The following is a 288,358-nucleotide window of genomic DNA, read 5'->3' as shown; positions in this document are numbered from 1 at the left end:
TGCAGTGCGGTGCGAATCACATTCGTTCTCATAAACCGCTGCAATGTGAACCCAGCCTTAGTGACACTGGCGACGGGGGGTGATCACGGGGTTAAACCTTTATTGGGGGGGTTAGGGGGGTACATTAGAACTAAAGGGGGCTAACCCTAACTGCCCTAACAGTTATTACAGTCACAAATGACACCAATGCAAAAAAAAAAAAAAATGACATTGGTGTCACTGTGACTGGGGGGGCAGGGGTAATTGGGGGGGTGATCGGGGGGTAAAGGGGGGGTGTGAGTGTGCCTGGCATGTTCTACTGTGTGTGGGATGTGTTGGTGCAACTCACTGATCCGCTCTCCTCCGTGTCGGAACGAAAAATACCGACACGGAGGAGAGAATACATCACTTCCTCTCCTGTGTTTACATTACAGGAGAGGAAGTGATGTCACCGGGGATTTCCATTCGTCGGGAGCGATCGCGAGGGGGTGGCCATGAATGAATGGCCGTCCCCTCGTCCGGGATCGCTCCCGAACGAAAACCGACCGCCGCAGGCACCGGGCGGGGGCCCGATCGGGCCCCCGACCCGCGGGAGGCAAATCACGTACATGTACGTGCTTATGCCTGCCCGTGCCATTCTGCCGACGTACATCGGCGTGAGGCGGTCGGCAAGTGGTTAATAAATGTCCCCCCAGTTTAGGCCCATATGTATTCGTCTACATATTTTTGGGCATTTTTATTATTAATTATTTTTAGTAGTAATGGCGGCGATCTGCGATTTTTATCGCGACTGCGACATTATGGTGGACGCTTTTGACACATTTTTGGGACCATTGTCATTTATACAGCGATCAGTGCTATAAAAATGCACTGATTACTGTGTAAATGAAACTGCCAGGGAAGTGGTTAACCACTAGGGGGCGATGAAGGGGTTAAGTGTGTCCTAGGGAGTGATTGTAACTGTGGGGTGGGGGGGTGGGCTACAGCTCACATGACAGCGATCACTGCTCCCGATGACAAGGAGCAGTGATCTGCGTCGTGTCACAAGGCAGAACGGGGAAATGCCTTGTTTAAATAGCTGTCAGACATCGAGTCTGCTGGTCCTGCGGGCACGACAATTAAAAGGGATGTACAGGTATGCCCATTTCCCACCACTGCCATTGTGCTGACTTATATCGGTGTGCAGCGGTCGGCAAGTGGTTTAACCACAATTGCTAATTGCATAGTGTACTTGTGTGTAGCCTAAATACTGAAATTTGCACTTAAAACTGTAATTGTGTAATTTAGAAATGTCAGTAAAAATGTGACTGTGCCAGTAAATTTTGAGTGTTGTCAGTAAATTTTAGTCTGGTAGGATGGCAATACTGGTAACTATGCACGCATTGATAAATGATCAATTTATTTTCTGATTAAACTCTTCCAATAGAAATAACTGATCTATAGTTGATAACGCATTTTGATCTATATAATCGCATACAGAGCAGTTTTTGATCAATAGCTTACAAATTTGGAATAACGATTATGGGGTCAATTCACTAAGGCAAATAAAATGTGGTAAAATAGCGCTTGCGTTAAATCAGTTTTGAAAGTGCAATTCACTGAGAATTTTGCGTTACATAATGAATGTGGTGTCTTTATTAACATTTACACTTTTTTTGGTGAATGGCTAGGGTACTATGTACCCCATACTGATTCACATTGGAGGGAGCCAGGATATGGGGGCACTCTTGTTAAAGGGGGCTTCCAGATTCCGATAGGACCTCTGCCCGCAGGCCCCCACCACCACATATCAGAGTTGTGGGGAAGAGGCCCTTGTCCCCATCAACATGGCAGCACACTAGTGTAGTGGTTAGCACTCTCACCTAGCAGCAATAGGGTCACTGGTTCAAATCCTTGACCATGACACCATCTGCCTGGAGTTTGTATGTTCTCCCTGTGCCTGTGTGTGTTTCCTCTGGGTACTCTGGTTTCCTCCCACACTCCAAAGACATGCTGGTAGGTTAATCAGTTCCTGTCTCTAAATTGGCCCAAGTATGTGTATGTGTTTGTAAGCGTGTCGGGACCCTACAGGGTAAAGGACCGTGCTATATCAAGATGCAACTCAACTCAACATCCCCCCCATGTTGAGGGCATGTGGCCTGGTATAACTCAGGAGAGGGGAGGGTGCTTGCTCTTTCTACCCCCCCCCCTTTCCTGGACTGCATGCTCAGATAAAGGTCTGGTATGGATTTTGGGGGAGACCCCACTCCGTAATTTTTTTTTAATTTTAGCGTGGGATTCCTCTTAAAGTCCATACCAGACCCGAAGGGCCTGGTAGTCATGGGGGGGCATGCTCTTTTGTTTTAAATTTTAATAGCTTTTTTTACATTCAGCTATCACAAGGAACCCACTGACATCTGATTAATCATCTGTTGTTAAGGATGTGGCGGCCGGCTTCCTGGCCTGCTCCTTAGTAACCGGCTATTGGGGGGGACCTCCATGTTGTTTCTGACGAATACCGCATGTGATACCACCAGCAAAACCCTGGTGACAAATATTACATGTTTTTTTATTGTCTGTTCCGTTTGTGAATTGAACTTAAGAGCTTATCGCATGTTTTTTTGGACGATATTTTTCATTTTGCGGTAAATACCGCATACACACTCTAAAAACATGCTGGTAGGTTGATCGGATCCTGTCTAAAGTGGCCCTAATATGTATGAATGTGTGTTAAGGACCTTAGATTGTAAGCTCCTTGAGGGTAGGGACTGATGTGATTGTACAATGTATATGTAAAATATAAGTTATATATATATATATATATATATATAAAATTTATAAGTAAATGAACAAATAAATAAATAATCGTTATTTTATTTTTTTTGTGAATTGGACTTTACCGCATGCAATCATTTATGCAAATGAGTCTTGTGACTGTGTTATCGCATGCGGCCATCTTTAGTAGGGATGGCCGAACGGTTCGCCCGGTGGTCGGTTCGCTGCGAATTTCGGCTGTTCGCGGTCCGCCCGATCGGCGGACTATTGCCACTGTTCGCCCGGCGGACTTACGTGTTTACTGTGTAAAAGAACTTTGACCTATGATGACACATCCATCATGTGGTACAGGACAGCCAATTGAGACATTACAGCACATGGACACTTGGACATTCCCCATAACTTATAAATAGATCCGATCCGGCGGCCATTTTACATTCTTTCGTATGTCACTATAGGGAGAGGTTGCTGTGTGGAGCAGGGAGAGACTGCAGTGACCCAAATCTCTAGCTATTAGGTCCACAAAAGTTATTTTAAGGACTGGTATGGTATAGGTGTAGTTCAGGATATAGGTTTGAGGCACTGCTATTCAAGTCATTGTTGCAGCAGCCTGTCTTTTGTCAGTGCAGAGAGGGACAGGACGCTGTGTGCAGCAGGGACAGTCAGTTTAATCATTAGCTGTTACTATTAGGTCCACAAAAGTCCTTTTCAGGACTGGTATGGTAAAGTAGTACAGGATATAGTTTGAGTGCTTTTCAAGTTATTGTTGCAGCAGCCTGTGTTTTTTCAGTTTAAATAGGGACAGACAGGAAGCTGTGTGTGGCAGTGAGGGACAGTCAGTTTAATCAGTAGCTGTTACTATTAGGTCCACAAAGGTTCTTTTCAGGACTGGTATTGTAATAGGGTTGTACACGTATAATATTCTTTCTTCCAAATATAGAAAGAATATTATACTTGACTGCTGCCCTTCTGCTGCAGTAGTCCTTTATGAGTATAGGGACTGAGGTACAGTATGCTAATCACAACCTACTAGTTGCACAAAGGTCCTTCTAAGGACTGGTAAGGTATAGTGTACTAGAGTATATAGGGTTGAGTGAGGTACAGTCTGCTAATCTTTAAGGACTGGTATAGGTCCACAATATATAGGGTTGAGGTGCACTACTGCTGACTGCTGCCCTATTCTGCAGCAGTCCTTTTTCAGTATAGGGACTGAGGTACAGTCTGCTAATCACAACCTACTATTTGCACAAAGGTCCTTCTAAGGACTGGTAAGGTATAGCGTACTAGAGTATATAGGGTTGAGTGAGGTACAGTCTGCTAATCCTTAAGGACTGGAATAGGTCCACAATATATAGGGTTGAGGTGCACTACTGCTGACTGCTGCCCAATTCTGCAGCAGTCCTTTATCAGTATAGTGACTAAGGTACAGTCTGCTAATCACAACCTACTAGTTCCACAAAGGTCCTTATAAGGACTGGTAAGGTATAGTGTACTACAGTATATAGGGTTGAGTGAGGTACAGTCTGCTAATCTTTAAGGACTGGTATAGGTTCACAATATATAGGGTTGAGGTACACTACTGCTGACTGCTGCCCTATTCTGCAGCAGTCCTTTATCAGTATAAGGGCTGAGGTACAGTCTGCTAATCACAACCTACTAGTTGCACAAAGGTCCTTCTAAGGACTGGTAAGGTATAGCGTACTAGAGTATATAGGGTTGAGTGAGGTACAGTCTGCTAATCCTTAAGGACTGGTATAGGTCCACAATATATAGGGTTGAGGTGCACTACTGCTGACTGCACCCTCCTCATCCTCTCGATCTGCACCCTCTTCTTCACTCTCTGCTATGTGCACCCCCAAAAACACTACCACCAACAACACCACCACCACCACCACATACCTTCCGCTTGAGTCACAGGAATTATTTTCCAATCCATATCAAGACATTTCTGATGCGCAGTCACTCTTGGCATTGGATCAGGAAGAGGAGGTAGCAAGAACCGCCACTCAGCAGTCTGACGACAGTACCCAGATCAGCCCAAGGAGGAGGTTGGTCACCGGTATTGCTGCCTACTCCGAGATCTCTACTTATAGCGGTGTGGAAGGTGATGTAGATGATGACGTGTCTAGTGATGTCACGTGGGGGCCCACAAGAGAGGAAGAGGAGGGGAGTTCAGAGGGAGATATGGACCAGCAGATAGGGAGGAGAAGCAGGAATAACTTAAATTGCACAGGAGGGACAAAGCAGACTGCTAATGTATCAGGAGCGAGTCATCGACCATGTAAGGTCACATCTGGTGCTCCCAGGACGCCGCCACATGGCTCCGCAGTGTGGGCTTTTTTTAACGTGTCCGCTGCTGACAATAGTGTTGCCATCTGCAATCTTTGCAGTCAACGCATTAGTCGCGGTAAGCCCAACACTCACCTAGGGACGACCGCCTTAAGAAGGCACATGAGCTGCCATCACCGAGCCCAGTGGGAGCAATGGAACACACAAAGCCACACTCCAGGCTCTCACCGCTCCAGCCTCGTCTTCAACTTCTCCTTCTCCTCTCTCCTCACAATTGTCCTCCACTCCACCTTCCATCACGCCAAGCTCACGTTTTTCTGCAAAAAGGCAGGCTTCCGTGGGCCTAATGTTCGAGCGTAAAAAAATGATGACGCCGGATAACCCTCTTGCCCAATGGTTGACGACTGGCTTGTCAGAACTGATAGCCCGCCAACTACTGCCATATAAACTGGTGGACTCGGAGGCCTTTCAAAAATTTGCGGCCATTGGAACACCACAATGGAAGCTCCCAGGAAGGAAGTATTTCTCACAGAAGGGCATACCAGAGCTATATGGCCATGTTTAGCGGCAAGTGACTGTATCTCTGGCACACAGTGTCGGTGCCAAGATACATCTGACCACAGACACGTGGTCTAGCAAACACGGGCAGGGAAGGTATATCACTTTTACTGCCCACTGGGGGAACCTTCTGACGGCCGTCAAGCATGTAACCCGTGGCACCCGTGTAGATTTGGTTTTACCGCCATGGATTGCATGCAGGCCTGGCTCTTCTTCTCCTCCTCCTCCTACTCCATCCTCCTTCCTCTCCTCCTCGGCTGACTCCTCCTTTTCCGCTGCTAGCGTCTCTTCCGCTGCGCCGCCCAAGCTCCCCAGAACCTATTCGACATGCCAGGTGAGACGTTCCCATGCCGTGCTGCGTCTGTTGTGCCTGGAAGCCAAGAGCCACACTGGCCCGGCACTCCTTTCAGCTTTGCGTTCACAGGCAGATCAGTGGCTAACACCGTTCAATTTGACAGTTGGTGAAGTGGTGTGTGACAACGGTGCCAATCTGCTTAGCGCATTGAAACAGGGCAAAATTACGCACGTGCCATGCATGGCACACGTCTTAAACTTGGTCGTGCAGCGATTCGTTGTCAAATACCCTGGGGTCCAGGACATCTTGCGGCAGGCAAGGAAAATCTCGGCCCATTTCAGAAGATCTTACACGGCCATGGCTCGCCTTGCTGACATTCAGCGGCGACAAAATCTGCCGGCCAGACGTCTTATTCGCGATTGCCCGACGCGATGGAACTCAACCTTCTATATGCTTGATAGGCTGCTCCAGCAGAAATGTGCAGTTAACGTCTACCTGTATGAACTCTGCGGCAGAACAGGTTCTGGGGAGCTGTTTTTTTTTTCACCGCGCCAGTGGCTGCTCATGTGCGACGCATGCAGACTTCTGCGCCCATTTGAGGAGATCACCAAACTGGTCAGTCGCAGCCATTGTGCCATCAGTGACATGGTAAATTATGCCTTCTTTATAGAGCGTGCATTGCGTCGTGTCATTGATCAAGCTGTGGAGGAGCAGGAGCGGGAAGACGAGGAAGTCGCAATGCTGGATGAATTCCCAGAGGGGGTTACTCTATCTGAGACAAGTAAACAACAGGAGTCTGAAGAGGAGTCAGAGGAGGATGGTGCCGGGGCGGATGAAGAGGAGCAAGAAGAGCATGCTTTAAACCTTTCTGGGATCCCTGTTGTTGTGCGTGGATGGGGAGAGGAGAATGAAGAGGACGACATTATCCTGGATGATGAGCAGGAGCCAGGCCACCACACGGCTTCCAGTTTAGTGCAAATGGGGGCCTTCATGCTCCAGTGTTTTAATAGGGACCCCCGTATAAAAAGCATAAGGGTCAAGGACCAGTACTGGGTGGCAACGTACTTAGACCCCGGTACAAACATAAAATGGCGGAAATGTTACCGCCATCACAGAGGGCTGTCAGAATGGAGCACTTCCAGGCCTTGCTTAGAGAAATGCTGCATTCTGCTTTTGCGTGCGCTGGCAGAGGAGCAATTCCCACTCCCAGAGAAGGAGTTGCGGGTACCAATCCAACAGCGCCTGCAAGAAGAGGCCGGTTTGAAGATGTATTGGTGACTTCTGATATGAGGTCATTCTTTCAGCCGACCCATCGACAGGTGTCATCCGGATCCAGCATCATCGAACGCCTAGACCGTCAGGTGTCCGACTACATCAGGTTAACGGCCGATGTGGACGCTTTGAGGAGTTATGAACCCCTGGACTACTGGGTGGGCAGGCTTGACCTCTGGCCAGAGCTTGCCCAATTTGCAATCGAACTGTTGGCTTGCCCCTCGTCCAGTGTCCTGTCCGAAAGGACGTTCAGCGCAGCAGGGGGGATCATGACTGATAAGCGTACTCGCCTAGCCCACGACAGTGTTAACTACCTCACATTTCTAAAAATGAATGAGGCATGGATCTCGGAGGAATTCAACACATGTGACCAGTAGACCATGTATATGTCTATAAACAATTTTTTTAATCGAGCACACAGACCTTCTTTCTTCATTTGGCTCACTTCCTTGTCCAAAAAAAGCACACCGTACTATATGGCCGTACCCTCCTGTTTGAAGAGGTTGAGCGGTGTCATATTTTTGGGGCCCAGCAGCAAGTTGCTAGTATCGGTGCTGCTGTTAGTGCTCTCTATCTCGGTGCTGGTGTCAGTGCACTCTATCACGGTGCAGGTGTCAGATCACTCTATCACGGTGCAGGTGTTAGTGCTCTATATCACGGTGCTGGTGATGATCATCATCTCCTGCACCCTCTTCTTTGCCTACCCTGACCTTCTCTCGCCTCCATTGTCTCAAGAGTCCTGAAGTTTCAGAATTTCACATATAAAAAAAGAATGCTTGTAGTTGTCGCTCCCAGATTCACCTCATACATGTGTTATGTCATTGGCCATGTGGAGGGACTATGTGTGCACAGCTAGTAATTATTTTGTGGCTGCAAATATGACCTGTAGGTTTGTAAAGTTCACAATCCCTGTGCTGTGCTGACTTCCTCCTGGGGCTGCTTATTATGAGGGGCTCCCACCATCCCTGTGCTATGCTGACTTCCTCCTGGGGCTGCTTATTATGAGGGGCTCCCACCATCCCTGTGCTGTGCTGACTTCCTAGTGGGGCTGCTTACAGTGCAGGTGTCAGTGCTGTATATCAGGGTGCTGGTGTCAGTGCTTTATGTCACGCTGCTGATGTCAGTGCTCTCTATCACGGTGCTGGTGTCAGATCACTCTATCACGGTGCAGGCGTCAGTGCTCTATATCACGGTGCTGGTGCTGGTGATCATCTCCTGCACCCTCTTCTTTGCCTACCCTGACCTTCCCTCGCCTCCATTGTCTCAAGAGTCCTGAAGTTTCAGAATTTCACATATAAAAAAAGAATGCTTGTAGTTGTCGATCCCAGATTCACCTCATACATGTGTTATGTCATTGGCCATGTGGTGGGACTATGTGTGCACAGCTAGTAATTATTTTGTGGCTGCAAATTTGACCTGTAAGTTTGCAAAGTTTGCCTCCCATTGAAGTCAATGGGGCCCACCGTGAACGTTACGGTTCGCGAACTATTGGCCGCGTTCGCGGTCTGCGTTCGCGAAACGTCTCGTCGGAAGTTTGTCCATCACTATCCCACACTCCATCCAGGACATCCAAATATGACCTGTAGGTTTGTAAAATTCACCATCCCTGTGCTGTGCTGACTTCCTCCTGGGGCTGTACCTCTGCTGTGCATATTATGAGGGGCTCCCACCATCCCTGTGCTATGCTTATTATGAGGGGCTCCCACCATCCCTGTGCTGTGCTGACTTCCTCCTGGGGCTGCTTATTATGAGGGGCTCCCACCATCCCTGTGCTGTGCTGACTTCCTCCTGGGGCTGTACCTCTGCTGTGCATATTATGAGGGGCTCCCACCATCCCTGTGCTGTGCTGACTTCCTCCTGGGGCTGCTTATTATGAGGGGCTCCCACCATCCCTGTGCTATGCTCATTATGAGGGGCTCCCACCATCCCTGTGCTATGCTCATTATGAGGGGTTCCCACCATCCCTGTGCTATGCTCATATGCTCATTATGAGGGGCTCCCACCATCCCTCTGCTATGCTGACTTCCTCCTGGGGCTGCTTATTATGAGGGGCTCCCACCATCCCTGTGCTGTGCTGACTTCCTCCTGGGGCTGCTTATTATGAGGGGCTCCCACCATCCCTGTGCTGCGCTGACTTCCTCCTGGGGCTGCTTATTATGAGGGGCTCCCACCATCCCTGTGCTGTGCTGACTTCCTCCTGGGGCTGTACCTCTGCTGTGCATATTATGAGGGGCTCTCACCATCCCTGTGCTATGCTCATTATGAGGGGCTCCCACCATCCCTGTGCTATGCTGACTTACTCCTGAGGCTGCTTATTATGAGGGGCTCCCACCATCCCTGTGCTATGCTGACTTACTCCTGGGGCTGTACCTCTGCTGTGCATATTATGAGGGGCTCCCACCATCCCTGTGCTATGCTCATTATGAGGGGCTCCCACCATCCCTGTGCTGTGCTGACTTCCTCCTGGGACTGCTTATTATGAGGGGCTCCCACCACCCCTGTGCTGTGCTGAATTCCTCCTGGGGCTGCTTATTATGAGGGGCTCCCACCATCCCTGTGCTGTGCTAACTTCCTCCTGGGGCTGTACCTCTGCTGTGCATATTATGAGGGGCTCCCACCATCCCTGTGCTATGCTCATTATGAGGGGCTCCCACCATCCCTGTGCTGTGCTGACTTCCTCCTGGGGCTGCTTATTATGAGGGGCTCCCACCATCCCTCTCCTGTGCTGACTTCCTCCTGGGGCTGCTTATTATGAGGGGCTCCCACCATCCCTGTGCTGTGCTGACTTCCTCCTGGGGCTGTACCTCTGCTGTGCATATTATGAGGGGATCCCACCATCCCTGTGCTATGCTCATTATGAGGGGCTCCCACCATCCCTGTGCTATGCTGACTTACTCCTGGGGCTGCTTATTATGAGGGGCTCCCTCCATCCCTGTGCTGTGCTGACTTCCTCCTGGGGCTGTACCTCTGCTGTGCATATTATGAGGGGCTCCCACCATCCCTGTGCTATGCTCATTATGAGGGGCTCCCACCATCCCTGTGCTGTGCTGACTTCCTCCTGGGGCTGCTTATTATGAGGGGCTCCCACCATCCCTGTACTGTGCTGACTTCCTCCTGGGGCTGCTTATTATGAGGGGCTCCCACCATCCCTGTGCTGTGCTGACTTCCTCCTGGGGCTGTACCTCTGCTGTGCATATTATGAGGGGATCCCACCATCCCTGTGCTATGCTTATTATGAGGGGCTCCCACCATCCCTGTGCTGTGCTGACTTCCTCCTGGAGCTGCTTATTATGAGGGGCTCCCACCATCCCTGTGCTGTGCTGACTTCCTCCTGGGGCTGTACCTCTGCTGTGCATATTATGAGGGGCTCCCACCATCCCTGTGCTGTGCTGACTTCCTCCTGGGGCTGCTTATTATGAGGGGCTCCCACCATCCCTGTGCTATGCTCATTATGAGGGGCTCCCACCATCCCTGTGCTATGCTCATTATGAGGGGTTCCCACCATCCCTGTGCTATGCTCATATGCTCATTATGAGGGGCTCCCACCATCCCTCTGCTATGCTGACTTCCTCCTGGGGCTGCTTATTATGAGGGGCTCCCACCATCCCTGTGCTGTGCTGACTTCCTCCTGGGGCTGCTTATTATGAGGGGCTCCCACCATCCCTGTGCTGCGCTGACTTCCTCCTGGGGCTGCTTATTATGAGGGGCTCCCACCATCCCTTTGCTGTGCTGACTTCCTCCTGGGGCTGTACCTCTGCTGTGCATATTATGAGGGGCTCTCACCATCCCTGTGCTATGCTCATTATGAGGGGCTCCCACCATCCCTGTACTATGCTGACTTACTCCTGGGGCTGCTTATTATGAGGGGCTCCCACCATCCCTGTGCTATGCTGACTTACTCCTGGGGCTGTACCTCTGCTGTGCATATTATGAGGGGCTCCCACCATCCCTGTGCTATGCTCATTATGAGGGGCTCCCACCATCCCTGTGCTGTGCTGACTTCCTCCTGGGACTGCTTATTATGAGGGGCTCCCACCACCCCTGTGCTGTGCTGAATTCCTCCTGGGGCTGCTTATTATGAGGGGCTCCCACCATCCCTGTGCTGTGCTGACTTCCTCCTGGGGCTGTACCTCTGCTGTACATATTATGAGGGGCTCCCACCATCCCTGTGCTATGCTCATTATGAGGGGCTCCCACCATCCCTGTGCTGTGCTGACTTCCTCCTGGGGCTGCTTATTATGAGGGGCTCCCACCATCCCTCTCCTGTGCTGACTTCCTCCTGGGGCTGCTTATTATGAGGGGCTCCCACCATCCCTGTGCTGTGCTGACTTCCTCCTGGGGCTGTACCTCTGCTGTGCATATTATGAGGGGATCCCACCATCCCTGTGCTATGCTCATTATGAGGGGCTCCCACCATCCCTGTGCTATGCTGACTTACTCCTGGGGCTGCTTATTATGAGGGGCTCCCTCCATCCCTGTGCTGTGCTGACTTCCTCCTGGGGCTGTACCTCTGCTGTGCATATTATGAGGGGCTCCCACCATCCCTGTGCTATGCTCATTATGAGGGGCTCCCACCATCCCTGTGCTGTGCTGACTTCCTCCTGGGGCTGCTTATTATGAGGGGCTCCCACCATCCCTGTACTGTGCTGACTTCCTCCTGGGGCTGCTTATTATGAGGGGCTCCCACCATCCCTGTGCTGTGCTGACTTCCTCCTGGGGCTGTACCTCTGCTGTGCATATTATGAGGGGATCCCACCATCCCTGTGCTATGCTTATTATGAGGGGCTCCCACCATCCCTGTGCTGTGCTGACTTCCTCCTGGGGCTGCTTATTATGAGGGGCTCCCACCATCCCTGTGCTGTGCTGACTTCCTCCTGGGGCTGTACCTCTGCTGTGCATATTATGAGGGGCTCCCACCATCCCTGTGCTGTGCTGACTTCCTCCTGGGGCTGCTTATTATGAGGGGCTCCCACCATCCCTGTGCTATGCTCATTATGAGGGGCTCCCACCATCCCTGTGCTATGCTCATTATGAGGGGTTCCCACCATCCCTGTGCTATGCTCATATGCTCATTATGAGGGGCTCCCACCATCCCTCTGCTATGCTGACTTCCTCCTGGGGCTGCTTATTATGAGGGGCTCCCACCATCCCTGTGCTGTGCTGACTTCCTCCTGGGGCTGCTTATTATGAGGGGCTCCCACCATCCCTGTGCTGCGCTGACTTCCTCCTGGGGCTGCTTATTATGAGGGGCTCCCACCATCCCTTTGCTGTGCTGACTTCCTCCTGGGGCTGTACCTCTGCTGTGCATATTATGAGGGGCTCTCACCATCCCTGTGCTATGCTCATTATGAGGGGCTCCCACCATCCCTGTACTATGCTGACTTACTCCTGGGGCTGCTTATTATGAGGGGCTCCCACCATCCCTGTGCTATGCTGACTTACTCCTGGGGCTGTACCTCTGCTGTGCATATTATGAGGGGCTCCCACCATCCCTGTGCTATGCTCATTATGAGGGGCTCCCACCATCCCTGTGCTGTGCTGACTTCCTCCTGGGACTGCTTATTATGAGGGGCTCCCACCATCCCTGTGCTGTGCTGACTTCCTCCTGGGGCTGCTTATTATGAGGGGCTCCCACCATCCCTGTGCTGTGCTGACTTCCTCCTGGGGCTGTACCTCTGCTGTGCATATTATGAGGGGCTCCCACCATCCCTGTGCTATGCTCATTATGAGGGGCTCCCACCATCCCTGTGCTGTGCTGACTTCCTCCTGGGGCTGCTTATTATGAGGGGCTCCCACCATCCCTCTCCTGTGCTGACTTCCTCCTGGGGCTGCTTATTATGAGGGGCTCCCACCATCCCTGTGCTGTGCTGACTTCCTCCTGGGGCTGTACCTCTGCTGTGCATATTATAAGGGGATCCCACCATCCCTGTGCTATGCTCATTATGAGGGGCTCCCACCATCCCTGTGCTATGCTGACTTACTCCTGGGGCTGCTTATTATGAGGGGCTCCCTCCATCCCTGTGCTGTGCTGACTTCCTCCTGGAGCTGTACCTCTGCTGTGCATATTATGAGGGGCTCCCACCATCCCTGTGCTATGCTCATTATGAGGGGCTCCCACCATCCCTGTGCTGTGCTGACTTCCTCCTGGTGCTGCTTATTATGAGGGGCTCCCACCATCCCTGTGCTGTGCTGACTTCCTCCTGGGGCTGCTTATTATGAGGGGCTCCCACCATCCCTGTGCTGTGCTGACTTCCTCCTGAGGCTGTACCTCTGCTGTGCATATTATGAGGGGCTCCCACCATCCCTGTGCTATGCTCATTATGAGGGGCTCCCACGATCCCTGTGCTGTGCTCATTATGAGGGGCTCCCACCATCCCTGTGGTATGCTGACTTACTCCTGGGGCTGCTTACGGTGCAGGTGTCAGTGCTGTATATCACGGTGCTCGTGTCAGTGCTGTATATCACGGTGCTGGTGTCAGTGCTTTATGTCACGCTGCTAATGTCAGTGCTCTCTATCACGCTGCTGGTGTCAGATCACTCTATCACGGTGCAGGTGTCATTGCTGTATGTCACGCTGCTGATGTCAGTGCTCTCTATCACGGTGCTGGTGTCAGATCACTCTATCACGGTGCAGGTGTCATTGCTGTATGTCACGCTGCTGATGTCAGTGCTCTCTATCACGGTGCTGGTGTCAGATCACTCTATCACGGTGCAGGTGTCATTGCTGTATGTCACGCTGATGATGTCAGTGCTCTCTATCACGGTGCTGGTGTCAGATCACTCTATCACGGTGCAGGTGTCATTGCTGTATGTCACGCTGCTGATGTCAGTGCTCTCTATCACGGTGCTGGTGTCAGATCACTCTATCACGGTGCAGGTGTCATTGCTGTATGTCACGCTGCTGATGTCAGTGCTCTCTATCACGGTGCTGGTGTCAGATCACTCTATCACGGTGCAGGTGTCATTGCTGTATGTCACGGTGCTGGTGATCATCTCCTGCACCCTCTTCTTTGCCTACCCTGACCTTCCCTCTCCACCATTGCCTTCATGCGCTCCACAGTCCTGAATTGTCACAATTTCACATATAAAAAAAGAATGCTTGTAGTTGTCGATCCCAGATTTACCTCATACATGTGTTATGTCATTGGCCATGTGGTGGGACTATGTGTGCACAGCTAGTAATTATTTTGTGGCTGCAAATTTGACCTGTAAGTTTGAAAAGTTTGCCTCCCATTGAAGTCAATGGGGCCCACCGTGAACGTTACGGTTCGCGAACTATCGGCCGCGTTCGCGGTCCGCGTTCGCGAAACGTCTCGTTGGAAGTTTGTCCATCACTATCCCACACTCCATCCAGGACTGTCTTGCCTCCCGATATCAGTCCTAAATTGCAGGACTCCGCGTTCGCGAAACGTCCCATCGGAAGTTCGTCCATCACTAATCTTTAGTGAATCGACCCCTATATCTCTGTTTCTCATAATCCGATCAATCTAAATACAATAGTATTCATGAACAAAGTATCTCAATTCTACTGACCAATGCAAAATAATTAAAAATGTTCTGCCCTGGTCAATCGACTTAGTTTGATCACATCCGATCTAAATAAAGTTTAAATTGATCGGAAGGGAAGTTATGGCTATTCAAAGGTTTGCCGGTGTTGTGTCGAATACTGTCCCCGTCAGCTAGTGTCTGCCCTGTACTGCGCTTGCGCAGTACAGAGGACAAGGAGACACCGAAGGTCTCCGAAAGATGAATGGCGCCTGCGCACTGAATCCAGGTTCAAGCCCCACCATCCAAGTGGACATAGAATATAGCAGAGCAAAGCGAGGCCGTGCCCGAAGCGTGGTGAGTGAAGCGAGCCCGCCAGGGGCCCTGTTACTAAGTTCTACCGTATGTCCACTTGCATGGTGGGGCTTGAACCTAGACAAAGGGCAGAAGGTACTAGCAAGTGCGCAGTTGCTGTTCATCTTCTGAGACTTTTGGAGTCTCCTTGTCCTCCATACTGTGCAAGCGCTGCGCCTGCGCAGTACGGGGTGGACACTATGCGATGGGGGGACAATTTTTGGCAGAATACCGGCTTGATCGCTCTGATTGGTTTGGATATTAAAATTGAATTGTGTGTGGTGACCATAATGGAATTTTTCCCTTTGAGCCTTGTCGTGCTCTGGGAACGACGGTTGGTAGCCGAGTATCGTTGGCCTGTACAGATGAGAACGTACAGCTCAGGTTCGGTGTGGAAGTTGGGAAGTTCCTACACACAGTTCTGCTCCAGCCTTTCCCTACACCCTCCCTTCCTCTCTCCGCTTGGCTTGGCTTCTCATTGTTGGAAGCTGTCCAGTCTTGTCTTTTTTTTTTTTTTTTTCTTCTTCTTCAATCCACAGTTCAGCAGATCCAACTTTCGGCCTCTTTGATCTTCGTCTCAGTCTTCTTTACCCGGAAGAAAACCCTTTTGCCTGCTCAGCTGGGAGCTTTGAGCACACGTGGAAAAAAAAAAAATCCTTGCACAAGCTCCAGGATTCTTTTTTTTTTTTTTCTTCCAAATTTAGTCACACAAAGGGGGCCTAAGAGAGTCATGGGAGGAGGGGGAGGGAGGAGAGCAGGGAGATGAAAGAGTCTGCCGCCTGGAGATGAAAGGCTCCAGCCAGAGCCCGCCCTGGTATATGTGTGCAGGCCAGCCCCTCACAGACTGCACTCACACTGCTTCTCACGCAAGTCTGTGCTGGAAATGTGCAAAGGCCTGTGTGTGTGTGTGTGTGTCACAGGCACTGCTAGTGCAGGAACACACAGCTGTTTGTCAACACCTCATGGACACACACAAGATGGCACATGACTCTGGAGACAACATGTACCAGGCCCAAACACCCTACGTTTCACACAGAAATCACACCGGCCTTCAAAATGCTGCTCTGCAGGGAAAGTCCCTGGCTTAGATCACCGGTGATGCATAACAAATCCCCCCCCCCCCCCCCCCCCGTATGTTCAAATCATAGGGTGTGCTTACATAACTTGGGAATTCCCAGGTAATAGGAGATTTTACATTAAGGAAAAAATGTTATTACAAAATTAAAAGCGTCAGCAAGGGCCCCCTACCAAATAAGCGATAACAATCAAAAACGTTCCCGTTACATTGGTGCTTGGTGAAAACTCCCCGATTACATTGATAGCCAGTGTAAAGCTATCCATAGACCTTTTTTTTTTTTTGACAAAAGAAAAGCAAACACGCAAATAAGGTGGATGGAGAAATCCTTTTTTCCTTCCCCCCCTGCCAGGCCATTGTGTTCTGACAGCAGCTCCTGTTATATGCTGCACCCTCTGATCAAGAAAAGTTTTACAACTTGTCCATTTGACGAAAGTTGTTCTAACAATCGACTTCCGGCGAACAGGGAAGGCCACCCACCGATCGAAATTCTGAGATTGCCAAATAGTATAAATTCCCCCTGGTACGTTGGAGTGGTAGTCAATATAAATGTCCCCGTTACATTTGTGGTCAGTATAAATTCTCCTGGTACATTGGTAGTCAGTATAAATTCCCCTATTACATTGGTAGTCAGTATAAATTCCCCTATTACATTGGCAGCCGGTATAAATTCCTCTTACATTTCTGGCCAATATAAATCCCCATATTACACTAGTGCCCAGTAGAAATTCCCCTGTTACATTGGCTTTCAGTATAAATTCCCTGTTACATTGGTATTCAGAATAAATTCCCTGTTACATTGGTATTCAGAATAAATTCCCTGTTACATTGGTATTCAGAATAAATTCCCTGTTACATTGGTGGTCAGCAGTGGCGTCGCTAGGAGGTGGCTTTTGGAGCTATAGCCCCGAATCTGGGGCCCATAGCCCGAGTCTCTGCAGGGGTCCCCAAGGGGAGAGGGGCTCTCTGGGGACCCTGATGTAACTGGGGGGCTTTCTGGGGATCCTGATGTATGGTGGAGGCTCTCTGGGGACCCTGATTTAAGGGGGAGGCTCTCTGGGGACACTGATGCAGGGTGGAGGCTCTCTGGGGACCCTGAATTAAGGGAGGGGGTTAATATAAATTCCCTGTTACATTCATGGTGAGTATAAATTCCCTGTTATATTGGCAGTCAGTATAAAAGTCAGTATATATTCCCCGTTACATTGGTGCTCAGTATAAATTCCCTTGTTACATTGGTAGTAGTTAGTATAAATTGCTCTGTTATATTGATAGTCCATATAAATTCCCCTGTTACATTGTTAGTCAGTATAAATTCCCTGTTACATTGGTGATCAGTATAATTTCCCCTGTTACATTGGTAGTCAGTATAAATTCCCTGTTACATCCAGTCAGAATACATTCCCTGTTACATTGGTGGTCAGTATAAATTCCCCTGTTACATTAGCAGTCAGTATAAAAGTCAGTATATATTCCCTGCTACATTGGTAGTCAGTATAAATTCCCTGTTACATTGATGGTCAGTACAAATTTCCCTGTTATGTTTCGCTGTCAGTATAAATATCCCTGTTACATTGAAATTCAGTATAAATCCTCCCCCATTACATTGACAGTCAGTATAAATTTCCCTTCTACATTGGTAGTCAATATAATTTCCCTGTTACATTGGTAGTTAGTATAAATTCCCTGTTACATTAGTGGTCAGTATAATTTCCCCTTATAGATTGGTAGTTGTATACATTCCCTGTTACATCCATGGTCAGTATAAATTCCCTGTTACATTGGCAGTCAGTAATAAATCAGTATACAGTATATTCCCTGTTACACTGGTAGTCAGTATAAATATCCCTGTTACATTGAAAGTCAGTATAACCCCCCCCCCCAGTATTAATTTCCCTTCTACATTGGTAGTCAGCATAATTTCCCCTGTTACATTGGTAGTTAGCATACATTCCCTGTTACATCCATGGTTAGTATAAATTCCCTTGTTACATTGATGGTCAGTATAAATTCCCCTGTTACATTGGTAGTCAGTATAAATTCCCTGTTACATTGGTAGTCAGTATAAATTCCCCTGTTACATTGGTAGTCAGTATAAATTCTCCTGTTACATTGGTGGTCAGTATAAGCTCCCCTGTTTCATTGGCAGTCAGTATAAAAGTCAGTATATATTCCCTGTTACATTGGTAGTCAGTATAAATTCCCCTGTTACATTGGTGGTCAGTATAAATTCCTGTGTTACATTGGTAGTTAGTATAAAATGCCTTGTTACATTGGTAGTCAGTATAAATGCCATGTTATATTGGTAGTCAGTATAAATTCCCTGTTACATTAGTGGTCATTATAATTTCCCCTGTTACATTGGTAGTCAATATAAATTCCCTGTTACATCCATGATCAGTATAAATTCCCTGTTACATTGGCAGTCAGTATAAAAGTCAGTATACAGTATATTCCCTGTTACATTGGTAGTCAGAATAAATATCCCTGTTACATTGAAAGTCAGTATAACCCCCCCCCCCCCCCCCCCCAGTATTAATTTCCCTTCTACATTGGCAGGCATTATAATTTCCCCTGTTACATTGGTTGTTAGTATACATTCCCTGTTACATTCATGGTCAGTATAAATTCCCTGCTACATTGTTAATCAGTATAAATTTCCTTGTTACATTGATGGTCAGTATAAATGTCCCTGTTACATTGGTGGTCAGTATAAATTCCATGTTACATTGGTAGTCAGTATAAATTCCCCTGTTACATTGGTGGTCAGCATAAGATCCCCTGTTACATTGGAAGTCAGTATAAGATCCCCTGTTACATTGGAAGTCAGTATAAGATCCCCTGTTACATTGGAAGTCAGTATAAAAGTCAGTATAAATTTCCCTGTTACATTGGTAGTCAGTATAAATTTCCCTGTTACATTGGTAGTTAGTATAAATTGCCCTGTTACATTGGTAGTCAGTATAAATTCCATGTTACATTAGAAGTCAGTATAAATTCCCCTGTTACATTGGTAAATGGTATAAATTCCCCTGTTACACCGGTGGTCAGTATGCATTTCCCTGTTACATTAGCGGTTAGTATTAATTGCCCTGTTACTTTGGCAGTTAGTATAATTTCCCTGTTACATTGATGGTCAGTACAATTTTCCGTTACATTGGCTGTCAGTATAAATATCCCTGTCATATTGAAAGTCTGTATAAATCCCCCCCCCCCCCCCATTATATTGACAGTCAGTATAAATTTCTCTGTTACGTTGGCAATCAGTATTAATTTCCCTTCTACACTGGGGGTCAGTGTAAATCCCACTGTTATATTGGCAGTCAATATTAAGTCAATTGCTACATTGGTGGTCAGTACAAATTTCCCTTTTACATTGGCTGTCAGTTTAAACATCCCTGATACACCGAAAGTCAGTTTTTAATCATGCCCCCCATTGCATTGACAGTCGGTATAAGTTTTCCTGTTACATTGGCAGGTGAGTATATATTTAATTGCTACAATGGCAGTCAGCCTAAATTTCCCTGTTAAGTTGGTGGTCACTATAAATTCCCCCGTAATGCTGGTAGTCAGTATAAATTTCCCCATCACATTAGTGGTCAGACAAAATTACCCCATTACATTGGCGGTCAGCATAAATGTCACTATTATATTGGTGGCCAGTATACATTTTCCTATTACATTGGTGGTCAGTATAAATTACTCTGTTAGTAGGGTGGTCAGTATTACTTTCCTTGTTACTATGGTGGTCAGTATAAGTTTCCCTGTTATTTTGGTGGTCAGTATAAGTTCCCTCTGTTGCATTGGCTGCCACTGTCCTCCACAATCTTCTGGGGTCCTCCGCCGGTGTTCCTGGCTCCCCGCCCCCCCGCCGAGTAGTCCCATAGGTAACTGCTTCCTATGGGGGCACTCGTGCTTGCTCGTTCCTGAACTGGACTGATTCCATTTATTCAGACACACAGCTCAGCCCGGCCCCCGACCCCACCCTCTATTTACAGGTTTTGACTGACAGCAGCAGGAACCAATGCCCAAGCTAGGAGCCAAGCCTGTGTGACAGGGGAGAGCTGAGAAGAGCTGCTGCAGACGGGCACAGCTCTGGATCCAGACTGGGCTCAGGTGAGTATTTAGGCAGAGAATGCGTCAAAGTAAAAAAAAATGTACCTTTACAACCAATATAATTTTCCTGCTATATTGGTAAATTATTTCATGATATTATTGTTCGGTGAAGTGCCACCAGTCATTGGCATTTAGTGGTAGAAGTCACCCTTATATTGGTCTAGTTTAAATGTAGTCTAATTTTGAGTCTTCCAAACAATAATGACATTACTGTAAAAGCTTCTTGAGAAACTAAAGCTCAACTCCATATGTGGATGGGGCAAGAGGTGTGGGGTGGGGACACTGCAAAATGCCTGCACAGCAGGTGGCAGCCGTGGTTATGTGAATTCAGGATTAAGGGTGGCATTCCAAATTTAGACTTAGACATACTTCTGTGGCCATACTTTTTACACTGTTGACATTACTGCACTACAGACACGACTTTGGTTAGAAAGCACCTCTCCCCAGGTGTGCAGCATTTCTGACCCGGTACCATGGAGCTTGCACCAATCTCCATCAACCCAGCAGTCCCATCACCTCACTCCCAGTGCCAATATTTATATGTTACTATTGGATACAGGAAACACACTTCTTCATAGCTCCATACTTTCTTTCACTGGGGCCCCTTTAGCATCTCTCTCTCTGTGACTCCAGGCTTAGGTCCTTAGGTGCTCTGTGCCACAAGACTGGTCCCAGTATGTGGGGAATCAGTCCCCAGTGATGGGTCCAAGCCAGGGGCGGACTGACAACTCATGGGGCCCCGGGCAAAAGGAGATTATGGGGCCCCCGGGCAATAGGAGAAGATTATGGGGCCCCTGTGTAACAGGAGATTATGGGGCCCCCAGGCAATATGAGATTATGGGGCCCCCAGGTAATAGATTATGGGGCCACATAGTATACACACACAGACACACAATATACACACACAGTATACACACACAGAATACACACCCAGAAAAGGTACTGAAGAGGCGGGCAGCTATAATATTAAAAAACACAGATTTTTCCATACTGCCCCTGGTTTTATTGAGGCTGGAAACCTTGATGGGGCCCCTTAGTGGCATGGGGCCCTCGGGCAGTGCCCGAGTGCCCGAATGGTCAGTCCACCCCTGGATCAAGCACATTACCCCCTTACTGCCAGAATATCTGTCACTCCTGCCATATCACCCGTTTCCTGGCTGGTTGGGTGATTTAGCAAGTGACACAAACATGGTAGTCAGACTTATTAGCAATTGCAAATTAGCCTCCTTTGGACAGCTTCTCTGCTCGTAAGACCCATGTACTGTATCTTCTCTAACGTCTCTTCAGTCCCCTGTTCTAAGCCCTGTTCTTCTGATACTACTTACATGCACCTGTTTAAAGAGTTCAGACACAGAAATTTAGATGAACAATAAAGATATTTTACTAAAGTAGTTAAAAGAGAATTTTTTTTGTAGTATTTGATAGCTTCTTCCACTCATTCATAACAAAGTTCTCTAAGTGCCCTTGAATAGTGCCCATGAGTCAGTCATATATTGCATCGGTGATCATATTCCTATAGAGTGCCAACATCCAAACTAGTTAAACACAGAAAGAAAAACCCTAAATGGACTAAAGGCACTGACGTAGGAAAGGTTTTTTGGGAATTGCATCACAGGTGGCTCTTTGTCCTACCTTTGGGACACTAAGAGCGTGGTTTCTTGTAAGCCCATCCTTTGATTGGATCCTGCTTTGAAGGCGACGAGGACAGCCCATGGAATGATTTGGATCCATTTTTAACAAGTCTCTGGTTACAATATAGTTCTGCATCAAATAGAAGTAAATATACCTGATGTGTCCACATGGACATTTGTAGTTTGTGATATGTTACAATTCTATGCTTTTGATGCATCTTTTAGACAAAAATAATCCCCCTGAAGAAGACCATAACTACACTGGATCAAAACACTTAGGGGTTTAAGTCTGTAGCTGGATTACTGTATTGTTTGAGCATATCCGCCCTATTTTTTTCACTGTTGCTAAATTTGATGGACTATTGTCTTATAATTGTGCAGCCAAAACTCATTTTTTTCAAACCATGTGAATTTTAATTATATGTAAAATAAAAAAAACTTTTATACACAATTTATTGCAATTGAAAAATTATTTGACTACTAAAAAAAAAACCCTGAAGGAACCATCTTGCTTCTACAGCTCCATACTTGTTCTCCTCCCAGGGCCCCTTTTGCATATGTCTCTCTCCATGACTCCAGGCTAGGTCCCTAGGTGCTCTGTGCCACAAGACTGGTCTCAATATGGGGGGAACCAGTCACCATGATGGGTCCAAGCATATCACTCCTTCACTACCAGAATATCTGTCGCTCCTGCCATGTCATCCGTTTCCTGGTTGGTTGGGTGATTTAGCAAGTGACACAAACATGGTAGTTAGTAATGGTAATATAGCCTCCTCTGGACAACTTCTCTGCTCGTAAGACCCATGTACTGTATCTTCTCTAACGTCTCTTCAGTCCCCTGTTGCAGGCCCTGTTCTTCTGATACGACTTACATGCACCTGTTTAAAGACTTCAGACACAACATTTTAGATGAACAATAAAGATCTTTTACTAAAGTAGTTGAAAGATACATTTTTTTAACAGCATTTGATAGCTTCTTCCACTCATTCTTTTCTGTGTAAGTCCATAACTGGAAGTAAATCCACAAGAAGTAGCAATAATCCCCAAGCAACATGTAGCACAAGTCCATATATTTCCACAGGCCCTTACCCCATTGGGAACCCCAACTGCCCCCCCCCCCCCCCCCCAATGGTGGTACAATCTGACAGGGTAAAGGCAACGTTTTGGCAGACGTTTCCCTCTAAAAAAACGTTAGGGCACTAATGAGCCCCTATTTATATGAAATGACCCTTAAGTAGTGGAAAACTTGGTCAGCAGTGTTAACCCTTCATTCTCACAGGCCAAGGACACAGTTTAATAAGCTTATATTGTTACAAATGGCTTTTCCACAAAAATTCAGTTGAAATGAGCAGACTTAAAGCACATACCCAAATAAAAGAAAAACCTTTTAATACACAGAGCATTTTGGAAGCACCTGCTTACATAACCAACTTTATTTTTCAGCTTTGGATAGATCCAGGAATAGGAAATTCTTCTTTCAATATTGTTATTGTTAAACTGGGTCTGGAATGGTGTTGGATATCAATATCATTAAGATTATCCATGAACAATAGTAGATTATGACAGACTGTATAGCAAGCAAGCTGCTCTAAAAACTCAGGTCTTCTTTGCCCAATGGGGAAAACTTAAAGTATCAATAAAAATGAGGGCTGGGTGCCAGGAAAATTAATTGGTTTATTGGTTATCTGTAAATAATCAGTTTTAATCTTTATTAAAAGTTGATATCCTACGTGTTTCAGAGTTTTCAAATCTCCCTCCAGGGCTTTTAATACCCACCAGACATTGGACTGCTGATTCTCTAAACTATTTCTGCATGATATCAGAATATGCCAGGGACAGAGTTTATCTTATAGTACCTTCTCTTGGCAGAATGTTATTAAAGAAGAACTAGAATTAAAAATATTGCAAAAAAGGCAGTTCTTTATTGTAGAATAGACGTTCTTCAGTAAGACTCACCTGCTTTCTCACAGTCGTCTATTGAATGCACACTGAGCTGCCCAGCTCAGTGAGTACTTCCAGCACACACTGTGGCTGTACTCGAATGACTGAATCCTGTGAGCATGCCGAATCACAAATATCTTACGGCATTTAGTAAAGCCCCAAAAAGAGGCATTTGGTAACACCCTGAAACACAATAAATACCAAAGTTTAATAAGCATTGTAAGAAACGGGTTGGTGGATGCGCCATTAGAGTGGCCACTGCACCCATTGAATCCCTGTGATCGAGCTGTTATCAAACAGGGCAGACCACAATCAAAATGAAAAGAGCCAGAGTGGCTCAATACCTTGTGATTGGTGTGAACCAATCACAGCAATAATATGTGTAAACACAAGCTGGGTTTACATAGAACCATCCCATTCCTACCACTCACTACAGCAAGAGAGGAAGGAGGATTGCTGCTTCCCGATGCCGTGGGGGGGGGAGGTATTTTAGAGTCGCTGACCACAAAAATGTTTGTGTGGGAGGAGGTCAAGTTTCATAGTTAGTAAGGTTGAATAAAGACACCAGTCCAACCTGAGTGAGTGTCTACCCCTATCCCTGTACACACTCACATTGGTCCCTACCCTCAAGGAGCCCACAATCCAAGGTCCCCATTCATATACTAGAGCCAATTTTGGACAGAAGCCAATTAACCTACCTGCATGTCTTTGGAGTGTGGGAGGAAACGGGAGTAGCCGGAGGAAACCCACGCAGGCACAGGGAGAACATGCAAACTCCAGGCAGGTAGTGTTGTAGTTGGGATTTGAAGAGTGCTACCCACTACACCACTGTGCTGCACTTGCTACTGACCACCAACAGTTTTGGAGATGGGGGTATTTCATTGTAAACTTAACTAGTCAACTTTTTTTCTGAACACCTCTGTTATAATACAATGGCAACCTTACATTTTAGGACAGGACAAAACTCTAATCATTGTCTTAAAATTAAAATACAGTATATTATAGATTAGCATCTCCAAACTACACACTATGAGCCAAACTGGCCCATTGCAAGAGTTTATCCGGCCCACAGCAACCATGATGATCATAATACATATACCTGCGCATCCACTGCCAACCAGCTGTGACCCTCACCAAGTCCTCAATGCATATATCCCCTTCCATCCACTGTGGTTGGTTATTAGGATTATATGTAAAAAGAGTGCAGAGCTAAACAATAAAGTGCATTCATGCGAATACAGACAAATATACAAATGTGAAGATAATCAACAATATATAAACAATAATAACTGTGAATAAAGTTGAAAAACACATATGCTAAATTACATGGGATAGTTAGGTACACATGCTGCTGCACTTGCGCGATTGCTGCTTGAAACTCACAAGTAAGGATGAGCAGAACACCCCCCTGTTCGGTTCGCACCAGAACCTGCGAACAGACCTAAACTTCGTGTGAACTTTAGAACCCTATTAAAGTCTATGGGACTCGAATGTTCACAATCTAAAGTGCTAATTTTAAAGGGTAATATGCAGGTTACTGTCCTAAAAAGTGTTTGGGGACCTGGGTCCTGCCCCAGGGTACATGGATCAATGCAAAAAAAAGTTTTAAAAACTGCCTTTTTTTCAGGAGCAGGGATTTTAATAATGATTAAAGTGAAACAATGAAAGTGTAATATTCCTTTAAATTTTGTACCTGGGGGGGTGTCTATAGTATGCCTGTGAAGGGGCGCATGTTTCCCGTCCTTAGAACTGTCCCTGCACAAAGTGTAATTTCTGCAGGAAAAAAAGTATTTTAAAATCACTTTCCATTGTCAGCTCCCGTAATACAGAGAACACTCAATGAGTGTTCTCTGTATTAGCCGACAATTCATTCATTGATAAAAAAAAAAAGCGTGGGGGTTCCCCTAAATTCAATTACCAGGCCCTTCAGATCTGGCATGGATATTAAGGGGAACCCGTGTCAAATTAAAAATAAAAATTGACGTGGGGGTCCCCCTAAATATCCATACCAGACCCTTTATCCGAGCACGCAACCTGGCAGGCCGCAGGAAAAGAGGGGGGGACAAGAGAGTGCCCCCCCCTCCTGAACCGTACCAGGCCACATGCCCTCAACATTGGGAGGATGCTTTGGGTCTGTGACCCCTCAAAGCACCATGTCCCCATGTTGATGTGGAGAAGGGCCTCATCTCCACAACCCTGAGCGGTGGTTGTGGGGGTCTGCGGGCGGGGGGCTTATCAGAATCTGGAAGCCCCCTTTAACAAGGGGACCCCCAGATCCCGGCCCCCCCTGTTTGAAATGGTAAGGGGGTACAAAAATACCCCTACCATTTCACAAAGAAAGTGTAAAAATGGTTAAATAAGACAAACACACTTTTGAAAAATTCCTTTATTAAAAAAAAAAAAAAAAGTTTCCAGCGGTGCTAATCCACTCTTGCTATCCAGCGATGGATGATCATCTCTCCGGGGTCCAGCGATGGCTGATCTGATCCAGCGACGGGGGATCTCTCAGTCCAGCGCTGTCCATACATGCATCCGTCTTCTGTCTCCACTGCGGAGACACTGCGGGGATCCCAGCACTGACGTTTCTTATATTAGGAGGGCGGGCCACCCTTCACCTGACCCCGCCCCCTCTGACGCTGGTGAGGGAAGCCAGGGATTCCCTAATGACGTATGGGTGACCCCGTCCCCTCTGATGCAACTCAAACCTGCGTTACATCAGAGGGGGGCGGGGTCACCCATACATCACTGGGGAACCCCATGGCTTTCCTCACCAGCGTCAGAGGGGCGCGGTCAGGTGACGGGTGGCCCCTGCCCTCCTAATATAAGAAACATCAGTGCTGGGATCCCTGCAGTGTCTCCACAGTGGAGACAGAAGACGGATGCATGTATGGACAGCGCTGGACTGAGAGATCCCCCCGTTGCTGGATCAGATCAGCCATCGCTGGACCCCGGAGAGATGATCAGGGTCCAATTAATATTAAAGACAGCCCGGCTCATGTAGCAATGCTACTCAGGTCATGCATGGTTAATTTTTTTTTATTCACCCAGCAGGTTGAGCTAAAAAAAATTACCGGATTCCCCCGTCAACACATTTAATGTGGGTAGGGGAATCAGTCATTTTGAGCAACTCTATTCTGAAGAAAAAAATCCTTCTGGCAAAAGCCTTCAAGTGTACTAAAATCCCTACAGTGCACATTATATAAACTGTACACACGGTCAGACTTTCCGACAGAAAATGTGCGATCGGATCTTGTTGTCGGAAAATCCAATCGTGTGTGGGATCCATGTAACTTTTTCCATCAGAATTTCTGATCATGTGTAGACAATTCCGACGGACAAAGTGCCATGCATGCTCAGAATAAATTATGAGACAAAAGCTATTAGCTACTGCCCTCTTTATAATCCCATCATACCTGTTCTACGTCACCGTTTTCTGAACGATTGGAAATTCCAACAACTTTGTGTGACCGTGTGTATGCAAGACAAGTTTGGGCCAAAATCCGTCTGAAAAAATCAGACGGATTTCGTAGTCGGAATGTCCGACTGTGTGTACAGGGCATAACTCATTTGAAATGCCCTGAACTGTGTGGTTCCTTAGCAACAATTCAGAGGATCCCAGAACACTTTATTATTATTATTATTATTTAGGATTTATATAGCGCCAACAGTTTGCGCAGCGCTTTACAATATGAGGGCAGACAGTACACTTACAATACAAATCAATACAGGAGGGATCAGAGGGCCCTGCTCGTTAGAGCTTACAATCTAGAAGTTTAGTTGATAAGTTGAGTTGTATGATAATATTTTAATACATAAGGGTCACAGAACACGGTTTCCCAAAGCTTTTTATAGATGATATATGAAAAGACTCATGGTACATGTGTAGAACTGCCTTGAGAGAGACTGTACACACTCTAGTGTTAGTTGTCAGTGGTAGGTGTTACCTCTGGCAGCTAAAAGGCTTCCAATCACGTATATCTCCTACATTTCTGACCCAAAGCCCTAGACTCTGAAAGCGAAGTGTTAAGTTAGACATAAGGTCCTAATATAGGCAGATACCATAAAGCAGCACAAATTTCACAACTGTTTTTATTACCCACCACCTCAGATGTCCCCCTATGGGTGTACCTGGAATTGCCGAATTTTGATCCCATTCTCATCACAACTTTACATTGGCCCTCACATAAAGTCCATCCATCTTTTTTTTAAATCCCTTGATGATACATAGTTTGAAACTTTGGGATGCCAAAATGTAGGTACGTTAATATTTACCTTTATTGCCAATCCTCAACAATCCAATATTTTCCCCAGTTATGGACCAATTGAGGTCCTTTGCCTGATGGACTACAGGCAGTCTCATCCATGTCCTTTCCCCCCTGGGCTTCTCTGCGGTAACATTATAATTCAACGAACACGGAATATCTTCGCTATCTACAACTTCAACACTGGATTTTGTCCCTACGATAGCTTTCTAAGTGTATCTCTAGTGAAAATTGTGTCCCTTTGGGGGAGTTTCCTCCTAACTTCCTCCTGTCCTGGAGACAATCTCTCCAAAATTCTGATAGACTCCCTATTTTGTTGTCACTGAAACACATGTTGCAATTGGAAGATTCCCCTCACTGTGACCAATAGGCAGGGTGGATTTCCCTAGCAAGGTAATTTTAATTAAAGCAAATTAATAATAATTAAAAACTATAATCCTTCTCCCCACCCTCAAAATGAAAAAAAAAATTACGCATGCCACCCTAACAAGGGTCTGCCACATAATTCCCCAAAACAATTGTCCGATGGAGCATACACAGGGACGGATTTTCCACCAACAGCCTGTCATCACACATTTCCCCTCTGAAAATCCGACCGTGTGTATGAGGCTTGAGTTTCATAAAAAATCAGCACAAGTGGCTGCATTTAAAATCAATATGAAGTGTCCCTTGTGCTTCCGGCTTTATTTGAAATCCTGTGCCTTCTGATCCCCCCTCTACCCCTGAAGCTATAATCATCCTGTACAGCGTAGGTTAAAATGGTATTAAACTCAAAAGCAAACATTTATTATTTTGCAGCTTACCAATTCTTAGATGTCATGGCTGCATACATTTGAAATGTTTTGACTTTCTTTTTTGGTCTTTCTGTTTGCTTATAAAGTGTGAGCTGGAGATTTGCTTCAATTAGTTAGTGTATTTAAATTTGCTAATACATATAACACTCCCCTTCCCCCAGACGGACAATGTTGCTGTCCAAAGGTGCCTTTTTATCCAGAGTACCCTCTAATACAGGAGGTGGCCAGATCAGGTGAAAAGTGAGGTAAAAAAAAGTATTATGCCCTGTACACACGGTCGGACATTCTGACCACAAAATCCGTCATATTTTTTCCGACGGATTTTGGCCGAACAAAGTTGTCGGAAAATCCGATCGTTCTGCATGAGGTGACGTCAAACACGTACGTCGGGACTATAAACGGGCCAGTAGCCAATAGCTTTTGTCTCTTCTTTTATTCTGAGCATGCGTGGTACTTTGTCCATCGGAATTGTCTACACACGTTCGGAATTTATGCGATCAGATTCTGTTGTCGGAAAATTTTAGATCCTGCTCTCAAACTTTGTGTGTCGGAAAATCTTACATAAAAAGTCAGATAGAGCCCACACACGATTGGATTTTCAGACAACATAATCCGATCTGACTTTTTCCATCGTAATTTCTGACCGTGTGTACAGGGCATTAGGCTGGGTTCACACCTCCGAGGGATGCAGCTCGCAGCAGGGGTCCGGTGCGTCCCTGTTCTCCATTTCAGGGATGAATCAGGGACACATTTTTGCCTGAATTAGGCCCTGAAATGAAGCCAAAGAAGCACAGCACTCCTGTGCAAGCCTCTCCAAAGCCGCAATGGAGATATGTGAACCAACTCCATAGAGAGCCAGGCCCACTCTCCTGTCATGCAAACTGGATGTAGGGAAAGCCGCATCCAATTCGCATAGGTGTCAACCCAGCCTCAAAAAAAAAAAATGGATGCAGCCACCATTGGAAAACTGCAATATCTTACATGTTTGGATTTATGTTTATTCTGCTTTAATGTGAGCCAAGGGATCTGTCATATGCACTCATCAAGATTGCAGACTATGCCCACGCTTTCCACCCTCCTCCCCCATTCAAAGAAGCTGTACTATAGCTTTCATAAATGAAGATTGATCTTACGACTGGAGGAGGCTATTCATCCGCTCATCCTCCATTCATAGAGCACATTTCATTGATGGAAGCTATAGTACAGCTTCTATAAATGGAGAAGGGGGACAGAAAGGGCAAGCATAGTCAGAACTCTTGGTGAATGCATATGACACATTGATTGTGTGTACTGTCCGTTGTGCTGATTTTTTTAATTTTATTTATTTATTTATTTATTTTGACTAAATTTAGGCTTTAAGGAATTACAGCTTATTTATTATCCCTTAGGATAAATGAGCATTTAACCAATGCAGTGCTGGAGGGGGGCACTGCTGGGGTATCTGTTTTTCTAATCCAGAATTTAGCTTTAACAAAAATGTACCCTGTTGCAATAAGGCCACGTACACACGGGCGGACTGTATGGCCTACTTAGTCCGTCGAAACACATTTCAGCGGACAGTCCGCTCGTGTGTGGGCTTTAGCGGACTTTTTCAGCGTGCAGTCTGGCGTACTAAGTATTTCGGATTTTTCGAAATTCTGTCCGTCGTACTTTGGTTTCAGCGGACAGTACGGTCGTCAGTAGGCTAGTTCGATGGACTAAGAATGGTGCATGCTCAGAAAGGATTTACACGGCGGAAGGTTGCATTGCTGTGTATTGGACTTCCTATTTCTAGTCCCGTCGTACGTGCTGTACACGTCATCGCGCAAGCTTTCGACGGACTGTTTGTGCATCCGTGTGTGGTCAAGTCCGTTCATTCGAAAGTATGACGGACTGTCCGTCGGATTGTATGACGGACTAAGTAGGCCATACAGTCCACCCGTGTGTACGCGGCCTAATTTAAAGATAACATCATTATTAATATATTCTATCCTCTTACCTTCCTTCTGACCTGAAATTTGCTATATTTCCTTAATTATATTGTAGGTGAAATACTGTATTAAACAATTCTAACTATTTATTCTTTTTGCGACAAGAGAGAAAAATGACAATTTACTGGAATGCTCAGACATTGTGTCACTAGAGAGTCATGACTCATGTGGCAGTGAGTCCTACAAGGCTCTTTGAAGTGATAGGGTCCCCTGGTGTTGAGTCAGTGTCAGGTAATAAAAGCTTCAGAGATTGTAACCTGATGGTGACTCAACCTCGACATGCCTGTTGCACTAAATGTACACAAAGTAAATGTGTTTTGCAATGGCTGCAGGCACTTTGTTTTAGTATTGGTCTTGTTTGTCTCCTCTCATACTTTTCATTTCTCATGGCGTAACACTGGGTCTTCTCAAAGTGGCACTTTTGTTAAAAACATGTAATTAATGTGGGACTGGGATCTACAGAGCTCACCAGTAAATCCAGTTTCAATAGAAAATGTATTTCAAAACTGGTCTTTTGTCTTGTAAAAGTGCTAAATAACTTAGACTGGCCGTACATGATACAATTTACTTGTACAAATTTTCTTTAGATTTACCAAAACCATCTAATATGAGGTTCAACCTAAACACTTTCAATTCGTATGCAATCAGGCAGGTCCTTGCACTACATCTGCAGTAAAGGAAATTGAATAAGAAAATTGTATAATGTATGCATACCTCCCAACTTTTTGAGATGGGAATGAGGGACACCGATCAGCAAACGTATGCAGGCATAGGATACACCCCCTACCACGCCCCCTTAAAGGAGAATTGTACAAAAAAACAAGAATGGGTAAACCCACAAGTTCTTTTATGCCACTACTATTCCTTTATATTGGCTTTTGTAATTTACAAATGCAGCAATTTAGAACCTGGATGAAAAGTTTAGCACTGGAAAACACTTTTTGATACATAAAAGGTGCATTTTATATACATCTATATAGATCAGACCAAAATGAGGGACAAATGAGGAAGAATGAGAGACAGAGGGATGTTGCTCGAAATCAGGGACAGTCCCTCGAAATCAGGGACAGTTGGGAGCTATGTATGTATGGTCAGCCTAAGCCAAGGATACCCTGCAGCTTTGCATTATCTCTCACCCCCTAAGATTAGATCTAATATATACTGTTCATGGAAAGTCTATCCTAAAACTGGGAGTACAGAAAGCCTTCTGACTTGTGTCTCTAGCATCACTAGCCATCTGTTTCCAGGACCAACATTAAATGTATTAAAATGAGTGTAAAGCTTACCATACACTGCCGGGGGAACAAAAAAATCAAACAGATCCCTTCATCCATGCCATACAGAACCTAGGGAAATTTGCTGTTCTTATTGTTTTCTGACTGTCGCTGGCTGTCAGAATGCCCAAACACAGGCTGCATCTGATTGGATGCAACCGCTGTTCGACCAAAATTTTTCTATTCGGCTCCTTTGATGTTTCAATCAAAGGATTTCAGATGGGAGGGTTGCAAAAGAGATTTCCATGGAGCAAATTTTGGCTAGTTCATCAGGAATTAATTTTAGCCAAGCCAGTAGGAATCAGCCAAATCCTGTGCAGTGTATGGCCAGCTTCATTTTACTGCATCACCTACCGAAGGGTCTGTATGATAGACATAGTGTGATGTCACCTATCACCAAATCCTGGTTTAGTGGGTTGAATAGAGATGGTCAATGACCTCAGTGCATTATTAAGAACTGTTATATGCCTTAAAGTGACACTAAATCCTGATATAAAAAATAAAAAAAATTCTGTTCAATAATATATATTTAACTCATATAGTACCTTCTAATGCTTTCAGCCACCTCCAAATCTCCACTCAACAGCGAGGTTTTACCACCCTCAACCTCACATGCGAATGAGCCCTAATAGAGCAGCCAGTTACAGTTCTCCAATCACCACTACACAAATCCCAGTGTCACCAGACCAGCATATGCCAGCAACAGTGTTCACCGATCACCGCAACACCAGTAGCAATGTTTCCACATCAGTGTAATCCACCAATGGTGTCCCTAATTGTCACCACACCAGACCTGTGTAAGTCAGTAGCAGTGTTCCTGATTGCTGCCACACCACTTCTAGCATCACCAGACCATTGTATGCCAGCAACAGTAATCCTTATCCCTGCCTGCCACAGTGTCACCACACACTAAAGCGGTGGGAAAAAAAACTGCAAGGCAATGCTATATTGTGCTACTATTCATCGCAAATTTTGAAATGCTTATCTTAGAATGAACCCCCCGCAGCGGCACCCGATCACCACTGAGGGGGCTGACAGGTTCCCCTGATGTTTCTTCCAGGTTCGCAAGCTCCGATGCTCTGAGCTGCGATGACATCACTCCTGCACATGTGCGCAGGAGCCCTGTTTTCTGGCAAGAAGCTCTGAAGTTCCGGGAGGTACGCCAGACTTTTAGGTGATGCTACACTAGGCTATATTCCTTGAGCACTCATACAGAGGCAACCATTACAGTTGGTTTTGACATAATTGGTTAATTTGTGTGATACACAAGATATTATGTCCAGTACAAAAGTCTCACACATGTGGTATCGCCATACTTGGGAGAAGTAGCAGAATTTGTTTTGGCTTGTAATTCTAAGTATGCCCATACTGTGTGTGATAAGTATTTTATTACAATTACTTTGTGTAAAAAAAAAAATCTTTTTCATTTTCTTTCCTAATTTTCAAAAAACTTGTGCCAAAAACATGAACTCTTCCAAAGACTCACATTAAACAGGGCAGAATCAGAACTAGGACAGGAAACAAGGGGAGTGGAGTAGGATACAGGGTACTGGATAGAGTGAATAGGATACTAGATGCAGGGTACTGGGTACTGGAACCAGGTCACAGGATCTTCATCAAGGAGGGGATTAAATACCTCCCCAGCAGGCAGTATCAGGTGCAGGCTAATTACTAGGATAAGATGTGTAATATATACCCTTGGAAAAGTGCTCCTTGGATTTTTGGCCCCTCCATGCATATAGGCTGTGAAAAAGTCTTACACGTGTGGTATCCTCATACTCAGGAGGTGTAGTAGAACATTTTTTGGGGTGTAATTGTAAGTATATATAGTTAAAATTGCAACTTTGTGAAAAAAGAATGTAAGGTAGTTTACATAATTAAAAAAACTACAACTTTAAAAAACTCATCATGCCAGTTACTTGTACTGTCTACTTTCCAAAAAAATGGGTAATTTGTGCTGTCCTGGCATTTTAGGGGCCTCAGGAAATGATTATTATTAAAGCGGGAGTCCGCCGGGACTCCGCGTTTTTTTTTTTTTAAAAGCCAGCAGCTACAAATACTGCAGCTGCTGACTTTTAAAATAGTGACACTTACCTGTCCAGCGCGCCCGCAATGTCGGCACCCGAAGCCGATCTCTAGATCGTCTCTGCCGCCGCCATCTTGGGTATGGGAATCAGGAAATGGAGCCTTTCGGCTTCATTTCCCAGTTCCCTACTGCGCATGCGCGAGTAGCGCTGCGCAATAAGGACGGTCCCCGCTGCCTCTGGGGTCTGTGTGTTTCCCAGCAGGCAGCGGGGCACTTGCGGAAAGGGGCGGGCACTTGCGGAAAGGGGCGTTATCTACGCCCCTTTCCGCAGAGCTATCCCGGAAGTAGGTGCAGATACCTGTACTGTACAGGTATCTGCACCCCCCTCCCCCCTGAAAGGTGCCAATTGTGGCGCCGGAGGGGGGGAGGGTTCCGATGAGCGGAAGGTCCACTTTAGGGTGGACCCCCGCTTTAAGTTTGATAGTGCTGAATTCCGAAAAATTGCCTGATCAGGAAGGCAGAATAAGGAGAATAAAGATATATCATTTAGTATCACTTTAAATGGTGATATGGATGCAACAATGCTCATTGGTGACATGTTTTGGTGACAAAACACTTGTACTGTTTAATTCTACGTTGCTTGAATCTGCACATCCTTTGCTTTCCTCTATCTTACAGTCCCTCTTCTCCACTCACATTAATATCTGCCTGTACCACAACATTTCATGTCCCATTCTATACAGCCCAACCCTCTGTCCTATTTTAATTTGCTAGTTTGTGTTAATATTTGTAACTCATAGTGTCCAAACTAGATTAGAGTTCTGTCAACATACAAACAATTTCTAGCTTGATTTTCCAAGCTGCACATATGTTTGGTGTTATTTGTGACTTTGTTCCAAGAAAGGGAGCTACCTCACCAATGTTTTTTCTTACCGCTAGACAGATGTATTTTATTAAAATATTTTCATTGGTCCGCTTTGTAGGTCTGTCCAGGCTAAAATGAAAATCTGGCATATGATTATTTTTGTGTTTGCTATAGTAGCCATATTCTAAGAAAAAAATGATTTCTCTTTGTTATATTTTAAGAAAAGTTCCATCCCAACTTTGGAGGCAACATAATCCTGGCACTGCCCTCCTGCTAGCTGCTCACATGACAAAGATGCACTATGATGAAAGACATATCCTTTGACATTGTCATTCATTGTGCTGCAGGGATTCCTAAAAGCAATGGTGGTGTTTTTTTTTTGTATCACACAGTACTCCATTGTGAATATGTCACAGGGCAGCTAGTGACTGGAGCAAGGACACAAATAAAGGTGAGAACCTTTGCTTTGTTGTGCCCCTAACGGTGCTACTGAATCAATGTTCTTACTTGATTCATGGTAAGAACTACAATGCATATTTGTACAATGCTGAAGATGTTCAGACTATAAAAATCAATTATTGGCCTGGCTTCACCTTTTCAGATAAGGGTAAGTCCCTACCGCTTAGCTGAATCTTAAGACCTCTGTTATTGCAGTCCTCAATGGGGGGTGCCTGTCCTTTCCTTTGTTTCTTTCTTTTGCCCACTTCTCTAATGTCACCCCCTTGTCCTCCTGTCTCCCCCCATTTTCCCTTTTGTATTCTGCAACCCTGATTGCTCCCTATTTATACTGTATAAAAATGAAGAGAGGATGCACCAACTTGCGCATCACCTAAGTAATATTTATTAAAATCAAAACAAAAGAAACATACTCACAAACAAATGGATAGTAAAAGCATAACAGAGTTTACAATTGTCCATTGTGAACACTGATATGCTTTTACTATCCACTTGTTTGCGAGTAAATTTCCTTTGTTTCGATTTTAATAAATATTATATATATATATATATATATATATATATATATATATATATATATAAATAATATGTTATAAAAGGTGAACATATCCTTTAAGCTGGCCATAAATAGATCAGAATGTGTCTGGTTCAGCAGGGATTGCTCGAATTTCGACCCATGTATGGCCGTCCCTGTTTGACAGAAGTCTATTGTCAGATCGACTTCTGTCAAAAGGGAATGTTGGAAAACTTTTGTAGATCAGCAGCTGCAGCCAAATGGGCTGCAGCTGCTAATCGCTGTATTCTGACAGCAGAGTAGTCCTATTGTCACAATACAGTGTCCCATTAGAGGGGATTCCTCTATCCACTTCGCTTGCATGGATGGAGGAATCTGTTTGAGTCATCTATGGCCATCTTTACTCTCCTACTCCCTACTACAGCCATTCTAAACAGTACTTGTTAGACACACATTTCCATTATGCCCTTGGTAATTTGCTAGGGGATCATTCTGTTTCCTCAACAATAGTTTGGTTGAGGTATATTCACCAATTGTCATGTTTACTGTTGCTATGGTAAATTGCCACATTTACAGTATTATATGACTCTGTACACTGTTACGACAGATTGTACAACACAGTATCACTTTCTGCCATGTACTGTTACTCTGAACCATAAAGAAAAAGAATTTGCTGAAAAAAAACAAAAAAAGAACAATTATATACTGTAGGTAAAAAAAATACTTCCTGTGGGTTGTGGCAAATGTTGCAATCTAGACCTTAGCGACTGATTTCCATGAAAGGGATCCCAGCTTTTTAAAGTCGACCTCGAAAAGATGATTCAGACATGCGTCACAATTGAACCCTCCATCCAGCTCCTTACAATTCATACAGGGCCCTTGTCTAACTACTGTCTACACTGCTAAATCTGGCCATACACAGTTACTTTTTTCATTCAGCCTGCTGGACAAATGTCCAGCTGCAGCTAGTGAATTGTGACAGCCTGCAACTGCGGCTGTAAAAATACCAAAACAATATCTGCATCTGATTGGATTGTCCGCCTCCTTTGATTTTTCAATGCCAGGCAATATCCTTCAATTGTAAATCCTGTTGATCCTGTCCCCAGGTGCACTGTCAGTGTTACTAGAATGGTAGATATGTGGCATTTTTTTTATATATATATATAAAATAATTTTCCTATACTATAAAATATTTTACTGTAGACTTTGGATGTATTTTTAAGTTCCTTATGCTTTTAGACCCCTTTCACACTGGAGCGTTTTGCAGGCGCTATGGCGTTAAAAATAGCGATTGCAAAACGCCCTAAAACAGCTGCTCCATTCACTCCAGTGTGAAAGCCCTCGGGCTTTCACACTGGAGCTGCGTGCTGGCAGGGTGTCAGAAAAAGTCCTGCCAGCAACTGCTTTGGAGGGGTAAAGGAGCCGTAAATTCACTGCTCCTCCACCACTGCTCCCATTGAAGTCAATGGGGCAGCGCTGCGATACCGCAGGCAAAACACCGCTCCGGCGTCATTTTGCGGGTGGATTTAACCACTTTTCGTTCGCTAGTGGGGGGTTAAAACCGCCCCGTTAATGGCTGAATAGCTGACGCCAGTGTTGAAAGGGGTTTTAGTGCAATTTTGTAACACCCACCATTTGGCATGATTATTATTATTATACACGATTTATATAGCGCCAACAGTTTACGCAGCACTTTACAATGTATAGGGGGGGGGGTGGAACAATACAATTACAGTACAATACAAAAGGTACAGGAAGGCCTGATGCACCCCATTCACCACTACATCCTCAATCTCATTATGATTTTCAGAAATTCCCAGGTATGTCCATCTCTGGACAAGAAAAGAGAGAGAAAAGCCCCGTTAATGGCTGAATAGCTGACGCCAGGGCTCAGTGTTGAAAGGGGTTTTAGTGCAATTTTGTAACACCCACCATTTGGCATGATTTTTATTATTATACATGATTTATATAGCGCCAACAGTTTACGCAGTGCTTTACAATGTATGGGGGGGGGGGGACAACACAATTACAGTACAATACAAAAGGTACAGGAGGGCCTGATGCACCCCATTCACCACTACATCCTCAATCTCATTATGATTTTCAGAAATTCCCAGGTATGTCCATCTATGGACAAGAAAAGCGAGAGAAAACGACCCGTGATAGGGAAGAACCCCTGGATTTTTTATGTGGGGGTTCACACCCAACCTGAAATTTGGTTTTAAGTGATAGATCTTACTTGTGCATTGAAACACCACCGGACTTTCTGGCAGACTAGGTCCGACGGTCTTCCCGGCGGACTTTCGGCAGATTTCCGACAGACTTCCGAAGTCCGTTCACTTTGAAATTGATGACGTAAGACTGGACTAAAAAAGGAAGTTCAATAGCCAGTAGCCAGTAGCTTCCCTTGCATCGTATTTGGTCCGTCGGACCAGCATATAGACGAACGGTCTTCCTGATAGGAATTGAGTCCGTTGGACAGATTTGAAACATGTTCTATTTCAAGGTCCATCTAATTTTTTAAATGAAAAACTATCGGATTAGCCCACACACATGATTGGAATATCTGACAGACTGATTCCGTCGGACCTAGTCTGACAGTTGTGTGTATGCGGCATAAAGCACATAGGCTGTTCACTTTGAAAGGGAAGTTGCATTTTGCAAAGCGGAATTACCCCAGAGCTTAGTGAATGTGATAAAGTTTCAGGATAACCAAGAAAATGCATTTTTTTCCTTGCACATGATTAGATAGTAAGTCAGCAGAGCTTCGCCTCTGTGGAAAATCCCCATGCAAAGTGCAACCTCCCTTGCAAAGTGAACAGCCTATTTGCCTGGAGTAAATCAAGCCCATTTCCTTTAATGTAGCACACATGCAGAACCTCTTCTAGGCCTTTGTCTAGGTTACAACATCCCGCCTCCTCATTTACAGCACAATGTATGCTTTACAAGCGTTTAACTGTTCACAGTGGTTCTTTTATGTGTGGAAGAATAGATGGGTGACATTATAATAAAGCAGGCTGAAGTCTATAATGTATTGTGATGTCTCTTTCTATCAAACCAAAACATACAAGTGCATGGCCATCTGTGACTTTTTTTTATGTTTTGGAAGTGATTAATAGTGCATAGGGAGACTTTCCAACATGCTCCCTGACAAAGAAGGATTCCACCTCTTTATTGTACATAGACAAAGTGCAATCTAATTTAAGGAGAAAAGTCAAGGAAAAGTCAAGGAAGAGCCCAGAGATAAAGCTGAAATCTGGGCTTAACAAATATTATACAAGTTCTGTGTGTTTTCGTACTTAAATCTTGGTGTGCTTTGGGTATATTCCACATCTGTGCTGTAATCGAAAGGGAAACAAATCCTGCACATTGCCTCTGTGCAGGAGCTTTCTGTAATAACTGTGAATGTTGGTCTATCTCCATGTGCACAGTGATTGGCCTTGTATCTGCCTTCCCGTATTTTTCTGCAGAAAGCCTGTAATTGGAGGACCTGCTGAGTCCTACTTTATTCCTGATTTATGTACAGGTTATGTGCAGCACAATGCTGATGTCACATGTAATGTTACATGGAAATATCAGGGGTTTGCACAGGCATTTTTTGCACATAAAGAGGTCAGATTTAAACATTCTTGGCATTAGGGTCCCAAAGCAATGATGGCGAATCTTGGCACCCCAGATGTTTTGGAACTAAATTTCCTATGATGCTCATGCACTCTGCAGTGTAGTTGAGCATCATGGGAAATGTAGATCCAAAACATCTGGGGTGCCAAGGTTTGCCATCACTGTCCCAGAGCATTCTGCCCGAGAAAAATGTACATCTATGGTGTCTATAGACACAGAGAACCTAGTATCCTAAATTACTCTAATTAGCATACCCCACACCCTAGGGCAGGGATATGCAATTAGCGGGCCTCCAGCTGTTTCAGAACTACAAGTCCCATGAGGCATAACAAGACTGACAGCCACAAGCATGACACCCAGAGGCCGAGGCATTATGGGACTTGTAGTTTTGCAACAGCTGGAGGTCCGCTAATTGCATATCCCTGCCCTAGGCAAAGGACAATTTGAATAGGAAAGTGATAACTCAGAAATGAATGACTAAAGCCCTTGTATACACATATTTTAGGGTTCTCCAATCTTTCTAAACAAAAGGCTGAATAACTGTCCTTCAGACTTAAGGGGTGTAAGACTGAGGCCAGTGGAAGTAGAAAATGCCATGGTGTTGGTGAGAGTAAAAAAACTGCATAGTGTCTGTGTTCAGTAGTTCAGTAGGAGGAGGAATAGTGCCCCATTGTTGGTGTCAGTGGGACGAATAGTGCCCCATAGTGGGTGTCAGTGGAAGGAATAGTGCCCCATAGTGGGTGTCAGTGGAAGGAATAGTGCCCTATTGTTGGTGTCAGTGGAAGGAATAGTGCCCCATTGTTGGTGTCAGTGGAAAGAATTGTGCCCTATTGTTGATGTCAGTAGAAGGAATTGTGCCCCATTGTTGGTGCCAGTGGAAGGGTATAGTCCCTATTGTTGGTGTCACTGGAAGGAATAGTGCCCCATTGTTGGTGTCAATTGAACGAATAGTGCTCCATTGTTGAGGCCAGTGGAAGGAATAGTTCCCCCTTGTTGGTATCTGTGGAAGGAGTAGTTTCCCATTATTGGTGTCAGTAGAAGGGTATAGCCCCCATTGTTGTTGTTATTGGGGAAAATAGTGCTCCATTGATGGTGCCAGTGAAAGGAATAGTTCCCCATTTTTGGTGTCAGCAGAAGAAATAGTGCCCCATTGGGTGTGTCAGTGGGAGGAATGGTGCTCCATCCCTAGTCCATCAGTTTGAGGAACAGTGGCCCATCGTTGGTGTCAGTGCTGTCAGTGGAAGAAATGCTGCCTCCTCATTGGTGTCAGTAGAAAGAATAGTGCATTAAGGGAGCCCATGAGATGCAGTTTCAAGACCACTGATCTAGTCTAAAGGTGCTCACATATATAAAGTCACCATCACCTAGTCGAATATAATAGGAACACGAAATGATTATCTGTCTGCTTTGTGCCAACTAAAGACACCTTATACCAAAATGATCTTGGACAAAGAACCTTTGGATTTTCCTGTTCCTTTGAGACAAGAAATGTCTGCTCAGTTAATAAACATGCAGTCTTGGCTAATACTAGAATACATGTTTAAGTGCTTATGTGATACACATTAATAGTAGATGTGGCTGTTTGATGAATAAATTACAAGTTCAAATGACAAACATTTGAACAGCAGCTTGCATATAGTTGACTTTTTGTATTCTTGTTAACTGTGTGAATATAGTTAATTGTTGTAGAGATTGTATTGCTGATAAATTTGCAGTTCGAATGAAAGCACTTTTGTTAAGATCTCTTTTTATTGGTTTTACAGTGACCTTTCACCCCTGGCTTGTTATATTTCTTAAGGATAATTGTTCTTTTTCACTTACTGTATACTAGCTTTGGTCTCAGAAGATATAATACGATAAGAATAGGTTCAGTATGTGGCAGTATTGTACAGTGTGATGATCAAATAACAAGAATTACTAACTCACGTTTTTTTATTAAATATACCCTATATTGCACACACATGAACTTTAATGCCATCCCAGTCTCATGCCCCATACACACTATCAGATTTTCTGCTGTTATTTTTCCTTCAGATTTACCAAAACCATGTAGTGCAAGGGCCTGCCTGACTGCATACAAATTGAAACTCCTAAGGTTTGACCTCAAATTATATGGTTTTGATAAATCGGAAGGAAAAACTCAGCAGAAAAACTGATAGTGTGTATGGAGCTTTAGTCCATAGGGTTCAGTATTGAGTTGGCCCACCCTTTACAGCTTCAACTCTTCTGCGAAGGCTGTCCACAAGGTTTAGGAATGTGTCTATGGGAATGTTTGACCATTCTTCCAGAAGCGCATTTGTGAGGTCAGGCTCTGATGTTAGAGAGAAGTCCTGGCTCGCAAACTTCATTCTAATTCATCCCAAAGGTGTTCTATTGGGTTGAGGTCAGGACTCTGTGCAAGCCATTCAAGTTCCTCCACCCCAAACTCGCTCATCTTCAGTATGTCTTTATGATATATATCTATACCTATATAGATATATACCTTGCTTTGTGCACTGGTCCAAATCATTAGGTGGAGGGATTATGGTGTGGGGTTGTTTTTCAGAGGTTGGGCTTGGCCCCTTAGTTCCAGTGAAGGAAAATCTTAAAGCGTCAGCATACCAAGACATTTTGGACAATTTCATGCTCCCAACTTTGTGGGAACAGTCTGGGGGTGGCACCTTCCTGTTCCAACATGGCTGCGCACCAATGCACAAACAAGGTCTATAAAGACATGGATGAGCAAGTTTGGAGTGGAAGAACTTGACTGGCCTGCACAGAGCCCTGGCCTCAACCTGATACAATACTTTTGGGATGAATTAGAGCAGAGACTGCGAGCCAGGCCTTCACTCCAATATCAGTGCCTGTCCTCTCAAATGCTTCTGGAAGAATGGCCAAACATTCCCATAGACAAACTCCTAAACCTTGTGGGACAGGAGTCCCAGTCATTTTGGCAATATAGTATATGTATGCAGATAAATCTGCTATATCAGTCTGAATTTTGTTTCACAAATGATATGATATTATACTGCATTGGGCAGCATAGTCCCAATGCAAGAACACGTCAACTTGCCTTATATCTTATGGCTACAGTTCACACCAACATGCTGCATTAACAAGATCCCTCACAGACAGCAATTTAGCCACTTGCTTACTGGGCACTTAAACCCCCCTCCTATCCAGACCAATTTTCAGCTTTCAGCGCTTTAAATAAGAATTGTGCGGTCCTACAACACTGTACCCAAATTAATGATTTTTTTTCCCCAACAAATAGAGCTTTCTTTTGGTGGTATTTGATCACCTCTGCGGTCTTTATTTTTTGTTAAAAAAATTTTAATAGACCACATTTTTTTTTTTTTTTGTTTTAAATATTTTGCTATAAAATTTAGCAAACAGGTAATTTTTCTCCTTCATTGATGTACGCTGATGAGGCTGCACTGATGGGCACCGATAAGGTAGCACTGGTGGGCAGTGATAGGCTGCACTGGTGGGCACTGAGAAGTGACACTGAGATGTGGAACTGATGGGTGGTACTGAAGGGCATTGATAGGTGGCACTGGTGGGCACTGAGAAGTGGCACTGGTAGCTGGCAGTGATGGGCACTTATAGGTGGCAGTGATGGCCACTGATGGGTGGCAGTGATGGCCACTGATAGGTGGCAATAGTGGCCACTGATCCGCACTGGTAGGTTACACTGATAGGCAGCACTGCTAGGTGGCACTGATGAGGCACTGATTGGTACCACTGGTGTGCATTTATAGGTGGCACTTGTGGGCATTGATAGGTGGCACTCATGGGCATTGATATGGTGGCACTGGTAGGCACTGTGGGCACTGTCAGGTGGCAATGGCAGGTGGCACTGGCAGGGGGTACTGATTGGCACAGATGAGGCAGATGTGCCTCCTTCCTCTTCGGGACCGATGTCCCTTGCACATAAGCCGGTGATCGGCTATTTTTTTCTCCTCGCGCCGTCAGCGTGAGGAGAAAAAAATGATTACTGAGATTTAGTTTACACACATGATCAGCTGTCATTGGCTGACAGCTGATCACATGGTAAGGGGCTGGGGCTGGCCCCTTACTTGGATCTGTGATCACACAAGTCTCAGTGACTCGGTGATCACAGCGGAGCGTGCAAAGGGGAGGACGTCCTATGATGGCCTCCCAGAAATTCAGGTCCACGCTGTAGCCGTCATTCGGCTATAGCGCGGACGCCAAGTGGTTAAAGGAACATAGATGTCTCTGGGTGTACCATCCAAGTTTTTCCGTAGAAGCACAAAAAAGTTGAGTTGAGTTCCAGGCCTTTTCTGGCACTTTTTTTTCAAATTTAACAATCTGTATTTTTTTCTACAAAATTACTTAGATATTTTTTAAAGCAGAGGCCCTAGAGAATATATTGGTGAGTTTTAAATTTTTTTATGTCACACGGTATTTGTGAAACAGTTTTTCACATTAAATTTTTTGGAGAAAAATACACTTTTTTAAATTTTAATGCAAAAAAAAAAAAAACACAATACATGACCCAATTTTTTCTACGATATAAAAGATGATGTTACACAAGTAAATAGATACCAAACATGTCACGCTTTAAAATTGTGCACGCCCGTGCAATGGCGACAAACTGTTTTATTTTTACACTGTTGCTTTAAAAAAAAAAAATGCACTTTTATTGCTGTCACCTAGAATGTAAACTTCCTTGTGACAGCTGCTCTTTATGGAGAGATATGGGGTCTGTAAGACCCCAAATCCCTCCTCTAGCCTTAAAAGCATTCAAAACACCAAGATCAGTGATTTTGAATGCTTTTGATTTTTTTTTAAATGGCACAGTTGGCATCCAAGTAAACTGGAAAGGATGTCAGGTCATCGCATCACTTCCAGGTTACCATACTGGAGAGCCGATCTAAGCCAATCCTGGCTTTGTTCTGCGGTCCAACCAGCCGACGGAAGCAGCGTCTAATCACTCGGAAAGCGTAGTGTATATATACAGTATGTACAATTTAACCTGTATTGTTGCTGCTGCTATACTTTTAAATATTCAGTGAAAAGAGAGAAATTGCCCCACCTTTACAGTCAACTGCAACACATATGAAAGATGATTTTACCAGTTATGTAATCTAATTACAATTATTACAGCAATCACGCAGGGTTTTTAGTACTAAATTACAGATTTATATTACCGTATTTAATCTAATATAAACAGTTTCAGAAGAAAACCTTAGACGTTAGAAGTGGAGCGATTTTTTTTAAAAGCATTGCTTTTAGATTTTTTTTCAGAACAATTATTTAAAAAAATTATTGGAATATTTTACAAAACCAGTTGTGGAAAATCAAATAAAAATTTTTAAAATTTCAGAATAAATAAAAGTAATTCACATGGATGGCTGGGGGCGGGTAGCTCAGGCAGTTGATCTGCATTTTTACCACCCTCTGATCACCGACTAAACTGTGCAATGGCAGCCAGGAAGTAGTACATAGAAAATTAAACAGCACGTTGCATGTTGCAGGCAGTATCACTGCTAAACATGACCAGAGAAGTGACTATAAAGCCATGCAGCAACCACAAGCCGAGCTTAGTTGCACATTATTTCAATAGAAAATCCCATTTGACTAAAAAAAAAAGCAGCATTAATGCTCTACTGCCCTTTGAAAAGTGATCGATTTTCAAAGGGGCTGCAGAGAATGATTGCCTGTGTGAACAAGGCCTAAACTGTCTTTGGGGGTTATTTACGAAAGACAAATCCACTTTTCACTACAAGTACAAACTGCAAGTGCAAAGTGCACTTGAAATTGCAATGAAAGTGCACTTGGAAGTGCATTCGCTGTAAATCTAAGGGGTAGATCTGAAATGAGGGGAAGCTCTGCTGATTTTATCATCCAATCATGTGCAAGCTTAAATGCTGTTTTTTATTTTCCTTGTATGTCCCCCTCGGATCTACAGCGACTTTACTTTCAAGTGCACTTTGCACTTGTAGTTTGCACTTGTAGTGCAAAGTGGATTTGCCTTTTGTAAATTACCCCACTTTGTATTAACTAACATTTTTCAATAGGCATAACAAATATATTGCACCCATGACACTACGGGGGTTATTTACGAAAGGCAAATCCACTTTGCACTGCAAGTGCATTTGAAAGTGCACTTGGAAGTAAAGTCGCTGTAGATCTGAGGGGTAAAACTGAAATGAGTGGAAGCTCTGCTGATTTTATCATGTGCAAGCTAAAATGCTGTTTTTTATTTTCCTTGCATGTCCCCCTCGGATCTACAGCGACTTTACTTTCAACTGCACTTTTAGTGCACTTTCAAATGCACTTGCAGTGCAAAGTGGGTTTGCCTTTAGTAAGTAGATCCCCCATTGAATCTACAGCGACTGCACTTCCAAGTGCACTTTCAGTGCAATTTCAAGGGCACTTTGCACTTGTAGTTTGCACTTGTAGTGCACAGTGGATTTGCCTTTAGCAAATAACCCCCTATGTCTAGTAGTTAGTTAAATTCAGCTAGACTTGTTCTGTAATGTTGAATATGTTTCGAAGTTAACCCAATCTATGTCTTTAGTTCAGAAGAACTGAAGACGTGGCTTGAATAGGCTATGTAACATCTTCAGCATTATAGAAATGTCCAGTAGAATGTGACTAACTACTAGTATACCATGACCTGAATTAATGAGAACCCTCACAGACATCATCAAATATAATAAAAGCATGATGACGATGCAACATATATCCAATAAGATGCATGAATATTGAATAATGAAAAAAGAATTACACCCTTCTATGCATGCGAGTATCATCTAGTCAAGGTTATTAGGACATAGCTGCTCATACAGGAATGGTTGTGCAAAGAGTGAGTATCTATAGATGCTCAAGCATGCCGGAGATGGGCACATCACACAAAAGATGACATGTTTGATATAACCCTACTCAGCCAGGTATTGATGTATCAGTTATGCAAACGCTCTTGTTTAGCACCCGTACAGTGAAAGGATTGTCCTTTTTTATTTTGTAAATTTGTATGCTTGAAAATCTTTATAGACAAATGATCAAATGGATCCATACACTACCTAGCTGTGCTCAATCATTACTGTTTAAAACAGTAGGATTGAATTACTAAAACAGTAGAGGCTCGACGTTCAAGTGAATGTTCACTGAGCTTAGTAAATAGGAAGCTGTAATCACTCCGAACAATCAATAATGTACGAAGAAGAATTTTATTTTCTCTTCCACATAGTTGGGTATTCAAAATAAACACACTTTGAGCAGGATAAATGTTGGATGGTAAAAAATAATTCTGTGATCCGAACTTTTTTTTTATGGAATAACCAAAACCTTTCATGTCTTGGTGTTTTCACTCAACTCCATCTGAAAACCTTGGTTAGAAGGCCCCTTTAAGTAAATAATTGTTTCCATTTTTATTACATGTATTCTTACATGGTACAAGTTTAAAGTGGTAGTAAAACCGCTGAATTTTTTATTTTTTTTAATACCTGTAAGGGAAAAGGTATAATGAGCTAGTATGCACCGCATACTAGCTCATTATGAAATACTTACCTTAGAACGAAGCCCCGACATCTCGCCCGATACACGCCGAGGGAGCTGACATGTTCCCTCGGCGTGTCCTCCGGATATCGCGGCTCCGGTGCTGTGAGTGGCCGGAGCCGCGATATCGCCACTCCCGCACATGCACGCGGGAGATTTCTTCCCGGCAGGGTCCGGCGTCTGCTAGGCCTCCAGCCGAGAATCCCCTGTGCACATGCGCCGCTGCAGTCAGCGGCTCATTGCGAGGGGAATATCTCCTAAACCTGTATGTTTTTTTTTACCTACAGGTAAGCCTTATTATAGGCTTACCTATAGGTAAAAGTAAAAAAATAGACTATACAACCGCTTTAAAGGGGTTGTAAACCCTCAAGGGTTTTCACCTTAATGCATTCTATGCATTAATGTGAAAAACCTTCTGTAGTGCTGCAACCCCCCCAAGCCCCTGTTTTACTTACCTGAACCTGATCTTTCTCCGGCCGGGTACGAGCACCCCAGCTATGGCTGGTGTCTCGTGTCCTGATTGGATAGTTTGATAGCAGCACAGCCATTGGCTCCCGCTGGTGGTCAATCATATCCTATGATGCGGGCGCCGGGTGGGGGGGGGGGGGAACGTTGCCGGATCCTGCATTCTGTATGAATGAACACAGAAGCAGGACTCGGGAGCGCTCCCTCATGGGTGTCCACCTTAGGAGAGCGCTTCTCCAATGTGGGCACTCCATGCAGGGAGGAGCCATCAGCGCCACCGGGGGACCCCAGAAGAGGCAGATCAGGGCCACTCTGTGCAAAACGAACTGGTAAGTATAACATGGTTGTTATTTAAAAAAAAAAAAAAAACGACGGTTTCTAATCCCTTTAAATATCCAAATCCTGTATTGGCCTCCTGTGATACTTTGCACAGCATTATCAGAAGAAGGGAGGCAGCACTATGTTACATAATGCTGTACACCTAAAGCCCTATACACACGATCAGAATATCGTACAAAAAATACTGATTTTGAAGCAATAGTACATTTATCTGATCATTACTACACAGCTTTCATCTGAAATTTTCCAAAGGGATAAACATGATACCAGATCATACGATTTTCATTTAATCAGTACAGTTTTCACCTAAAAATACAATATAATTACATTACATCGCTTCCAAATTTTTATTCTGTTGTAAGAGAAGTTTTGTATTTTAGTAACCTATTCGCTTTTGATATGGAGACTTGCATGCAAAAAAAAAACAAAAAACAGACGAACATTGGTCCGATAATCTCATTGTGTGTACTAGGTTTAAGGCCTCATTCACACAGGGCATTTTAATGCCTGCCCCATACAGGGCCGTGTTTACTGGCATGGGGATGCACAGGTGTTGTGTGCATCTCTATGCTGACAGTCCCATTGCTGTCTATTGGGATGCAGCTGCTCCACGGAGACAGCGGCTGCCCCCAATGAGGGAGGGATTAGGCTGCCATTTACCACTGTGTATATGCCCACATGTGTGACTTTATAGTTACATGGGCTGCTCAGATATGATAGGGAGGAAATGCTCAGCACAGGAACTCACTGAAAACTGAGCATGAGCAGAGTTGCTACCACAGCTGCAAAATTCCTAGCTGAATTGGAAACATAAACACAAGATGGAAATAGAGAGCAGCAGGATCAACCAGGTTTTTTTTAGAATACAGAAAACTAAACCCATAGTGACTGAGTGAGTATGCACAGCATGTAATACACCCTTTATTGATCATTTTTATGATGCTGGTTCACACTTTAACTGTAATGCAGTTTTCAGAGAAGTCTCGGGGAGTGTAAGACATAGCTGAGCTGTCTGGCGAGGGTTGCTATAGTCCTGGTGGCAGTCTTTCAATAAACCTGTTAGGTGGATTTTGGTGTGCAGCTATTTTTTCTATTTGGTCTACAGGGGTTTCTGGGTGACATGATTGACTGTACACAGTTGCAAATCCTGTTACCTTTAAGGCAGTTTACATATATATATATATATATATATATATATATATATATATATTTTTTTTTTTTTTTTTTTTTTTTTTTTTTCAGCTGCGCATTTACCTGTTTCTTCGGAGTTCAGCTTTATAGCATTCTTAAAGCCTAAGTCTTTTAAAAAAAATCAGCACAAGGGATATTGCTTACCATCAATGTGATGTACCCCATATGCCAACACAATTTTCCGTTATGATGGGGATTAATAGAGTGAGGGAGCTGTGACAGGCGCTCATCAAGAGTGCCTGAGTATGCCCGCTACCCTTCTCCATTCATAGAAACTGGTACTACAATTTCCATAGATTAAACTTGAGCCAAAAATGAACGATTGGCAGATGATTGAAAGGTAAGCTTGGGCTTTTCAGGGTAACTCAACTTTCATGGGGAAAAAAGAGAAAAATCCCAGAAGTCTGCATTAGGATACATGTCAGATTTTGGGCACCCCCTGCAACAAAAATGTCACTGAGAGATACTCCCAAAGGGAAATCATATCTAAGGAGATGCAGACCCTGCCACTTTCCTACTTAAAGCCCTAAAGGTGCAGCAACTGATAGATAATTATAAAATCACTTCAATTAGATTCACTCTACTCATGGACACAGATGAACAGACAGCTATTTCTTCAAAATAACAAAAGGTAGGAATCTGCAACAACATTGGTTAAAATCTCTGAAATGTACATAGATCACCCAGAGGGAATTGTTTTTTTCTTTACAAAAGTGGAGTTACCCTTTAAAGCTGAAGTTTAACCGTTTCAGCCCCGGAAGATTTTACCCCCTTCCTGACCAGATCACTGCGATTCGGCACTATGTCGCTTTAACTGACAATTGAGTGGTTGTGCAACGTTGCACCCAAACTAAATTTTCCCACAAATAGAGCTTTCTTTTGGTGGTATTTGATCACTTATGCTTTTTTATTTTTTGCGCTTTAAACAAAAAAAAACAAAAAAAAGAAAATTTTGAAAAAAATGCATTATTTTTTACATTTTGCTATAATAAAGATCCCCCAAAAATATACATAAAAAATATTTTTTTTCTCAGTTTAGGCCCATATGTATTCTTCTACATATTTTTGGTAAAACAATCGCAATAAGCGCATATTGATTAGTTTACACAATAGTTATAGCATCTAAAAAATAGGGGACAGTTTTATGGCATTTTTATTTTAAATTTTTTTGTTGTTTATTAGTAATGGCAGCAATCTGCGTTTTTTATCGGGACTGCGACATTATGGCGGAAACATCGGACAATTTTGACACTATTTTGGGACCATTGTCATTTATACTGTGATCAGTGCTATAAAAATGCACTGATTACTGTGTAAATGGCAGGTTAATCTGACAGCATTTAGTAAATATTTAGTAAATATTCCTGCTCATACCTGGCATATTTACTTAACCGCAAGATTTAATTTAGAAATGCAAGTATTTCCCACATACCTAATGTTCACAAATATTCATATTTAGAGGATATAGAACATCGCCTAATCACCAAATCAATTTTTCTCTGATAATATTTATCTTCTGTGATCACTTCTGGTTCATATTCGGTCCATTTATTCAATGAGGGCCCCAGAATTGTAATATACAGTAACTAGGGACTCACACAGGTGTCATTGGCCCCATCCATGGCTATAAAATAAAGTCAAAAGGCCATTGTACATGTTACTGGGACTCCACCAAACAAGCACCTCCATGGCCACCAAACTCCTATGAGTAACATTTCACATTTTTTTAAATGTATGAGTGAGCCTACTACAGCCTCAGAGAGCTGATAAGGTAGGAGAATCCCATATACCCTATAGCTGTGCCTTGGTCATGGTCATGATTTTGTTAAAAACTATTTTTTTTTATTTGAATAAGATGAGAAATTAGTACAGGGAAGAAGAAGACAACACAGAGAAACAAACATCTCTATAGATGGAAGAATGAGCCATACACATTCGTTTGGCATAGTTTGCAAGAATGATATGATTTTTACCACTGTTATGGCGGTTTGTTTTATGCCATAGTCATGTGTACAGCTCATTCATCTCAGGTATGTTCTGTTCTATTCCACCCTGCAGCTAATTCTTGTCTCTTCTGTATTTTGTCACAAGTGACAGTGAAGAGAAATAAAAGATATAAAAATACAAGGTGTAGCAGCAATAGTTAAATAAAAAACGATATATATATATATATACTGTTTATATACATATATATTCATATATATATATATATATATGTGTGTATATATACGTGTATATGTATATGTGTATATATATATAGAAGCATCATATTGAGACATATTTTAATTCAGGGTGCTGTGGTGAACATTTACCAAAAGAACAGCAAATATATTACATTGTGCATTCACTGTCATTTGTAGGAAAAAAGTATTTTTGATTAATGGATGATGTATTGTAAATGATAATTTTTGGGTTCTCCATGGTTGGTTACAGAACACATGTCCGAATTGCTACCTTGTAGGAAAACAGCTGTGGTACCATATATAGGAAAATAAAAGAATCTTAATTTTATCTTCCTATAAGCTATGTCCATATCAGATTGTAATGAATTTATCATTTGATTTTATTACATTGGATACATTCTTCTGTAACAATGCACTTACCAACTTGCATCTGCAATGTAACATTTTTGGTATATTAAAAACATGTATAAATCATGTACACAAAATGATAAAATTAGGCCCAGTAGAGAATTCAATAGTGTCTATATTTTACTTAGGATATAGATAGATAGATAGATAGATAGATAGATAGATAGATAGATAGATAGATAGATAGATAGATAGATAGATAGATAGATAGATAGATAGATAGATAGATAAATAGATACTGTGGATATATTGATTGCAAGCTCTTATAAGCTTAATCCTTTTGTATTTAATTGTAATGTAATTGTCCTATTTCTCTTTATATTGTAAAGTGCTGTGCAAACTTTTGCCACTATATAAATCCTGTATAATGATATATCTATATATAATATATATTATAATATATTATTATTGATCCTGTATAATAATACAATATATATATATGTATATATATATATATATATATATATATATATATATATATATATATATATATATATATATAAATACAGAGAGAGAGAGGGGATAATATTCCCCTTTCTCTCTTTATTATTTATTTATATATATATCTATATATATATATATATATATATCTATATATACATCTATCTATATATATATATACATATATATATATATATATATATATATATATATATATATATATATATATATATATATAATTGTATTTTTTTAAAAATTTGTATTATTATACAGCATTAATAATAATAAATTATATATATATATATATATATATATATATATATATATATATACTGAGAGAGAGAGATGGGGGGGGGGGGATATTCTCTCTCTCTCTATTATACAGGATTTTTATAGAGCCAACATATATACATATATTTATATACTTTATTTGTTATGGATAAACACAAATACTTGACTAATCAAACATATATATCTATAGATATATATTTACAGATATATATAGATACATATAAATATTTTAAAAAAAATTTATGAGGTAAAAACAATTACTTGGAAAAAACATAGTTAATAGATACAAAAAGACAAAAATATTGTAAAAAGCTAAACTGTATAGTTGAAGCCATTCTTGTTGCAATACACAGAACAGCATATTGGCAGTCCCAATATCAATAATAATTAAGTTTATCATAAGAACAGGATCAGCAAACCTTATATAAATATTTGGAATCCCTTTCTTCTACTGTACCTATAGTAGATGATTAGATGGCCTATTCAGGGTGAGATCAAAGGGTAAGAATGTACAAACAAATCCAAACACACAAGTGTCACGATTGGAATGACATCATCAGTCCCTACACAATAATGACAGTTCAGTCCTCTGTGCTTCCTATGGCATATAACCCATTAATTCCTCTAAGCACAAGCCATGTATTGTTACAAGTGCTAAATATTTGGTTTCCTTTTCACTTCTTTTGAATTTCTTACAGATCTGACTTAAGTGCAGATGTCATTTAAAAGGAAACGGGTTAAAAAAAAAAAAAGAAAAAAAAAAAAGCAGTATTTTGATGTCGGTTTCCCTGCAGCTTTTTCCTTTCCTGCTCTCCTAATGATCAGCATCCTCTCCTTATCAGTGCAATCTCCTCCTCCCCCGAATATTGCACAGCGCACAGTCGTGCAGGTTTGTGTTGTCTACAGTTCAGGCTGGGGAGCTCCCATCACATAAATCATCATCCTGCTCTTCTTTATAGAACTGAAAAGTTTTCAGGACTGGGATCATCTCCAGCCCACATGAAAGGGTCCAGAGATAGGGCAGACAGCATCCCTTTTAATGAGACTCACACAGCTCAATGCTGAGTCTAGAATAAACACACCCTGCAGTCCCACAAACTTCCTCCCCACTTAAAAGAAGCAAACAAACCTGAGATTCATTAGTCCATAGACCACAATTTAGTGCTGGCTACACACAGCTTTATCAGGGAGCTATGGGGAAGAGGGCTTACCCCAAGCTCATTAACCACTTCCTCACCTTCCACTTTATTCACATGGACATCCTCTGTTATAGATTATACAAGCTGAAATATTAGCTTTCATTAAGAAAATACCAAAGCAGCATGATCCAATCGTCTAGCCTCTTCCCAAATCCGTTCTGCATGCATGAATTGTACTATTTTTTTATTATTACCGGCTGCCAGACACATAAAGGGGTTGCAACAGTATACAGGCATACCCCACTTTTAAGTACACAATGGGGTTTATTTACTAAAGCTGGGAAGTGCAAAATCAGGCTCACTTCTGCATAGAAACCAATGAGCTTCAAACCCCAGCTTATTTATTTAAGCTTTGGTAATAAAACCTGGAAGCTCATTGGTTTCTATGCAGAATTGAGCCTGATTTTGCACTTTCCAGCTTTAGTAAATAAACCCCCATTGTGTACTCAAAAGTGGGGTATGCCTGTAAAGCTGAAATATATAGAAAATGCAGAAAATAAAAATACTGGCCAAATATTCGTTAATAATCCTAATATTATACTAATAATATTAATAATATACTGGATGCTTGACAAGCTTATAAATATTGTATGTATGAATCAAATTTATATGCATGCCTGAGTATATATATATATATATATATATATATATATATATATATATATGTGTGTGTGTGTGTGTGTATATATATATATATATATATATATACATCTAATATATATATATATATATATATATATATATATATATATATATATATATATACATTTGTGACCACAGAGAGAGACACAGTGATGATGATGATGATGATGATAATGATTAAACGATGTGATATTTGGAGGTCATCCTAAAACTGTCACAGTCCTAGTTTGCTCAAGGTTTTTCTTACAAAGCAATCAGCCTTGCTCTCAGTAATCATTACACTGCACATTTATTGCCCTATCTCACAGCTTGCAATGGAGTCTGGGGCAGGGAAAAGGTGCTCTAAAAATTAGTATGTAAATCCTAGCAATTAGCATGAGGGAGAAAATAGGATTTCCATCGGCAATATGTGTGAATCTGGAGTAATGTGTCAGTAACTTACAAATCACTGACTGGCCTCTCATCAGTCATCTTTTGGAGGGCTTTACAGAGTGTCACTGTGCAGGGGGGATGGTGAAGGGAGAAGAAAGAAAGAAAGAAAGAAAGAAAGAAAGAAAGAAAGAAAGAAAGAAAGAAAGAAAGAAAGAAAGAAAGAAAGAAAGAAAGAAAGAGAAAGAAAGAAACTATTATTGAAGAAGGAATAGAGGAAGGTAGGGAGGATAGCTACTATTAAAGAAAGAAAGAAATAAGGAAAGAAAGAAAGAAAAAAAAAGAAAGAACGAAAGAAAGAAAAAGAATAAAATAAGCTATTATTGAAGAAGGAAGGAAGGTAGAGAGGATAGCTAGTATTAAAGAAAGAAGGAAAGAAAGAAAAAGCAAGTAAGGTAGCTACAAGGAAAGAAAGAAAGAAAGAAAGAAAGAAAGAAAGAAAGAAAGAAAGAAAGAAAGAAAGAAAGAAAGAAAGAGCAAGTAGGATAGCTACTAGGAAAGAAAGAAAGAAAGAAAGAAAGAAAGAAAGAAAGAAAGAAAGAAAGAAAGAAAGAAAGTATATACTATTAAAGAAGGAAGGATAGCCACTAATAAATAAGGAAGGATAGAAAGAAAGGATGAAGGGAACGAAGGAAGGAAGGAAGGAGGAAGAAAGGAAGGGGAAAAAGAAAGAAAAAAAAGGCTACTATTAAAAAAAAGTGGAGAAAGAAAGGAGGATAAAAAGAAAGAAGCATAGCTAATAATCAAGAAAGAATAGCTACTACCAAAAAATGAAACAGCCGGTATTTTAAGAGAAAAAAATAGCTAATATTGCAGAGTATATATACAGTGCCATTGTCGGATTTTTTGTCTAAGAAAAGCCTGTTCATGTGAAACTAACACAAGAATATTTTTACCAAATAGATAAAAACTAAGCATGATGGAGTGCTCTGACTTTGAAGTGTGAATGGATTGGATGTATATATCAGGGTGTATATTAGGAAGGACTGCACACAGGGTTGTTACAGGGGGATGGAGGTGAATCTGAGCTACCAAGATGAATTGGACCCTTGTGTATTGAGTGTTGGCCAGCAGGCAGTGAGTGGTGCAGTTGGTGCCAGTGAAGAGGGTGCCATGAACATGCTCACCTCCACATCCCAGATGCCCTTTTCCTAATAGAAGCTCCTAGACTTACCAGCTTTCTTCTCCCCCGTTCTCTCTGCTAATAATAACCTCTTGAGATCCCCGCTTCTCAGGAACGACTCTATCCTTCATCATTCAAATGTGAATCTGCTTGGTGTTATTTCTGTTTGATCTCAGCTTAGTCTTCCACCCAACATTAGAAAAGCTCTCCCCGGCTGCATGCCTCTGGGAGATGGGGGTATTAGAAGACTTGCCTATGGGGAGGGGGACAACGTGCCACCCAGAATTCTATATATCTTTTTCTGCATCATACTTTTTTTTTGTTGTTGTTGCAGGTTTGCTAATTTCTGTTTCAAGTGTTTATTTTTTTATTTTTTATTTTTTACTATTCAATATGCGCATCTATTTTACACAGCACTGGCTGCAGTTGATGTGTTTTAGAAAGTTTTGACTGTATAGTGTTACTGTGACATGTAGGGGTGACACATTGAGGGGTGCCCGGGTGACGTCACCCCACCCTTGCCATGAAGCTGGTGTGAAGTTGATCACATGCAATGTGAACCCTGGAAAGGTTCTCAGCAAGAAATGCACACCTGCCCTACTTATTAGATATTTCTCCTCTGTTTTCCTTAATTGCTATTATTAGGAGTATTTCATTTTGGACTGTTTGCCTCCCCCTAGTTTTTTTTCTTCCTCTCCCTCCCTTCCACTCTCATCTTGTCCCCTCCTGCCCCTTCATTTGCTGAGCTGGTGTGTGTCTGTTTCCCTCCTCTATCAGCAAGCTGTCAATCAGTGCGGCGGCTTCTCTTTCATCTCTTTCCACCGCCTCCTCCCCTACAGCAGACAGAGAGAGAGAGAGAGAAGGGGGAGGAAGGAGAGAGGGAGGGGGGCACAGGAGGAGGGGGATGTTAAAGTTACATTACACAAACACACACTGCTTGCCCCTTCACATTTCACAGGGATAACCAGGCTGCCTTCCTCCTAACCCACCCAGAGCCGCACACAACCAAGAGGACCTGTTCCCACATGGAATAAGTTGAGGGGGCTTTCTGGAGTTCTACCTAGAGGGGTCTACAAGAAGAGCCTGAGGTTCTCACTCACTAGCCAGGGTCATCGCAGGGGTCTCCTAGCTTTCCAGAGTCATCACAGTGGTCTCCTTGCCTTCCAGGGTCATCACAAGTGGGACCCATTACCTGTCATCTCAGAGGACCTCATTGCCCCAGAGGACTACAAGAACAAAGAAGGATCATATACTTTGTAAACCTTTGTGGCAAGATCTTTTTTTTTTTCTTTCTCTGCTCTCTGCTCAGACATCCTTCTGGTTTACTCAGCCCTGAGTCATAGGCTGGGACAAACTTCTCTCCACTCTTAGTCACACTAACAACAAACTTTTTTTATTTTCTTTGTCGCTTTCCATGGGACGCTAGAGAAAAGAAAGTTTCGATGGTAACACAAGAAGCCCTTTGAAGAGTGAGATTGTCCCCCCAGGATCTGATCAGACGTGGTGAGCCCTGGATCCTCAGGCAGAGGAGCAGAAGATCGCTCTGCTGCTGCAGCCGCCTGCCCACTGATTCGGATTTACTCTGCTTTTGGGGGGGCTGGGAAAGTGGGGGGGGGAAAGTTTGCAGCTTCGGTTGGATTTCTAATCCTCTGTGAACAGTAGTGGTTGTATTCTGTCACAGAGCCATGCCTCAGCTCTCTGGAGCAGGGGGAGGCAATGGAGGTGGTGGGGACCCTGAGTTGTGTGCCACCGATGAGATGATTCCGTTCAAGGATGAAGGGGATCCCCAAAAGGAGAAGATCTATGCGGAGATCAGCCACCCGGAGGAAGAGGGGGACCTGGCAGATATCAAGTCTTCTTTGGTCAATGAGACTGAAATCCCGAACAGCAACAGCCACGAGGTAACTACAAGTCAAGTCTGGCAGGGGGAAGCCCATGGGTGGTCAGTTGTTGGGGGGGGGGGGAGGGGGGTTCAGTTCATGTGCATTGTGTAGGGTTAGCTGATGCATTGTCCTAGGGATCATTCAAAGTTTACAGGTAAGAAAAACAGCAGCAGTGTGACACCGATCAGCAGGGGATGGTGCCTTTACCTGCATAGCAGGTCTTTTATGAGTGTTTTTCATATGTTAATGTCAGTTTGTCTGGGACATTGCTTCAACTGTGGTGCACATCAATGACACTCTTTCTACTTTAGTAGCATTGACAGTTTACATCAGCCTTTTTATACCAGAGGACCCCATAGCATGGTTTTCAGGTCTTATGAAACCTCTAAAACTGGTTCTTTGGGGGGTCAGTAGGAAACATGCCTCTTACATTGGAGGGTCAGAAGTAAATATGCCCATTACATTGATAGTCAGTGGGAAGAATGGAACCCTTACTTTGGGGGTCAGTCAGAAGAATGCCACTTATATTGGTGGTCAGTAGGAAGAATGCCCCTTATATTGGTGGTCAGTAGGAAGAATGGAACCTTTACATTGGTGGTCAGTAGGAAGAAAGGAACCTTTACATTGAGAATCAGTGGCAAGAATGCCCCTTACATTGGTGGTCAGTGCGAAGAATGGAAACCTTACATTGGGGGTCAGTGGGAAGGATGCCCCTTATATTGGTGGTCAGTAGGAAGAATGGAACCTTTACATTGATGGTCAGTAGGAAGAAAGGAACCCTTACATTGAGAATCAGTGGCAAGAATGCCCCTTACATTGTTGGTCAGTGCGAAGAATGGAAACCTTACATTGGGGGTCAGTGGGAAGGATACCCCTTATATTGGTGGTCCGTAGGAAGAATGGAACCTTTACATTGGTGGTCAGTAGGAAGAAAGGAACCCTTACATTGAGAATTAGTGGCAAGAATGTCCCCTACATTGGTGGTCAGTAGGAGGAATGGAACCCTTACATTGGTGGTCAGTGGGAAGAATGGAACCTTTACATTGGTGGTCAGTGGGAAGAATGGAACCTTTACATTGGTGGCCAGTAGGAAGAATGGAACACTTACATTGGGGGTCAGTAGGAAGAATGCCCTTTACATTGGTAACCAGAACACCACCCTTCCAGGCATGGGGGTTGATTTACTAAAACTTGAGAGTGCAAAATCTGGTGCAGCTATTCATGGTAGCCAATCAGCTTCTAGGTCCAGCTTGATCAATTAAGCTTTGACAATAAAACCTGGACGCTGATTGGTTTCTTTACAGAGTTGTGCTAGATTTTGCACTCTCAAGTTTTAGTAAATGAACCCTATGGGGTCATGCAGCTGGTCCTGCCAAGTGGCATTGGCCTCAAAACAACGCAGGCACCATCAGATGGGAGGTTAACGAGCCACAGCTCAAGAAAGCCCAAGCAACATCTAAAGGAACTATTTGGTTCCACAGAACCCTGGTTGAAAATGGCTGGTCTAAATTAAGTGAAGAAAACTAAAAAAAAATGGAGCTGCCTCCGATAGTAGCAAGTGATATCCTAAATGGTTGCTGTGGGTAACATCATCACTTTTACAGGACCAAGGAATATGGTTGCTATGGACATCAGCTGCACCTTTTTTTCAGTTTTCATGAATCATCCCCTTTTGCACCTGGAGTGGTCACTTTTGAATGATTAGGACAGTGGAAGATGCTAGCTGATTGGTTGCTATGGCTTACTGCACTTTATTCTTTGTTGTCTACTTTAGATAATGAGGCAGAGAGCCATCAGCATGCCTAGGCATTCACATAAAAGCCATGATCTTTAGTAGCGCAGTATTTGTCATGTCACAGTTCACTTCATATGTGCAATCTGTTTGTAACATGAGAATTTTTAGGCTTTACAGCAAAGTGCTTTCCCTGACCCCTTGTGAACTAGGTGCTCCTGTGGCCTTATAAAGCATCATCACCACTTTTCATCTAAGCATTGGTATGTGTGCAAGGACCACTGACAGGATTGTGTTATTCCATGAGTGGGCCCAAGGAACAGGACATTCTGATGGGTCCTGACACATTGCTAAATCATTTTATTCCAGAATTTACCTTATGAGGAGATTTACCACTCAAATTATATTTCAAGCCAAAACTTTTTTTTTTTCCATTTTGGATGGTGAATTTTGGATTTCTCATTATCCAGATTTTCCTTCACTTTCTGTCCTGTAGACTTAACAGCAAGTGAAATAATATATTTCTAATGAGCAAGTGTCCCCATAGGAAGATTTCCTATTTATTTCTATTCAGGTGACAACTAAAAATTTAAAATTTTCCCCTACATTAATTCCTGGTGACACAGGGGACTAGTACAGTTAAAGAGGATCAATTTCCCTAACAGGGGCACAGACAGCAATAAAAACCTGACAGGTGTTCTAACCCCAAACCACTCTATCCAAATCTAAAATAACATTGTTTTGCCTTTAGATATATGTTAAGCTTCTTTTAGGATCACAGTAGGAAACATAAAATGTAGCAATGATTTAGTTAGGCTGGAATGATTAGGTGTAAACATAACATTGTATATATTTTTTTTAATGTTGCCAATAATGTTTATAATCACAAGACTCACCAAATTCAATAGTATACTTTTGTTTTCAAAACAAAGGGATCTTTTCATTTCCTAGAGCTTCAGAGGGTTCAGATAAAATCTGCTTTATAGAATCCAAATGCTAACACTTGGAAGTCTTTTGGTGGGCCCAAAGTTCTGGAGGGGGGGGGGGGGGGGGGCAAAGGGCTTTTTGCCTGTTTAATAATATGGCTGTGATCATATAAACAGTTACAGATATCCAGGTAATAAGATAGAAAAACAAATTATTTTCTCTGTATATTCATAAGAAAATGTATTTATAGCTAATTTTGAATAGACATAAATTATTTATTAGTGGGGCATATTGACTGACAGTAATTGCATTATATATTGCTAGCACAGTGGAAGTGAGATGGTCTAAACCAGGGATGTCATGAATCTGAGCATCGCTTTCAGCATGCGGTAGTCTATGGGTTAATATGTGAGTGATAACAAGCACCTAAAAGCATTGCAAATTTGTTAGATCTTAGTGACTGTTCCCTTTTCTCCATAGGAAAGGGATCTGGCCCTTCACTTTGTATGCGCTACATCACCAAGTTGTCGGCAGATAATGGAAAATGTCTTGGTAGGTTGGTAGGTTTGAGATTTCTGCAATGACAGCGAGCTCTCTCATTGCCTGTTGTTCTTTGTGACATGCATAGGAAGATTAAAAGGTTACTAAAGGTTTGCCAGAAAGTCTTTGTTCACTTCAAACAGCCTATCAAGTTTCAGTTTCTTTATTTCCACTTAACCTGATGGGGTGTCTAAACAGAACATAGACTTTCGGCTGGACTGGGAAGCCACTAGTAAATCACCCCAGTGTGTGTCCAGTATGTAAGATTAGGCTATCAGTAACACATCCTGGCACAGTGCCATGTTGTGTTATTACATGCCTTCTTACACTGATGTCCTAACTCTCCTCTTGGCAAGAAGCCTATTGACAAAGGTAACACATTTTGGATTGATATATTTTTTTAAACCATGATTAATTTTTTTTTTCAACTTTCATTCTTTGGTAATGCAACAGTGACCATAAACCTTGGACATGTCTTATGTTTGACTGCAAGTGAATGTGAGACAAAGAGGTATTTTCATTAAGAATCAAAGTGGAAAACTGGAAGTGGTTCAAAAGGAGGCAGTCAGATTGTCCACAGTTTTACCTGCATGGAAAAACGAGAGAGGACATATGATTGGCTATTGTGGCTAACGTGCCTTTTTTTTAAATCTAACATTCCCTGTTATTTCAAATCAAGGTTGTGTTATTGACTACCACCAAATTTACTGACAGTCAATTAAATGTCATCTCAATGTCTTCAGTAAACATCATTTTTTTTATTTATTTTTAAATTGGTGACATTCATTCTGACATTTGATGGACAATACATAGGTGGTAGTAAACTGGGCCTGAATACATCACTTTATATCCCCTAGTAGTTGAAAAGGCTCCTCAGTGACTGCATTTTCTATTTATATGTATGTAATAAAAACTAGACCAAAAGCACAGTACATGAGATATAAAATATGTCAATATTTCCCTTCATTATGCCTGTAAAATGTATTTTAGGTCACTTCTCCTATAACATTAATCCAGGGGTATAGTCAGTAAATGTTAACCAAATCTAGTAAACGTGGTGCCCCAGATTTTTGTTCAATAAATTAAAAGAAAACAGGATGCTAGAGCTGACCACAGATTTACAAACCAGCTGAAGCTGACCACAGGTCTTAGTCTAACATTAAGGTCAGAGAGCTTGTGTAGGGGGGGGGGGGTTGTCAAGTGCCAAACATGCAAAGCTTTTGTGGACTTTATATTTATTTTAATAATTCGGTTTTTTTCCAGCATAATCAAAGAAAATATTGCAAATTTAACACTCTGGAAGTTAATCCAGCTGTAAATATGTACAGTAAGGTCAATCAGAGACAGGCAGATATCTTGTTGAGGATGGCTGGTGCTGAAAGACCTGCCTGTCCACAGCTTGTGCCACACTACAGACTTCTTTACAATTCAACCAGCGCTTGGAACGCGCTCAGTAAAAGCTTTGCTCCCTTTTTTCCATAGAAAAGAGAATGACCGACTACCAGGCACAAAGATGATTTCCAGAATCTTTTTGTGCAATAAGGACAATTTACGAGAATCATAGGTGTTTTTTTTTTTTTTTTTACTAAATCTTTACATGGCTGAATTAATGCAAACAATGCTCAGATCAGATGCTGCTTTTATCGAGCTATGCATGACCAGCCTAAGGGGTCTATGACAACCGGATTATTCCATGAGAGGAAGCTGGTGTGAGCATCTACTGCAATATTTATATTTTTAGGAGTTAACGTGCAAGCATTAACTATTGCATGTTATGACTTGTTGGTCATGTAAACATAGAAAATGGAGAGATAATCTAGTTTACATGAGCTAAAATATAATTGTCTCTCTATATCTCTCTCTAGATATGGGTATGGTGGTGCAGCATTCTTGTTGACAGCAAGCATATCTTTCAGCTGTCATGTTGATCAGTGATACATCAATCTCTTACCATCCTAATGGTGCCCATAGACCAACCTCTCTTACCACAATAATGGTGCTGACCACCCTAATGGTGCCCATAGACCAACCTCTTTTACCACCCTAATGGTGCACATAGTCCACCATCTCTGACCACCCTAATGGTGCCCATAGACTGGGGATATGCAATTAGCAGACCTCCAGCTCTTGCAGAACTACAAGTCCTGTGAGGCATAGCAAGACTGAAAGCCACAATCATGACACCCAGAGCCATGATGGGAATTGTAGTTTTGTAACAGCTGGAGGTCCGCTAATTACATCAAAATACATCTCTTACAACCCTAATGGTGCCAATAAACCACCATCTCTGACCACCTTAATGGTGCCCATAGACCAACCTCTCTTACAACCCTAATGGTGCCCAAAGGCCAACCTCTCTTACCACCTTAACTGTGTCCATAGGCCACCATCTCTGACCATTCTAAATGATACTCTCCAAGTCTGGCCTATTTTGACCTGATCAAGAAACGATACAATGTTTATGTGTCAATGAGCAAGGATTCTCAGGGGACAAAGTGACTGTAAATATTTACAAACCTTGACCAATCGTAGTTTCTTCCAATGAGATAAACTGGTTCTGGGGCTGATTATGTGTGCCTCCAACCTCCCTCTTATATTGCCAGACTAGGAATGCTTATTCCTGTTTAGTCCAGAACTGGCCCATTAGACATCGTGGGGTTGATTTACTAAAACTAGAGACTGCAAAATCTGGTACAGCTCTGCATAGAAACCCATCAGCTTTCATTTTTTTTTTTATCAAATCTTAATTTAACAAGCTGAAGTTGGAAGCTGATTGGCTACCGTGCACAGCTGCACCAGATTTTGCACTGTCCAGTTTTAGTAAATCAACCCCTATATGATATTTGGATCATGCATGTAATCAATCCCTAATGTCTATGGCCATTATTAGGTGTAGCAAACAGCGAAATGTTAATTTTAAGTTATTTAATATGTCATAACATGGAAATGTAGAGGCTGATGCACATTATAGTAGCTAATCAACCATCATTGATCTTATTACAGGTAACTTAAAGAGACTGTAAACCGCTGGGTGCTTTTTTTTTTTCAGACCTGCAAGGTAAGGCATAATGTGCTAGTATGAATCGCATATTAGCATATTATATGAAACTTACCTGAAAAAGAAGCATTCCAGCGATGTGTTGTCATCGCTGGAGGCCGCTTCCATCTTCATCCGTCTTCCTTCCAGGTGTGTGACTGGTCGGAGCCGCTATGGCATCACTTCCGCATATGCGCAGGGGAGCCGTCAATCACGGCACAGGATTCTGAAGGAACGGTCCGGGTGACTTCCTTCAGAGCGCATGCGCTGATGATGGAATTGGATGCATACATAGTAAATACCACCTAAACGGTTCAGGTAAGTATTAGGAGGGCTAAGGGGGGCTGCTGCACACAGGTTTTTTTTTTTTTTTTATCTTAATGCATAGAATGCTTTAAAGTGATTGTAAAGTTTTGTTTTTTTCCTATAAAATTAACAAACATGTCATAATTACCTGCTCTGTTGCAGTGGATTTGCACAGGATGGCCTGGATCCTCCTCTTCTCGGGTCCCTCTTCTGTGATCCTGAACCCTCCCTCCTGTTCAGTGCCCCCACGGCAAGCAACTTGCTATGGGGGCACCCAAGCCAAGTCACAGCTCTGTGTGTCCATTCAGATACAGAGCCCTGACCTGGTCCCGCTCCCTCTCTCCCCTGATTGGCTAGCTGACTTTGATTCACAGCAGTGGTAGCCAGTGGCACCACTGCTGTATCTCAGCCAATCAGAAGGGAGAATCTCAGATGGCTGAGACCCTTGTGAACATCTCTGGATATTGAGGGACCTCAGGTTAAGTGTTAGGGGGGAAGATGGGGGCTGCTGCACACAGAAGGCTTTTTGTCTAAAAGGTGAAGTCCAGCCTGAGCTTGTTTGGCTGGGCTTCTCCTATGGGTCACAGGAGTGCAATTCGTCAGAAGTCCGCTCTCTGCTGACGTCATTGGAATTAGTCCAGGCACCGCATCATCAAGGCAATAAAGTATGGATCCGCCAGGTGCCTGGACTAATGCCTGTTGCAGCCTCTCAGCAAGCCGCTGAAAGCCTGAGACATCTGCTCCCCGCACCTCCACAGCTCAGCGCTTCAGTGAGTGTGGAGGAGCAGAGTGGAGAGCTGCTGATTGAAAGGCAGCAGCTCTCCGTTCAGGGATCTGTGAGAACCGAGCCATCTGCGGTGTTCGGTGCTGCATCTACCTAGGTAAGAATGTATGGCCAAACAAAAAACATACTTATTTTTTAATGCATAGAAACCATCTGCCTTTAGAACTCATTTAACCACTTGCTTACTGGGCACCTAAACCCCTCTCCTGCCCAGACCAATTTTCAGCTTTTAGCGCTGTCACTCTTTGAATGACAATTGTGCGGTCATACAACACTGTACCCAACATTTTTATCATTTTTTTCCCCACAAGTAGAGCTTTCTTTTGGTGGTATTTGATCACCTCTGGGTAATAATAATACAAAATGTTTTATATTTTGTTAATACATTTTGCAAACAGGTAATTTTTCTCCTTCATTGATGTATGCTGATGAGGCTGCATCGATGGGCACCGATAGGCTGCGTTGATGGGCACTAATAGGCAGCACTGGTGGGAACTGATGAGTTGGCACTGGTGGATACTGATAGGTGGCATTGGTGGGCACTGAGAGGTGGCACTGATGGGTGGCACCGATGGGTGGCACTGATAGGCGGCACGGAAGGGCATTGATAGGTGGCACTGAAGGGCACTAATAGGTGGCACTGATAGGTGACACTGATGGGCACTGATAGGTAGCATTGATGGGTACTGATGGGTGGCAGTGATGGGCACTGATCAGCACTGGTAGGTGACACTGATAGGCAACACTGCTAGGTGGCACTGCTGAGGCACTGATTGGCAACACTGGTGGGCATTGATAGGTGACACTGATTGCTGGCACTGTTATGCACTGTGGGCACCGATTCATGGCACTGTGGGCACTGGCAGGCGGTACTGATTGGCACAGATGAGGCGGCTTCACCTCTTCCTCTTCAGGACAGATGTCCCTTTCACAGAAGACGGTGATTGGCTTTTTTTTCTCCTTATGCTGTCAGCGTGAGGAGGAAAAAAAAGATTACCGATTGTCTGTTTACGTCACATAGTAGTAAGGGGCCAGGATCAATCTCTTATTCCGATCTGTGATCACTTGAGTCTCGGTGACTCAGTGATCACAGTGCGTGCCGCGCACCCTGCAGGGGGTGCGTGGGAAGCGTGCAAAGGGGAGGACGTCTAATGACAGCCTCCCGGCAAAGTAGATCCGCGCTGTAGCCATCATTTGGCTATAGCGTGGATCTGAAGGAGTTAAGATAAAAAAAACCTTCTGCTTTTAGAACCACTTTAATATTACCTTACTGAATAGGCTTATATTGCAGCATATGAAACCGTATAGGACTTGCTACACTTTCATTTTATAAGCAGGTTTGGTATTTGTTGGGGGCATAGGCGTCGCCAGGGGGTGGCTATTGAGGTTGTAGCCCCCAATCTTAAGCCCATAACCCCAAGTCTCTTGCCGCAGGGTCCCTGCCTAACCAGCGGGTGGTGGCTGAGGCGGGTGGGCTGCATTAGAGGTAGGTGTGAGGAAAGAGAGACAAGCAGGCAGACGAGCAGAGATGACATCATCTCTCCGCCTGCTCCACGTCACCACTCTTCCCCTCTCACAGCCAGGCCACTTCAATGTGGGAGTGCAGCGGGGAGCAGAGAGATGACATCATCTTTAATGGCCCGCCACACATCAGCGCTCTTCCGCCCTCACAGTGTGGGCCTCTTGAATGTCAGAGGTGCGGCGGGGAGCAGAGAGATAACATCATCTCTCACTGCCCCCCCCCCCCCGCATCTCTGCTCTCCACTCTCCTGCCCTCACTAATGGGACCAGTGCCGCCAGCCTGCCACCAATGCAGCAACAATGCATATTTGGTGACATGGCAAGTGACAATCTGCTAATGGTGGCACGTGACGTAGCAAGTGATAGTCTGCAAATAGTGACAAGTGATGTGGCAATTGACAATCCACGTCAGGTGACGTGGCAAGTGACAATCTGCAAATGGTTGCAGGTGACGTGACAAGTGATGTGGCAAGTGACAATCTGCAAACGGTGGCAGATGATGTGGCAAGTTACAGTCTGCACATGGTGGCAGGTGACGTGGAAAGTGACAATCTGCAAATGGTGGCAGGTGACAACATGCAAATGGTGGCAGGTGACAGGACATAATCTGAAAATGGTGGCAGGTGATGTGGCAAGTGACATTCCACATCTAGTGGCAGGTGATGGTGGAAAGTTATAAAGCTGCATCTGGTGACAGGCAACGGTGGCAAAAGTGACATGCTGCAACTGGTGGCAGGAGATGTGGCAATTGATACGCCCAGGGCTCCCACTGATTCTGCATTATAGTGAGTTGAACCAATTCATTATATATTAGAATGTAACAATGGAAACAATGCACTTTGATCACCCTGACACCATATCAGCCCTAGCGCCATGATGATTGAAATGCCAACACCAGCCTTTGCCTGCGAAAAATTGCTTACCACCAGCGTCCTTCCCCCCGGCCTGCAAAAAGGTTGGTGACCGCTGCTATGGGCTCTAGCCCCTGATCTTTTGCAGACCTAGCAACGCCCCTGGTTGGGGGTTCTGCAGTGTTAACATTTCTTGATCCAAATATAATTTATGACCCTGTCCTGCTAAGGCATTACAGGATGCTCTGTTAAGCAGTACTTCTGTCCATGTACGTTGGATATTAACCCAACCCAGTACAATTTCAGAAAAACAGCAACTCTGTCCGAGACAACATACTTTGTATATACTAGTATTTCCATGCCCTTAAAAGTCATAAGACATGTGGGAAAAATATAAAAAATAGGAGCAGCACATGGGCACTCCTTCAAACTGCGTAGTTTATGTCAAGAAGAGGGGGGCTGGCCGAGACAACCCATCTTAAAGGAAACCTTTACTGAGAGAAATGCAGAAGCTGCTGTTGCTGAATTTCTCCTAAACATGGTGGTTGCCTGGCTGTTTCTGCCAACAATACTGTGTGATATTGTGGTTCTTAGATTGTCAGCTCTAATGAGCAGGGCCCTCTGATTCTTACAGTATTGTAACTGTACCGTCTGCCCTTATATTGTAAAGAGTTGGCGCTATATAAATCTTGTATAATAATAATAACATTTACTTAAAGAATAAAGCCAAGTGAATGTTACAGAATAAGGAGAAACTATGTTCACGTTGTATACCCAATCATGTGCATTAGTTCTCTTGCACACAATTGGGTTTAAAGTGAGCACACTTGAGGTGATTGTAGCTGTATTAGTGCAATTGTAACAAAGAAAATTGAGTACTGTCCGTGATAAATTTTTTATTTGCACTAACATATAATTTTCCATTATTTTAACATTTTACCTTCTGATAAAACTTTTGTGAATCAGTACTGCTTGGACCTTGAAGAAGGGGTCACACCCCGAAAGCTCGTCCATAAAAAAATGATATGTTAATGCAAATAAAAAAAGTATCACGGACAGTACTCAATTTTCTAAAGTGAGCACAAATTTTCTAAAGCCAATATTCATTCTGTAAGTTGAACAGCCTCTCTCCATTCAGTAAAACAACCCCACTGCCCCCCACAAGAATGCAGATGAGGAAATTGAGACTGAATTTACAACTCCCGATCCTCATACTTCTTCTGGGTCAGTTCTTTTGAAAGTACCAATGCCACTGAAGTAATATGACAGCCAGGGAGTTAATATGTTCAAGGGGAAAGGTCAGCAATAGGGCTTCCAGATGTCCTCGCTATAGGTTTCTTTAAAAACAGAACGGGCAAAGAAAACATGCCTAGTTCAGTTTCTCAGCAACTGATACTTGATAAGTTTTTGTTACTGTCTCCAAATAGCTTTCCTGCCTGTAAAACTCCACCACGTCTTAGGAAAGATGCTTCTGACAGTTCTGTCAGTTACACCTTACTGACACATCCAGAATCTGTCACAAGTTCCACCAGTTGTCACACTACCATGAGATGGATTTCTATGGGTACTTAACTGTTCATGAATTTCAGGGAGAATGTCTTACTAGCCCACCCCTCGACCCAGTTATACACACAGAATAAGCTGTTGGATTGTGTTGGAGCATATCCAGGGTTGATGATACTGCACCCTAAACCAGTGGTCATCAACCTGTCCTCAGGGCCCTTGATAATACTACACCCTAAACCAGTGGTCATCAACCCTGTCCTCAGGGCCCTTGATGATACTACACCCTAAATCAGTGGTCATCAACCCTGTCCTTAGGGCCCTTGATAATACTACACCCTAAACCAGTGGTCATCAACCCTGTCCTCAGGGCCCTTGCTAATACTACACCCTAAACCAGTGGTCATCAACCCTGTCCTTAGGGCCCTTGATGATACTACACCCTAAACCAGTGGTCATCAACCCTGCCCTCAAGGCCCACTAACAGGCCAGGTTTTGTATATTATCTTGGGAAAATGCAGACTAGAATACTGCAATCACTGAGCAGCAAATTATATCACCTGTGATGTATTTCAGTTATCTTGCAAACCTGGCCTGTTAGTTGGTTCTGAGGACAGGGTTGAAGACCACTGCACTAAACCATGTGTTATGGCCTGGCAATTGGCTGCTGAGGCCTGAGCACAGCTTCATGAGAGGGGATGGCTGGTGAGCACTGTGAAGGTAAGTATAAGTAGATCAGAGGGTGGGCTAGGAAGACTTTCTAGTGGGAAAAATGACTCTCTATAAGTGACTCTACCATTAGAGAATATTGTTCTTCTTTAAGGGTTAATATACCAAAGGGGGGAACTTCACTGTAGCTTGTGTTTATTACAAACACTCCTTGAGGTTCAGAAAAGTGTAAAAAGTTAACTTTTTTTCTGAGCCTGAAATGTAGCTATGGTGTAAACATAAACTAGAATATGACCCATTTAGTAAATAAGCTTCTTAATGCTGCCAAACAAGGCTCACATTTTGGTTCTTTGTCTGTCAATGCTGAATTGGCCAACAATCGAGCCATGGGTGCTTCTTTTGCAGCCATCTGGCTTGACAAAAGTTGATTGGGTGAAATATTCTCACCTAAAAAGCACCTGCAACAAATCAGAATCAGACCATTTTGGGTATTCTGAGAGCCATTGGTACAGCCTGTCACAATACAATAGCCCATAGTGGGAGGTTTGTCCATCGATGCTGTAAGCATGGATGGAGGAATATGTAGGATTTTTTTCGTTCAGGCTGTTGGCTGAGGGAAAAAAAATCTGTGTATGGCTACTGCTTATTGAAAAACATTTGGGAAGTGTTTTTCAGACTGCTGCTTCTGTTTAGTTGAAGTCTTTAGCAATAATTGCTATGTTCGGGGCATGTATTAAAAAAAAGACCATTCATAATAGGGTTTCTAAGTGACAAAGATCTGAAATAGTTCTTCCAACTTTCTGAAAACTGTTTATTTATAAGAGGGTAAAATTGTACATAAGAATACCTATCAACCAAGGAATGAAAACTTTGTATAACAGGGTTACAGGGGTGGACTGACATCTCATGGGGCCCCCAGGCAATAGGAGATTATGGGGCCCCCGGGCAATAGGAGAAGATTATGAGGCCCCTGGGCAATAGGAGATTATGGGGCCCCCAGGCAATATGAGATTATGAGGCCCCCAGGCAATAGATTATGGAGCCACACAGTATATACACACACAGACACACAATATACACACACAGTATACACACACAGAATACACACACACACACAATGAAAAGGTACTGGAGAGGCGGGGCAGCTATAATCTTGGGATTTTAAAAAAAAACACAGATTTTTACATACTGTCCCTGGTTTTATTGAGGCTGGCAACCCTGATGGGGCCCCTTAGTGGCATGGGGCCCTCGGGCAGTGCCCTAGTGCCTGAATGGTCAGCCCGCCCCTGCAGTGTTATAAATAAAAGATTCAGGGGTTGATTTACTAAAGCTGGAGAGTGGAAATCTGGTGCAGCTCTTCATAGAAACCAATCAGCTTCCAGGTTTTGTATGTCAAAGCTTAACTGAACGATCTGAAGTTAGAAGCTGATTGGCTACCATGTACAGATGCACCAGATGTTGCAATCTCCAGTTTTAGTAAATCAATCCTACAGCAGCAGCGGCCCGTCCACATGCAGGGAGCCAGACGCATGGATTCCAATGTTTTTTTGTTCCTTTTTTGAAGCACGTGATTAGAGCTAGAGGCTCTAATAGGCTTAAACAAAGGGTGGGCAAAAAGTATCTGATTAAATAAGAAAAAATAAGTTGATATTTACAGAGTTTATTGCATAATGGACTCTCAACTCCAATATCAACTTATTCTCCAAATGGTAGAACACCCTTTAGCAGCAGTCAATAGTTCTTTGCAAATGGAATGGTTGTAACACAATGTTTTAAAGATACTGTAGGACAGCATTCATTCGCAAATGTCGCACACCCACTTGTGTGACAATAGCAAATGAATATTCGCTATTGTCACACTGATTCTCCTCCCGTCCAATCTGGATGTGGGTCCTGAAACCCATAACCCGATTGGCTGAAAGAAAAGGTGATTCTATTGGATGTCTAGGAGGAGGAGGGAGGAGACGCACCGCGGAAGCCGCCATGATGCAGAGGAGGAGGAGATACGATGGAAGCCGCCACCCGTAGGAGCACTGTCCGCCAACAACCTAGATGGGGAAAGTGCAGAGCTGGATGACCGACTAACCGCACGCAAAGCCTAAACCCCAACCAAAAAAATTGGAGAATAAGCTGATATTGGAGTTGAGCGCCCGTTATGCAATAGACCCTGTAAATATTAACTTATTTTTTCTTTTTTAATCAGATACTTTTTATTGAAATTAAAACTAGATTTTATATAGTGTAACATAAAAAAGAAATGCAATTGCCTTATAGACTACAGGCTTGGTACAGGTGCAAATTTAGCCAAAACAGTTCACACAAAAAGTCAAGAACATACCAAGAGGAAAATAAAACCATATACAAAAAACACCACATAACTTGTCTCCAGTAGGAACAGTATATAGGGCTCATCTAGATAAATACTCTCTTAATTTATCCAATAATGTGGAAAGTACATTTCTGTTCACTTTGAATTCTGGATCATATGGAGGAGTTCACCTTTCATGTGATTGGATAATTGAAGTGTATATACACAAAATATAATGGGTGAAGGTTGTCAACTCCTTTAATAAACCAACCTCCAGTTCTCATCTCCTGTGTATGGCCAGTATTTCAAATTCTAGGGAAGGAAGTTAATTCAGAACATGTAATAACTTGTTAGCGTCCTTACTGCATGTTCCCAACCTTGTAAATAAAAAGTACAATTCATTCCCAGCATCATAAAGAGCAGTGGGGAGTCTGCCTAATGACTGGAGTCTCCGTTATCTTTTGAGGCTGTATGTCTGCTTTCTTTTGCCTGTATGTAAACTTTTTGTAGCCTATCTAATCTACGATTAACCCTTGTAATGATATAGCCATGCTTCAGCTCTTTGAATTTTGTTGAAGGCAAGGGAAAAACCTTCGAACTCCCACAGAACCTCAAGCTGTGCGTATACATATATGTATGAGAAGCTAATTAGCCAAGTGGTGATTGAATAAACAGCTTTCACTTTTTATGCAGAACAGTATAACCCCTCCCCTTTTGTGAAATCACAAGAGGGACAGCAGCCAGGCACCATAGAGCCTTGCCTGGACAGAAAGAAAAAGTTCACAGGAGACTTGTACCCTCCTGTGAAGTCTCAATGAGCTAAACATATGTTAGGAGTTCACGTTTCTAATTAGGCCCTTCAATGTACTACTGACCAAAGTAAGACTGGCCTACCCAATGGGGTTGCTTTTTAAAAAAAAGAAAATATTCACTTAGCTCAGCAAAGTGTTCACTTAAAAAAAAAAAAAAAAGTCACGTGCAGGAACTTTGAAAAATAGGAAGCAATTGGATGATTGGAGAACGTTTTGCTAGGTGAACATTATCATTTTCGTAAATCAGCTACAATGAAAACTTGACATCTTAGCCTATATTCACTTCAAATAACAAGTTCGATTTTGGGGATATTTATTTTATTATATTTAGTATTTATTTGTTGGATTTTAGAGGTATGCCCCGGCTATAGTGAAATTCACATATTGATGGCAATCTCTTTAAAAGTTTTGAAAAATGTTTGCCTTAGTTAAGTGACAATTTTACTACTTGTAGTGCTTAACTATTAGATGCAGACAATATTAGAAAAATATATTGTAGGGCATTTGACTGTAAGCAAACAACTTAACCCGGGGGGATGTATAAATCTAAAGTGGTCCATATAGTGAATTTAGTGTAGAATTATTCACTTTAAGGTCATTACAACAAAGGACATAGGGGCACTCTACATTTGGAGGAAAATAGATTTAACCTCTACATACAAAAAAGCTTTTTCACAGTAATGCCTTGTACACACGGTTGGATTTTCTGACGGAAAATGTGCGATCGGATCATGTTGTCGGAAAATCCGACCGTGTGTGGGCTCCATCTGACTTTTTCCATCGGATTTTCCGATGCACAAAGTTTGAGAGCAGGATCTAAAATTTTCCGACAGCAAAGTCCGATCGCATAAATTCCGATCGTGTGTAGACAATTCCGACGGACAAAGTGCCATGCATGCTCAGAATAAACTAAGAGATGAAAGCTATTGGCTACTGGCCCGTTTATAGTCCTGACGTATGTGTTTGACGTCACCTCGTTCAGAACGATTGGATTTTCCGACAAACTTTGCGCGACCGCGTGTATGCAACAAAAGTTTCGGCCAAAATCCGTCTGAAAAAATCCAACGGATTTCGTGGTCGGAATGTCCGACCATGTGTACAGGGCATAAGAGCTGTGAAATGTAGAATAGGATCCTTCAAGAAATTGTGCTGTAGATTGTTTTAAAAAAAGACCTGGATACATTCTTAAATGCAAAAAATATAGACTAGATCATAAGTTTCATGAGCAGAGCCCTCCTATTCCTTCTGTATTGAACTGTGTTGTAGCTGTACTGTTCCCCTTTATATTGTAGGTGCTAAGTAACTCCTATATTATAATAATAATAAAAATAATAGATACTAACATTTATAGGTAATAAAAAAAGATTGTTGATCCAGGGGAAATACAATTGCCTTCGGGGGATCAAGAAGGAGTTTTATTTCCTCCACTGCAGCAAATGTACCCTCTTCCTGACCAGGCCATTTTTTGCAATACGGCACTGCGTCGCTTTAACAGACAACAGACAAACTAAAATGAGCTTTCTTTTGTTGGTATTTGATCACCTCTGTGGCTTTTATTGTTAGCGCTATAAACAAAAAAAGAGTGACAATTTTGAAAAAAACAAAACAATATTTTTTACTTTTTGCTATAATAAATATCCACAAAATAAAAAAAATAAATAAATGAATTTCTTCCTCAGTTTAGGCCAATATGTATTCTTCTACATATTTTTGGTAAAAAAAAATCCAAATTAACGTATATTGATTGGTTTGCGCATCACATCTACAAAATAGGGCATAGATTTATGGCATTTTTATTATTATTATTTTTTATACTAGTAATGGCGGTGATCTGTGATTTTTAGCGAGACTACGACATTGCCGCAGACAGATCGGATACACTTTTGCAATCAGTGCTATAAAAATGCACTGAATACTGTATAAATGACACTCGCAGGTAAAGGGGTTAACACCAGGGGCGCTCAAGGAGTTAAATGTTCCTTAGGGAGATGCTTTCTAACTGTTGGGGGAGAGGACTGACAGGGAGTAGAGAGAGATCGCTGTTCCTAATCACTAGGAACAGACAATCTCACTCTACCCCCCTGACAGAACAGGGATCTGCTTGTGTACACTGGCGGATCCCCATTCTGCCTCTCTGTGGAGTGATTGCGGGTGGCCAGTGGACATCATGTCTCCTCCGCTAGCGAATGGGCACAGATCGCAATGTATGCACCCGACGTAAAATGACGGCTATTCGCATAGAGAGCCAAACTGTGGCTGCTGGTCAGGAAGTGGTTAAAGAATATGAAAAATGTAAACTGTAAGAATACATTTCTCTTTTTTCTTGCTGCCTTGTGGTTTTTTTAAATATACCAATGAAAGTGTTTTGTTATTTCTAATCAAAAAAAGACAAAAACAGCCGTATATCACACTAGAAATCTTGTGCGCTAATAACTTCCTGTGCTTTGGGCAGCCATCAGTTGGCATTGTTCCCAGCTATATCTGTTGACTAAAAAACACAACCCCCTGTGCTATGGAGAAGAGGAGTTCCTAACACTCCCCTAGGGTGACAGTGACAACATGCTCCTCCTAGATACAGTATGGTTGTCACCCTAGAAAAGGAAGTGTGCACCTAGCAGGATCACCAGGTGAAAATCAAAAAGAAAAAGTATGGATAAGGGAAAAAAGTTGCCAGTACATACAATTTGTGTTCTTGGGTCTAGATACACTTTAAATGATCTGAAACCATCTTGTGAAGGAAACATTATAAACAGGATATATATATATATATATATATATATATATATATATATATATATATATATATATATATATAGACATATAATGAACATAATTGTAAAATAGATAAGATTAGGTTCACTCTGCAATGACCTGAAAGTTAGAACGACTTTGGCACAACTTTGAAGCAACTTCAGGGAGTGCATGTGTAATCTTCTTTTAATGTCAGATCCAAATAACATCAATTAAGATGAGGATCTGACTTAGGGGCAACTTCCATTAAAGTCTATGGGCACAAGTCAGATAGAAGTGGCCTTTATGTAGTACAGGACCCTTTTCTAAAGTCGAGGCGACTTCAGTAGCTCCAATTAAGACAGCTCTTATTGACGAACATGGGATTTCACATGTCACGCAACAGGAAAGGATTATAAGTGTTATATGGCACAAAAACTGTTGCCTAGTGCTTGGGACCAAGTAGCAACACAAATGACATTTTCATAGGAAAGATCATATCCATAAATTAACACAGTTTACTCATAATAGCCCAACCACTGTGTACTTAGCTGCAGTGGTGGTGCGTCCATAAGGGCGCACGGGCGCTGCCCACGCTCTCAAGCCACCCCCTCTATGACCAATGGATTGCATAGCATGAATCTATCCATGGCCGCAGCTGCCACCCCCTATTCAGACGCCTGGCCCCTTTTTGGGTGCCAGGCGCCTGAATTACAGTGGCGGGGGGGAGGGGGGTGTTTAAAACACCTGCTTAGAGCCATAGGCTCTAATAGGCGTCAAAAAAGGTGATCTGCGAGTGCCATGCTTGGTGCTCACAGTTCACTCAGGTGTGTTAGAACAGCGAATTAATATTCGCTTTCCTAACACTGAACCGCCTCTCCGCCAATACGCACAGTGGCTGCATTTGATGGCACAGTGGCTGCATTTGATAGCACAGTGGCAGTGTTTGATGGGCACAGTGGCAGCATTTGATGGCACAGTGGCTGCGTTTGATGGGCACAGTGACTGTGTTTGATGGGCACAGTGGCTGCGTTCGATGACACAGTGGCTGCGTTTGATGACAAAGTGGCTGCAATTGATGAGCACTGTGATTGCATTTGATGACACAGTGGCAGCATGTGATGGCACAGTGGCAGTGTTTGATTGGCACAGTGGCAGCGTTTGATGGGCACAGTGGCTGCACTTGATAGCACAGTGGCTGCGTTTGATGGCACAGTGGCTGCGTTTGATGGGCACAGTTGCTGCGTTTGATGGCACTGTGGCTGCGTTTGATGGGCACAGTGGCTGCGTTTGATGGCACTGTGGCTGCATTTGATGACACAGTGACTGCAATTGATGGTGTTTTTTCACTTTGTTTGCGCCCCCTAAAAAAATTTGAGCACCAGCCACCACTGTGTAGCTGTCACCACATACCTACAAGTGCAGCTCCGGCATACCTATAGTAGACAGCCAAACAAAGTTCCTCATCTATCCAGGCCTCCATACCTGGAGATATGATGTGTTGTGATAATGCAGTGCCATATCCTCTCCAAATTTCAAAATCAGCAATCAAATCTAATATAGTACTAGAGAAATACTTTGAACCAGAACATATTTTCCAGAACAATGATAAAGTCCAAAAATTAAATGTCTTTTTGAACTCCAAGAGTATTTCTGACCACAGATGAACATTGAGCATGAACATGGCTAACTACAATCAGGTAGCATATGGATTCAATTTGACCAATATTTAGCACTGGCTCTGTTAAAAAGGTCTTCTAGCCTTGTGAAAAAATCTCTTGAGTGAAATCACCCGAAAAGCAAACTAGGAACCAAATAAAGCTCAATTCAATCCTTAATTCTGTTTGCCCAGGATTGATGATTTGTATGCAGCTGAGCAGTGATAATTCTTAAGCCCCATACACACTATCAGATTTTCTGTTGATTTTTTCCTTCAGATTTACCAAAACCATGTAGTGCAAGGGCCTGTCTGATTGCACACAAATTGAAGCTCCTAAGGTTTGACCTCATATTATATGGTTTTGGTAAATCTGAAGGAAAAACTCATCAGAAAATCTGATTGTGTGTATGGGGCTTGAGTTTTATGTCTGGGCGCTGCTTGTCATCCAGATTGGGGGGGGCATTATGGTAACCCCAGTGCTCCAGCAGTATCATAGAGAATGAGATATGCCCCGCCATGCATTGTCCCTGCCTAACATAAGGGTATTCTCTTAAAGTGCATCTAAACCTATGAACAAAAATATTTTATATTTTAGCCTAGCACTCCTTAGATGTGGTGGCTGCATATGTTTTCTTTTTTTAAGCTGTTTTTTTTTTCTTAAAGCAGACTTTCACCCATGAAAAGCACTTCCTCTCCCCTGACTCCTCCCCCCTCCATCTTAATAATTTAACAATAATTTATTTTTATAGTGTTTACTACCTCCATCTTCTCCTAGGTGAGAATGACATATGCGGTGCAATATTTGCGCATGCACAGACATGCCAGGGGTCTACAGGACATGGCAGAGGACCAAGGCATGTCTGTTCATGCACAAAATCATATTAACCACCCTGCGCATGCGTAGACACACTCTGAGTTAGGTCCTATATACTGGCAGAAACCCATGGTGCCACTGTGCTTAGGGGATTTAGTGTGTTTTCTGCAGGTCTCTGCCAGGTCTTATAGACCAGTGGTGTGCCTGCGCTTGCATGGGATTTTGATCCAAGATAGTGGCATGGAAGTATAACCCTATGGAAGAACTTTGGGCTGGAAAAGGACAGCACTGGACTTCATGGTCTAGTAAGTATCTATTTTTTTTATTTACATACAGGAAAATTTACCAAGGAATAAACATTACATTTTAGATGGGAAGAGTGGAATTCCTCTTTATTTTCACTCTGTGAATCTGCCAGAAACGGACTTCCTGTCCTATTGTGACAATTATTACTATAACTGTACTGTATTTCTGAAGGAGCAGTATTGTCACTCTAGGACTGATTATGTATTAGGATTTCAACACACCTACCCCTTCCCACAGCACCATAATATAGGAAGAGGTGTTCTGTAGTCCACAGGGATAGCTGGGAACATTGCTAACAGAGTGAGCGAGCACAGGAAGTTATCAGCTCACAACGTTTCTGGCAGGATCAACATGTATTTGTTTGCATATATCAAATAGATATAATAAAACACACGCAATGGTATATTAAAAAGATAATTAGACCCCTTTCACACTGGGGTGCTTTGCAGGCGCTACAGCACTAAAAGTAGAGCCTGCAAAGCGTTCTGTAACAGCCGTTGCTTTGTCTCTGAGGGCTTTCACACTGGAGCGGTGCGCTAGGAGGACGGTAAAAGAAGTCCTGCTAGCAGCATCTTTGGAGCGGTGAAGGAGCAGTGTGTATACCGCTCCTTCACCGCTCCTACCCATTAAAATGGAGAGGCGCAGAGGCCCTTTGTGGTGTTTTTTAACCCTTTCTCAGCCACTAACGGGGGTAAAACCGCCCCGCTAGCAGCCGAATAGTGCCGCAAATCTGACGGTAAAGTGCAGCATCTCCCGACCCAGTGTGAAAGGGGCCTTATTGAAATTAAAAACACAAACAAAAATTCATACTTACCTAGATGGCTGCAGCATCAAGCCATTGCTGCAGCTGTCCCCTGTCGGCTCTACACCTAGAACTAAGCGATCAAAGACTTCTGATCACTCAGTTCTTAGTCTTCAGTAAGCAGAGAGCTGGTGACTGTCAGTCACCAGCTCTCTCGGCTCTGCCCCTACAGCGCTCACTGAAGTGCTGGACTGTAGAGGTGGCAGGAGCGGCTGGCTAGGACTCTCAGCAGCACATTGAGAATCTGAGCCAGCTGCCAGTCAGGCATCTGGGTGGATCCCGATATTATTAGACCAACTCTTTGATGTCCGCTGAATATGGATCAAAAGAGTGCAGAACAAATACTCTGTTAGACCTGGTCCACACCTATGCAGGTTGTGGTTTTCCAGGTGCATTTTGCGTTTTTTTTCACACGCATTTTTGACGTGTTTTGTAATGCGTTTTGCATTTTTGGGAGGCGTCTCAAATGGCCCATAGGAAACCATGTTAAATGTACTGTGATGCATTTCTGCAAAACTAAAAACGCACTGAAAATCGCATAGGCCTAAGTCTACTGGTGTATTTTTCCCCACTGATATAGCATTCATCAGCTGAAAAAAGTGGGCTTCCCTGTCACTGCTCTTATCATTTTATTAGTTCCTGTTACACAAGTAAAGCTGGCCATACACTAGTAGACATCCATTAAAAAAAATCATGTTTTAAGAACTTTTGTTTGATTTTCTAAATGTTAGTGGGGGCAAATTGACGTTTGTTTTTGACCACAATGATGTGAAAATTTGAATAAGCAGGATGTTAATTTTTTCGCAAACAGATTTTTTACCAATGTGGTTTTTGTTTGGGAAAGTCCGTTCACTCCAAAACTGAACGTTAAAAGCAAATTTCTTTTTAACTACTTTTGAATGACATTCGTCAAGAAATCGCATACACTGATGAGAATATTCCTACAAATGTTTGTTTAAAATTCCACTAGTGTATGGCCAGCTTAAAGTGCTTGTAAAGGCACAAGTTTTTTTTTACCTTCATGAATTCTACGCATGAAGGTAAAAAACCTTTTGTGTGCAGTAGCCTCCCCAGGTCCCCCTAATACTTACCCGATCCCCTTCTCGTTCCAGCGAGCCTTGCCTCTCTGGGTAACCGCACTCCTAACTGGCTTTTGGCAGCAACGGGAGCCATTGACTCCTGCTGCTGAAAATCACAGCCCGTGAGCCAATCATGAGATGGAGTGGGCAGGGCCGAACCATAGCTCTGTGTGTGAATGCTTGGCTCAGGTGACCCCATAGCAAGCTACTTTCTGTGGGGGAACCGGACAGGAGGGGGGAGGCAGGAGCACAGGTGAGGGACCCGAGAAGAGGAGGATCCGAACCACTCTGTGCAAAGCCATTGCACAGAGCAGGTAAGTATGACTTGTTTGTTATTTTAATGAAAAGCTTTAACTCATGCACTGGCAGTGTCAAACCTGTGTTAAACCTGCTAAACTTGGTTTTAAGTCAAGAACATTCAAAGCTTGGTATACAAGTACAGTTTTATTGTTTTTTCTTGAATAAAATAAAACAACAAACAGATCTCTGCATCAACACAACATGATGCAGGGATCTCTCCCACTGTGACTTTTTTCCTGACAGAGGGGTTTCCCCCACCAGAATACACAGATAACACTTGTAACCATTGGCTTTTCGCGATGATGCATGGAGGCCAGTTGCATGGATTTTAATAGTTTTTTTTTTTAAAAACACATGATTAGAGCCTGAGGCTCTGATTGTCTTTAAAAAGGGTGGACTTCGCACCCTGAGCCCACCCAGTTGTGTGATAATAGTCAATTTATATTCACAATTGTCTTCCTGATTCTCCTCCTGGCCAATCAGGAAACAGTTACTGAGACCCGATTGGCCAGGGAGTCTGACCTACTTCCTGTTCGGCCAGGAGGAGAAGCAATGGCCCCGGAGCGAGGACCTTCAGCCCGGATCCATGTCTGCCTGATATGTCTGCTTCCTGGGGGGGGGGGAATCACCGCATTCCCATCCGTATCCCACACGGCAAACCAACACCAACGCCCCCACCCCAAAATATTGAGCACCACCTGCCACTGGTATAAACGTACCAAAATTTGCCTGAATTTCAGTACATATATACTGGTCTTAAACGTACGAAAAACGGCTCTGGGAGGCAGCTGTTTAAACTTCCCAGATGACTTCTGCATTTAGAAAAGCTAAACGCAGGAGTGTCAGTGCAAATGAGGCCGAAATCTGTACGGTATTCCAGGCTGTAAATGAAAATCCTACAATAATATTTAGTCAAATGCAGCAGTTAAAAACAAAAACACCACAGTGCAGACAATATTTATTTTAACACATCTGGGACTTCCAATGCTCAGGAAGTGAATTAATGAACAGATACAAACTGTGTAATTGTTGTCAGATGGCAGTGCCCCTCGTTTAGTCAATGCATTATCTATTACCTGGCTTCAGCACAGGAAGGAAACGCATTGCTAATAGGACACTTTTATCGCCGGGGCTTTGTCAGTGAGCATTTTAATTATATCCGTGTATTTCTTGTGCTGCGTTTGATGTGTACACTCAGGATACTACCTGCATTATAGACCTGACACCACTTGTTACATGACTGGGCACGCATGTTTATGTCAATGTAACTAAGATGGGGGAATGCTGCTATGCCTCCTTGTTGTGGGTTTATCACAGAGCATACCGACACTCAGCTAAAAGAAAAAAAATCAACATGGTTGATGTCTATTTTCTCCCCAATTGGCCATCAGACACCTTAAAATGATGTTCTGTTTTATTGATCTACATGTGTGGATTATCTGTAGAAGAAGACTGATGGTCTGCTGCCATCTTTCAAGGCCATTTGTTTGGGTCTTAAAAGGCTTTGATGGAGTACTTTACATGGTCCCACTGGTGCATGTATGCAACTATCATATGGTGATTACTCTCAATGTCTCATGAAAGATTTAGGCAGTTGGCACATGCATGGCCAAATCTGTTCCTGATTGGCCTCATGTGACTTGATTTGTACTTGCAAAAGCAAGTTTAACCATCCATCTTTACTTTGAATGTTGTGTGTGTGGGGAGGGGGGTTTCAAGCAGGGCATCCTGCCTGACAGGGCCCCCCAAACCAGCCTCCACCGACCCCCCAGATGCAGCAGCATTCACTTTATCCGCCTACTCACCAAAAATGAAAAAAAAGTCCCTCCTCTGCTCCCACCTGCTGTTGAAGTGATGGGGCCCAGTGAAATGTAATTTAAGCCCTGGAAAGCAAGTAGAAATGGGGGTGTAGTCTAGTAAAATCTATTTATTCATTTAAGCAGAAATGAACAATAAAGTTGCCCTGGGCCCCCTGTTTAGCTGATAAGGCCTGGGCCCAGTACAACAGGGCCAGTTGTACTGCCTTATCAGCGGCCATGGTTTCAAAGCTGCACTGCTCTTAACACGGATAGCTATGAAGCAGATTGGACCATTTTTTGTAAAGATATTTAGTCTTTTTTATCATCTTAAAGTGGTGGTAAACCCTTCACAACCACTTTTTGCTACATGTAAGCTTATAATTAGGCTTACCTGTAGCTACACTGGATATCTCCTAAACCTGCACAGTTTAGGAGGTATCCCATGTATTTGCATGTGCTGATGTCATCGGGACATGCGCACTGAAGCATACGTGCCCTTGCTTCAGTTAGCCTGTGCCGTTACCGGCGGCTCCCGGGCACATGCAGCTCAGGCCAATAACAGCGCCGGAGCCCACGATACCCGGAAATAACTCCGGGAGCGATGTCGGCCGCAGGAGCAGTGAACGAGGACCACTTCGGGGGCTTCGATCTCAGGTAAGTGATTCATAATGAGCTAGTATGCTATGCATATTACCTAGTTATGCCTATGTCTTGCAGGTTTTTTGTTTGTTTTGTTTTTAGTTTTTTTGGGGGTTTACAACCACTTTAGTGTCAAATTCTCCATAGCAACCAATAAACCTGCACTCTTTATACATAAATGTTATTAATCTAATTGATGCCTAATGGGTAAAACAAACAGGGGTGGATTTATTAAAGACAAATCAACTGTACAAAAATGCTGTTCGACAAATCGACTGCAAAATGCAGTTCCTCCAAAGCTTAGTAAATTAGATACAGCCTCATTTTGCAAAGAAAACCCAATCGCTTGCAAAAAAAAAAAAAAAAAGTATTTTTTCGCCTCTGGAAGCCAGCAGAGCTCCCCCCTCATTTACTAAGCTCTGGAGCAACTGCACTTGCAGAGTGCAACTACACTTTGCAAAGTGCACAGTCTATTTGCCTTTATGTAAATCAAACCCACAGTTGTTGCTTTAGGCAGTTTGGTATATGAGCCAACATAGTGAAGAATTTTTGGGAATTGTGATCTGTAAAACATAATAACAACTTGAAATAAAGGTTTTCCAGAGAAATCCATGTGGATGGTTTGATTTGATCTCCCTAAGCTGACCATACACCAGTAGAATTCCATTTGAACGTTCATAAAAGAATTCTGAAAAATTGTTCTTAAGAGACTTCTTTCTTGCCATCACTGAGTCAAGCAATTTCATTTGAAAGCCCTTAAAATTTCCGTTCAGACTTTCCAATTGAATGGAATCTCAGGCATATTAAATAGGTTTTATTTGTGCCTAGAACATGCACATTGCAATATGTAGGATTTTTTCCTCAACAAAAAAAATATATTCATTAGAATTAGAAAAAAAATATCCATTCTGCTTCTTTGAATTTTCTCATCACTACAGACGAAAATGAGCATTGATTTGACCTGACCAACTGTTGGAAAATCAAGCAAATATTCATAAAACAAGCGTTTTCAAACATAATACTACACGTGTATGGCCAACATTAGTCTTTGTATGGACATAATAGTGATAACGTGAATTTCAGAGAACTTGAAAGATTTCAGATTGTTTACCATAATGAATATGCATTCCTTTGCAGTGGATTCTCCTCTGTGACTGTATTTCTAAAGCTAGTTGGTTTTGAAATGGGCATGCTTCTGTACTTTTATAGTAAATAATTTACTATGCCAGAATAGATTCGACACTGGCCCAAAATGAGTTAAATGGGTCCGAGCTGCTGCCATGGATGTGCAAACCAGGATGTCCAGTCATCAGTTTTCTATCTAAAGCCCTAAAATTCATATGGGAAGAGGTAAACATGGTAAACAAGAGAGGGAGTTTAGAAAGGGATTTATACTTTGCTCGTTATATGCATTTAAAATGAATGTCTATAACCTGGTAACAATAACTCCTTTTTGTATATTTATTAGCTATCCAGAAGAAGGCAAGACTCTTACCATGAAAAGTCTAGAGAACACCCAGACGATGGTGAGTTCAAAACATTTCAGTTCAATCTTTCCTTTTGTATTTCTGAACCAAATAAGCCACTAAATAGTGATATGGCGAAAATACCCGCACTATGGTTATAAGTGCTTCACTGCCTGTGAAATTTTAATCCCAAAATAAATTTATGGATTCAAAACCGCATGGTCTATATCCTTCACCAATGGATGAATCAAACTCCTTCCTTCTCCTCCAGATTACAAGGTTTCCAGTATGATGGTGTGCGGCATACCAATGAAGAGAGAGAGATGTATATAGCATAATACTCCACTCACATGTGCTGCTAGCTTCTGTGTTCAGCAAATCTGAACACAGAAGCCAGAAGCACATGTGAGTGGAACCACAGGTCCAGCAGAACCACAGCACCAAAGAGTATTACACTATACACATCTATTTTCATTGGTATGTCGCATACCCTCATACTGGAAACCTGTAATCTGGAGGAGAGGGAAGGAGTTTGATTCATCCATTGGTACAGGAAATGTGGTTTTGAATCATATTGCTGGTGAGTGTGGACTCAGGAGGGGAGCACATAGTGACATTTGAATCTTCACAAGCAGGAACCAACTTTGAATGGCAGTTTATCTGCATGGATGGACTTTTTTCACTTATGATTGCACTATAATGGACTAATGATTGCACAGGCACTTTACATATTAGTTTGATTCTCATAAGTTTATATAGAAGCAGCACTAAATTTAACACTGTTTAAGGCCACTAAATAGGCCTCATGCACACTGGGCATTAAAAATACAATTTTTCCAAGCATTTGATTTTTTTTTCTGCCTTTAAACGCCCCTCAATGTTAAACTATGTGTCCATGCACATGTTTAGAGGCAGAGGCATTTAGAGGCAGAGGCATTTAGAGGCAGAATAAAATCCACTGCCAGTGCATTCAGGAGCAGCAGCGTTAAGTCAATACATTATTTTTTTGGCCAATGAAATTAATTAACTCCCAAGGGCTTGACACACCTAAAAGTACCTAAACACTGCTTTTCTCCTGCCAGAAAAAAAGGTATTCAGGAGTGCTGGGCAAACTCCATGTGTGCTAGGCCTTACATTCAACCTCATCCCTCTTCTTCACTTGGCCATTCTGTGAACTATTCACAGAATACACACCATTCTGTGTTATCTGCCTCCCCCTCCCCCTGGCCATTCACAGAACATTGCATATTCTGTGAACCACTAACAGAATACAAAGAGATCTGTGAATGGCCAAAGGGAGAGGAGGGGCGAATAAAATAGAACGCTGTGTATTCTGTGAATAGTTCACAGAATGGCCAAGGGAAAAAAAGGGATAGGGCTGAATGTAAGGCCTCAAAATGGTTTACAGAGTACACAGCATTCTGTGAATGGCCAAGGGGAGAGGAGAGGTGGATAAGCCACACTTCCATGTAGGAGAGCCACAGCTGTCATATCAACAGCAATCCAAAAGTAGACAGCTGTACTATCTGCCATGAAAAAAATATACATTTTAAAGTAAAGAGTAGTGATCCAGAAATTACAATTGCAACACAAATTGGAAAAATCACTATGCCTGGAGTTCTGCTCTATGTGTCACCCAAGATAAAGAAACCTTCCTTCAGAGTTAAAACTACATCTGTGCACCATACGCAGTTTTACTGGTCAGTCTGTGAGGGAATTCCATCTAAAACCAAGTTTCTGACCACAAACAGTGGTTTAAGACAGTTGGGTTTCTACTGAGAAGCTAAGTTTATTACGTATTAAATGACAGACAAGCAACTTTTTGAGTAACACTTCAAGTCGTTTATGTAATACAAAAATTTTCCATATTTCTATATATCATTATATTACTAACATTTTTCCTTCTGTTTGCAACAGAATATAAAATGTTAGTCATAGTGGGAGTTCCATGCTGAAATATGAGTATATGGTTTGGTTACTTCCTCCAAGTTTTGAACATTCTGTACCTAGAGCATACAATTCTGAGGCTGAAGTCCAATTTTTTTTTATTTTCCATTTCATCTGAAACATTAAGCATAGAATGCTACAGAAGGCTTGTACAGTTTAGGAATACAATTTTTAGATGAGTTTTAGCTTTTATATTGTCTAAAGCACTCTTCTGGGAAAAAGTATAGCTTCTCTGAAGTGTCTCAAAACTGATAGGGCATCATTGCGGTTTGGCAATGACATATTCACACTTGTAAATCAATAGTTTCTGCAATGATTGTAGGATATCTGAACATTCTTTTATGGTGCTTAGTTTCCATAGAATTTTATCAATTCAGATACACCTAGCATTTAATTCCTTAGAAGAGAAGAGAATGTGCATTTAGCGTACCGTAAAAGCAGAATCTATGCACTCCACCAAGAATGAGATGGTATATAACCAAGTCTTTAGCGTAGAGGTCATTGTGACTTTTAAAAGTGATATATTTCAGCTATACTGATCTTCATCAGGTTTCATGTGTACTTGAGATAAGTATTTTGCTTGAGTTATGAGGGTGGCCACAAAAAGAGGGTTTATCATCACACAGAAGTCAATAGGGTTGACAAAAACAGTAGTGGATGTTCACTAAAGTTGACCATACATGGAGCGAATTTTGCCCAGTTCTTGATAAACCAGCTGAAATATGACCCATGGATGACCCTGTTCACACCACATCCTTTAAACTGAAAATCAAAGGAGTCGGGTGGAAAATTGAGAGCCAGTCCTTGAAGCCAACTAGCTGGCAAGAGAGAATCCTCTATTCACTGTGTTTAATGTCAATGGGTAAAGCGATAAACTTCTCTTACAGGCAGTAGTGTATTTAGGTTTTGTGCTGCTCTAGGCCTGGCTAAACTCATGTACCCCCTAATTTAAATATAACCCACCCCTTCCTGTCAAGCTAGTGCACCCCCTAATTTAAATATAACCCACCCCTTCCTGTTTAAGACCCGCCCTGAAATTTTCGAATGGGGACATCAGTTCTTTAGTTCTGAGGGCCGAGGGGGGGGGGAGGCAATGGATTCCCTTAATTTGCATAGATTTACTCTCACTTCCTATTTGGCAATGGGGCAGGAATTGAAGGGAAATCTCTGCAATGGGACAGGGATGGTAAAAAATAAACTGACAGGGGCTATAACCTTCCCTTGCTCTATCCAAAATGAAAAAAAAAAAGTATTGCCTGTAGTTCTACTTTAAGCTCAAATTTCTCATAATTTTATGGAGAGAATTAAGAAGATATAACCATGCCAATGGTGCAGCAGAAAACATATAGCACAGTGAGGAAGGTTTGTGGTCCAGGATGATAGGACAGTCAAAATTAGAAGCAGCGCCCCCCCCCCCCCCCCCCACACACACACACACACACACACACACACACAGTTGCGGAATGCCGGCCACACGCATACTGAAAACAGTGCGGCCACTTTATGGGGGCGCTAGACTAATTTGCCTCTCAGCCCAGTCTGCTCCATAAGACTGCCGCTACACTAACAGCGCAAGCTGGGGGAGACTTTTTCCGTACTGACCCCCTGCAAATGGCTGCCCTAGGCCTGGGCCTCGATGGCCTAGGCCAGGATACAGCGTTGCTTACAGGGATGAATGACAAAGTCTGAGAGTGTATGGCTAGCCTTAGCAAAGTGAATGTTTGCTCTGCAAAGCAAATGTTTGGAAATAAGTTCAACCTTTGTTCACTTTGAATATCCAATCATGTGTGAAGGAAATAAAAAAAATTGGCATGACAATATTGGTTGATTGAAGCGAACACTGATTCACCTTGTTTATTAAGCTCACTGAATATGCACTTTGCTAAGTGAATAGCTTCTTCTAGTTTAAGGGCCCGTTCACACTTGCCCACACAGTAAAGTAGAGCAATTAGTGTGTGGATAGCGGCCATTTTTGGCTGCAATTTTATGCGTCAGGGGGAGCTGTGACACTTTATTCATGTCACCACACACCAGCATGGTGCGTTTGCTGTGCAATGACTTGCAGGGCCATCCATAGAGGTGTGATATTATATAAACTATTGTTTCCTATATATCATTGCGCTTACCTGCATTTATCCATGGAAAAAAATGCAGGTATCTGCACATAGTATGAATGGGCCCTAATAAATTATCCCAATGATTACTTGCTGCCTATAAATATTGCAGCAGATTACACAATGTCATAAAGCACTGACAAAGAAAACATAATACAGGATAAAAATATGTGTTCTAAAACATACATATCTGAGACAGTCATTTGTGCCTAATTAAAAAGGAATTACGGTATATAGTATAGTCCAAACAAGTACAAAGCTACAAAATGCCCCTTTTTCCTAGACACGGAGAAACCATCAAGAGAAGGCATTGGGTTGCACTTGTATCACAGCCTGAGTTTAATTGCTTTCAACTGGCATGAATAGAATCAATTGTTCACGTGACTAGTATCATTGAAGAGGGAAGCCAGAGTAGTATATAGTAATCTAACAATGAAATGGTAGGCTTTCCCATGTAGCGGTGATATTACACAACAGTTCCTATAAAGGCCAGTGTTATGATAAATGAATAGTTGAATAATTAAAAAAACAATATGGCATGAATAGAAAGGTGACTGTGGTTTTAGTAACGGCTGACACATTATAAATACAACAGACTAATAACTAGTATTGCCCCATAGACAAATAGCAAAAAAAGCGAAACAGGGTTACTACACCGTCTATTTCTTAAACGTTTTTGTATAAACCTGGGAATTCAGTCTAATCAGATTTTCGGTCCTTATCACAGAATTTAACAATAAGATACAATGCCAAAGGGAATGATGACATTTAAGGGAAACGTATCAACAAATCATCTCTAAGGCTAGCCATACAATTTCTTGTAGATAAATCTAATAGGTTATTCCATTCACACTATTCAGGAATCTTCCTTGCTGGCTAGTGTATCCTCCAGCAGGCACCCACAGTTGACAGAATACCAGAACAATAACTTCATCTGATTGGAGAAAGACACTATTCTGCCAAGAATGTTCTACCCAGCTCCTTCAACGAAATTGGATTGAAACATTAACTTTTGTCAAGTTGGGTGGCAATGACAGGGCTACCCACAGCTCAAGGTTTGCCTGATGCAGCAGAAATCAGTCAAAATTTGAGCCATGTATGGCAGACATTACACATTATACAATATTATATTCTAGTTGGTGGCTATGGGATGATTTATTTTATTTCAGGTACTTATATAGTATTGTCAATTTACACCACACTTTACAAATACATTTTACATTCACATCAGCCCCTGCCCTCAAGGAGCGTACAATCTAAGGTCCCTATTTCACATTCATACATACACATATTGGGCCAATTTAGACAATAGAAAATTAACTACCATCATGTTTTTGGAGCATAGAGGAAACCAGAGTCCCCAAAGGATACTCACACAGGGAGAACATGCAAACGCCAGGTAGGCAGTGCCATGGATGGGATTTGAACCAGCAACCCTTTTACTACTAGGTTAACATGCTAACCACTATACTACTCTGCTGTCCACTGATGATGATCTTTGCGTTTTGCTAGTTGACAGTACAAGGCAGAACACTCATCAGATACAATAAAAATACATAAAGTGTCCATTGTGACTGCAGTATTGGAGGGCCCAACAGTTCTCACTGCAAATAAAATTGTGTTGCTGAACTGACTATACATACACTACCCAAATTCAAATATGATAAAATCAGTTACTGCATAAATTGATTAGTGTTTGGCTAGTAATAACTTATATAGTTAATAAACTGTTTGCATGTCATTTGCAAAATAATCTGGGTCCACATTTCTATGTACCATTGCGCCTAGCTTTGTGTGATTGCACCAATATGTAAGTGCTTGCGATTAAATGGGAGCAAAGCTGTGGGCTTCAACCCATTATAAGTGTAGGGCACAGCTAAAATTAGATTATGCAAATCAGCTCCTGAAGGAAGGATGTGAAAGATTGCCATAGAAAGATAAACTCCAGCTTCTAGGGTAGCAGCTAAGACTTTTCCTGGAACATTTGGCCATGGTGAAGGTAAACATGAACATGTATTATATAATAATAGGTAGTCGGAGATTGAATGTTACATAGTTAGTTGAGTGTTACATAGTTACACAGTTAGGCAGCCTATAGATGATTTGATACACCACAAGTGGAAGAAAAGGAAATTGCTCAATTCCCCCCCCCCCCCCCCCCTTCCTTCTCAGCTGGCAGAACATATTGATTACTGCTAGTGGCTAAAGCTGCTGACAGTAATTGCATGTAAAAAATAATCCGCCGGGCTGGTTGTACCAATGGATGGATTGACTTGGGTACAATCAGCCTGCCCATACATGGGTAGAAATTTGGTCCCTGCTAAACCAGATGAATTTCAATCCATGTATGGCTGGCTTAAGGTTGAGAAAAACAAAAATCTATCCATCTAGTTCAACCAATAAACTTGTATTACATTTTGCTCTGTGCAGTGCATGCAATCAGTGATTTTCTGTGACTATGTATATATATTAAATTCCATGAATTTTTGTCTGCATTTTCTGAAATTCTGTACATAGTGGCACAAAAAAAAGGCAAAAGAGCCAAAAGAGTAGCTGGAATTACATACATGGATTTGTATGATGTTTTATAATCCAGACACATTGCCCCACAGCAAAGTCAGAGTCTCAATCTCCCCTGCAACAGCAATTTGACTTGATCGAGGACACACCCCCAGCTTACTGATTGGACAATGATGGAGCAGTGGCATGCCGATGAGTCATCATCAGTCTGCTGCTTCCTCCTGCTAGCATGTTCATATAAGTACATGAGCGATAGCATTACAATTGTACAGGGATTTAAGCTCATCATGCACTTATATATTTTTTTTAGGCCTGCAGGCTAAATCTAAAAAAATTCCTCCATCCACGCTAAACAGCCTGGATGGACAAATCTCCCCCCATTGGCTCCGGTGGCTGTTATGCCACGTACACACGATCAGAATTCTCGTCGGAAGAAGCTCTGATGGTTTTCCCGACGGAATTCCGACGGAATTCTGCTCAAGCTGTCTTGCCTACACACGGCCATTACAAATTCCGATAGTTTTGAACGTGGTGACGTACAACACGTACGACGGAGGTAGAAAAAGGAAGTTTAATAGCTAATAGCTTCTGTCTCGTAGTTGAATTTGAGCATGCGGGATTTTTTGGAGTGTCGGAATTGCATACCCACGATCAGAATTACCGATAGAAAGTTTTTCCGTCGGGAAAATTGAGAACATGCTATCAATTTTTGGCTGGCGGAAATTCGGACAGCTAAATTCCGATGGAGCATACACACGATCGCATTTTCCAATGAAAAGCTCTCATCTGTCTTTTTCTGTGTATACCCGGCTTTTGGCCTTTTTGGCTAGGTAGTGCCAACAGGGGCACCCACGGCCCGAATTTCATCTGACTGCATGAATGGCCTGAAATTCTAGCCATGTATTTTAGTCTAGTTGCATCGAAAATATACAATTTTAAATAAGGTAGATATAAATACTTTTTGTCATTTTTGTATTTATTTTTCTGAAATCCTGTTTTAACGCAAACCTTTCAGACCAGACAGATCAGACAAATCTTCATTGAAATATCAAGGTCAACCAAACACTAATGAAACAACAATTCTTTTGATTCAGCTATCACTAGAACCTGTTGTGAAACAAGCATGCAGCTAGAGCATCTGAAAAGTGAGAATTTCTGTCCTACATACTTGTTTCGGGTCAGTAACAATCACCCTCTGCCCCCAGGGGACTGGACCTTTAAAAAAAAAAGTCAACAGTGGCATCACCTACATTTGTATCCTGAGATAGTAGCAAGATATGCTTTTAATGTACAGTAAAACCTTGGATTGCGATCATAATTAGTCCCAGAAACATGCTTGTAATCCAAAGCACTTGTATATCAAAGCGAATTTCCCCATAAGAAATTATGAAAACTCAATTGATTCGTTCCACAACCATTTAGTCATAGGTCCTTAAGTTTATAGTCCATATAAAAAGATTATAGCAATGTGATAGGTTGTGTAACCATAAAATGTTCATCCAAAAATGGCAGCCTCCAAAAGGAGATTAGAAGCAAAATCCAGGAGTTACAGAGTATAAAAGAGAAGAGAAGCACCTCTAAGTGTAGCAATATGGTTACATTTAATGAAGGCACAACATTTAGCAAGTCACATGGTTGATGATTAAAAGAGACACATCTAAGTATGCAGGCCTCTGGGGTAAAGCTGTCCACATAGACCGTCCTCCACACCGCCGGCTCTCACTGTTGTCAGTCTGCAATCGTGTCCGGGAAGACTACTCTGCAGTAAAGCGAACTGAAAGTGAGGCTTGAACCATTTGTGGAGCGCAGAGTAGAAGGGATGACGTTGATGGCGGTGCGGAGGACGGTCTATGTGGACAGCTTTACGCCAGATGCCTACATACTTAGATATGCCTCTTTTAATCATCAACCATGTGAGTTGCTAACCGTTGTACCTTCAATAAATGTAACTGTATTGCTACATTTAGAAGCACCTCTCTTCTCTTTTATACTCAGCTGTGACATGACGCTACTTGTATATCAAGACATCGCTTGTATATCAAGTCAACATTTATTAAAAAATGTTGCTTGTCTTTCAAAACGCACTCAAACCAAGTTACTCTCAAACCAAGGTTTTACTGTACATAAATGCATTCTAATGTTTTTTAAACACACCCATGGAAATCCTTAGGAAACACATAGGAATAAGCAAGAAGGCACATAATTAAAAGCAACATAAAAATTGCAAAATATTCCTAAATGCAATCCACTAAAAGAGAGCTTTCTAATTTATGTTGCACATTGCTAGCAGAGATATCAATTTTGGCATTGCTAGGATAATCAGGTAGTGTAATTATGGATAACAAGCTTTTGCAAGTATGTAGCATTTATCTCAGAGATTTTCCTGTATGCTGGCATATCTCTGCCAAAAAGTGTTCAAATCCTATGAATCATCTTCTTTGCAGCATAGAAAGGGTAGGAATCCTTTCACTCTGCATGCGTTAAGTAAAAAAAAAAAAAAGAAAAAAAAAGGTCCTTAAAATTTGAAGGAAAAATTATGGCAGCTGGAGGCGGTCAATAAAGTATATAAATGTGATATCTGTTGTGTTTAAGATGGAACAAAAACAAGAGCATACCTTCAGAAAACTGTCAGCCTTTTGATATTTCATGCATACCAAGAAGGACTTAACCTAATCCTTGCCCTCTTTGTCCTGTATTTGATTAGTGTTGCCGTCAGTTGTAAGAAAGCCCACAGCTGCCTTCTGCCCAGGAGGTAGTCTGCAGGACTCCATTCTAGTCTGTTTCTTTTTACTGCTCACAATTTCACTTTCCGACAACTACAACTGATTAATAATAACACAGAGGCCAGCTTGTGCAAAGGCTCATGGTAGCTGTAGTTTGGCAGATAGGAAAGAAGCAAAGTTCTGAATGCTGTTAAACTTTGAAAGTTCTTTCGTTCTGTGATATTTTTAATGCCTAGTTATAAGCCATGTAGAATGTAAGATACAGTTTACATTAGACCAGCGTTTATCGATCACTGGTATGTGGACTACTAGTAATAAATTGACCAATTGCTTTAGTATGTAGTCACCCAAAAGTTATTAATTAATTATTTTATTTGAAGGTACTTGTATAGCGCCATCAATCAGCGCTTTACTTATACATTGTACATTCACAATTCCCTACTCTGAATAATAAATATAATATGCAAACCTTTCTGAATTACTCTTATATTGCAAGGTATTCGAGTTCAATATTAAAAAAGTGCTCCAACCTCAACTGTTTCTATCATATCTGCTTCTGCCTCTGGTGCTTGGTGGAAAGTTGTGCTGCTCTTTCCTTTGTTTTCCCTTCTCTTTCCCACTGTGTGCCTCCGAATTTTTATGAAGGACATTTTAGCAGGAAAACGTCCTGTCTGCAGTTGCCCAGTTCCCACAAGACTCGCTGGCAGTCTTTAACCCACTTCCTGAGCTTTACAAGCTGTAAGTCACTGCTGCAGTGTCCTGTGCGGTGCATACAACTTTCATAGAGTCAGTTTCATCTGGATGAGAAAAAGTTATAGCATAGCCTGTCTCCTATGCAAACTAAATCCTGGGAACTGCAGATACCAGTATACTGTAATAGTTGTCTTTCTCTCTATGGGTGAAAGCAATGTTGTTTCTAAGAGCTAATTCACACCGGTGTTCTGCCGAGAACTGTCCCCCCATCGGATAGTGTCCACCTCGTACTGCGTAGGCTCAGTACGGGGGACAAGGAGACACCGAAAGTCTCCAAAGAATAATGGCGCCTGTGCACTTAAAGCCCCATACACACTATCAGTTATTCTGCTGATTTTTTCCTTCAGATTTACCAAAACCATATAATATGAGGTCAAACCTTAGGAGTTTCAATGTGTATGTAATCATGCAGGCCCTTCTACTACATGGTTTTGGTAAATCTGAAGGAAAAACTCAGCAGAAAAACTGATAGTGTGTATGGGGCTTGATAGTACCTTCTGCTCTGAGTCGAGGTTCAAGCCCCTTCACTCGCCACACTTCGGGCACAGCTTCGCTGCGCTCGGCAATTTTTAATTCTAATTCTATGTCCACTTGGATGGTGGGGCTTGAACCTGGACTTAGTGCGCAGGCGGCGTTCATCTTCGGAGACTTTCGGCGTCTCCTTGTCCTCCGTACTGCGCAGTACAGGGTGGACACTATCCGACGGGGGACAGTATTCGTCAAGACACCGGCTTTTTACTGCACACTGGTCAACACTAGGACAAACATTTTCTGTTTGTCCTATTCACAGTGTAATGCAGCCCGGGACTGCACACTACTGTAAATTAACATGAATGGAATGTCAATTTGTGCACTTCAAATAAAGTTTCAACAAAAAAAGTGAACTGTGTGATGTGCTGAATTGTACAGGGAACAGATAACTGCCAGAGTGAAAAGTACGGTTTACCTCTCTGGCAGATGTCCGTTCCGTGTGAATTCAGCCTTAGCGAGTACCGTTGACTTTATGTGTTTCTTATTACATTAATTGATGATGTGTGCTGCATTTCCCACATATACAGAAGCAGTAGGGAATATGGAAGGGAAGCTCATACCACTACAGTGACTTCCACCAGCTTCTGAGTCCTGTGCTGACCCGCTGTCCTGCTGCATTAGGAACACAGGAAGTTGACCACTTGGTACAGGCACCATTCAGAGAATGCTTTTCATTTTCTCAATGAATGTAAAGCATTCTCCTGTTGGATGAGGTAGGGAGTGAGACATCACATTGTCACTTCTCCACCTCGTCCAATCAGAGAATGTTATTCAATCTTTGAAAGACTGCAAAGTGTTCTCTGAATGGCGCTTGTGCCAAGCAGACAACCTCCTGTGTTCCAAATGCAGCAGAGCAGTGGTCCTGCACAGGACCTGGAACCTAGTTGAGGTCACTGTAGTAGTGGTTCCTACTACAGTGATTTCTAGCTTCTAGAGGGACCCCACAGGTATGGTATATGCATAGTTACATTGGTCCAAGCTGAATCAATATAACTGTTTAAAAATATCCATACCTGGAATTCTTCTTTAATTTCTTGGTAGACCATGGTGATAAACAAATCCTGTTGAGTATGTCAGACATTTTTAGTCAAATGTCCACTGTTCTCAAAGCATTTCCCAAATCAGAGCTCATCACATGTTCTCAAAGAACCTAGGGAATAATCTAGGGACATTCCAAGTTTTATATGAATACATGGATGTGGCTTACCTAGTTGTGCTTCACAGGAAATGGTTACTGTGAGCCAAAATTTCACAGCCTTTGAAAGAACATGCTGTAATATGTTGTATGGCCTTTTGGCAAAATGTAAAGAAAAGCTTTTTCATAAGATGACTTTTTCTCTTTTCTGTTTTTTTTTCTTTTCCCTTTGGGGGGGGGGTGGAATAGCTGGAAAACATCCGGACGGTGGTTTATACAGCAAAGGCCATTCGTATCCTGGATACCCAAGCTACATCATGATGCCAAATATGAATAATGACCCATACATGTCAAATGGATCTTTGTCTCCACCCATTCCTAGAACAGTAAGTGCACTGTGTCTTGTTGCAGTTGGTTTCTTCTCAGATTCAGTCCAGGTCACATTTCTGTGTAACATTTATGAGCTTTCAAATTCTGTTTGGCAGCACAAAGCACAAAATGGTTTCTTTCTGTGTGAACTGTACCGTTATTGTCTCTGCTAGTTTCTGAGGAACTGGAATACCCTCTTACACTGATTGTTGTTATACTTGCCAACTTTTCTAAAATAACAGATACCGTCATATTGCATTTGCATTTTAAATTTATTTATTTTCTTGACATCATATGGTTAGGTGGAAAGCGCCTATTTTCAAAAGCTGAACTTAAGGTTAACAGATATACAGATTTGCAATACACAAATGGATATTGAGGTACCTGCCAATGGATTTGTCATCTTTTAAAGGCAGATTTGTGATCTAGACTTGTAGACAGCAGAGCCAGATGGCCCATCTCCGTTGTAGCAGAAGCTTGGTCGAGAACAGCGGGTTAAAACCTACCCCTCAAATGCTGATTGGACAGTGAAGCAGAAGAAGCATGCTGACAAGGTCATCCCACTGCTCAGCATGTTCGCCATCAGCACATCTACATGTAAGAAATTCTTATTGGGTCCTAGTCCTGTCCTGTTCTCTCCCAATCTGAAATTTGCTGCAAAGAGAATTAGAGAAGACTGATATCTAGCAAATTCAGCTACTTAAACTAGTTGAATATCAAACACATTTAATGATTTTTTAAAGAATATAATTGCATTGTTTCCATTTTTAAAATCGGCTTTAAGAATAATTTGTTTGCACAAAAAAAATATATTATTGAAATTTCATGGGATTTGTTTTATTCTCTGACTGCTTCTACATACAGGGAGAACTGGAATAAAAAGAAATCAGTTAGCCTATAGTCATAATTCTTCCAGATGTTATCCCATCTTTGCTACAGAGACGTACCTTGATGCTAGCAAACCCTAGTAACAAACCATGCCTCATTTGCATAATGATCTGAATAGGAATGACCAGTGGGTGCTGCAACTGAATTAAGTATGTTTCTGCATAACTGATTGCCTTGAAGATCAAAGTCTATAATCTTAAGGCTCCCTTTACTCTTCAATTGCGGTGCATTATTGTACTTATTTCTAAAGTGTGGTATATCATGCATTATCATGTGTTGCGTCAAGGCAACCCATTTAATTAGAAAGCCTTATAGTGGTTCTAAAGTCACAACATTTTTTATCTTAATGCATTGAATGCTTTAAGGTACAAAGGCCCACTCCCCCCCCCCCCCCCCAACTGGTTTGTGTCTCATCACTCCAGTGCTTTCCTGCCTACAGCAGTTCTCCTTCACTTCCACAGACTCCTGCTGCTGTCAGTCAAACTCCTGTGAGCGGGGATCGGGGGCGGGGATTACTGGCGCTGTGTGTGTCTATGGTTGCCCACAGCCCTGATCGAGAGTATGTCCGCATGGTTATCCCCATAGTGGCTTGCTAAGGGGGCACTTGAAAGAAGAAGAAGCAGGTGGGGTACAGCCAAAGAGGAGGTAAAGGGACTGACTCTTTGTAATACCCTTGGATAAAACAGGTAAGTATAAACTGGATTTTATTTTAACGCAAAACAGTTTTACCTTTAGTAGCACTTTAAAAAGTATTGAAACTGAAAAACAAAAATGTACACTTTAAAGGCTTGCCATGAAAAATGTGAATTTATCCAAATACACTTTCATCTGTTGGAGAGAAATATTTGTGTATACATTACCCTGGAGGCATTACCTGAATTCTCCCTCATTAAAGAGGAACCTCACACTCCCTAGGTACAACTAAATTCTTTCTACCTCATAATTGATCCTTTAGGTTAATAAAAAAAGCATATGTACTAGTGCATGGAGTTCGCTGTTGTCTACCTTGCAGCTGAAAGCAGAACTACACTGTGTCTGAGCACCACAAAGGGAAAATGCTATTTAAAGGATAAGTTCACATTTGGGAACATGTTACATGTTCCACCCGTTTTTTGGGTGGAACATATAACATGTTCCCGATGCTGCAGCCCCTGTCTGCTGCCCCCCGTGGCTGCAGAAGTTTCCCTTACTAGCTGTCCCTTTTTAAATTCAGTGCCGCTGTGCCAGGCTCTTCCCACGCTGCCACGTCATTCATTCACACAGCTCTAGGTGTGAATGAACTACAAGCCCCAACATCCTTAGCAGCCGTTGGCTTGCAGTTCTCAATGAACTCACCATGGCACTGTGGAGCACTGTGGTAGTTCATTGATCTCTTCCTGTCAACGTATCTGCTTACTCGTACAGGATGTACGGCTAATAGATTTACTGACAGATCTGAAGGAGCCCTGCATGCCACCAGCGATCTTCTGATCGCTGGTGCAATGCATTACAGGCTCCAAAAGGAAAAATAATAAATGCACATTTTCTTACCTGCAAAAAAATGTGCATTAATAATTTTTTTCTAAATGGTGAACTTATCCTTTAATATATTTTTATTATTTAAAGCAAATGCGCTCCAGGTAATGGTCTCAAACCTTTGTTTTGCTGAGAAATCACATTGAAAAACACCCCTCTAGCATTTCTGGCCATGGCCATCTTGAGTAAGGGTAGACGATTCATGTAGCATTAACATCCTGGAATCCATCTGCCCTTAGTTCAGGCATACAATCAGGAGGGTGTGTTTAGCTAAGAAATCCCCTCCCCCTCCAGAAGATTCCTGGGATGTATGACATAATTTGCCTAGGCAAGAAACCAGAGAGTAAGGGTCCTTTCATAGGGGCTTGTCCATTATACAGATTCCGCTTGCTCAGCGGGGGATCGATCTGCTGATCCCCGCTGAGCAGGTGGATGAGAGATCCGTCTCTGCTCACTGTGCAGAAATTGACCTGTCAAAGCCCCGCTGTCCTCTATGGGAGATCAGATGAAAACGGACCGCCTCTCCGTTTTCATCCAATCTCATCTGATCTGATCCTCCAGACGGATGGAAAATAGGGTCTCCATCTGTCTGGATTTAATGGACAGGATCGGTTTGGATAGCGGCGGGTGTCAGTGGACATGTCACCGCTCCATGGAAGTGAATGGAGCGTCCGATCAGGTCCGCCTGAAAGACTGACAGGCGGACCTGATCGGCGTGAAAGGGGCCTTACTGAAGAAACAAAAAAAAATAAAAAAATTAAAAACAAGTAAATATGATATACGTTCCTATCTATTTATTAATGCTAGCAGCCTAGGAATTAAAAATAGTCAATGTTGATTGAGAGAATGAAGTTTCACTTGAAGCTCTCGTTGCTCCATCCTGCTTCTGCACTACCATCTTGAAACTCTCATTCAGGGAGACTTTTTGGTATTCACATGCATGCGCGGACATATCACAGGTCTTAGCCAGAATCCCACGCATGCATTAACATGCTGCAGGTCTCTGCTAGGTATTGGGGCCGTGGCAAAGACCAGCAGCATGTCCGCGCATGTGCGGGAACCTTATGAAGCTTGCACCTCTCGCTAAAACACTACCTCCTGGGAGGAGGCCACGGGGGCGACCCCTATGTTATGCTCGTCTAAGTGAGAAATCAGGAAGTGGTAAGCCACACCACTAAAACAGAAAACAGGTACAGTATTCACTTTTGCTATTGTGTCGGAAAGAGTGGGAGGAAAGCAAATGAGAGAAAGTTTATCTAATGGGTGAAGGACCATTTTAATTCTTGTGAATTTTGGCGATTAAATGCACATAAGCAATCACTTCTAAGACATTAAATTAAAGAGGGGACCTCAGAACTACGCCTTTGCGGGATTGGCAGAATTTCTGCAGCTGCACTAGCAATACACGTTCCCACCAATTTCATATACTTATTACAGTTTCCGTGTAACTATTAAAGGCCCAGACAAAAGAAGACAAACTGCGTTAAATGACATAGGTAGTAAGTGACAGGAGGTGTGTCGTTTAACACTAACATATAAAGGTGACTATTTTAGCACCTCTGCATGCTGACACTTCAGCAAATTGTTTACCAAACAGCAAAAGTGTCACATCACCTAAGTGGCGGGCTTAAATGCTAAAGCTTTTGGTGTCTGCAGGAATTCAAAGGGAGAGCCTTTGTTCTCAGATGTTTTTCATTCCTTTAAATGTTGCAGCTGTTTGATGGAAAGTGAGCACTCCACGTGTTGCTGGCAGAGTCAGAGCCTAACAGAGTCTGTGCTGCTTGAAACAGCATGCAACTAAGGCGAGTTTAATCTGAGCACAAATGGCCAGATACAAGGAAACATTCAAAATCTGCTCTTCTTACTACAACCAACACAGCCGCAAGTTGAAACGGAAACTATAATAGGTTGGGTTCTTTATACTTAATATTTTTTTTTTATCAGCTATACATTTTAAAACAATATTTCTTTATATAAAATCTTTACTTTACAAAGAGGGATTTAAATCGATATTGATTTCATGGACGTTCAATAAATTCTTTTGATTTTACTTCCGGATGTCCCGCCATTCTTCTTTGTTTCCATTGGATTTCCCTGGTTGTGGGCAGGCACACAGATCTCTTCAGCAGCTCATCAGATCCTCACAGGTAGCTTTGAGCTGTGTGTTCCCAGCTCTTTCTCTGATTTAAATTACAAAACTTGGATTTTTCTTAAAAGAAATTGGAGCAGAAGATTTTTTTTTGCTTTTGAACTTTCTCTCTCAACGTGATCCTCTATGTGTCCTTGAAAAGAGCAGACAGGAAGGCAAAGGGAGAGTCATGTGAGACCCCTAATGTCAGTCTGCTGTGTTTGGAAATTTGAGGTTAAGCTATTGAGCTTGGTAAACAGCTGTTATCTTTCGGAATTAGATCAGCCTTGTAAACATGGGAGGAAGAATCTATAACTTTACCTGCTGACTGCAGATTTTAAATATGAAACATTCATTTGTAACATTTATTATTTATCTGGCTAAAACTAAATCCAGATATTTTAAATATTTTATGTAAGTACTGAACACAACAAGCAATAAAAATAGATAGAAAAACACTTTACCTTTTAACATTAAAGTGATTGTAAACTATCAGCTTGTAAAACAACCCATTCAGTTTAAAGTAGAAATGAGGGAATGTGATCACTTTTTTATACGTGATCACATTCCCTCTGTTCTCGGCTCCATAAGAGCTGGGGGGCGGAGAAGCAACAGCACACTAAGATTCCCAGTAAATAGCTGTGCAGCAGGGACATGTCAGGACAAGTGAAGTCTGATTATTGGAGGAAAGCACACAGAGTTCCCAGCATAGCTAGAGAACTCTCCTACTCTGTGTGCTCTCCTACTCTCACTAGTGTGATCACCAGGGATTTCACACAAAGTAAGCAATACAAAGAGAACAGGATACTTTCTCATACAAGTACATGGTACAGCAGGCACATATCAGGAATATGAATTGGGGTAACAAATGCTTTAAGGGCTCTTTGCACCCGGCGCCATCTAGGAGCAGTCTGTCCCTCTCAGTGTTTTAGTTTTTCCTGGAGTTGTAAAGTGCCTCTGCAGGCAGCTTGTCATAGTCTAGTACAGTGATGGCGATCCTTGGCACCCTAGATGTTTTAAAACTACATTTCCCATGATGCTCCACTACACTGCAGAGTGCATGAGGATCATGGGAAATGTAGTTCCAAAACATCTGGGGTGCCAAGGTTCGCCATCACTGGTCTAGTAAGCTGTGGCTGAATGGGGCTGAATGTTCTACCAAGTGGTAGCGGAGTTTAGGCCCCTGACCTTACCAGACGAAAGTCCGTTACTCAGCTCATCCAGATGGCCCCGTGTTCAGAGCGCCTATAGTGTATATAAAGCCAGTTTTTATATTTTTACATAGAGAAAAGAAATGGTAATATTTTTACCAAATTATTATTTGCTGTCACTGTCCTCTAGAGAGATTTGTCGTCACTTCCCATCCTGGAAACAAAGCAGCAAATGCGAGGAGTTGTTATAGGAACATTTGTTCCTTTCAGAGGATTTTCCTTTACCTCTTTCTCTGATGACAACTCAAAATGTATGGATTATCCCTTGCTTTCTGTTTTAGTGGCAATAATCAACAAGAAAAATAGATGGGTGCCGTTAAATAAATGTTAACTTTTTCTTCCTTGAAGTCTGGTTTTACTGTACATTTCTCCATTCTGCATCCAGCACCATAAGCTTTCAATTTAATTTTTCATGGAATTAAAAGCTCCACATGTTTGGAAGTGCTGAATCGCTCTTTTGAGTCATAGACCAATTCCTGCATACAGACATAATAATTATATACTGCTCAACACTTTATTCACTTGTGTCCACCTCCAGCACAACCAAGGACTGCCATGGCAGAGCTAGTGTACTGATCAGATAATGGTGCAAGACCTGAACCAGGCATAATTTTATGTATTTTTTAACCATTTTTACTCTTAGTTCCAACCTAATTTTTAGGTTAATACACGACTCAAATATCACCAATGCCTGTGAATCGGCCAAAATTTGAGCCATGGGTGAAGTTGCCAACATTAATCAAAGAAGCCTGGCAGAAAAAAAGTTGTTCAAACAATAATTTCGGCTATTCAAATGCAGTTATTGTTCAGGTCTGAAAGCTGTGGGTGCCAGCTATTAGAATACAATAGCCAACAGTGCAGTGATTCATCCATCCATGCTGTTTAACTTAGATGGGGAATGTGGGAAATGGATGGGGCTCTTGACATGTATAGCTAGCTTAAGGGTGGCAGAACCTGATCCATTAAGGTATGTCTAAAACCAAAACTTCAAAATTTTATTGCCATCTGTGTCCCCTCTAGAGAGATACACTTTGACTTTTTGTCCTGGTGACCACTGTCAGAGTTCCTGTTCTGGAACAACCATGCAGAAAATTAAGTTACAATAACTGTTCTGTTGCCGACTCCAAAATGATTGAAGCCATAGGGTCAGTATGACAACTAAGTAATGTCTCCAGGGAGATAGGTCAGCGCTCCTTCTATTTTTCTCATGACGTGTTTCCACCAATTTTGGGTACCTCTAAACAAATGTATGATATACAGTATTGTTATGCGATACATAACCTAGATTCTGCATCACAAAATGAATACCAGCAACATATAACACATTGCTTTCATATGAGGGGGTAAATCTGTTTCAAATAAGGAGACATCGTGTTAGAATTCTTTGTTTTCTCTCTACGTTTGGTCCTACATAGACTTAATTTAAAGCATTCTTACATTGTGCCACATAGAGACTGTGTGAAATGGGCTGGCTCATGTTGAAAGATACTTAGAAGACCCCCCACCCCCCACCGCAAGATGAAGTAAATAGCATTTGTGGCTTGGCAAGCTAAGTGAACCAAATTCCATTATTACTTATATTTATAATAGAAGCAGTATTTTGCTTTTAAATAGCAAGTACTAAACTTTTAAAGGCTAATTCCACCCAAAATGGATTTGTTTTTAGATGGACATGGTTGGGCTAAATTACCCACAGGCTTCTTATGTGTCTTAGGCAGTCTTGAGGCTCCTCCATTAAGAAAATAATTGAAAAATCTAATAGGGGGCTTGAGACCCCTTGTAATGCTTGCTGCAGGTGGTCAGGATTAGGTCCTTGAGATCTCACTGTTCAAATCCCCAAGAGATGTATGTAAGTGGGTGGATGATTCAACATGCCAGCATCTACCCAGAGAAGAAACACTTTGGGGTTGATCTGAGCCCTTCATTTGTTTACTATAGACCTGAACACGCTAATATTTGCTTTGATCACAATGAACATAAAAAAAAATAACCAAAGGGCTGCAGCAATTTGTCGGCTTTGGTGTTTTGTTTAAGAACCATTAATCTCAATAAAGCTATTTGTAACCTTTGCAGATACATTTGTTAACATTTAAGGAATGTAGCTGAACTGTAGATAGTTGAGCTAAAATTGAGTTCATAGTAGAAAAATGTGGCCTTCTACATATGATGAATCTATCTCCCTTTGTTTGCCAGCAGGCATTCGTATATAATACAGTGTTAAAAATGTTAAGGTCTAGCATTGGCCAATCAATGACATACATTATAAATATGGCACGATCTTTACTTGTTCCAGCTTGTATGTCCCTTGACATTTAGTTTGCTAAGACAGTGTGTATCATAAACAACTGCCATGTTTTTTTGTTATTTTGTTTTTTCATTTACCTTTTTATTATCATCTTATGCATCTAAGTGCCGCAGATCTTCTCCAACCACTTTCAGCCACTGCCTATCATCTGCACTTGCTCTAGCACTGGTTGAACATTGTTGCTCAGGACTACCTTCCTGATAGTGACAAAACTGGAACATGCTTGTGCAATGTTTGTCATCATGGCTGCTTTTAGTCTTTATCAGGGGTGGATGTGAGAGGGTGACAATGCAGGAGCACAATTAGGAGACGGTTGTCACCCTATAACACTAAGTGCCTGAACAAGGACATTTATGGCAGTATAACCAGGTAATATTTTAATAAACGCTACAGATATAGAAAAAAAGCTACAATTACATATAAAACCCTATATGAGATTTTAGTATTTTGTTGTGCAGTGGAACACATATTGAGCATCAGCAGAAAGGATACTAGTAGTATATAAAGCAAAAGCCATAACAACCAATAAAGTATTCAGGTTACCATAGTTAGAAACGAAGGGTCTTGTCAATATGTTCTGATATTCCCCACAGCTACCAATGAAATTCCAACGTTCCGGGCAGGGTTAAGGCTGTCATACACAGCTCAGATGTAGAAATCTCCACTGCCGGTTTTGCATTCAGAAAGCCATGGCACTCATGGCTGCCTGAATACTGCGACTGATCTAATGCATGTTCGGCTGATTATTTTCTACCCTCCTCATATTATTTGTAAAGAGCCTTTGTTAAGCAGGGTAATTAGGGCTGGATCTAACCTGAGGGTGCATTATAAAATGGCAGGGAGCATAATGTCACCAATGTGACAGATGCAGGTAACCAGTGTTCCTTGTTCACCAATTGTTTCCATCAGAGCCCCCCTTACATCTATTGTTCCCATTAGTGTGCCACTTACATCAGCTGTCCCCATCAGAGTCCCCTTTAGATAAACTGTCCACATCAGAGTGTCCCAACAGAATGCCCCCTTACATCAATTTTCCCTATCAGAGTGCTCCTTATATCAACTGTTCCCATTAGAGTCCGACTTACATCAATTGTCCCCATCAGAGTGCGCCTTACATTAACTGTCCCCATTAGAGTCCGACTTACATCAATTGTCCCCATCAGAGTGCGCCTTACATTAACTGTCCCCATCAGAGTGCCCCCTTACATTAGTTGTCCCCATCAGAGTGCCTCATGAATCAGTGGATGTTTTGGAATTTTGTCTGATTTAGCAGAAATCAGTCAATATATCAAGCCCTTAATGGGGAACTTTAATGCTGATTGGTGGCCGAGGAGATGTAAACCCCATTAGTAGAAAAAAGCACACTGATACACATGGGTGTACATGGCTCTTAGTGCAATGTTTTCTTGTATGTATCTCATATAGATGAAAGTAAATTAGATTGAATCAGCTGTGTGCAAGTTCTATGTATGGCTGTTCATATTAGTTGTTCAAAGTTGCCATAACGGTAACAAAGAATAAATTGTGCATCTCTATAAAATCTGTAGGTAAATTGTGGTATGCAGATACCAGAAGGAGGGCCAGCAAAAATGAAAAGGGGCCACGAGAAGATGGAGGGTGCCTTAGTACTGCACATGCTTTGGCAATACAGTGGTGAAGGCCCTATAGCGTTTACTGTTTATAAACTTTTGATCAATAGCCCCCTGTGATACAAACAATAATTTTATCAATGTCACTACAGTTTTTCAGAAGAGGAAACTGTCGCAACCATGAATCTCCTGTAGGAGGAAACAGCTGGAACCAAGAATATCTATCTATGTATTTTTCCACCAATTTCCTGTTATCATAAAGAGCTGGGTTATGCTCCCTTGGGCCAGTAAACTCTGGTCCCCCTCTGGTTAAAGTACTAGCTAAAATAGCATAATTATAATTATATATACTGTACATTTGGGTTGATTTACTAAAAACATAGACTGTTCATTTAGCACAGTGAATATTCACTGAACTTGGTAAATAAGATAAAGCTGTTTTCATGTTAATCAACCAATCATTTTCAACAATATCCTTTTAGTTTTCTTAATTCACCTTGATATGATTGGGTGTTTAAAGTGAGCAAAGGTTCACCTTAGTTGCTAACATTCATTACTATTCCAACATGAAGCCTCTACAGTTTTAGTAATTATTAATTTGATAAATACCGTATATACTCGAGTATAGGCCGACCCGAGTATAAGCCGAGGCCCCCAATTTACCCCCAAAAAACTGGGAAACCTATTGACTCGTGTATAAGCCGAGGGTGAGATATGCCTGTCCATCCCTGTGTGTGTGTGTGTCCATCCATCCATCCATCCCTGTGTGTGTGTGTGTCCATCCATCCATCCATCCCTGTGTGTGTGTGTGTCCATCCATCCCTGTGTGTGTGTGTGTCCATCCATCCATCCATCCCTGTGTGTGTGTCCATCCATCCATCCATCCCTGTGTGTGTGTGTGTCCATCCATCCATCCATCCCTGTGTGTGTGTCCATCCATCCATCCATCCCTGTGTGTGTGTGTGTGTGTGTGTGTGTGTGTGTGTGTGGCCTTGTGTGTCCAGCCTACCTGTGTCCCGAGCCTCCGTCCGGTCCCGAGCCTCCGTCCGGTCCCGTCCCGTCCCGAGCCTCCGTCCGGTCCCGTCCCGTCCCGAGCCTCCGTCCGGTCCCGTCCCGTCCCGAGACTCCGTCCGGTCCCGTCCCGTCCCGAGCCGAGCCTCCGTCCGGTCCCGTCCCAGGATCACCGCTCTTCGTCGGCGCCCATTCCCCTGTTCAAATGCCGCGCCTCCCTGTCTGTGATAGGCGGAACACAATTTCCCAGCAGCCTGTGTTCCGCCTATCACGGACATCGTCTCATCCTCGTCCGTAGTACGAGGATGAGACGATGTCCGTGATAGGCGGAACACAGGCTGCTGGGAAATTCAGTGTTCCGCCTATCACAGGCGAAGGCGGAGCCGGAGGCGCGGCTTTTGAATTATAGAATGGCCGCTGTCTGTCTGCTCGACACGCTGATCGAGCAGGCAGACAGCGATGACTCGAGTATAAGCCGAGGGGGGCACTTTCAGCCTCAAAAAAGAGGCTGAAAATCTCGGCTTATACTCGAGTATATACGGTAAATGAAATGTATACAAAAGATATTAATGAAAGATCTCTGTATAGCTGGCCATACACTGCACGATTTTCAGCCAATTCTTGCTGGCTTGGCCACAATTGAAGCAGTTTTTGACCTTGTTGGAACTGCTCTGTTTGGCAAAAGTTGGTTGTTCAACTTTAGTCAGAGAGCTTCTTTCCAAATTATAAAAAATATATAAAAAAGCACCTGCATCCAATTATATGCAGGCACTGTTAGGGTATACTGAGATCGGCTTCTGACGTCAAAATACATTAGCGCGGAAGGGGGGGGGGGGGGGGGTTCGGCCATCCACACTATAAGCATGGATGGAGGGATCTGCTAGATGGCTTTCATTCAGCCCATAGATTGAATAAAAGAAATCTAAATATGTATGGCCTGCACATGCTTCAGTCTATATCCTTTCTCCTCAATAACTATATACAGTCACCTTTGTAGTTTTGCCACTGTTCAGCACAGTGAGATACTCAGTTACAAGGGATGTTTCCCAGCTGGCCTCTGTCTGTGGGGAAACCATGACTCACTGCTGTGAGGGATACTTTCTAAACACCATAAACTGTGGATCCTTCAAATATTTTCTTGATTAATTACCATCTCAGACAAAACAAAAATGGTGCGGCCAAAAGGCTTTTAAATAACATTAAATCAAACATGACGTGCATTCATAATAAATTATTTGCTAATGGTATTAGAGATTTTTTTTTCCAAAGCCATCATAACAGCTTTCAGTTAGTTATTCATAGAACTACATATTTAGCCTCTCTCAGAAACATCATGGGCTACCATACCTTAGTATATCTCAGTGATTTCATATATATATATATATATATATATATATATATATATATATATGTATATATAATTGCCACTTTCTGGGGAGGGGGGGTACCTGGTTTTAACAGGTGCCCACTCCTGGGTAAGATCACCGCGTCAATCTCCAAGTATGTCTGGCCCCTCCTCCTTCACCCCACTGCCCTCAGGCACACACACACACAGGTCCAGAAGATGGTGGGACTCACTAACGCATGTGCAGCGGGGAACTGGCTGTGAAGCCTTAAGGCTTCACTGCCAGTTTCCCTGAGTGAAGATGTCTGCACCCAAAGCTGATTGAAGAATCTCTGTCTGCACCCAAAGCTGATTGAAGATCTCTGCACAGGTAAGTGTCAGAAGGTCTAGTATTTGTAGCTGAAGACTGAAGCTCCTCTTTAAGGACAGAGTATGGCTTGTTAAAACCCCTGTCAGTCTATTTTTGGTTCCAGTTCCTGCAGTCTCTTCTCCCAGCACCCTTGCAGTCAGATGCCCTTGATGTCATTGAGACTATTGCAGGGATTGTAGCCCTGCACTGGACATGAGGTCGAAGAGTCCACTTTCGAAGCATAGAGGATGGCCGTTTGCTATGGGAGCAGAAGATCAGGTAAGTAAAAGCGCTTTTACCATCTCCTAGACATAACCGAGCAGTTAACCCTTGCAGTGTGGGTGCACAAAAGAGGGGCTTTTACTTTTTTGGGATTTGGGCTAAGAATTGATTACTTATTTCAGCCTTTCTCAACATTTTTACCCCAGGGGAACCGTTAAAATTATTTTCAGGTCTTGATGAACCCTTACCAAATCCAATTCACGAAGGAGTCAAAGGGAAAAATGGCCACTACATTGGTGATCAGTAGGAAGAATTCTCCTTACTTTTGTGGTCAGTGGGGAAAATGCCTCCTTTACAGACAGCTAAAAAGATTATTGGTATCGATGACTTTAAAAAAGTGGTGTGCTCCCTGGAATAATGTAGGCACAATCAACATGAAGGTCAGTCACAGCTCAAGGAACCCCTAATGACCATTGGAGAAACCCTAGGTTGACTGACTGCAAAGGCCGAAACCCTGATTCTTTGTGTTATATCAATGATCTCAGAGGAATTTTGCCATAATGCATATACAATTTCATAGGAGAAAGGTGTAACTTTCTGTTAAATGTAAACATACAAGTACCAAGCAATGACTGTCCTCTAAGTTTTGGTGCTTGTGAGCAGAAATAGGACAGTATATAATATGTTCATTCACAAGCATTTCAGTTTGGTTGGAAATCTTAGGAAATTAATTTTGATAAATCATGAGAACAGCAATGAATAAAGGTATTCGAGATTTGCAAGGTTTAAGGTGGTGTGTGCTACACAGTTTATGTACTTTTTTTAGCTAGATTTTCATGAGTGAATATTCAAACCCTTAACCTTTATGGGGTCCATAACTGAAAAGTGGTCACAGCACGTTTCCTGAAGGTTCTTTTAGGATAGTTTGTCTAAAATAGTATGGAGCTTAATTCTACACTTTCTTATTTAGTGTATGACTATGTGCTTAGCACCGGAAAACTGACTGCTAAACCACAGCCTCAGCTGTAAGTTGTAGGGCTACAGGGTCTTTTGGTTGCTTTACTTCAACTGTCAATGTCTTTTCTATCTGTGGTGAACATACAGTGCGGGGGAAAAAGTATTTTTTTTTATGGTTTACAGTCTATGCTGTGACCGTTTACCCAGTAATGGAATAAACACACAAATGCTAGCCTTTTGGTTTTGAAATGAGGTATCTGAAGGTCTTCCTGTGTCTGTTTTCTGTAGGTGCTGACATGCGAAATTACCTGGGGATATAATTAGTATGTGCATCATTCCCCATGGCACCTTTAAATACTTTGAAATGGCGTCTAGCTTTAATCAAGTCAAACAAGAATGTTACTGAGGAGCTACGCTTCTTGAAGAAACCACTGTATTTATGACATAGTTGGGTGTTTTTGTATAGTAGTGATTCCTCGAATTTCTGTGTTTGAAGGCAAAGACTTACAGAACAAAAATAGATTTTGTTGCAAAATAAGGCTGTACTGTGAATTAATTCTAAATAATAATCAGGTAGAATACTGTTTTTTATCAGCTCATGAATGTAGACAAATGAGAGATACAGTATGGCTGCGAAGGTTTTCCTAAAGGTTAAAATTCATGGGGAAGAGATTCACAGTAAGCATACACCACAGTAAAGTTAGTCATGGTCATTACATACTTGTCCAGGAATTCTGATTACTTTAAAGCTGGCCATACATGTTAAGATTTTGCTCATTCAGCCTTGCAGTCTGAACAGGAGAAATCACTTGATTCCCCCTTCAACGCTAAATGGCGTAGATGGATAAATCTGCAGTACCAGGTATTGTATTCTGCCAGCCGAAACCTGCAGCTGTCAGAATACCAGAACAGTGCCTGTGTCTGATTGGATGCAGGCAGTGTTCAACTGAGATTTTCCTGCCTGACTCCACCAGGGCAACCCACAGAACAGATTTGGTAAATTCAGGAGGAATCTTACAAAATATAATGGCCAGTTTTACATTAAGCTTTCAATGTCTGTGGTTACATGTAGGCCTCCTTAGGACTTCTGAGTTCAGTTGCGGTACATTACTGCATGCTCCTTAATGTGCATTTTTTTTGCATTAACATGCTTTGGTTAAGGAAGCCCATTTATTTTAAATACACTGGCAATGGACCTAAAACACAGGCCTGTAGTGTTAAACATGGCTATGCTGCCTAAAGCCATCGGGGGATGCACAGATTAACCAGCAGTGTACCCTAGCATTTCAGGTAATGGGTATATACTTTTCTGCCTGGAATGCTAAGGAGGACTCCTGCCCCATCTATGGCTAGCCTATTTATGTCAGATTGTGTAGTGCTAAACCTTAATGTAAATAATATATAATAAACGGTTTTCAAAAAATTTCGACCAAAATCCATGTGAAAATGTGATCATATAGTGAGATAAAAAGTTTAATTTCCAAAAAAGTAGTGCAATTGAAACCATTACTTATCAGTGACCCGGTGTAAACCTCCAGCACCACAAATCGTGGTTGTTAGTCTGCTCAGCTTAAATTATAACCTCCAAATATAAGAGGGTTTAATGACACCAAAAAGTTGAACAGCTGCATCACCACAATACTGCTCTTAGTAGTGGCGAGGGAGTCTTCTAATTTCACATGCGCCTATAAATACATGGTGAGAGATCCTAAAATAAATAATGTCACATCTAGTGCTCACTGTAAAGATTTTTACTGTTTATAGAAACAAATATACATACTCACAAATAAAACACTTGTAAGCCGGCAAAATTATAACACTTAAAACTTGGATCTGCTTCCTTAATGGTCAGGATGGGACAGTTATGAGCTATTGTTGCATACACTGTAAACTGATAGGCTGCTTAATTTGGGCTAGTTTGCATCATACATGTCCCCTATGAGCCTAGGTTCACATCTATGCAAGTGCGGGACTGTGTGTAAATGTTTACCACAGCAAAAACATGCTATGTTGGAGTGTCATTAATTCCTAATGGCACCCCCCCACACAAACACACATTGGGAATCACAGCATGTGTCCCATGCATGGAAACACATAGCGCCATGCAGTTTCCATGTGGCTGCGATTTTGGAAAAGGTTCAGGGACCTTTTCCATGAGTTTCCCACAGGTACAGCAACCAATCCAATGAAGCCACAGGGAAGCTGCGTAGATGTGAACCTAGGAGATGGCACATGATTCTTTGGTGTTTTCTGCCGATATGTGAACAAAAATCACAATTTCAGTTCGTTAGTTCTTCCAACATTCTTTGGATAGAAAAAAACAACATAGGCCAGACAGTTTGATGAATAATAAAATACTTCAAGTAATTTCTTATCTTTTTCAGATATGAAACTTTGATCAGGTGTACACTTATTCATAGACCATTGCCTATGTCTAGTCCAAGATTAGACAATATTTGGTGTTATATTGCTCATTGTTTAACTGCAGTGAGTTCATTTAGGGATGGTCATTTTTTTCTGACTTTCTAAAAGTAGCTGCCTACTGTGATAGCTTGTAATTAAAACAGTATTAACACAAACTGGATTAACAACCACCATATACAGACAAAATAGGGGAATACAGCAGTACAGTTTGCAGAGACAGAAGCAAAAATGTAACCTGAGTATATTTGTATAAAGATGTATTTTTGAAACAAGTTATTTCCACCAGATACCATCAGGTAATGCAAAATATTAAGATCCAGATTTCAAGCAAAGTTACGAACTTCCAGCCCATAAGTATTTATATACCTGTGTATCACCATCATTAGTTCTGGATGGGTAATTGATGTGCTTTAAATAGAATCCAAGCATTATTAATTTATTGCACACATAAATGTGTCAAAATATATTTGCTCAGTTAGTCGTATTAGGTTTAACAAGTTCATTCTGAATATAGTTGACTAAAATGAGAATTAGGCTGGTCATAAGCAACTGAATTCACTGGCCCAATGCAACTCTCCAGCAAAAATTAGCATTTAAGAGATAGGAAACTATAACAGGCAGCTCAATGACGCAGAGAAGGATCACTCTCCTCCTCCTCACTTGTATAAACCATCTAGATCAGGCATTATAGGCCATCTAGATCTATAGGTCACTAGATCATCTAGGTCTGTCTAGAACAGCCTGAATAGACCATCTAGATCAGACCATCTAATCAGAGGTCTCCAAACTATGGCCCTATTCCCATCTTGCCTAGTCACGTTTTTGAATGTCAGAGTTTTACAATGCCTCATGGGATGTGTAGTTCTGCAACAGCTGGAGGGTCGTAGTTTAGAGATCCTTGATGTAGATCAACAGATGTTCTGAGGAACCCCAGAATTCCTATAGAGGTTGCTAGAGATTCTTTGAACTGTGGCCGATTAACTTACTATGTAATGGTGCCTGCATGGTTCTAGAGCCAATGTCACTTGGCAGAGACAGTGATCAATGATCTTTTTAGCTTTCTCTAAGAGAGGCATTCTGACCACCACTGTAAAGGAGGCATTCTTACTACTGACCACCAATGTAGCAGGTGTTTGTGACATTAACCCTTGATAACTTTTTTAGCAGGGGTTCCTCGAGACCTGAAAATTATTTCAAAGGTTGAGAAAATGTTGAGAAAGGCTGATCTAGATATCTAGTCTGCAAGTACAGACTGTGCTCTCTTATCACACACAATACCCACAGTGAAGCTCAGAAAAACCTTGCATTAAATGTTTATTTGTAATATAACAGGTTGTACATGTAATAAGAGTGTTTTTAAAAATGGTTTATAAAAATTGTAAATTTAAAATTTTTAAAACTCACTAAAGTTTCTATTTAATTATAGAACATTTTGTGTGGTCATGAGGGAATGCAGGGACATTCATGAGAATATCTCTGTCAGCTAATTTTGCTGTCCCTTAGAGGATTCATGAATCCAGCCTGAAATCCACAAACGATGAGGCTGCGTACACACGGGTGGACTGTTCGCCCAACTTTGTTCGTCAAACAATCCGACAAACAGTCCGCTCAAAATTTGCATGAACGGACTTGACCACACACGATGAACGAACAGTCCGCTGAAAGCGTGCGCGATGACTTGAAAGGCACGTACGACGGGACGAGAAATTCGACGTCCAATACACTGCAATGCAACCTTCGCCGTGTAAATCCTTTCTGAGCATGCGCGAAACTTAGTTTGTCGAACAAGCCTACACACGAGCGGATTTCAGCGGACTGTCTTACGGAAATTCCGAAAAACTTTGTTCGTCAGACTGTCCGCTGAAACTGTCCGCTGAAGCCCACACACGAGCGGACTGTCCGCTGAAACACTGTTCAGCGGACAAAGTTGGGCGAACAGTCCGCCCGTGTGTACGCGGCCTGAGGAAAGCTTCTGATGCCCATTGAAATCTATAGGAGCCAAACCATATAAAGCCTATCATTTTTTTTTCTGGCATTTTTCAAGGCCAGTTCGCTTTGGTAATATTAAAGGGCATGGATAGCTAGGCACTGCTATAGGGACATGTACCAAAGCAAAAAAAAAAAATTCTGAATGAGTAACAAGGGGCACTGTGTGCACCTTACTTATTCACATAAGGGGGGGGGGGCTGGATATCTGGGGGCCCACTTATTTTAAACAAGGGCTTGGGCAGTTGCGCAGACTGGACAAACTGGCATTTACTTTGCCCATTTGTGGAACAGCAAATTGCTTTTGTTTGGGTTGAACTCATGATTGACCTTAACCTGAAGATAATCCCCATTCGTGTATAAAAATGAATTTGTTTCTTTAAGAAAGGAATTTTGATTGCAACTAGCATGGCTAGTAGCTCTGAACTACTGTGATTGGTGGCATTGCACTCTTAGAAGTCAGCAACTGGCTTTAAATAATATTGTTTGCTCAATCATCTTAATTAAGATCTTTTCAACTCAAGACCATGTAGCCTACTCAACAGTTTAAAAATGAAACTGTCAAAACTATGTAAAACACTGCTTTTGATGTCTTTAGAACATTACTACACAGGAGACAGACAGAACACATGTCTGACATGTTATGTAGTAGCATTTACTTGTTTTGCCTAAAGAAAAATTCACCTTTTACACATACTTGATCTATTAGTGAGTCTGGTACATTTTTAAGAGCCCCCCATGCATTTCATGACTTTACAGCAGTTCAGTTCTATTCAATGTTGTTATACAATGATCAGCCTTAACCGCAAACTGCTATGAAGCAGCTTTAATATTATTTTCTGTGGTTTTTTTTTGTATTTTGCACCACACCCGAACCGATAAACCCCACAGACAATATCTCTTCAGCATCTCCTCAAAAAGTTGCTGTTACTACCGAAAAATATTACAGTTTAATGCTGGTCAAACACAGCATAGCAGTAAGTGGTATGCCAATGGATAGCCTCTGTGAATCCTGGCTGTAAGACCAGTCCAGTAATGTTTAAGCATGGTGGACTCATAGCAAAAGGAAGGTATTCTTGTAAGTGACTCTATAATGGTCTATGAGCCAATGTTTGTTTGGCTACCACTTGTCTTTGCTTCTCATTCCTGCCTGCATGTTTAGACTACTGTTATCTGCTGATACTGGCTTACACATATGTACGTGTAAACTGTCAGTGCTGTTTGATGCTTTACCTGGCATGCTTCACCTTGTTCACCTTGTATGTGCTGTAAATGCTGTTTCTTGGAGTTTAGAACACTCAATACACTCTGTGACTGCGCTTGGATTTCGCTATTTGCCCAGAATGGCCTTTTATACAGCTGGAGCCGTGTTTGTTGATGAAGTGACTGAGCCATTCTTCTGTTTCAGGTCTTTGTATGTGCATCACACTGCACTAACATTTAGACTGGTATGGGATTGTTAGTGATGGGTATGGGTGCATGTACTATGGTAGGGAGACAACATTGGCACATTTTTAATATCTCACGGGGGAGGTATTTTTATAGGGGGTTGTGCAAGTTCATGTATATGAAGCCTCATAAAGCATTGTTTTTAAAAAGCATTCCATTACCCACTTATTGTTTTTCATATTATGTTTTTCCTGGTCTGGATTGCTTATCACTTCTGCTATATACCACTATAAGGGCTTGGCTGTAGGGTGGTACATTTTTATATTGTTTTCCAGAATATAATATATACCTAAATAATAATATACAGTGCCTTGCAAAAGTATTCACCCCCTTGGCATTTTTCGTGTTTTGTTGCCTCACAACCTGGAATTAACATGGATTGTTTGAGGATTTCCATCATTTAGTTTACAGAACATGTCCACAATTTTGAAGGTGTTTTTTTTTTTATTATAAAGCAAACAACAAATAGGACAAAATAACAGAAAAAGTGCATAACTATTCACCCCCCTAAAGTCAATACTTTGTAGAGCCACCTTTTGCGGCTATCACAGCTCAAAGTCGCGTTGGATAAGTCTCTATGAGTTTGCCACATCTTACCTCTGGGATTTTTGTCCATTCCTCATTGCAAAAGTGCTCCAGCTCCTTCAAGTTGGATGGTTTGTGCTTGTGAACAGCAATGTTTAAGTCTGACCACAGATTTTCTATTGAAAGTCTGGGCTTTTAGTGGGCCATTCCAATACATTTACATGTTTCCTCTTAAACCACTCAAGTGTTGCTTTAGCAGTGTGTTTGGGGTCATTGTCCAGCTGGAAGGTGAACCTCCATTCTAGCCTCAAATCACACACAGAGTGGTATAGGTTTTGCTCAAGAATATCCCTGTACTGTATTTAGCACCATCCATCTTTCCCTCAACTCTGACCAGTTTCCCAGTCCCGACTTCTGAAAAACCTCTCCACAGCATGGTGCTGCCACCACCACCACCATGTTTCACTGTGAGGATGGTGTTCTTTGGGTGATGTGATATGTTGGGTTTGTGCCAGACATAGTGTTTTCTTTGATGGCCAAAAAGTAAAATTCTAGTCTCATCAGACCAGAGCACCTTCCTTCATACATTTTGGGAGTCTCCCAAATGCCTTTTCGCAAACTCAAAACGTGCCATTTTGTTTTTTGCTGAAAGTAATGGCTTTCTTCTGGCCACTCTGCCAGTAATTGGTTGCACCAAAGCTTATTATGGGGTTCATAACAAAGGGGGCGAATACATACGCACATACCAATTATCAGTTTTTTATTGAAAAATTGTTTTATGTATATATTTTTCGAATTTTACTTCACCAACTTAGACCATTGTATTCTGATCCATCACCTATAATTCAGATTAAAAAAAAACATTGAACTAAAGGCTGTAATGTAACAAAATAGGTAAAGAGCCAAGGGGGGTAATACTTTTGCAAGGTACTATATTTTTATATTATTGTTCTAATGTTTTTTTAAATACAAACCCAACAGCTTAAAAGCCATATATTGTGAGTTTTTCTTATACAAGATTTAAACCATATATATATATATATATACATACTGTCCATGCTACTGTACTTTGTACTGCCTTTGTCTGACTGCAGACAGAATACGCTACACCAAATTTATGCTAAATTCAGCTCATGTGAGTAATAAAAATAGACAGAGGTCTTTAGCACATGTGTTGTGGTTAATTCCTTTTTACATTTTACTTGCATATATTTTAGCTGTAAAATTGGAGCATGAAATTTCAGATTACTTTGTCAAAGTAGTGGCAAATTTGAGATATTAGAAGAAACGGACAGGGAAATGGAATGTGTACTAAGTTCTGAAAAGAACAATGTCTCTGGTCAAGTTGCTGTAACCGCAGAAGTGTCTAGACTAGGCAAATGTGTAAACAATCCAGGCAGAACTACAAATTGCTAAATCATCAATAGAGAGTTCTAGGATATTAATGCAAAAGCGGCAATATAGCATCAGAATCCACAGCAACCAATCACAGATTGAGAACGTCTGTAAAGTCATGTTAATGAAACATGATTCGGATTGGCTGCTGTGAGATACTGGACTTTGCACCGAGTACCTACTATATAAAAGACAATGGTTTGTACTGTAGATAGAACATGGGCAATAACAGGGCATTCTTTTGGTAGTAAGATGAAAAATTTTCTAAGGTCCTAATATTCGATATGTAGATAAACACTTGACCCTGTCGTTAAACCGTACAAACACATCCTATGCAAGAAATCCTGCAAACTATCAAAACAGCTAATCAACAGAATTATATCCAATATAACTAAGCATGAATAGAGAAAAATTCAGATCTCTGCCCTTCTCCGGGCTCATTGGCAAAATTGGTCTGTATATAATGTCAAGGTTTCCATAGACTTTAGATGACAGTTGCCAGTCTTGTTTGCCCAGTATCATGTATTTTGATGGCTCCCGAGGACATCTACAATTGCCTCCAAGCCTGACAGATTATAGGACCTGCCCCCATTGCTACTGTTCCTCCACACAGTCATAGTCAGTCCTGATATATGACCATTCCCAAGACATTCTGCCTTTGGAATGGAAATTTTTACACCTACACTTCTTAACACCCTTTAAAGTCTGCGGACAAACGTATTTAGCCTAATGTGAATTTTTTTTCAAAGAGGTGGTGCAGAGAGCATTAGTAATGTGAAAAAGTCCATAGCAATCAAGCAGATTTTCAGTCCAGTGCTGGTTAATGCACTATGCACATGGCTTTTTTGGCAATTTCTATGAGGACTTTCACATATAGTATGTCAAGTATGATGTATCTGCATTGCCTAGAAATAGAGGTAATCCATAGAGAGATGTAAGCAGTTGATGTTCTAGGAAGACATGCACTGTTCAATAAATGATAGCTGTCTGAAGAAGGAAAGGCATTTTTAAACAAGGACCTCACCATTAACAGAAGTGAGTGGACGACAGATTGAGCAGTCACAATGTTGTTTCAGCTGTTGGCACACAGGGCTAAGCAATACTCTGTCACTGTCATCGGGCCTCACTGAAGTCTGTAGCATGGTTTCTTGGTAAATAAGCATTTCATGTTTTTACTGATTGTTACATGATAGAAGGTACATTTATCCTACGAGGGCAAGAAAGCTTGAGAGAATGTTTTATAAATAGTGTAAGAAAAGTATGAAATTAGCAGTAATTAAGATTTCTTTCTTCATGTTGCTCCAGAATATTTTACATTTTTGAAGAACATGGGCTCCTTATTGGAGAAAATAAAAAACTCAGGTTGCCCTTTAGCCCCTTTAACTATTTCCAGTTACACCTTTGTTTTTCCTTACTTACATTTGAATGAGTCTCATTCTGCTATGGAATGACTATTTAAAAGAGGTTTCAGAAGATGTAACTTAAAAGAGAAGTAAAGGATTTTTTTTTGAGATTCATACTTACCTAGGTGGATGTAGCATTGGTTCCCCCGGCGCCACTGCACTGAGAACCGAGCGATTGAACACCGCCAATCGCTCGGTTTACAGAGCTTCTTGAGCAAAGACCTGCAGACTGTCAGTCACAGCTCTCTGCTCTGCCCCCTCCTCGTTCATTGGAGTGCTGGGCTGTGGAGGGGGAGGGAGCGGCCGTCTCAGGCTCTCAGCAGCTCGATGATAGGCTGAGACAACCTCCAAGTCAGGAAGTGGTATACATAATTTTACATTACAGTGTGGTACTAGCAGCTGACAGTCGAGGGCAGGGCTACATACTGTAAATATTCGAGATTACCAGTCCTTAGATGTTGTGGCTGTATTCATTTTCTTTTTTCTGTTTCTTTAAAGTGTTTGTAAACCCTTACAATCCAGTTTTTACTACAGGTAAGCCTTATTAGCTACTCTTTATATCTCCCAAACCTGCGCGGTTTAGGAGATATCCCCCCTCATCAGCACATGCTCACGCAACGGATTCAGCTGATGTGCTGTTACCGGCGACTCCTGCGCGCATGCGTGGGAGTGACGTCATCGTGGCTCCGGTCAATCACAGCACCGGAGCCCGCAATACCTGGAAAAAAACTATGGGAGCTATGTCGCCGGCTGGACCAGTGTACGGGGACCACTGCGGGGGCTTTGATCTAAGGTGAGTATTTTATAATGAGCTAGTATGTTATGCATACTAACTCAGTATGCCTTTCTTGCGGGTTTTTTTTGTGGAGTGTGTTTAAAACCACTTTAACTTCTTACTTCCTGTCCTTGGGTGACAAACCTCACTTCCAGTACTGCATCTATGGAGGAGCAGCATTGTCATCTTAGGTTTCCAGCTTCTGATTTGACCTACAGAACATCTTGCACTCTATACATCTTCATAACATAAGTGTGAGGATTTTTGTAGTTCACAGAGGTGAACTTGGAAGTCCTGATAATACTGCTTGAGATTTCAGTGCAGCACAGATAAAATGTACAAGACGTTATCAGCTCAATGAATTCTAACAAGGATCAATGGGCATTTTTTGCAGTAATAGAATGTATATTCCAAGAGAGATTTTAATTGTATTTTTCACAAAAAGAGCAAATAATATCAGTTTATTGATGCAAGGTTTCATGCAGTGCAAAGTGCACCAACCTATATGCAGTATGTTTGCTGTAAATCACTGCAGAAATAAATGTAACCCAGTGCATTGGTTTACTGAACCATGCACACACTTATTGTACATTTTTCCATGATGTATGAAATAATTTAGAGATTTATATGATTTATGTGTCCTATAACATTTGGAACATGATTTAATTGCAGCATTATATTGTGGGCAGGTATCAGATACTGTTGTTTAAATGAATTACACAGTACAGTGTGACAACTAACAATTCAAGTAACACCAGTAGTTTTATGGAATGAAAGTCATTCTCAGAAAACTGGTATGTTTCGAAGGTTGTTTATGAGGACGGAACTGCATTGTGGTTACTGTATATGTGAAATGTTTCCAGTTGCTGGCTGTTATACTTTCACTTTTTAAATTGATACATTATAATCTGAGACAGGGACCTGACTATAGATTATGGCGCCCCATAGCAAAACTTTGATAGGGCCTCCTGGATACCGCCTACTGTCATTTCTCTTAACATATCTAAATCAAGGACAGGTAGCAGTAGAACACTCAACATAGTTAGTACATTACTAAATAACAGTGCTGTGGGTAGAAACTGTTGGGGAGGAGGAAGGGCATCAGTGCTGGGAATTAAATGTCACATTTATCCAGCTAACCACTCCGCCTTCGGTAGTTCACCGGTGTTTTTCAGAATCTCAGATCTCAGGGCCTCCATGTAAATTCTAAGCCCTCCCAACCCTTCCATCAGCATGCAAGTTCTGAAAGAAGTGTATTGATAGTCAGTAAAAAAAAGGGGAAAAAAAAAGAGTTGTAGCAATAATAATGACCTTCGTAATATTTTATATCATGTAATAATTGTTAGTACTCCTGCACACGTTTAGGCCCCTGTCATAAGGGGTGGATTCCGTTTCGATCAACAGGGGATCAGATTCCCTGCTGATCAGAGCATAGCGGGCCGATGATACATCTGTGATCGCTCAGTTTCTGCAGAGCAAACATGGACAGAGCCAGCTCTGCTGTATGGATAGCCAGGAGTAAATGGACTTCACTGTCCGTTTACACCCGACTTCCCTCCAAATCTATCCGCCTAAATGGAAGGGCGGATCTACTTCTGTTTTTTTCCTTTTTTTTTGTGGACCAGATCGGATCCAGAGGTAGGTGATTGTATTTGTACACAAGTCTGTTTATGCCCACCTGTCAATGGGCATGAACCTTCCAATCAGGTCTGCCTGAAAAACTGACAAGCTGACCTGATCAGATCACCCTTGTGAAAAGGGCCTTACTTTATAACCCTAATGCAAACTTCTCTGTGTAGTATATTTTTCAGAACGCTAAATGGTGTTTAGCTAAGGAAACACTCTAGGATTATATATCTTAAAAGAGATTTTTTAAGAATCATACTTACCTAGGTTATCTGTCCCCCAGAGCCTCCAACACTGAGAACCGAGTGATTAAACACCGTCAATCTCTTGGTTCACAGGGCTCAGTGAGCAGAGACCTGGTGACTGCCAGTCAGCAGCTTTCTGCTAAGTCCCCCTGTGCTCACTGGAGTGCTGGGCTGTGGAGGGGGTGGGAGCGGCTGGCTCAGGCTCTCAGTGGCTCAGTGAGAACCTGAGTCGGGTGCCAGTCCAGACATGTGGGTGGATCCTGACTCCATTGTCGCAATCTTGCCCAAGCCTGGACCAGCTTTGTGATGTCAGCCGACAATGGACTTCAGCCCGCTGTCTGCTGAAAACTGGTCACAGGAGTGCAGAACGAACTGCACTCCTGTGATCCACAGGAGAAGTACAGCCAAACAAGCTTTGCCTGTACTTCTCCTTTAAAGCGGGATTCCGCTGTCTTTTTTTTTTTTTTTTTCCTGTGTCACTGGTGGGCGATTCCTACGGTGTCTTTGCAGTCACGATCGGCGTCTTTTTAACCCCCGGCGTGACGATTTCATTGCTAAGGAAAACTTTAAAAAAAGCAGTCCGGCGGTTTCCATTTTCACTGTGGGCGTTTGAAGCCCACAGGCATTTACTTCCTGGATGCGATGATGCTGAGCTCCCAGCATCCACCGCTCCATCTCGCACATGCTCATTGAGTGTCCTCTTTGTTTTCCTTCCTCTTGCCTCGTGTGCTATAGTGGTAATGACAGATAGAGCTGCCTGCCCACTTTCAAAATGGCAATTTCAGACACGCCCTCGTCACGTGACCGGTGTCCTCCTTCCGAAATCTCACGAGATTTCGGCATGACTGTGTCCCCCACGGATTCCTGGGAAATAGTTAAAAAGGTTCCCAGGGACCATTGCGAAGCCGATAAACACGCCTACTCCCACGGGAGGAGAGCCCGGAAGTCGGCATAAACATTAAAAATAAAAGGTAAATACTGCATATTATTTTATTTCAAATGGTCATAACTGCATCTATGTTCCAAAGCCATTTGAATAAGATGAATTTTCTGTACAAAACCGCTTTAAGTCACAATAGGTTAAGCTGGCCATACATAGAATAAAAATCAGCTGCTTCAGCAGCGACCAGCCACATTTCAATCCATGTAAAGGCACTATGGTTGTACAGAAGTTGATCTACTGATCTGTACAACTGTTCTGTTGGATATTCCTTGCTCAATCAGTACCCCCGGCTATAGCCTCCCCGCTGTCAGAATACAATTGCTTAGGTGGGGATTATAACCCCATCCACACTGAGTTTATAGATGGGTAAATCTAGTCCGTTTTTTTGTTCAATCCACTGGTTGAACAAAAAAAAAAAAAAGGACTCACCTATGGACTGCTTTAGACATACAGTCCAACTCAATATTGAACCCTACGGACTAAGACTGGGATGCCATTAAAGTTCATGTGCGTGTAAAGGCAGTTGTCCCAATACTTTTGCCAATATATATATATATATATATATATATATATATATATATATATATATATATATATATATATATATATATATATATGTATATATTACACAAACACACACACACACACATATATATACATATATATATATATATATAAAGATGTGTGTGTGTGTGTGTATATATATATATATATATATATATATATATATATATATATATATATATATATTATACTTACACACACTCATTTATATGAGGTAATGACAGTATGCAAAAATATTCCTGTCCAACAGTTTTAACCAAACCATTCAAAGTTTCTCATCATTGTTGTTTCACATTCACGCGTTTTATTTGTAGTTGTTATGGTTCCTAGAACCATTTTCTAGTCTCCACGCTATAAAGTGCGTATTGATATTTGATACGTAGGGGGAGTTTTTTCTTATATGTTTTCTGTAAACATCTTTTTGTCACTTTTTATTTTTTTTCACACTTCCTTGTAGCATGTTTGTGGAAGAAAGGTGCCGCAGATATCACATTACCATTTGTGTGCAGAACCAACCAAACTTGATGCTGGCCAAAACAACTGCTATACAGGATGTTACTGTCCTGAAGGCATGTGTTAGATCTTTTGAGGCTGTAGAGAAAGATAGCTAGACATGTTTATCCACTCAGTGTTTGGTCTAGAGCCTGTTCACACTTGTCTGCTTTCCTGCACTAAAATGCATGCATTTAACTGCAGAAAAGTAGAAATACTATCGGTTGCTATGTGGCTAACTCATATCTATTTGTAGCAGCTTGGTGCATTTAAATAAACAAGATGTGTAGCATTTTTACCTGTTGATCAGATCTATTGAAATTAATCATGAACACATTAAACTACGTGTATGGTTTACATTTTTGCATTTTAGGCTATGTTTAAAAAGCTTCTGCACTGCATCATGCATCATCCTCACTTTGCATAATTTGTGAACAAAAGACCCTGTATTTTTTTAACCTTTTTTAGGGGGAGATTTACTAAAACTGGTGCGCAATCTGGTGCAGCTGTGGATAGTAACCAATCATCTTCCAGGTTTTATTGTCAAAGCTTAAAGGGTAACTCCACTTTCGTGGGGGGAAAAAATAGCAAATAAATAAAAAATAATATAGCGTGTACAACTGCGATAACAGTCATATTGTAACTGTATATTATTAAAATGACCTTTCCTTTTCAATCTGCAGCCACTGTAATTTTCTATAAATGCAATGCAATAAGGCTACATGGAGTTGTTCTGTACATAGAATGTGTACTGACCACTCCCCAGGAACCTCATTTCCTGTTTGTGTGATTGGCTCACCAATTTTCCCAGAAGTCTGCCTAAGATACAAGTCAGATTTCAGGCATCCCGTGCAACAAAAATTTCATTTTTGGTTAGATATTTTCAATAGGAACATGATTCAGGCACAGCAGCTTTCCTCATTAGTGCCCTGCAGCTGCCACAGCTGACTGATAATTATGAAACCACTCCCATTAGACCCAAAGGTGGGAATCTGCAACAAAGTTTGTTATAATCCTTGCAATGTACATAGATCACCCGGGGGGAATGTTTTTTCTCAAAAAAATTAAGTTACGCTTTAATTAAACAAGCTGAAATTAGAAGCTGATTGGTTACTATGTACAGCTGTACCAGATTTTGTGTGTACCAGTGTGTGTTTGATCAAGGTCAGAATGGGGATTTGGGGCAGTAGGGGCCTGCTTTACACGCTATAACAAAATCAGGTGTGATTTGTTAAAAGATTCGTAGATTAAATGAGGTCTAGTATGTGAGTGTTAGAGGGAGCCATAAATTGTAGAGTGTCAAAAATGGGAGGAAAGAGGGGAGCCACAGATTGAAGAATGCCTGGTAAGGGGGCAAAGGGTAAGAGATGTATCATAGATTGCAGGATGCCCAGTAATGGGGAAGGTTGGAGGAGAACCACAGGTTGCATGGTATCCAATATGGGCAAGGAGCATGAAGGGGAGGAGTCACAGATTGGTGGGTGTCCTGTATGAGGGGATAAGAGGGGATTCACAGACTGCATAGTGAACAGTATTGGAGGTGGGATGGAGGGAGAGTAAGTATTTCTTTATATCTGGTATATGGGAATGTCATTGCTCATGAGTGATAAAGCACAGTTCAGGATGGACAGCTTTGGAAAGGGCACGATACCAGCGTTAGGAGGCTGACTCACCAACTTCACTGAGGCAAGCTGCTTGGTCTGCTACACACTGTTAGATAGAGAAGGCAGAGGGCATGCTTGTTGACCTCACATTGGTTGGTTGCTACAAGCTTTTCAAATGGGAGACAGAGGGGTAGGATAGCTTCTTGGTCACTACAAGCTTTTTCAGGTACTAGCAAACCATGGACTGGAATGAGAAAGCAGAAAGTGCAATCAGGCTGTCAGAACCAGACAGGTGGCATTCTTAGGGCAAAGTGACAGTATCTCCTTAAAACCCAACCCCTAATCCACTTATTCTTGTTTTTACTGCTCCTTCCTCCTTTGCAGCCTCTGCAAAATACCCTGTGTAAGCTCTGTGTCAGATGGTATTAGAGCTTACACAGGGTTAGTGATGTCACTAACTCTGTCATGTGGCAGAGTTCCAGACTGGCGATTGGCTTCTAATGGCAGGATACATGATGCCCCCACATACTCAGAAGCACTGGGTATTTTTCTGCAGATATGATGGAGGGGGGAAAAACAATTGAACGTGGCAAAGTTGATATAACAGGATCATCGAGTGGGATTTAAAGAGACGCTATCACAGCTTTTTTTTTGTTGTAACTGATCTTGCCTTTAAAAGAATAAATATAAATACTCATCTTTCCTAGTACCCATGCTGCCTACAAACACTGCTCTGTTCACAAGTTTTTAAACCCTTGAAATCTGCTGAAGTCAATATAGAGGGCCCCCCCGCAGCTCTAACTGGTTCTACCCTCTCACCTCATATCACCATTCTCTCCTGCAGTGATGTGAGGTCAGAAGGAGGAACCAGTGAAAGCTGCAGGGGACCCAGGAGATCAATGCTCCCAGAAGTGTTGGTTTTCCCGTGGACTTTTGGGGATCAGTACTCACAAACAGAGTGGCACAGTCACCAAGAAAAGGCGAATAAATATTGTCTTCTTTTGATGGTTACAGCAATGTAAAAAAAAAAAAATTGCGGCAGGGTCTCTTTAGGCTGGAAATAGACAAAAGAGGGCAGTAAGTAATTTTGGCATGATTAGACTACTGAAAAACGTTTTTTTCTGAAAGACTTTTCATAAACATGTATGCTGGCATCCAAAGAGCATGTTTGTTTATGCCTATGGAGGAGGCAGAGCAAGAAGACATCCCTGGCGCCAGTTTATCTTGGGGAAAACAATAGCAATCTGTAAAAAATATGTAACATGGCTGATTGGCAGTTCCCCTGAGAATGGTCAGCAAGGGATGTCTCTGGCAGTCTGCAAATACCCAGACATTGGCCACAACTGTGCAAGGATCAGCTAATGCCTATTGCTACCTTTCTCATGCACTTAGAGATATATATGCTGTCCTTACAGCTCAGAATTTAAATGGTAGAGCTAAAAAGCTGTGAAAAGAGTTATTTTCAGCTATATATTTTTTCCATTTAGAGAAAACAGCTATGGGTGATGTCAGATCGAGTACTGAAAACACAGAGAGCCCTGGCAGAATGTAATACAGCTGCAGTCCAACATGATGCTGAAATGGGGTTGTGAGAGCATAAAGGCTTTCCGTATTCCCAGGGCGCACAACTGCTTGCGGCCTTGGCTTTGATCTCTTCAAAGGCTGCTGCCTCCTCCTAGATGGGGGAGACTTGGCTGCCGTTCGCTTGCATTGAAAAAAGGCAGAGGTCTCTATTCAGGCAGAAATCAATCACTGTGCAGGAACAATTAAGTGTAATTCAACCATCATGGAACCAGGATGAGATTATGGGTTTGTTACCTGAGTGACTGTGTGGAGATGGGGAGCAGAGGCCTGCTGCTGACACACCACATTCTGATGACAATAATAGGCCCATGAGTGATGTGCAGGCGGGTGTGAGGGGGGGGGGGATTGGGGAGACACAATGACAAATCATGGTCATGCTGTCCAGCCGAGCAGAAAATGAGGTTACAATTGAGAGATAATGCTTGCATATGTAACCGTATTTTCACAAGCTGGGCAACTTCAGGGAATGAATACAATAGATCCCGGTGCACTACCATGTAAAAAGTGAATGCCAACTTAGATAACATTGAATGTGGGTTTGTATTTGATTATGAGTTGCGTAAATGTATGTCTATTACACATTCAGAAAGATTTAATAAAGGAGGTTGATTTACAAAAGAAGTCAAGACTATTCAATTAGCAAAGTGAATGTTCACTTAGCTTAGTAAAAAAAAAAAACATGAAGCTTTGTTCACTTTGAATAGTCAACCATGTGCAAGGTAAATGAGAAAAACAGGATTATTTCTTGTACATGATTGGATGAGCAAATACAGCTTCACCTTAAAAAGGAACTTTGCTCATTATTAAAATAAGGCACATACTTATCAGTCCTTGAGGTCCAGCACTGTCTTCTCAGCACCCAAAGTCTTCACTGTTGATAGGTTCCTGCGCCGCCATCTTGAATTCCGGATTTCCCTTCACTTCCTGTCTCCAAACCAAAACAGAAAATGAAAGAAAATCCCTCCAAAGAAAGAGAAACCCTGGTTGTCATCCAGGTCACCAGAACTAATGTCCTCATTGGAAGATGTCACCTGTTCTGGTGACAATCCAACATTTTAGATGTTCTTTGACTTTCACTAGTGATAACAGTACAAACAAAGAAGGTGAATCTCCCTAATGAGGGCACACACAGTAATAAGAACCTGACAGGTGTTCTAATCCCTCTTCACTTTATCTAAAATAAAAAAATAAAAAGTTTTACCTCTGGTTATACTTGAAATACAAGCCTCTGTCCAACCCTATATTGTTTTAAGCCTTTTTACATTTTTTTTTTTACGCCTTTGCACAAAGTAGAATATTTTATTGGCACGTACTGATTTTACAGATCTGCTGCATGGAATGAAAATCCATCTAGTTTAAAACTCTTTGGCAATCAGTTTGTATTTTAGAAAGATAAGAAAACTTTATCCCCTCGATGTACAGTATATTATATTAATGACACATATCTTGTCACTGAAATCCTGGTCATGCTTGTCATAATATAATGCAGTATGTATCTTGTCTTCGCAACCATAGAAATTACAAGTAGGAAATCCTTACTAGCCAATTGTAGCAAAAAGTGCCAATTTACTCCTTTATCCCTCTAGGGAACGGCCAATTAGGAAAACAGGCTTTAGAAGCTTATTAGGTTGGCAATGTCTAGCTGTACTCGGTATTGCTTTGTTGTGGCATGTTTGTCTCCAGTAAGTAGATGTGCAGGCCAAAGCACGAACACGTTTAACAAAGGTGGTCATTAAGCTGGAGCCATGACTGATGTTTCCTGCAATCATTACATGCGGAGCTGACACATGATCAGGTAGAGCTAGAACTTTTTTTCTTAAGAATCCTGGGATGTCAAGGTGGCTTTACATAAGATAAAACAAGTGTCTTTACAGTTCCAATAAAAAACGATGACCATAAAAACATTTTTAGTTACTAGTAAGTAGTATTAAAGTAGAGGTTTAATTAAAAATAAAATTCTCTATAGTTTTGGTTACATAACTTACCTGTAATGAAGTATGTCCCATGATGTTCAGGTTGCTGGATTTTGTAGAAATCTTCACTGCAAGGCTGCCCTGTCCTCTTCCTGCTGCTGAACCTCCAGTGCCCTACAGGTCTCTAGGTTCAGCTGCTCTACAATTGATCCAATGGGACATTCCTTCTTCCCCCTCTTCCTCCATTGTGAAAAGTTCTTTCATTGATTGCACTGCCTTTAACCTGACCTGTGGATCTGGGAGAGTCTCATCAGTCAGGATTCTCTCCACCATTCACAGAACATGTTACAGGCAGTGTAATCAATGAAACAACTCTGTGGAAGAGATAGCAGGAGGAGGCATGTCTTTGCCAGATCATCTTTAGTGTAGTTGAGCCCAGAGACACAAAGCTGTTGACCCCCCACAGTGCCGGAAGTTCAGCAGCAGGAAGAGCATTGGGCATCCTTGCAGTGAAGATTTGTACAGAATCCAGTAGCCTACACATCATGGGACATATTCATTGCAAGTAATGCAAAAAAAAACCTGCAAAGACATTTGGTTTTATTTTTTAGACCTCTGCTTTAGTACTCATCATTACTTTTCTTTGAAACTCCATGTTTAGTATAGACATCGTAATCCTTGTGCTACAACACCATTTTAGCACAAACCTGGAGAGTTCTGGGTCAAGGGGAATCCTTGTACTGGATCTCCTGCCCTCCCACTTCTTATGCAAATACTGACTCAGTTCCCAAGCATAGCCCTCCTCCCCCTGCACCTCACAGTGTCCTAGCGCCTCTATCAGTAACACAACGTTTGGGCAAGGCATTGTTGGAATCATGTTGTGAGGTTGAAGGATGTGCCAAGCCTCTTATTTTTGGGTAGCTGGTGTTTACATGGGAGACCTAGACAGGCATTGCATTTGAATTTGATTAATTTTTGTGAGTAATGACTATACATTATTAATGACTGTTAAAGCTGAGCACTGGTCTTAAAGGACTTTTAAAGAAACTTTAAAGGCTGGTACGCATGGGCCAAATATCGCCCGGTAATGGCCAGTTCAACAGAAACTGGCCAACATTTTGCCAGTGTGTACAGCAGCCTGTCCGAAAGAAGCCGGTCTGGCTTCTGTTGAATGGGCATGCTGGAAAACCAACACCTGATCAACACTTGCAGCCAATGGTTGCAGGCGCTGATCAGTGTGTTCTGGCGTGGGAGGGCAGTTCCCCTGTCAGAACACAAGGGCACAGCGGGGGAGATCACTGCACTAACATTGCTTAGTAAGTACGGCAACCTCTCAGTTTTTTCATTCAGCCTGCTGGGTTGAACAATAAAAAAATTCTAGTGTGTACCAGGCATAAAGAATTAATGGTATTTTTTTTATTAATTTTCTAATATGTACAAATTGTAATCTAGTCTTTTATATCAATATTTTTTAATTATCAGGTTTTATTTTATATCTATAACCATTTAATTGCTTATACTGTAGCTTGCAGAGCTTGCTAGGGTTTGTAGAATGAAATTCCAGGAATGCCTTTTTAAATCACAGCTAGTAGAGAGAGAAGGGTCATGTCTCTTCTCTGATTTATTCATCATTACTTCCCACTGTTCAGGCCAATTTACAAGTCAGACTATTCACAGTACAGTTGTAAATGACTCTGCAGAAAGCCTGAAATTTCAGCATTGAGGGAGCCACCTTCTGGCAGCAAGTGGTTAATATGAAATATTAATATGCAATATTTCATATCTTTCTGACTATAATACATTCATAATATACAGAAATAGAAAGAGAAGAATCTGCAAAACATTATACACTACATTATTTTTGAACATTTTTATTAATACATGTTTTTTTTTTTTACAAATCAGGAAGAAAAGGGCAACAGAAACAAGTGTCTGCGTATGCTTTCAAATGTGATCATACTCCGTTTTTTTATGATTGGCTTGAGGAGTTGTTTTTGCAGAGTGCAGTGGCACACAATTGGATTTAGTTGTTATTTTTGCAGAGTGAATATTGATAGAAGAACTCTAACGCTGGACATATGCCTCTTTTGTTCAGCCTGCATGCATAACAGGTTCCTCCATATTAAACAGTGGGAATGGACAATATCCCCCCTGCTGGCCATTGTATTCTGACAGCCGGTGTCTGCCACTGTCAGAATACCCAAAAAGTGACTGCAGCTGATTGGCTGCAGTCACTGTTCAGCCAACAAATTTCTGCTAGGCTCCTTTGACCTTTGAAGGAGCTAAGTGCTGTCAACAGAGTCATCCACAGATCTAATGTTTCTTCATGCGCCAAACTATGTCTACAAGGTTTAGTAGTGTGTCTATGGGAATGTTTGACCATTCTTCCAGAAGCGCATCTGTGAGGTCAGGCACTGATGTTGGAAGAGATGGCCTGGCTAGCAGTCTCCACTCTAATTCATCCCAAAGGTGTCAGTCAAGCCAGTCAAGTTCCTCCACCCCAAACTTGCTCATCCATGTCTTTATGGACCTTGCTTTATGCACTAGTCCGCAGTCATGTTGGAAGAAAACATCCCCAAACTGTTCCCACAAAGCTGGGAGCATGACATTGTCAAAAATGTCTTGGTATGCTGACACCTTAAGAGTTCCCTTCATTAGAACTAAGGGGCCAAGCCCAACCCTGAAAAACAACCCCACACCGTAATCCCCCCTCCACCAAATGATTTTGACCAATGCATAAATCAAGGTCCATAAAGACATGGATGAGCAAGTTTGGGGTGGAGGAACTTGAGTGGCCTACACAGAGTCCTGATCTCAACCCGATAGAACACCTTTGCAATGAATTACAGACTGCGAGCTAGGCCTTCTCGTCCAACATCAGTGGCTGACCTCACAAATGCACTTCTGGATGAATAGTCAAACATTCCCATAGACAAACTCTTAAACCTTGTGGACAGCCTTTCCAGAAGAGTTCAAGCTGTTATAGCAAAGGGTAGGCCAACTCAATATCAAACCCTATGGACTAAGACTGAGATGCCATTAAAGTTTATGTGGGTGTAAAGGCAGGTGTGCCAATACTTTTGGTAATATAGTGTGTATATATATATATATATATATATATATATATATATATATATATGTATGTATGCATGTATATATATGTATATATATATATATATATATATATATATATATATATATATATATATATATATATATATATATATATATATCTGGGTCTGAAGGTGATAACAGGTTATATCTTCATCTTTTATGATATGGACGCTTGTATATTTCAGTTTAAAATCTATTAATGTTTGTTAAGCGCTGCGCTAACTGTTGGCACTATATAAATCCTGTATAATAATGATAATAATAATTAATGGAAGGAGCCTTGTCTCTACTCTATTTTTTGGATCGGTATAATAATAATAATATATAATATTGCGTCTATAGCTTAGTTAGAATAAAAAACAATTTTTTCTTTTTTTCTTTTTAACACATTGTGATACAAGCCATTTTTTTCAGTGTTGGTTTAACTATCGCTGTATATTTGTCCATCATTAAATATTTATTCCCCATACTTATACATGTAGACAATGAAACCTTTCTTAAGCCTTTACTCTTGCTTTCTCAGAAAGGTAACAAAGCACTGTACACTAAGGTTATTGGAATCAATGCGTAACTAAGAAGGGCAAATAGCAAAATAAATAAATTAAGTAAAAATGAAATAAAATAGTAACAGCGGGAGTGTGAGGATGCATCGATGAGAAGTTTAGTACACAGGGCTGCATTTACCTTTTATGATGTACAGGCAGAGACATCAGAGGCGTGAGAGCTGCTTTGAGTTACAGATCTTCAAACAATATAAGTCAAAACAAAAAATCAATCCCTCCGGTCCCTGGGAGCAGTTATCTAGAGATAAAAGAGAAAAATAAAGTTATGCTAAAGCAGTGAGGGGAAAGGAATAGACATGCCAAGGGTACATGGAGCACGAGCACTGCTGAAGTGGACCTTATATGAGCCAACATCAATGAATTTTTATCTCATCAAAAAAGTTCAGGCTTGCCAACTCATTTCAGCAAGGCTACAATCTGCTTCAGGGCTGCCCGAAGCTTTGGCTTTAGTAAACTTCTCTCTTTTTCTCCCTCCTATCCCTTTTTCACACTTCTCAAATCTAATCACATAGGAATTGTGATCTAAACTACTGAAGGCATGAAACTTTTACTGAAGTCAAGTTTGATAGTAATAGGAACATAACTGACAAGTGATTTGTTCTCCGCATTAACAATGCATTGTGTTCCTAGGTAGTTGTATTGTGCATCTAATGTCAACACTATTATGGAGTAGCCTAGATTCTTTGAAACGCATCTCATAAAATGTTGTTTTTTTTTTTTTTTTTTGTACATTGTATGTGTGATTTATTTCATTCCCAGTACATTTAAACCTTGGAGTTAGACACAGAAATAACCCGAGGAAAGATTTTAATAAAAGTATTTGATGGTTGAGTATAAGATTTCAGCATATTGTTGAAACTTACTAGAGGCAGGAAATATCTTACAAATGTTAACCTTTTTCCTTATGTTTATATAGTAATATCATGTTATGTAGGGTTTACAGAGCACACGAAACAGTGTCTAATCTGTTAATTATGGGTGATGACTTACCACATTATGGAGAACAAGAAATCCAATGTACCTGGCCATGTACTACCTGATGTTTGCATACATTGCGAGGAATTTGAACATCATTTGTGTCAATTGGGCCATGTCTATATTAGTTCCCAAGCAACAATGAGTACTCATGCTTTTCAAAATCATACTCAGAGTTTTTCCAGCATGTTTGAAAATGTTGGCAATCGTTCAATGTTCTATTGGAGGCTGTCGCATCACATGGTGTCCAGATGGTAATATTAACAGATCTAGTAGAGTCATGGTGAATCTCGGTGAGTTGTGACGTACCTTGGCATAGGCCTGTTCACCACTGTCAGAAAGAGATTAATGCATGCATTGACGGTCTTTTCTGCTGAAGGTAAAAGAGAAGTATGGGAAGCTTTTTTTTTAATCATACCTAGGTGGATGCAGTGCCGGTCCGATGCTGCATCTGTCCCCTGCCATCCCTAAGACTGAGAGCTGAGCGATCAAGCACTGCCAATCGCTCAGATCTCAGTGCTCCCTGACTGTCAGTTACCACTGTTTGCTCTGCCACCCCCCCTTATTTATGGAGCACCAGGCTGTGGAGGGGGCGGGAGCGGCCAGCTCAGGCTCTCAGCAGCTGGTCCAGGCATGCGGGCAGATCCCGATTTCATTGTCACGCTCTTGCCCCAGGCTGGACCAGCTCTATGACGTCAGCCAACAACAGGCTTCAGCCCGCTATCTGCTGAAATGGGTCACAGTATTGCAGAACGGACTACACTCCTGTGATCCACAGGGGAAATACAGCCAAATGAGCTTTGGCTGTACTCCTTTAAGGGAAATGCATGTTACATTTGGAAACAATCTAACAAATCAAGAGATCTCTTATACTAACTGTACACATTTTTTTCGGTATTATTGTATGGACTTAATGTAGATTTTGGACTTCTGTTTAAAACCTAGGTGAACCTGTGGGGTTGATTTACTAAAGGCAAATAGACTGTGCACTTTGCAAAGGGCAGTTGCACTCTGCAAGTACATTTGCTCCAGAGCTTAGTAAATGAGGTAAAGCTTCACTTTGCAAGAGTACCCAATCACATACAAGGAAAATAAAAACAAATGCATTTTTGCTTGCACGTGATTGGATGATGGAAGTCAGCAGAGCTTCTGCTTATTTACCAATCTGTGGAGCAACTACTCTCGCAGAGTGCAACTGCACTTTGCAAAGTGCACAGTGTATTTTCCTTTAGTAAATCAACTCCACTGCATTTATGCATTGCACATTTTATGATTTGCTTGAACACACATAAAAAATTGCTCAGTCTGCACAGAACCTTGAAGTCTGGAATAATTTTCTGGTTTCCTTAACTCTCATTTTTTATTTTTTTTTATTTTTTGATTATCTGCAGATCTTCTAAATCTATATGTAGATATTCACAAGAATCTAAAAAGTAATACATTTGTGAGACTTCTGATTTGACCATCCCCAATTGTGACCTACAGCGCCTCTTATCTCCATGTAAAAAGTTGGATCAGCTAAACATGCCCACAGACAGATAATATTTTTTCTGATCCTGCTTTGTATGATCGGTCCTGGGAAACATTTGTTTGTAGGCACCCCATAACCCTGCTTGTTGCTTTTTGGAGAAATTTGATTGGCTGGAATAGATTTTTCATAATCACTGTAGTTTTTTTCCTAATGAAACTAAATTGTTCATGTATGCTTTATATTACAGGGCAGCCTTTTAGTCCCAGTCCAAATGTTGCTAACCAGTAATGATTAATGCCAGTGATTTATTAATGGTAATAATAATAATGATTCATATGCTGTGCTACATTGATGTACAAGCTGGAGCATCATGTGCAAAAATGATGTAATACTTATGAAAACTAATTTTAACATTTTTGTTTCTCATTTAAGAAACACACAAACTGACAAAGGCATCAGTCATGCAGCTTACTGACTAATCTACACAACAGCTAGGATAGCAAAACTTTGAAATCTTGTGTGTCCATTGGCCTGCCTGGCTGTGTAGTGGTAGATGTGAGAAGATGTTTGTGGGATGGGAGTTACGAGATTCTTTATTCATGTAACAAAAGTATCTGCAGAGCAGAAATGCCTGACCTTTCCCAGGCCTTTGATCATGCTGGCAAGCTGCAAGATAAGAACAGGGGGTGAAGAAAAAGGAAGTTTGGAAAAGCCTTATGTCTTCAAGCTAATAGACTGATTTCCACATTCTCGGCACTACACAACAAAAAAGGAAGCGTGGTATCTTGTTGCTAAAGGCAACATCTTTACTTTGATTTATCCTAGTTTGTATTATAAATCAGCACCAATTATTATTTTTTTTTTAGATATTTGATTTGCTTTGCATCAGCCAATGATTATAGTCATGCTATTTTCCATAGCAGTGGCTGTCAGGCAAAATAGTTGCCGTTGTGGCAGAACTCATAGTGACTCCAACTCTGTTAACATAGTGTGGAGTGTTTAAAGTGTGTTGGCAAAAGGATGTTTGGGCTGAAAATTGTATTTAAACTGTACACAAAGTAAAGGTGATGTGATGTTGTGATGTTTGTTCCCATGACCTTAAAAATCAAACTGCACTTCATCTGAGAACTAAAAACCAAACATGCTATTGAATTAATTTTTAAAATTCAAAGCAATCTCCCCCATCCATAATTTTCCATGCTTTATTTTGAGACCCCCCTGGCATTTCTGGCAGGGGCCATCTTAAATAAGGGCAGATGATTCATGAATCATTTACTTCATAGAATCCATATACCATTAGCTCAGGCATAGGTTGAGCTGATAACCCCCCCCCCCCCTCCTCTCCTGAAGACTGCTGGGATGTATGATGACATTTGCCTAGGCATGGAAACCAGGAAGTAACCGAAAAAAAGTTTACAACAAGTAAATATGATGTACTTTCCTATTTATTTACTAATGCTAGCAGCATAAACATTAAAATAGTCAATATTGATTGAGAGAGTGAAGTTCTGCTTTAACAGGCTGGCATGATGCAGCTCTCTTGAGGGCTAATGCGCAGCAACACACGTTACTGAGCCGTTCATTTGGAATGTCACCTCAATGCACTATAGTTTCTTGCATTGTGTTGTGTTAGCAATTCTATAGCACATCTGATTGTTTTGGTGCCCATTTGGCAGTCCATTGATTTCAACAGACGGTATTAACGCAACACACATTAATGCATGACATAAAATGCAATAATTCTTGTGTGTTGGCACAATGTACAAATGTAAATTGGCACTGAAGGAATTGTAGGTACACTAAACTTTTTGTTCAAGTCTGTGGCCGCTGGCCAACACAAAACCTGTGCACTTTTCTTAAACAATTTAAAGAGGTTATAAAGGCTAAAGTTTTTTGTCTGCATTAAGGTAAAAAAATGTTTTAGGTGCAGCTCCCCTGAATACTTAACCAAATCCAATCTCGGTCTAGCGGAGCTGCTCTATCTCTCCCTCCTCACTGGACTCAGTGACAGCTGTAGGAGTCATTGGTTCCTGATGTTGTCAATCAAATCCAGTGATGAGGATGTTGGGGGGGGTCGCACTATGTGTGGATGCACACAGTGTGGCTTGGGAGCAAGCCCCACGAGTTCCTGCTTGCTAGGGGGGGTACTAGAAACCAGGAGGAGCCTAGAGCACTGGCAGGGGACCCCCGAAGAGGAGGATTGGGACTGCTCTGCTGCAGAACCTTTTCACAGAGCAGGTAAGTATGACATGTTTGTTATTTTAGAAAAAAAATACTGTAATATCACTTTAAATTTGCCATTAGGTTTTTTTTTGTACAAACTTAATAGCAGAATTAACTGTATCAACACTTGTAGAGGATACAGCAGTGTATTGGATGAGTGTTTTTTGTAGTCGAGAGAAGGAAAAGTAAATAACAAAAATAACAAAAATAATTTATTAACACAAGGGTATCCATTTTGAGTATGTTAAAAGTTCTACAACACATCATTTACCTTCTGTTATCATAAGGCCATCCATGGTCTTACTCAATGGTGTTTTCAGTGTTGAAAATGTATTTTTCCTAGACACAAGCCTCCAACAGTTCAACACAACTAGTTGCATCCATTGGACAAGATGAGTTAAATGCACACAAAAGAAGAGGGCATAGATATAAATCACCTAATGATATACTGAATATTTAATATCCATCCAAGAGAGTAAAGAATAGGGGTCACAGTGGAGAAACACAATGTCTTTTGTCCCAATTAAACAAAAATTAGTATGTGACATAGATGTCAGAGTTGAGAAGTGAAGGGCCCTCCCATGGATAATAGAACAATGGGGTATATTTGTATCAGTGGTCAGTACCCGCTGCTTCTATTCCCATAAGTATGCAACTGATGAATTAGCTGCCTTTGTTTGCCCTTCTTCTAAGAAGTAAGTTTGACCTTTTTCTCCTGTAGCTGGACATGCTAAATATAGGCCATTCATTGTCGAGCTAAAATGGAAGCTTCGATTTATTACATCCTGTAAGGTCACAACAATAAAACGAGGGCAATAAGACCCCCTGCCTTATTCATCTTCATCTTATTCATACATTCATCAAGCTGTGCATGGCTGTCCTCGTGTCCTTGATATATGCAGGCGAAGTAAAGCCATTTGCCAATGGCTGTAATATTTCAGAAGGCTGCATACCCATTTACAAGAAAACAGTCACTTTCCAGAAGTAGTCCAACAGGTAATGGAGACCTGAAAGGAAGTGAAGCAGCAGCCCTTTCTCCATAGTGCCTCCACAGCAAATTTCTTTTTATATTATTTTTCTTTTGAATGCTCCTGCTGCACCTATTATTTAAAAAAAGATCCCTATTTATCCGGTCCAACACTCCAGTGCTGCCCTCCATGTCCTTCTTTGATCAAGATGGCTGCCCCAATTTCTCTGAGCTTAGGCTGCCAATGGATCAGAATCCAGGTGATCTTCCCTTTGGTATACATCCTGTGCCCAAGGCAGGCAATGTGAACAACCTTCAAGAGATTTCTAAAATGATAGAACCCAATCATGGGTTCCTTTAGCATCTTTTGCTGGTGGGTGAACAGTAAGAGTGACAGGGAGGTGTTTTTTTAATTTTTGGTCAAATTTAAAAAGCATAATATACACAGGGTGAGGTTTTAATAATAAGCCATTGTAAGTTTTCAGTGCTGTCTCCATGACCAAAGATTTTGTAGCTGCAAATCTGTGTACTATCAAATAAATAATTAGGCAAAATTGCCATGCAACTAAATATTAATAAATTACAATAGGTTTAAAGTGGTGATAATACAAGTGCTAAGTAGGTAGAAGATATTTAAAGGAAGCACCTACATGCATACTCACATATCACATACATATTGTAAAGCCAAAAAAACAAAACCCACATCATTACATTTCCAATTTTTACTACTGGCCCTTAATGATGAATTTACTCAATGGCCAATTATTTAGTATAGAAGGCAAAAGGAGCTGACTCAAGTGCTCAACCACAGCAGCATATTACTGAATGTCTTCCTCTGTTTTCAGGGCTTCTTGCAAGGTAAGTGACTACTCACGTAGCCTCCACTAGGTGTCTACTTTGCATATTATCTTTACTTTTAAAGTGACTAAAGGGTCATTTAAAATAAATATCTGAAAATGTATGATAAGATATTATATTATTATTAAACTATAGCATTGACACCTTTATCGATTTTGGCCCTCTTAGATTAGGACCAGGGTTGCTTATAGTTATGAATATGGTAGGCATTATGAAAATCGTGACCCATATATCCTGAAATCAAAGACATTTTAAATCAGTTGATCAATGTTATTGCTTCTTGGAGAACAAAACTCTGTTGGCAGTGTTCCAGATCCAAATTGGTTTCCACGTATTGGTTCAGGCGATTAGTGTTCCGTAGTGTTACTCCAGAAATCATTTTCCATCAATATGAAGCCTTTTGATTTTTAAAACGGAGGTCTTTCTCTTTATGTCAACATTTCTCAATTCCCATCCAGTAACTGTTTTAAACTGACTCCCTCTCTCAAGTATTAACTGCAGAAGAAATCCACAGAGGAAAAAATGGATTAATTATGGAGTATGTGGAAGAAGAACAAACATTTTGTTTTGAAGATGCTTATTCTCTTTGTCTTCTTTTAACCAAAGAGACTTTGTAAATAATCATGTTGTAAGGCCTTTGCTATGACCGTTATGCACTGGGGATTGCACTTCCAGAGCAATGCCTTGAAAACTAAAGAAACACATAGGGGAAAACAGATGTGTTAATAAATCATAAACTGTTTCTACTTCGCTTTATGCAACACATCAGAGATGGGAGCTTGCAGCTATTTTGCCAAAGGACACTAAGCTTGCTTCAGTAATTACTTCTGTTTATATATCAGAAACCTACGTGGCTGACAATAGGTCATGGGGAAGGCCTTTCTGAACCATGTCATTCATGGTGCTTTAAGGATTATTTTGATAAAGGCAGCTTGGGGCATTGATTGTCCACACCAGTATTGATTGTCTGCATGCTGTCATTGACTACTTGGATGTTCATGGAAGCACAGATTGGGTCTTTCAATTAAAAAATAACTAAGAACACTAATAAAACCTGCTGTGTTGCAATAACTTTCTGTATCAAAAACTTAAAGAAGAACTCTAGGTTTTTGTAAATATAGATAGATGGGAAGTGGTATATAGATGGGGTAATAGTACTCACCTGCATATCCTCACTCTTCCAAGACCCGCAGGTAGCTTTTGTCTCTCAGAATGTTGGCATACACCCAGGAGCCTTTTATAAATTCCACAAGAGAAGTGTGCTAAACCTGGCTGTAAAGTCCGTTGAGGCTAGCAACCTGCTATACAGCTGAAAACTTGAATATCACTCTTGCAGAAGACATTTTTTTGTTTTGGTAGAAATTTTACATTTTCACAAAACTGGCCTCATTAACACTGTTGTTTGATCCGAAGAAGCACTAAAGGTTACATAGCTAACAGTACATCATACCCTTTGACTGCCTTTTAATAAACCAGATTAGTACGGCTCTTTGACACACTACAGCACTGTCTTGCAGATAATAAAGCTTGATTGTACCCTGCTGCAGTTAAATATCTTTTACAGGACTTGTCCCTCCCCCAGCCTGTGACAAGATAGTAAAGATAGATAGTAAAAGGAGAAGCAGAAGACTGATGAGTTCATCTTTCTGTCACTCTCCTCCTATCTGTGGCACAACTAAAGCCTAGAACACACTGTGAGGTTTAACCCAGAACTCTGAACGAAAAAAAAACTGAAGCGCTCAGGAGGAACCTCTGTAGTAAAAACCTGATGTTAGTACAGCGATCTCCCCCACTGAGCTATTGTGTTCTGACAGGCCCCCCGCCAGAACACACCAGTCAGCGCTCTAAGCCATTGGCAGATAGCGCTGATTGGGTGCCAGTCGGCAGAGCTTTTTTGGTCATGCCCCTTCGACAGAAGCCGGCCGAACACACAGACCCAATACCTGTCCTGTGTGTATGGGCCTTGACTGTCTTTTTGAGCTGCGTCTTCTTTTACCATCCGAACAGGGGATTGCTATAGTCTGATGCAGATTAAAATTAAGTTACTTATACTGTTTACATTTTTATAATACATTTATTAATGTACGATGAAGTATTTACTTCTGCATGTTTCTACCCCTGATGAGTTTTCCATTGAAATAAATGGAAATGCATAAATTGTATATTGTTGTGCACCAACGTATCTTAACATGCATTGTTGCGCATTTTAAATGCATGTTGCAATACACTTTGCATTAAAGAGCATTCAAAAGAAAACACACATAATACCCGCATTGATGGGCATTGACACACGTCTTCACACATGCATTCAGATGCGCTGAGATGCATTCATTTGTGCTTTTCATGTCCACCTGAACTTTTTGTAGGGCAGGAAGATGACAATTATTGCAGGGCATGAAAATAGAAATATATAGAAATATATATAGATATATATATATATATATATTAGGGCTGTTACTGATTAAAATTTTCATGTTCGATTAATCAACTAATTTCGATTAATTATAACGCACATACAGATCCAACTACTTTTAGCTGATCTCCTTGCATTGCAGCTCTGCATTAGTCAGTGTTAAATGTGGTATACACTATATACAATCACCCGACACTAGTTTGTTTCTACAATCGATGACTTAACGTCACAGTTCACACAAATACGGTTTAAAGTCAAACTGTAGCACTGACGTAAGTCTTTTTTTTTTTTCACAGTAGCGTGACAATCCCTCCACCTCCGATCTAACTAAGCACTCTCACCTTATGGCATGGACCCCTGTGCAAACAGGTGGTCATGCAAGCGGGTATCAAACGGACCATAAACTTCTCTCACGTCTCCTTAGATCTCAGCAAGGACGCTAGGTCATGGGTAGAAAGAAAAGATCTAAGTGCTCACCGCTTAAGTATAAGATTTAATTTTTGTGTTCAAACACAAACTACTCACACAAAGATGATAAAAACACAGTTCCATAGGGCATCAGCGGGTGACGTTGTGCGTAGCTCCTCCACCGTACGCGTTACGTTTCATCAAAACTTCAACGTCACATACATTGTTAAAGCTTAAAGATTTTATTTTTAAAGCTTAAGCTTTAAGCTTAAAGCTTAATTGAACAAGTTAGAAGCTGATTGGCTACCATACTCAGCTTCACCATTTTTTGCACCATTTTTTGCACCATTTTTTGCACACTTGCAGTTTTAGTAAATCGCCCCCACTGCTCTTAAGAATGCAGAACAAGGTTTGAGGACATTTTCATTGCTTGGCAGAGACCTACAATCATTGTGCCATGTATGCTACATGTGTAGCTATGTGTTCCAATTATCCTCATATCTGATTGCCACTTCATTTAGCATGATACATTATGAATGCAGAACTGATATAAATAAAAACTGTACTTGTTAATACACACAGGAGCAACATTTTCTAGATAGCATCCATGGGTTTCATCATAAAAAAAATAAAAAAAAGTGAAATAAAGGAACGTTCCTATGGTTGTCCTAGCAACCAGTCAGATTCCAGTTCTCATTTTACCAATGCATTTAGTTGCCATATGCAACATTGACCAAAGATTTTATTTCCCACTGCTTGCATACAAGGCCCCATATAATTGAGGCGGATGTTTTGCCCATAAACAGCAAAGTTTTATAGCGCAGACTGTAACAATGTAGAAACTCTGTTTCAGATGCAGTAATCAGCTGTGGGAAATCAGTGTCTATGGCACTTTTTGTTTTACTTATGCAGAGTAAATTTTATATTAAATGGTAACTTTAATTGGGATCATAAAAGGCTTATTGAAAACATGCTACTTTATGTAACTTGTGAACTCCTACATTTCCAAACAACCCCTTTCTGTGTGACAGAGTCCCTTTAAATGAATATGCAAACAAATGCACTGGAAAAATTAATTATTGCCTTTTGAACCATTGCATGACAGTCTTTTGATCATAAGTGCTAAAAAAACAGTGTTTCCTGCTGCTTTCAGATGAAATAAACAAGAATAATGCCAATAAACATTTTTTTTTTTTGTGAACTTTAAATCTCTTTTACATGACAATGTATGAAAAGGACAGGGAAGGGTCAAGCTGGATTTTTTTTTCCCCGGTTGAACCGAACTCATGCATATTAGTGACTTATTATAATTCTTTTGTTATTTAGTGACAAAAAAGGAATCTAATGCTTGACACACCTACCGGCATTGCGTTTTACTTTCCACCCGGCAAAAAAATATAAGACAAGGCCACAGCTTAAATTAAAATCCTTAGGTTCTTATCTTCTTCCCACAGGAAAGCAAATCTGTGTTGAAAACCGTAAAATTAAGAGGAGAGCTAGGATGGCATAATTTAGAGAGAATTCATGGTGCTAGATTTTTTTGAGCTCTATGACTGGAGGGATAGGCCAACCCGTTAATAAGATACAGTAATACAACCTCTTATAGATTGAAGTCTGTAAGAAAGAGAAAATAAAAACAAAATCAAGGACCTTATTTTATTTTTTATTGTTGTGTCTATGAATTATGAACGTTGACTATTGTTTCACATGCAATCAGATATTATGTTTGAACATTATTATGTATAGTGTGCGTGTTTGTGAGTTTTGAGGTCTTTTTGACCCCAGATCTCACATTTAAGAGGTCCTGTCATGCTTTTTTTCTATTATAAGTGATATTTACATCATTCTAGCACTAGACCTCCTCTGTAACTCAAAACTGGTAACCTGTACAATTTTTTAAATGTCGCATATGGAGATTTTTTAAGGGTCAAAGTTTGTCGCCATTCCATGAGCGGGCGCAATTTTAAAGCATGACATGTTGGGTATCAATTTACTCGGCGTTACATTATCTTTCACAATTTAAAAAAAAAAATTGGGCGAACTTTACTGTTGTCTTATTTTTTAATTCAAAAAATGTATTTTTTGTAAGACCGCTGCACAAATACGGTGTGACAGAAGGTATTACAATGACTGTAATTTTATTCTCTAAGGTGTAAAAAAATATATAATGTTTGGGGCTGTAAGTCATATTCTATCAACAATTATTTTAACTTGTAAAAACCAAGTTTGAAAAATAGGCTCGGCCCTTAACTAGTTAAAATGAATCCGCAATGATTAAAAGCATACTAAAAGCACTGGCTTGTTAACTTAAACCTGAAAACATTTATTTTACTATATACTTACCCTAGCTTTTGGTAGTATTGCAGTAGTATGCCCAAATCCTCCACCCCCAGTCAAAACAAAAAAACAAAAAAGCAAAAAAATAAATAAATTGTAGTACTATTAAACAATGTTATTAAACAATGTTATTATATTATTAATTATTTATTTTATTTTTTTAACCATTTTTAAAAATCTATTTAATTACTTATCAGACGGTAATAACTGCATCTCTATATACATCTTAAAAAACCCTGCTGTTTATAAGGTATTGCTAAATTTTGTAATTTTTATGATATAGTGGTAAAGAATAAAACAAAATATATAAATAAGGATAGAGATTGTTTGGTATTATGTACATACATTGTGACTAGATACAGGTCAATCAAATTAAACTGCAAGATACAATTTAAAAAAATAGTTCTCTGTGTTCTTGCAGTGCTATGTGAATAAGGATGGGAAATAAAACAGCTGAAGTGGACTACGGTGTGCCATATAGATCATTTATTAGTTTCAAATAATTATGCGTTTATATGTTTCTGAATATTACTATGAATTTCAGGGCCGTACAAATTTAAAACAGAGACCCAAACTATTCTGTAGATTTATTTTGCAATTGTTACTAAATAATATTCAGCTGTAATGCTGCTAACCGATCTACCTAGATGTAGTCTTTCAACATGTATAGAGCTGTGTTGTGTAACTAAAGGGTTTGCAAACAAAGGATCATATTGACTAGGTCCCATGTTTTGGGTGACCTACGGGTTAAGAACTTCTTCCATCATCACTACATAAGAATGCCACTAGCTAACTTATACATGGTGACACAAAAGCCCTAAGTGGCTTATTTAGCTGTATGCTTGCTAACCCCTAAAATGCCTAAAAGGGTCCAGCACATGCTGATACCTGACACTAGAAAACTCTGCGGCCTTGTTTGCGTTCTTTTTGATGAATTAGGTGTTTGTGTCGATCACTATTGTGTTTACAATACCAGCTGTGGACATTTGCAGAAGAAGGTACATTTTATGTGACAGCAAAAGAAGCTATAAAGTAATCACACTGTGAAAATGTGAACAAACCGAGAACACACCAGGGCAACAAGTGGTTAAAAAGATGGACTACTCGCCAAACTTGTAATTACCTTTTAAACATTTTATTTACTTTTTATCTCACACTGAATGGGCATTAAGTGTGACTGTCTCAAAGCTGAGATATAGCGACTAAATAAGTTATGAATTTCCACACAATACATTATGTGAACAGCAAATTTCTGTTTATTTCATGTGCACATGATTGGATAATAAGGCTCCATGCACACTAGCATTTTTTTTAAGTGCCGAAATCTGTTATTAGCATTTTTTAGTGTCATCCTTTGGGGTTGATTTACTAAAGGCAAATCCAATTTGCATTGCAAGTGCACTTGGAATTGCAGTCGCTTAAGACCCTTTTCACACTGGGGATCTTTGCAGGTGATACAGCTCTAAAAATAGTGCCTGCAAAGTGCCCTGAAAGAGCCGCTGCTGTGTCTCCAGTCTGAAAGCCCCGAGACCTTTCAGACTGGAGCGGTGTGCTGGCAGGACGGCAAAAAACGTCCTACTAGCAGCATCTTTGTATACCGTTCCTTCACCGCTCCTACCCGTTGAAATCAATGGGACAGTGCAGCTACACCGCAGACAAAGCGCTGCTGCAGCACCGCTTTGCGCTGGTTTTAACCCTTTCTCGGCCGCTAGCAGGGGGTAAAACCGCTGCTAAAACTATGGTAAATCGGCGCTAAAAATAGTGCAGTTTTACCGCCGACGCCGTTCCCGCCCCAGTGTGAAAGGGGCCTTAGATCTGAGGGGAAGATCTAAAATGAGTGGAAGCTCTGCTCATTTTATCATCCAATCATGTACAAGCAAAAATGCTGTTTTTTATTTTCCTTGCATGTCCCCCTCAGATCTACGGCGACTTTACTTCCAAATGCACTTGTAGTGCAAAGTGAATTTGCCTTTAGTAAATAACCCCCATTGTGTCCATCCATGCACACTACTTTAGGCGATTAGCATTATTTGAGCTTCAGCATCTAGGAGAAGAAAAAAATATATATATATATTTTTTTTTCTGGAGCGTTTTTCCAGGAGAAACACTCCTAAACGCTGCTAAACACTCATAAAGGCTCCTAAACGCACCTAAACTATCCTAAACTCTACTAATAAAGTTTTTTGAGCTTTTTTTCCCCTTTTTTTTTAAAGAACTGCAAAAATACTAATAAAATACTGACGCTCTTAAGTGCTCCTAAAACGCTACTAAAACACTACTACAAAAGCTATTACCAGTGTTTTTTATACAGCATATTCTCCAGCGTTTTTTTAGCGTAAAAAATGCTAGTGTGCATGGATCCTTAAATTGCTAATTAGTACTGTGTGTAACGCAAAATACCAAAACCAGAGAAACAGAATTTTGTAACATAATCTTATATTTAAAAAAAACAAAAACAATCATATATCTTCCTAGTAGTATTTAGATATTTTAATGGAAAGGTTACAGATACACTGTGGTAAAATGTCATTGTAATTTGGGCCAGAGCTAGAAAATAAAAAGGGACATTTAAACCAATCTGGTTAAGGGAAGTGAATCAAAAATGTATACAGGGTTTTCATTTATAGGCTTCTAATGCTAAACATATGTGTATGGTTTTAAGCTGTATTTAGAACTGAGATATAATTTTGGGAACAGATCATTTCTTACACAGTTCTATACTTATATACCGGTATGTGACAAATACAACTGTGTTCACCCAGTTACCAAACAAATGGAAACAGAATATTGGGGAATATTAAAGCTTTGGAAACAACATACCTGGAAGGATTACATAATTAATTAGTAGTAAATTTGTATTAAGTTTTAACTGAATGAAATATAGTCATTAGTTGCCATTGGGACCTATTATGCCGCGTACACATGACCAGACTTTTCAACGGTCTTCCCGATGGACTTTCGGGAGAGTTCCGACGGACTTTCCGAACTAACGGACCTGGCCACACACAACCACACCAAAAGTCCAATGGATTTGAACGTGATGACGTACGAGCGGACTAGAATAAGGAAGTTCATAGCCAGTAGCCAAGAGCTGCCCTAGCGTCGGTTTTGGTCCGTTGGTCTAGCATACAGACGAGCGGATTTTTCGGCTGGACTCGAGTCCGTCGGCAAGATTTGAAACATGTTTTATTTCTAGGTCCGTCGAACTTTTGGGGAAAAAAAGTTGCCTGGAGCCCATACATTATCGTAATATCCGACGGGTTCATTCCGTCAGACATAGTCCGTCAAAAAGTCTGGTTGTGTGTACGCGGCATTAGGATTAACTAAAGATCATACACATATAATGATATAGGTTGTCAAATCTATGGATCTATAACTCTATGGATCTAATCACTAAGTTGCCTCTCTGTTCTGCATTTGACAGAGATTTGAGTCAATGAATTGCTAGCCACCTGCAAAAGTTTATTTTGCAAACTGCTTAAAGTGTAAGTAAACGCACCTATCATTTTCAGCCAAGGAAGCTGCCATCTTTGCCTCTGTTTAATCTACAACTGCCATGATGCTGCACATGTGATCGTTTATGACACCAGCCATTGGATGGTTTGACAGTTTGGTTGAGAGCGCAACCAATGGGAGTGTTACATTTCCGGCACGTGCCGGCAATGAAACTGTTTTATGGATGGGTTTACTTCCGCTCATGTTTTTTTACCTTAATGCATCCTATGCAGCAAGGTAACCCCCTCGGGAGAGCGCTTCCCCTAGGGGGCTATCTCATGTGGGGAGAAGCTTTAAGAGCCGCCGGGGGACCCCAGAAGATGAGGTTCAGGGTCACTCTGTGCAAAACGAGCTGCACAGTGGAGGTAAGTATGATATGTTTGTTATTTAAAAAACAAAAACAAACCCTTACAATCACTTTAATGTCACAGCATACTAATTACCAGATTTACCTACATATGTTTAAATCTGTTTCTGAACTATGTTTAACTATGTTAAGTACGTTTCTGGAGGTTGTCTATTGCTGCACTTTATAAAGCAAACTATTTTTTGATGTTTATCTAACAATGAACTTCTTTTATTTCCTTCCTTTGATCTGGTAAATAAACGCAAAAAAATACCAATTTATCCAGCCAAGAACCTTAAGAGCTTAAACCTTCTTGTTCTCTGCCATTTTTGACTGTTATCAGTTGTTATTGCTCCCAGTTCTCTCTGTGCTCCTATGTGAAGGAGAACAGGAGAGGAGCAAGTGTTCTGCAGTCCTGCCCTAATGTGACAATACTGTTCTTGTATAGATACAGTAAAGTGGCAAGGTGGAGAGTTGACATCTTATCCACTTTCAGACCGGACCATTTTGCTGGTAAATGACCAGAGGTCTTTTTACACTTTGGCACTGCGCTGCTTTAACTGGTAATTGCGCGGTCATGCAATATTGTACCCAAACAAAATTTGCGTCCTTTTCTTCCCACAAATAGAGCTTTCTTTTGATGGTATTTGATTGCCTCTGCGATTTTTATTTTTTGCGATATAAACGTAAAAAGACCGCAAATTTTGAAAAAAAATGATATTTTCTACTTTTTGTTATTAGAAAAATCCAATAAACTCAATTTTAGTCATACATTTAGGCCAAAATGTATTCAGCCACATGTCTTTGGTAAAAAAAAAGTCAATAATTGTATATTTATTGGTTTGCGCAAAAGTTGTCACATCTACAAACTAAGGTACGTTTTCTGGAATTTACGCAGCTTTTAGTTTACGACTGCCTATCTCATTTCTTGAGGTGCTAAAATGGCAGGGCAGTACAAAACCCCCCCAAATGACCCCATTTTGGAAAGTAGACCCCCTAAGGAAATTGATAAGAGGCATGTTGAGCCCATTGAATATTTTATTTTTTTGCCTCAAGCGATTGAATAATGACAAAAAAAAAATTTTTTTTTTTTTTTTACACAAAGTTGTCACTAAATGATATATTGCTCACACATGCTATGGGCGTATGTGAAATGACACCCCAAAATAAATTCTGCTGCTTCTCCTGAGTACGGGGATACCACATATGTGGGACTTTTTGGGAGCCTAGCCGCGTACGGGGCCCCGAAAACCAAGCACCGCCTTCAGGCTTTCTAAGGGCGTAAATTTTTGAGTTCACTTCTCACTACCTATTACAGTTTTGAAGGCCATAAAATGCCAAGATGGCACAAAACCCCCACAAATGACCCCATTTTAGAAAGTAGACACCCCAAGCTATTTGCTGAGAGGCATGTTGAGTTCATGGAATATTTTATATTTTGCCACAAGTTGCGGGAAAATTACAAACTTTTTTTTTTTTTTTTTTTTTTTCACAAAGTTGTCACTAAATGATATATTGCTCACACATGCCATGGGCATATGTGAAATGACACCCCAAAATAAATTCTGCTGCTTCTCCTGAGTACGGGGATACCACATATGTGGGACTTTTTGGGAGCCTAGCCGCGTACGGGGCCCCGAAAACCAAGCACCGCCTTCAGGCTTTCTAAGGGCGTAAATATTTGACTTCACTCCTCACTACCTATTACAGTTTTGAAGGCCATAAAATGCCAAGATGGCACAAAACCCCCACAAATGACCCCATTTTAGAAAGTAGACACCCCAAGCTATTTGCTGAGAGGCATGTTGAGTCCATGGAATATTTTATATTTTGCCACAAGTTGCGGGAAAATTACAAACTTTTTTTTTTTTTTTTTTTTTTTCACAAAGTTGTCACTAAATGATATATTGCTCACGCATGCCATGGGCATATGTGAAATGACACCCCAAAATAAATTCTGCTGCTTCTCCTGAGTACGGGGATACCACATATGTGGGACTTTTTGGGAGCCTAGCCGCGTACGGGGCCCCGAAAACCAAGCACCGCCTTCAGGCTTTCTAAGGGCGTTACAGTTTTGAAGGCCATAAAATGCCAAGATGGCACAAACCCCCCCCAAATGACCCCATTTTGGAAAGTAGACACCCCTAAATTTAGGGGTACACTAGTGAGACTAGGTAATAAATGGCGGGTGCCCTGAAACTATAAAAAAATAACTAACCAACCAGCGTCACCTGTAACAGTTATATGGTGATCACTGGTGAAAGGGTTAACTAGGGGGCAATCAGGGGGCTTTATGCGGTAGTATATGGGGGTCCCTGGCGCTATAAAAAGCTGCGGCGAACCTAAATACCTACTTGCCTAACTAGCGTCACCTGTGACACTAATACAGCGATCAGAAAAACGATCGCTTATTAGGCTGGGTTCACACTGGAGCGATGCGGGAACGCCACGAATGCGCGGCGGGTTCCCGCATCGCATGCCTCCCGGCGGCAGTTCACACTGCCCTATGCGAACTGCTGGGAGTGTCAGTGAAATGTTACTGACACCCCCAGATCAGTTCGCATATCGCAGTGCGATCTGCAAACTCGGATCGCATGGTGTGAACACCCATGCGATCCGATTCTGCTGCGGGCCAAAAAAAGGGTCCCGTGCGAATTTGCGGCGGGTGCGGCGGGTGTGGCGGGTGCGGCGAATGGCTGAACTCGAATCGCACAGAGATCGGATGTGATTTGCACTGCAGTGCGAATCACATCCGTTCTCAAACCGCTGCAATCTGAACCCAGCCTTAGTGACACTGGCGACGGGGGGTGATCACGGGGTTAAACCTTTATTGGGGGGGTTAGGGGGGTACCTTAGAACTAAAGGGGGCTAACCCTAACTGCCCTAACAGTTATTAGTCACAAATGACACCCGCCGGGTGATCAGGGGGTTAAACCTTTATTAGGTAATAAATGGCGGGTGCCCTGAAACTATAAAAAAATAACTAACCAACCAGCGTCACCTGTAACAGTTATATGGTGATCACTGGTGAAAGGGTTAACTAGGGGGCAATCAGGGGGCTTTATGCGGTAGTATATGGGGGTCCCTGGCGCTATAAAAAGCTGCGGCGAACCTAAATACCTACCTGCCTAACTAGCGTCACCTGGGACACTAATACGGCGATCAGAAAAATGATCGCTTATTAGGCTGGGTTCACACTGGAGCGATGCGGAAACGCCGCGAATCCGCGGCGGGTTCCCGCATCGCATGCCTCCCGGCGGCAGTTCACACTGCCCTATGCGAACTGCTGGGAGTGTCAGTGAAATGTTACTGACACCCCCAGATCAGTTCGCATATCGCAGTGCGATCTGCAAACTCGGATCGCATGGTGTGAACACCCATGCGATCCGATTCTGCTGCGGGCCAAAAAAAGGGTCCCGTGCGAATTTGCGGCGGGTGCGGCGGGTGTGGCGGGTGCGGCGGGTGCGGCGAATGGCTGAACTCGAATCGCACAGAGATCGGATGTGATTTGCACTGCAGTGCGGTGCGAATCACATTCGTTCTCATAAACCGCTGCAATGTGAACCCAGCCTTAGTGACACTGGCGACGGGGGGTGATCACGGGGTTAAACCTTTATTGGGGGGGTTAGGGGGGTACATTAGAACTAAAGGGGGCTAACTCTAACTGCCCTAACAGTTATTACAGTCACAAATGACACCAATGCAAAAAAAAAAAAAAAAAAAAAAAAAAATGACATTGGTGTCACTGTGACTGGGGGGCAGGGGTAATTGGGGGGGTGATCGGGGGGTAAAGGGGGGGTGTGAGTGTGCCTGGCATGTTCTACTGTGTGTGGGATGTGTTGGTGCAACTCACTGATCCGCTCTCCTCCGTGTCGGAACGAAAAATACTGACACGGAGGAGAGAATACATCACTTCCTCTCCTGTGTTTACATTACAGGAGAGGAAGTGATGTCACCGGGGATTTCTATTCGTCGGGAGCGATCGCGAGGGGGTGGCCATGAATGAATGGCCGTCCCCTCGTCCGGGATCGCTCCCGAACGAAAACCGACCGCCGCAGGCACCGGGCGGGGGCCCGATCGGGCCCCCGACCCGCGGGAGGCAAATCACGTACATGTACGTGCTTATGCCTGCCCGTGCCATTCTGCCGACGTACATCGGCGTTAGGCGGTCGGCAAGTGGTTATAGTGGAACTTTAGTCAGAAATTGTAGATCACTTCAGGCTGGCCCCTTTTGCAGGTATAGCTATGTAAAACATTAAAAATGAATGTCTATAGTTTTTAAAATAAAGTAATACACAGTTTAACCCTCTCTGCACATGTTCAGTTGCTCTCCATTTTTAGACATTTTAAGACCCCTTTCACATTGTGCCGCCCCGGGTGTCAGCGGTAAAAATAGCACTGCTTTACCGTCGTTTTAGCGGTGGCAGTTTTAACCCCCCGCTAGCGGCCAAAAAAGGGGTTAAATCTGCCTTGCCAGCACTGCCTCATTGATTTCAATAGGAAGGAGCGATGGAGGTTAGTTCACCGCTCATTCACCACTCCAAAGAAGCTGCTGGCAGGACCTTTTCTGACTCCCTGCCAGCACAACGCTGCAGTGTGCAAGCTCAAGGGCTTTCACACTGGAGTGAATGGAGCAGCCTTTTTAGGGCAGTTTGCAGGCGCTATTTTGAAAGGCTATAGCACCTGCAAAACACCCCAGTGTGAAAGGGTTCTTAGGCACTGCCAAGTTTGTAGAGGCCGATCTGCTGACAGCCTTAAAGCAGTATTAAACCCTCCTTATCATTTAGAGCCATGGAAGCTGCTTCTGTTTGATTTGCAACTGCCATAGTACTGCGCATCTGATCAGTTATGACACCATACATTTGATGGTTTGACAGTTTGGTTGAGGAAACAAGCAAATATGACAGTTATCATTCCTGGCATTGCTAACGGAACTGTAAGCTAACCATTTTATTTAAGGCAGGAGCTTTGACTGGCGTTCAGAGAGATTTAACAAAGCTTGTCTGAAACCTTGTTTTGAAGCAAGTGTAAACTTGCCGTTAATGTGTATTGAAGCTGAAACAAGTATAAAGTGGACTTTTTATCACAATCTTAAAAATAGTGTGATTTATTAGCGCTACTAATGTTTTGGTAGCCTCACCAAAGCCCCATCATAGCCCCACCAAAGCCTCATCGAAGCACAAAGCAAACGCAAGGTGTAAACAGGACTGTAAGCTAACCATTTTATTTAGTGATAGGGGCTTTGGCTGGCGTTCAGAGAGCGTTAACAAAGCTTGTCCGAAGCCTTGTTTTGAGGCAAGTGTAAACTAGCCCTAAGAACACCTAGGGAATGGTAGACCGCCATATATATATATATATATATATATATATATATATATATATATATATATATATATATAACATTTTTATTTTTGGGTTTAAACATGTTTTAACACATATGTTATTTTTTATTCCAAAGCTAAGTCTAACAAATATAAAGTGTTATAATATTATTATTTATTGCTATTTATGAAAAAAAGGCTTAAGTGCATGTTGTTTTGCTCTTATTGTTTCAGTCAAACAAGGTTCCAGTTGTGCAGCCGTCACATGCAGTGCATCCCCTCACACCTCTCATCACATACAGCGACGAGCACTTTGCCCCGGGAGCTCACCCTTCACATATTCCATCAGATGTCTGCTCCAAGCAGGGTATGAATTGCAACTCTAAATATAAGAAAATGCTTTTGTGTATTTTACTGGAAGAGGTAGTTCTTTTTTTTCCCTGCTGGGTCCTTTCAGAAATGGGAAACTTTTACTTACATGTAAAGGTCATAAGAAAACAATGGGGGTTATTTACTAAAGGCAAATCCACTTTGCACTGCAAGTGCACTTGGAAGTGCAGTCGCTGTAGATCCGAGGGGGGCATGCAAGGGAAATAAAAAAACAGCATTTTAGCTTGTATATGATTGGATGATAAAAATCAGCAAAGCTTCCCCTCATTTCAGATCTTCCCCTCAGATCTACAGCGACTGCACTTCCAAGTGCACTCGTAGTGCAAAGTGGATTTGCCGTTAGTAAATAACCCCCTATGTATTGCAATACATAGCAATTCCGTTCATGCTATTAGATCCCTTAGACCCCTTTCACACTGGGTCATTTTGCAGGCGATATAGCGCCTGCAAACCAACCTGAAATAGCCGGAGCGGTGCGATAGCAGGACGGTCAAAAAAAGTCTTTGGAGCGGTGAAAGAGCAGTGTATACACCGCTCCTGGCCATTAAAATCAGTGGGGCAGCACGGCTATAACGCCGGCAATAAAACCACCCCTCTAGCGGCCGAATACCTCCGCCAAAAGGACGATAAAGCAGTGCAAAAAATAGCGCTGTTTTACCGCCGACGCCGCTCCCGCCGCAGTGTGAAAGGGGCCTTAGTATTTTCATTGTGGGCAGTCACCAAGCCATTATTATTGCAGGAATTAAGCCACCCTGAATAGCACTGTATTTCAAATGTATTGTTAATAATTTTAGACTAATTACCTTGTAAGAACATTTTGTATATCTCTCCCACATCAAACATTAAAAACATACTTGTGTAAAATATTCTTAATATAATATAGCTATTATTTTGAGAACAAAAACTTCAATACTGGTACAAAAAAAGTGCCCTGGGGTGAGGACTACTACAACAATTAAAGAGTAATTATATGTTTTCCATTTATTTAAAGTGACATGGACACACTAATAATCTCTTCAGATTGATGGTGTACATGACCTTCTTGTAGCTTTTTCTCCTTTCATACATTATACATTTCTGGTGCTGTTGTTTCGCCTTACAGGTTACTTTCATCTTACCATTGGATAGGTGGTTATTCTTGTTCTAATCTAGTCCATTAAAGCCTTTGTTGTAGATCTACAGCAATTATAACTACAAGAACTGGGCCCATAAATAACCAAACCATTTTACTTAAGATCATCCTATGCGGAGAAAAGAATCACATTTCACTACACTATTAAAACACGTGGGGGCAATTATTCATGTAATGGTTTTGAAGAAAACAAGTTTGCTAGCTCTTATCCTGTGTAAATCATTGAGGTTTATTTGGTATCTACAAAATGTAAGTGCTAAACATATCACCTAATTTCATATAAGCATATCTATGTGTATAACAAACACTTGTTTGTATACGTAGCAAATATCAAGGTGTGTTCTAATTTAAAGGTTGGGAATTGTATTCATTCAAAAGCCTGATTGGAAAAGTGAAAACATTCTTCTAAACTTTGTTCTACCTCCATAGATGAAGCAGCTATGTAATCTAAAATAAAATAAAAATACTGTTTTATATTCAATGACACCCTGGCCTAATACATCACCAAACAATTTTGGCAAGAAAAGGTAAAATATGGAGTGGCAAACAATGAATGCGCTGGAGGCTCAGCTCATGTGATCTTTGAGCTCTCTTAAATCAGCCATACATGGATTAAAATTCAGCCAGTTCAGCAGGGGCTGGTCAAATATCAATCCAAGTATGGGCAATCTATCAATTGACTTGTGTACAGTCAGCCTTTCAGGTTTTTCCTGAACGATTAGTGCCACCAGCTATAGGCGGCAACGGTAATCATTGTGTTCTGGTGGCAAGGAAGGCTCCGTGTCAGCAGAACACAATAGCACTGCGGGAGGGAGTCTCCCATCAACAATGACTGTGTTGATGAGGGAATCGGGATATTTTCTTTCCTGCCATTAGGACCAGCGTTAGACAGCTGCAGTGACACACTGATGCTGGAGCATGAAAGTAAGTATGTTTTTTTATAGTACCTCATATTTCTCCTTTTAAAGAAACATTAGGACACATTTACTCAAAGGGTAAAGGCTGTTTACTTAGCAACTTCAATATTTACTGAACTTAGGTGAAGGTGCACCTTCGTTCACTTCAAACAACCAGCCATATACTAGTAACTATCCTGTTTTTAATTCCCTCTGGAAAGTGAACGTTGACTTTGCTAAGTGGACAACCTCTGCTGTTTAGTAAATCAGCTAGGGGCATGCTGCCCATGAGGCCAATTGATGTGATCATCTCAAACGGCACCCATGAGCACTCTATCCTCTAGCCCTATGTCTTTCTTATATAATAAAATGTACAATAAAGAGATTTGGACTGGAAGGTGAATTTTGCAAGGGAACTTGCCTCAGAGCCTAATGAACATTATGAAGTTGTACTTGGCAAAAAAAATACCCAATCACGTGCAATAAAATGTAAAAAAAACAACATGTTTGCTTGCATAAAGTTAGAGCTTTACCTCATTCACTAAGCTCTGGAGCAAATTACCATGTAAAGTGCAACTATCCTTGCAAAATTAAATCTATTTACCATAAGTAAATTAACCCCTATGTGTAGTCCACCACCAAACTATGGTTCAAAGCAGTAAACCATCTATAATATACAAAGTATACACTACTTTAAAATTAAGAGTGCTAAATCAGTGACTGCCCATCAATACGGGGGGGGGGGGGGTTGTTTGTTTCTTGTTTTGAAGCATGTGATTAGAGCCAGAGGCCGTAATTAGCTTCAAAAAAGGGTGTACTTGGGGCACAGAGCACTGCGCCCGAGAACCACCCAGTTGTGTGACAATAGTGAATTAATATTCAATATTGTCTTCCTGATTCTCCTCATGGCCAATCAGGAAGTGGATCCTGAGACCTGTCACCCGATTGGGTGAGAGGAGAATCGAATCGATTCTATTGTCCGCCAAGGAGAAGGAGGGAGGAGACGCAGGGAAAGCCACCAAAGCAGAGGAGGAGACGCAGGGTGAAGCCACCACTCGGAGGAAGCACTGCCTGTGTCCTAGATGGGTTAAGTGTGGGGCTGGTGACCGACTGACCTGGGGTGGGGTGGTGCCTGTGACCCGACCGACCAAGGGGAGTGGATTGTTTGCCGCCCCCCTCCAAAAAATATACCACCAGCCGCCACTGGTGCTTATTTTACTACTAAAATCTGTCCATAATGCCGAATTTATTCATTGTGTTCATATAATAACAAGTCTTGTATGTATTATAAAGTTTAGAATTACAGAGTAGAAAGCAGACATTGACTAGGGAAATGAACAAGGTTTTGGTGGCAAGGTGTTTACTCAAGAACTTGTAGGGTTTACAGTCACTGAGTGTATACTGAAATATGATGTGTAGCTCTTTGTGGGAATTTTCTTTGTACTCTTTTTGTTCTACAAAAAAAAGTGCTACTAAGGCAAAACAGCTTGACCTTGCCGCCCAAAGCCGTTAGCTTGATGAAGAGCTTAGTAGAAACTGGAGTGACAGTTGGGAGCCAAGTGAATCATATCAAGAGTGAGCATTAGAAGCCTAAAAATGATTCATAATTAGTCGGTGATCCTCTGTGGTTCAAAATGGAGAGAAAAAATTGTAATGCAACCTTTGGGGAATGTGTGTTAATGGACAGGCCCTAATATAATGTACCTAATCTACATTCTGTATTTTAAGCCAAGTTTTTGGCAGCTGTCTGCTTTAAACGTTATTGTTGTTTTTTCAACTTTCATTAAAACAACAATCGTGGAACTAAGCTAAAACATTACAGTTTAAAAGAACTGCTGGTTTTCTGGGAAATACTGATCTCTTGTTGGTGCTGGGCCAGGGGTGCTAGTTGAGTTTTGAAGGGGTTAAATCAAAATCACAAATTGCCTAAGCACCTTATAAATGTAAATTTCATGGTTATTGCATTATGCATGCTGTTCATGTATATTTTTTCTCATCCATCAAAAATAGAACAGAACTGGAGGACAGTGACTAATCCATTGAGTGCTGAGAAGGAATTAATGTCCTCCGGGGGTAGAATAGCAACACTTACCTCTTTTTTTTTTTACGTTGGATCCTAACATTATTTGTTGTACATTTTTCTACAGTAAAAAAGTATATACTGTCCTGGCATCTGTCTATATACACGTGAGTGCCCTTTGAGCCGATGTTTGATGTGATATTTTATTAACAGGCATGCACAGGCATCCTCAAGCACCTGACCTTCCTACCTTCTACCCCCTGTCTCCTGGAGGAGTGGGCCAGATGACACCACCTCTTGGCTGGTGAGTTTATACTAACTGAGATATCTGCAGATATAAATCAGAAAAAAAATTACAAATGTATATGTGTAATCATTGTATAATCACTGTAGCATGTAATCCATATTGTTTAGAACTAAAGCCTGGTTCACACTTCGACTTTGAGAGCACATGTCGCATTTACAAATGTTTCCCGTCTTAACTGGTCCGACTTTGGAATAGGTTCCTGCACTACTTTGGTCTGACTTCTGTCTGATTGTAGCCCATAATATTGAATGGAAGATGCATCAAAGTCAAATCCTCATCTTAATTGATGTAATTTGGATCCGACATTACAGGAAGATTACACAGGCATTAAAGTTGCTTCAAAGTCGTGTCAAAGTCGTGCCGAAGTCACGCTGAAATGGCCTGGCAAGTCGCTCAACTTTCATGTTGGAGTAGTGTGAACCTGGCCTACAGCTCATTTCAAGTAATGCAATCTGTACTTATTCTTTGAGATGCACTGTGGTGTGCATATATGTACACCGAAACAATCTGGTCACCATTGAAGTCAATGTATGATCACTGGTCTGCACATGATGACAACCCAACTGATGGTCTTTCCTCCTCCATGAAGATCTTTCTAGTCTCCTTTAGCAATCAAATGCACAATGTAGACAGCCTAATGAATGCCAAACCTGGTTGAAATTGCGTCATGGGATGACAGCCTTCGAAAGCCAGTGACTACTTTTACTTTCTGTGGTTACAAAGTTAAAAAAGCGGTATGGTTTAGCATTTTGAAAGCAGAAACTCCAGATATGATCCTTGGTGGTATTTCAGTATCTAGGCAGCAGTTTGTTCAAATGAAAAGTGTATTTGTAAAGCAAATAGCACTAATGAATTAGGTAGACACTGATTTTTGAGTAGGGAAGGGTAATTATTATTAGATTTTTTTTTTTTTACTGTGCAAAAATCCTACCAAGCCGTGTAGAATGAGCGGCGCTAAATACTCAGTGAATATGCTAATAATACACAATCTCAAATCAAATGTATACAGTAAAGTATACACATAACATAAATAAAATTGATTGTTACCACTTTAAACTATAATAGCAACACCCTGAGAAGTGATTAGTTGCAATAAATTCTATGAATGAATAAATAAATAAAGTGTTCAGTTTTTAAACACAAAGAGTCCAACATTCATTAGATAGTGAGCAGTGAATCAATTATAATTATAATTCATAAAGACTTCCAGAAACACTCCTCCACCACACCACCGCGCCTGTGACTTCAATCCCCTTATGTGCACACACTGTAAAATTTGTGATTTTTTTCAAATTTTTTGTCCCGGTGTCAATGGTCACATAAACAAATAGCATGAATCTCCCCAGAATGTACACAAATGGCAATTAAAAATTAAAGTGATTGTAAATGATCAACTTAACTTGGTAAAACAATCCATTTACTTTAAAATAGAAATGAAAGGCAAAACATTTGTTTATAGATATAAAAAACATTATAAATACATTCTTTCCCCTTTTATTAAGTGATTACATTCCCTCTGTTCACAGCTGGGGGCAGGAGAAGCAGTAGCACACTGAACTTGCCAGTGAATGACTGTGTAGCAGGGGTGTGTCAGGAAAATTGGATCATTGGAATAGAGCAGACCGAGTTCCCAACATAGCTAGAGAACTGACTACACTGTGCTCTCCTGCTTGATGTGGTCACTTATTAATAGAAAAGCAAAGGGACTGAAGAGAACACCAGGGATTTCACACAAATGGAGCAATACAAAGAAACAATATACTTTTTCATACAAGTACATGGTACAGCAGGCACACATCAGGAATATGAAATGTTGAGTTTACATACGCTTTAACAAAAGGTCTAACCCTTCCCTACTCCACTTTAAACTAAAAGAAATTTCCTTACAAAAAAAAGTCTGCCTCCCAGCTATGTGCTCATGCTTCGTGCTAACGCGTCTCATCACTATTAACTTTGCCAAGGACCTTTGACATAGTCAATATTAATTAAATCCATTATTATTATTATTTTATTATTATGGCGGACACATCGGACAATTTTGACACATTTTTGGAACCATTGGCATTAATACAGCAATCAGTGCTAAAAAATTGCATTGATTACTGTAAAAATGTCACTGGCAGTGAAAGGGTTAACCACTAGGTGGCACTGTAGGGGTTAAGTGTGTCCTAGGGAGTGAGTCTAACTGTGGGGGTGAGGGGCTGTGTGTGACACGTCACTGATCAGCGCTGCCAATTACAGTTCTGATCAGTGACAGTGTCACTAGGCAGAATGGGGAGATGCTTGTTTACATTGGTATCTCCCCATTCTTCCTCACCGTGAGACGATCGCAGGTATCTCCGCGGACAGCGATTGCGGTCACGGTGTTCCCGGTGGGCACACATACGCATCGCCAGCAGCGCGTGAGTGCCCGAAAGCCGCCTCTTAAAGGGCAAAGTACAGGTACGTTAATCTGCCCTTCTGCTGCAGTATATCTGCGTGAGGCGGTCGGGAAGCGGTTAATTATATGACTGGAGTAAAGTTTTACTTGCAAGAGAAATATAATTCAGATGTTTGCTTTTTTGAACAGAAACACTTTTGTTACAAATTATTATGAAATTAATTCATTTAATTTTGTGTAAAAAAAGTATTGCAACTAACATGGGGGTTGAACAAATTCTGGGGACTTTTCAGTGTTCTTAATTTATGTGAAGATGACTTAATCAAATATTCCATTTTCTATGTTTGCCAAGAGAATCATGTGATTTAAACAGTTAACAATTTAGGTTTGGGTTGTCTCCCAAAACCACTGTTCTTTTTCTTTTCTGTTTAGGAAGAATTTCAATCTAAATAAAAACTTGTCTATGGTTTCTAATTGCAAAGTTTTTTTTTAGATCTTTAAACAGATTAATTGTTGCACTTCTAACAAAAAGCAACTGTTCAATAAAAACGACTTGATTAAAGAATATATATCCAATTAACAATTTTTCTTTCAGGTTATACCAAAGGTATACCAATGTGAAAATTAACTACTTCACCTACTAGGAGTGGCTGTAACTATTCCCCCCCCCCCCCCTCATCTATATGACTAGAGCCCCATGCACAATGATTGCTTTTTTTTTTTTCTGATAATACTTTTATATTGTATGATGTGATTGGTAGCTCTGTAGTGCCTTGTTCTTTAACAGCCTTTGTTTTTTCCATTTTGAAATATGCAAATGATAGCACATGCAAATGATAGCCATACTACCTATTCAATATATTTATTCAATATTCAATATTCAATATATACATTTTATAGATATATGGGTTGATTTACTAATGAGTGCAAAATCTGGTGCAGCTCTGCATAGAAATCAATCAGCTTCCAGTTGTTTTTTTTTAGGTCAAAGCTTAATTGAACAAGCTGACATTGGATTGGCTGCCAGGTACAACTGCACCAGAATATGCACGCTCCGGTTTTAGTAAATCAACCCCATAATGTAAATACAAGGATAAAATTCATTCATATTAAAAAGCTAGAGTCTCCTTCCATATCATTCTACACCAGTATATACTGTATGTATGTATGTATGTATCTATCTATCTATATATATATATATATATATATATATATATATATATATATTTACAGGCATATTCCACTTTTAAGTACACAATGGGGTTTATTTACTAAAGCCAGAAAGTGAAAAATCAGGCTCACTTCTGCATAGAAACCAATGAGCTTCCAGGTTTTATTACCAAAGCTTAATTGAACAAGCTGGGGTTAGAAGCTATTGGTTTCTGTGCAGAAGTGAGCCTGATTTTGCACTTTCTAGCTTTAGTAAATAAACCCCACTGTGTACTTAAAAGTGGGGTATGCCTGTATAAAGATCTATCTATATCTATATCTATCTATATATCTATATATCTATCTATATATCTATATATATATATATATATATATATATATATATATATATATATATATATATTTATATATAGATGCACACTAAAGTATTTACATATTCTAAACTTGCAGTAAAAACACTATAAAAGAAGTCCCTGTTTACCTCTGTAGCTATAAACATTGTAGAGGAATTAACCCTCAAATTATACAGGTTCTGCTACACACCAGCTGTCTTGTCCTTCTCTCCCCTTGTCCATTCACAGAATGCATTGTATTATGTGGACGCTTTACAGAATACCAAGCATTCTGTGTCTAAACAAGAGGGGAGGAAGAGCGAGCAAAAGACAAGGTGGCTGCTCTGTATCCTCTCCTGCTGAGGGCCAGAAGTATTTTGGTGCTCAATGAAAATTGTGTAGCTGTGAATAGCAATCCAGGAGCTGACATATACCTGGGATTTAACCATTTGTAACCCAGCAGATTTAAAAAAAAAAGTTTTTTCCTGAAGTTCTTGTTCCTCTGTATGGTTCTGTGCATGGAACTGTAGCTCAGTGAAAGTTCAGGAGAACAAAGTCCACTTACAGTCCACTAACAGTCCACTAAAGAAGCCAGACTTTCCTGTACATCAGTAGAAAATATGAGAGGAAGACAAAAGGAATATAAATACAATTCCATTTACTAAAACACATTTCTAGTCACTAGTAGAACTAAGATCCAAGGCAAGGTAATGCTAAGCAACCCAAAAGCCCAGGTTAGTAGTATTGTGAACCTACATTGCAACCTTTCCTTGCTGCCCCTTGGTTTGGTCTGTCTGTAAATGCCGTTCATGCTTACATCTTACACATGGATTCACAGAATTGTCTACGCAGTTAATAATGTGCTCCCCCACATGACAGTGTGCTGAAACGGCATGCTGTTTATCCCTATAGTACAATAGCTGGCAATCAAGACTGGTGTCTAATCTTCTACATTGGAATAATCCCAATCTTCCATTTCATGCCCATGGCCCATTCTCTCCAATAAAAACAATTCACTAAGTGCTTGGATTGTCAGGAGAGTGGCATTATAGACGCCTGCAGCTTCTAAAGCCATTTTACATGAAATCTGTCAATCAATAACCCTGTTTGAACTGAATTGATTGAGTCAAGTCGGGTAGGAATGAATCAATTATTCTGTCTGAACTATTCTTTTTAAATATGCTAATCCAGTTCAAAGTGTAAAGCAGCTCCAATCAAAAGGGAGCACAGTGTAATTTAAGCAGTTCAAAGCCCACATAAAACAATATTACCGATTGTGTCTGTTTGTATGGTCTATAATTCTAGACATTACAAAAAACACAGTATGAAAAATCACTATAGGGCTATCTATACTATCATTTATTTTCATCTAAAATGTCTTAATATTTCCTTTCCTAGACCAAAATGTTAAAAGGAATGTGTTGCTAATACATTTAGGATCATCAAAATATAGTCACCACAGTTCTTGTTGTCAATTTGTTAGCTCCGAAGACAGTTCCGATGGAAAGGTTACTTTGAGTATCATTAGATAATGTTGCCAATTATGTCCAATTTCACATGCTGCACTGTATGTAGCTGTTCTAAATAAGCACAGGGAAGAATTCTTTATTCATAGGTAATCGCTTTCTAAAGCAAAGCAACATTTTTATTGTTACTTTATGTATCAGAACAGAGAGGGATACAAATAGTAAAGCAAGCAATTTGAATGAAAGCATAATGTAGCATATAAAGTATATACATCATCATAGTGGCTTAAAGAATAACTCACCATTAGGTCCAAATGCCCGAATCAGATAAGAAAAAGTTGATGTCCTCAGTTGCATATGATAGTAACCAGTAATGATTTGTCATTCCTACTTATGGAGAGATACAGGAAACTAGGTATAGGAACTGCATAACATATCATTCCCCTTATCCTTGGTTATGATAGGCTGGTTTTCCGGAAATGGCACGTGTGTGTGTGTGTGTGTGTGTGTGTGTGTGTGCACTGCAGGGTATTACTGAGATACCAGAGATCTGAAAACTACTAGTAAATATTTGTTACACAGTTAGTATCTAGAATTTATTTATCGAAAACTATAGGAGCACAGCTAACATAAAAGTTGAAATTATATATATAGCAAAAGATTAAAGCAACCCTAGTGGTGGACTTTTTAGGCACGTACAACAAATATCAAATATATAAAGTATGAAGAAAAGTTTATTGAAAATAGTATTATAAGAAAACTGTGTAAAACAAGGAATGCATAAACACGCTAGCAATGTATATACACAACAATGACTTAAAACACCCTACGCGTTTCGGTGAGAGTCTGCATCTCCTTCTTCAGGGGTAAGTATAAAGCATAGAGCAATTCTATTCAAAAGAGATAGAATGGTATATGTTAGAAGGGTATAGAACATGAACAGGTACATATATCATATGCATATTAATATTTTTATGTATGCACTTACATATTCAAAGAGGTGTATTGAATAAGCATTCCATGAGACTTGTTATTAAAAACAAAACAAGCAGACAGGATGGATATAGCCGATGGTTACTTTACTTTCAAGAAGCTCCCAGTGTAAATTATATATAAACTGCTTTCTTACCAAATGTTCTGTAGTTCTGTTACGTTAGTCTTGAGATTTGCTTACTATCTCTTACTATTTCCCCCATACAGCATAGACAAGTCCCTGACCTCACTTTTCTGGAACTATACTACTTGGTCTAATAGTTGTCCCAACCCATGATTGGTTAGTAAAGGAATAGCAGCACAGGGATAGTATTATCCCTATGCTCTCTCTCTTTCTGCTGTGCTGGATTGACAGACCTGTACAAAGACGTACTGAAGCACTTTTAAAAATACGTTGAACATTTTATTTTATTAATTTATATAATTCCATGACATACAATATGGGTTTTCTATATCCATCTAGAGATCTGCACAAAAATCGACTTACTGACTTACGCTACTTTTTTTATTTTGCTTAGGTATTCACATCACATGGTCCCTGGTCCTCCAGGTCCTCACACAACTGGAATCCCTCATCCCGCTATTGTCAATCCTCAGGTTAAACAGGAACACCACCACAATGACAATGACCTAATGCATGTGTAAGTTGAGTCTACATACTTATAAATGAATTATGAATTAATACTTATTATTAAGGGGTATTATTTTTAAATTTTATTTACAAATTATATATATATATATATATATATATATATATATATATATTATATAATATATTAAATATTATATAATAATTAAATGTGTTAAGAATTTGACAGAGCTTGCTTGCTCTGTATAGATTGTATATATAAATGGGGGAAGATTCATTGAAAACAATGGACATCCTGTGTGGCAGAAATCTTATTTAAAAAAAGGGTAGCAGAGTGATTGCAAACTGCGTTTTGCAAACTGACTATATTTAAAGGATAATTTCACTTTTAAAACAAATAAAAATAAATGCACATTTGTTTGCAGGTTATTTTTTTCCCCCTAGGAGCTTGCAGAGCATTGCACCCCTGGTCAGCAGATGACTGGTGCAATATCATGCTCCTGCAGACACGGAGTACAACTCTCTGCCAGTACCTCCCCTATGGGCAGACAGGTACATTCTTATATGTCTTCATTACTCCAAGAGTGAGACCTCCCTACATAATTCTTATCTCCGTGTTCTAGAATCTTATTCTGAATGCCCCATATTATAAAATGTAATCTCTAACAAGGAGCGTGGTACCCATTCCTAACTACCAAAACAGCCGTGTAGATCCAAGAACTCAAGAGCAGGTGTATGACCAGTGGAGTCCCAGGAAGTTATTAGAAATTGTTCGGTGGTTCAACTCTCCGACATTTACCAGAAATAAAACATTCCTTTAAATGGACTCACTACTTAAAGTATAACTAAATGCAAAACTTTTTTTACTTTTGGATAGAGTGGAGAGAGATTAGAACCCCTGTAATTTTTTTATTACTGCCTGTATCCCTGTTAAGAATATTCACCCTCTCTATTTGCTCTCTATTTTCCCTGTTTACCATTATCATTGAAAGTGAAAGAAAAAGAAAATCCCAAAGTTTAGGTTGTCCCCAAAAAAGTAATAGAAGGGAAACCTTCCAATGGGGACACTAGTTCTGCTGACCTTGGGGTCCCAAAGGAATTCCCTTAATTTTCAGGGATTTCCTATCACTTCTTGTTTGACTGTGGGACAGGAAGTGAAGGGAAATCTCTGCAATGGAACACAGATAGTGAAAAAAATTCTACAGGGGTTATAACCCTCCCTTACTCGATCCAAAATGAAAAAAAAAGTTTTGCCTATAATTCTGCTTTAATCATCTGACTAGTTATAGATTTTGGTAGCAACCAAACTATTGTTTCCAAACACACCTGGAATTACAATAAGGCTGGTTTACTAACGAAGACGAGAATCTTTACTCAACATATTTTATGTGTTTATGTTGAATTCCCAATTATGTGCAAAAAAAATAAAAAATTATTAGATTTTTTTTTTTAGAACGTCTTTATTACGTAAAACATCCTCAACACCTTTATTAAGGCTCGGTTCACACAGAGGCGACTTGTCCAGGCGACTTAGCCGCTGGACAAGTCGCGCTCCGGTCTGTACAATGGAACCGTTCTAATAGGAGCGACTCAAGTCGCTCCGACTTAGAAAAAAGGTTCCTGTACTACTTCAGGCGACTTGCATTGACTTCTATACAGAAGTCGTTTTGCAAGTCGCCGCTGATCGTGTACAGGTCGCGGCGCTCCAAGTCGTGCCGTCCCTGTGTGAACCGAGCCTTAATCAGCCTCTATTTTTCCTAATCATCTGAAAACACTAATATTAGTGTAAATGCTGGGGTTCATTTACTAAAGCAGTATGTTCACTTTGCAAAGGGAGTTTTGATAAGATGAAGCTGTGTACATGATTGGGTATTGAATGTGAACATGGGTTCACTTTATTCACTAACATTTACTTTGCAATGTGAACTTACACTTTCCAATGTTAACATTCGCTTTGATAGGTGAAAAGCCTCTACTCCTTTAGTAAATCAACCCCAATTTTTTTTGGAAACGTAAATCGCCTCTCCTCCCTTAACTTCCCTTATCTTTTGTGCACTCGGGTTTCAATGTTTCTTCCACAAGACTATCCATTTCTTCAAACATTGTCATGTCACTGTCATGTGTTATTACTGATAGCTTCCATATAGTCAACACAGTAGTTAACTCCACTTTTGTGGGGGAAAAAAATAGCAAATAAAAAAAATGTAGTGTATGCAATTGCAACACAAGTCATATTGTAATTGAATGTTATTAAAAATTGCCTTTCCTTTTCAACCTGCAGTGCTGTAATTTTCTGTAAAATGCAATATAATATGGCTACCTTGAGGTGTTCTGTACACAGGCATTTCCTGCTTGTGTGATTGGCTTACTGATTTTCCTAGAAGTCTGCACTAAGATTCAAGTCAGATTTCAGGCATCCCCCACAGGAAAAATGTCATTTTTAGTCCCTATATATATATAGATACTCCCAATAGGAAATCACGTCTAAAAGGGAGGTAGACCCTGCAATTTTCCTCATTAGAGCTTTGCAGGTGCAGCAGCTAGTTGATAATTATGAAACCACTCCCATTAGACTCACAAACACACAGGGATTTGTTCAGAATAACAAAAGGTAGGATTCTGCAACAAAGTTTGTCAAAATCCTTGTAATGTACATAGATCACCCAGAGGAGAATGTTTTTTTCCTCAACAAATGTGGAGTTACTGTTTAATTGGTTAGTTAGCACACCTGCCTTTATGTGCAGGACACTGGGTTTAAATCCAACCAAGGATGCACTTTGTTTTGTTTGTGTGGGGTTTCTGCTAAAGACATACTAGTAGGTTAGTGAACAGGCTACCTCCCAAACTGCCACTACAGTGTGTTGGGGATAATAAAGCTGGCCATACATTAATAGGGTTTTGTTCAAGATTTTTTTGTCTTAAGAATGTGTATTTGATTATCTAACCATTAATGGGGTTCCATTTGTTGGCAAGTAGCTTTTTGTACTGTGAACTATATATATTCATTATACCTGTCTATACCAGTAGGTGGTGCTGCAGTGTTATAGTGTGTATTCTATGGTAATGTAATCAGAGGAAGTACCTTCCTTATTGTGTTATATGCACTTGTTTGTGTTCAGTTCCTGTTCTCATGCTGTAAAGACATGCACTGTAATCCTCCATGAAAGTAAAGCCGTTTCATGCAAACAACAAGCTAGCAGCGCATTATTTCAATACTATGAGAAGAAAGTGGGCATTCATTTTTGATAGTAGTGATGAGAAAATTCAAAGCAGCAGAATGGAAAATGTTTCTCAAACAAACACATTTCTAACAGTGTATGTGGTTTTAGTTCAGGAAATTACATTCATTCCGAAATCAAATATTAAAAGCAAACTCAATTTTTAAGTAGTTTTGAACATTAGTAAAATCATTGAATGTATCAAATGTATGTATCAACCATCATGTATCAACTGCGCTAAATGTATCAAATGTATGTACTTTCCAATGACAGTAGTCAACTCATCGAATTTATCGAGTTTATCAAATATTATTACGAATATTCCTTTGGAATTCTACCAGTGTATGACCAGCTCTAGGGATAGTGAATAGATTTACTGTATGTATGCTGTAAAGTTCTATACTGCGACACCTACATAATAACGGCAGGTAGATAAAACTGGGAAGTGTACATAAATACCAACTAAATTATTCTCATTTTAAGATATCATTTTTATAAACTACTACAGTGATTTAAATACACTGTGCTTCAATTTTTTTTAACTACACAATCATACCATTTTTGCACATTGTTCAACCTAGTTTGTCCCTTTCCATCATTTAGGAAACCTCATCATGAACAGAGAAAAGAGCAGGAGCCAAAAAGACCTCATATAAAGAAGCCGCTGAATGCTTTCATGTTGTATATGAAAGAGATGAGAGCGAATGTCGTAGCGGAGTGTACGCTTAAAGAAAGTGCCGCCATCAATCAGATTCTCGGCAGAAGGGTGAGCTTTGGGGCTTTCTGTTTATCTTTGCTAACCCGGCATCTGCTTTACAAAACAGTGCCGACCGTCCTTCTGACGCTGCCTTATTCACAGATGACTGTGCTGTTGCTTGGCAACCTGTAAATACAAAGTAAATGAGGAAGTGAACGTCCAGATTTTCATTTTTGCTTACTTGTCCCAGGCGATTCATTTATAATGTACCAAAAACCAATTTGCTCCAGAAAATCCCTTTGTGCATTTTCAAGCAGGCTGGTTTGTTTCCTCTGTTTTAATGTTAGAGTATTTCAATGGCATAATGTGTTTTTTTTTGTTTGTTTTTTACCTTCCATGTCATTTCTATGTGCTGCAGTACATTGTAATATGTTCTATTGCGTCAAAATGTTCATAAATGCAACATGTTCTATTTTTTTTTAAGTGCACACCAACCCAGTGCAGCAGTGCCTTATTATTGTTTCAGGACGGTGTTTGGCTACGTAGCCCAATACTGCTGGTATTAATGACCCTTTATCTGAAGATAAATTTGCAGTTTGCTGCATAGTTACTTAATATAGTCACTTAATATATAATAATAACCAGGGTTTTAAAACAGGGAAATTGTTGCACTATCAATTTTTTGATGCTCCTGAATCCATGCGTTCAGATTTGTGCAACCTCCAACAAGACATACAGTTTCTGCATTCTTAAATTGTGTGATTCTCTAAAGAGCAGCAAGTAAATATGTGGGAGAATCATAATGTGCTGAATTGGCAATTCTCCACGGATTACTCTTCCAAAATGCCACTGTTAAAATAAAAGAGTACACAATGGGGGTTGATTTACTAAAACTGGAGAGTGCAAGATCTGGTGCAGCAGTGCATAGAAACCAATCGGCTTCCAGTTTGTTTGTTTTTTTCCAAAGCTTAACCACTTTCAGACTGGACCATTTTGCTGGCTTAAGACCAGACCATTTTTTGCGATTCGGCACTGCCTTGCTTTAACTGACAATTGCGAGGTTATGTGACATGGCTCCCAAACAAAATTGACGTCCTTTTTTTCCCACAAATATAGCTTTCTTTTGGTGGTATTTGATCACCCCTGCGGTTTTTATTTTTTGCGCTATAAACAAAAATCAAGCGACAATTTTGAAAAAAAACCACATTATTTTTACTATAATAAATATCCCCCAAAAATATATAAAAAAACATTTTTTTTTCTCAGTTTAGGCCAATACGTATTCTTCTGCATATTTTTGGTAAAAAAAATCACAATAATCGATTATTGATTGGTTTGTGCAAAATTTATAGCGTTTACAAAATAGGGGATAGTTTTATGGCATTTTTATTAATAATTTTTTTTTTTTACTAGTAATGGCGGCAATCAGTGATTTTTATTGTGACTGCGACATTATGGCAGACACATCGGACATTTTTGACACATTTTTGGGACCATTGTCATTTATACAGCAATCAGCTCTATACAAATGCACTGATCCCTGTGTAAATGACACTGGCAGTGAAGGGGTTAACTAGGGGGTGGCAGTGTAGGGGCGTGTTACTAACTGTGGGGGGCTGGCTGTGTGTTAGTGAACATTGATCTCTGCTCCAATCACAGGGAGCAGAGATCAGTGTCACTTGTTGCTAGGCAGATGTAAATAGCATCTCCCTGTTCAGCCTCCCCATGAGACGATCGCAGGTATCCCCGTGGCGATCAAGTCCGCGGGACCCGCGGCCGGACTCACGGGGGTCCCAACAGCCACGCACCGCCGGCGCGCACGCGATGGCAGGGAGGCAATTTCAAATGGACGTACCTGTATACCAATTTGCCTGCCCGTGCCATTCTGCCAACGTACATTGTCGCGTGCAGGTCAGGAAGTGGTTAATTGAACAAGCTGAAGTTAGCAGCTGATTGGCTACCATGCACAGCTGCATTATATTTTGAACTCTTCGGTTTTAGTAAATCAACATTTCCTACAAGATCCATTTATAAAACACAGAATGTAGCAGCACATCTAGAGCCATTTTCAATATATAGGGTAAAAAAGGCTAGAATGCTATTTAACAGACTTATGAATGGAATTTTGCAGTGACTTGAAAAACAAAATAAAGTTTGCACCAATATGAATACTCCATCACCCAAATAATTGTTTGGTATCATGTATTTTCTTAGCAAACACATCTATTGGAAAAAATACATACCAAGTGGTTCATTTACTAACAGAAAGTAGAATGTTCATTCTGTGTTCACTATAATCCTCCAGTCCAGAAAGTGAAAATCAATTTTTATAATTTCTCTTCCAAATAACCGTGTATCAGAGTTAACATATTAGATCAATATCACACAAATCAGAAAACAAAACATATTTTATGCATAAAGTGATTTATATTTGCGGAAAAAAGTTGCAATGTAGCAGTCTATATGCCTCTTGCTTAATATAAATGTATGTGCTATGTTAACTCTTCCACTCCTTCACCTTGAGTGCTACACCAACATCAGTTGTGCTCTCATCTGGTATATATGATTCACAAAAATGGAATCCTCTATGCTCAGTGAGTTAAGGCATCAATCCCCTTTAAATGGAATCACATATTTTCAGCGGATCATAGCACCAGCATAAACTCAGCGAATTCCAGCATCTGTCCCCTTTAAACTGAGTTCTGTATATCCAGCACACGTCAAGCCAACAAGAAAAAGCAAACACCACACAGTGCTTCACCTTTTAAAATTACTTTATTCACACCACTCACAAAGAATCACACATTTTTCAGTGCATTAAATGTGCTCCTATATGCAAACATTGAAAGTAAATATACTGCCGGTATTCAGTCCTGGCCGGCTATGTTAGATAACACACTTCATGAATGTGCCACGCATGATGACATCATCAAGATAGCCCTGTGGGGGGGGGGGGGGTCCAAGGAGGTGGAAGAGTGGACAAGTTTGAAATAGCACATAAAGTTATATAACGCAAAAGGCTTAGAGATTGATACATTTGGGACTTTTTCACATATAATTTGCTTTATGTACAACATATGTTTTGTTTATGATTGATTTGACATTCATCTAATATTATTTTGATATATATTTGGTGGCCCCATTTAAGCTAAACATTGTGGAAAGAGGAATCTTCTCTGATGGACGTGCGAATAATGATTGGATGCAGTCCCTGTTTTCACCTGGCTCCTTACATTTTTCATTTGAAGTTTTTTAAGCCAACAGACAACAGGGCCACTCACTGCCTACATTTCAGCCAATTCAGCAAAAATCATGCAAAATTCACACCATGAAAGACCAGCTTCAGTGAACATTCAGCTTACAAAGTCATTTTTCTAAGTGAATAATCTTACTTCCTTTAGTAAATCTACCCCAACTCATATCTAAGTATTCAAAATACTACCCAACTTAAAACATTTAAATACACATACATCTCAATTGATTGAAAACCTGCTCACTAATTTGTAAATAACTTAATTAAAGCTTGCACAGTCAGAGCTTTCTCTATGTTGTGCGTTGTTGCAGGCGTGTGGGTTTTTTTTTTTTTTTTGTACAACTCTAGGCATTTATCTTAGGCAGTGTTTTAGGTATTTGTGTTACATGTTGTAAATTAGTAGTGGTATTAATAACTTGTAGTTATCTCAGTAGCTAGATGATGCTATGTCCTGCCTGAGGAGGTCTCTTTATTATGGTTATGTGTGCCAGTGGCTGTAATAATCCCGACTTAACTAAGTGATGTAAAATCAATGAATCACTGCATTTAAGGATTATTTCCTATGACTCACAGACTTCCAGGAAAAGTTGTGATGACGCTATTTGTCATCTTAAGACAACCAATAAACATGGTCAAAGTGGCACTAAATCTTAAATGTTGAGATGTCCAGGATTGAGGCTTAAACATTGAGGCAAGGTGTGCTTATCTAAGAGCACACTGTAACCACTTAGCATTTTATTTGCCTTTATGGTCAAATAAAAGTAAAAAAAAAAGACAAAATACTATTATACACATTTTACAGTTTAGCTTCCTAATTTGCCATATGATGGGAAGGCTTTGTAAAGTCTAATACCAGTTACAACATAACTAATTACAACATAACATTCACGAATGGTCTGGTTTCTATGGAAATTTGTGCCCATAAGTATCTTTTCAGTACTTTAATTTTGTTAGCATAGTTTTTTTCCTTAAAGTAAATGTAGGCCTAGGCTATGTATATTAAAGTATTAACAAGCTGTAAAAGCACTTTATAACAAGCTGTAATTCACCAATGTAGTTAAAAGCATTGTGGAGGAATTCATCTTCAAAGTCACACAGAGGCAGAGGCACTGTAATCACAGCTCTTTTTTGCACTTTATTTTATAAGGAGAACAGAAACTTGTCAGCCTGTCACCCTTTTAATTTAATTGAACACTGGGCACTTATAAATTGATGGAAACTGAATGAAACCAAACTTTAGAATCTCTGTTGATGATATTTTAGGAATTACAGTACACACATAGGCATGTTTTTGCTTGTTTTAAAGCACTTTACTGCTTTTTAAGAATATGTTTTGCACTTTAACACACAGTTTGTCTTAAAGTGGCTGTTGCCAAAAATATCCAGACATCACAAAACTCTTGGTTCTCCAGAACCTTTACTCCCTGGTAAGGGAGTAGAAATCAAGAATTGAGTAGCTCTGTCATTATCACTGTAGTTGCGGGTTTGGCAAATATAACAAGCAGAACATTCCTGCTGATATAGTGGTTTGCAACAGCCTTAAGAAAGTTAAATAAGTAAATGTTCATTAGAAGCTTCTTGAACTTTAACTCCATTTGGTTTCCATGTTACTGTACTGTTGAAGTGACTCCACTGGAAGCACCTTTTCTTAAAAAATGTGTCAGAATTCTTTGCATAAATGAGAGAACCTTGTAGTTTCCATACTGCTTTATGGAAGCTTGGAAGGAATGTTTCCAGCAATCCCTAGAGTATATTGGAAGGCAACAATGAACTGTGAGGAACTTTGGTAGAGTAGGTCTTCTTAGTTGTCTGATGTTCCTCTGAACTAACAGTGACCTGTAACAGAAAAGTTTTGAGGGCTTCAGAGTTAGTTTGAATGCTCGGCATGAAGTCTGTGCTGAGCCATCAATATATTCCACATTTACATGCTTTATCCCGCTTATGCTCTGCATGACTGGGAAGAACATTTCCTCTGGTTTTATCCAAAGGAAGTACAAATGAGCTTTTTTAGCTATGTGCATATTTTTAGACATCACACAACCACACTACAAATATAATGTATAAAAAAATACAAGTTATATAAATAATTAGTCTAATAAATAAACTTGGAAACTGGGTTTTTGGATTTTTTGGTGCTTTACATCAAACTACACAAAATGATGATAAAAAAATGTAACATTTATTTTAACATCAATAAAAACACATATTTAGCACCAATAAAAAATATTTGCACTTAGGGTTCATTTTATATTGACCTTGCTTTATACAGTTATACTTGGATGGCATGTCCGCATAACGTTCTTTCTATTAAACATACACTATAAATATAATATACCCATGGAAAAGAAAGAGAAAACATAGAACACAGTACAAATGCCATTATATTCAAAGATGTAAAGCACCAAAAAAATCCCAAAACCCAGTTTCCAAATTTGCTTCGATATATGGGATGTTGGCTTATTGGTTATCCACCCACATTTATTTTCGACTTGTTTGATAAATGTATACCGTGGCTGCATTTGTTTTCTTTTTGTTTTCTTTTTTTTTGTCTCTGTGATTCTACGAATATCACACTCCCCATTGTGTGACAACATTTATTCACTACACTATATCTATTAAGGAGCAACATTGTCATTGTAGACTGCTTTCCTGATTTAGACTGCAAACACTGCCCCCGGCATCTCAATTACATTGAGGGTAGTTGCTTTGAACTTCACAGAAGATAGTTGGGAAAGCTAACAGTATATCTCAGAAAGTTATAAAAACACAAGATTTCTGACGGACTTAGCAGACATTTTTCTGTACTTGAAGAAAATGTTTTTAGCCTGAATAAAAGAAACAAATGCTGCCACCATCTAAGTAGTAGTAAGATATGTTGATTTTTTGTTCTTGGTTTTAGTTATACCTTAAACTGTGAATCTGAATTATACATAATCACTGCTGCTAATTTCCCATTGAATTTTGATAAAGGCTAACTCAAAAAAGCTAATTCTTTTGCAATTTTATTGCTGTCCGGGTACCCAAAGTTGAATTTTCCCACTGGGGACACAGCAATAAGTAAGACTTCAAGATTTACCTTGATTACAGGCCTATATCTATATATTCCTGGTGGGATAGGACAAATTATTAAAAAAATTACTAAGAAGACGCAATGTGTTCTTCCAGAATTGGTTTTAATGAGTTTATGTAGTCTGGTATTTATAGAAATTTAAAATTTTGAGTAGGGAAGGGTTTGAACACCTTTCAGGTTTTATTACTGCCTATGCCCCCTGGGGAAGTTCACCCTCTCTCTTTGTCCTACCAACCATTGTCACAAAGACTAAAGGGCTGTAAACATGGGCAGTATATGGGGCGGCATTGGCCGATTTCCTATTTTCTATTTCGATTGATATTCGGGCCGTGTTTACAGCAGGTGGTCCTGTTGAAGGGGCATGGCCAAAAAAAGGTGGCAGTGGCTGAGAGCACTGGCCATCATGTTCTGGCGGGGGGTGAGGGGATTGTGTCCCCCTGTCAGTACACAATATCTCAGCAGAAGAGGTCGCTGTGCTAACATAAGATTGTTAGTACAATGGATCTTCCTGAGCTCTTCAGTCTTTTTTCATTCAGTCTGCTGGGTTGGACAAAAAAAAACTTTTAGTGTGTATCAGGCTTTAAAATTAGGGAAAGATCCAAATTTTTGAGTTTTTAATAGAACAAGAATATCTTCCAATGGGGACTAGTTCTAGAAACAGTCTAAATATGGATTATCCTTACTGTGAGGATTTTTCCTTTTCCTTTCCCATGTATTTACAGGAAATGACTGGAAATCTCCCAAATGGGTCAAATATGAACCAAAGTAAATATGAAAACCCTGCCAAGGGTTTTAAATATTCCTTACACTTTCCAGAATAAAATAAATAAAAATATGATTTAGATATACTTTAAGTTATTGGTTATCTGCACCCTGTAAAGCACTGTAAAATGATTTTCATCAAGTAAGGTAATGCTAATGCCTTGCATAAATGAATACTCTTAGACCAGTCATTTCCTACTGGAGAAAATTATTTTTGTGATGTAGACAGATGGGACTTTTGGTGATGATGAGCTTCAAAGCATAGAAGGCAAGAGTGTTCACTTATGCTAATAAATAAAAAGTTGATAAAACTCTGCTCACCAGGGAATGAAATAATAATATAAGCTCTTTACTACATTTTAATAGTGTAGAAAACACTCATTAATTTCAGTCATTTCTCAGGTTGTCAGGCACGCTTAGCATGAAGTATGTTGTTATACCAGATCAATAGTCAGGCAGATCCGCTCCAGATGTTAAGGAAGTGCTAATACCGTTATTAAACATCAGTATGTAATTAAAAGTGGTTGAAGCACTTCAAGAACTAATTAGGTGTCTTTTGCAGAGTGGGGATAAGGCACTAATGACTAGGCGCCACTAGAGATCTTGTAGACCCGGGGCTCTTTCCATATGAACTGGGTTATTCTGGTGGCTGCAGACTAAAACAGCACTTATACCACCAGACACATAATGTATGTGACATTTTAACTTGCTTTAATTACACAAAAATGTCATTTCTTGTTAATGCCATTTCCTTTAATATTGATTTCTCTCTTCAGTATATCAGTTGCTTATATATTAACATTTCCAAAAATGCATGTTGTCTGGGATAAGCATTTCTATTTACCCTTTTCAAGGATCTAATCTCCATGCCTAAGGCAATCAGGCCTTCCTCTCTTAAAACATGTACAGCCAACATAGTATTTTCCATGGCAACATAACGCCTATTCACTTCCTGGACATATATGTCACACTAGCGGCTGGAAAGCCAACCAGAAAAATGGATTATGGTGACCCCATTTAAAGGATTTACGAATGGTATACCGGTTAAAGAAAAAACAGTATGTTAATGTAGCAATCCATGTATGCCGGTCTATACATTTCAATTACGTTACAGATTTTTATCAAGCACACTATTGTTCTTTTTTTTTTTTTATCCTGTTTAGTGAGCTTTGGAATAACACAATGCTGTCAGCTGTATCAATAAATAAAAAAGTAGTCTTACATTTATTTATAAAAGTTTTTTGTCTAATGTTATGATGGTATTAAAACACAACATCATTTTACATGTGGATTGATTTACCAAGGTTAAATAGGCTGATCACATTGTAGGGTACTTTTAGGAAAGTTGCTTTCATTTAATAAATGTGGTGAAAATTCACTTTGCAAAGAATACCCAATCATGTGCAAGGAAAAAAAGAAAAAAAAAACATTATTGCTTGCACATGATTGGATGATGGAAGTCAGCAGAGCTTCACGTTATTCACTTAAGTTAAAGGGACATTCCCTTGTAAAATGTACAGCTTATTTACCTTTAGTAAATCACTCCCATATACTGTATCTAATAAATTAGTCAAAATGAGTTTAAAAATAGAACTTTTATTATAATACTACATCTTGTTTAAACTGAACTTGATGTAAATGCATACAAAATCACCCTTTGTTCCAGTTATATATTCTTTCAAAAATCACTGCATACATATTACAGTTACAATTAAGTTACAATTAAGCTTTCACAAATTAACCTAAAAGCTGATTTGTTTCTTGGTTTGCAGCACCAGATTTTGCACTTTGCATTTCATATACAATCATTCATAAGCTCAGTTTGATATTTTATGTTTTTTTTTTTTTTTGCAGTGGCATGCTTTATCCCGTGAAGAACAGGCCAAATATTATGAGTTAGCCCGCAAAGAAAGGCAGCTACACATGCAGCTCTATCCAGGCTGGTCTGCAAGAGATAACTATGTAAGTATATACCATCTTTCCCTCAAAATGGGTGCCTGAGGCCCCAGCCTTATTGCTAGCTAGGCATTGTATAGAATAGTAAATATCCATTTCAAAATGATCATTAATCCATCCAAGTCATAGGTCTAGCCTGGCCTGGGGCTGGGTTTGTTTCCAAGAGAGCAATACGATCATTGTTCTCTTAGAAACAAACTCAGCCCCAGATCAGGAATATAAATCTGGCAGGGCAGTTATGTCACACCAGCACATGTTTGTACAATGTAAATATAACTAGAGGTTGTAGAATGTTTAACCATGGTAAGCTCTTGTATTAGGCTTGTGCTAGTTATTTTGTGCGTAGGAAGTCACCAGTAGCCCTTCCTAATCAAAATCCACTTAATAGATGGATAAGAAAATACAGTAGTATGTTCATTCTGCTCATCTTAAATCTGGTTATTACCTATTCATATTTATGGTCTAATTGTTAAAACGGGCTTATACATTTTTGGTAGTTTTATTAAATTTTTTTAAGATTACATGATGCTTTATACCACTTCATTATTATTTTCTTTAAATTATATCATCTAATATTATTTATCTAATTAATGTGGTACTTCTAAAAGAAGAAAAGCACTAACGTCTCCCCTTGGGACTGTCCTTCTCTAATTGAATCTCTGTATGGATTCAGAGGACTAATTGTTTGTAATCTGGATTTAAAATGTATCGTTTCTATAAAGAGCTATGCATTTTTTTTGGGGCAAGGCACTTAAAGCAACCCTGTCATGAAACACATATGGGATGGTCGTTGCTGGCCTCTGAAAATCCTAATAGTGGGTGCTATGCTGACCCACTAGCTTCAATACTTTCTAAATCACTGGCATGGACTATGTATGTGGATCTGCCATTAAAAGTCCTTTTTTTTTGCATACTCATTCTAGATTAGTGACTCAAACAACTGAAGCAAAGGGTCAGCATGGCAGCCTAGTAATGAGTATTTTCAGAAAGAGAAGTCAGCAATGGCAACCTCCATGTTTCATTTTAAAAGGCTTTCTGCAATGTATGTATAGTAAACATGTGAAAAGTAACCTAAAGCTCCACCAGCTGGCTGGAAATCATGAAAATGAAAAAGTCATGTAAAATATTTTACTTTACCTGACTAAAACATTTTTTTATTGAATAGCTATAGTTAAAATCATATTGTTTTGTCTGAAATTAATAAATACAATTGTTTGGGTGAATTGCCTTTCTTAAAAAAAACTGGGCCCTAGGCTCCCCACCACTAATGGTCACATGGCCAAAACCCAGGCATTTGTTTTATCCAGACAAAGTTATTATTTTCCCTTTCTATTTCTCTCTAGTTATTCATTGCTGCAAGGTTGATAACACTGAGCTCAGGTCTACTTTGAGAGATGAGCAACCTATATTTGAGAAGGGTTGGATGGCCTATTTTAGGCATATGCTTTAGCTATATCCAATTCTTCTAGCCCAGGAGTATGAGCTGATTAACAACTGACAGCATTTACAAGGTCTTTATACTTTGCTAGTAGGGGATACATTTGGCACTGTGCATTTTTTCACAGTTAATAGTCAAGCTAATCTCAAGTCATATTGTGATCTGATATGATCCCCATGCACTTTCTATCAAGTCATATTGTGGAACTAAATGAATGCTAACAGCTTGACTATTTACAAATCTGTCAGTCATAGTTAATCTGTCTAAAATGGAGCAGTCTTCCATAAAAAAAATATTGACTGACAACCCTGGTTTCAATGATCTACCACCAGCTGAGCTGCTTCATTTATACTTTTTATTAGAAAATGGTAATGGATGTCATTTGTTCATATTGCCGTCAATTTTCAGTTAAATGAATTTAGAGCTGGTTAAATATAAACGTATTCCTTTATTGCAAAATGCATAGTCCAATTTATTTGCTTGTACATCTGTTCCCATAGAGCATGTGGTATTATTCAGTTAAAAAAAAAAAAGCATGTCAAATATATATTTACCTTTTTAATGCATGAGTATTACATAAAACATAGAGTGGCCATGCACATTGATTACAATTAGAGATGACAGATCTGCCTGTCAAAGTGAAATCATCACATCAGTAAGGTTAAATTCCCACCTTTCTGTGCACATTTTGATGCGTTTTTCCATGCGTTATCAGCAATTACAATTTTCTATATATTAATGACTATTTTTGCTAGCAGCCTTTTGCATGCCTATAAGAGTTCCTTGTGAAAAACTGTCTTAAGTTTTCACTGTAGTGTGGAAAAAAACCATTAAACTTTATGGTCAATAAATAAAGTTGAAAAGTAATGGGGGGGGGGGGGGGGGCGACAATAAAGAAGTAAAGGCGAGGGCGGAAGAAGTAAATAATATCATGGTTTTGAGTTCCTGTAGACCAGGGTTTGTAGCAGCTGTAGAACTGGGCTAGCCTCCAAACAATTTATTACTCTGCCAATAAGACAGAAGCCACCAATCTAGTGATAACCTATGTTGTGTTGTTTGTCATTTAGCAACAAGTTGCAGCGTAAACATTTTCATGTATATTTTAGCGCCATGCAGCCTCTATCCCAGGAAAGTTTGAAGCCCATGTGGATGTGGAGTCTTTGTTTAGTCAAGTAGGTTTATCTTTTCTCTTGGGATATACCTTGGCTGACAGAAGTAACATCATTGGCAATGCTGACCCTTGTTGGCTGTCGTCCATCACATCTCTGTGATCCCCTTCAGTACAACTGCAGCTTTTCAGTACGGCTGGGATTAATGCTGGCTGCAAACCAGGCAGCAGAATGTGCACTTCTGTACACATCTCATCTTAATAAGTGGACATTTGTACCAATGACGTTCCAGCTGGTTAAACATGGACAACAGAACATGTTCATGCTGTGGCTGCTGACATTAAATGTTTTTTTGGTAATTATCATTTTCGATTAAATATCCAGGTGGAAACAAGTAAGATTATGTAATTCTGGAGCAATTTGCTGTCATCTGAAAAAAATATTTATATAGAGATATTGACCGAGCCTGTGTTGTCCCAAAATAATTGATTATTTACCCTGGAAACATTTGAAGCTTTGTTTCTATGTGAAATTGGATTATTAAAACACAGATAAATGCCGTATGGGATAATATTTGTAAGCAGTCTAGTTTACAGGAATATGTGTTATCCATTACAGGCATTTATATAGTGCAGACAATTTACACAGCACTGTACATGCTGTACACGCCAGCCCCTGCCTTTAAAGAGTTTATAATCTAAAGTCCCTATCACACGTGCATACATACACATCCTAGTGCTAATTTTAGACAGGAGCCAATTAACCTACCAGCATGTCTTTGGCGTGTAGGAGGAAACCTACTCAAGCATAGGGAGAACATGCAAATTCCATGCAGGAAAAGTTCAGGCTGGGATTCAATCTAAGGACCCTAGTACTGCAAAGCATAAGTGCTAGATATGTTGCACTTAAGCTGGGTACACGCAGTTTTTTTCATTCAACCCAGTGGGCTGAACAACAAAAGACTGACAGATCACTGTACCAACACAATGGATGTTATTGCGGAGTCCTCCCCTGCTGTGCTATTGTATTCTGATAGGGGGACTGCCCTCCCACCAGAACACATTGGTCAGTGCTCACAGCCATTGGCTGCGAGTGCTGATCAGGTACCGGATGGATGCTGGTTTTCCAGCAAGACCGTTTGACAGAAGCCAGTTGTGAGACCGGCATCTGTTAAAAAGGCAGCTGTACAGGCATACACCACATTTAAGTACACAATGGGGTCTATTTACTAAAGCTGGAAAGTGCAAAATCAGGCTCACTTCTGCATAGAAACTAATGAGCTTCTAACCCCAGATTGTTCAATTAAGCTTTGGTAATAAAACCAGGATGCTTATTGGTTTCTATGCAGAAGTGAGCTTGATTTTGCACTTTCCAGCTTTAGTAAATAAACCCCATTGTGTACTTAAAAGTGGGGTATGCCTGTACACACTGTTCAAATGCCAGCCAGTTCCTGCGGAACCAGACAATATTTGGATTGTGTGTGCCCAGTTTAAGTCACCATGCTGCCCCTGGTTCTTTCCAAAGTGAGAGACACAATGGGGTTTATTTACTAAAGACAAATCCACAATGCACTATAAGTGCAGTCCCTGTAGATTTGAGGGGGCGTGCAAAGAAAAATAAAAAAACAGCATTTTTGCTTGCACATGATTGGATGATAGAAATCAGCAGAGCTTCCCCTCATTTCAGATCTTCCCCTCAAATATACAGCGACTGCACTCCCCAGTGCACTTGCAGTGCACTTGTAGTGCACAGAGGATTTGCCTTTGTACCTTCATAGAATACAGGTCATTTCAAAATATCTGAAAGTGATAAATCAGGGTTGGCTCGAAAATAAAGAAGCCATTGGAAGCCATTTTGTGCCCTAATATGAACAAAGAAAGCTTCATTCATGTGCCTTAGGTTATATTCATGTGTTGTGAGCTTCCACTGTCAAATAGTTAGAAAGAGTCTGTTAAGCCAAAAGGTGTTGGTTGTACCAAGCTTCTTATTGCTCCAACCAGAGAATCTCAGGAGCCAGCCATACATTATACAATTTATTGTTCAATTTCCTTTAGATTTACCTTTAACTGTGTAGTGCAAGGGCCTGTCTGATTCCATAAAAAATGTAAAGTGTTTAGGTCTGACCTCCCTCATATTATGTAGTTTTGGTAAATCTAAAGATAAACTGTATAAGAAAATTGTATAATATATTACCAGCCTTACAGTGTTGAAGTTGCACCTGTCACTCAATAGCAAATGTAACCTGAATAATATAAACAAGCATTCAATGTAAGCATATCCATCATACAATATAATTGTAGCAGAGTTTTTCATGCTCCATTTTCCATTTGTATTGAGTCAATTTCTAGTACTATACAAACCAGCAGCCATAGCAGGTAGCGCTTATTGAACGCCATGAAATGTGTACAGTACTAAACATTGAGGGGAATATATCAAAACTGAAACAACCAGAATCTGTAGCTGATGTACATGGCAACCAACCAGCTTCTATGTTTTATTTTGAAAGCTTCACTGAATACGATGAAGAAAGAACCCGACTGGTTGCCATGCGCAGCTACTTCAGATTCTGTCTACTTTGATAAATCCCCGCCCCCCCAACATATTTTTTAAAGTAGCATTCCAGCCTAATACTAATTAGTTTTAAAAATGTTCCCTCCTGCTACCTGTGCCGCCTACCATGTGTAAAAAAAAGATGAGTATACTTACCTATTTTTAGTTCACTCCGGTCTGGTCATTTGATCCCTTGTGTCAGTCAGTGGTAGCTGCAGGGGGAGGAGGGAGCACTCGACAATGGCTGGGAATTTCTGGAACTGTGACATCACTCATAGGGGTTGATTTACTAAAGGCAAATAGACTGTGCACTTTGAAAAGTACAGTTGCCCGCTGAAAGTGCAGTTGCTCCAGAGCTTAGTAAATGAAGTAAGGCTTCACATTGCAAGGAGTACCCAAACAGGTGCAAGGAAAAAAAAGAAAAAACAGCATTTTTACTTGCACATGATTGGATGATAGATGTCAGCAGAGTTTCTGCTCATTTACTAAGCTCTGGAGCCACTGCACCTGCGGAGTGCAACTGCACTTTTCAAAGTGCACAGTCTTTTTGCCTTTAGAAAAAGAACCTCTTTCACTTTTTTGGCCCAGCTGCTGTCTGCCCTCCCTCCTCTCCCCTGCAGCAGCCGCTGACTGACACAGAGGAACCAGAGCTGTGGATTGAATGACTAAAATATGTACGTATACACATCTTTTTTTACACGGGTTAGGCAGGATAGGTAGCAGGAAGGGGGGAGAGAACATTTGTAAGAATAGTTGGTATTAGGCTGGAATGCTATTTCTCTGCTAGTAAGTCACCCTTTATTTGTGCTGGTGACCATTGTCACTGGGAGACAAAACAATGGGAAATCCAACATTTTCAGGTGCCACAGGAACTCTTCCAGTGGGGACGGCAGTCACAGGGGGGTATTCTCCCTTGCAAGAGATTTCTACTAACTTCCTGATATGATAGGAGGTAAAGGGAAATCTCCACTTTGGGACTCAAACAGCAACAAAATATTTGACATGAGTTTTAATCATTTCCTATTCTATACAAAACGAAAAAAAAAAAAAGTTAAGGCTTTAGATATACTCTAATACTGAATGCTCTGTAGTGTCCTGCATGCATCCTACTGGATTTATTAAGTCATGCAAGTATACCAATGTCTATCCACCCTCTTTCGAACAACACTTGGGGCAAATAAAATAAAAGTTTTTCATGCACACAATTAGGTCCCAGAACCTACTACTTATGTGACCCCTACATGTTGTATATCTGGTCTTTAGCTTATTATATATTATGTTTTTTTTTTTTTTTTAACTGGGATAAATGGCATGTGCATGTGTATGTTGGGTACATGCATGCTGAGAAATCTATATTTACTATTGCAGGGTAAAAAAAAGAAAAGGAAGAGAGAAAAGCTCCAGGAATCCACATCAGGTTGGTTGACATGTTTTTCTGTTTTCTAGCTGCAGCAGCAAAGTTATCTTTTCTGTGCCCTTCTTTTCTATGTACCACAGTAAGTACAGCTGTGGCCATGCCATACGTAAGTTTGCATTGATCTTAAACATCATCAAACAAAGTTCAGAAAAATGTTCTTCCTTGATCTATGTGCGGCTAAGTTGTTATACCAGAATCATGCCAGATGTATACTAAGTGAGGTAGTTGTGGTTTGTCACTTATTCTACAGGTGTGTGAAGTGTATGTAACCAGTACCGTCAACAACAGGTTTTCCGTTGAAACTTGAGGTTATTGTGCTCACTGTTCCTCACCTGTGCAGCAAAATACCACAATAGTGTGGGCAGCGTGTTTATTGATTTTAATATATCACTAAGTAATAATTGAACTTGTGTCACCAAATGCATGCCTCCTTTTCAATGTATTTGTGCAAAGAGCAGTGTTGTGCTGTAGCCGCTAGAAACCAAATAGAAATCTTTTATTTGCTGGTTGAAGTGGATAACTGCATATGATTGCTCTCTTCATCATGGTTTTAATATACAAACATGACTAACAGAAGCACGGAAATTGTAGTAACCAGTCACATTTTCTTTTTTATTAGTCCAGTGGTTCATAAGAGAATTTGCAGTAGAATTCCAGCTAAAGCCTAACTAGTTTTAAAATGTTCCTTCCCCCTTGCTAATGCCTATACCAGTGTTTCTTAACTCCAGTCCTCAAGGCGCACCAACAGGTCATGTTTTCAGGATTTCCCTCAGATTAAATGGCTGTGGTAATTACTAAGGCAGTGAAACTGATTAAATCACCTGTGTAAAATAATGGAAAACCTGAAAACATGACCTGTTGGGGCACCTTGAGGACTGGAGTTGAGAAACACTGGCCTATACTAATGAACTGTTGTAAAAAAAAGATGTATATACTTACCTATTTTCAGCCCACTCTGGTCCTGTCATGTGATCAGCCAGCAGCGGTTGACAGGTAATGGAGCGATCACATGACAACAGCTATGAAAGCCTGGAGCAGGGATGTCACCTATAGCTTCCCATGGTGCAGTCGTTTTCGATGGTCCCTCTCCCCTGCAGCCACTGCTGGCTGACATATGGGCGCTGGATCATGTGACTAGACCAGAGCGGGCTGAAAATAGGTAAGTATATGCATCTTTTTACACAGGTTAGTTAGTATAGGTGATGAGGGGCAACTAGTTAGGCTCTAGTTAGGCTCTAGTTGGAATTCTGCTTTACGAGAAAATCTGATTGGTTGATATGGATGGCTAGAACTCTTTTTACTTTTCCATTTACCTCACAAGTCCCCATTCTATTAATAAATAAAAAATCCCAATTCTGCAAGTTTTGAGAAGCTTTTCTAGATTCCAAGATGACATATAGAGCCCTTTTTATTTTAAAATGAGGATACTGTAGCCAGGGGGGGTTGAATATGTTGAGGAATGTTGGATAAAGTGTGGTAAAATGATAGTTATAAACAAGCAGATCTTGTTTGCTGTGATTGATTCCATTACTTAGTGTTACCCTTTTGACTTGCTTTGTGTGAAGTGTGTTTAGTGTCCTCCAGGCAGTCATCAAAACACCTAAATCCCAGGTTATACATAATTAAAAAGCCACATTTTAAGTTCACACTGAGCATTCATCACTTTGTCAGATACTGGTGTGCAATAAAACACTCTTTAACATCAAGCTTGACTTCAACATGCCCCCTATAGACCAAAAAAAAAAAATGTTTTGTCACATGACATTCAAGAACTTAGTTGAGGGAATCCGTGGTTGTCCCCTGGATCACCAGATCTAGTGTCCTGATTGGAGGATTTTCCCTCTTTCCTGTTCTGGTGACAACTCCAAATTTTTACTTTCATTCTTAGAAATAACAGTAAACAGGATCAATAGAGAGGGTCTATCTCCCTAAGGGGGACACCGACAGCAATAAAAACCTAAAAGATGCTCCAATCCCTCTCCTCACTATCCAAAACACACACACAAAAAAAATGTGCCTTCAGTTTTACTTTAAAGATACAAAAGCTTAAACATGACTGGTTTTGAGTGGGTACCAGTGAGCAGAGCTGACTGATTTAGAAAACGTTGGCTGGCCAGCTTGGCTCCTCCTGACAATTTCTATCAGATAAGCAAGCCGGATCAGTAGTTCTTTGACAGCTCTGCTTTGGCATCTTGTGGCACAGAGCTGTTATCAAAAGTGTGAGGATTTGGTACGGCTGCTTCTGGCACAGGACGAGGTGAGTATACAAAATAGACGTTGGTTAAGGGGGTTTAATATAGAAGATACATTAGCTTAGTGTTAGGTTCTAAATTATGGTTATTCAGAAAGATGGAGCAGATTTCAACATTGTATTTCTAACAAACTGTAAGGGATAGAAGCACATTCCGCTCCATCTTTTTAAATAACCCTGTATTATAAAATAAAGGTTAGGTGTTGACATGTAAGTAGAAGGTAAAGCATTATGGTGGGAGGTTAAATGTTTAGTGTTCAAGTTTGGTAAAGGTTAAGGCCCGGTCCAGACTTAAATCGCACTGGAACGCTATCCGCATTCCTGTGCAATTTTTTTCTATGTGACTCAGTGCAGTGCGATTGTTCAGCCCCATTAATTTGACTGAGCTGAAATTGCACTGCATCGCACCAAAAGTAGTGCATGCGCTATTTTTCAAAAACACACTGCACAGGATCGCATGGTACTGTAAAACCATGTGATCTTGTGAAGGCAAACGCTCTCTGCGTTTGGGGTGTCATTAGGATTATATTGACACCTGCATCAGATTGCACACCCAGTGTATTTTGATTGTGGTGCAGGAAACGTGCCAAGAGGGGCTTTAAACATTTATTTCAAATGCAAAGGGCAAATTGCGGTATTCACATGCAACCAGTCAAAATTAATCTTTATAATGATCTCACTGTAGTGATCTGTAATCTGATTGATTGGTCTGTCTTTCTAAACTTTGCACTGCCTATAAAGTAGGTTGCAACATATTTTGTGCTCCTCTAGTGTTGTCGAATAATAAAAGTCAAAGTGTGCCATAACTGTATTACTATTGCAGTGTGGTTATTCTGGGTTAAATTTGGTCTTTAATTACTAACCAGTTATGAGCAGCACCGCAGCAATGTTCCAGTTATGGAAAATAACAGATATTATAGATGAGGATTACAATTAACCTCACAAACATTTTGGCTACTGGTATACCACATACAAGTAGAGCAGAGAGTTAGTGACATTTGGAGTTTTGTCCTCCTTTGACCTCCAACGTCCTTAATCTTTAACTTGGCCTTTCCATTTGGTTTGCATGTCATATTTACTGGCTGTTAATTTCCCTAGACAGCTGTCAAAAGATCCCAAACATTATGTAATATTATCAGTTCGGTTGAAAGTCACATTTGTTCCTGTGGAATGGAAAGCATTGGTCTTGAAAAAAAAAAAATCACAAGTGTAGCTGTGTTTATAGCCAAAATGCACAACCTATTTAGTGTATGTGAAGGTGGGTGCGCTTGATATCAACAGTGCAGGCCTTTCATATTTCACAAGCCTTCACAGGGCTGTTCAGCACATTTGTGAACTAGACTTCAATTCCTTTCCTACATCCGGCAGCTACAAACACTTCTCTGAGGTTTTACACAAAAAAAAAAAAGGCTGTTGTTTTAACAACCATAAACATACAGATTAAAGGTTGATCATCTTTACAGAAGCTACATTCATATATTCATTTTTTTTATTAATTATTGCTATTAAGCTGATTGCAGCCTAGTATTCAGTTAGCAGTCATTTCACCTAGGGAAGTCCTTGGCCTAAGTCGTAGCTTGTGTGGACTTAGACAAAACAGAGCATGCATACCTGTTTATGTTCAAGAACCAGTCCATCCAAACTTGATATTTCTGTTATAGATGAAGTCTCATGGTCATTCACTGGCTTCCTTATATCTCTTGGGGATTTTTCCCTTCTCCATAATATAAAATAAATGAAAGCACCAATTGGAAGAACATGATCGTTTTGTAATAACCACAACAGTTATGCAGATCCAGGAACACAAACTAGATATTTCACCATTGAGGTCCTCAAAAAAAAAAAAATAGGAACCTTTGGAGGGTGAGCTATAAAGCATTTATTGAAAACTAAAATATCAATTTTGGATGCACTGACCTTTTAAGTTATCATGTGTTTCTTACATTTAGTTTGAACCACTTATTAGTTTTGTGCTTAATCTATGGGTAATGGGGATAAGCAGGTAATTGGAGATGCTTGCATGAATGATCACATTGCCAAAAACCCAGGAGTTCTATTATGCAGATCATAGCAGGACAGTATATGTGGTTGAGAACTTGGACCTACCCTCTCCCAGCCCCCGTGGCTGACTGTTGCTCACTAATTCTGCCCATTGTTATGGACCAATAGTGAGGAGATAGGTCCATCTGAGTAAAGGTGAAAAGGGCCAGGCATTAGATCTTGAGCACAACAGCTGGTTATAATTTGTACAATACAGCTCCCCATGTCTTTGGCTGCCAGGGAGCTTTAAAAGTTATATTTTTATAAATGATAATTCAGTCTAAAAAAGTATTTCTTAATTGATCCATGTACTTAAAGAATTGCTCACAAGAAGGCTAATTTACTACTTCAAATGAGGTGGTCTTTTAAGCATTGGAATTATCAAAAGGTCACCAAAAGGACTACCACCTGCAGTTAACTGACTTCACAGGCCAGATATTGACCAAATATATAACCTTCATGCTGGCTCTACAGAAAAAATACACGTAATACAATATTAATGCTTCTAGGGTGACATTGAAAGCAAGCATCATTTGCAGCAATTGTGGAAAAACATAACTAGAAATGAAGTACAACAAAAGATCTCTAAACTGTAAAGGCATAAAATAGATAACATAAATACAATATATAGCAAAAGTCTAAAGGCTGGTATAACAACCATTAAAAGTTACAAAGAAAATGAATGTAAATTAACTTTAGAATATGCATTTTGTAATATTTCAACAATTTTGTTAAAAGACCCAAATTTTCTGCAGGTGCAGGCCCACCAAGAATGACAGCTGCCTACATCTGAAGCATGGTAAGAACATCTCTTTAGCTCTTCTACTGTTGTTAGATGGGCTCTTGCTAAATAAGCCCTTTTGCTCTTTAAAATGCCCATCTACTGAAATAAACTCCTCAACTGCTAAAGAGAAACAGGTAGCTTCTTAAGACGGAAAATTGCTTTACTAGTTTAGTAGAAATGGTAGAAGAAAACTCTACAATGGTTTTTATACCGGCTTTGTTGAAAAAAAAAAAGCAGATATATTTAGCATATTGTAATACTGCAACTGAAGGATATCCCAGACATAACTGTAGCAGTACATTGTGGGTACCTTCACATACCCTATTATGAACCCTTTAATGCCCAGATACCCAGAATCCTGCTGCTGACAAATGCTGGTTTCAGTACTTTCTGATAATTTTGAGGACTGTTCCTATTCCAGCCAGTCTCCTACATATCTAGTTGGCACATCAGCCATAGTTTTTTGGGAAATGTGAATGAATGGGTGGCATGACGGGGTTTACCAGCTCTCAACACTGCCAGAAAGTATTGAAACTGGGATTTTAAGGTGGATTTGAGAAAACAGTGTGTTCCCAGAACTAGCCAAACCAATAAAAAATAAAGTAGATAAAAAATGTAAATACTTTAGTGGCTTCTCATCTTGCTGTGTTTTTCTATATAACTATACACTGTACAGACATCATTTAATGCATGGCAATTGGTGGTCTCAAATCAAGTGAGTATAGAAGTATTGAAGCAAGAGCATCAACATTACAGCCAGCCAAAAGGAAGTCAACAATGGCATTTACTTTAAAGAAGGGTATGTAGGACAGGAATCACGTTAAAGGCCTTTAGAGAAGAAGTGAAAGTCATCCTTCCCTCTGACACGGGTCTAAAACGCATGAAAAAAGTCATTTTTCCAAGTATTTTCATTTGTGTTTGTGTATGTGCTAAAAAAAATAATGAAGCTTGTGCAAGAATCCGCTTTTCATCTTCCTTCCCTTCCCCCCTTCCTTTCTTCCCGCATGCATAGCAGATTAATGAATTTTTTATAGTTAAACACGCATTTAGGATTCAGCTATGCAATGGTACCTTGCTTCGAAAAAGGATAAAAGATCGGCTTTATGAGTAAAGCAAATTTCCAAAAACATTCAGTAAGTCAAATGTGTTCGGCTGAAGCTGAAACCTGACAACCTTAGTTACTCTAAAACGAGCCTTCATTTTGGCTAACACTTCATATTTAAATAGCCGAATAACATTCCAGACCACTGGCTCCTGAGATCTTTACACCAGAGCCAAAATCGTGTGGATGTATGTTCCTTTTTAGCCAGGATATATTTGTCAATTTCAAAACGTAAGTTGCAAATTTGTTTTACAGTTGTTTAAGCACTCTCCCTCTTTCCTTACCCAGTCTATAAAATGGAATCCTAGAATGGTAGGCATTTCCTTTCATTTGGCACAGTTCCATTGTTTACAGTTTGTGTGGTCTGACTGCTTGCAACATGCCACTCTTTAGAAGGGCCCTCTCGTTTTAATAAAGACATCTGTTAGGACCCGGACAAAGACGTTCTGTAAGAGTCTTTAGTCGCTGTTGAAAACGAGTCAGCAGTGTTTGAGGATAGTTCACACAAAGTAAAAATGCTTCCATTGCATTCGTTTTGCTTCCATTAGAAATATGTCTTTGCTTGTTTTCTGAATGTTTCCCCCCCCAGATTTCCAAGAACATAATGAGCTCATTTTTATTGTCACGCTGGTTATATTTTATTATGTTCTTGCTTGGCATGTGGATGCCATGGAGTAGATTTACTAAAACTGGGGCACTCAAAATCTGGTGCAGCTGTGCATGGATAGCCAATCAGCTTCTAACTTCAGTTTGTTAAATTAAGCTTTGGCAATAAAACCCAGAGGCTGATTGGTTTCGATGCAGAGCTGCACCAGATTTTGCACTTTGCAGTTTTAGTAAATAACCCCCCATGAGGATGTACTTGAGACATTCTACAAGTGTGTGCTTTTTGTACGTATATCTATATATTGGGGTTGATTCACTAAAGGTAAATATACCGTGCATTGCAAGAGCACCTGCAAGTGCAGTTGCCCTAGATGTGAGGGGAAGCTCTGCCGATTTCTATCATCCAATCATGTGCAAGCAAAAATGCATTTTCTTATTTTAATTTTACTTGAATGTGATTGGGTGATTGGATATTCTTTACAAAGTGAAGCTCTACCTTATTTACTAAGCTCTGGTGAAACTGTCCTTGCAGTAAATCAACCTCATTGACTTCTTTTTTCACCATGTAAGGACCAGCTGCCACAGTTGTACTGTGGCAGATTGGCTCCCCTGCATGAATTGCCATCATTGTGCATCGGCTCACATAGGTGCAGTTGCGGCCACCCATGCTGCGGGGTGTGCGGGCTCGATGTCCGGTGGGGACCCACAGTCACATAGTACAGAGGCAGAATGGGCATCTGCCTCTTTAAACCAGGCAGATCCCCACTCTGACAGATGACATGACAGAGATCTACTGTTCCCAGTCATCAGGAATAGTGATCTCTGTCATGTCCCAGGCAGCCCCCCCCCCCCCCCCCCAGTTAGAATACACCTAGGGAACACTGTTAACCCCTTGAACGCCCCCTAGTGTTAACCCCTTGCCTGTCAGTGTTCATTTTACATTGATCAGTGCATTTTTATAGCACTGATCAATGTAATAATGTCACTGACCCCAAAAAAGTGTAATTTGGGGTCAGATTTGTCACAATGTCACAGACCTGCTAAAAATTGCAGATTGCCATCATTACCAGTAAAAACAATAAAAAATAAATAAAAGTCCCTATATCTATCCTATAGTTTGTAGATGCGATAACGTTTGTGCAAACCAATCAATATATGCCTATTGCAATCTTTTTTACAAAAAATATGTAGAAGAATATATATTGGCCTAAACTGATGAATAAATGTGTTTTTTTTATATATTTTTTGGGGATAGGTATTATAGCAAAAAAGTAAAAAAAAAGTATTTTTTCCAAATTGTTGCTCTTTGTTTGTGTATAGCACAAAAAATAAAAAAACGCAAAACTGATCAAATACCACTAAAAGAAAGCTCTATTTGTCAGAAAAAAAAAGGACGTCAATTTAGGTTGGGTACAGCGTCGAACAATTGTGCAATTTTCAGTTAAAGCGTCACAGTGTTGTAACGCAAAAAATGGCCTGTCATTTGGGGGGAAAATTTTTCTGGTCCTTAAGTAGTTAAACTTTACAACAGTGCAAGAAACATTAACATGAAATCATAAATCAGTTTTCATCAGTGTTGTGTACCCAGACCAAAATATAATATCTGATTGGTTGCTTTGCAGTACATTATGCTCACAAAGCAAAGTAATAGGCTTGGGAAAGATGCTGAACAGGTTTATATGATGCTAATGAAGGCAGCTCCATCTCTGGTTTATTTGCAGAGTCTCCTGATAATCAGTACTCTTTGTATGCAAACAGCATTTAGATTCACTAATTACCCCTTTTACAAGGATAAAAGGGCAGGTCAAATTGTGACCTTGGCAGCTCTGGTCCTGTTTCTATAATAGAAGTGACCCAGCCTTTCATGGTACTAGGACCATAAAATTAATCAGGGGCCTAGAGGATCGGTATTCTTTCGTGGACAGAGCTAAGACTGTCATTATTGCCTTAAAACCACCAATCATGTTTAAACCTGCCTTAGACAATGAAAAATTCTACATCAAAGAAAACACAGCTTATTAAGCCAACAACATAAAGAAAACCTGTGATTTGCCCAGACAGGGTAAAGCAACAGGTTCACTTTAATGGCAGCCCAACCAACTCATTATAATTAGCTTCCTTCCGCTCCCCTGCTGCTTCGTGCAGCTTTCCCTGTCTGCTTCTGATGGTTGGACAGGGCTGCAAGGAAGCAAAGAAGAAGCTGATTATGTGCTGCTGTTGGGGATGCCAATAAATTGATCTGGCATGATTCATTTAAAGCAGGTCAACATTCACCGTATATGAAACCTGCTGGATTGCTTTGTCCTCATTTATGGCACCTTTCTACATTTTAATGTAAGTTATGCCATGTACTGTGTGTGACACAACTGGACTTTCCGATGGACTTGGTCCGGCAGACAATCCGATGGACTTTGCAGGTCCGCCGGACTTTCAAACAAACAGACTTGGCCACACACGATCACACCAAAAGTCCGACGGATTTGAACATGATGACGTAGAATAAGGAAGTTCAATAGCTGCCCTAGCGTCGGTTTTAGTCCGTCGGACTAACACACAGACGACTGGATTTTTAGACCGGACTCGAGTCTGTCGGAAAGATTTGAAGCAAGTTTTATTTCTAGGTCCGCCGGACTTTTGGGAAGAAAAAGTCCGCTTGAGCCCACACATGATCGAATTGTCCGACGGATTCCAGTCTGCCAGACCAAGTCTTTTGAAAAGTTGTGTGTACGCAGCTTTACTGTTTATCATTATGTACAGTTTTCACGAAGAGACTGTTTTTGTTAAAGTGGTTGTAAACCATATACACAGTGAAGTGACTGGATTTAGGTAATACACAGAGATGAAACAATTCCACCTACATACGTTGTACCTGTTTATCTGCTGTCTTCTATTCTGTACATCCATTTAAAGTGCTGAATTTATAAGCTTGTGTGAGAGTTCAGAAAAAAGGGGGCAGAGAGCTGAAGTTACACTCAGCTATGAGAATTCTGAGAGCTGATTGGAAGGAAGAGAACTCCCCCCCCCCCTCTTTTTCACACAGGACAGAGTTGAAGCTGTCAATCAGCTGGAGGTCACTCATCTGTCACCATTTTTCTCTTGGTGTCAGGAAAACTTGTCAGAAGAGACTCATGCGGATAGCAGCAGCAGCTAAAAGAAATTGCACTTGGTGCTTTTACTTGAGATAAGCACACACTATAGAGGGATATGCTTTGTTATTATTTCATGTCTGAGGATTACAACCACTTTAGGGCTGTTTTGGTGTATACATTCTTTTTTTGGGGGTGAGGAATAAAAAAATGCAGAGATCTTCCAGCATGTTGGTGATTGTTCAGAAAACATTCCATGTCTGTTCTCTGCTCATGCTCTACATCGGGTCAGGGAGAAAAGTTGTGCCTGGTCTGAGTGGTAGGGAACTAGAATAAACACAAGTGGATCTCTCACCCCCCCCCCCCCCCCCCCGTCTAGTTCTCAGTGACACACATGCCCATGTATGGCCAGCCTTAGTCATTAATTGAAACCTTACTCATTAATTAAAACCACAATGTTTTAATTAAGTATTGATAGTACAGTTGTGTTTTAGATGAGCACTAATTATAAACAAACGCTGGCACAGTTTTACGTTATGTGGGAAGCAGTGCTGTAATTTAGAGCATTGTCCCAAGGCCAGTCACACTGTGTTCCATTTGTCTTTAATCATGGAGGAAAGTTCCCCTCTGATTTCAGGTTTTGGTTGGGGACGCTAATGAATTCCATAATGGAATCTTAAGCCTCAATTATTTGCAGACATTTTAGAAGCGGCAGCAGTATGACTTGCTATATTTCTGTCCCAGTTTTCCATGGGATCACTTACACTGTACTTTGTAAAAGTTGCTCTCATTACTATGAATTGTAGTACAATAGTGTTTGTTATACGTAGTCTATATGGTTGTCCAGTATTCACATTTGACTTTCAGCATTTGCTTTCCCATTACAAAAAATTACTGATGTTATTGCATTACCAAAACAAAACAAAAAACTTTGGAGAATGAAGTTTGCTGTGTATAAAGCTGTTTATGAAGTTTTGAAGGCTCAAGAATTCATGTACATGTGAAAGAATTCAGGAAAATGAAAAACATTTTTTGTAGGCCCCATACTCTCCATAGCTAATAATATCTCAGCAGACCTGACCTGGGAGGAAAAAAACTGAGCTCCCATTGGCCAGCAGAAGTTGTCCTTCCAGCACTTAAAGTGTTACTAAACCCAGGACCCTGCATTCACTATATCTGGTCTCCTACAGTACACAGTACACGAAAATGCAATAGTTTTATTAAATATAAACTGCTAAATACCTTTTCTCATCAGCAGTATATAGCAGTCAGTGTCTGGTTAAAGCTTGTAGGAGGAATTTTCATTCTCCTCTGACTGTCCTCTGAGGCTGCAGGGCCCCTGACCCTCTGTCTGGACAGTGCTGATTGGCCCTGTGCTTATCACATGCACCCTCCCATGAAAAAAAAAAAAAAACTCTCTTCCAATACACATCAAACTTAGCATGAGCAGAGTGACTCCAAAGGCTCTGTCTTATCAGGAGATGGATTGGGGACAGTGGAAGAAGGGGAGGATCAGAGAAGATAGGATCAAACAGTCTTTTTACACAATGCGCAGGATCAAACCCTTAGGTTCCACAATGACTATAACAAGCATGCTTTACTACATATACAGATTGATTTTACTGTTGTGGGTTTAGTAAAATTTTAATGATATATTGGTGGAGGTGAGCATAAACATAGCATGGCCCATATTCACTCCCAATGGTTTTTAATCTTGCTGAGCTATTTTAGCTCATTTGCATGTTAACAGCTCTACTAGTATTGAAGAACAAGCTCATTCACGCCAGCTTTCATGCTAAAATGCATGCACACAAGTGAGTGAGGTGCGGTGCAATGCATTATTACAATGTATTGCACTGTTTACATATTTTTTTTTTACTTTATTGGAAGCGCCACAAAATGACATGTCATTCTAAACTGCAATGCTGGTTTGTGGTGACATGCAGTGCGGTGAGTTGCTGTGCATAGGAATGCAGGTCTGCTACATTTTTATGCAATGCATCACATCTCAACGCAGCATTATTGTATGAACAGGACTGCTTAGAAAACAATTGCTTTCTATGTGCCCTTGCATTGAGTCTGCATTGCACTATGCAGATCAGTGCAGCTCAAGGGATATAGTGTAAGCAAGCCCTTAGACAAAATTGCAAATAGGTTATATCTATATGTTTAAATGTCTCTGTTATTAGCTACTATGGATACATTTTTGTTTAGATTATCTTCTACTAGTATTCAAAAAGGAAATGGCATCAGAGGAATGTGTTCAAATAGGCAGTTGTGTGACCTCTAAATATTTCCCCTTAATTCTGTGCTTTCCATGGAGGCATTAATGTATTTAATATGTATTTCCAGCATCATAAATACAGGTTGATAAACCAGATCAAACTTAGTTGATGTGTTTCATTTTTCAGACTGTGTTTTATGTCCTAATGAATGACTTATGCCAACATCACTATTTATAATACATGTTTTGTAGTTTGCTGCCACCACCTGGAGATGTTGGGTATTGCTTCTACTAGTGCTAGGGTAGTTACTCATTTTTATTAGAGGAATCCATCAAGTAGAGGAATACTATGATGGGAGCAGATAGTGGATATAATGGGTCGGTATTTGAGACTTCCCTGTTAAGTAAAATGCAGATTATATAAGCAGCTAATAATGAATAGAACTTCATAGAAAGTAGAATTCAATCAAATTTCACCTTTGATAGGTGCAAAAAAAAAAAAAAAGTAAATAATAGATCTGAAAAATGGAGAAAACCATGTACATCAATCAGCTTCAAAAACATCAGAACAACAAAGATCAATGCTAAATGCATGGTTGGGATAATCTCGGGTTTATAAAATTTGCCGCAAGAAATATACTTTAAGGATACACCCTTGTTCTGCACATGAAATACTATTCTTATCATCTATTAATATCACAATTAGTTTTCTTTGTAATGTTTATTAAAAACAGAATTCCCAATTTAAGGAGGATTTAAAAATCAATTTAAAGGACCATCCACCAAAAACGAATACTTCAGTTTTTTTTATAGATGCTGAAGATTATATCATGTGGCAGTTTATTATATTTTCTGCAGACTGTATTGTAAGATCTTTGTGCCTGAGTTTCTGGGTGCTTCTAACATCAGCTTGTTCAATTAAACTTTAACACAAAAAAAGAAATCTGGAAGCTGATTTGTTTCCATGCAATAGATTTTGCATGCTCCAGTTTTAGTACATCAACCCCTTTATGTAATGGAATTATTTACACCAGTTCAGCAACCTCAGAAATGAATTTAAAATAATAACTACATTATTGTTGTTTTTCATGACCTTTCATGAAAATCAGAAGTCCTGACTTAACTTTCTACATACTATTTCCAGTTCAGGGGGATTAAACCAGCAGATCTGCACGACAGCTGTAGGAAGTCAGTCTACATATTACAGGGATGGGGCTCTGCTCTGTTTATTTTGCCCAGTCCTTACCACGATCATCTGAAGGCCACACATAAGTTCTTGTTTTGAATTTCAATGTTAGACTTTCTATAAATGAATGTGGTTAGGCTCTGTCAGGCAACATCAACTATTGACCCTTCTCTGCATTAACAATAAGCAAGTTATTCAACTTTTGCCTGTTCTCCTTGTATAATGAATCACAAAGTCTGTGTATGACATCACAACTGAGAGGAAAGCTCTCAAGATCTGTGGTATTGCATACAAAGGTCTCACCTTCATAGACTCAACTTTTTGTTGTTGTGAACAGCTGTTTCTTTGTGCCCATTGGTTGTAATGTGTTCTGAGTAGGGGTTGCCACTTAGTAGTAAGACATGGCCAAACAGATGTTGCTGGCAAAGATTAAAAATACTTTTTTTTTTAGATTTTAAAAATATTATACATAAAATAATGCATGAGTAATCTTTATTGAAGTTCACAGAAATTGCTTGTTTGAAAATGGTTTACAGAACAAGTATACAGAAGTGTAAGTTAATGATGTGTAGTACTCAATTTAAAGTGTAAGTAAACCCATCCATAAAACAGTTACTTTTCCGGCATGTGCCAGAAATGTAACACTACCATTGGTTGTGCTCTCAACCAAACTGTCAAACCACCCAATGGCTGATGTCAAAACTGATCACATGTGCAGCATCATGCCCGTTGTAGATTAAACAGAGGCCAAGATGGCAGCTTCCTTGGCTGAAAACAATAGGAGAGTTTACTTTCTCGTTAAACAGAGATTAACTCTGCAGAAACTCTGCAGACACCCTTGCCGGGTGCAGACATCCTCTCCTATTATTTCTTCTGGGTGCCAGTCATTTGGCCATCTTTATGTTATACTTTTTATCACTTTGTCATAATTTTAAAAGTTATTTATTGTCTATTGGGCACATAGTAAACAATAAAAGTCAACCACTATATTTAAAAGGAGAATAGCTCATAATTTTCTGTGTAGGTCTCTCTCTAAAAATATTTAATATAATGATTACCTTTATGGTGTATGGTGTATCTATGTCCATATAGACCGGTACTTCAAGATATTTTGTAATCCAAAAAAGATTTATATCTCTTCCATAGTTAAACCATAATCCGATGAAAGTATTTGCATAGCACATAGCATACAGCAATTATCTCAACCTATGTCTTCAGCATGGCATCTTGCTGCACTTGAAAGTTCATAGATAGTAGATATAGGTAATTCAATAAATATTCCTCTACAGGCATACCCCACTTTTAAGTACACAATGGGGTTTATTTACTAAAGCTGGAATGTGAAAAATCAGGCTCACTTCTGCATAGATACCGATGAGCTTCTAACCCCAGCTTGTTCGTTTAAGCTTTGGTAATAAAACCTGGAAGCTCATTGGTTTCTATGCAGAAGTGAGTCTGATTTTGCACTTTCCAGCTTTAGTAAATAAACCCCCATTGTGTACTTAAAAGTGGGGTATGCCTGTATTCAATTGATATTGGCTTACTTGAGATCTAGAATTTATTTTGCTTATATCAGGTACCAAACAAGCACTTGAGAATCTTCCAAAACTGTGAATAATTAAATAAAATTACGGTTTGCTATGGGAGAGATATAAATATTCCTCTATTTAATTGATATTGGCTTTATAATTTATTTTGCATATATCAGGTACCAAACAAGCACTCAAGAATCGTCCTAAACTATGAATAATTAAATACATGTATGGTTTGCTATTGGGAGAGACATAAATATTTTTTGAATCACAACATATTTTGAAGTACCATATGGGCATATACACACCCTTGAGTGAAATTCTCAAGTAAAGTTGAACTTTTGTGTTTAGGAATAATTATAAAATGTATAGTATATGGTGAAGTTTGACAATTGTGGACTGGTTTAGCCAATAAGACAAAACGTATTAATAAGGTGGTCATTATACCAAGTATTTTATGGGCAGGCCAGTGCAGTATATTAACCCCCCTGACGGTATTCCCGAGTCTGGCTCGGGGTGGAATTTTCATACCAAAAGCGGTATCCCCGAGCCAGACTCGGGACTGCATCGCTGGATCCAGGAGGAGGTTTACTTACCTTCTCCCTCGGATCCAGCGTTGTCTCCCCGCTGTACGAGCGAGCCGTATCTCGCTCGATGCATCACATCGCCGATCTCCGTGCCCTGCGAGCGTTGCGACGCACGGGGACGGAGATCGGCGCCAAATTCAAAAAGTGAAACAAACAGTAAACATACAGTATAATGTAATCTTACAGATTACATTGCTGTATGTAAATATTTCACATCCCCGTTGTCCCTAGTGGTCTGCCCAGTGTCCTGCATGCAGTTTTATGTAATAAAAACTGTTCTTTATGCCTGGAAACTGGAGATTGTCCATAGCAACCAAAACTGTCCTTTTACATCAAAAATGGTTTTAGACCAGCTAGAAAACAGCAATAATAAATTGGAATCACTCGCAGAATTGAGTGAAAGCGATTTGTGGGGAGATCCGTCATCAAATATTGAAAAGTAATGACAGTGACAATTCTGCAACTGAGCAAATTTCAGTGTTTTTGATTTGATTACATTATTGAATAATTTTTATTATTGTTATATTATTATTTGGTACAATTATTTATAATTATTTATTATATTATAATTTATGATTTCATTTTTCAAACTTTATTATACCCGGGATGTCTGCTAGACTCTGGTTTGGACAGATTTAAGAGAGTTATTCCTAAGAATTGCAGGACTACAATATAAAACGCCAAATTTTCATGCAAAATAATGGTACCGCTTTTAGCACCTAAAATCCGAAATAATCGTACCGCCAGGGAGGTTAAGAGAGATCACAAGAAAATGGAGCATAAATTGACTTTCTTGGTACTGCATTCACCAATACTATATTTTACAAAATAAAATAAAATTTTATTACAAAATTCATAATTTGTAAAACCAACATACATCAGTATGAAAAGTTAAAATGAATAATGCATCCCTTTATATTGTGAGGAGTGTAACAAATATGAATATACAACTACAGATCCCAAAATATTAATAACAGTATAGCCGATTATAGGGAAACAAAATTTCCAGGTAGAATGCCATCCGCAACGTGTTTCACGAAAACACCCCTCTTCTGTTTTTAGTTCTTTTAGGCACTTACACTCGATATGTGTTAAGAGAGAGATTTTACTTTTGCTTTTTCGATTTGCTTGGTGTTTGTTATGTGTCCTATAGGTATAATTTATGTTATCTAATAATAAAAAGTACATGTGTATTCTAAATACCAAAAAAATGTATTGCTGTAGGTGTGTACTCCCTTCCTGTTTCAATGACCACACAGGAAGTAAGAGGGAGTCTCCTCACTCATAAGGTATCAGTCTCTATGGTGCAGGAAATGTACCGTGAAAATGTATTTCATGGTGCATTTCCTGGATGCATTTCTATATAGCAAAAAAACCTTCTGTATTTTCTATCCCTCCCTTGTTTTGTACAAAAAACTTTGCCTGGAGTTAGGTATTAAAGAGGGAAAGCGCAACATGTAAAATGTATTAAATAAACAAATTAGAATGTATCTTTCACAGCAAATATAACATTTTGCATATCATCATTGCCTTCTACACTGCCTAAATAGAAAAACACAGCGAGTTAATGTGTGAACAGCTTGTACATAGGGTTCAGCATTGCTGAGCATTTCCACACCAACATCAATGTGAATAAAATAGTACTACGCCTTGAAAAGACACAAGGCCTCTCTGGGAATATTTTCGGGTGTTACCAGGAAATTCACAGCAGTGGCATTAAATGTGAAGCCCAACTAATAAGCACACAGTGGCTTTTACTGAGCAATGAGACTAGGACTTCACATATGTAAAATGTGACTTGCAGCACTCTCTTTGAAGCCTAACCACAGCCAGGGCGCTGTAATTGCAGCCTTTGATTGTGCCGACTTTACTTGTGGATTGGGCCGTGCAGCGGCATGCCTGGCTTGGCAAGGCTTCAGCAATAAGCCCCCCAGTGAAGCCTCAGATGTGGGCAGTCCTTAGTCTGCTAGTTGCATGCCTGTGGTTTCTTGAAAAGAATCCTGATATGACCTGTTTTTCTGTCTGCTTGGTACTGCCAGAGTTTTTCTCAAAGGTGCTTCTCATTTTAACTAGGAGACCAGCACTCGCTGCTGCCTGAAAATGTGTTACAGCTTGTACAGAGTTGAGGTTTTATAGCTGCCAACATTTTACAGTTATTTCTAGGGACACTTTGCTACTGAAGCAGCAAGTGTAAGCAGTCTGTTCAGGACAAAATGTTTGAGGACGGAAGAACAGTAGGTTGGAGAGTGACTACAAACATTAAAGTGGAACTACAGGAAAAACTTTTTTTTTTTTTTCATTTTGGATAGAGTATGGGAGAGTAATAAACCCTGTCAGATTTTTTTTTTTTCTTTTGCCATCTGTGTCCAATTGCAGAGTTTTTCTTAAATTCCTGACCCATAGCCAATTGTGAAGCAATAGGAAATCCCTGCAAATTAAGGGAATTCCTTGAGGACCTCCAGGTCACCAGGACTGGTGTCCCCATTGGAAGATTTCCCATCTATCTCTGTTCTGGAGACAACCAAAAATGTAAGGTTTTCTTTTGCTTCCACCTTCAATGATAATGGTAAATAGAACAAATAGAGAGGGTGAATTTCCCTAATAGGGACACAGACAGCAATACAAACTGTCAGGGGGTTCTAATCCCTCTCCACTCTATCCCAAACAAAAAAAAGTTTTGCCTTTAGTTATATTGTACTTTAATGCTGTTCCTATTAAAATAGGAAAATAATGGTCATAGAGAATAAAAGAATGGCCCTCAGAATTCCAGCGTATAGTGGAGGAAGTAACCTTCTTATAATTTTCCCAGAATGCAGTGCTTGAGTCTGAATGGCCAGTTTTCAGGCCAAACAAAAAAGGACAGACCTGGAGCTTACACAAGGAATATACTTAGTGCTCCCGCAGGTGAACTAAGCAGCATGGGAGTGTGGGGAAAGCAGGTAAAAGATTTTGTATTAAGGGGTCTGGCTTCAGGGATTAGTGTAGACAGCTGTCATCTTCTGGATAATCACAGTAGTCTCATTTGCCAAGAGAACGGCAGAGGTTACGAAAGTTAGGCCTCTAGAAAAAAGAAAAATAGATTCAGAAAGGCACAAAAAAGAGTTTACTGGCTAAGAAAAGTAATATCAGGAATCTTTTGGTGTCCGTTGTTAGGCATGAATTTGTAAACATTTAAAAGGGCTCGCATTTAAAATGTTATTATTTAGGTCTTAAGGATCCTATTGGATCTTTAGGTTCCTGTCTTACACATTTTTGAGAATTTGTTTGATGATGGAATTCCAAGTTATTGAGAACACATTCCCCCTGCAAGCTACATGCACATCTCTAAATGTTTATACCTGTTGATACCATGGCTAACGTGGGGCAAGAGGTTATTGTACATGACACTCTTCTATGAAATTTCACTATTGATGTCTCACTAATGGGCACTTGTTTTATGGGACAAGTAAATTTGTAAATGTCCTATACAAATACTGTTGTGCAGTGTATACTGTATGTTTCAGTGTTAACCAATTTAAACCAAATTAAAAAAAACTTTCAACTCTTCTATTAAAATTTTTTTTAAATACAAATAAAATTATCTGTCTCATCTGACCGATCAAAATATCACCAGCAAAAATTAAGAAAATACACATTAAGAAAATAAAAATAAAATTAACACCACATGTGAACTATTTATAATGCATCCATCAGGGCATTGTATCAACCAAAAGGTCTCTGGTGCATCCTTCTACCTTGTCACACATAGCCTCTAAACCATAAGCCAAGACCCCAATTATAGGTGGTCTAAACAAGCTCAGAGGTGTGTGGATCTGGTTGACGAGTCTTCACAGAGGAACCACAGGGCGCACCAACAGAAATGGATTTACCGTATGTATCTTCTCCACTTTGGCAGGGTCACATCCACCATAGGTGAGTGAAACTACAGGGCATATTGGAATCATGGGTTCTTCTCTTAGCTGTAAAATTGAATAACTTCAGTTCCTGGTCATAACACACACATGCAGGTGCAAGTAGATAACGTTCCTGTGTAAAAGCTGTCCGGTCCACTCCATTCTCCTCTCCAGCACTGGGAACAGACACCCCCATTTATATTTGTAAATGGCTTCTGATAGTTACTATAGTGTGATCAACCATGTACAGTACATACAGTTCCTATTATTCTACTAAGAGGATCTGTCTTTTAATTTGTTTTATTCAGAAGACTGTACATTCTTATATAAGGTTTTCCTGTAACATTTTGAGTAGAAATACAAACACAGTGAAAAAGCTTCCACTTGTCGCTAGTAAATATCTACAATATAAATTATTAAAGTTGCTGTAGCAAACATAGGATGATATATTTTCAGTGCAGATGTTGAGGTTAGAACTCCACCCAAAACGCATGCAAACATCCAAACCAGAATCATCAAGAAGTTCAGTCCGATGGAAAGTGACACTGTTCTTAGACAAACAGTCATCTCTGTTCCCATGGTCAGGCAGATTCCTGTATTTCTCTTAACCCCACTGCATATTTCCCTTCTAAAATATGCTGTGGTTTTAGCCACAACGATTAAGCCTGTGTACATTCTTTGCTAAAGACCCAACATACTGAAAACGAATTTGTCCCTGTTTTGTCGTGTGGCTATCGGTTATGAATGTTCCAGATCAATACAGTCTTACTGGAAGTGTAAAGAGAAAGAACATTCAGATATTCACTAGCCTCCACTAGAGTCACATAGACCAGGGTATTTTTCTTTCATCACGGAGATCATGGAGACCCTAGGGGCCTGCATTTGAAGGGCAGCATTTCCATATGTTGAAGAATTATTATCACACACAGTGAATATAAAAGGTATTTATAGCTTTCGTTAAGTTATGGGTTTAACTTACACATCAGTAGGAGTGACTTACATATGATGTTCTACATAACTCCAACTGTCCTTTGCAAGGAGGTGCTTGCCCTCTTTTGGAACCACATACCTCGCCCATCTTTCCTTGCCAGCTGTCCCTCTGTTTGGCCTGCTGTATAGACCTCTAAATAACTGTATTATTAACTGTTAAAAGTGTTATACTGCACCTAATCTTTTTATGCAACCCTAAATTTATTGCATTTGTTATGTTAAAAAGCCACTTTAGTTTAAATGTAGTGGTGTCAGTTTAAATAATCAGTTGTTGCATTTTGCGTGTTCCCTTTTTCTCATCTCCGAAAGTTGGGAGGTGCACTGTATACTGCTTGCCGTACAGAAATTCAGTTTTGAGCGCCCTTAAGGGACACATCTTCTCAGAATGGCAAACAAAGGCACAGCTCTATACTAACTGGAATATGCCGCAGCACACTCACAATTTACACATTCAAATGATAGCCATACAGTTAATAACTATATCTAAAAACAAGATTTTAAACCATTGACATTAAAAATTATTAACATTTTGCTTATCTCTTTCTCCCATGAGTTTATAAAGAAAAAAAAAAAAGAAAGACTGTAATTTCCCATTAAAATGTATGTATAGACAGACTTTTTTTTTTTGTTTTTGGTAGAGAAGGAAAGTGCTAAAATCCCTGTTAGTTTATTGTTTGCTGTTTTTGTATCATTGGGGAAATTTCTCTACACGTCTTGTACCAGAGACTAGGAATCAACGTTTTTTTGGTGCCGATGCGATACCAATATTTCGGCCACCTCTCCTGCCGATAGCCAATATTTTAAAAAAAATGTTTACACTGTGATTTTACATTTTTTTTTTTTGTTTTTTTATCACTGTTATTGCTGTCACATGGAATGCATCCCTTCTGACAGTAATAGACATGTGAGAGGTACTCTTTATAGAGAGATCGGGATTCTATAAGACCCCAAACCCTCTGCACTTCAAAGTATTCAAAACGTCAAGATTGGCGTTTTTGAATATTTTATTTTTTAAAACTGATGCCTTTAAGATGCCAGTAATCCGGGAAGTGATGTCATGGCATCGCTTCCGGATTACTAGATCCAAAACCTGAACGAAGAATCGGATGATTCGGGTGAGTGGCAGAAGGTGGTGGCAGGGGGACATGTCCCACCTTATCCCTACGTTGGCTATGTTGCATTCAAAAGAAAAACTGGTTCATGTTATAAGCTTCTTGAAGTTGAGCACCTCTACTGCCACAAGGCTTATTCAGAAGGAAAGTGATAATATACAGCATTCTTAACCATATCAACCAATCGCATTTGAGTTGACCGAAGTCAGATTTGTTATTAAGTACAATCTGCACTACCCTATTGAATAAACCTAATCAATTTCAGCATTTTTCCAATAAGACATTTGGAAAGAGGTTATATGGCCTAAACTAGAAGTAAATGTAAATATTTTCCAAATCTAAGAAACAAAAGTGATAGGCCAAGAGTATACATGAAATTATTATTATTTTTATACAGGATTTATATAGCGCCAACAGTTTGCGTAGCGCTTTACAACATGAAGACAGACAGTACAATTACAATACAATTCAATACAGGAGGAATCAGATGGCCTTATATACATTGTTAGTCTGTGTACAAAGTAATGCCATGGTCTTCAACCCTATTCTTTGAACAGTTTCTATTAGGTGCAGTAACCCATGGTAACCAGTCATAAATCAGCCTGCTTAATTTAGACCTGTACAAGTGGCTCCTGATTGGTTGTTATGTGTTACTGTATATTAAAATTAACACTAAAGAACACAAAATCCTAAAATTTTATATTCATTGCAGAGCAGGTCACATATATAAGCAGTATTGATACTCAGATACATACTTTATATTCTTAACACTGACATTGTCAGATCAATAGCACTGCAATCTCTCCAAATTTGATCAGATTTCATGGCCTCAATCTTACTGCTGAGGTCTGGATCAGGCCTGCCATAGTTATTATAACCTCCTGACTTCAAAGAAAGAGTAGGGAAGGAATGGTCTAAACACAGCAGAGCTGTATTTCTCTTGGTGCAGTAGACATTCCTGGCTCCTAATCGGCAGCAGCTCTGAATCACAGCTCTTGTATCGGGCTGTTGTGAACCAACGGCTTGGCGCCTCCGGGACATTCCTCAACAGGAAGCCCAATGTTTTCATGTTAGGCTGAGAGGAAAACCTTCCCAGGAAGAGCAACCTGGACCAAACCCTTTGAACGTCTGGGATGAAAAGGCTAAAAGTAAATAAGATCTGTGGGGTGCTCTCACTAACATTGCTGTGCAGTTTGCTTGGATAGCTCTTAACCCTTTTTAAGACATCTGTTATCCTTGACAAGGACATTCAAACTTTGCTGCCAGTTTGTAAAGTGCAGAATTGTATTTTATTTAATGAGGGCATACAAACATATAAAAATATCTGCCTTCACAAAGCATTATCAGCTATGTATTCTACTGTGGATTCATGTAGTGTTAAATATACAAGGCAGATTGCAGCTATAGGAATCTGTTTAAAAAGGATATCAAAATAAGTAGATCTCACTGCACATTATATCTCATTATTTAAGAGCACTGAATTCCTACTGTGTGCATTAAAATTAATTTATAATTGGAACAAGTTAAAAGGGAACCGCAGGCAGAATTCAGTAATAATGAATGTAAGGTTAAAGTGGTTGTAACCCTAAAAAAAAAAAAAAAAAAAAGATCCTAATCCTTTAAAGCAGGATACATGGCATAGTACTTGTGCTGTGTCATTTGTCCCTCTCTATGTTCTAAAAAAACCTGGTTGATCTTGCCTATTCCTGTGCCCCCCTTAGTGTGCTGACCATGGTAATCATGACTGCCGATCCATGTATACTGTCTTCAGAGTCTCTCCTCTCTCCCCCTCCCTCCCTGCCTGTCAGCTCAGGAGTCTGTATATGTGCTCCATCTCCTCCCCGCCCCTCCCCTCCCGCCACTATAGCTGTAAAATTTCTACTGAGAAATCGACACGCTAACATGGAGAAGACCAAGACTTAATCTATTGATACACATATCTTTTCTTGTGTGTATTACGGACATATATCTACTTTTGTAAGGATCCATTCCTCCACGTTTTTGCATTATTGACTATCTGTTGACCTTGTCAAGTAAAGGGTGTTGTTTGTTTGTCATTACAGGTTTTTTTAAATATTTGTAATAAAGATATACTTTTTTATAATTTACTGCCTCATGTTATGCCCACAAAGTCCGCAATTTTTGAGAGAGGTTCCACTCTTTTCAATCCTTTTCATATATCTAATGGATGTTGGCACGGTGGGGGTCCTCCCTTTCTATATTGAGAAATCCTGTAATCCCCTCTCTTACAGGAAGATATAATGTGTAATATCTGCATTTTTTAAAAATTATTTGCAAAATACCTTATTTACATATTTACAACACTGCTGGGCGCTCACGTGACCTCCTGCTGCTTTCCTCCTATCCTCTTGGCTGAGCCCCTCCCACTGTAGTGCTCGGGTCAGAGAAGGAGAGCACTGGCAGGTCACATTAGTACCCAGCGGCGCTGTAAAATAAGGAATTTTGCTGAATTATTAAAAAAAAAACACAGATACTGCACATTATATCTTCCTGTAAGAGTGGGGATTACTGGATTTCTCAGTAGTGACTTTAAAACCACTTTAATATATTTGTTTCTGAACACATCTGAGAGAAAAAAAAAACACCCTATGAGGAGTTGAAATATGGCAACTCCCAACTATCCTTTTCTGATGCTTGCTTTAGCTACTATGGAGAGGTTTGTAATACTCAGCCTAGTTACTGTTATGGATCTAAGAAATATAAAATATAACTAAAGGCAAAACCTTTTTTTGTAGTTTTGGATAGAGTGGAGATGGATTAGAGCCCAACTCTGGCACTACCTGCCTGGAGTTTGCCTGTTTTTCCTGTGCCTGTGTTGGTTTCCTCCAGGTACTCTGGTTTCCTCCTACACTCCAAAGACATGGTGGTAGGTTAACTGGCTCCTATCTAAATTGGCCCTAGTGTATGAATGTGAATTAGAGACCTTTGACTGTAAGTTCCTTGAGGGCAGGGGTCGAGGTGAATTATTATTATTATTATACAGGGTTTGTATAGCACCAACAGTTTGTGCAGCACTTTAGCACGTGGATGTACAATATATCTTTGTAAGGTGCTGCGTAAATTGATGGCGCTATATATAATAATAATAATAATAATAATAATAATAATAATAATAATAAATAATATCAGCTTTTATTGCTGTCGTTGACCCTGTTAGGGATATTCACCCTATTTGTCCTGTTTGCCATTATTATTGAAAGTGAAAGTAAAAGACAATCACACATTTTGGGTTGTCCCCAGAAAAATAATAGAGGGTAAATATTCCAATGGGGACACTAGTTCTGGTGACCTGGGGGTTCCCAAGGAATTCTAGTAATTTGCAGGCATTTCCTCTCACTTGGGACAGGAAGTGAAGGGAAATCTCAGCGGGACACAGATGGTGAAAAAAGTCTGACAGGGGTTATAACCCTTTCTTGCTCTATCCAAAATGGAAAAAAATATGCCTATAGTTCTACTTTAATGCACCTCTGCACTCCTGCAAACCAAAAACATTTGGTATTTACACTATCTACAGTATCTTTGTAAACAACAGGCTTTTCTAGCAAAGCAGTTAGTTCAAACTGCAGTTCAAAATCGAAAGCTTTATTCTTAATTGTGAATGTAGTAGGAAATAACTAAAACCCATATTTTTATATTTTTGTATCCCATTGGGTAAAATTCCCATCATTCCTGCCCTAAAGATGCAACAGGAAGTGAGAGGAAATCCCTCCAAAGTGAGGGGTCACTGGATCAGATGTTCCCATGAAATATTTATGATTTCCTGTACCCATGACAACTGTAAAATTTTGGATGTCCCCTCTAGATAGAGAAGGCAAAGCTTCCCAGTGGGGACATGAGCCGCAATAACAACCTAACAGATGTTTGAACTCTTCCGCAACCCTTGATACAATATTTCAAAAAATGGTGGTGGAAATACTTTAAAGTCAGCCCGATAAATATGCAAAAGTCTAAATTTCCACCTGCAAGATTTAAATAGTGGATACAAATATTTTGGATTTATATGGCTAGAAAATGGAAAATATATTTAGTTCTAAATAACATGCAAATAATATATACAGACCATAATACATTTCTGTTTAGGTAGATTGAAGTTTATTTTTAAGAGTTGAGTTAGGTAAAGCATCTCTACTGGAAGTTTTGTATGATTTGAGGCTTTCTGTATCTGATTTATTCGCTATATTAAAAATTAACAGCAGTAGTCTACAAATATGTATTGAGGTTTCTGCCATAGCTTAAATATTTATTTTGCATAGCATTGCCCTTGGTCTGTACCATCCATAAAAACACAGCTATAGACTGAGTTGCCAAGATGTGTGCATATTTAATGTGAGACACAAAAGAATTCAGAGTTATATTCTCTGAAAAACTGTTTCTATTTTTTTTCAATTATACCACTGCAGGTAGATTCTTTACTATACCAATGCAGTCTATAATGCTTTGTATAAACAGTTATTGCGCTGCTTATAATTAGTTGTGTGATGTAGCCAGTGCAAGCATTAACAGGATACAGGTGTTTGTAATATCAACTGTTACTTGAGGAATATTAGTCCTGAAGTTTAACCACTTGCCAACCGTAATACTTATACATATCTTGCGGTTTGCAAGTGGTTTACCAGGATTATGGCTGAAGATATCAGCCACAATCTTGGTATCGTTTTTACAGCCGGTGGCTGGTTTTATCATGAAAGTGTTCTGAGTGGCTCATTAGCCACTGGAAGGCTTTCAGAAGCTGCAGGAGGGGGTGTAACTCCCCCACCCCAGCCGCTGGCCGGTGTTTCTCAGGCTTACTGTTTCCGCCGGTTCACCCAGGAGATGATTTGATGGTGCCACCGGCTGGTCACACAGGCGATCACAGAGTAGATCCGCTTTGATTGCCTCTATGGCCTTGGAGGACCGTAGTGATGTCATGACGTCACTTCCGGTCCAGGCTAAAAGTAATTCTTATTTTTTTTTTAAAGCAAAAGATTTATTATTATTTTTATATCTTTTGTTTTTAAAAGGTAAAGGAGAGATGTGGGGTATTTTTTGACCCCAGATCTCCCTATAAAGAGGACCTGTCATTTTTATTTCTATTACAGGGGATGTTTACATTCCTTATAATAGGAATAAAAGTGATAAAAAAAAGGTAAAAATAACAAATAAAAATTTTAATAAATTAGAACATCGACCACATAATGCAAGGGGTTCTGCAGTTGACAGAAGGAATCTGGCAGGGTTGACTATGTTTAGGTGTAGCACAAGTAAGGAGCACACTGGGTTTTTGGCAGGGTCAGCAGCTATCATTCTGTATTTGCAGTGTTTTTAAAGCATCAAAACATGTGAAAATATGTCATGTATTGCAGAAATATATTAAATATATCTTTTTTTATATGCCCAGACATACATTTTAAAATAGGTGGAAGGATATACTGTAAAAAAACAAAACAATATTATAGTAAGGTTGACCATGTTTTCTTTTATTTTACAGGTGGAAAAAAGAATTCATTCTCAGCGTGCAAAGCAAAGGCAGCAACAACAACAGGGGGACTTCTGGAGATGGAAGCTTGTTAAACTTCCTTAGCTTCCTTACAACTGCCACATTTTTCCAAGGAGTCCGTCAATGACATTATATGCCACTGCTAGAGACACTGTACCGTATAGACAATCACTGCCTGATGTTTGGCACCACTGGTACCACGGGCTTTCATGTAATGCAGCTATGTCCCTAGAGATAGAAAACATTGGAGGAATCATTAGGACATGTTGTAATCCAAAGTTTTCATACTTCCTTCCTGCAGCGTTCAGTGCATACGTGAAGCTCCTAAACCAGACACAGACCAAACAGAGTGCTAATTTTTGACATAAAACATGGACAAGACAAACCTCTTTTATTTAAAAATGGAGCAAAAGGATCAAAATTTGTGTTTTTGTTTCTTTTTTTTTTTTTTATCATTGTATTGTTTATTCTCCATAAAACTTGAATGCTTTTATATATCAGATTTAGGGTTGATTGATGTATATTTTATTAGTCAGGGTATAAACTAAGCCCTCTCCCTTTTCCAGCAAAAAGATTTCTTTTTGTTTTTCGCACAAATATATGGCTTTTTTTATTTCCTTTTTTTCCCATTTTGTTAGGGTTGAATGAGCAGCCTTCCACATTTCAATGGTTGAAAGTGCGGGAATTCTTGTATAAGACTATGGCCACTACTGTACTGTTTGAAATGACATCCACCTTGTACTGTATATATTGGAAGCTTCCATTATGTTGAGTAGTACAAAGTTGCAGAAAAACAAGTTTCATTATAAGGATTATGGTATAAGGCATAACAGTTAACACTGATAATTTTGTGTAACAATCTGTTTATGACCAAGGACAACAGGCAGTCTACTTGATTATAAAATTATGTAACAAAGTTCACCAGTTCATCTTTTAGACTCATCAAGTGAGAAACTAGGTTCTTCTAGTTTATTATATCGTCCTCTTATAATTTTGTGCAGTAGGGTGGATTTCAGTGCCATTTTTCATAATTCCTTATGGAAGGGTTTACACCTTTAATTGGCATATTTTCTCCACTAATCAGCCTTGCCAGCAGTTAAGTGATTCTTTATTTTTTACATAATTTCAGTGTTTTCTCGATTTGTGTTGTCAAATGCCTATATTTAATATAAACGTAATTTGTTAAGGAAGGCTTGAAGAGTCTTACATTTGGCCTATTTGGAAACATCTCCCATACGTCCCAAGGAAAAGGTGATACATTTTTGAGTATTCTCTTTCCACATGTTGTGAAAAAAAAAAAAAAGAAGCCCAGCACTTGGATTCATTGTAACAATGTAAATTGTTCTGTATTGTATTTGTATTATTTTCTTCTGCTATCCTATAGTGGGATTTGATGCCAGTTGTTGGGGAAAAAAACATTGTGATGTCTCCCTCTTACTGATGGCAAAGTGCAGGCTTTGCAGAAAGAAAACTGTCGGTTTATTTTTTTCTTTTGTCATTCCAATTTGAGTTAATGTGCTGAGCATATGTTTTTAAAAAAAGCTTTGTAATAAAACAGAAAAAATATTATACTATTTGTTGCTACAGAGTTATCTAGTGTCATCTTCTTTGCGTCATAAGAAATTATTACTGGAGAATGTACATTTTGTGATGTGTTTCACAAATCATCTATTATTGCCTATGGCATCATAATCCATACATCATCATTTAGAAGTGTTTGCTTTAAAAATAGGGAATATGCCATGTATGAGCTGGTGTATACACTAGAGAATATTTTTATTTCACAAGAACTTTTCACTTATTAATTTTGATATTTGTCAATAACAATGGCAAAAATGAAGAGAAAACTCATCTTGCGCCTTTTAGATAACTGTCTGTGGGGAAGCTGGAGAAGAGCACAATGGAGCACTAAAACAAAAAAACAAAAATAAAAGGATAGTAATGTTACCCAAAACAACTGGTCATATATTTTTAAATTTCAACTTTTTTATTATTATTATTATTATTATTATTATTATTATACAGGAATTATATAGTGCCAACAGTTTGCACAGTGCTTTACATCATGAGGGCAGACAGTACAGTTACAATACAATTCAATACAGGAGAAATCAGAGGGCCCTGCTCATTTATGGCTTACAATCTAAACCTTTACTAGAAAATACACACCTGTCATGGAAAATACCTTCACTGCCTTCTGCTACAACCTTACAATGATTCAAAATACTGCAATTTAAATCAGCCCCCAAAAGATCTCTTATTATCATAATTGGCCAAAACATAAATTATACTCATTGAAGCTGTGAACCAGTCAATGTATATGTATGGAAAAATAATAACTTTAATGGAAACTTGTAGGGATAGAATATAGAGCTTTGTTGACCCATTTGCTAAAATTTTACTCCGTAGCACTATTTCTGGCTCCAATTTAATTTGACTTCTCAGGGCTGCAATGATGTAGGAGTCATTATGAAAGACCACATCAGACGATAGTCAGCCTTTGCAGCAAGGAACACATGGAGGGTCGACGCATGTCAAAGAACAAAAATAAAATTTCCAGCTGAATTACCAGCCAGCCTGGAACAAACCAAATTGTTCAACAGTTCATGTTAAGGGTGAGGGGACGCACTGGATACCATTGCTGCCATTGTGCTTTTGCTGGGGGTCCAGTGCATTCCTACACTTTTAAGGAGGGGTTGGCTCAGTCATACCTGCCCTTAATCTATCCATTATTGTATACATTATGTACTCCAAATTGGGGGACTCTCAAAATTATAGAGTTGAGACTGCAATACACCAGGGTGCTGGGATGTGGCTGCTGCAACTTCTGCATATACTGTACCTGCAAATGTGTGCAAACTAACGCCCTTGTTTTTAATGTGAACTGCAGGAGAGGAACCACATCAGCCAGAGGGGTTGTTTCCTTCACAGGCTAGCTATTTTATGACTTTACCATCTAACAGGGTCACTAAAGTGCACTTGCAGTGAAATTGGAAAAATACAGCTTTTGTTATCTTCTACAGTGCCTACAAATCCATAAACTTAGGGTAGTTGTAACTTTGCCCCACCCTGCCCACTATTTTTCCTTTAACTGACATAGAGTACAGTGAGGCATAGAAGCTGGTATTTGCAAAAAAAAAAGAAGATATATGTTTATTTAAAATAAGTATATATACTATTACAGATAGTTTGAAAAAGTACCCTAATCTATCCTGGTATTAATATTTTGTGCACCAAGATCGAGAAAAGGGGGGGGGGGGGAAGCAGTGTAGGCCAAACAGGCTCTACTGTCCATCTAACACACTAAAAGGTAGAGCAGGTCCCTGGTCAAGCCAAACTACATTGCTCAAGTGCAGTGTAGCCTGCAGACAAAGCTTAAGAAAGACAGAATCTAGTTGTATTGTTTGACAAGATTGTTTTAATCAGAACATAACAGGGGATTTGACAAAGGGACGTACCCTGAAACATGTTATCCTGGCCAACGGCTTGACTTTCTGGTGTGTTCCAGTCTGAGTGGCCCCCCACCACAGACTTCCTGGTTCTTGGCTACGTCACTTCTGGTGACATATACTTCCAGTGATGTGGATCCACCTGCCTTCTTGCCATGGCTAGCGAGAATGTTCCAACATGGATTCCAGGGTCCTCATCGGTAACCCAGTTCCCCAGCATATCCTGCAAGCCTGTGGTATGGGGTTGGTCATGAAATAAAGCCATTTTGTCAACTGACTCAATCATTATTTTCCTCTGGAGACATAAAACACATGCCTGTATCCTATTTTATATGCCTATTTTCACTTGTATTCTATTAATTATGTTCTCTTTATTCCCTCAAGATTAGAGTATAGCTAAGGGCTAATACAGTGTCCATGTTCATAGTTGAAGCCCCTGTATTCACTCTTTTGTTCTTAAAAAGAAAACCTCTCATCCCTAAAAAAAACCTATAGATCTTTAAGGTTCTTTGGTGGCCACAGTCATCCCATTTGATAGTCCTATTTTGGCAAGATACAACACTGGTCATCTAATGTATATTGACATTTTTAACCATAATCCTACACCTCAAAATGATATATCCCATTACCCCTACTCTTGTAATGCCTGTACTCTCAGTAGGAACACAACACAAAGGATCAAAAGAACACTGTTCCTTCAGAATAACACCTAATGGATTTGAGCTATAATGCAGACTTTGCTGATAGCTGTATTCATTATGTGTGGTTACTGGCCACTTCAGCAGAAACCTCTCTCCAACAAGAAGGAAGGCAAGAAGATATATAATACCCATGACCACTTTTTCCAAAACACTGAAATGATATCCTAAGCAGACAGAGTGACACCTAATAACACACAGCTCCTCTGACCCAAGATGAGGCGCTTAGAAGACTAAACATTACAAATGAATGTCATCTTGTACTGGGCATCCATAAAACGTATGAAGAAATGAAACCTAACCTCCAGCTACAAACTTCAGAGCAGGAAAGCTCTGTGGTTAAGAGAACTGGCAATGATTTCCCCTGCCAACTCATTGACTGTCAGATGATAACCACAGTTTTCAAATAAAAGAAGACTCCGGAAACGGGACAGAAAACTTCAAGTCACATGAGGTCCAAAACAAGCAGAGAACACTAACTGGAAATGAAAATGCTTTGCTTATATCCCTTTGGCATAGAAATGGCTGACCAAGTTAAAAAAATGCACTCCACCAGCTAAAACAAACAGCTATTTGACAACTAAATATAGTGCCTGACCACAAACGCATGATAAATTCACATGGGCCACTTAGTAAGTATCCAAAGTATACAGATATGTACTAAATGTAATTTGGATGTGACTTGCTCAATAAACAAACCTGCAAAGCAGGTGTTATGTACCAGCCTTTATTACTTCCCTAAAGCCTAAGATCATCATTTTTACAATTTTATCTATACACAGTTTTATTTACTTGTCTTTCTCCTTTGCACAATCATTCACTTTCATATGTCCTTGTCAGCACAACTGTGTCTCTAAGCGTAAAGTACAAAATGGATGCTGGACTTACATGTTTACAACTGCTAGTGATGCAAAGTGAATATTACAACAGACAAGAGACGCATGCAGTGATATTTGAAGACTTCAACATGTTTAGACCACTGCAAGAAACACCAAAGACCATTGCAATTAACTATAGCTTAATGTATTTTTATAGTTTTTGATCAAGTTTTTGTTGCCCATGTACCTCTGGGAATATCTCCCTTCACTCACTCTCCGGGAGACTCAACAGAGAGTTAGGGGCAATCTCTTCAAAGTAATGGAAATTTCCATCTCAGACAGTTGTACCCTGACTATTTCTCCCTATTAGAAAAGTTTCTTCTTCTTGTGCCTTCATAACAACTCAAAATTTTAGGAGTTTTCCCTACTTCTGATTATGGCAATTGTCACCAGGGCAAATAGAAGGGTGAATCTCCCCAGCAGAGACACAGACAGAAGAGAGGGGAATAGAGTCAAGTGGACAGAAGCGAGGATGGGGATGCAGCCAGGTGGACAATAAAGGGGGGTGGAGCCAGATGGAGAGGAGGACGGAACCAGGTGGAGAGGGAGGGATGGAGCCAGGTGGAGGGGAGGATGAAGCCAGATGGACAGAAGAGAGGAGGATAGAGCCAAGTGGAGGGGAGGATGGAGCCAGGTGGACAGCAGAGAGGACTGAGATGGAGCCAGGTGGAAGGGAGGATGGAGTAAGGTGGAGGGAAGGATGGTGCCAGGTAGACAGAAGAGAGGAGGGATAGTGCCAAGTGGAGGTAAGGATGGAGCCAGGTGGACAGAAGAGAGGGGGGAGGAGCCAGGTTGAGGGGATGATGGATCAAGGTGGACCAAAGAGAGGGGAGATAGAGCCAGATGGAGGGGAGGATGGAGCCAGGTGACAGAAAAGGGAGGTGGAGCCAGGTGGACAGAAGATAGGATGGGGATGGAGCCAGGGGGAGAGGAGGATGGAGCCAGGCGGATAGAAGGGGAGCATAGAGCCAGATGCAGAGGAGAACTGAGACAAGTGGACAGAAAAGAGGGAGGGATGGAGCCAGATGGAGGGGAGGATGGAGCCCGGTGGGCAGAAGAGAGGGAGAGATGAAGCCAGGTGGGTGGAGGTAAAGGGGGGGCAGAGTCTTTAGCTTTACTCAACTGGATCCCAGGCATGATCATCCACTCAGATCTTCCCAGTCCCCTGTAGTACACGTGGCATGGATGGCATGACACTGTGCAGCGGCGTCCCACCTCCTTCTCCCCCCCCCCCCCCCCCTCTGTAACTTTGTACAAGGCACCAAGTGGTACCATTACATCAAATACTCTCGCCCAGCCAAGGAGCCCAGCAACTTTGGAACTGTCAGCTCTTATTTTTTTAGTTAACCCTGTCCCTTCTGGTCTGGGATTCTATAGATAGCTTTAGCTCAGGGCTCAACAACCAGCATAGGCTAGAGCCAGGTTAGGCTTCCGGCGGCCATTTTTGGTAGAGGTGCAGTTTCATGTCAGATTAGACACTACTAGTAAATAAGTGAAGAGTAGATAGGCGGACTGTGAGTTCCAGTGCTACACCACCGTTTCTGTTGGTGAAAAGCAGCATTCCAGGCTAGCTGGACAATGGCTGAAGGGTCTCACTGAAGATCTTTTCTTCAGGTGACACCAAGACAAACTATGTATCATGAGCATCCTCAGAGGCCCCTGCAACTGGACTTTGCTGCAACTTTTTCTGGAGGTATTTCTATTATTAACTATCTATACCTGGGTATACAGTCACAAAAGGGAGTACACCACTCACATTTTTGTAAATATTTTATTATATCTTTTCATGTGACAACACTGAAGAAATGACACTTTGCTGCAATGTAAAATGGTGAGTGTACAGCTTGTATAACAGTGTAAATGTTCTGTCCCCTCAAAATAACTCAACACACAGCCATTAATGTCTAAACTGTTGGCAACAAAAGTGAGTACACCCCTAAGTGAAAATGTCCAAATTGGGCCCAATTAGCCATTTTCCCTTGCAAGGTCTCTAACATCCACCAGCTCCGTGATGTCGTCAAGGAGGAATGGAAGAGGATTCCAGTGGCAACCTGTGAAACTCTGGTGAACTCCATGCCCAAGAGGACTGCTGGAAAATAATGGTGGCCACAAATATATTGACACTTTATGTAGAGCAACAATTCTTTTTTTCAGATCCTCAGAGAGCCCTTTGCCATGAGGTGCCTTGTTGAACTTCCAGTGACCAGTATGAGAGAGTGAGAGCGATAACACCAAATTTAACACACCTGCTCCCCATTCACAACTGACACCTTGTAACACTAATGAGTGTTACAGGAACAACAGGAAGGGAAACAGGACAACAGGAAGGGAAAGTGGCCAATTGGACCCAATTTGGACATTTTCACTTATTTTTTGTTGCCAACAGTTTAGACATTAATGGCTGTGTGTTAAGTTACTTTGAGGGGACAGCAAATTTACACTGTTATACAATCTGCAACCTCACTACTTTACATTGTAGCAAAGAGTAATTTCTTCAGTGTTGTCACATGAAAAGATATAATAACATATTTACAAAAATGTGAGGGGTGTACTCACTATTGTGAGATACTGTAGGTACACAATTCCACCAGGACTTTTTTGTGTCCTTTGCTGATAATACCTGTTTGGGCATTGGATGTGTAGCCAAGTTCCGAGCCTCTCCAGGCCTAATGGTAACCTCCAGAGTTAGGGACAGCTGACATCCTTCTATGTAGAGTGGGTTACAAAGCATGGTGGGTGCTATGCAAGGTAGATTAATGAGTGCCAGACACTTCTTAAATGCGAAGGTATTTATTTTCTCTTTAACAGACCTGGGAGGGTTAGGGCCAGGACACCCTTTAATAGTTGCAATGTCAATCAGCAGGCTCTGAGACTTCTATAGGTAGACATCCATGCAAGGAAAGGCACCCAGTTGGACACCAGGCATGCTGTCTCCTATGGTAACAATCTTGAACAGTTTCTAACACAGGATTTAATGAACTCTTTCACTTCCTCCACAATCTCCTTTTTAGATCTTCACTCAACTGAGCTCCCAGTCTATCACTTAGACCTGCTGATCAACTGCCACAGTATCTCCTGAGCTCTTCCAATCTTCTCACTGAGTATCATCCTCAAGCATCACCCCCTCGTCCTTGCTGGGTCCCTAGCTGAGCACTCACATATACTCCTCAAGCATCATCCCACTGGCCTGCTCGGTCCCTGGCTTGACACACAAGACTGCTCTGCAAACGTCACCTCCGCCAGCTGGGTCCCTGGCTTGACACCTGCTGAAGTTTCCCAATTCTTCACCGTCCCCAGTTGGTGAGAATACTGCTCTGGTACTTGCTTCAGCTACTCACGGTTGTCCCTGGTAACAAGATGGATGGTCCCTTGGTGGTGACAGCTTCCCCTCTACCTCCGACCACGACAGGTTCTCCGGTAAGCAGAATAATCACTTTGGTTGGACTGCAAGCTGCAGTCCCAACCCTGCGCTTCTCTCTTGCTTCTGGATAGGCCCTCAGACAGCCTAGCAGCCAGACGTCCCCAGAATAGACCTCAAGCTCTGGCCTAGCAGCCCAGGGCAGTATAACACACATCCACCCAGACAGCTGTCCAGGTGGCACAGAACTTCGATCACCTGACCTCACCCAAATAAATAGGCTCTCCCAGCAGGCCAAGGGATGCAAGGAGAGCCCTGTCCATTGGCTGAGACACCCCAACTATTCCTAATCTGTCCTTGCAATGCCCTTGTCTTATCTAATGCCACCAGCATGGGCATCCGCAGAACATTTTTCGGGGGGGGGGGCATAATTTTAGGGTCACCCATGCACCGCCCCTTTTCGACAATGTCATGATCACATTATCATGGTCAGAGACTGCAGACATAGTACAGTCCCTAGGATTAGTAATGGATAATGGCCAACAGTCCCTCTTACCAGACCCAGCAAAACTACAGCAGTGATCCCCCCGGCTGGATGATCGCTCACTCTGGGTTCCCCTGGGGCGACTCTGGTCAGTAGTGTAGCATGTCTGTACCCTGGTAGTGGCTAATTTTTTCTCTCTGGTGGCATTGGGCAGCGTTTCTCTCTCTGGTGGCACTGGGCAGTGTGTCTCTCGGGCAGGAAGCTGGGCGGGGAACCTGGTGAGAGCTGCCGTCTCTTGTCCCTGACAGGAGACAGGGGGGGGGGGGGGCGAGTGGGGGAAACATTTGATAGCCCGCAGCACGCCTTTCTCCTGTCACAGTGACGCTGAGTTCTCTGCTGGACTGAGCAAGGGAAAGAGCCCGAAGTCACACTACACTAATGGGGGGCTTGACAGCATCTTGATGGTGTTACCCCACTGGTGAATGGCACCCGGATGCGGGCTGCCCGCACCCTGATAGCGATGCAACTGTGCTGAATTTAAGATCTAATTCCTGATTCCTGATTCCAGGGGGGGGCACTTGACCCCCCTTGCCCCTACCTGCGGACGCCCATGGCCACCAGATACCCAGCCATTTAGTGACAGAAGAGAGAAGTGCAGTAATTCCAGAATTAGGGTGGAATCAATTGATCTCCTATCAATTGGCCAAGGCAACTAAATTTACTAGCAACCCTGCCTAAACATCAGGGTGCTAAATCTGTGTGTAAAATTATTCAACTTTTCCATACTGGTGTGCATCTATATACGTTTGGTTCATGTTATTATTTATTTGCAGTACTTCATCTGCTCCCAATTACTTTTATTAGATTACTTGTAGTTTCCCAGGAAGAGAATCCCTTCTGTCCACAAAGTCTCCGTCTTGGGTGGAGGCACTGACGACTTTATTATCAAACCCACTCTTCCACTTAACAGTTCTGGTTCTCTTATTTACCTAACGTTCAGTGTCATCTGTTTGGGGAAAGCCATTAGTCATAACCCCCCCAGAAAAAGGCTAGACCACATTTAAGTCCATTTGTGCTGCCATCAAACTGTGATTTCACAGGCAATTTTTGCTCACCCAAACCTTAGGGCTGTAGCGCTAGTATTTTTAATTAGGGGCTCCAGGCTCCATCAGAAAAAAAATTAAAGTTAGCAGCTACAAATACTGTAGCTGCTAACTTTTATTATAAGGACACTTACCTGTCCAGGGATCCCGTGATGTTCTCACCCGAGCCGATTCTTTAATCGGCTTCGGGTGCAAGCGCCGGTATCTCTAGTAAGGGAAACAGCAAGTGAAGCCTTGCGGCTCCACAGCCTCTTTCCTAGTGCACATGCGCGGGTCATGCCGCACCTTGTGATTGGTCCTGTAGTCTTCAAGGACCTGTGATGTGTCCCAGAAGACTGCAGGGGAAGGAGGGGGGGTCAGCCTGTCAGTGCTCAAACCATACGCTGCACACTGCATCAAATTGGTCTGCATGGCTGTTGTCCCAGAAGGAAGATTCTTCTAAAGATGATGCACCAAGAAAGCCTGCAAACAGTTTGCTGAAGACAAGCAGTCTAAGTACATGGATTACTGGAATCATGACCTGTGGTCTGATGAGACCAAGATAAACTTATTTGGTTCAGATGTTGTCAAGCGTGTGTGGTGACAACCAGGTGAGGAGTAGAAAGACAAGCATGTCTTGTCTAAAGTCAAGCATGGTGGTGGGAATGTCATGGTCTGCGGCTGCATGAATGCTGCCGACACTGTGATGCAACAGTTCATTGAGTGCACCAACATGTACTGTGACATACTGAAGCAGAGCAGGGAAGTATTCCAACATGATAACGACCCCAAACACACCTCCAAGATGTTTTACCAAAGAAGCTGAGGGTAAAGGTGGTGGACTGGCCAAGCATGTCTCCAGACCAAAACCCTATTGAGCATCTGTGGGGCATCCTCAAATGGAAGGTGAAGGAGCGCAAGGTCTCTTACATTCACCATCTCCTTGATGTTGTCATGGAGGAGAGGAAGAGGACTCCAGGGGCAACCTGTGAAGCTCTGGTGAACTACATGCACAAGAGAGTTAAGGCAGTGCTGGAAAATAATGGTGGCCACACAAAATATTGACACCTTGAGCCCAATTTGGACACTTTCACTTAAGGGTGTACTCACTTTATTTGCCAGCCGCTTAGACATTAATGGCTGTGTGTTGATTTATTTTGAGGGGACAGCAAATTTACACTGTTATACAAGCTGGACACTCACTACTTTACATTGTAGCAAAGTGTAATTTCTTCAGGTGTTTTCACACTGAAGTACACCCCTCACAAAATGTGAGAGGTGTACTTACTTTTGTGAGATACTGTGTATATAGATATATATATATATATATATATATATATATATATATCCAATAAAATTGTATTATTGTAATGAGCCAGGATTTTTCGCCCTCTCTTTGCTGTTGTTTTCTAGTACTTTGAAGGCTACCCACAATCCTGAGTGGTTGAGAAAAGTGTTAAGATAGCCCTTAACCGGTCGGTTTATTTTACTGTTATCTTAAGGTATTAATGTTGGTGTAAATGAGCTAGTTCCTTGGCAGGTGGTCTCCACATTTTCCATGGCTTGTAGTGTAATGTAAGAAGGGTTGAAATTTAAGCACCACGGCACAGTACAGATTAGGAAATATCCAACGCGTTTCAGAGGTCTACATGCCCCCTCCATCAGGGCTTGACTAACAACCAAGTGAACAAACCAGTAGTGAATAGGGCCTACAATGGTATTTATTCTATGTGAGTTGAAAGCACAGGCCTAATCAGCAGCTTGTTTGGCAGTCCCTAATCACTTCCATGCACTCAAAGTGTCCATTATCACCACCATACTGGTTACAGTGTCATTGATCTGTGCCACACCAGTTACGGTGTCCGTGATCACCACCATACTAGTTACAGCATTCTTAATCACTGCCACAGTAGTTATAGTGTCTGTGATCTGCGCCACAACAGTCCCAGTGTCCCTGATCACCATCACACCACTCATATTGTTCCTAATCACTGCCACCTCAGTGTTGCTAATCACTGCCGCACCACACACAATGTCTGTGATCACCACTACACCAGTCATATGGTCCCTGATCATCGCCACATCAGTCATATTGTCCCTGATCACCACCACACCTTTTAAAGTGTCTATTATCACCGCCCCACCAGTTATAGTGGCCTTGATCACTTTTAGACCAGGCCCAGTGTCCCTGATCACCGTCACACCAGTTACGGTGTTCCTGATCACCACCACACCAGTGCAGTGTTGCCTTTGCCTGTTTTTTAAACACATTTCTGCCTGCTGCCTGGATCGATCCTTTGCCTGCTTGCTGGTCATCTCTCTGTCCACCCCTGAACTGACCTTTCTGCACATCCCACTGACTACGTTCCTGTGAGACACCAGTCCCAGCCGTCCTCTGTGAACTGCAATCCTGGAACCACAGGGACTCTTGTTCTTCCTTTCTTCAGCCTCCTGTACTTCCTGGCCAGTGAAGATCACATTCCTGGGGGAAGCCACGTACCAGTAGACTTGGCTTGCTTGGCTTATAGGAACTGGAGCTGCTGTAGGTGACACTACACTAAGCTATGTTCCCTGATCACTCCTAGAGAAGCGACCATTACAGTACATTTGTTTTGACACAATTGTCTGGTACATAATGAGTCCAGACACTGAAAAAAAAGTCTCATGTGTGGTATCATCATACTCAGGAGGAGTAGTAGAATGTGCTTTGGGGTATAATTCTAAGTAAGCTATGTTTGAGAAATATCTTATCAATCTTAAATTGTAAATGCATTTTCTTTTTGCATTTCCCAAAAACTTTTGGCAAAAAATTGAGTCTGGTGTTGCAGCATGCATGGTGTTTACTCTACAAAATGTGGTCATTTATGGGTATTTTCACTGTCCTGGTGCTCTAGGGTCTCAAAAAATGTAATAAGTAATCAGGAAATTCGATGTGTAATTTAAGCCTCTGGAAAGCCTGAAGGTGCTCCTTGGATTTCAATTTATGTTATAAATATCATATTTATTGACCATGTTATGTTCAAAAATTAAATTTCCATTTGTTTCCTGTATTTTCCATAAACGTGTGGCAAAAAAAAAAGCCTTCCAAAATTGGGTTATTTTGTGGGTGTTTCCACTGTCCTGGTGCTCCAGGGCCACCAGAAATGTTATAAGCAATCAAGAAATTAGATGCATAATTTTTGCCCTTGGAATGCCTGAAGGTGCCCCTTGGATTTTGGGCCCTTCTATGCATCTAGGTTGTAAAAAAAAGTCTCACACATGGGTAATTGAAAGTATACCCATGCTGTGAGGGAGAAATAACATTAAAATTACAACTTTTTGAAAAAAAATCTTTAATTTCTTTATTTTCCGAAAAATTGTGCCAAACAATTACAACTTAAAAAATCTCACCATGCCTCTTATTAAATAACTTGACTGCCCCAAAAAGTGTTCATTTGGGGGTATTTGTACTGTCCTGGCATTTTAGAGCCTCAGGAAATGCATCAGGACTTATTCATTTTCAAATATATACAGTATACAATAGTTTGTAGACTCTATAATCTTCACACAAACAAAATCATATACACTGATTTGGGTTATTTTAACTAAAGAAATGTACCAGAATATATTTTAGCCTAACTTTATGAAGCAAGAGTACCCAGTGGTTCCTGTCCCCCTGCAGTCTAGGGGTCTTTTGCGGTGGACTGTTCCTGACATCATCACGCCTATAGACCTGCTCTGGACATGAAGACATCAGGAACGGTCCACCGCTGGATCATGGGGGAGTGCTGTTTGGCATTGGAGTAGAGGATCGGGTGAGTATACAGCTTTCTGGCCACATCTTGGCAAATGAGCAGTTAATTCATGCAGTGCGTGCACAGCTTCACTGCATGGGGAAAAAACATTGCCCGAAGCTTTTTAAATACAACACTGGGAAAATCACCTTTACTAACTAAAGTGTGCATGGCCTATTGTATATTTTTAGTTTACTGATAACAAACACCCCCCCCCCCCCATAAAAAAAAAAAAGAATTATCTCTGTTTCTCACTAAAAAAGTGTGAGACATGCAGTTGTATATTGTGTTACTTTACACAAAATTAAACCAATATGAGTTATTTGAAACCTCTCAGCTTCTTTTGAAAAGCAGTGAGATATTTTATTGTTTAATCTGTTTTTAATTTTAACACATATCCGCTTCCCATTCTGTGTCCTCTTAAATAAAACAAAAACATCTGCCGTTCAAGCATAGGTAGTTTATGCCACAGCTTTCCATGCAGTCTCACATTGTTCTGCTGATGTTAATGTGTTAGATAATGGGTTACATATTGTTATACTTGTGCTTTGAGGACATAGGGTGGGCTCATTCCATACACATGAAGATTGTTTTACATTTTTATTAATACAATTTTTTTTTTTTAATTCATTGTTTTTATTTGTTCCTTGCTTGCAATACTGCCGCACACATGCCTTGTTTTTTCTGTTTGTTGGATTTCAAAAATAAAATAAAAAACACACTATTATGAATATCACTAACTAGAAGTGGTCATACAAGCTAGTTTAATAATTGGTTGAACTTGATTGACTTTTTTATTCTGTCTATGGGGTTGATTTACTAAATGCATATAGGCTGTTCACTTTGCAAGGGAATTTTCCTGAGAGCTTAGTGAATGGGAAAATCCTTTTGACTTCCATCATCCAATGTCCAAGCAAAAATGCAGTGTTTTTCTTCTGTGTTATTACTTTCACCGCTTACCAGACGATTAGATCGCTAGGTTAAGTGGGTTTAACAGCACTTAAAATGTACCAAGACACACCACGATATAGCCCAGTTGAACCTCTGCCACTATAGTCCCAGCCAGATTTGATCAGACAGCATTTCAATAAGAGGAGAAACAGAAGAGCTCCATAGTGTAGTATTTTAAAATATTACTATTTTATTGTAAAATAAAGGTGCTCCCAATCACATAAATGTAGAGACAAGCCTGTAAAACAGCACCTTTCAACCTACTGGATGGAATGACTTCAGCTCTAGGCTTTGTCCGACACGTTTCATCACAAGAGGCATCATCAAGAGGCTTCCTGCCAGAACATATTGGAATCCCACACAATTAAAAAATAAAATAAAATCAAGCCAGGCACATGGCAAACATGTTTAAATATATAAATAAACAGTCCACCAGGCAGGAGCTTAAAATAAAAGTAGCTCAGGATGCAATACTTTTCAAGCTGACCACTGCACACAAGATGCCCTCAGTCTTCCAGGTTTAATAATGCCCACCATCGTTCAGCTCAGAAAACTGAGGAGATATTGTGAGTGCAGGGCATAGTGGACCCGTCTCCTTAGGGGGTGTCACTATGGCACTCTCCACTCAAAGTGTAATGATGCAGAGAGTAACACTGACGTCATAACTGAGTTCTAAATTTAGTGGTGAACTTACAGGTCCCTGCATTTCATATAATACAAAATATGGAAGAGCAGCTTGTAAAGATGTAAATGGCACATGAAAAAGTAGCTTACGGTAAACACTGCAAAACTGTCTCAAAATACATGCTCATTAAGAAAACACATTACTTCTCTTGTATGACTGGATGTCATATACCTGTACAGTTTCTGTCTGAGCACCCCTGGAAGTTGAGACAGGGTCTGCAGAGGTGATGAAAGGGCACACATTCCAGCGTGCAAATACTGAAGACTGGAACTTGGCAGCATTAGAATCAAATGAGAGAGGTACAGCTGGTGGGACACCATGGATATGCCAAGTTCATTTGTAAGCTAATTCATAAGCTGATTTCAGTAACAGCTGATTAAGAAGGCACTATATCATAGGTAGGATTGGAGTCAGGAACAAGCGGAGGTCGTGCAGGCAGCGAGATACAAAGTTAATAGCAGAATCTTGGTCAGAAGTGCAGGCCTAGATCAGTAACGGAGATGGACAGCAAACATAGATAGACAAGGGTGATCCGAAAGCAGGTCAAGTTGGAGGCTGGATCAATAACAAGGTAGTATAGCTTCAGGAACACAGTAGAAAGGACTGAAAGACCTTTAAGAAATTATCTTGTTCAAATAGCCCACTTGGTGCCAGCAGACGTGCCCACCTGCGTATACGTTGTGATGCTCTCACGCATTACCCCAATGGCGAGCACAATGTTCCGAACACTGTAGACCAGGAGTCCGCTAATGATTTCACTATCAGTTTCCTTCATGCATATTTGCATATTTTATGCTTAGTTTACACTTGCGTTTGGGGGCAGTAAAGATAGGCAGTTAGGCTGTGTTTTTACCAAATCCCAATCACCCCCCTTTAAGTTGCAAATGCAGCTTTACAGGGGTATACACACGATGTGGCTATGATGCTTTATTATTCCCCCTAACCCAACGACCCAGTCACCTGTTGTGTTTTCTTATTTTAGTAGAATCAGTGTCCAATCTGATTACTGACTTAATTCTAAGCATGCAGAAGATGAATTATGTTCAGGTCACAAACATTATGCCTAGGTTCACACTGCTGAAATCAATTTCTTACCCACATGTCAGTCCGACTTCGGGGGTGATTTCATTCTGTGCGGGTTCCTGCACAGATGTCTATTGAAATCGCACCCAGTCACCAAAAGTAGTACAGAAACGTCTTTTTTTGGATGGTGCCATTGCCAGCAGTAGCCGTCGATTTGGCATGTCAAATTGCATGCAAAATTGTTCCAGTGTGAACCTAGGCTATAAAATCTAGATAGCTCAGCAATGTTTTATTTTCAGTTTACTCTATAAAAGACACAATATACACTCATCAGTAACAAGTACAAAATTACTTCACATGTGAAGGAATTACAAGCAGGTAAAATGACTTCCAGCTGGCCGTAGTCTTGACCTGAAACAAATTATATAACATATAGCGGAAGCCCCTTTTATTAGAACTACACTATAATCAATCCAATCAACCGAAACTTTGCTTCGCTATGTAGGCCAGACGACTCCAAAAGTCACTTGTTACATTAGAGAGGGGAACTGAAAAAAGACCTATGCTCAGAAGTCATATTTATTAATGCCTTACCCGAAGAAAATACTCTAAAATAATCTAAAGGGGTCCATTGACACAGGGATGGTAGTTGCATGTTAAAGGTAATTTCTGCATACAATTGGTATTTCAGTACTTCATGCTTTAGGCAAGTTGCTAAAAGAAACAACTAGGTAAAAATAAATTATGCAATGGCACTAAGCATTCAAGAATCGTATATTTAAAATTCTAAATGCTGCACCATATTTATACATATTTAATTTCTTATGTTTAAAGTGATATTAAACAATATCCTTATTCTCCAAAAATAATCCATCCACATCCACTACTTACATAGTTACATAATTGGTGAGGTTGAAAAAAGACACAAATCAATCAAGTCCAACCTGTGTGTGATATTATAGGTCAGTATTACATTTTATATCCCTGTATGCTGTGGTCGCTCAGGTGCTTATCTAATAGTTTCTTGGAACTATCAATATCCCCCCCCCGCTGAGACCACCACCTGTGGAAGGCGGTGGTGTCGCTCTTATGCCCTGTACACACGGTCGGACTTTCCGATAGAAAATGTGCGATCGGATCGTGTTGTCAGAAAATCTGATCGTGTGTGGGCTCCATCTGACTTTTTCCTTCAGAATTTCCGACACACGAAGTTTGAGAGCTGGATCTAAAATTTTCCGACAACAAAATCTGATTGTTTAAATTTTGATCGTTTGTTGACAATTCCGACGGACAAAGTGCCACGCATGCTCAGAATAAATTACGAGACGAAAGCTATTGGCTACTGGCCTGTTTATAGTCCTATTGTATGTGTTTTACATCACCGCGTTCAGAACGATCGGATTTTCCAAAAACTTTGTGCAATCGTATGTATGCAAGACAAGTCTGGGCCAAAATTAGTCTGAAAAAATCAGACGGATTTTGACGCCGGAAAGTCAGACCGTGTGTACAGGGCATTATAGTAAAGAAACCTCTACATAGTTTAAGGTTAAACCTCTTTTCTTGTAATTTTAATGAGTGTCCACGAGTCTTGTTAAACTCCCTCCGAAAAAGTAGTATCCCTGTTGTGGGGTCACCAGTATGGTATTTGTATATTGAAATCATATCCCCTCTCAAGCATCTCTTCTCTAGAGAGAATAAGTACAGTGCTCGCAACCTTTCCTCATAACTAATATCCTCCAGACCCTTTATTAGCCTTGTTGCTCTTCTTTGTGCTCCATTTCCAGTACATCCTTCCTGAGAACTGGTGCCCAGAACTGGACAGCATACTCTAGGTGCGGCCGGACCAGAGTTTGTAGAGCGGGAGAATTGTTGTTTTATCTCTGGAGTTGATCCCCTTTTTAATGAATGCCAATATTCTGTTTGCTTTGTTAGCAGCAGATTGGCATTGCGTGCATTGCTGAGGCTATCATCTACTAGGACCCCCAGGTCCTTTTCCATCCTAGATTCCCCCAGAGGTTCTCCCCCTAGTGTATAAATTGCATTCATATTTTTGCCACCCAAATGCATTATTTTACATTTTTCTACATTGAACCTCATTTGCCATGTAGTTGCCCACCCCTTTAATTTGTTCAGATCTTTTTGCAAGGTTTCCACATCCTGCGGAGAAGTTATTACCCTGTTTAAGTTAGTATCGTCCGCAAATACAGAGATTGAACTGTACCCCACCCTTCAGGTCATGTATGAACAAATTAAATAGGATTGGTCTCAGCACAGAACCCTGGGAGACCCCACTACCCACCCCTGACCATTCTGAGTACTCCCCATTTATCACCACCCTCTGAACTCCCTTGTAGTCAGTTTTCAATCCATGAACTCACCCTATGGCCCATGCCAACGGACCTTATTTTGTAAAGTAAATGCTTATGGGGAATTGTGTCAAATGCTTCTGCAAAATTCAGATACACAATGTCTATGGGCCTTCCTTTATCTATATGGCAACTCACCTCCTCATAGAAGGTTAATAGATTGGTCTAGCAAGAATGATTCTTCATGAATCCATGCTTATTACTGCTAATGATACTGTTCTCATTACTAAAATCTTATATATAGTCCCTTATCATTCCCTCCAAGAGTTTACATACTATTGATGTTAGGCTAACTGGTCTGTAATTCCCAGGGATACCCGGGATGTATTTTGGGTCCTTTTTAAATATTGGTGCTACATTGGCTTTTCTCCAATCAGCTGGTACCATTATAGTCAGTAAAAATTTGGAAAAATGACTGAGTTCCCTAAATACCCTCAGGTGCAAGCCATCTGGTCCCGGTGATTTGTTAATGTTAAGTTTCCCAAGTCTAATTTTAATTCTGTCCTCTGTTAACCATGGAGGTGCTTTCTGTGATGTGTCATGAGGATAAACACTGCAGTTTTGGTTACTGAAGTCCCCCAATTCCTTTGTGAAGACTGAGGAGAAGAATAAATTCAATACCTTCACCATTTCCCCATCCTTTGTAACCAGTTGTCCTTCCTTATTCTTTATGGGGCCAATATGGTCTATTCTCCCTGCCAAAAGCCAATCAGTAGTGCAAGACCCCAGAAAAGCCATCAATGGATGGAGAGGCGGCTCAGGTAAGTATTGATGGGGGGGGGTCTACTGTTGAAAACAGAAGGTTTTCTACTTTCATGAATAAAAGTCTTGAGCCATTACAACCACTTTAAGCATACGTCCCAACTTTCTGAGATGGGAACAAGAGACATCCATTAGCAAAGGTATGTAAGCATAGGACACACTTAAAGGGAGAGAGACAGCATCCATTTGCTTTTCTAACACATCTGGGTGGACTCCGAGCGCAATGCTCTGTGCTCAGGGTCCACTTTTTTTGAAGCCGAGTGCTTAAAAAAAAACACCCCCGCCACTGTACTTTAGGTGCTCGGCATCCAAAAAGGGGCATGGACGACTGAATAGGGGGTGGCAGCGGCAGGGGGTGGCAGATTCATGCAATGCATGAATCTATCCATTAGTCTTATAGGGGGGTGGCGTGATAAAGGGGGCGGCACCCATGTGCCCTTAATAGACAGGCCACCCCTGCTGGTACTCCAAGGTTGCAAATAACTGGTTTACTGCTGTACTGTACTGATATAAATAGCAGGCACTCAAATTAGGCACACAGCTGAACGACTTAGTGGAACCACACAGAGGGGGGCATGCCCTCTCCATGTTCTCAGTACAGACCAAGTCATCTAGTTTTTCAGTCTACAGATGCAGTCAACAAGTGCAGGGCTAGTGTGGACTCTCATATTAGACAATCCAGCAAGGATCCTGCATTAAATGTTTATCTGTGAAATAAAGATTCAAACAAAAGTAATACATTATATAAAATTACAGTTAATAAACAAATACTTTGAAAAACAAAACAGAAACAAAACCACTACAGCTTTCCAAAAAGAGTTATTTGGTACTGGGATTGTTCTCTAGCCACCTCAATACAGTGCACTTACACCCCCTTCCTGCCTAGACCAATTTTCAGCTTTCAGCGCTCTCATGGTTTGAATGACAATTACTCAGTCATGCAACACTGTACCCATATGAAATTTGCGTCCTTTTTTTCACACAGATAGAGCTTTCTTTTGATGGTATTTAATCACTAGTGTTTTTTTTTTTTGTGTTAGAAATAAAAAAAGACCGTAAATTTTGTGAAAAAAATGCCTTTGTTTCTGTCATAAAATTTAGCTAATTAGTCATTTTTTCTTCATAAATTTTGGCCAAAATGTATACTGCTACATATCTTTGGTAAAAATAACCCACATTAGTGTATATTATTTGGTCTTTGTGAAAGTTATAGAGTCTACAAACTATGGTGCCAATCGCTGAAAATTGATCACATCTGATCAGGCCTTCAGTACATCAGGTGTATCTCATTTCTTGAGACACTAACAAGTCAGGAAAGTACAAATACCCCCCAAATGACCCCTTTTTACAAAGTAGGCATCCCAAGGTATTAATTAAGTAGCATGGTGAGTTTTTTTAAGTTGTAATTTTTTCCCACAATTCTTTGCAAAATTAAGATTTTTATTTTTATTTTTTTTACAAAATTGTCATATCAGGTTATTTCTCACACATAGCATATGCATACAACACATTACACCCCAAAATACATTCTGCTACTGTATATGGACAAGGTGGACCATAAAGAGGCCAATGTGGCATTTATTAGAAAGGACTTTGATACCTTCATTGGCCGAATGACTGAGGTGGAGCAGAGGGTACTCTGACTTTCAGGCAGCATTGAGGGATGTCCTTCTGCTGCGAACATCGGCCACAAAAAACTAATTTCTACATCAATCTCAATGAATATTTGAACATGGGAAGAAGATGGGTAGTATGCTGGCGTGGCGAGCAAAGTAGAGCTCCTCACCTGTGACTATCTCCGTTATATATGACTGTGATGGGTCGCTGTTGACTGACCCCACTTCCATTAATGCCTAATTTGCATCATTCTATCAAGAGCTGTACAGCTCCCGGATGGTATGCACGGATGAGCAGCTAACAGCGTACCTAGAGGAGATGGAGCTGCCTTGCTTGACATCTACCTACAGGGAGGCACAAGATGGGCTATTATGCTGGAAGAGCTTCAGCGGGCAGTGGCCCCCCTGCAGAAGGGTAAAACGGTGGGTCCGGACGGCATCCCTGCAGAACCTTTTAAAACATATGTGGAATAGCTGCTCTCCATGTTCAAGCTCATGCTCAAAACAGCCATGGAGGAGGACTGTCTCCCCCTAACCATGGCTGAGGCGGTCATCGTAATCATCCCCAAGCCTGGTAAGGCCCCGCAGCAGTGTTCCTCGTACCGACCAATATCTCTTCTAAATCTAGATGCCAAGTTGCTGGCCAAGGTCTTGGCTGGGGGCCTGAACACTGTGATCACCACATTGGTGCATGTAGATCAATCCGGATTTATGCCAGGTAGGGGAACTGATATTAACATCCGACAGCTCCTCACGTATCTCTCTAGGGCAGTTGGAAATGGTCCAGAGGTGGTGGCCTCCTTAGACGCCGAGAAGGCTTTAGACTCAGTGGAGTGGCACTGTTTCGGAGCCTTCCTACGTAAATTTGGTGTCAGGTCACCTAGAGGCCAGGTGACAGATGCACACCGTAGGGATCAGGAGTGCACCGCAAGGTTGTGGACCCTACGGCTGACTGCTGCGGATGGCAGTCAAGGTGATAAGGAAGGCAGGGCTGCCGGAAAACACCAAGACGGATCCCACCGGGGTTATAGAGTAAGTTTACCTGGGGCGCGGAGTCTAAGGCCGCGTACACACGCGGGGACTGTTCGCCCAACTTTGTTCGTCAAACAGTTTGAGCGGACAGTCCGCTCAAAATTAGCATGGACGGACTTGGCCACACACGACGAACGAACAGTCCGCTGAAACTTGGGCGATGACGTGAACGGCACGTACGACGGGACTAGAAATACGACGTCCTATACACTGCAATGCAACCTTCGCCGTGTAAATCCTTACTGAGCATGCGCGGAACTTAGTTTGACGAACAAGCCTACACACGGGCGGACTGTCCGCTCAAACCAAGTTTCAGCGGACAGTTTTTCGGAATTTCCGAAAAACTTTGTTCGTCAGACTGTCCGCTGAAACTGTCCGCTGAAGCCCACACACGAGCGGACTGTCCGCCGAAACACTGTTCAGCGGACAAAGTTGGGCGAACAGTCCCCGCGTGTGTACGCGGCCTAAGAGCCAGCAGGTGTTCACCAGAGCCTCTAGTGGTGAGGATGGACTGGGCTGCAACTGGCTCCAGGTCACGACCCCCAGGGTCCCCCAGCTCACACCCACACTAGGCAACAGGAGGATAGGGATAGTGAGGTATAAAGCCAAGGTCAGGGCCAGTCAGGGACACGCCAAAGGGTCAGGATCACAGGCAAACACAGATAGTCAGGGACACGCCAAAGTCGGTAACAGAACAACAGAAGAGCACACAGCAGGTAACAGGAAGCCAAACACACAAAGGTTGATCAGCAGGGTTGGCCTGCAGTGCCAGAGGATGGATTACAAAAGCAGTCAAGTGAGAGTCGGCTGGTCTCTAGAGATGAACACATGGAGACAGGTAAGCAGACAAACTCTATTGCATAACCATGACATTCGGGTTCAGCCCCCGGTTCATTAGATGGGTCCCAATGCTCTATCACAGCCCCATGGCCTGTATATGCACCAATAATTTATTATCATCTCCTATCCCCCTGACCAGTGGTACTAGACAGGGCTGCCCACCCTCCCCTGGCCTGTTTGCATTAGCCATGGAACCTCTGGTAGCCCGTTTCAGATCTGCCCCCTCAGTCGAGGGATTTTGGGTGGGAGTGATCATAGACAAAATATCCTTATACACCGACGACACTCTCCTATTCCTCAAAGACATCTCCTTCCTCCCACCAGCCCTCCACATAGTTGATGTGATTTTTGGACATTAGGGTCAACAAGGGAAAGTCACTCCTCTCCTCGCTTCACGTGTCGGGTCATCACCCACCAACAGGTACGCCATTGAACTGGACTTCCGAGTTTAAATATCTGGGACCTCCATTGTCCTCATATTTTGAGCTGAACCTTGTGCCACTGCTTAGGACCTTCTCACAGAAATGCATGGCCTGAAGGTCTCTACCTCTTTCACCAGTGGGTAGAGTGAACCTGGTTAAGATGGTATACCTGCCTAAATTCTTAAACTCCTTCTGTAATTCCCCACTAGTACACCCAGCCTCATTTTTTGTCAAACTAAAAGGTACCATATCCTCCTTTGTGTGGAACGGAAGGCCCTCACACTTGGCCATTTCAATCTTGCAGCTCCCCATTACTCAAGGGGGCCTATCCCTACCCGACTTCCAGGTTTATTTCTGTGCAGCGGTCCTGGTAACAGTCAGGTGGTGGTTCTCTCAGCCCAAAGATAACCCAGCGGTGACCCTGGAGGCGACCATTATGGGGTCATACTCCCTCAGTAACCTGGTATTCAGGAGACCGAGATCTCATCCTGGCATCACAGAACTAATGCGCACAACAATCTTGGTGTGGCACCTCACATTCCCCTCTGGGGCAACCCAAATCTCCCACATATGAACAAAGTTCCCAATCCACAGGTTTAGGTAGGGAAGGGGATAGTGAACCTTAAACATATTGTCGCTAGCGGTAAATTGCGATCGTTCCCCGACCTCAGGGATGCCTACCTACTGCCGGGGTGGATGCTGTCTACTACCAACTCTACCACGCATACAAGAAACAGCTCCCACCTTCTCTTACCCTAGAATCAGACTCTGTGGAAGGACTATTCTTCGCCAAAACCATAGACAAACCTTTATCATCCCTAAACTTCCGTCTGTTCATAACTCCCACAAAAAAATTGGAAAAAAACCTTAGATAAATGGAGGGTGGATATTCCTGACCTGACAGAGGAGGACTGGGATGCCTGTATAACCTCCTTTGTAACCTATATGATCTCAGCCAGGGACTTCTTTATGCAGGTCAAGTTCCTCCATAGGACCTACTACACTCCAAAACGACTGACACTTATGAATCCTGAGACTCCAGTGCCCTGTCCCAGATGTGAACAGCGGGCTGCCTCCTTCTATCACATGGTCTGGCCCTGCCCACGCCTTGAAGCTTACTGGTCGGGGGTCGTGAATGGCCTCGGCCGGATCAGCTCTAACTTTTGGATCTGACCCCAGGTTGATGCTGCTTAATATCTTTGATACTAATGTTCGGGGCCTATACACCAGGTTGTTTCTAAGCTATGCTACATTCTATGCACGTAAGGAGATATTCCTCCATTGGAAGGACGCTGCACCTCCCACAGCGTCCTCATGTCGCTCCGTTTTAAATTTGGTTCTACCACTGTATATGATTACTTATATTGCCCTGGCAAGTTTGATAAAATATGGTCGGGGTGGATAGATGCTTGGGGAGCGGAGATCTTAGATGATGATCAGGGCATTGATATTAAAGCTGTAAACAGACAGCGATAGGAGAAGCATCACAGTAATGAGGTCATCTCTTAGTCACTTTGCTTTCTCCTCCTATCAGTGTGTTTCTTGTCAGCACATGAACTGATTGGCTGCCTGTGCTGCTTCTTCCTCTCGCACTACAGCCCAGGATTGCAAGAGGCTAATATCTGATCACATTCAGGTACTTACAGAGTTGCATTAATTTGGATTGAAATATCTGCTTAGAGTTCAGCTTTAATGCCTTCACTTTACATAAGACTTCTGATGATCAGTGACACGTGATCAGGGAGACGTGTCGCAAACAAGTAGAATTGTTTCAGCAGGCGCAGGAAGTGCTTGTTTTCCTGGACTGGACCTTCTAAGGACAGGTGTTGTTCATTCTAAGTCACTTCCATAAACATGAAACACCGTATTGAAAGTTTAAGCAGCTTCATGTGGAGTTTCCTTCCTTGTACTGTTTTCAAGAAGCAGCAGGTAAGGTGCGAGTCATTGCTGTCTGACTTCTATTTATGGCTGCGCAGAATTCCTGAAGTCTGGGTTTGGTAGACAAGCAACTCTTTTTGTCAGGTACATTATAGATATTTACAATATTTGAAGCACCCCAGATTTAAAGGTCTATTATGTATTTATACACTCACTGGCTACAAAAATGTAAATCCGGGTTTAATAGCTTTGTCACTGATATAAGGTGTCACATAGTGATTAAACAATAGGAGAACAGGGTGATACGGACTACCCCTGTCTATTAACAGCTAGGGCAGCAGGCATGCATGGGTATATCAGCATGGTATTTGATCACCTCTGCAGTTTTTATTTTTTGAGCTATAAACAAAAAAAAGACAGACAATTTGGGGGGAAAAAAACGGTATAATGGTATATGGTATACAATGGCATAAAACATACTCAATAAAAAAATGTAAAAAATCAAATGTATTCATAAATTTAGACCAATATGCATTCTGCTACATGTTTTTGGTTAAAAAAAAATAAAAAAATCGCAATAAGCGTATATTTATTGGTTTGCCAAAAAGTTATTGGGTCTACAAACTATGGGAATTTTTTTCCTATTATTGTTTTTACTAGTAATGGCGGCATCGGGTGATTTTTAAGGGGACTGTGACATTACGGCCGACAAATCTGGCACTAAGTGACACTTTTTGGTGACCAGTGACACCAATACAGTGATCAGTGCAAAAAAAAAAAATGCACTGTCCCTGTTCTAATGACACTGGCAGGGAAAGGGTTAACGTCAGGAGTGATCAAAGGGTTAAGTGTGCTCCTAGGGAGTGCTTTTTAATGCCGTGTACACACGATCAGACTATCCGGCAGAACAGAGTCCGCTGGACAATCCACCCGTGTGTGGGCTCCAGCGGACTTTTTTTCCCCAAAAGTCCGGCGGACTTAGAAAGTAGTTTTGACTCAAAAAATTTCCGCCGGACTCGCAGTCCGGCCGTGTGTGTGTGCTAGTCCGCTGGACTTTTGAAATGAACGGACTTTCCTGCACACAGAGAAAAGTCAGTTCATTTTGAACGTGGCTCCAGGTAGCCTGGACTAGCGAAGAAAGTCAATGTCGCCGCCTTTGGCAGTGCAATCAGACCGATTGTGAGGTATCGGCAAACATTGGGTTGGTTTGACCTGCTGATTAGCTCACGCTGTGTCCAATCGGAGTGGGAGCAGGTCACTGGCGGCACGCGTGCCCCAGACCCAGTGCACAAAATTACATACAGTAGGGCCGCTCTGCTGTGGTGCGGTCTAGAAGTCGTTAAAGGCTAAGTTCACCTTTGTTCACCTTTTTTATTTTTTTCTAAATTCGAGCTTCCCTATGTACCAATATAGCATTAATGTACTTATTTAGCAAAAATAAAACAGCTTTCCATTAATTCTACACCGACTTACCTAACTCTCTTCATAGCTGTTTAATCACACTGCTCGATTACTTCTGCCTCACTTTCTTGTCAGACTTTAGGTCATGAAACAGGAAGGAGTAGATGATGCAGGCTGTGTGTTAATGAGATCAGAGGCGATTCAGTTTGCATTGTGCGCTATACAAGTATTTCATTCAGTCATTCATTCATCAGCTGGTCAACCCCTTCCTGTGTCATGACTTAAAGTCTGACCAGGAAGTAAGGCAGAAGTAATCGAGCAATGTGTTTAAGCAGCTATGAAGAGTGCCACCTCGTCAGTGCCCATCAGTGCAGCCTATAAGTGCCCATCAGTGCCACCTCATCAGCGCACAGCAGTGAAGAAGAAAAATTACTTATTTACAAAATTTACTGAGAGAAAAAACTTTTTTTTTCATGAATAAAAACCCCAGCAGTGATTAAATATCACCAAAAGAAAGCTCTATTTGTGTTAAAAAAAAAATTCATATGGGTACAGTGTAGCATGACCACGCAATTGTCAAAGCTGAAAAATTGGCCTGGGCAGGAAGGGGGTGAAAGTGCCCAGTAGGCACGTGGTTAAAGTAGAGCTGAAGGCAAAACATTTTCTTTTTTTTTTTTTTTTCAAATAACGTTTTATTCACCATCAGTGAAAACAGAGGCATAGAAACAGTACAGTAGTGCAATAAAAGACAATCACATATAGAGCTATGCAAAAGTAAATATAGATATGCGACAGGCAGCAGCGGAGCACAGGCATGTGCAATAGAGTCCAGTATTTCGGGCGATGGAGTGTCACGGGGCGGGAGGCACCAAAAGTCAGCCATCCACCCCATAGCCCCCACGACCCAGTACGTGCTGCCATGTGGCCTAAACCAGACATAAAATGCATAGCAAGCGAGAATCGCTATAAAAACTGGAGAGATGAGAAAGAAAAACAGAGAAAGGGGAAAGAAAAGAAAGAAAAGAAAGAGAAGAAAGTGCCAGAAATCCAGGTCGTCATACCTCACCCATTTCGCCCCTAGTCTTCCCGCAGTCGCCATCTCTCCCATATTCGGTCAAATTCCTCCAGCCTGTCCCTCAATCTGGCCGTCATCTTCTCCATTAATTCTACATCCTTAATCCTGGAGTAGAGGGCCTCCATAGATGGGGGCAGTCGACTCTTCCAGTTAAGGGCTATTAGACAACAAGCTACAGTAAGGATATGCCGCAGGAGCTGCCGGGACGGCTTAGCCATCCGCGGTTGGGACAGTCCGAAGAGATAGAACTTGGGCTTAAACGGGATAGGCACCTCAAATACCCGGCCAAGGAGCTGTTGGGTTGATGTCCAGAATGGGGCTATCAAAGGGCAAGCCCAATATATATGAAATAGGGTACCTCTGTCCTGTAGACAGCGCCAGCATCGATCAGAGGCAGAGGGATAGATTTTGTGGAGCACGGCTGGGGTCTGGTACCAGTGGTAGAGAATTTTATAAAAATTTTCCTTGTAAAGTGTGCACAAGGAGGATTTGGCCGCCTGCCTCCACACCCCCTGCCAAGCTTCGAGGGGGAGTTCCTCACCCAGCTCTCTTTCCCATCTCAGCATATACTTGTGCTTGCCCTTTGTGGGAAAGTGGTGCGCGTTAAGAATGCGGTATATATCTGATATCATGCCCCGACGGTTCCGTCCCTCGAGTATGATCAGTTCAAAGGGGGTGGGCGGGGAAAATTGGAGTCTCGGAGCTATTGTTTGCGCAAAATATCTGATCTGTAGATAACTGTAGAACGTCCGTTGGGGGAGGTCGTGTTTAGTCTGTAGGTCCGAGAAAGACAGCAGTTTTCTCGATCTGGGGTCCACTAGATTTCCCAGATGAAATAGACCCCGGGACGCCCAGGGCCAAGACATCTGGTGAGTAAGGCCGTCCGGGAGTTTAGGGTTACAAAGAAACGAGGTTAGCAAGGACGCCTCCGAGTGGAGCCAAAACATTTTCTTTTAATGTTTTGAATAGATTAAAAGAGGGTTATAATGCCTGTAAGGCTTTTTTTTAATATACCATTTGTGTCCCATTGAGGAGATTTCCTTCAATTTGGCTTCAGTTCTACTTTAAGGTTTAGTTCCACCCATTTTGTTCAGGCAACTAGCCTGTTTGTCATTGTCCCTAGTAATGATATTTTTAAGGGGAATGGGTGGGGTTGGAAAAGAGTAGTAGGAGCTAGGAAGACAGTTCACCCTCTTAGAACTAATTAAGCACTGGTGCGAATTTTGCCTCATACCCTAAACCCCCGTTCAAATTGTGAACGGGTCCAAATCGCTTGACAAGTCACACCCTGAAAAGCCGCACTGATTTGAAAAGGTATTTCCTGCACTACTTTTGTCAATTTCAGGTGTGACTTGCATAGACATCTGTGCATGTCGCAAGTAGCACAAATGTCAGTCAAGTCGCACTGACATGCCGATTTGAAATCGTGTGAATTCAAGTGAAGTTGCAAGATTTTGACGTTGGATTCAGTGCGAACCAGGGCTAAAGGTAATGTTTTGCCATTTAAATGGAAAAGAGAAAAAGCTATCCTTTTGTTTATTTACCACCTTCTGGAGTATAGCTTATGTTTTGACATTCTTTCTTTGGTGCCAGGATGAAGAAAAGAGTGTATGGGGGTTCTGCACTGATGTGGGGGCTGTCGTGCAATGAGGGCTGAAAATGTCTGGTGCCTGCTCTGACCTAGAGAGAGCCGTAAAATGATTGCACAAGATTTCACTCATAGGCTATGCTTGGGTTAATGGGGAAAAGGGGTCCCTGCAATGTGTGTAGAGGGAACCAGTGGAAGCCAGCCTATGAACTGTAGAGGTTGTCCTGGGGGAAAGGGCTCACCTCCAGTGCCAGGAGCCTGTCTTTAAAGAGGATCTTCACACACCGTCCCCCCATTTTTATCTTCCCCCCGATTACCAGGTGGTATATTGATTAAATTTCAGATACTTCCCCAGCATTGTCCTGCTGAGATTCTATCGTCTTTTGCCACTGCTTGGTCTTGCACCGCCATGTTGTTTATTACTGTGATGGATGTGTAGGTGGAACAAACATATGCGGAGAGTAAGAGCACCCACAAAGCTTTTATTCAACGATAATAAGATTGGTTTGCAGCCAGGTAGCAGGAATTAGACAGGCAAAAGCAAAAGTCAATAATGCAGGGGCAGACGCACAGCGGAGGGGGTTGGGGGTAGCAGAGTTCAGGCTGGTAAAGGGTGATCTGCAACAAGCCTGACTCACGGTAGGGATAACAGAGTTCTGGCAGGTAGGGGCACACAGCAGGGATGGTCTAACATCTCTGGCTGTAGCCCAGGAACACACAGGCTGGCAGTGAAGAGAAGGAGACAGCAGGAGGCGGGAGGGGGGGGGGGGGCACTGCTCCGGGAATTTATCTCCGGAGCTGGGGTGCGTGCTAGTGTCTAGGCAACCCCCGGTCTGGTGTCGGGTTGCCACAGATATCAAGCCCCGCCCTCTTTGCTTCAGGTCCACACAGGAAGTGCAGCCTTTGTCCCCCAGCGGGCACAGGAAGAGCGGGACTGTGCTGTGCCCGCGGGGACAGGAGGGGGTGCGCACGGCAACAGACAGGTAGCCTGCATGTGGGGAGGCAAAATTCCTGCCACTTAGCCGGGAAGAAGAGGATGCTGACACAGCAGGGGGCAGCTCCCTAGTGCCCAGCACTGAGTTCTACATGTGGGCACCGGGAAAGGCAATGGCGTGAGTGGCCAGTGGGGATCCCATGCTGGGGATGAGGGGCAGAGCTCTGAGGGTGCAGGAAAAAAAAGGAGGGGGGGCAGAGACTGGGACAATTACTGTACATTATCTCAAGGCTTGCCAAACTATCCAATGTTCTGACTGCCCATATCATTTCTTGAGGCCCTAAAATGCCAGTACAGCACAAACACCCCCAAAATGACCCATTTTTGGAAAGTAGACATTCCAATGGATCTAGTAAGAAGCATGGCGAGTTTTATTTTATTTTTTTGCCACAACTTTTTTGAAAATGAAGTAAATAAAAATGTAATTTATTTCACATACAGGTTATTACTCCCTTGCAGCATAGGCATACTTACAATTACACCCCAAAACACATTCTTTACATGTGGGGATACCACATGTAAGACTTTTTGGATGCTCAGATGCATAGAGGGACCCAAAATCCAAGGAGCTCCTTCAGGCTTTCAAGGGGCATAAATAAGGCATCTGCTTTGCTGACTACCTATCCACTTATTGAGGCCCTGAAGTGCTAAGAAAGGCGAAACATCCACAAAATGGCCATATTTCGCAAAGTAGACCATCCGTCATACTTAATTAGAGGCATGGGGAATCTTTTGAAGATCACAATGTATTTTTTATTTTTATTTTTTACACACAGTCATCAACTAACAAGATATTTCCCACTCACAGACATGGGCATATTTAGAATCACACTCCAAAACACTGTTATTCCTCTTGAGTATAGAGACATAACATATTTGAGACTTTTCTGCAGTCAGTCGCAAAGAGGGACTCAAAATCCAAGAAGCACCTTTCAAGGGGCCACCTGTATATAGTGTACTGTTATCATGGTTAGAGAAAAAGAAAAACTAGATTTCTTAACAGTTTTTGAAAAAACCATGGCTGCTTGTGCATATCATTGAAAATTTACAATTTAATCTTATATTATTTAGCAAAACAGTTTGTGTAGCAATTATAAATGTGGTTAAAAAAAAAAAGGTATATATACTATTTACCAAAAGTGCCATTTTCTTTTACGTTCTACATTTGAATATTATAGATTGTAAAATAAAATAAATGGCATCCTTATAGTATTAACACCAGACATACACTCTCATGAGGTTTTAATGAGATGGGTGTGAAAAACATGTTTGTAATCTGCTTCACATCAATATGTGATTTATACATCAAACAGCCCTATAGGTGAATCAAGGCTGCATAATTCCCTATACTCCGGTTTTCCCAAACCACGGGCCTATAATGTTTCCAACGTCTGCTTCGCAGCTGGAGGAATACCCAAAGCTCTGGTGTTCATACTCTCAAATCAGCTCAAATCTATGATGACAAATCTAATTAGCAGACCCATATTGACTGCCCTTCTATATAATCTATTAAGTGGTGTGTAATAAACAGGACATTTTACATTAATAGCTCCCAATTTTCATATGGCACTTTACCATAAAGGGAACATCAATACTGTGTCACACAGCTAATAACCATAATCATGAAAACGTCAAAAACAAGCTTGATCTTGGAAGATGGTATTGTATGCCCCCTAGTGGCTATCAATTAGATGACAAGCAGAAGAAAAGACTGCTACTTTAAAACAAGAAGACAAGACATAATATGGTCTATGAGTTGAACGCCAGAAAAACAGCTAAATCCATACAGACATATGACTTTACCTGCCATAAGATTAATATACAACATACAGTACCTTTATATGTTGCACTTTTGCTTTCACTTACAGGTCTCCTTCCCCACCCCACACCTGGTTGATAAAAGGAGAAGCAGCATTCTGTCACTCTGCTCTCTCCTTGTGTCAGTATGCTCCATCTGCTAGCTCTGCTGTACAGGGAATGCAGGAAACTGATATCACCTCAAATTTAGGCGCTTACATTTTAAACATATAAACCTTTCAATGATAGATGAATTCATACAGAGCTGAATTATTTTGAGCATTTTATATCTGTCTGGAGTTCAGACTTAAGATTTCTTTTGCCCTTTACAAAATTCTTAGTAGTATATATTATATATATATATATATACACACACACACACGGTATGAACTGATTTTCTGCAGAAATTTGCCATATAAATGTGATCTTATGCTTATCCAAGTCAATAAACACAATGTGCTTAAGCTGATAACACACAATTCTAATTTCTCGTATCTTTATTGAACACACCCATGAAACATTCACAGTGCTGGAGGAAAAAGTAAGTGCACCACTGGGGTTAACAGCCGGTTGAACCTCCTTTAGCAGCAATGACTTCAAGCAACCGCTTTTGGTGCTCTGGTTCAGACCTGCACAATGTTCAGGAGGGATTTTTGACCATTCATCTTTACAAAACTGCTTCAGCTCAGACACATTTGTAGGATGCCTGGTGTGAACGGCTCTCTTGAGGTCTTTTCATAGCATCTCTATAATGCTGCGTACATACATAGCGGACTATCCGGCGGACTTCCCGCCGGACTTTCCGAACATGCTACTTGCCCACACACGGACTCAGTGGACTAATACGGCGTACTAAGTCCGCCGGACTATCCACCGTACTTTTGAAATGAACGGATTTGCCCACAAACGCCGATGAAAGTCCGCTCATTTTGAGTGTGTCTCCAGGTAGGAGGGGCCCGCGAAGGAGACGTCGCTGGCCCCGCCACCTGGTATGGACTTATAGGGGAACCCCAACGCCGAAAAAAAAAAAAAAAAAAAAAAAAAAAAAATCGGCGTGGGGGTCCCCCCCAGGTCCACATCAGACCCTTGTCCGAGCATGCTACCCGGCCAGCAAGGAAAGGGGGGGACGAGCGAGCGCCCCCCCCCCCCTCCTGATCCGTACCAGGCCGCGTGCCCACCCCAAAGCACCTTGTCCCTATGTTGATGAGGACAAGGGACTCTTCCCGACAACCCTGGCCGTTGGTTGTCGGGGTCTGCGGGCGGGGGGGCTTATCGGAATCCGGAAGCCCCCTTTAATAAGGGGGCTCCCCACTTTATGTGAATGAGTATGGGGTACAATGTACCCCCACCCATTCACCTGTGGAAAAAAGTAAAAATAAAACACAACACACAAGGGTTAATAATAGTTTATTGCACAGCTCTGGGGGTCTTCCGTCTTCGGGGGTCTTTTCGCCGGACTCCTCCGCTATCTTCTTCTAGCTCTTTTGCTAGCGGAGGAGCCCAGCTTTCTTCCTCGCAGCCGCCCTCTTCTTCCGACTTCGGGGGTCTTGTCCCCCTCTTCGGTTCTTCTTGCCGGGCCACAGCGCCTTCTTCTAGCTCTGAGGGCAGAGTGGGATGCAGTGTGGGCTGGGGACACCCCAAGGGTGTGGGGACACTAGGAGAGTATCATGGGGCCTCCTGCGGTCCTGTTGGTGCCCAGGCCCCCTACATCTGTACTGGCTGCCCCTCCCCTGATGGCGGCAGCCCTGGTGTCTCTAGACTCCTGTAAAAAATAAAAAGTACACAGCCTCACCCGATGCCTGTAATAAGACCTCTTATGGCACGCTGCTTCCTGCCGGCCCCTCCTCTCTTCTAGTCAATCCCAGGTGATGTCATGTACAAGCACCAGGGGAGGATGGGGGGGGGGGGGGGTGGGGAGCAGCGTGCCCTGAGAGGTCTTATTGGAGCCACTGCCCGTGCTAGACTGTATGTGTTGCAGTCTTGCAGAGCCTCTCTTTGAGACCCCCCTAACAGCCCTGGGCCCTCAAGCAGTGCCCGATGGGCCAGTCCGCCCCTGCTCTTTAAACAGTCCACATATTATACACAGATCTTAACCAATTCCCACCCGTAGTCTGTCATATGATGTCTTGGACTTTAAGTGACTGTACTGGGATGATGCCTGTAGCTACAGGCCTCACCCTGCTATCTTTTTATTTTTATTTTTTTATATTTTTTTTTCAGTCAGCAATTCCCTGTTAAAAAAAAAAAAAAAGCCATCCTACCTACCAATTAGCTGATGGATTGCTTTTACAGGCAAGGACACAGTAACGTTCCCCCTCCTCCCGCCGCCCATCGTTGCTTCCCGCACAATTCGGCAGTGTTCCACTGGGTTATCATAGAGCTGGTAGCCAACATGAAGTCAGTAGTGCTTGTTGGCTGTACATGGTAAAGGAAACTTATTTAAGCACTTATTACACTTCATCATATAAAGTGCCTTTAAAAAGTAACTTTCAGTGAATGTGGACTGTTTAATGAGCTTGTTGCGCAAATAACTTTATTATACAATATGATCTGCATCTCTCTCACTCTCAATAATTTCTTGGCAAAAGGCAGCCAATGGCTTGGGGGGGGAGGGGTCACATGACAGCTGTGTGTACACGGCCATGGTCTAAATGCCCGCTCTAGCTCTGATCAGCAGCTGCTGTGTGTAGATGTGCAGAAAGGAAGAGGAGGATAGAACATACAACTCCTCATTTCCCTTTATATTGACAATGTGTGCTGTTTATAACCCGCCCTCTCTCATCCTATCGTCACAGACTTCACAGATCCCGCTCCAAGCCAGCGAGTAGATGCAGAGTTGATGCCGCACAGAGGAGGGCAAGCGGAGCATTATGCTCCGCCTACGGCAGTTAACTTACGTGCACCCGTTCTGGCCTGTCATCAGCCATCTTATGGGGGCTGCTGTCACTCCCCTCCCCAGGCCAAGTACTCTAAAAGACTGCCTTTAGCATTAGCAAGTGCCACGCTACAACAGGCACTTTTGCCGCCCCCACAAAGTACCACCCTAGGCCTTGTCAGCCTAGGCAAAGAAACAGCACCAGTGTACAGTCCCTAATGTTTTATTCCATGACATACAAGAATAAAGGAGGGTTTACTGGCTTCTACTAAAACGGACCCATATGTGTCTGTCACTGTGGTTAAGACATTAGTCTGTAAATTGTATGGGCTACATAAATAAAGCAACAACAATCATTCTTTCCAGTACCAAATTTGATAAATAATTGATTACACTAATGGGTAGTGTTTAAGAGTGTTTATGCCCTGATGACATGCATGCGCACAAAACGCATAAGGAGGAGCCTTACATGGTCTGGATCGGCAGCCATTGTGGATTCTGTACGATTGCTGGGAATTCTCCCAGGTTGATCTGATACAACGACCTTTACCAATTGCATTTTGGGGAGTGCACATTGGTGAAGGAAAAGCACTGGAGTCACCTTAATGCAGAGAAGCACTGATGTCACTTTATATGTTTGTTATTACATGGGAACACACTATTATTGGAGGATTCTCATTCACCTTTGGCACAGTCTGCACTTTATGGACTTTTTTGTGATTTAGTAGTTTGTGTGAAAAACTATTTTCAGAAGTTTATTTATCACACTTTAATTTTAGAGATTTTTAGCGCTGCACTTTTTGTATATTAGTGTTCAAGAGTCGCTGTCACACTTTCCACCTTCAAACAACAAAAATATCTCATGCAGAAATAATTCCCATATGTTTTTATTGGTTTTGGTTTGGTTATGACAATTCAACACCTGAAAAGCATCTGTACAAAAGGATTTTTCATCCTCAACAGAAACAATCTTGGCACTAAGGCACTAGTGTGGACATGAAGAGTGTATAAAAGACTACTATGGTAAAAATGGCCAGTCAACAAGAAGCAACTGTTACAGGCACCATGGACAAAGCGGAAAGGCTTATAAAAAAAAAAAAGAAGGACGTCTGCAGAGTGGTAAACCGGTTATCTGTATTTATAAAAACCTTCTCCAGTCTTCTTTCCCAGCTTGTTCTCAGCCACCAGTTTATTAAGCAACTCACTGGGAGCAAAGAGAGGGTTTTCAGGTTCCATCTGGTGCCAACCTAAAAGGCAAGTGGAATATGTTAGCTGAACAGCAATTTACAAATAAAAGACAGAATACAGGTCAAGGTGTCACATGCAGTTCAACTACGGTGGAGGATGAAGGAGGTTTTCAATACATTTTTTCAAAAACAAGAATATATATAGGCAGACAACATCTGCAGCCAAGTGGTATAACTGTTCATACAAGGGAGAAGCAAAATGGACAATCCTGGTGTCCAATGGCCTAGTAAAGTTATCCTTTAAAATGTATCTAAATCCCAAAAACAAAATGTAATACGTTGCAGTTTACCAGTCCTAGGTGGTCACTATATTATGGTTCTTTCCCCCCCCCTTTATTTTCACCTGGTCATCATGCCAGTAACACTTCCTGTCCTACAGTGACTGCTAACTTACTGAACTGTTTCCATGAAGAAGCAGTGTTGTCATCTGTGGTCCAATCAACAAAGATTTTCAGAAGGAAAAAGCAATGTCAGCCCACATCTTTTTTTTCAGACTGGTTTAATTTAATCTACTCAAATGTAGATCTGTCTGTGTTTAAAGTCACAGATTGGCTGAAAACTCCATCCCAGTAACTGGTCCCCATCCATCTTGCCCCAAGTCCTCCTCAGGGTCCATTTCCTTGTTGGCCAACAAAAACCTCAAATGTAATGTTAACACCACCATGCTTTACAGTGCCGTGTACACCTGATGAACTGGAGACATTAATGGCAATTATGGCACTGTTGTGATTGTTCATGGTGGAAGGAGCAGCTGCTTTCACATGGGGTCTTGCAAATCTTTAGTGAGCCAGAGCATGTTACTTTGCAGAGACACTGTGTGGTGGCAGATTTTCAATTCAGAATTACCATTTTCTTTTTTGGGGGAATACCAGGCACAAGCTCTATTTCTCCACTGAACAGGCTCAGATTTTTTTTTAATTGTTATGTTCTATCACTGCAAACAAGCCAGATAACGTGCATTTCCAGAATTGCAGAACTTATGTGTTTCTGAAGCTGGAAGTACAATTCAGCTAGTTGGTAAACAGACAAACCTAAAAACAACAATGTGGAATATCACTACCTGCACTTGAGGCTGTATTTATTTTGGAACGATATGACACTTTAAATGAGAAGCTTTTTTGGCGATACTTTTCCTATGGAGCACAGACCACAGTTTATCCTGCACTCCTGTGACATGTTTTCAGCTGACAACGGGCTTTCAGAGAATTGTATTAGCGAATTAGAAAATATAGCATATATACTGTAATATGCATTTCGCGTGTGCTTCACCTAGACCTCCAATTTCTAAAACGGCAACCATTTTGCACTTTGACCAAGTATTTTCTCACCGGAACTAAACTGTAAATTTAACTTTCTTTACTCAAGGAGGCATGCATTAGAGATGCAAGCTAATAATATGAAACTGTGCAAAAACTTACCTGTAGGTCAAAGTTGGTTGTAAGGGTTTACAACCACTTTAAGGCTTACCTGTAGGTCCAAGAAATATCTCCTAAACCTACACTGTTTAGAAGATATTTGCCAAAAGACAGGCACCGCTGTCTACGGCGCATGCGCCGAAGACAGCGGTGCGCCGGCTCAATGAGTGTGCCGCGGTCAACAGCAAAATGCCGCGAGTGGCGGCTCCCATGCGCATGCGCACGAGTGACATCATTGCAGCTTCGCTGAATGACAGCGGCGGAGCAGCGAGACCCACCGAGAAGATGGATGCGCCGGACTACAGGGGACAGCGGTGACTTCGCTGGCTCCTGTGTCAGGTAAGCGATGCATAGTAGCCCATTATGCTTTACCTTTGCAGGGAATGAAAGAGGAAGTAAATTCATGAGGGTTTACTTCCTCTTTAAGTATAGCAGGCTTCTTCTAACCTGAAACCAGCATGTTTGTAACACTTGGTAACGCTTCAGTGTGCTGCCACCATAGCTTCAGATCATGTGACCCACTGTTTACAGATGACAGTTAGGTTTTGCACCCTCCTAGCTTACCACCATAATAACAACTGTGTGAATAAAGTGGGCCTAACTTTACAGTTTAAGTTAAATCAATTAATTCATTTACATACCGTCAATGATGAATTTACTAGTATCAAGACCAACATAATCCAAGAGTTCAAAAGGGCCCATTGGATATCCAGCTCCTAATTTCATTGCAACGTCTATGTCTTCTTTAGATGCATGTCCTAAAAAACAAATTAAATAGGTTACAAAAAGAGAAAATATATATATATATATATATATATATATATATATATATATATATATATATATATATATATATATATATATATATATATATATATATATATATATATATATACACACACATACACACACACACACGCGCGCTGAAAGCAGTTTCTGGGGCCCTACCCCGTTTTTATCCGAGCCTGAGGCGAAAAAGGGTATGAGGCCCTGGAAACACAACAGCCATTTCTAACACTAGCTGTTGACAGCCATTCTGTTGGATGCTAATGGTGGTTATTGGTTATTTATTCTTCCTTTAGATGTGGTTTGATCATCTTGATAGGCTTATTGATCTTTTACGTTTTTCAATAAATAACTGCATATTTCACAGGGCCAATGCCCTCTGGGTCATTTTTTTTTTTGTTTATGCATATTAACAGATTTCCCTATATGTCACAAGAGCAGCCTACCATGGTATAAAGATCTTGAAGACATCTGCATACATCTATGAGATAAACAAGCTGGCCTAATTTGCTTGTGTCTGAGGCACTGTGTATTTAACCACTTAACAACCGCCCATAGCCGATTAACGGCTTCAGGGCGGTTGTTTAACTCTGAGAGGCCGTTAATTAACGGCCTCCCAGAATTCTGCTCTCGCGCGCCCCCTGGGGCACGCACACTAGAGCATCCGTGACCGCCGTGTCCAGTGGCCGTTTACCACGTGACCGCTCCGTCAAATGACGGAGTGATCACTTGTAAACAAACCGGCGTCATGTTATGACGCAGGTTCCTCCCTCCCCCTCTCTGTACCGATCGGTACAGCGGAGGGGAAAGAGATCGGTGTCAGCAGCGCTGTGGGCTGCATCTGCAGTGACCACATCGCTGCTCACCGTATTTAACCCCTCCATACCCTGGCAATACTCTGCAATGCCCGCCAATACTATGCAATACCCCGCCAATACTATGCAATACCCCGCCAATACTCTGCAATACCTTGTATTCCTTGTAATAGGAATAAAAGTGATCAAAAATTTATTTTTGGGGAAAAAAAATGTCAGACTAAAATAAAGTAAAATGAACAATAAAAAAAAAAAATTTTTTTTAAAGCGCCCGTCCCCATGTGCTCGCATGCAGAAGCGAACGCATACGTAAGCCCTGCCCACATATGAAAACGGTGTTCAAACCACACATGTGAGGTATCGCTGTGAACGTTAGAGCGAGAGCAATAATTCTAGCCCTAGACCTCCTCTGTAACTCAAAACATGTAACCAGTAAAAAAAAATTAAAGCGTCACCTATGGGGATTTTTAAGTAGCAACGTTTGGTGCCATTCCACGAGCGTGTGCAATTTTGAAGAGTGACATGTTAGGTATCTATTTACTCAGCATAACTTCATCTTTCACTTTATGCAAAAATTGGGCTAACTTTACTGGGGGTTTTTTTTTTTTTTTTTTTTTAAAAGCACAAAACAGCTTTTTTTCCCCAAAAAAACTTGTTTGAAAAATTGCTGCGCAAATACCGTGCGAGATAAAAAATTTACAATGACCACCATTGTATTCTCTAGGGTCTTTGCTAAAAAAAAAAAATATATAATGTTTTGGGGTTCTATGTAATTTTCTAGCAAATAAATGATGATTTTTACATGTAGGAGAGAAATGTCAGAATTGGCCTGGAAGCTCCAGAACACCTGATGGCGCTCCCTGCATGTTGGGCCTCTGTATGTGGCCACACTGTGTAAAAGTCTCACACATGTGGTATTGCCATACTCGGGAGTAATAGCAGAATGTGTTTTGGGGTGTAATTTGTGGTATGCATATGCTGTGTGTGAGAAATAAACTGATAATATGTCAATTTTGTGGGGGGGAAAAAAAAAAAAAAAAAAAAGGAAAAAAAAAAATCTTGATATTGCAAAGAATTGTGGGAAAAAATTACAACTTCAAAAAACTCATCATACCTCTTACTAAATACCTTGGAATGTCTTCTTTCCAAAAAGGGGTCATTTGGGGGGTATTTTTAATTTTCTGGCTTGTTAGGGTCTCAAGAATTGAAATAGGCCGTCAGTACTTCAGGTGTGATCAATTTTCAGATATTGGCATCATAGCTTGTGGACTCTATAACTTTCACAAAGACCAAATAATATCCACCAATTTGTACTTATTTTTACCAAAGATATGTAGTGGTATAAATTTTGGCTAAAATTTATGAAGAAAAATTACTAATCTGCTAAATTTTATAACAGAAACAAAGGAAAATTAATTTTTATTTTTTTTTTACAGAATTTTCGGTCTTTTTTCTTTTATAGGACAAAAAATAAAAAATAAATCGAGAGGTGATTAAATACCACCAAAAGAAAGCTCTATTTGTGTGAAAAAAGGACAAAGATTTCATATGGGTACAGTGTTGCATGACTGAGTAATTGTCATTCAAAATGTGAGAGCACCGAAAGCTGAAAATTGGTCTGGTTATTAAGGGTGTTTAATTATCTGTTTTCCTGGAGTTCCATTTTACTGTGTTCCAAGTTCAAAATAAACAAAACCATGTAATGAGCACAGCCAAAATAAATATATATTGTATAAGCTATGTTTTATACACAAAGTAATGCAAGAACACAAACAGCATGATTGAACCTTGATATATCTGCATCTTGAACAGGCGTCAAGACCTTCTCCTTTCTTATAACTACATCTATTAATGTAGTAATTGTACATTGGAAACATGAGGTTTAACAACTCTACACTAGATGGCAGCAGAGTTCTACAAAATAAAAAACAAAAAAGGGACTGGGGCAGAATGTGTGACGGAAAAGTGTAAAAGTGGCGGGGTAGTTTGGCGCATACTAAAACTGAAACAGGGGAGTCAGTCAGTGGAATTGGGGACAGTACTGTAGATCTTCAAAAAGATCTGAACACTAATGCACATGGGGTGAGGACTGGGTGTTCAGAAGTTATTACATATGTTCAGAGGAATAAGCACTGAGCTCTTAAAGTGATATTAACCACTTCAGCCCCGGACCAATTGTCAGCCTAAGGACCAGAGGTGTTTTTACAATTTGGCACTGCACTGCTTTAACTGGTAATTGCGCGGTCATGCAATGTTGTACCCAAGCGAAATTTGCGTCCTTTTCTTCCCACAAATAGAGCTTTCTTTTGACGGTATTTGATTGCCTCTGCGATTTTTATTTCTTGCGATATAAATGGAAAAGGTCCGAAAATTGAGAAAAAAAAAAAAGATATTTTCTACTTTTTGTTATAAGAAAAATCGAATAAACTCAATTTTAGTCTTACATTTAGGGCAAAATTTATTCAGCCACATGTCTTTAGTAAAAAACTATTTTCTGGAATTTACACAGCTTTTAAATTTAGGACTGCATATCTCATTTCTTGAGGTGCTAAAATGGTAGGGCAGTACAAACCCCCCCAAATTACCCCATTTTGGAAAGTAAACACCCCAAGGAAATTGCTGAGCCCATTGAATATTTTTTTTTGTCCTAAGTGATTGAATAATGACAAAAAAAAAAAGTTTACAAAAAGTTGTCACTAAATGATATATTGCTCACACATGCCATAGTTATATGTGGAATTGCACCCCAAAATATATTCTGCTGCTTCTCCCGAGTACGAGGATACCACATACCGTATATACTCGAGTATAAGCCGAGATTTTCAGCCTCTTTTTTGAGGCTGAAAGTGCCCCCCTCGGCTTATACTCGAGTCATCGCTGTCTGCCCGCTCGATCAGCGTGTCGAGCAGACAGACAGCGGCCATTCTAGAATTCAAAAGCCGCGCCTCCGCCTTCGCCTGTGATAGGCGGAACACTGAATTTCCCAGCAGTCAGTGTTCCGCCTATCACGGACATCCGCTCATCCTCGTACTACGGACGAGGATGAGACGATGTCCGTGATAGGCGGAACACAGGCTGCTGGGAAATTCAGTGTTCCGCCTATCACAGGCGAAGGCGGAGGCGCGGCTTTTGAATTTTAGAATGGCCGCCGAGGCGCCGACGAAGAGCGGCGATCCTGGCAAGGCACGGGACGGAGGCAAGGCAAGGCACGGCACGGGATGGGACGGAGGCAAGGCACGACACGGGACGGAGGCAAGGAGGCAAGGCACGGCACGGGACGGAGGCAAGGAGGCAAGGCACGGCACGGGACGGAGGCAAGGAGGCAAGGCACGGCACGGGACGGAGGCAAGGAGGCAAGGCACGGGACGGAGGCTCGGGACACAGGTAGGCTGGACACACACACACACACACACACACACACACACACACGGACACACACGGACACACACACACAGGGATGGATGGATGGAGACACACACACACAGGGATGGATGGATACACACACACACAGGGATGGATGGATGGAGACACACACACACAGGGATGGATGGATGGAGACACACACACACAGGGATGGATGGATGGATGGAGACACACACACACAGGGATGGATGGATGGAGACACACACACACAGGGATGGATGGATGGATGGACACACACACACAGGGATGGATGGATGGATGGACACACACACACAGGGATGGATGGATGGATGGATGGATGGACACACACACACAGGGATGGATGGATGGATGGACACACACACACAGGGATGGATGGATGGACACACACACACACACAGGGATGGACGGACACACACACAGGGATGGACAGGCATGTCTCACCCTCGGCTTATACACGAGTCAATAAGTTTGCCAGTTTTTTTGGGGGTAAATTGGGGGCCTCGGCTTATATTCGGGTCGGCCTATACTCGAGTATATACGGTATGTGGGACTTTTTGGGAGTCTAGCCGCGTACGGGACCCCGAAAACCAATCACTGCCTTCAGGATTTCTAAGGGTGCAAATTTTTGATTTCACTCCTCACTACCTATCACAGTTTTGAAGGCCATAAAAAGCCAAAATAGCACAAAACCCCCCCAAATGACCCCATTTTGGAAAGTAGACATCCCAAGCTATTTACTGAGAGGCATGTTGAGTCCATTAAATATTTTATATTTTGCCACAAGTTGCAGGAATATTACAATTTTTTTTTGCACAAAGTTGTCACTAAATGATATATTGCTCACACATGCTTTGGACAAAAGTAAAATTACACCCCAAAATAAATTCTGCTGATTCTCCCGAGGATACCACATGTGAGGGACTTTTTGGGAGCCTAGCCACGTACGGGACCCCGAAAACCAAGCACTGACTTCAGGATTTAAATATAAAACGCTACCAAAAAAAACTGTTAGCGATCGCAGGGATCAGGCCTGACTCTGCGAACGCTGCAGTTATGTGTTTAGTGTTTTGTAAGTGACAGTGATCGATCGATACTGCACTTGGGTGGGCTGGGCAGAGGGGCAAAACGCAGGTGCTAGCAGGTATCTGGGCTGATCCCGCTAACAATGCGTTTTTTTGGAACCCTAAACTGCTGGGGACGCTAGTATAGATCCGATCAGATCAGATATTGATCTGTTCAGATTCTATACCACTAAGGGAGGTGTATGCTTTGCGCGTGGGTGTTAGCGGTACTGGCACTAACCTAGCGTTGCCTGGGGCGACGCAGACCCTGACTCTAAAACCTAATTGAGATCACCCGCCGGGTGATCAGGGGGTTAAACCTTTATTGGGTAAATGGTGGGTGCCCTGATGCTATAAAAAGCAAACTAACTAACCAGAGTCACCCGTAACACTTATACAGTGATCACTGGTGAAAGGGTTAACCAGGGGCAATCAGGGGGTTAAAATCTTTATTAGGTATTATATGGGGGTCCCTGGCGCTATATAAAAACCTGACGGGGAACCTAAATAAGTAAATGGCTAACCAGCGTCACCAGTGGCACTTATACGGTGATCGCTGGTGAAGGGGTTAACTAAGGGCAATCAGGGGGTTAAAACCATTATTAACCATTATGGGGGGTACCTAGCACTATAAAAACCTGGCGGTGAACCTAAAAAAATAACTAGCTACCTAGCGACACTAGTGACACTAATGCAGCGATCAGAAAAACCAATCGCTTAAGAAATAAAATTTATGAGAAAGGGTTAACTCTAGGGGCAATCAGGGGGTTAAACCTTTATTGGGGGGGTAGGGGGCTACCCTGGACCTAACACTAACTGCCCTGACAGTTTTTACTGTCACAACTGACACTAAATGCAGTGATCAGTAAATAAATGATCACTGCAATCAGTGACACTGTGACTGGGAGGGGGGGCGGGGGGGATCGGGGGGGGGGATTTGTGTGCCTATGTGTTCTCACAGTCTGGTCAAAAAGACCGCCCCGACATCACTTCCTCCCTGCCTGTGTTTACAATACACAGCGGGGGAAGCTTCTCATTCGCCAGGAGCGATCGAGAGGGGATGGCCAGAAACCAACGGCCTCATCCCGGATCGCTCCTGAAGCAAAACGGACCGCCGCATCCAGCGGAAGGGGGTCCGATCGGACCCCCCACCCACTGGAAGGCAAGCACGTACATGTACGTGCTTGTGCCTGTCGGTGCCATTGCGCCGACGTACATTGCCATGCAAAGGTCCTTAAGTGGTTAAAGGCTTTTTTTTTTTTTTTTTTAAACAACATTTTATACTTACCTGCTCTGTGCAGCCCAGGTCCACCTCTTCGCACTCATCTGCTTTGTGCAGCCCGGATTCGCCTCCTCTCAGGTCCCCCTGCCGACACTCTAGGCCCCTCCTCCTGCTGAGTGTCCCCAGAGCAAGTAACTTGCAATGGGGGCACCCAAGCAGGCTCATTCTTGAGCTGTGGCTCTGTGTGTCCATTCACACACAGAGCTGTGGATTGTCCCCCCCCCCCCCTTCATTGGCTCACTGGCTGTGCATAGCATGAAGCTAAAAAAACTTTAGAACCACTTTAATGCACCTAACCTGGAGCTTGGTGCTTAGGAATGAATGCATGGAGACAGGTCACCAAGGGGTTGACGCATGATTGAAGAAGATGATGATACTGACTGAAGACAGGTTTCTAAGGGGTTAACACTTCGGTATGAGCTGATAACTGAGACGTTAATGCACATGCATAGCTGACTGTTCACTGTTGCATTGATTTTATGCACATACTCTGCTGGTGTAATACTAGCGAGATAATTCAGTGTACTGGAGGGGCATCTAAAGCTGACCATACATTGATCGAAACTTGGCCAAATTAAGAGGGATAAGATGAATTTTCCATCCACGTGTAGCCCTTCCTTTTGTACAGAAGTCTATCGGTAACGTTGGAAAACTTTTTTGGATCAGTGGCTGCAGCTGCTGATCAATGTATTCTGACAGCAAGATCTGATGTCAGGATACAATGTCCCAGCAGGGGGATTCCTCCATTGACCTCAAATCTTTTTTTTTTTTTTTTTTTAAGTTTAGCCAGTTGACTGGTCAATGACAAGATTTACTGCTGGTATAGATACCGGAAAGGGATGTGTGCATGTTGGGGGCAGGAGTAAATGGAAAGACCAATGTGTGTACTAACAACCACCAACACAATTGTGGAATACATTACTAGTGTCTTGATTTAAAATTACCTCGCTCATAAAGGCGGACCGATTCCATCAAGTAGGGTACCAGAAGGCGGTTAACAATAAAGCCAGGCGTGTCCTGAATTGGAAGAAAGTATCAAATCATTCACTCTATATTTTAATGTGGAATAAATCAGACATCGCTGGAGGGTAAGAGTGTAAACACAAGTTGGCAGAAGGACAAACGGTTAAATACAAAACTTGAATAAATATGTGTGAACACGTTTAGGCTGTATGCATATGGGTGTATTTGTCCATGCAGTGTAAAGACAATGGGGGTTATTTACTAAAGGCAAATCCACTTTGCACTACAAGTGCACTTGAAAGTGCAGTCGCTGTAGATCTGAGGGGGACATGCAAGGAAAATAAAAAACAGCATTTTTGCTTGTATATGAGTGGACGATAGAAATCAGCAGATCTTCCCCTCAGATCCAAAGCGACTTTACTTCCAAGTGCACTTACAGTGCAAAGTGGATTTGCCTTTAGTAAATAAACCCCCCCCCCCCCCCCACCCATATATTTTCGTTTTTCTGGATTTGCATACAACCACTGTGGCTAGGTGGGTTCTATAGCAAATAAATGGCTGTGTATTGGCCCACTACCTGCTAAGAATAAAAAACCTGATGAGGTCTGGTACTGACCAGGTTCTGTCCACTCAGCTTCAGAATTCCTTAGCGGCTGCACTGCTTTTATGATAGCTGCAGCAGAGGGGAAGAAGCTTAGTTGTACAAAGGATGGAGTGTCCATAAGGACTCTCCAGGCTCTGTGCACCTCCATACATGGTGCTTCTCCCAAATTCATGTATCCATTTATGACAGGTGCATGAACCTGGTACCTACCCAGACATTTAGTAAGACCATCTTTATGCATTCCCTTGAATATCCTTACATTTGGTCAATGTCATATCTTGAGTTACTCAAACATACATTATTGAATTTTATATACACATTATGTAATGTGTACTTTGTTAGCCTGTGATTATGGGACCCCTTAAATGACCAAGGCTGGCCAAATACCAGTTCTTTTACGACAGGGAGCCTAGAGCCGATTACAGAACAAGTCATAAACTTGCTGCCTTACCTTACATGACACGGGCATCTTTCCAAGTGCTTTGCTAAAATCGATGAGAGAGTCAAAGGTTGTCTGGCTTGTCATAGGGGCCTGAATGACCTTAAAGAAAAGATAAGACCTGTAAACAACAAATGATTACTTCATTCAGCTAAAAAAAAAAAAAAAAAAAAAAAAACATTTTTTATACATTCTTTTTCAACAATCAAGCTAAATTAAGGGGGGAGGGGGGTGGAGTAGCACAAATATACAAAATACCAACAAGAAATGATAGCTACTACATGAACAGAAAAATGTTGTGTGTTTATTACACATCTATGTGGGTTTTTGAGAATCTTTTTGGCTCCATGCATACTAGCGTTTTTCATAAGCTCAAAAAAAGCTAGAAAAAAACAAAACAAAAAAAACCCAATGATCATAGCATTTTATGTTCCAGCTTCTAGTAGCATTTTATTAGTATATGAAGAAAGAACAAAAAATAAATAAAACATTTAAAAAAAAAGACAAAAAAATAAAATAATCTAGGATATCACTATTTAGCTTCTAGGAGCTTATAAAGTTTCTGCTTTGGAAGAAATGGATACAATTTTATTGACGGTCAACAAAAATCACTGAACTTTAATTATTTCCCAAGCACACTACAGTCAAAAAGGCAGCTTTGGGAGGACATCCATGGACGTCCTGCCAGAATCACACTCCCCGCACACCCCCTGGGGTGGGGGGCGCATTCCCTCTGTCCTTTGGACACAACTGGTTACAAATTGTGGTAAGGGGCCAATCACAGGGGCCCTGTACCATGTGATCAGCTGTGTCCAGTCACTGCTGATCACAGGTAAACAAACGTGCCGGTTAGCGGCATTCTTTTCCTCACATGCTGTCACAGCGCCAGGAAAGGAGAGCCTGTAACTGACAATTCTGACAGGGAACATTTACACAAATAAATCGGGGAATTGATCGCCTGCACCCCCTGCTGCAGCCCCCTCAGCGGCCCCTGGTGCAGCCCCCACAGTGCCCCTCCATACAGCGGCCCCTCCATACAGCCTCCACAGCGGCCCCTCAGTGAAGGAGAAAAATTTTTTTATTTGCAACATTTTTATAACTAAAAAAAAAAGTTTTATTTTTATTTTATAAATTTTCAGTCTTTTTATATTTGTTTAGCAAAAAATAAACAATGCAGTGGTGATTAAAAACCACCAAAAGAAAGCTAAATCTGTCTAAAAAAAAAAAACAAAAAAAAAAAAAAAACGGATAAAAATCTCATATGGTTACAGTGTTGCATAGCCACGCAACTGTCATTCAAAATGCGACAGCACTAAAAGCTGAAAATTGGCCTGGGCAGGAAGGGGGTGAAAGGGTCTAGTATTGAAGTGTTTAATGGCCAATCTTGCCTGTTGCATTAGGGTGTGCACCCCAAAGCTCAAAAACATGCGCCTTTCTCTGCAGCCTCAGCTGTGTGGGGCAGTGAATGAACAGGACAGTGATCTGCGCTGAGCAGATCCCTGTTCATTCACAAACTGAAGCATAGTAAACAGTTTACTATACTTCCGTTATAAATGAACACAATGAGTTAGTGTGTTCATTTAGAAAAGAAAGGGGTTAGTAAATGACACATTTACTAGCTCTTTCCCTCACTCTCCATTCCAAAACCTACCCCACCCCACCCCACAGCAGTCAGGGGGCGAGGAGGAAAGAAGCTAGCAACACTGCAGGGGGGCGCAACATGAGGGGAAGCCCAGGCAATAGGGGGTGATTAGGGTGTGCCCAGGTACACCTGCCACACGCCCATGGATGGATCCCATCATGAAAGCTGAACTGTCAATAGTTAAAAATGTGCAACATTCATTCAGTTAATACATGCTATAAAGGAAGCTCAGGCACTTCCTGTTATAGGGTGACAATGCTCTGTCCCTGTCTCCCAAAAGGTGTTCCTACCTTGTCAGTCTGTCACATTGCTTTCTACAAGTAGCTACCCAGGCGTAATCCACTGTTGTCGCCACCAGGAAACCTACCCTAAAATCATACATCTATTGACTACATGCATAGAATGGAAGTGGGTGTAAGAAAGGTGGAAGTTATCAGGAGCACAGAGTTTGATGAAAAAAAACAAAAAAAAAAAACACCAAACAGAACAAAAAATTGCAATGGTTTATGATAAATAGTACTTTAGTGTAGGAGCATTGGCAGCGGATGATATCATCCTTCTGCTTACTATGTTCTCGCCTCCTGCACTACAGCACACCCGATTGTTTCCTAGTACTTCCCCACCTTCTTCCAGTCTTTGTGCTGCTGTACATCAGATAACAGGCATCAAGTCAAATTCAGGTACCGGCTCTAGTTGCATTCAAAAATACATGTAATGATTCAGTAATATGAACACATAACTGCATGAACTGTTTTTTTCATATGTGCCTAAAGTTCAGCTTTAACCCCGCTCTGCAAGTGCCTCCCAGCCTTAAGAGCTTATAGGTTCCAGGAGGCAGAGGTGGAAATTCAGGTCATGTGACCGCTGTGATTGGCAATCACATGATCAGAAAGCTCCCGATTGCAAGTATGCATCAAGAGCTTTCCAGCCGGTGACTATGCTGGGAGCATACATGCTCTCAGCAGAGTCTTGTGTTTACATAGGGTTGCCCATATGCTGCCACTTGACGGGAAGAGGTTAAAGTGCTTTTTCACTTTTGCAGTCAAATTGAGATAGCACCTACTTTATATCGGTTAGTATTTTCCATTAACATAGCATAACGCAACTAAAAATTCTTACATGATCTCCCTATTCTGTGATGTTTAGGACGGGGTTGTGGAGTAATGCTTAACATAATTAAAGTGGTTCTAAAGCCTAAAAACATTTTTTTACCTTAAAGGGGTTATAAACCTTTGTATTTTTTCACCTTAATGCATCCTTTGCATTAAGGTGAAAAAAACTTCTGACACCTGAGCCCGTTAGTTCCCTCGGCGGAGATGGGCTCACTTTTTCTGCCCAGGGTTTTCAGCTCTTGATTGGATAGATTGATAGCAGCGCAGCCACTGGCTCCCGCTGCTATCAAACAAATCCAATGACGCAAGCGCCAGGGCCGAGTCCAGCATTCTGTGTCTATGCGCACAAATGCTGGACTCGGGAGCGCCCCCTCAAGTTAACCCCCACGGAGAGCGCTTCTCCAAGGGGGTTTAGCAACACGAGGGAGGAGCCGCAAGCGCCAGCAGGGGACCCCAGAAGATGAGGATCGGGGCCACTCTGTGCAAAACAAACTGCAAAGTTGAGGTAAGTATGTTTGTTATTTAAAAAAAAAAAAAAAAAAAAAAAAAAAATCAAAAGGTTTACAATCACTTTAATGCATTCTTTGCATTAAAGGTAAAAAATGTTTAGGTATCAGTAGACATGGTGAGACTCTCCAGAAGTTCCTAGAATCAGCCATGACACATTCTCCTTAGAAACATCTGAAATGTAAGAAATATATATATTTTTTTATGCATGTGTGAATGGGAACACAAATATAGTGAGGTTTCCAAATTTGACTGCAAAAGTGGAAATACGCTGTAAAGAACGTTCACGGATTGTTGCCAGATTTTCTAAAATAAAGAAAGGAGGCAATTACAATATCAAATCTGACAGCCACCCAGCTTTCCAGGTCTCTAATAAAGTGAGTTGGCACTCCAGTGTGGAACAAAGCGATAATCTTAAAATAAACCTCCACTCTCATGGTATCTCATTTCCAACACTGATTTCTGATGCCAAAATACATGGCTATTTATAGTGCAGGGATTCTTGCAAACTCATGCTAAGCCCAAGCTGTAAGATATGAAAAGTGGACCAAACTGCGGTCACTGCATACAAGTACATACCTACACAAAACAGGTTTATGGTGGTGAAGAAAAGGATCTTCCCTTCTGTAAACAGAGGACTTCAGATACTTAAAGCTGTACTCCACTCCCCCCACCCCTCATGTTTTTCTTCCTCACTTAACCGCAATGCTGTAGTGCTATTCAAAGCACATACTCGGCCACACAGCAAATCCAGTGTTGTCCTGCTGTAATCCACTATTCTGGTGCCACACAGCAGGTCTCGTACAGCCATCTTGGTCCTATTAATTTGGCTGACTCTTCTGAGTACAGCCAGGTCTGAGCACATGCCGGACCCCCGTTTCTTCAGCCTCTTGGGACATATAATGGAAGTATCCCAGGAGGTAGGACCAGGTACACATCATTCTGGCCTAAGCCTGGAATTGCTGAAAAAGGGGGGGCCTGCGTGTTAAAGCAGACCTAACTTCCCGGAAGTGTGGGGTATTCCAGTGTCCCCCCCCCCCCCTGAAAGGTGCCAATTGTGGCACCGGAAGGGGAGGAGACAAAATGAGCGGAAGTTCCACTTTTGGGTGGAATGGAACCCAGCTTTGATTAAATCTTTTCATTTGACAACTCTGAAGAAATGACACTTTGCTACAATGTAAAGTAGTGAGTGTACAGCTTGTATAACAGTGTCAATTTTCTGTCCCCTCAAAATAACTCAACACACAGCCATTAATGTCTAAACCACTGGCAACAAAAGTGAGTACACTCCTAAGTGAAAATGTCCAAGAGTGTCAATATTTTGTGTGGCCACAATTATTTTCCAGCACTGCCTTAACCCTCTTGGGCATGGAGTTCACCAGAGATTCACAGGTTGTCACTGGAGTCCTCTTCCACTCCTCCATGATGACATCACGGAGCTGGTAGATGTTAGAGACCTTGCACTCCTCCACCTTCCGTTTGAGGATACCCCACAGATGCGCAATAGGGTTTAGGTCTGGAGACATGCTTAGCCAGACCTTTACCCTCAGATTCTTTAGTAAGGCAGTGGTTGTCTTGGAGGTGTGTTTGGGGTCATATCATGTTGGAATACTGCCATGCAACCCAGTCTCCAAAGGGAGAGGATCATGCTCTGCTTCAGTATGTCACAGTACATGTTGGCATACATGGTTCCCTCAATGAACTGTAGCTCCCCAGTGCCGGCAGCACTCAAGCAGCCCCAGACATGACACTCCCACCACCATGCTTTACTGTAGGCAAGACACACTTGTCTTTGTACTCCTCACCTGGTTGCTGCCACACATGCTTGACACCATCTGAACCAAATAAGTTTATCTTGGGCTCACCAGACCACAGGACATGGCTCCAGTAATCCATGTCCTTAGTCTGCTTGTTTTCAGCAAATATTTTGTGGGCTTTCTTGTGCATCATCTATAGAGAAGGCTTCCTTCTCAGTTTCAGGGTCTTGGCAATCGTTTTATAGCCTAGGCCATCTTTATGCAGAGCAATAATTATTTTTTTCAGATCCTCAGAGAGTTCTTTGTCATGAGGTGCCATGTTGTACTTCCAGCAACCAGTATGAGATTGAGAGCGATAACACCAAATTTAACACACCTGCGGCCCATTTACACCTGAGACCTTGTAACACTAACGAGTCACATGACACCAAGGATGAAAAATGGCTAATTGGGCCCAATTTGGACATTTTCACTTAGGGGTGTCCTCCCCTTTGTTGCCAGTGGTTTAGACATTAATGGCTGTGTGTTGAGTTATTTTGAGGGGACAGCAAGTTTATACAAGCTGTACACTCATTACTTTACATTGTAGCAACGTGTCATTTCTTCAGTGTTGCCACACGTTTGTGAAATACTGTCAACTTCAGCAATAAAAGCATATTTTTCCTCAAAAGAAGCATTTGAATGTACACCAAGCTGCACATGGCGATAGCTGAAGACTCTGGACCCAGAGGAAGTTGTCAGCATCGGAAAGAGAGCTTGCAGGTATCGCTGGAGCGGAGGCGAGTATTGGGGAGTTTAGTCCTGTTTTCTGGTACAAATATTTTATTCAAGTTTTAAGAGAATAACAACAAAGCACCCAATCCACCCACACATGGGTTTGGAATGACAACAGAAAACAAAAGAGCATCATATATTGACAAGCAAAAAGGGGACAGCAGCAATGTTCAAGGAGCACAAATAGCTGAATAACAAAAGGTTCAGGAAGATCCGTAAGGATATCACTGTCAAACCTGGACAGGCTAATTCCCCGAGAGTGATGCAGTATAGGTTACCCTCGCAAAGAGCATTAAATAGGATCAAGATGAACAGAAGGAGGCAAAATCACAAGAGAAGACAAAAGAGAAGTACAAAGAACAAAAAAAACAAAGGGCGTGGAGAGAGGGGAATCCGGTAGAGAAGAGCTGGAGGAGGGACAGTAAGAATATGGACTCGGGGTTGTCAGGCAGGCCGGCATGGGCATCCAATACTAGCCCGGAGGAAGCAAGGGGAAGGCATATTGAAGGAAAGGTTCCCAAACCTTTAGGAATTCAGCGTGAGAGTCCTTAAGAATGCTAGACATCTGCTCATTAGGCATTAAGGCAATCATACGGTCTCAGACACCCTGAAAAGGAACCGTAGGCTTCCTCCAAGCCTGGGTAATTGTTCTTTTGAATGACAAAAATAAGTAAGTTGCCAGCTTTTACTGACAGGCATAGAGGCCTGGGCTAGGGCAGTGCAGTAGGGCCAATTTAGCATTCTTTTGGATAGTTAAATTAAATTGAGTATGCAGTAGGCCAAAGACTCTGGATCAAAAGCCTGTCAAACGCAGACAAGTCCACCATATATGTAAGACGTCCCCACGATGGCCACAGCCCTGGAAGCAGCGGTCACTAGAACTATGGTTGGCATGGGCAGAGCTGGGGCCCAATACCACCACAGGAGCATTTTATACTGTATGCCACTTCTAGGATAGCAGTGTTGAATGAGCACTTTGCTACAGTGGACCAAGCCTTGCTTGTTTTGCCATTTGTTTTTTGGTGTGGGGTTTCCCTTCAAGGTTCATACCTTAGGAGTCTGTAAAGCATTTCACCTGCTAGCAGCAAATCACAGGTGCAATGCCAAGCTCCTGCAGACTGTCAGTGTAGCTGTCTATCAGTATCTCTGATACAAGCAGGCAGTTACTTCAGTCCAGGAAGTTCAATGCGCAGTAGGGAACCGGGAAGTGAAGCCGATTCGCTTCACTTCCTGATTCCCTCACCTAGAATGGTGACGGCAGCAGCCAAGAGCCGAGCGATCGATCGGCCTCGGCATCGCTGGAACCCGGGACAGGTGAGTGTCCAGTTATTAAAAGTCAGCAGCTGTAGTATTTATAGCTGCTGGCTTTTAATATTTTTATTTTTTTTTTTTTTTTTTTAGGTGGAATCCCTCTTTAACTGAGAATTACAAGCCGTCAGCGGCAGAGGCTAACAGTACATGTAGCCATTCTTTCACAGAACTCTGACAGAATGACGCAGCCGCAATCTTTTTAAATTGTGACAGGGGGTGCATGGAGACGATCTGCACCCGCTGTCAAAGGAAGGAGGGATCAGGGAGAGGCTGCAGGAGCGGGAACATGTTACAAGTTCCACCTTAAAAACCAGATGGAACATGTAACATGGTCCCAAAAGCGAACTTATCCTTTAAGCCCTTGTACACACGGTCGGACATTCCGTCGGAAAATGTCCGATCGGACCGTGTTGTTGGATAATCCGACCATGTGTGGGCTCCATCGGACTGTTTCGGACGGAATATCCGACCGACAATGTTTTAGAGCTGGGCTATAAAATTTTCCGACAACATGATCGGATCGGACTTTGTCCAATCGTTTGTAGAGAATTCCGATTGGACAAAGTGCCACACATGCTCAGATCAAATTCCTAGACCAAAGCTATTGGCTACTGGCCTGAACGTAGTCCCATCGTAACCAAATAATGGCATCATGTTCTGAACGATCGGATTTTCCGACAACTTTGTCCGACCGTGTGTATGCAACACCAGTTTCTGACAAAATCAGACAGATTTTGTTGTCAGAATGTCAGACCATGTGTACAAGGGCTTAGAAGAGCGACTGAAGGATACTGTTCTAGGTCAGCTCCAATGAGGTTGATTTACTAAAGGTAAATAGGCTGTTCACTTTGCAAGGGAAACTAAAAAGCTGGGAGGGTGTAATACTACTTTAACAAGCTTTATCAAATTTTGTCCACGCTAAGGGCTCATGTACACAGGATGTTTTTACAGCTGCTGTTAGGGGCGGTTTTTATTTATTTTTTTACTGCCTCCAAACGCCCCTCCATGTTAACCTGTGTCAATGCACACAAACTTTCAGAGGCATAAGCATTAAAGGGCAATAGGATAGATTATATATATATATATATATATATATATATTTTTATTTTATTTTTTATATTATTGTGAGCCCAGGAGCAGAGGTTGTTGAGCTGTAAAAACACAAAACACAGCTAAGTTCTATAACAAACTTTTAGCCGCTTTTGGCATTTTTAGACATTTTTACTGCAAAATTGCCCAAAAACGCCAATGACAAAAAACGTGCATAAATGCTAATCAAAAAGAAGGCTAAAAGTGTGTTTTTTCAACTGTTTTCTGAAGGGACATGCAAGGAGAAAAAAAAAAAAAAAAAAAAAAAAAAAACAGCATTTTTGTTTGTACATGATTGGATGATAAAATCAGCAGAGCCCCCCCTCAGATCTAAAAGCGACTTTACTTCCAAGTGCACTTGTAGTGCAAAGTGGATTTGCCTTTAGGAAACCCCTTTGCGTTGCTATGTAGTGGCACATACAAAATCTACAACAAAATCAAGTTTACAAGGCCATGTACAATATCCACTACTATCAAACACTTATAAAGCTCAGACATCGGATCTAAAAAGATTACACAAAGCAGTCCCACCTTTTGGCAGCTCCCGATTTTACAGACGTTACACAACGTATCACAAAAAGGTCCAAATAGTACAACTTACCTCCACCAGCTTCATCATTGGGACAGGATTGAAGAAATGTAAGCCTCCAAACCGGTCCTGTCTGGTTGTGCAATTGGCTATGTCAGTTATTGGCAAGGATGAAGTGTTGCTGGCAAATATGGTATGTCTGTCACAGAATGAAGGAAACATGGTCAAGAACATGTACTGTATTTACAGAGTATGTATAGGAGAAGCTATGGCATAGTTTCATGACGGTTTTTCTTATGCAAATTTCACAAGCTCTCCTTATACTCTGATTGTCTGACAACTGCAAAAGCCACATTTGTGAACTGCTGAGATTGCAGGATACGCCCCAAACACAACATTGTTTTCCACAGTCGAGGATACATATCCTGATGAACACTGTAACAGCAATTAATGGATTTCCATTCATGCCAGCTTGCTTTATTGTTGACATGCTGTGGTTGGCTACAGCTAATCACATGGTACAGGGTGCTGCAATTGGCCCAGGTACCATGTGATAGCCGTGGGCCAATCATAACACCTCTACAAAAAGCACAGCTGTAATGAATGAAACGCATTCTTAACAGTTGTGTACACATTGCGATTATGTGATTCCTCAGGCTGCCCAAAGCAGCTGGGCACTGGGAACCATCATTCTCTGTGTCCGGACACAGTGGTTATGGTTACTGAGGCTGGCCGTGCCGCGTGCCCGCAATAAAAGTAATGTGGGCGGTCTTAAGGTGGTAAATTAAAAACACATACTAATTATATATATATATATATATATATATATATATATATATATATATATATATATATATATATATACATACATACATACACACACACACACACACATACACACACACATACACACACACACACACACACTACAGGATTAAGCTTTAAAAAAAAAAAATTGCAATTACAATTCAACCCCCTCTCAGATCTCTACGCAGCATTTACACCAGGGGTGCCCAACCTTTTGAGGAACGAGGGTCACTTTATCAACTTGGTAACCGGTCACGGGCCACAATGAGCATAAAGGGGGATGGCAGGTCTGTGTCCACTCTGCATATGTAGAGCAGACACGGATGCAACCCGCTAAACCCCAAGGGCCCTCCGATCACCCCAGCCAGAAGGGGACAGATCCCCTTCTGTTTTTTTTAAGGAGATTGGATTGCAGATAGGGGAGTGTAAACAGACACGAGTCCGTTAACATCTGCCGCTCTATACAGGTGAATGGAGAGTCTGTTTGAGTCCACCTGAAAAACAGACAGGCGGACCCAATTGGACCGATCATGTGAAAGGGGCCTAAGGCTGCTCTTACCCTGATGCACAGCGGTTTACCTGTTCCTCAACTGACCTCAATCTTCACTTCTTCCTCAGGATTCCTGCAGCTGGCTGGTACTGGTACTGATGACTGGTACTGCTGGTTTATACTGCTGGCTTGTACTGATGACTGATACGGATGGTGGATACTGGTACTGCTGGGGGGTACTTCTGGCGGGTACTGGTACTGATGACTGGCACTGGTAATGCTGGTTGGTACTGGTACGGGTGGCTGCTGTCCCAGATCGTGGGTTGTTGTGTCCCAACACGCCATCCCCAAGCATAATTGTGACAGGAGAATGCACCTGCAGTAGAGAGCAGAGCCAATGCTTCCTGTCACAGGCATTTGGTATCACTCCATGTGAAGGAGCCAGTGCTATACAGAAAACATTGGCTCCGCTTCCTCTAGCGGCGGCTCCGTTCTTCGCACTAATGCTCAGAGATGGCGGGTTGGGAACCCACAATCTGGGCTTGCCGACCCACCATCTCAGAGCAAGACACAGCGGGCCACGTTGGAGGGCACCAGCAAATGTTTAATCAATATTGTCAGCGCTGGGAGATAACTAAACAAAGTATATTTTAGTTCTTTCAGAGGAGAGGGTTGAACTTCATCTGTAAATGAGGTCAGTTTAACCACTTAAGGCAAAATATTTATATATATCAAAGACCCTAGAGAATAAAAAAAGGTGGTTGTTGCAATATTTTATTTAATACTCTATTTGCGCAGTGGTCTTTCACCTTGTAAAACAACCCATTCAGTTTAAAATATAAATTACACTAAATATATATATATATATTTTAAACTGAATGGGTTGTTTTACAAGGTGATCGTATACAAGCACTTTAACCACCTCAGTACAGTGCAGTTACACCCCCTTCCTGACCAGACCAATTTTCAGCTTTCAGCGCTCTCACACTTTGAATGACAATTACTCAGTCATCCAACACAGTATCCATATGAAACTTGCGTCCTTTTTTCCACACAAATAGAGCTTTCTTTTAGTGGTATTTAATCACTAGTGGGTTTTTTATTTTTTGTGCTATAAATAAAATAAAACATAAATTTTGTGAAAAAAATGCCTTTTTCTTCGTTTCTGTCATAAATTTTTGCTAATTAGTAATTTTTCTTCATAAATTTTGGCCAAAATTTATACTGCTACATATCTTTGGTAAAAATAACCCACATTAGTGTATATTATTTGGTCTTTGTGAAAGTTATAGAGTCTACAAACTATGGTGCCAATCACTGAAAATTCATCAATTCTGATCAGGCCTTCAGTACATCAGGTGTATCTCATTTCTTGAGACTCTAACTAGTCAGGAAAGTACAAATACCCCCCAAATGACCCCTTTTTACAAAGTAGACATCCTAAGGTATTAAGTAAGTAGCATGGTGAGTTTTTTTAAGTTGTCATTTTTTCCCACAATTCTTTGCAAAATGAAGATTTTTTATTTTTTTTTATTTTTTTTTACTAAATTGTCATATTATCAGGTTATTTCTCACACACAGCATATGTATACAACAAATTACCCCCCAAAATACATTCTGCTACTCTTCCCGAGTACGGCGATACCACATGTGTGAGACTTTTACACAGCCTGGCCACATACAGAGCACCAACATCGATGTAGTACCTTCAGACGTTCTACGAGCAAAAATGACGCATCTCATTTCTCAACCACCTATTACACTTTTGAAGTCCCTGGAGTACCAGGACAATGGAATTTCCCATAAAATCACCCCATTTTGGAAAGCAGACACCCCAACGTATAATCTGTGAGGCATAATGAGTCTTTTGAATGGTTAATTTTTTTCCAGAAGTTTTTGGAATATGTGGAAAAAAATTAAAACGCATTTTTTTTTACACAAAATTGTCAATTTATAAGATATTTCTAACACATAGCATGTATATAGCAAAAATTACACCCCAAAATACATTCTGCTACTCTTCCCGAGTACGGCGATACCACGTGTGTGAGACTTTTACACAGCCTGGCCACATACAGAGCACTAACATTGATGTAGTACCTTCAGACGTTCTATGAGCAAAAATTACGCATCTCATTTCTCAACCACCTATTACACTTTTGAAGGCCCTGGAGTACCAGGACAATGGAATTTCCCATAAAATTACCCCATTTTGGAAAGCAGACACCCCAACGTATAATCTGTGAGGCATAATGAGTCTTTTGAACGGTTCATTTTTTTCCAGAAGTTTTTGGAATATGTGGAAAAAAATTAAAACGCATTTTTTTTTTACACAAAATTGTCAATTTATAAGATATTTCTAACACATAGAATGTATATAGCAAAAATTACATCCCAAAATACATTCTGCTACTCCTCCCGAGTATGGCGATACCACATGTGTAGGACTTTTACACAGCCTGGCCACATAGATGGGCCAAACATTGAAGTAGTACGTTCAGGCGTTCTAGGAGCATAAATGACACATCTTATTTCATTCCTACCCATCACACTTTTGAAGGTCCTGGACCACCAGGACAGTGAAATTACCCACAAAATGACCCCATTTTGGAAAGTAAACACCCCAACGTATATTCTATGAGACATGGGCTGCAAATAGGTACTCGGGTACTCCGATGGGCTGGAGATAGGTACTCGGGTACTCAGGTGGACTGTGACAGGTACTCGGGTACTCAGATGGACTGGAACAGGTACTCGGGTACTCTGATTGCCTGGTGACAGGTACTCGGGTACTCTGATGGCCTGGTGACAGGTACTCAAGTACTCTGATGGCCTGGTGACAGGTACTCGGGTACTCTGATGGCCTGGTGACAGGTACTCGGGTACTCTGATGGCCTGGTGACAGGTACTCGGGTACTCTGATGGCCTGGTGACAGGTACTCGGGTACTCTGATGGCCTGGTGACAGGTACTCGGGTACTCTGATGGCCTGGTGACAAGTACTCAGGTACTCTGATGGCCTGGTGACAGGTACTCTGATGGTTTGGTGACTGGTATTTGGGTACTCTGAAGGGCGGTGACAGGTACTCAGATGAACTGTGACAGGTACTCGGGTACTCAGATGGGCTGTGACAGGTACTCGGTACTCTAATGGACTGTGACAGGTACTCGGTACTCTAATGGACTGTGACAGGTACTCGGTACTCTAATGGACTGTGACAGGTACTCGGTACTCTAATGGACTGTGACAGGTACTCGGGTACCCTGATGGGCCGTGACAGGTACTCGGGTACCCTGATGGGCCGTGACAGGTACTCGGGTACCCTGATGGGCCGTGACAGGTACTCGGGTACCCTGATGGGCCGTGACAGGTACTCGGGTACCCTGATGGGCCGTGACAGGTACTCGGGTACCCTGATGGGCCGTGACAGGTACTCGGGTACTCTGATGTGCCGAGACAGGTACTCGGGTACTCTGATGTGCCGAGACAGGTACTCGGGTACTCTGATGGGCCGGGACAGGTACTCGGGTACTCTGATGGGCCGGGACAGGTACTCGGGTACTCTGATGGGCCGGGACAGGTACTCGGGTACTCAGATGAACTGTGACAGGTACTCGGGTACTCTGATGGGCCGGGACAGGTACTCGGGTACTCAGATGGGCTGGGACAGGTACTCGGGTACTCAGATGGGCTGGGACAGGTACTCGGGTACTCTGATGGGCTGGGACAGGTACTCGGGTACTCTGATGGGCTGGGACAGGTACTCGGGTACTCTGATGGGCTGGGACAGGTTCTCGGGTACTCTGATGGGCTGGGACAGGTACTCGGGTACTCTGATGGGCTGGGACAGGTACTCTGATGGGCTGTGACAGGTACTCGGGTACTCTGATGGGCTGGGACAGGTACTCGGGTACTCTGATGGGCTGGGACAGGTACTCGGGTATTCTGATGGGCTGGGACAGGTACTCGGGTACTCTGATGGGCTGGGACAGGTACTCGGGTACTCTGATGGGCTGGGACAGGTACTCAAATACTCTGATGGACTGTGACAGGTACTCTGATGGACTGTGATTGACAGGTACTATGAGGGGTGGTGACAGGTCCTCTTTATTGGGGGGGGGGGCAATCAGTATGTTTGGTGTACACTGTATGCGGTAACGAGATGTTACCGCAATCTCCTCCTCACACACGATCGGTGTGTGAGGAGGAGAACCCGGTAACATCCCGTTACCGCGGTTTGTTTACATTTTAGTGATCGGCTGTGAAAGGATCACAGCCGATCACGTGGGTAAACAGCCAGCCAATGGCTGTTTACCAGTGTCGGTGACGAGCAGTGTTCCCGGGGAACACGCCGCCACCGACGTGCACGCGCAGCGCGCTCGCGATCGCGCGCATGCGCCGTGCACGTAGGGGGTGTGACCATCTGTGATCGGCCGTGACTTCATCACGGCCGATCACGTGGTAAACAGCCATAACGAATGGCTGTTCACCCCCTTCGGTGGCGAGCGGTGTCTCCGTGACACGCCGCCACCGAAGAAACAGGGATGCGCGCGCACGATCGCGCGCATCCCTGTTTAAACGGGAGGCCGTCATATGACGGCCTCCCGCCACGATAGCTGCGCCGCCTGGCCGTCATTTGACGGCCGGCGGTCAGCAACCAGTTAAAGTCAGGTCTCAACGAAAAAGTACTGAAATGAGTGAAATACGTTAAAAGCTTGTGGGACAGGTGGATCTGCTTGTGAATTAATTCTTCAATAAGTATACACACGTTTTTTTAATGGAGAGCGGCTTCCTTCCTTTTGTACTTGGAAGTGGACTATATGGGGGGGCCAGTGACCGCTGGAAACTTGAACCCACTGTTAGAAGATAAAGGGATGTAAGCCTGCAGCAGGACTGGACATTTTGCTGTCACAAGAAGCAAGTTACACAGCACAGGATCCCTTATGTACACAGTCTAGAGCAGGGGTCTCAAACTTGCGGCCTTCCAGCTGTTGTGAAACTACAAACTGCAAGGCTGACAGTTACACGCATGACTCCCACAGAAGCATGATGGGCCTCCAGTTTGAGACCCCTGGTCTACAGTCACATACAGTAAATGTAGCAGTGCTTTGAACAACAATAAGGCTAGCCTCACATGTTAACATTCCTCTTAGTCAGCCTCACAGGATGAATGAGAGAAATCATTCGATCACACTAAACAGCAAGGATGGAGGAATCTCCACTGTTATCTATTGTATTGTGATACTGCTGCTCCCATGGCTGTCTGAATACCTGAACAGTGACCACATCTGAGCTGGGTGGTGCCACCAGCCATATTTTGAGCCAGATATCATCATCAGCATAATAATTATGTGGCTCCATTTATTAAAAAAATATTTTAAACTTGTATCTTGACAATGCCATATTAGGAGGTCTGGTAACTTACTCTGGGGCAAATTTATCCAGTCTCTTGAAGAGTTCATGTTTGACTTCCAAGTTTTCTACAATTGCCTCTACGACAAGATCAGTGCTGTGTACTACTGCTGCAGCGTCTGTGCTGGTGCTTAGGTTCGATAATGTTTTTTGAACAAACTGAGATGATGCCTGCAAAACAAAGGCCAGGGGGAAAAAAAAAACCTGGTTACAAACAAGGATTACCGATTTTTAAAAGATAACTTTACTTAAAGCTGGGTTCCACCCTAAAGTGGAACTTCCGCTGATCGGAACCCTCCCCCCCTCCGGTGTCACAATTGGCACCTTACAGGGGGGAGGGGGGTGGAGATACCTGTCAAAGACAGGTATTTACACCCACTTCCGGGCATAGACTCCCATGGGAGTCTATGCCTCTTCCTGTCCTGCCGCGCTGTCTGCTGGGACACACACGGGTCTCAGAGACAGCGCGGACAATTCCTATTGCGCTGCGCGACTCGCGCATGCGCAGTAGGGAACCGGGAAGTGAAGCCGATTCGCTTCACTTCCTGATTCCCTCACCTAGAATGGTGACGGCAGCAGCCGAGAGATCGATCGGCCTCGGCATCGCTGGAACCCGGGACAGGTGAGTGTCCATTTATTAAAAGTCAGCAGCTGTAGTATTTACAGCTGCTGGCTTTTAATATAAATATATATATATATATATATATATATATATATATATATTTTTTTTTTTTTTTAGGTGGAATCCCTCTTTAAAATAAGACATTAAAGTCATTTTATGGCATCTGCTATCAGGTTTAAATGCACCTTTTTGTACCACCACCCCCTCCCTTTAGAATGTAAGCTCTAGGAGCAGGGCCCTCCTGTACCTTCTGTACTGATCTGTACTGTAATTGTGATGTCCCCCCTATACATTGTAAAGCGCTGCATAAACTGTTGGCGCTATATAAATCGTGTATAATAATAATAATAATAATGTCAAGTAGTTCAGTAGCACAAAAATACCAGAATGTCACCTCAGGCTTGTCTGCAAACATCTTTTTGGCAACCCTCTTCAAGCTCTCCTCTATATTCTTGGAGGATTTTTTCAAGATTTCATCAGTCTGATCTACTAATACTACAGTGTGTCCTGTTGCTGCAGCCACCTGTAGAAAACAAAGAGAAAAATACATTGAAGGATATGGCCAGGTAGCTAAATTGAAAATATAAACTGTGTAAAATAACCGATCGTTACTCTTTAAATAGGCTTTTTTTTGTTTTTGTTACGCTGATTCAGCGTAGCCACTTGATTGGTGCGATTATGTCATTTTTAGACCTCATTTGTTAAACAAAATATCCCGCCCCATTGTTTTCCATATGGGTACTGATTGGAAGGGATGGAATGCTGCAAGACATGCTGTATATGCAGTCTATACAACACATAGGGGGTTATTTACAAAAAGCAAATCCACTTTGCACTTCAAGTGCAAACTACAAATGTAAAGTGCACTTGAAATTGCAATGAAACTGCATTCGCTGTAGATCTGAAATGAGGAGACGCTCTGCTGATTTCATCATCCAATCATGTGCAAGCTAAAATGCTGTTCGTTTTCCTTGCATGTCCCCCTCGGATCTACAGCAGCTGCACTTTCAAGTGCAATTTCAAGTGCACTTTGCACTTGTAGTGTTAAGTGGATTTGCCTTTCATAAATAACCCCCAATGTCCAGAAATTTCATCTTGATGCTGGATCTTTAAATTTGCAAGATTTCACTATACACGTGCAAGGCAAATCTTTTAAGATTAGGATGTCTGTCCCTGAACAAAAGTCGTCCAGTGGACCTGATCATTTATTGGATTGCTTAAATCTAAAATCCAGGCAAACATCCAAATACAGAGGTGAAATACAGAAAAATAGGATTTTTGTACTCACTGTAAAATCCTTTTCTCTGAAGTTCATTGATGGACACAGCTGCAGTAATCTTGGCCGTAGGGTTATTACGCCACCTTCAGGAGAGGACTAGGTAGAACATGTAATACATCTGAAACACAACAGAACTGTACAGTTCTCCCAGGGGGCGGTCCCTCTGGTAATAATCCCTCAGCCTGCTTCCTGCAGCTCAGTACGTCAACAAGCAGTATAACGTAAACCCATTGAAGGGGAGGGTGCTGTGCCAATGAACTTCAGAGAAAAGCATTTTACGGTGAGTACAAAAATCCTATTTTCTCTTTCATTCATTGACGGACACAGCTCCAGTAATCTTGACCGTAGGGACGTCCCCAAGCAGTGTCATAATGAGGGGTGGGAACAGCAACATAACTTCACCCACAAGCAGAGGTGCTCCCTAACAGGGGAGTCACCATCTGAACTAACCGCATCAGAACTTGCGGTCAACATATGCATCAGAGTGCATTAACATTCAAAAAAGGTAACAGAAGAAAGAGTGTAAAATTGCAACATTACACGGCCGCCTGCAAAACTGCGTGGCCAAAGCAAGCATCTGAAGATGCACTTACATCTACTTTGTAGAACAGACGACCAAGTCGCGGCCTTACACACTTGAGCAACTGACGCTTGATGTCGGAAAGCCCAAGAGGTCCCAATTGCCCTGGTGGAATGGAGCGTGACCACAAAGGGGGGCACCTGTCCCTTCAAGGCATAAACCTGGACCACGATCTGTCTGATCCACCTGGAAATGGTGGACGACGAGACCGCCAATCCTTTTTTCAGACAAGCTACTGAAACAAACAGAGTCTGACTTCCGGAAGGGAGCCATGGCAGACAGATATACCCTTAGAGCCCGGACCACATTCAGGGAATGGAGGGCCACCTCCTTAGGATATGTCGGTTTAGGACACAGAGATGGTAACACAAATATCTTCATTGATGTGAAAAGCCGAAACCACCTTCAGTAGAAAAGAAGGTTGCGGACGCAACACCACCTTATCCTTGTGCATAACAAGATAGGGAGACTTGCAAGACAAGGCCTCCAGTTCAGAAAACCTCCTGGCCGATGTAATGGCCACTAGGAAGACCACTTTCTGAGAGAGAGTGTTAACAAAAGGGATTTCCCTGATGTTCTCAAACGGTGGTTTCTGAAGCGCCGATAACACCAGGTTCAGACCCCACGGAGGGAAGGGTGGACGACTACATGCCAGACTCCTTGTACAAAAGGCTCTCACTAGAGAGTGAGATGCCAGGAATCGTTGGGAAAAAAAAAAAGACAGCCAAGGCCAATATCTGTCCCTTGATGGTGCTAAAGGCCAGTTTCTGGTCCACTCCTCGCTGTGGGAACAGCAGGATCCTGGAAACGGAATAGGTATGCGGACACCACCCCATCTCCTCACACATGGAGATATAAGCCTTCCATGTACGATGGTATATCTTCCAGGAAGAAGATTTTCGTGCCCTCAACATAGTGGAAATCACAGAGTAAGATAGGCCTCGGTTCCTTAGCACCTTCCTTTCAACAGCCATGCCGTTAAAACCAGCGACGGTAAGGCAGGATAGAGAATCGGACCTTGTGACAGAAGGTCTTTTCGCATCAGTAACCGCCAAGGAGCGACCGCCACCAGGCATACTAGGTCGGAGTACCAATGACACCGAGGCCAATCTGGGGCAATAAGGATCACTGGAATCCCCTCAGTCTCCACCCTGCGGAGCAGGAGGTGGTAACAGTTTTAGCGGAGGAAAGCCATAAATCAGCCGGTACTGCCCCCATGGAGCCACCAACGCGTCTGACACGTCCGCCCAAGGATCTCTTGTCCTGGACACGAACCTCCGCACCTTTCAATTGAGCCGAGAGGCCAGGAGACCCACATCTGGTGTGCCCCACCGCAGGCAAAGAAGCCCATACACCTCCAGATGGAACCATCACTCTCCTGGGTCCAGCATCTGGTGACTTAGATAGTCCGCCTGCCAGTTTTCTACTCCCAGGATGTATATGGCTGACAGGGGCGGTACACGCCGCTCTGCCAACTGAAGGATGTGAGCGACCTCCCGTGCTGCAGCCGAGCTTCTTGTTCCTCGATGTTGATCTATGCCACCGCCGTGGCATTGTCTGACTGGATGCCCTTCGACCATGTGGAGAGGCATAGCCCGACTGCTCGAAGTTCGAGCACATTGATCGGCAACTGGGATTCCTCCCTTGACCAGAGGCCCTGGGTTGACTGTACTCCCACTACTCCACCCCAGCCGGTCAGGCTGGCATCCGTTGTGATCACTGTCCAATGGTAGGAACGAAGATCTCAGCCACCAGAAAAGAGAGTCCCTGACTAACTGGCTCACCTGAATCTGTCGATACAGGGATAACAGAGATTTGTCCCATTTTGCCAATATCTCCTTCTGCAACACTCTGTTGTTAAATTGGGCGTACGGTACCGCCTCGAAGGGAGCCACCATGAGGCCCAGGACTCTCATGCAGAAGCGCAGCGACAACCATCTGCGGTTCATCAACAGCTTCACCGCAGCTCTGAGAGTCTGCAGTTTGTATTTAGGGAGAAACACTCTCGCTTCCACGGAGTCCAGCAGTAAGCCTAGGTACTCCAGGCGTTGAGTCGCCACAAGAACCGACTTTTTGGGGTTCAACACCCACCTAAATTTCTGCAGTGTTTGCATGGTGATCGCCACATCCTCCCTTAATTCTGAGGTGGAAGCTGCTCTCAGAAGGAGATCGTCTAGGTAACCCACAACTGCAATCCCACATTGTCGCAACAATGCCAAAATTGGAGCCAATACCTTGGTAAAGACTCAGGGTGCTGAAGCCAAACCAAAGGGGAGAGCCACAAACTGATAGTGGTCTTCCCCTACTGCAAAAATCGCAGAAACCTCTGATGCCTGAGGCATATGGGTATATGCAAGTACGTGTCCTGGATGTCCAAAGACGCCAGAGAGTCCCCGATGGAGTGCAGTGACTACGGAGCGAACTGATTGCATTCTGAACCTCTGTACTTTCACAAAGCAATTGAGGGCTTTCAGGTCCAAGATTGGATGTACCTCTTCCTTTTTGGGGACTACAGATTGGAATAGAACCCCTGAAACCTTTCCATTTCCGGAACAGGCACTATCACCCCGGCTTAGCAGGTCCCTAACTGCCCCAAACAGGGCCTCCCGGCGAGCTGGGAGTAAGGGTATGCTGGAGGGGAAAAATCTGTTTGGTGGTCAAGAGAGGAACTCTATCTTGTAGCCCGATTAAATCGGTTTGCAGACCCATTGGTCGGACAGCCGAGAGGCCCACTGGGCTGCAAACTCCCGAAGGCGAGCCCCCACCCGAGTGCTGGGTGGGGGAAAACCTTCATACGGTAGCACTTTTGCTCACCGGCTTGCTAGGCTTGCGAGTTCAGGGACGCTTCTGTCCCTCAGTAGTCGCCCTGTTGGACTGGGAGCATTTTGCTGAAGTCCCGGGACGAAAAAGCCTCTTTTGAGCGGAAAATGAGGGCCCTTGTCTGCGGCGTGGCTCCTTACTCTCTGGACTGTGGGAGCAAGGTGCTCTTCCCACCTGTGACAGTCTTAATAATGTCATCCAACGAGGCTCCAAATAGCCACTCACCAAGGAAGGGTAGATCCGTCAAGGCATTATTAGATGCCTGGTCCGCAGACTAGCATTTCAGCCAAATCAGGCGCCGCAGCACCACTGCTGAAACTGATGCTCTGGAGAGCAAGGGAAGCGTATCCAGGGCCGTGTCACAGATGTACTTAAGGCCATGTACTAACTGGTCTGCTAGTTCCATGCAGACAGGAGAGGCCTGCTGCTCCTCCAATTCAAGGTGCAATAGTTTTGCCCACTCAGTAAGTGCCTGCGACACTAATGCTGTGGCCAGTACTGGTCGTATCGCTGACCCCACTACCGTAAACAGGGAGCGGGCCACTGCCTCGGCCCTCCTGTCGGTAGGGTCCTTAAATGCAGGAGTCCCTTCTACCGGGATCGTGGTTACTTTATTTAAACTCGATACTAGGGGGGTCCATCACTGGGGGAGCCGACCATTTCTTAAAAGGCTCTCCTCAAAGGGGTAACGCATCAGCATTCTTTTTGGGACCGAAAAGGTCAGTTGCGGGCTAGCCCATTCCTTTTATATGAACTTATCAAAATAAGTCAGATACGAAAACACCTGAAGTGTACGGGCTGGCTACGGGACCCAAAAGGGACCGCTACTTCAGCGGAGGATCCTGCTGTATCCCGAATTTTCAGGAAATCACGCACAGCTGTGATAAGTGCTCCAAAAAGCTTGCTTTGTCTTGCGCGGACCCGGACGCGGAATCATCTTCACTGTGCGATCGTTCCTGGTCAGTGTCCTCTGACAAATCAGAGCAGGGGCCCGAGTCGGAGTCAGAACTCCACGGAGGACGGGGGGCAGGGGCCGTTTTTTTTACCAGCTTTGCGCTCGCACACCGCATCCACCCTGGCAACGAACGTTTCAAGGATCGCCGAAAAAAGCGTCCAAAGACCCTGCACCATTTGCAGATGAGCAGGTTGCAATTGCAGGGAGGTCTGGGGAAGAAACACCAGTTTCTGATGCTGCCACCCTTGGGGACTTAAGACAAGGTGCTCAATCCCACCCTTCTAGCTGCTGCAGACTGAGGAGCCCCCACCGCAGGACTCAACACCCCAACCGAGAGCTGTGCCGTGCTGTTACAGGTGCCTGTGTCCAGAGTCAGCTTCCAGCTCACAGAGCCATTGTGTCCTCTCAGTAGGGGGAAGTTGTCCCCGCCAGGAGAACACAGTGATTTATTGCTAGCAACTGGTATAGCTGCTAGCAATAATCACATAAAATCCAACAGGCTGGTTGTACCCAATTTGATCGATTGATCAACTTGGGCACATTCAGGCTGCCCATACTTGGTGCAAATCTCAGCACCTTCAGAACAAGCTTTAAACCAAATCTAAACAGGTCCCAAATTAGGCCCCTTTTAGATAGAGCAGAATCTGTCAAGTGAATCCGTCTGCTCAGCGGGCGGGATCTATCCGCTGAGCAGGACAGGTCCGTGTCCACTCCGCTATGCAGAGCAGACACAGACAGAACCCGCTGTTCTCTAAGGGGTGGTCAGATGGAAACAGATGATTGACTGTCCATTTCCATCTGACCCCCTAGACGGATGGCGAACATACCCCCATCCATTTGTTTTTAGCAAACCGGATCGGTTGCCAGCAGGTGTCAACGGACACGTCTCCGCTGACATCTGCCGCTCCATCGAGAAAAATGGGTGGTCCGATTGGGTCCACCTGAAAAACAGACAGGAGGAACCAACCAAATCAGTCTTCTGGTGTGAAAGAGGCCTTAGAGACATCAAATAAATGAAAACTTCATTCAAAAGATAGTATCAGTCTTGTTAGCCATACAATGCAAAATTAACGCGCATTTCACCCCATTTGCAGGATTGCTAAAAACATTGTACTACAACAATGAGCCCACGTATTGGTATCAAGATTCAATTATTTAACTTACTTTTTATTTACTGGTGCACAAAAACTGTTTGAAAACATTCTATGTGAATGTTTTCTTACTTTATAAAAGTGAGATCTTCTAACAGTAACAATATACAGAAACACAGACTAAACATCACCATTATCAGCAATGAATCCAGTCCAAAGGTTGACCAGAAGGACAAACTTGTGAAGCAAAATTCAAGGTTAGCACAGACTGAACGAAACATTAACCTCTGTATGGTCAGATGACTGATTTGCCTTTTATCCATTCTCCATTTTAATTTAATTCCAGTGAATGTCGGAAGTATACTTACCCAAAAAAACAGGTTGATCCAAAATTAAAGCATCTAATAAACCGTACAAATACATGGATGTTTGTCAGAAGCACATTTTACTTAGGATTATGAAGAGGGGAGCCAAGCTCTATCACTTATCTGCCATCCTATTTGGCAATGGGCTGCTTGTCTTTGAGTATGAAGTGAATTTACACATTGGTGAACGTTACATATGATCACAATTACACAAATCTCACAATTTAGAATAAGCAAAGCTTAAAGTGATAGTAAACACACACCGATTAATTTACATTGTTGTCATTAACCACAATGTATACACCCACATGTGTGACTCTATAGTCACATGGGCTGCTCAGATGTGATAGGGAGGAAATGCTTAGCTTAGAAACTCACTGAAATCTGAGCATGTGCAGAGCTGCCAACACTTCTCTGCAAAATCCCTAGCTGAATTGGGGACATGGACAGAAGCGGAGATAGAGAACAACAGGATCAACCAGTTTTTTTCCGGAATACACAAAATTAATCTCATAGTGACTAAGTGAGGATGAACATCATGTAATACACCATTTGTCAGGTTTTTTTATGATGTGGGTTTAGTGACACTTTAAGGGCTTATGCACTCTGCTGGTGTGAAAGGAGCCTTACAGACATCAAATTTGCTGACTGAAGCAAAACTTTCCATCAATTCCATTCATGAAGTGTCAATCATTAGGTTGACTTCCCATGAATGGGAACAGCCAAAGATGGATCAAAATTTAATTATGGTCAGCTTTAGGGCAGAGACTTGTAGACCTTACAGACCTTTGCACTTGACTACGGATGAGCAAATTCACATCTGCAGGATTCAAGGATTGCTGAAGATCAGGTGCATTAGTCATCAGTGGATATCTACAAACAATTCCCACAATGCCAATCAGCTAGTTTCCTATGTAGGGGTTCACACCTTCCTAATCCGCTGCAGTTCATTAGAATGCGCCATGCATTTGGGCAGCCTGTTCATTTGATTGGTTGCCCGACCACCAGCATAGACCAAAACTCAAATCTCTCCAAATTGAGTCGACCTCCCCTCTTAAAAAGGGATTGTAAAGGCAGACGTTTTTTTTTTGTTTTTTTTTTTTTTTTTTATCCTAATGTAGTCTATATAAAAATAAATAAATAAATAAAAAGCAACCTTCTGTGTGCAGCAGCCCCCTTTCATCCCCTCTAATACTTACCTAAGCCTGTCTTTATCCAGCAATGCTGCAGGAGTGTCTAAGCTGCCCAGGACTGCCCTGCTCTTTAGCTGAGACAGCAGCGCAATTGGCTTCCACTGCTGTCATTTAAAATGATTCAGCCAATCAGAAGAGAGAGGGGGCGGGGCCAGAGTTCTATGTCTGAATGGACACGGGGAGCTGTTACTCAGCTCAAGTGTCCCCATTATTATTTTATTATTATTCACAATTTATATAACGCCAACAGTTTACGCAGTCCCCATAGCAAACTGCTTGCTGTGGGGGCACTCAAAGGGAGGGAGGGGCCAGGAGAGCCAAAGAGGGACCAGAGAAGAGGAAGATCTGGGCTACTTTGTGCAAATCCATGGCAACAGAGCAGGTAAGTATAACATGTTTGTTATTTTTATTGAAACACCTTAAGCAAAACTTTCCATCAAGCCCCTTCATGAAAAGTCAATCATTAGGTAGGCTTTCCATGAATGGGGAGGTGAATGTAAAGGAGTGCATGAAATGCAGTAGTTGTGAAATTAAAAAAAAAACTTTATGTGGAGTACAGATGGTAGAATAAGCCAACGCGTTTCGGGGACAAGAGAGTCCTTTGTCCCCCGAAAGAGTTGGCTATATTCTAACACTTGTACTCCAAATAAGGTGTTTTTTGCACAACTACTGCATTTCGGGCACTCCTTTAGATTCACCTCCCTTGATCGCTATGGGAGAGACCACCTGGCCACACCCCGAGGTAGCAGCCCATACCAGGGTTTACCATCTTCAAAAAGAAAATAAAAAAATAGTCGGGCATCAATCTCTGGAAAGAAACCTTTCTTACCTAGCACTTTGGACCTTTAATTTACAATCAGTGACCAACTAAGTCAGTCCAGCACGATCTCCACCCTTCAAGAATACGTTTCCATAATTGGCTGTACACGCTGACTGAAGCAAAACTGAAACAGCCAAAGATGGATCAAAATTGAATTTCGATCCATCTATGGTCAGCTTTAGGGCAGAGACTTGTAGACCTTACAGACCTTTGCACTTGACTACGGATGAGCAAATTCACACCCGCAGGATTCAAGGATTGCTGAAGATCAGGTATATTAGTCATCAGTGGATATCTACGAAAAATTCCCAACTTGCCATTTGGCTTGGTTAGCAAATTATGACAAAGTCCCTTTTCCTATGGAGAGGTTCACACCCACATAATCCGCTGCAGCTCAACAATATGCGCCATGCATTTGAGCAGCCTGTTCATTTGAATGGGGTTGCCCAACCACCAGCATGGACCAAAAATCTGAAATCTCTCCAAAGCCAAACTCCCCTTAAGGTCCTTTCACAATTATTACCAAGAAAGCACTAAATACTGATTCCGATTCCATCAGTACGTATATCAGTCTTCAGTTCAGTTTACAACCATTTTTACAGGTCTTTTTTATTTTTGAATTAGTTGTTGAAGAAATTAATCATAGGTGACAAAAGTATAAACAAAAAATATGTTTCTTGCCTCAGGGCCCGTTCACACCAGAACACGTTGTTCACCTGTGTTACATGTGCATTCACTGAAGTTACGAGCTACAGAGGGTGTTCATATCAGTTAATGGACACCCAAAACGTAGGTCGCAAACAGTGTTTGCATGCATCAGATTGCATGGTACAGAAGTACTGTGCAATCCGGTTGCAGAGTTTGCAAAAATAGTACATGCACTACTTTTGGTGTGATCAGCAATTGCCATGGTGCTGCATATGTGATCAGCTATGACATCAGCCATATGATAGCTTCATATTTCGGTTGGGAGCAAACATATGCACACTAGTAAGTGTAACAGTTATCATTTAAGGCCTTGAATTTTACTGTTAAATTAGAAAGAAAGTTAAAAAACAAAATAAAAAATGAAAGGGTCTTTATCGTAGAAGAGACATGTAGTTTCTCCTCTGCAATAAAATACACCTACAGTACCTGTTCACAATTCCCTATTTAATGTACACTAAATTGCGCATGCATGTCAGGATAAATGCACTCTTGAAAAACTGATGACATCCTGTGCCAGCCAATCGTGCTGGCCGAGGAGTGGCATCTGAAAGAAGCCGGGGAGAAGTTGCCAGTGCCAATGAGAGATTTTGCGGGCATCAGACTGTTGGAACTAAAGTAAGTAATCTTGCCTTTATTTACACTTTAATTTGGTGGGTTTCAGTTTTGTTTTAGGCTGGATTCACACCTGTGCAGTTTTAGTGCTTTTTGCATTTTGCAGATTTGCACTACAGTCCATTTAACAAGGTTTCCTATGGAACACGTTCTGTAGTGCAAATCTGAAAATGCAAAAAGCACTAAAAATGCATAGGTGTGAATCCAGCCTTAAAGTGGAAATAAAGGCTTAAATGGTCCTGTGCTGGCATTTTCTTCTAAACTCCGGTCTTCAGGCCTTTCCAGTGGCCAGAGAGGGATGATGCGACTCCTAAGCTTGTGCAGAAGGCCATCTTTTCCTCACTTAGAGAGCGGCCCAGTACTGTAAGCATGTGCAGCTTAGTTTACAGCCCTGGAGAAGACAAGCAAGCAGGCAGGCAGGGGTGTTTTATTGCAGTAGTGGCAGTGCATGTCTCTTCTGTAATAAAAGCCTGCCTGCACGCTGTTTTGTACAGTGCAACTTCAGTTGCGCTTTAAAATTAGGGATCTTTTAAATCTAAATACGTGTCTTAGTTATTTTATATAAAACATGGTATCAGCACTTTCTGCGATTGAGTAAAACAGAATACCATTTAGAGATGTGATTATAGCTCATGCATACGTATTTAATCGGGGTTAGTTTCTAAAAAGTACAGTGGATGTCACCTTACACACAAATCTTAGCACATGCAATTGTTTTTCTCTGCACAGAGCTACAACTCTAAGCTTCTTCTAATATATCCAACAAGCAGAGGACAGTAGGGGACAGGGCAGTAGGGGAAAGGTAAGGGGAGGTACCCGTGTCGCATGCAGTATATTCTAGTGAACAATATATAGCTCCGATGTTACTCTCAGCAAGTGACCAGTTAGAATACACCTTTCATTGTCTGAACTGGTGCATTATACACTTCTGATAAAAGGTAAAATGCCTACAGGATATTCCAGCTGATTTTCAGAACATAATAATAGGTATGGAGACAAATAATGAACATGAATTCGTCATGCTATGCAATCATATATAGAGCTAAAAAAATCACTTGAGAGTTCTCCCTTCATCCTTAACCTGGCTCACTACCTCTTATTCATTATGTGTACATATAGTCCCCGATTTACTAAACTTCACTCAATGTATGTTAACATGTTACATACGTGGACATATTGCACCGTTATGCCCCTTTCACACGAGGCAGATCCATTTGGTGGACTCCACTTGCTCAGCGGGGATTGCTCCCCTGAACCAGCGAATGACAGGAACATGTCCACTCAGTGTGCAGAGCGGACACGGACAGAGTCCCACACTCCTTTATGGGGAAATTAGATGAAAATGGACTGACTGCATGTCCATTTTCATCCGATCCTATCCAATTCCCCATCAGATGCAAAACAGGACCACCATCCGTCTGGATTTGGTGAACAAAATCGGATCAGGTAGCGGTGGATGTCATCCGAAGCTCCATAGGGGTGAATGGAGGATCTGATCAGGTCTGCCTGAAAAACTGACAGGCAGACCCGATTGCAAAGCCTGTGTGAAAGGGACCATTTTTTCCTTGTTTTTGTGTTGCCAGACTATTCATTTAAATAGGCTGCCCTAACGCAACACATGTTAACGTGTGAAAAACCACACTCTTAAACTGCACCTTAGTAGTTAATTATCTAATCCTTTCCACTTGCTTTTATCATTCAGTTGTGGTGGGCACTTAAATACTCCATAACAGGTACAAGGCACTGGCAGGCATTGAAGGCAATGATGAGATAAAAATTACATGTAAAAATACAAGGGAATGCTCAGCACAGCCACATTGTTTATTTAAATAAAAGGTATAACACTATTTCCCCCCAATAAAATTCAGCTTATTACAAGCATAAAAACATAGCATATCACTGATGATTTGCACCAATAGGCGTCATCCCGGGACTCATCGCGGCCTGTTTGGAGGAACTATGATCGGCGGTGAGCTTTGCGCAAATCATCAGTGATATGCCGACTATGCTTTTATGCTTGTAATAAGCTGCATTTTATTGGGGGAGATAGTGTTATACCTTTTATTTAAATAAACAATGTGGCTGTGGGGGGGGGGGGGTTATAATAGTGTTATTTTTTTTGCTGATCCAAAATTTTATCCGATCCGAGGAACGGTCCGATCTGTGAGTTTTTTGATCCGTTGCACTCCTAGTCCGCACCTTCCCCCCTGCCGGTCCGTTAGAATCCTGTGTATCCTCCTGTGTCCTACGCATGCGCCACGTCCACGCAGCTATGCCTGCTCACATTCTCCACCCAGCTGACGTCCTGCCAGCAATACGCCTGCACATCTTTCAGCTCCTCCTACCCAGCAGCCTTCCAATAGACCCGTCGCAGAGCACAGGCACGGCAAGCCCTCGCCGGGCCACTTTCCACCACTGCTGTGACTGGAGGGTGTGCTCTGCACATGTGTGCATCCATCTCCCGGCTATATATACACACATACACACACACACACACACACACACACACACACAACCCCTTTAAATAGTTAAAATAGGATTGTACAAAAAGTTCGGCTTTGGCCAAGTCCATCCTGAATTTTCGATTTCAACATTTCCAACATTTGGTGCATCTCTAAAAATGATTGCCAATTTTTCACCCTGTCTGACTGACTCCGTTTTACCTAAATCTGAGCTAAATTGATCAGAAGGGAAGTTATGGCTTTTTTCATTTTTTCAGCAGATTTGTTCATTTTGATCAAATAAAATTGAGACATGTATACCCACCATTAATCAATGGAGGGTGAGAAAGACAAGAAGTGCACCCAGCACTGGCGTTATGTTGTAAAGCGCTGTACAAACCATTGGCGCTGTATAAATCGTGTATTCTAATAATAATTTGGGGCCAATAACAGTAATGGGAAGGATGAATTGTTCACAGTGCAGTCAGCTCCCATAAATAAGACCCACAGACATGAGAACATCACCCACATCACACAGTGTTCTATGCTGTAATGAGGACATCTGCTCCACAATGATCTGTTCCTAAGAACAACTTGCTGGCACTCCTGATCTGCAATGCATTCAGCTCTCCCCAACAATGCTTATCCCTCCATAGGCTGCAGTCTGCACACAGAACCAGCTGGCCAAGACTGTGTGATCTTACCTGTGCTATCCCGGAGCCCATCAAGCCGCCCCCGATCACAGTGACATGCTTGATGGCCAGCTTCTTGGCGGCAGTGCTGCTGGACATACGGGCGACGAGTTGCCGGCTAGCGGAGGCCATGTCTGCTAAGAAGTCTGTGGTTGAAGGACACACTGCAAGTGACAGCGCGTGACGTCAACACTCAGCGCCGAACAGAGCAGACAGGAGGGGCGGGGTCACCGGCGGCTTGGGGGAGAACAGCCAGGCAGAAAGGGGGCGCTAGAGCGAGCTTATTATTATTACTGACTAAGAGAACTTTTAGAACGTCTTTATAGTCGACCTTTTACATGTAACCCTTTTTGTGTTATGGATGCGAAGGTAACGGTGGAACAAAACCTCCCGCGGCTGGCCAGCTCAATAACTGCTTTGTCAC

At 41.5% G+C, this 288,358-nt stretch overlaps 2 protein-coding genes across 9 annotated transcripts; one reads left to right on the top strand and one right to left on the bottom strand.

Moving 5' to 3' along the window:
* The first annotated feature begins 56,673 nt into the window (after positions 1 to 56,673).
* LEF1 (lymphoid enhancer binding factor 1) lies at positions 56,674 to 212,866 on the top strand. Of its 8 annotated transcripts, none has more exons than XM_077476690.1 (13): positions 56,674 to 57,649; positions 60,771 to 60,842; positions 84,219 to 84,276; positions 96,189 to 96,325; positions 153,482 to 153,614; positions 157,899 to 157,989; positions 164,852 to 164,974; positions 168,744 to 168,906; positions 177,777 to 177,884; positions 180,423 to 180,488; positions 184,344 to 184,392; positions 189,439 to 189,482; positions 211,274 to 212,866. In XM_077476690.1, the coding sequence occupies exons 1-12, from the start codon at positions 57,434 to 57,436 to the stop codon at positions 189,474 to 189,476; spliced, it is 1,254 nt and encodes a 417-aa protein (XP_077332816.1). In that variant the 5' UTR covers positions 56,674 to 57,433; the 3' UTR covers positions 189,477 to 189,482; positions 211,274 to 212,866. The 8 variants fall into 8 exon arrangements, with proteins under 8 accessions (XP_077332816.1, XP_077332817.1, XP_077332815.1 ...); XM_077476691.1 differs by having other exon boundaries at positions 189,422 to 189,482; XM_077476689.1 differs by lacking the exon at positions 189,439 to 189,482.
* A 34,314-nt stretch (positions 212,867 to 247,180) lies between these two features.
* On the bottom strand, positions 247,181 to 288,124 carry HADH (hydroxyacyl-CoA dehydrogenase). Its single transcript, XM_077476686.1, has 8 exons — positions 287,947 to 288,124; positions 274,773 to 274,901; positions 273,770 to 273,927; positions 267,120 to 267,246; positions 258,339 to 258,428; positions 257,265 to 257,337; positions 249,613 to 249,729; positions 247,181 to 247,556 (listed from the first exon to the last, which is right to left on the bottom strand). The coding sequence occupies exons 1-8, from the start codon at positions 288,064 to 288,066 to the stop codon at positions 247,438 to 247,440; spliced, it is 933 nt and encodes a 310-aa protein (XP_077332812.1). The 5' UTR covers positions 288,067 to 288,124; the 3' UTR covers positions 247,181 to 247,437.
* Positions 288,125 to 288,358: the final 234 nt, after the last annotated feature.

The sequence above is a fragment of the Lithobates pipiens genome, unplaced genomic scaffold (assembly GCF_037356315.1).
Source record: "Lithobates pipiens isolate NorthernLeopardFrog02 unplaced genomic scaffold, aLitPip1_a1.2 Scaffold_13, whole genome shotgun sequence".
NCBI classification, from domain to species: Eukaryota; Metazoa; Chordata; class Amphibia; order Anura; family Ranidae; genus Lithobates; species Lithobates pipiens.
This window is presented reverse-complemented; position numbering and strand designations above follow the sequence as displayed.

What these genes read in the sequence shown, in the direction of transcription:
- HADH (XM_077476686.1), bottom strand. Translation starts at nt 288,066, where the DNA reads ATGGCCTCCGCTAGCCGGCAACTCGTCGCCCGTATGTCCAGCAGCACT. An exon ending in TGGGCTCCGGGATAGCACAG is followed by an intron (nt 274,902 to 287,946) that starts GTAAGATCACAC and finishes TGTTTTCTACAG; the next exon opens with GTGGCTGCAGCAACAGGACA. An exon ending in CTGGATAAATTTGCCCCAGA is followed by an intron (nt 267,247 to 273,769) that starts GTAAGTTACCAG and finishes ATTCTGTGACAG; the next exon opens with ACATACCATATTTGCCAGCA.
- LEF1 (XM_077476689.1), top strand. Translation starts at nt 57,434, where the DNA reads ATGCCTCAGCTCTCTGGAGCAGGGGGAGGCAATGGAGGTGGTGGGGAC. An exon ending in TAGAGAACACCCAGACGATG is followed by an intron (nt 84,277 to 96,188) that starts GTGAGTTCAAAA and finishes GGGGTGGAATAG; the next exon opens with CTGGAAAACATCCGGACGGT. An exon ending in GGTCTGCAAGAGATAACTAT is followed by an intron (nt 177,885 to 180,422) that starts GTAAGTATATAC and finishes TGTATATTTTAG; the next exon opens with CGCCATGCAGCCTCTATCCC.